Here is a 288,358-nt window from a genome sequence, read left to right on the forward strand (position 1 = left end):
GAGAGCAGGACATGACATGACATTTTTAATTTCCACATCCAGAGGAACAAATTAAGAACCAGAAGCCAAGTCCATATTACTCACTGTTGCCACTGGATCCTGAGAAAAAATGCTTGTGATTGGCCCTGCAAACCAGGGTCCTGGTTTTGCCTGCAGGAAGTACTTTGGTTTCCTCCATGCATTTTAAAATCTGGACACATGTTAAGTCACTGGAGGATTAGCACCTGATATAATAGGCTGGGATGTACCCATCCCAGAGATGGCACATTTCCTGTACCTGATGAGTAGCTGCTGCCAAAAATAGTATTTATAAAAAGCCCAGCCCTGGCTCATTAGTAGTCTAATGAATAGCGAGTGTTGGAATATGGGTAGCATGTAGCAATACATCAGAAAAAAAATGTAATAATATGTAGCAAAGGGCTCTGTAAGCACAGCCTTAATGATACATACTATATTCACTTATTTTAATAATAACCAAGGGAAAGGATCCAGGTGGGCCCCTTAGAATACTAAGCCTTAATTCAGTCCTACGTCACTAAGAAGATTACTGTGGTTTGAAACTAAGTTCCAATTTTGACAAACAGCTTTTCTCACTCCGAATTGATAATCTGTGCATCCTAGTTCCTTCTGGTCCCACCTACTCTTACATTCTAGTATGTGCTGCTGAGTTTTAGATGATCAGTACCCAGGGTTTTATAGTACAGTGTGGGCACGACGCAACCAGAACAGCGTTGGCCATAAATAACTGGCATAGAAAAAGCAAGGTGAACCAACTTAATTATCAACCCTGCCTATGAACTCAGAAGACTCTGAGAAACAACACCCTATATCTCTTCTCTCTATAACATTTACACGAAACACTTAGTTGTGCATACATGCACAAAATTCTATAAAAATAAAATTTAAAAAACTTTATTTGAAAATTTCATATAGGCATTCAAAGTACTTTGGTTCGCTGAAACTTTCACATCTCTTATGGCTGGGGAGCAGCTGTATCTTCCTTACTTTGAAACTGTCTGCCTTGACTGGAGAGAAACGGAGCCAAAGTTTACTTGGTTTTGATGTCAGGCAAATTAAGTTTCTTGTTTTTAAATTCAGCATGTAAACTGATCCCATTTTGGGAGGTATTTTTTAAGTGTAAATGGTCTGCTATATATTTGGAAAAACTGAACAGTTAAGATTTAAGTATTTCAGTGTGTTTAAATTTTACCTAAAAAAAATTATAACGATCAGTAGGGGAGGTGGTGAATACATGCATCAATGAAACAAGAATGGAAGAATGCTGGTAATTGTTGAAGGTGGGTAGTGGAGGTTTATTATTCTGTTTACTTTGTATACATTAAAATTTTTCCATGATAAAGTCTGCTATATCAAGTAGGGATTTTCCCCTAAATTTTTCTTAGTAGATCTAATTTTTTTAACCTTTCTTCACTTTGGTTATTCTAAATTATTTTCATCCTTCTTAAAATGCATATTCTAAACCTATAACCTTCAGGTTCCAATCAATCCAGAGGATTGGCTAAAATGTATTCTATACATCCTGATGATGATCCTTACATCACACTAAGTACATGTGCTTTGAACCTTTCATTTATATGATTGTTAAAGATAATAAATGTGCCTATTTTGGAAAAAGTTAATCATCTTTGGTATTGAAGCAAGGTTATTCTAAAAATACTTTCAAAACATACACAACATTTTTCATTGCCATAAAACTTTATCAGGAAGAACTCTGAATTACTTTGAAGATTCCAGTGGCATAAAAATCAGAGTCACACTTAAGAGGCTCATTAGAAAGAGTCACATAAATATTCCCATTGTCCACTGTCACTGTGTGAATCCTTTGCTTTATTCCTTTGGAGCACCACTTGGGTTTTGCTGATGGATCTTTAGGGTTTATAGACTGATACAGTCCTTCTCCTGTGGCCAAAGTAATTTTGTATTTATGCCAGGGGCAAACTATACATGGTCGTCCATCAAATTCCTGGGGAAAGAAATAATTGATTTTATAATATGACATTTCCAATGTTGACAATAAACCTCAGGCTCAGAACAGAATCTATTGCAGAAGAACCAGGTTAAAAAACAGGCTTCTCTTTTTCCCTGCCATTTACAAATTATTCAGCATAAGGCAGAATCTAATCTTAGCAGTCATCAAGTTCCTTTTGCAGCTGATAAGAAACCCAGTTTGTTAGAGCTCTATCAGAAGATAACTAGCTCAGGCAACTACACCATGTGACTGCAGTGTGTTGTTATCTGTTAGATATTAATGTCACTTTCTTGACAGAAATAGGGAAAGGGCTTCAAGTGCTTCCAAACGAATTTTCACTCGCTGGTGGAAGAATGGTAAGCTTCAGATATAATTTCAAGAGAGGTTACTAAAGGCATAAGTGCATATGTTAACTGAAGAGCAATTTATGATCCAAAGTAGTTAATTCCCAACTTTTAACTGTCTTAAAGCAGTGCTTCTAAAATTCTAAAAAGCATGGGAATCACCTGGATCTTGATTAAAGGCAGCTCTTGTTTAAGTTCCATAGTCCAAGAGCAGGGCACAATATTCTGCATTTTTAAGACAGTCCCAGGTGTCACCAGTGTTGATGGTCTATGGACCACACTTTGAGTAGCAAGGTCTTTCAGCTCTCATTATGGTCTGAAACTGAGGGAAATTCTTCCACGCTATCATCCAGATGCTTACATTTTATCTCTACACCAGAAGTGCAGAAATGCTGTTTTGTACCACCCTCCCCTGACAGAACCGTCAGCAAACAACAGTTTCATAATTCATAAATTCATTCATAATTTAAACTCACATGTTTTAACATGAGGACAGGTGTGGAACTAGGTAGATATGAAGTGTAGAGAGAGTGGAACACTAAATTTAAGCATGTACTTTGTACCAGTCAGAGAGATAGAGATAGTGAGGGGAGAGGGAGAAGGGGAGAGAGAGAAGTTTCATGAAGTAGAAAACAGGAAATTAGGCAGCTGGTTTGAGAATGCAAGGAAGTAAGACATTGCCCCCATTCCTCAGTTAAGGCTTCACAGTGTTACTTCTTTCTTAAAATATATATTTTTATACCTTTATTAAATCATAAAAGTAATATATACACATTGGAAAAATTCAAACTATGTAGAAGTGTATAAAGTAAAAAGTGAATGTTATTTTTTATTTTTAAAAAATGGGATCTCATTAGACCTATTATTCTACAACTTGCCTTTTTCACTCAAAAATATATTGTTGACAACCCATGCCTCATTAATTTAATGGTTGTATACTATTCCATAGCATGGCTATTCATAATTTAAACTGTTTCCTATTGTTAAAACATTTAGATTTCCTTCAACTTTTCGCTACACTGAACCTCTCCTATATATATGTGTGTATGTGTGTGTGTGTGTGTATACTTTAGTATATATACATATACTAAAGTATATGATATATATTTTAATATATATATAGTATATATATATATATATATATATATACTTTAGTATATATGTAGGTAAGTGTATATATACTTAAACATTTGTGCAATAATATGCAGGGTAGATCTCTCGGAGTATATTTGCTAGGTCAGAAGACAGGCATATTTTTCATATTTACCTGTAAAATGGTTTTCTTTACATTGTAGTGTTGTGAATTCCTAGAATATTGGTAATTGTACTCAAAGCATTAAAATATAGTTCAAGGGCTTCCCTGGTGGTGCAGTGGTTGAGAGTCCGCCTGCCGATGCAGGGGACACGGGTTCGTGCCCCGGTCCAGGAGGATCCCACATCCACGGAGCGGCTGGGCCCGTGAGCCATGGCCGCTGAGCCTGCGCGTCCGGAGCCTGTGCTCCGCAACGGGAGAGGCCACAACAGTGAGAGGCCCACGTACCGCAAAAAAAAAAAAAAAAAAAACCACAAAAAAACAAACAAACAAACAAAAAAATATATATATAGTTCAAACCCAAATATAAATTATTTTTGAATAGAGACTGTAAATATAGTAAGAATATAAATAGGAAACATCTGAGTTTGTTGAGAATAGATTTAATTTTACATACCTCTATTTCTCCTAAATGTAAAGGTCCTCCTGAGTCTGCAAAGGAATTGAATATTACATCTAGTCACTAAAAAACAAAATGAACTTTTGAAGTTTCGTGGATAGTAAACAAATACAAGGTTTACAAATGAAAAATAAAATCTTACGGTAACAGCGAATATCCATAGCATGATATTCTCCTCTGTGGTAGAAAATGACCACTTCTCTGTCATGGACAACAGCTGTCATTCTTTCAGATTTTTTAATATCTTCTTCTCTGCCAACACAGACAGAAGAATATTTCTTCATTTCAGGATCTTGCTCAGAGCCATCAGGATCCATGCTAGTTGAACAACAACAAACCACAAACAAAAAGAGAAAGAAAAAAAATTACAGGTGGTCTTCACTAGTTCCACTACACTTGACTCACAGAGATAAACATATCATAAGAGAAGACTTATTTCTCTGAGACTGATGGAGGTACTTTTTTGTAGCTATATAAAATAAAAAATAAATACTGGATTATAGTTAGTCATGATTGTCAGCTAGAGCTCTTAAAACTTGCCAAAATTAGGGAGGACTGCCTACTTTGAGGCTGGACTAGTACTTGATTCACTTCATTGCATTAGATATTTCAGAACAGATATTTAAGATACAGACACTAAAGTATCACTATCCTTTTATTCCCTCTCAAATTCAGTGGTAAACAACATCTGCGTATTATCCATGTTGTTTTCAGCTTCTGCTGAAGGTAGGGTTTTTCAGTAATCTGAATAGTCTTGGACCCCTTGGTTGACGTGGCTCACTTGGTTTTGCCTGGAGTGGGCAGCCAGCTCTTATAGATCCACCAAGTAACTGTGTTCTAGTGGAAGGGGGTAAGTGTGAATGGATGTCTTCCATTTTCCTAACTCACACAGAAAATGTCATTACTTTCTTCTGTCTTATTTGGGCATTCAAAAAGATGACTTTCTCGTCAATTAATTTATAGAAGTAGTAGGTATTCTAAATATAATTTTTTCTTAGCACAGATATTCAGCCTATTTCTTTGAAAGCAACCCTTTCAAAGAGACTTCTGTGTACTTTAAGAACATAGCCATAGTCTGTTAATTCCATAAGAAAGAAACATCAAGATATATCATTGTCAGGCATTTAAGGCCCCATGTAGAGGATTTTCCCAAGGGCCTCCCATATGAGGGTATTTAAGTTTTTTTCCTGTGATAGTTTCTGAATAAAACTATATATCCTGTTTTGCCAAGAATTTCTATATTTGTTCTTTCTCCACTTCTAATTCGAAATCTGTCCTATTATTCCTATCCTCTTTTCATTAGGGTTGCTATCCCAAAGTTTCTAGAAACATTCCTGCTTTTTCTCCCTATCTCAGGAGACAGATTGTGGTGGTCCATAACTTTCAAAAAGTGTAAAGAACCATGTATCTTAGGATTGACAAAGAGCTTTCTCCCCTAGGCAAGAGTATATTTTGAATCTTTGCATGTAATGCAATAAAAATCACAAGACAAAAATTGAGGCCACTCAAAGGGTTGTGCTTTTTCCTTTATCTCCTAATAAATGGAGCAAGGGTTAACAATGCAAACTTCAGTGTACAAATTTGACATCTCTGTTATTTCCTAAACCCGATTTGTGTAATGCTTTCCTTTATACATTGAATTCAAAGCTCCTTCCTCTCCCCAGTAAGAAAATTGAGTGAGGCACAAGAGGCTGGGCTCATGAACTAGAGTGAAGGAGCAACAGAAAAGAAATAAAGGATAGCTCCCAGGTTTTAGGTTTGTGCAACTACATGGTTTGTGACTGTGACTGGGAAGACTGAGAAAGGAATGATATTTTGCAGGAATGGAAGAATCAGGAACTAGTTACATTTTGCACATAGTGAGTTTGAGGTACTTAAAAGACGTCCAGGGAGATATCAAGTCGAAAGTCAGATATATGAGACTAGCATTGAGAATCACTAAAGATATCAATTTGGGAGTTTTCAAATTACAGAATTCAACAGAATCACTTGGAGTGGGAGTATCAATAGGGAATAAGGTCTAATACAATTCTTGAAGTACATCCAACATTTAGATTTGGTTAGCCATGGCTGACCAGAGGCTGGATTACAACATCTCTAAATGGTTATCTGGTTTTACTTGATTTTGGCAGGTACCCAAAGTACACAAATTACTCAGGTGGTAACATTTACTCCACACTGTTGGATGTGCAGCCTTTATCACATTTTGTGACAGAACAGAGGGGCAACAATGATAAGAAAAATGGGAACAGACAGATGAACTGAAAAGAGGAGAGGGGGAAATTGGCTAAAGAACAAGAAAAATATGGACTATGAAACACATATAACTGACAAAGGACTAAGATTCAGAATATATGAAGAACTCCTATAAACAAGTAAGAAAATGCCAAATAGGCATTACAAAAATAGGCAAAAGACGTGAAAAAATATTTCACAGATGAGGAAATTTGAATGGCTAGTAATCACATGTAAAGATGCTCAACCTCATTAGTAGGAAAATGCAAAAGAAATGTAAAGCAAAGTCAAAGTAGGATACTATTCTCTATCCAACAGACTGGCAAAAAAATATAACAAGTATTGGTGAGCATATGGAGCAACTGATATAGTGATGACATAAATTAGAGTTGCGACAGTCTGGCGTTACCTAGTAAAGCTGAACATATTCATGACCCAGTGATCCCACTGCAGGTGTATTCCAGAGAAGTGTGCACAGGTACACCAGGAAACATGCACAAGAATGGTTATAACAGCAAAAGACAGGAAACAACTCAAAATCCATCAACAGTAGAATGGATAATTTTTATACTCATTCAATGCAATGCTGTTTAGCAGTGAAAAATGTATGGCTATGTCAAGTTGGATTAATTTCAAAAATGTAACTTTAAATGAAAAAAATGTTAAGAATTCAGAGTATGCTTCCATTTTCATCAAATGGTAAAAGGGGTAAAACTAAATATATTATTCATGGATAAATGTATATAGGGAAAACTTACAAAGAAAAGCAAGGGGATAATAAACACAAATTTTCTTAAATGTCAATATATTACATTTAGTCTTATATTTAAAATTACTTTTTTTCAATATTTGTATCCTACTTTATATTTATGTAGCAAATGATCCGAAATCCAAGAAAAGGAATAAAATGGTACTTTCTATCCTCAGAGAATGTGCCTGTACATAGGTCATGAATGGACTATTTGAAAGTTTTGTACAGCTTATTTCAAGACTTGCCACTACAGGAGGAAATAAATGAATAGTTCTCTTACTTCTTTTTTTCCAGCCTGGAAAAGAAATACTAGTATCAAGCCAGTAACAAAACACATGAGATGTGGAGTAGCATCAGAAGTTAATTAAGTTCTACCCAACTCCCAAATATGTGAGAATCAAACATTATCCTTCCTCGTTTAAGTCTCTTAGAACATAAAGTCTTTGCAGGGTGTTCCCCCAACCGAGGAAAACTGTAGGCAACTTTGCAGGGGCTGATAAGAAATGAGCAGAGAAAGCTGGGGCTAAACGATAAAGATTTCAGAGAAATATGATTAGTTTTGCATTTTGCTTAGGAAAGTATTATCTCATCCTTCAAATAATTGTTCCCTCTAAGCATCATCGGTGGCTCTATTTATTTATGATATCTGGTGACTACTTATAATTAACACCCATATTCTTCTTAAATATTGTGAATATCACAGTCCATTCATACAACAATACAACTCAGTGTGTTCACCTTAATTACTGTTACTTTGGTGCACTATTCATATGCTCCCACACATTTCCTGTTTTGAGTCAACTTTAAGATAGTAGAATCTTTTTTTATTATTTTTATTTTTTATAAATTTATTTATTTATGGCTGTGTTGGGTCTTTGTTGCTGCGCATGGGCTTTCCCTAGTTGCGGCGAGCAGGGGCTACTCTTTGTTGCGGTGCGTGGGCTTCTCATTGCTGTGGCTTCTCGTGTGGAGCACAGGCTCTAGGCACACGGGCTTCACTAGCTGTGATGCGCGGGCTCAGTAGTTGTGGCTCGCAGGCTCTAGAGCACAGGCTCAGTAGTTGTGGCACATGGGCTTAGTTGCTCCGCAGCATGTGGGATGTTCCTGGACCAGGGCTTGAACCCATGTCCCCTACATTGGCAGGCGGATTCTTAACCACTGCACCACCAGGGAAGTCCCTAAGATAGTAGAATCTTAAGAGAATAAAAGGAAAGTGAAAAATTAAACGGTTTACCCAGCACGGGAGCCAGATTAAGAAAACTGCCTTCTCAAATGAGCCATTTTATTCCACAGTTCTCTTCAAGAAATATTTTTTGGTCTGTGCCTAAAATTAGGTTTCTAAAGGTGCTAACACCACATAAAATTACAAATTAGCTAAATGGATCCTCTGTCTCTATTAGATACCTTTCCAGCATAGGGAATCTATTCAGGCTGAATTTTTAAAAAGCATAACTTAAGTTTCTAGAAGACAGTGGGACAAAAGAAACATGAAATTAAAGGAATTTGATATTCTTCTTGAGCACAAAAGCACAAAGTTGCTTTTACTGAGTCTGGGGACTTGGCCTACACGTTATCAGAATGCGTAGCTCCAGGGTGACACCCTTGCTTTTAGGTTCAGAGAAGAGAAATGCCTTAGTTTTATATTGCTTTGGATGGCAGAATAATAACAGATAAAACTAGCTATCCTTCAGTGAGTGCCAAGTGCTTGGACTCTTTGCATAGATGAATTCATTAATTCTCAGAAAAATGCCTATCTTCCAGATGAGGAAACTAAGGGTAAAGGACCTTCTTTAACAAAAGCTTGCCCAAACTCACAAAATAGCAGTGAAGATTCAAACCAAGATATTATGAATCTAAACTTTGTGCACACTGATATATAAATCTTAACTTTTTATCTAAGTAGCATCCACGGATTTATAAAAATAGGTGGCCTGCGGGTAAACTATCTTGAAGGTACAAAACCTTTTAGTAAAGATATGTGTGTGTATACACCATATATATATCCGAAGATGATGGTCCTGAATTTTTTTTAATTTAGGAACGCCAATGTGCAAGAGTCGTGTCAACAAATGTTTAAAACAGAATACTTCCCTAATAATTTAGTCAAGTTGCGCAGCCGCCCTGGACCTACTGTCGTCTGTGATATTAGAGATCTTTGAGCACCAGGTGCGCTCACCTGGGTTCAAATCCCGGCTCTGCGTGACTTGGGAGAAGTCGCCTAATTTCGCAGCGCTGCAGGTGAGCAGCTATAAGAAACCCCTGCACATAGGGCGGTGGTGAGGGATAAATGCCTCTCCATAGTCGAGTGTCTAGAGTAGGGCCGGAGCGTGGGAAACTCTGCGATCACGGTATCGGCCATTTCTAAGGGCTGCAAGCTCTGACAGCTTATGAGCGAGGACTTCAAGCTGTGTTTAACGTTTGAGTAAAGACGGCCTGCAGTTCTCAGACCGACCAGCGCTGAAAAACCGCAGAGACAGCCCGAGCGTGGCTGTCCAGATGTGGCTGATCGTTCCGCCTGCAGACTTCAGGAGACGGATAACTAGGACGGCTGGGGCTGCAGAAACCATGGAGCAATTTTTACGAGTGAGAGCGCACAAATGCCAGGAAAGCTTGTTTAAAAAGGCCCACGGAGCCGGGCGTGGTGGCGCGCGCCTGTAGTCCCAGCTACTCGGGAGGCTGAGGCAGGAGGATCGCTTGAGCCCAGGAGTTCTGGGCTGTAGTGCGCTATGCCGATCGGGTGTCCGCACTAAGTTCGGCATCAATATGGTGACCTCCCGGGAGCGGGGGACCACCAGGTTGTCTAAGGAGGGGTGAACCGGCCCAGGTCGGAAACGGAGCAGGTCAAAACTCCCGTGCTGATCAGTAGTGGGATCGCGCCTGTGAATAGCCACTGCACTCCAGCCTGGGCAACATAGCGAGACCCCGTCTCTTACAAAAAAAAAAAAAAAAAAAAAAAAAAAAAAGGCCCACGGAGGCGGCAGGTCCAGGGTGCGGATCAGACTTGACGGTGAACAAGCGCGGCGACCCCGCAGTGCACGGGCGGAAGCCTGCGCTGGGGATAAACGGTTAAGGAACGCGGCATCGAGGCCGGCAGAGCTGCAGTGTTCAGAAGGACCGGGAGCAAAGGCCACAATACACCCGACCTCGCCTGCTCCAACTCGCCGCCGCCGCCGGAAGCCCGAGCCCGGGCCCGCCATCCGGCCGGAAGCAGCCAGCCTCGTGAGCCCCGCCCGGCGTCCGGCCGCCCAACCCCGCGGCCAGAACAGAACTTACCTGCCTCAAGTCACCTGCTCCGCCTCCGCGAGACCCGGCTGCAGCGCCCCCGCGTGAGGCTACTGAGCCAGCCAGGGCTCCGGCCACCGCGTGGAGCTCCGCGGGGCAGGGCGGGACGAAGCTGCCCACGTGATTCGAGCGCGGGTGACCCCGCCCCCGGGACGGCATCTGGGGTTTAGCTGGCCGACGACCCCACCTGACAGCGGCCGCCAACCACCCGCGCTCCGCCGGACCTCCGAACTGACAGTCTTAATCGTGTTTGACAAACGTAGGTGCCATCAGTTTATTTTTAAATGTTGAGCTCACCACGTTTATCCAGACTTTAAACTCACTCAGGGGTCTTATAGGAATTTAGCTTATAAAAATATTTACCAAAGTTCGTCACGATGCATATAATCTATGTATAAAGATGTTTATTGCAAGGAAAGAGTGACAGTAGCTCAACTGGGCATCAACAGGGAAGTGGTTAAATAAAATACAGTGTAGACATGTGAATTACTTTGTAGTCACATACTCAAGAGCACATTGGAATGTGCTTTCTTTGGTGTAAATAAAAATTATTTCTCGAGATACAAATATGTAGATATATACATAAGCTTTAAAAAAATTAAAGAGTGGTTACTTGGGGGAGATGGGTTTCACTTTCAGTTTTTGAACTTTGCAACTTTGTTTTTTCTCTTTATACTTCTCTGAGAAAAAAAAACAACAAAACAAAACCCACACACCTCATACTTGTGTTCAAAGTTGGAAGCTAGATGAGTCTCGTAGGTTTTTTAAGTTTCCTTGGCTATCTACTAATGCAGTGGTTCTTAACTTTGGTCACACTTTAGTCACTTGGGACTCCTGATGCCCAAACCAATGAAATCTCCACGGGTCATGGGAGGAGGGGGAATCGACATATTTTTTCTAACCTCCCAACTGATTCCAGTGTGACCTTAAGGTTGAAACCCACAATCTGTTTTTAATATGCTGACATACTGATCTCAGGTCCTTGAGAGGCCTAACAGGCCAGGGGCAGCTGAAGCCCCAGAGCCTTATTCATTTACCCCAGTGTGCCATACAAATGCCATTTTTTTCTATGAGCCAAAACATGTAAAAGATTGAGAAGCTCAGAATAATGGATTTGTCTCCAGTGCTATTTCTATTTCTTTCAGTATAGTTTCAGGGTGACAGTCATATTTTATGGGATAATTTCCTTTTTTGACCATTTGTTTCAATGAGCCAAGTACAAATTAACCATCTAGTCTTGTTGAATCGCTTTACCAAAGTGATAATAAAATATGTTTGGATTTATTATAATGTACATTATCTCTTAGCTGTCCCAAATTATTTTGTTGGCACATGGAGCGTGTTAGCAATCCTCGGCTTGTGTCATTGAAGGACTAAATAATTTTGCCATTTTTAATGAAAAGTACTTCTTTTTTTCTTTGGCATAATTCGGGCATTAAAATAAGACACATCTTAGATCCACTGACCTTTAAATATGATTTTGAATCAATTGGAGACCTCAGTAGATAAGCACTCTTAGGTACACAAGAAGAATGAGAGAAAAATGCAAAACTTTCTTTTATCTCTACCTAAAGTATTAACGTGGTTGGTCACATGAAAATATGAAATGCTTAGAAAGCTGTCGTGGGAGGCAGAATAAACGACCCCTCTCCACTTCTGAGATTCACACGCACAATTGGGTGTGTGCCTAGCCTAGGCACAGGCATGTGAGTTAACAGCAGGAATCCATAAAGTCCATTTGAAAGTCATTACAGTTCAGAATAAAATTCATGATTCCTACTGTCATTTTCCTTTTCTTTCCTTTCCTCCCTCCCTCCTTTCCTTCCTTCCTTCCTTTCTCCCTCTCCCCTTCCTTCCCCCCAACCCCTTTCTTTCTTTTCTTGGCAGTAGGACAGTTCCAGCCAGTGTGAGCAACACTTCCAAAGTTCTACCTGAGGACATTTGGGGGCAGTTGCTACTTCTCTCCTTGGAACCAATTTTTGTGTCAGTTCCTTCCATTTGTTCTTTCAGGCTTCCCTTTCCTACTAGTGACACCTAGTGGTAGCCCTGGCAGGAGTTTTGTTCCCAGTCACCCAAAACAGCTTTCCCTCCATGATCTTGCCCCTCAATATCTTTGTCTATAAATAGTTTCAGATGGCCCTTCCCACCTGTGTGAGCCCCCTGCTCTGCTCTTAGCAGCAAGCTGTTTCTAGGCGAGCTTTTCTGAGACCAAACGTTTCCTTCAGAGAGGTTCAAAAACTGCCTTCAGTCCTCAGCCAAAGTCCATCTTGTGAGCTAGTGAAAACCTTTGTATGTTGCTAGTTTCACTACAGGGAGTCTCGAAGAGTATCAGTTAATCTGGATTTCCTACTCCTTCAAACCAGAAAAGGGTGATAACATTGCCTGTATTCGGCCATTGGGATTATGATCACGAGAAAGTGATGGTGGCTTTATATACCACCTATCTGCTTACAACTCGAAAAGGAAAGCCTGAACAACAGTCATGTGTGTGGATGCCTACGTAATATTCCCACCTGGATATTATGACAGAAACTGGTGTTCATCAAACATCCCGTCTACTAGCCCACATTTCCCAGCCCCACCTATAGTCAGTTGAGGCTGTCACTCCCAGACTGAAGCATAGAAGGACAGATATGAGACCTCATCAATTGTGTCTTTTTCTGTCACAGTTGACTTTCTAGATGGTGGAGCCTCTATCAGCACCCCCAACTCACCAACCTCTGTCAAGCCATAAAAGACATGTAACTAATGTGAGAAATAAACTTTTGTGGTGTTAAGCCACTGAAATTTTAAGGTTGTTTACAATTACAACAGTGTAGTTTAACCTGATGTCTCATACACAGGTGTCTCCAATTTTATATGTTCAAAATTGAAATACTAAATTTCTCCCATAAACCTGTTCTTCCTTTGCCTTCTCCATCTCCATAAGTGACAACACTGTCTATTCACATGCTTAAGGTAGAAACCTAAATGCCATACTTGAGATCTCCCTTTTCTTCATTCTTCCTATGCAGAACAGTTAACACATCTGACCTGAGACTACTGTCCTTAAAAAGCTCTGCTGGCAAGGTTGGCCCTTAGCTGGCATCTGGGAACTCGGTTGGTAAACGTTTACTATACTGATATAAAAATTTCCCTGAGCAATAAGGGTGACTCACTGTGCCTAAACTGTGCAAACAGTATGGTTTATGCTAACCACAGCCTGCTTTCCTTCTGGGAGATTGGAACTTTGATATATGCTGGGCAGAGGTGCCTATGTGACCAGCCCCCAATAAGAACCTTAGGTGCTGAGTCTCTAATGGGCTTCCCTGGGCAGAAACATTGCATACATGTTTCTGCATTTTCATTGCTGGAGGAAGGGGGAGTTAGCTCCCCTCATGAGAGGGAGCATGTATAAGGAAGCCTGCACATGGATCCTTCCATATTCCACCTGTGTTCGTTTTCCTTTGATCCAGCTGTGTGTCCTTACAACATCATTGTAACTGTAATCTTAGCGTGAGAAGAACTATATCATGAGTCCCATGAGTCCTTTTAGTGAATCCCTGAACACAAGCTGGTTTTAGGGCTACCCCTAAAACCATGTGTATCTAATCCAGCACTGAGTTCTGTCAGTTCTATTTCCTAAAATGTATTTCAAATGACTCTGCTTCTTATCTGCTGTCATCACTCTGGAAGGTGATTTTGTGTTGGATTTTGAGAGGACCCAATAAATAACACGTTTCTTTCCTGCCTGAGTTTGGAATCAACTGAGATACAGAAAGTGATCAAAGTGTAAGCTGTATTTATAATAAAAATCTAGATTGGAGTGGGTTAAATGTGCAGGCAAATGGACTTGCTAACAGTCTCCTGAATTAAACTACCGCCTTCTGCCTTAGAGCTGTCCTCTTGAGAAGACAGGTGAGATTGTACTCCGCAGGCACACAGATCTGTAGAAAGGAGAAGGAAGGGGCTGAGCTGAGCGTACCAAAAAGGGAGTGAAGGTTGGAGATTTTAAGAAAAAATTAGAAGGCTTCTTGCTCACTCCTGATTTCTGTCTTCCAGGTGGAACTCCAAGTCCTGGGCATGAAGCAAATGAAACACAAGCTGGCCATAAGTGGGGTGTGGAGAAAGGAGTGTAGTCAGTGAACACCAGGGTAGTCTGCCCTGAGCCTGAAGCAAAACACCGGCCATTAGTACCGAGCCAGGCTTAGCAAATATGCACAGAGCTACGTGGGCCCAGCAAAGGCACAGCTCAGAGCGCCTTAGGTGATGTGGGCCTTAGGGTGCGGACTGCTGCTCCTTGACCTTGAACCATGTTCAGAACATATTTATTCTACCACACTGGGACTCAGCAGAGGTAGGGAGGCCACAAAGACCTCAGAAATCAGGCATAACTAAGGCAAGGACTATATTATAGGAAAAATGTCTTTTGCTACATTGGCCTTTCAGACAATACTGGGTAGAATAATATTTGCTGCAGTTAGAGGCAGTGAGGTTAATGAAACTTATGCTTCAGGTCCCCTCGCATTTGTGGGCCCTTTCCAAGGTCCTAAGGGACCCTAGTAATGTGTTCACATGGTTGTCCTTTATATTCTTTTAATGTAATTTGGAAACATACAAAATTACAGAAAAGTAATACAGGGAACTCTATCCCCCAAACAGCCATTTGAGAATATGTTGTCCATCTGATGCCCCATCAGCCCCTAATGCTTTAGTGTGTGTTTCCTCCAACCAAAAAAAAAAGGATATTCTTCTATAGAACCACAATACAACCCTCAAAATCAGGAAGTTAACACTGACATATTCCCACTATCTAATCCTCACACCTAGTTCAGAATCAAGTTGGCTTTAGTTGTCATATCTCTTTAGCTTCCTTGGCTGGGGCAGTTCCTCAGTCTCTCCTTAACATTCATGACACTGACATTTATTTTGTGGAATATCTCTCAGTTGAGGTTCGTCTGACATTTCCTCATGATTAGATTCAGGTCATGCATTTTTGGCAGGAACATCACAGAGACGACTCTGCGCCCCTGTAGGGTTGCCACTCCACTCCCTTCTCGCTCAGCACAAGCTAGACTCACTCCACCACCATGTTGACATCTACCCCACTCGTGCTTTCACCCCACTCTGAGCCACTGTGCGTCACCCCACTCCCCCAGCCAGCCAGCATGGGTCTCTACTCTGTCCCACCTGCTGGCTTTAGGACTGAGTTGTTCAGGAAGAAGAGGGAAAAGAATAGTGGTCATATATTTCTGTAAAATGTACAGAAGTGAGATGATTTAACTTAAATGGATTAAGGCCTTCGTCTCTTTTCCTTCTGTCACGCAGGCATTTTAGGAATTTTGCTAAGAGGTAGTTGAGTTGGAAATACATGGGTTTAGTGGGATCATTTATATGATTTGCATCCAATTCTGTGCATAGTTATGTTTTTGCTGGCTGTCCTAGTGTAGAAATGGCTTCCAAAAATACTCCCACTGTCCACTGTAATGACTCTCATTTGCTGACATGGAGGTGAGGGCTAGGGTTCTATTAACATGTGAATATGTGCTGTGCTGTCTGGCTCAGAAAGTATGGGAGTGCTGGAGGAAAAACAGAGTTTTAAATGGTAGAGCCAGAAACTGCTCTATGGAAATTTCTGTTATCAGATTTTTTGTAAAATTGTAAGCATAAAATTCTGTTCTCATAGACATAGTACACATCGGATATGCTCAATAATACAGCATTTAAACTATAAATCCACCATATACCTTTCTTGATGGGAATCATGTGAAACAGAATTTATCAGGATTCCTATGAGTACACAAACCTGTACTAGGACTACAAGCTGTTTTATGCTTCTTGTCAATTAAAAATGTTTAATGCAAATCAAAACCACAATGAGATATCACCTCATACCTGTCAGAATGGTTATCATCAAAAAGTATACAAATAGCAAGTGTTGGCGAGGATGTGGAGAAAAGGGAACCCTCCTGCACTGTTGATGGGAATGTAAATTGGTGCAACCAGTATGGAGAGCAGTATGGAGGTTCCTCAGAAAGCTAAAAATAGAATTACCATATGATCTAGCAATTCTACTCCTGGGTATATGTCTGAAGGAAACAAAAACACTAATTTGAAAAGATACATGCATCCCAATGTTCATAGCAGTGTTATTTACAATAGTCAAAATATGGAAACAACCTAAGTGTCTATCGACAGATGAATGGATAAAGAAGATGTGATACATATATGCAATGGAATATTACTCAGCCATAAAAAAGAATGAAAGTCTGCCATTTGCAACAACATGGATGGACCTAGAGGGTATTATGCTTAGTGAAATAAAACAGAGGAAGACGAATACTGTTACCACTTATATGTGGAATCTAAAAAAATAAAATGAATGAATATAACAAGACAGAAACAGACACAAATGTAGAGAAAAAAACTAGTGGTTACTAGTGGGGAGATGGAAGGGGAGAGAGCCAAGTTAGGGGTAGGGAATTAAAAAGCACAAACTACTATGTATGCAATAAATAAGCTACAAGAATATATTGTACAGCACAGGGAATACAGCCAATATTTTGTAATAACTTTAAATGGAATGCAATGTATAAAAATTTTGAATCACTATGTTGTACACCTGAAACTTATTGTAAATCAACTATACTTCAACTAAAAAATGTTTTTAAAGATTATGCTGTAAGAAAGATTGAGTTATCTTTTTTTTTAAATAGAAAATATTATCATGAAACGTGAAGCAGGACTTCCCTGGTGGCACAGTGGTTAAGAATCCACCTGCCAATGCAGGGGACACGGGTTCGAGCCCTGGTCCGGGAAGATCCCACATGCCACGGAGCAACTATACCCATGCACCACAACTACTGAGCCTGCACTCTAGAGCCTGTGAGCCACAACTACTGAGCCCACGTGCCACAACTACTGAAGGCCACATGCCTAGAGCCTGCACTCTGCAACAAGAGAAGCCACTGCAATGAGAAGCCCATGCACCACAACAAAGAGTAGCTCCCACTCGCCGCAACTAGAGAAGGCCTGTGCACAGCAACGAAGCCCAACGCAGCCAAAAATAAAATAAATTAAAATAAATAAATTTAAAAAATATATATATAGTTATAAAAGAATCTATTCAAGTATATTGAGGACAAGAGGGAATTTTTGAATCTGGACTGGATATTAGTTGATATTAGGGAATTATTGTTAATTTTTTGATAATGCTTTTGTGGTTATGCAAGAATGCCTTAGGAGATGCATGCTCAAGTATTCAGAGGTGAGGTGTAATGATATCATGATGTCTGCCACTAATTTTCAAGTTATTCAAAATCAACAACCAAAAATATGGATGAAAGCAAAGATGGCAAAATGTTAACAACTGTTGAATCTCAGTGGTGAATATGTGGGTATTCTTTTGTATTATTCTTCAAGTTTTCTGTATATTTTATAATAAAAAGTAAAAAAAAAAAAAAAAGAGGGAAACCTATTTGACCTAGTGTCCAAACATTTAACTGTGAAACTCTTTTTTCCTTTAGAATATATTAATATGGAAGCACCTGCTGCTTCATAAAGTATACTTGGACATGCTGGCCTAGGGCAGGCTCTCAGTGGCTACATTTTAGAAATATACTGTAATGATAAATGCTCAGTGAAGAGTAAAAATCTTAAAGAAAAATTCAAAATATACTTAAAAAATTTCATCCAGCTGGCTGAGGAAATGTTCGCTATATCATTTACAATGGGACCATTCTAATGCTCTTAACAGTGGTGTGACTTTATTGGCCAGAGGAATGAAGGTCACAGCTTACATTGTGATTCTTGAATGTCCAGTTTGCGTTACCCAAGTCCTTTCTCTTAGTATAACCTCATGGATGATGATACAGGCTGAATTTTCAATCATCTATATCCTTCTGTGCTTAAAGAATTAGATGAAGTGATAGATCATTTAGAGCACTTTAAGGAAGAGAAACAAATTTGCAAGCATAATTGACGATTCTTACTAGGGATGAAGTTATGAGACTTCATAGTTTCTTTTGTGTGTGCGTGTGGTGTGTGTGTGATCTTCCCGGAACAGGGCTCGAACCCGTGTCCCCTGCATTGGCAGGTGGATTCTTAACCACTGAGCCACCAGGGAAGCCCCTATTTTTTATTTATTTATTTTTGGCTGCGTTGGGTCTTTGTTGCTGCGTGTGGGCTTTCTCTAGCCGCGGCGAGCGGGGGCTACTGTTCGTTGCGGTGAGCGAGCTTCTCATTGCGGTGGCTTCTCTTGCAGAGCACAGGCTCTAGGCATGCGGGCTTCAGTAGTTGTGGCATGTGGGCTCAGTAGTTGTGGCTCGCGGGCTTAGTTGCTCCGCGGCATGTGGAATCTTCTTGGACCAGGGATTGAACCCATGTCCCCTGCGCTGGCAGGTGGATTCTTAACCACTGTGCCATGAGGGAAATCCCCTCATAGTTTATTGTGATGGCTAATTTTATGTCAACTTGACTGGGCCATGGGCAGCCCAGATGTCTGGTTAAACATTATTCCTGCCTGTGCCTGTGTGGGTGTTTCTGGATGAGATTAGCATTTGGATTGGTAGACTGAGTAAAGCAGATTGTCTTCCCTAATGTGGGTGGACATCATGCAATCCACTGAGGGCCTGAATAGAACAAAACAGTGGAGGAAGGGAGAATTCGGAGAATTCACTCTGTCTGCCTGAGTGCTCATCTGGGACATCCATCTTATACTCTTTTTTTTGCGGTACATGGGCCTCTCACTGTTGTGGCCTCTACCGTTGTGGAGCACGGGCTCCGGATGCGCAGGCTCAGCGGCCATGGCTCACGGGCCCAGCCGCTCCGCGGCATGTGGGATCTTCCCAGACCGGGGCACAAACCCACATCCCCTGCATCGGCAGGCAGACTCTCAACCACTGCGCTACCAGGGAAGCCTCGTCTTCTACTCTTGATCTTGAACTACACCACCAACTCTCCTGGGTCTCCAACCTGCAGACAGAAGATTGTAGGACTTCTCAGCTTCTGTAATCACTTGGGCCAGCCAGTTACTTATAGTGAATCAATCTCCCTCTCTCTTTCTCTCTCTGTCTCTCTGTCTCTGTCTCTATATATATATGTACTGTTTCTCTGGAGAACCTGGAAGAATGCATTCCTTATATCCATTTGGCTGCCTTTAGAGAAAACAGCAATTCAAAGTGATTAAACAAAAAGGAAATTTATTATTTCACATAACAAGATCTGAGGTTGGATGGCTCAAACTTTGGTTAATTCAGGTGCTCAGCTACATAATCAAAGACTTGGCTTTTTTACCTTTCCGCTGTTCTAGGATTAAGGTGTTGGCCTTCTCTTAGGGTTATCTTCCCTCTCTGGTTGCAAGATGGCTGTTAGAGCTTTAGGTCAAATCCATAAACTATAATATCCAGAGAAAGAGGAGGAATTGCCTCTACTGGTATCTACTATTTAAGGTTACAAAACCTTTTCCAGTAGCCTCCAGAAGGTCTTACCTCTAGTTTCATTGCCCCAGACCAGTCAACTAGCAGGAGGAGTGGTATTACCATGGTTGTCTTCGATATATATCCCAGAGCTGGGGATAGGGTTATCTTCCTTGGTGGATGGTGTGGCAGTTTTAAAATATGACTGCAAATTCTTTGACACCTCTTCCCTTAGAGGGTAGAGTTTATGTTCTCTGCCTTTGAATCTGGACAGGTTTGGAACTGCTTCCACCAGTAGAAACAGAGGATATGCTACTGTGAGACTTTTGAGGCAAGGCCATGTGGCTTGTTCACTAGAACACTTGCTCTTGGAAACTTGAGCTGCCTTAGGAGAAGTTTGACTACTCTCTGGCTGTCATGCAGTGAGAAAGCCAAAGCCACATGGAGGGCGATATGTAGGCACTCTGGTTGACGTTCCTGTTGAGTCCAGCTTTGAATATCCCAGCCAAGACATCAGACATATGAGTAAAGAAGACGCTCCCAGGTGATTTCTAGCCCTCTGAACACAATCAGGATTCTTCTAGCAAGGCAAGAGAATAAGAAATATTCATGTGGACAACCAGAGAGCCTGCCACACTTTGGATGTCTGCTTCTGTATTGATGTCTGTGGACTTGAGGTTTCTCTAACACACTCAACTTTTAGATTAAAATTTTTTTTAAAAAGTATTTCCTGAGGTTAAGGACTTCCTTTGGGGACAATAAAAGATGCATCTCACAGGTATGGTTTGGCTCAGACATCTTGGACCTCTGAGGAGTTTCATATTCTAGACTTGGCTCCAGCTAAGTTCACACCAAGCTCCCCTGGAAACACAGAGGGCCTCTGGAACTGATGAGCAAGACCATCTCCTAGTCTAATTTAGTACAACCTCAAAATATTAGTTGAGGTAAAGACTAATCTACTGTAATAAACAGACTCCCAAAGTTCATGGCTTAAAGAAGACAGAAATTTATTTCTCTCACATAATCTTCTAAACAGTTTAGGCTGTCTGTGCTCCCACAAGATCCTGAAGGAACCTCTAGGACGTTGTCCTCATCTGCATGGCTGAACCTGATCATTGTGTCTTCCAGCCAATAGGAAGGGGAAAGAGAGCTCGGAGGAGCCCAAGCCCTATGTCTTAAGGCCCAAGTCTGGAAGCCACACATATCATGTTTGCTCACATTCCATTGCTGAGAACAGGTCACAGAGCTGTAACTAGCTGCAAGAGAGACTGGGAAATATAGTCTGTGGCAGGGCAGCCACGTAAGAAGGGGAGAATGGATTTTGGTGAACAGTCTCCTCCATTCCTAGCAAGTGAGTTCTTTATTTGGATCGTTTGGAGGCTGAAATGATGAAACTCTCTGACATAATTAGGTACTGTTTTTCTAAAATGCATTTCACCCTTCTGGTAGCCATTTTTATCCAACATCCCCCCTCTCCCACCCCTGTCCCCAACTTGTGTATGTCTAGGCTGTGTCTCTAACAGACACCTAAGTCTGTAACGCAAGACCTTTATCTGAGGCTCAGCGAAACTTCTTGGCTATTACCTGTTCAGATGATGAAAAAAAAACCAAAACAAACAAACAGAAAACCCCACAGCTCTGTCACTTACTAGCTGTTTGATCCTGGGCAAGTTATCCGTAGACCCAATTTCCTTATCTATAAACTGAAGGTGGTTATGATATATTCCTTTTAGTCGTTATGAGGATTAAATGAATTAAAGCTTGTAAAGTGCCAAACTTCATAGAAATTATTTAATAAATTTTGTCTGTTATTATTGTTGTGGTTCCCATTATTTATCTTATGGGTATTCGGTAAGGCAGACAATAGTACCTTGCTTAATAAAACGATACCCAGAACTGCCAGAGTTTGGCCATAGAAGGAGATTTCACCTTGTGGAAATGGGATTAGAGTTGGGGCTCTAATTCTATCCACTGAGCTTGGGGTTCTCTCATTTCAAGTTAGCATGAGGCCTCATCATATTACATGGTAAGCAGTTAAATCTCCCAATTTGACATGTGGTTGGAGACTAGAACCCAGATTTCTGATATCTGTGTCTTTTGACTCCCGTTTTTAATGCATCCAACACTACTTCACTACTCCGCCCATGATTTAGTTAACTGTTGCTGCAAAACAAACCACCCTAACACTCAATGGCTATGGTTTGTTATTCCTCACAAGTCTGTGGGTTAGCATGGTGGTTCTTCCTTTGGCTTCCCCTGGGCTCACTCATGTGGGTGCATTTAGCTGGAGGGTCATCTGGGAACTGCGCCCAGATAGAATGGCTGAGTAGCTGGGCCTCTGCTTGCCTTTTTCATGGCATGGTCATCTTAGGGCAGCTTTTCTGAGAGGGCAATCCCCATGCATAAATGCTTATCACGACCCTGCTTGTGAGGGACTTCCCTGGTGGCACAGTGGTTAAGAATCCACCTGCCAATGCAGGGGAAATGGGTTCGATCCCTGGTCCAGGAAGATCCCACATGCCGCGGAGCAACTAAGCCCGGGTGCCACAACTACTGAGCCTGTGCTCGAGAGCCCACGAACCACAAACTACTGATACTGAAGCTGGAGCGCTCTAGGACCTGTGCTCCGCAACAAGAGAAGCCACTGCAATGAGAAGCCGCGCACCGCAACGGAGAGTAGCCCCTGCTCACCACAACTAGAGAAAGCCCGCGTGCAGCAACGAAGACCCAACTCAGCCAAAAAAAAACCCCCAAAACAAAAAACCCTGCTGTGAAAGATCTGCTGATGTCCATTGCCAAAGTAAGTCACATGGCCAAACCCAGACTCTGTGGGAAAAGATTACACAAGGGATGGATATCAAGAAGAGTGATTCACTGGGGGCCATTATATAATAGTCTATCCCAGCACATTTTAGGGTTGTTACTTCCAGATCTGGCCTTAGAAAATACAGTAATGGTTGGCCTAAGTTCACACCCCAAAACCTAAACTTTAAATGTAATATATGTCTATGATAAGTGACATAGTACTTTGCACATGATAGATCTTTAATAAATATTGAAATGAATGAATTAATAAGTCAATATATTACCAATGGTAAGAATTTGCAAATAATGTCAAATAACAGTAATAATGACAGGTTGAGATTTCTCAACAAAGTCTTTACCACAAAAATTATAGTTCTTCATAGAGTATAAATTTTTAAAAAAAGAAGAGTTACATCTTTGATTTTCTTCCATCTGCCCCATTCCATAAGCCCCTCAGTACCTATTGGCTGATGGACTAAATAAAATTACACTTGGAATGTTCCTATTTTTTTTGATAACATGAAGTAAGCTAAAATGAGACACTTTTTCTTGCCAAACTTCTTCAATTAGAGGCTGTTTGCTGCTATAAATAACAGAAAATCCAGTTTAACTGCCTTAAGCAGTAAGAAAATATATCAGCTTATTTAACAGGACATCCAGTAGGTCGGCCTCAGTGGTGTTTACCGTTACAGCTCAGTGAGGTCATTAAGGATCTTAGTTCTTTTCATCTCTCCAGTGTGCTGTATCCAGTGTTGGCTTCATCTTGTGGCTGGTGCCCCTCATGGTGAGAGGTGGGCTGCCAGCAGCCAGCAGCACTACATGCTCCCTCATTTACCTTCGGAGGGAGAGAGATGGAGAGAGCATGCTGGCTCCCATGGCTCTCTCAGAAGAGTTAAGGACTTCCTTCCTAGATGCCCCAATAACCCTACCCCCAATCTCATTGGTTTTAACTGGATCACATGACCATTTCTGAGTGGGACATGGTGGTAGGGGGGTGGAATTACTTTGATATGCTTAGACTAATTAAGGCCCAGTCTTAGAGTGGGAGAGGGGTCAGCTTCGCTCTAAGCATTTGACTGTTCATAAGAGACATAGATAAGCTAATGAAACCGTGTACAAGCCCCTGTCCCCTGTGTCCTTGTCTTTTGGAGTAAAATGCTGACTCAAGAGTTAATGATTGTCGCCTGCCCATGCAGGGGACACGGGTTCGAGCCCTGGTCCACGGAGATCCCACATGCTGCGGTACAGCTAAGCCCTTGTGCCACAACTACTGAGCCTATACTCTAGAGCCCAGGAACCACAACTACTGAGCCCAAGTGCCACAACTACTGAAGCCTATGTGCCTAGAGCCCATGCTCTGCAACAAGAGAAGCCACCGCAATGAGAAGCCCACGCACTGCAACGAAGAGTAGCCCCTACTCGCCACAACTAGAGAAAGCCCTCACGCAGCAACGAAGACCCAACACAACCAAAATAAATAATTTTTTTTTTAATTAAAAAAAAGAGTTAATGATTGGGAAATGTGAAGATGTAGGAACAAAGGATAGCTGGTTGGGGAGCTAGTAACAATTTAGACTATAATTCTGTCACATTGCAGAATCACCAAACTCCCAATTCCCTGAAAGATATAAAGGCCTGACACACATTCCTAAGTTGTTTTTACAGGCAAGGTAGCCCCTCCAGATGAAAACCGCTGACCACAAGAACATGGACCCTAGACTGGTTGAAACCAGAAGGTTGATGATGCTTAAAATTTCACCTTTATGCCAACCAATCCAAGAACTGTCCATGAGCTAATCATGCCCTGCTCCTTGAACACTATAAAACACCTCACTAACCTCTGCTGGGTGGGCATGGTCCTTGAGGCAATAGCCTGCTGTGTTCCCTCTTTGCCTGGCAAAGAAATAAAGCTACTCCTCCTCTTTCCTCCAAACTCTGTCTCCATATTTCTATTTGACATCGGTGCACAGAGAGCCAAGATTTTGGCAGCAATAAGAACCTGAGAACTGCTAGAAAAGAGAAAGTGGATTCAAGGAAGGTAGTTGACAATTACTGTGAGCATTCTCCCTTCTGTAAGGCCTAACTTCCTTATTACTGTGTAGCACCATTGAGTGCATTAATCTTTCATAGATTCTCCAATATCCCTTCCTTCATTTCATGTGATATTACTCAGCTGGATTTTATTCCTCATAGCCCAGTGTTAGAGAATAACAATAGCTATCATATATTGAATACTAGGGTGAATCTGAAGAGACAAGCTGACAGGACCCGCCTCCCCAGCAATCAAGTATTTTACATACATGAATCCTATGAAGCAAGGTAATAGAAACCTCATTTTATTGATGAGAAAACCAAGACTCAAAAAGATTCAGCAGGGCTTCCCTGGTGGTGCAGTGGTTGAGAGTCCGCCTGCCGATGCAGGGGACACGGGCTCGTGCCCCGGTCCGGGAAGATCCCACATGCCGCGGAGCAGCTAGGCCTGAGCCTGCGCGTCCGGAGCCTGTGCTCCGCAACGGTAGAGGCCACAACAGTGAGAGGCCCGCATACCACAAAAAACAAAAAACAAAACAAACAAAAAAGATTCAGCAAACAGCTTAAAGTCACACAGCCACTAAGTTGTAGAGATGAAACAAGTCCAAGTCTAAATGCTCTTTTCATTATATTACACTGCCTCTCAACTCAGCAAAACATGTTTAATTTAATTAGACTATTCATTTGTATTAGTATTTTGTTAATGTTTTCCCTTTGATCGAGGGAATTTTAGGAATGGGAGAGAAACTGCTCAAATTTTCTACTTCCTTTTGTGTTTCCTAGGAAGTGGCTTAGAAAAAAATATTTTAAATCTATCTCTTCCACAAATGAGCTAGACTATTCTATTTTTAGTAAATGATTTATAGCTAGTTGTGGTTTTAGTTACACTCCTGGCTGTTTTCTACATATCTTCTCCTTCAAATTATGTAATAGCTCATGTTTACTTATTTTAGCTGTATGTTCCTGTGTGGCTAGTTCTTTTTAAAAAATGCAGAATCATTTGAATTTAGTCTTTTAAGTTGTGGTGACATTTGCATTGTTGTCTATGTAAATAGTGCTCTCTGGAGTCCTGAAGTCCAGACCTGTTTGCAGCAGCTTAGTTAAAATCTAACTCCAAGGGGAATGTACAGCGGGTGAGGGGATGTTATTTGTTTTCTCCCAAACTCCAAATATGTGGTCTTGATGGTCCTCTAGTCATTTCCTGTTTGGGTGATACCTAGAAAAGAGATCAAGTTCAGGGTCACCTGCTCATTTCCCTTTGCTGTGCAGTTTGAGTGGTATGTCCTACTCTAGGAAGAGTCTAAATTTAGAATAACCTTTGGGGGCTTCCTTGATTGGGACAGAGCTGAAACTATGAGTTGTCTATAGCAATGTAGATTCCTAGGATCAGTGGTCATGATTCTGAGGTGGTGCTTTAAGTTTCTTAACCTAGAAATGCCACCAGGGATGGGAACGAAGTCACCTAGATCTACCTTCAAATTTCAGATATAGTTAAAGTTAGAGAAAGTTTCTTAGTTATAGAAGAGAAGCATTTTAGTATGAAGTGGATTTAACCAAATCTTCCACAAAATCTAGGGAAATGTAGTTTAATTGTATTTTAAATTAACTACTTGAATTGGAATTCTGTATTTTTGACCCAGATGGAAATTTCTCTTAATTTCTAGATGGTAATCAGCTGTAAATCTTTAATAGATTTAAAAAATCAATCTCTTTAACAATTTTGCAATTGTGTAAAAGTTTAGTCTGGCCTCCCAACAAGCATTTCCCCTTCTTTCTTTCCTAAAAGAAAGAATGAGAGTCTCATTTTTCACCCCTTCTCTATGCAACTCATATCTTCAGTTCCAGGTCCAAGTCAGTCATGGTGGCCCTGTTTCCCTTGCAGTGATATGTCTAGATATGGACTGGCCAATGAACCATGTGGGAAAATCTATCCAGGACATCCAAGAAATGTTTCTTCATTCTTATAAAGAGTGAAAAGAAGAGAGAATCTTCTTCTGCACATAGTCATGTTTGAATGTGATGCCTGGAACTGCAGCAGCCATTTTGTGACCTCAAGGGAAACTGACTTTAATGTCAAGCCCACCAGCTCAGGATGGCAGAATAGAAAGACGAAAAGGATTTAGGCCCTTGGTTATGAAGTTATGAAGCTACTCAATTAACCAATCCTGGAGCAGCCCTACCACTGGACTTCTTGTTATGTGAGATAATAAATTTAAGCCAGCTGTATCTGTTTTTCTGTTAGTGTGTTCTCAACTGCAGAAAACAGAAAATCTGACTCACTTGGCTTAAATTACCTTGTTGAGAGCATTCTAAGTGATAAAACATTACAGGTCATATTTTGAGGTCTCTGAGCTTCTTCCTTGATCCCTGCCTCTAGGTATTCCCCCCTTCCAATTAGTTGATCCTTCACACCATCATTGGAATGACTTTGCAGAATTCAAATCTGATCATATTGCACTCTGGTTAAATCTTTCAAAGGCTATTTTTGGCTTTCTTGGTGTGGCAAACAGACTTTTCTTCACTGGGTCTGGGCTGGATCTCTGTGGCCACATATCCCATCAGGTCAGACCCCACAGGCACCCTAATGCTAGATATTTCAACTATTGCCATTCCTTAACCATGCTACGTTCTCTCTCACTTATGCTTTACAAGTGCTTGTCCCAACTGCATAGAATACCTTCCCCTATCTGATGGGTCACCCCCACCATCCCCCAGCCTCCCAAGGTTGTTAGATGTTCTTCTTCAGTGTCCTGACACCCAGACTGGAATCCCTATTAAAGCACATCTGACTGTTTTTGTGCTGTATTTGTCAGATTGTCTCCTACATATGATTATAAGGTCTTTGAGGGAAAATGTGTCTTACTCATTTTAGCACCTCTAATGCCTAGCACATTGCTTGGCACAAAATAAGCGAGTAATAAATGTTTATTAATGAATAAAAATAATGCTACAGCCCAGATTTAGGTTCATGAAGACAATTGTGTTCTTTTCTCTTTAGGTGGCTTATTCTTGGTATATTGCATGCCATACCTTCCTAAGCAGGGTAGGGAGGATGAAAGAGAGGAAGGAAAACCTCTAACTATATAACATCTTTGGACAAGATTTTGGAGGAAGGTAAGCCAAGTTTAATGAAGATTTCTTTTTGTAAATCTTTTTTCTATTCTATCTATGCCTGATTCATATGATGAATTAATCAACAAATGTGTGTTGTGTGCCTACTGTGTATCAAACTTTAAGAGTTTGGGATTCATCAATGAACAAAACAAGGAAGTCCTCAGAGAGCATTGGCTTCACAAGTGAACTTTACCAGTCATTTCTCCTTTCTGGATCTTAGTCCTGCGTTTGTGCATGAACAGGAAACACTGTAATGGAAAGCCTGAAGATTCTCAGATGAAACATTGGTAAACAGATGGATATTTGTTCATAAGAGCTGCCACTTCTCTCTAGAGCCAAGGACAGTTAGGAGGAGGAGGTCACTGACTAAATCTGCTCCTTGACCTGGTTCTCAGCACTCCACACCAATAGGCATTGCCTTTGTTTGTAAAAAAGAGAGTTTTATATATCCATGCAGCATTGGGAGGTTGCAGCTTTCTTCCTAGCTGCGAATATCCCTAAGGCTCCACCTGGGACAGTGAGCCTCACCCCTATGCACCACTCAGGTGCTTCCCTTCTCTAGTCTGCTGGCGATTCTGCTCAGAGGCTCAACCTGTGCAAAGCATCACAGCTGTAGAGGCTGCTCTGGGCACAGGAACAATTTCCTACAGAAACGGGGCATATTTGAAAGGTTGGAAGGCAAGCTTTTATGTCTCCCTCCTACAATCCCGGCTTCTCCTGAAGTGGAAGCTAGACCAGAAATAAAGGCCACACTGATTTTCTTCTGAGAAAACACATTACCATGTTAAAAAAAAAGTCCTAACTGCTCTGTGGGAAATATTTTTATTTTACAAATACTCTGTGGCTCTGAAGTGACAGCAAGATTACATTTCTGACAGTATCACTGGTACAATTTCCAGGCTCCTCAGGGCAATGTGAGGATATTCCTCCCGGAAACAGAGGCACATTCTCTGGTCCCCAAGCTACAGTTAAACACGACCCCAAACAAGGAAAAATAGATGATAACACAGCAAGTAATGAAAGCTTGACAATTTAACCAAAGCAAATGGTCTTATCCAGAACGCTATGGGAGTGAAAAAGAACTACAAAAATAACTCTGTAACTTTGCTTTTACAAACAAATGGCTCACTCTCTGTCTCCAGATGGGGAAATGTGAGAACTGAAAAGGAAAAGAGAACCTGGAAGTGTAGAAAAATGTAAACATTAGAAAGAAATGTAATAGGGGAGTGGAGGATGGGGACAGCTTCAGTGTAACGCTCTTGGAGACGGTCCTGACCGTTGTGATCTAGATAGAGCTCGGCCGGCCTCGTGTTCCGTGGAGGCGGTGCCGCAGCGACAGATGACCTGACTCTGGCCAACGAACACCTAGAAGACGCTTTCGCAGGAGCAGGGCAGCGACCGAGGACGCGGCGGGGGTGGGCGCAAGTAACCCTCCTCCGGCTGATCCCGCCGAGCGTGGTGATAATGTGGGTGGGGCCAGCGGTGGCGGTGGAGCGCCTGGTGGCCCCGGGCGCCGTCGTCGTCCTCCGCGACTCCCTCCCGCGGGCAGCACACTGCACCCAGGCGCTTCCGCCAGCACCGCCGGAGCTGACAGTCGCCCGCCTGGAAGAACAGGTAGACGAAGGGATTGAGAGCGCTGTTGGCCACCCCCAGGAGGCGCAGGGCCACCGCTAGGTCCTCGGCCTCCCAGTCTCCCATCAGCCCAGACGACCACGTGGCCGCCAGCCGGGCAGCGAAGTAGGGCAGCTCGCACCCCACGAACAGCAGCGCCAGCACCAGGCTCATCTTCAGGCTCTGGACCTTGGCGCGGGGCAGCGCGTTGGGCGCGGGGGCTTGGCCGGGACTGGGCGCCGCGGCCGATGGGGCCTGGGGCGGGCGCTGCCGCCAGGCGCAGAGCAGGCGGCTGCCAGCGATGCCCATGACCGCGACCGGCGCCACGAAGCCCGTGATGGCCTCATAGAGCGCGTAGACCATCAGGTGCCAGCGCGGTAGCGGCGCGAAGATGTCGCGGCAGCGACGCTCCCCGGGCCAGGCGCGAGCGGCCGGGGGCGCGGCGGGCGGCTGCGAGGGGGCGCCCCCGCGCACCACGAAGGCCGGGGGCAGCGCCAGCAGCAGCGCCAGCAGCCAGCCCAGGGCGGCGAGGGCGCGCGCGGGCAGCGGCGGGCCCTGTGGACGGCGCACGGCGCGCTGGCGTTCGAGTGCAATGAGCGCCACGAGGTGGGCCGACGCGCTGTGGCCGGATGCCCGTAGCAGATGCACGAAGCGGCACGCCAGGTCGCCCGCGGCCCGGCGCGGCTCGCCCAGCAGCTCCCAGGCCAGCTGCGACAGCGCGGTGCCCCCGCACGCATACAGGTCGGCCAGGGCCAGCTGCACCAGCAGGAAGTCCATCTTGCGACGCTTGGGACCTGCCCAGGGCCCGCCGCCCCCGCACAGGCGGCACAGCACCGTAGCGTTACCGGCCACCGTCACCACCAGGATGACCCCCAGGAAGACCAGGCGGACGCGACGGCTGGGCGGCCCGGACGGCGGCGGCGGCCCCGGGACTGGGGCTCCCTGTCCGGAAGTCAGGTTGAGACCCCAGCCCAGCGAGATGGGTACGGAGAGGTTGGGCGCCGGCGCCGGAGTTGAGGGGCTGAAGGGATCCTCCATCCCTAGCCTGGAGGAAGAGGAGGTACCGAACAGGGCAGGCAGGGCGCGGGAAACCAAGGTGGAGGCGAGGCTCCGCTGGGCGCGATGCCGGGTCTTAACGAGTTCCCAAAGTTAGTTGAAAACGCACACGCACGGAGAGGGAGATGGATGCAGGTAGCTTTGCGCTTAGTTGTTTTTATAGGTTGTCCTCGTCATTTGTCACTCAAATGGGGGAGGGGGGTGTACGCTCGAGGAACACACATGATTCCTCTTCTCCACCTTCCTCTCCGCGTCTCCCCTCCCAATCCGGGTAGATCCCCTTCCAGTCTCTGCCGCAGCCCCGGTGCAGCCCTCGCGGGAGCCGCGAACCACTGGGCTCTAGAAACCTCTCCCGTTGGGTGTTTACATATAGCACAGCCAGACAGAAGGTCGCTTTGCCTGGCCAACGTTAACCCGGGACCAGCACACTGGAGAGGAAAGTCCTGACTGAGACTATACCCTTAAAATGGTTTCAGATTGACAGTAAGAAAAAAAAAAAAAAAAAAAAGGCACTAGTTTTGATTAAAATACAGAAGAGAAAGATTTGAAATGCCATGGTTCTGCACTAGCTTGAGAAAAACAGGAAACCAAGAAACCTATAGTGTTTTGAGCAAAGAGGAGCCCAACAGATAAATCTTCCTCTGGCCAACAAGAGTATTTTACTCGGAGAGAACTAAAGTCAAAGGTGTTGTGGTTTGCAGATTGTTTCAAATACTCCTCATTACTAGAAACAGCAGATCACAGCTGCTCTCTGTGATGTAAAATTCATTTCATTAGTCTGAAGAGGGCATTAATAGGCTTTATGCAAATGGATAGTACATTTATTGCTTTTCTCCTAATATTTTCACTCAGTGACAGATGTATCATCAAGGCTTTTCATTCTCTTGATTCTGTTTTTTAGCAGATGGGAGGTTGCTAGGAGGGACTACGCCTCCAATAAGCCTGGAGAAAAGGTGACTAAGAAGATGATAAGGCGGCCAAGTTTTAAAAAAGAAATCCAACTCACAGGAAATGGTTTAGATTAAATGCAATCTCTTTTACTTTAGCCCTACCTCCTCAGAAACAAATTTTAGTTTTCCTGTTGGAAGCATCAGTTTGGTTTTTTATGCACCCTCCACATTAATTATGGTGAAAGTACAGCCTATGCTTCCTGATCTGGGTGTCTGCTGGGGTTCACATTCCCAGGCTGAGGAAATATTTGACACTTTAAGATGTCCGGGATAGGAGGGTTTGGTGGGTGCAGCGGACAGTCCTGCCAGGTGGAGTGGGAATCTCATTTCTCAAGCTGTTGCCCTTTGTGGCCAGAGAACTTTGTCATTTTTATTATATCCCCAGTGCCTATCACTGGACCTGACCCATGGTAGGTATCAGTAAATATGTTTTGAGTTGATGAATTAATGGATATATGATGCATTTCAGATAATTTTGAGCAAATGTTTCTACCTTGATTATAAATCCATCAACCTAAGAAAAAAATGCCTGTTATACCTGAGCCACCCCAGTATCATCCAGAAGAGCTCAAGGAAGCTGTGGGGAGATGTAGGAATAGCCATTCTTGGTGGAACATTTAAGAGGTACAGTGATAGCCTTGGGAAATCAAACTCCTGGTTTAATTTTTTTTTAATTTATCTTATTTATTATTTTTGGCTGCATTGGGTCTTTGTTGCTGCACGCGGGCTTTTTCTAGTTGTGGCGAGCGGGGGCTCCTCTTCGTCGCGGGCTTCTCGCTGCAGTGGCTTCTCTTGTTGCGGAGCACCAGCTCTAGGTGCGTGGGCTTCAGTAGTTGTGGCATGTGGGCTCAGTAGTTGTGGCTCGCGGGCTCCAGAGCGCAGGCTCAGCTAGTTGTGGTGCAGGGGCTTAGTTGCTCCGCAGCATGTGGGATCTTCCCAGACCAGGGCTTGAACCCGTGTCCCCTGTATTGGCAGGCGGACTCTTAACCACTGCACCACCTGGGAAGTCCCTATGTGCGTTTTTCTTTGTATTCTGCTTGGGCTTCTCTAAACATTTAGGTTGGTGATTTGTTGTCTTTCATTAATTTTGGAAAATTCTCAGCAATTGTCTTTTCAGATATTTCTTCTGACATTTTGCCTCTATTCTTCTATTATTTCAATTGCATATATATTATACCTTTTCATATTGTCCCACAGTTCTTGGATGCTCTGCTCTTTTTTTCTCTACCTTTCACTTTTTCTTTTTTTCCCTAGCCCATCTCTCCTCAGAGGAAGTTGTTACCCTTTGAAATTCAGTATTTTATCTTGAAAAATTTCGCTTGGCCTATATTCAAGTTCACTAATTCTTTTTCTCTCAAGTTCACTAATTTTTTGTGTGTATCTAGTCGGCTGATAAGCCATTTGAAGGACTTCTTCATCCACGATAGCATGTTGTTTCTGGTGAATCAGTTTTATTCCTTTTAAAAAAAATAGTTTCCATCTCTCTGCTGAAATTCCCACTCTGTTCGTGCATGTTAACCACATTTCCCCCTAGATCCTTCAATAGATTAATCATAGTGTTTTCAAGTCACTTTCTCATGGTTTCAGCTTCTGGGCCATCTCTCAGTCTGGTTCTGTTTACTGCCTTCTTTCTTCAAAATGGGTCTTTTCTTGCTTCTTTGCCATGTAAGTTTGACCAAATGCCAGACATTATATGTAAGTGAAAAACAGTGACTGATGTAAATAGTATTGACTCCTGAAAATGGGCATGCTTCTTCATCTGTCAGGCTAGTAGGGTGGAGGGGTTGACTAAATGTAGGCAGTAGTTGAGCTAGGCTTGGGTTCTGATGTTGGTATAGTTATCATTATTCTCCTGCAGACTTCAGACTCTCGCAGTACTGCTGCTGTCTTGCTTTTAGTGAGAGGCTTGGAACACTGGAGGGTTTTTCTCAGTCTTCCTGCTCCCCCCCTAGCTTTCGGCACACACCTGGCCATGGGGAGTGCCGTGGGAGGTTTCTTTCTCCATGCTTCTTATCTTTCTCCCAGAAGTAGTGTGCTGTTGTTCATGGTGGGGGGCAGGCTGATTTTTTTTTTTTTTTAAAAGAAACTCACTTAACTCCAGCTTCAGTCTTATGTAGGCCCTCGGGGCTTAGCCTTGAGGGTGGGACTTTATCCACATTTGTCAGTTTCCCCTATGGCAGCTGAACTCGGCCTTGTAACTTGCAGAAGAGCAAGTTTCTTGTCTGTACCGCTGTTGCAAGAGACCTCTGCTTTCTCTCAGTGCAGGACTGTGAGCATGACTGGGGTTCTGCCTCTCCTCAGCAGCAGAGAGCTTTTGCTATAATCTACCCCTTCCCAGTGATAGCTGACCTTTTGCAGAGGACTGGGGCTAAGAGGGTTTTCTGCTCCTGCCCCAGTGGCCGATGAGTTTTCGCTTTGTAAGAGAGAAGGTTCTGGGTTTTATGCTTCTGCTACAGAGGCAGCCCCTCCCCATCTGTTCGTCTGTCCCACTGTAGAGGCACTGTCAGGTCCCCTGCTCTGCTCCCCATCTTTCTCATGAGTGCTGGTTAAGGTCCATGAGAAAAAGCTCATTACTGGAGGTGGTCTCCCTTGTGTGTGCAGCTCCTAGTTTCTGCTGCTTTTTTCACACACATTTGGCTTTTATGAATTTGTCAAAATATCAGTTGTTTTCTTTCTTTTTTTTTTTTTTTTTTGTGCTACGCAGGCCTCTCACTGTTGTGGCCTCTCCCGTTGCGGCGCACAGGCTCTGGACGCGCAGGCTCAGCAGCCATGGCTCACGGGCCCAGCCGCTCTGCTCTGCGGCATGTGGGATCTTCCCGGACCGGGGCACGAACCCGTGTTCCCTGCATCGGCAGGCGGACTCTCAACCACTGTGCCACCAGGGCGGCAGGCGGACTCTCAACCACTGCGCCACCAGGGAAGCCCTCAGTTGTTTTCTTACCTCCTCTTTTGGCTTCTAGTCTTTCTTCCCATGTACTGCCGAAGGTGGGACAGTTTGGGTGTCTCAGCTGTCCTCAGAAGGGCTTGCCACCCTTTTCAATTCAGTTCACCTGTCCTATGAGAGGCTCAAAAAAAGTTTTAATTTTGTAGATTATCTAGCTTTTTTCTTTTCCTTTTGATTTCTTTTCCTGTGGGAGCAATAATCCCTATCCTATGTGGAAGCAGAGCTCTCAAGACACTAAGATATCAATCCTTTACCATCAATATTACAACATTTATGTTTATTTTGTTTTCTAACTTCTTGAACAGTTTATTTACTTTTTATTCCCCTTAATAATAAAAAGCTTAAGGCTGAGTATAGCTTTGGTTGTGCCATATGTTCTTCTAAGTTTTCTCATTTTCATTATTTAAAAAATAGCCTATACCTTTAATTTTTTGACCCAAGAATTTAAGATTCTGCTTTGTAACTTTAAGAGAAGAAAGGGGGCTAAAAATCTTATCTGAGAGTTTAATATTCATAATTGTAAACATCACACACAGATACCTAGAATATCTGACCAGTGTAGAAGGGATCTAGATCTTTTGTTTTCCACATTGAGCTTCTTTCACCTAGTTTGTGTTGAGATCTCTCTTTTTTGCTCATGGCCCCTCATCACCAAGTTCTGGTTTGATTCAGTGATTTACAATATGCTTTAATAGCCAGTAAGAATTGTCCCACCTCAATATTCATTTTCCATAATTTTATTAGGTATTTCAGACATTCAGTTCTTTTTTGAAAACTTTCAGATCATTTAGTCCAATTAAAAAAAAACAAACCCTTACTGGGACTAAGATCAGGATTGCATGAAATGTATACATTAATTCTGGAGAAGTGGCATTTTAATATTAGAGCCTCCTATCCCAGAACATGCTGTCATTCCATGTTTATATTTTGTTTGTAAACTTAATAGAATTTTATAATTTTTTTTACCTAGATTTGTGCTTCTTGTTAAACTTTAAGCTATTTTTAGAGAATGTCATACTGTGAGTGGAATATTTTTCCTGATTTCTATTTTTAATTAGTGATTATTCTTACAGATAGGTATTGATTTATGTATATGCAGCCATTTAACAAATTTCATCAATTATAATCGTTTTTACTAGGCTCTCCTGGGTTTTATGAAATGGAAAACCACAAACAGAAAGAATACAGAATCCACTTTTTTTTCTTTCTGCAAAGACAAAAATATATAAAGCTTCCAGGTGATGTGGATGCTTCTGGTCCAAGGACCATAGTTTGAATAACAAGGTTCCAGACCCATGGTTCCCACATTTTGCTGTACATTAGAATCACCTGGGGAGTTTTAAAACCTCGCAATGCTTGCAGGTGGGAGCTAGGCATAATAGCTTTTAAACATCCTCAGGTGATTCCAATTTGCAGCAAGTTTTGAACCATTGCTCTAGACTAGCAGTTAGCAGTCTATGGCCCCCAGGTCAAATCCTGTGTTTTTGTAAACAAAGCTTCATTGGAGCATAGCCGCTCTCATTTGTTCACATAGTGTCTGCTGCTGCTTTCTTGCTACTACGGCAGGGTTGAGCAGTTGTGAAAGAGACCATATGGCTCACAAAGCCTAAAATATTTAGTATCTGGCTTTTTCATAGAAAAAGGAAAAACAGAGGGATAGAGTCCCTTTATCAATTCTCCTGTGCAGGATTTTCTAGAATTCACTGTTTCTAGAAGGCTCTGTTTTATGAGAAGGCTATACTCCCTTTCACCCTGTGCCCTGCCATGGACAAATGTGTTGGTTTTCCAATACAATGTGATATCTGAGAAACTCGAATTCCTTGCATATTAATTCAACAAATATTTACTGAGTTTCTACTATGTGTCAAGGCCCTTAGGGTACTTTAGGAAACAAAAAGGACAAAAGGCCATTCCTGTATGGAGCTTCCATCCTAGTGGGTAGGAGGGCTGGGAGACAGTATCAACAAATTAAGTATGTAAAACATACACTAAGTTGGACGGTAATGATTTATATGCAGAAAAATAAAGCAGTGAAGCCCTTGTGATTAGGTAACATTTGAGCAATGACCGGAAGGAGATAACAAAGAGAGCCACGTGGAAATCTGAGGGAAGAACCGCATTCCAGGCCAAGAGTTGATAAGCACAAAGGTCTTGAGGTGGTGTTTGCCTAGTGTGCCTGGAAAAGGATAGGGAGGCCAGTGTGGCTGGAGCAGAGTGAAGCAAGTAGAGTGCGGGAGATGTACAATATGCCCCCGGATCATTTAGAGCCCTGAAGGCCACTGTGATGATTTGGGCTTGTGACCAAGAATGTCACCTGCCATATCAATAAACAAAGGATCAAGCCATCAGTCACTGCAGCCACCCCCGACTGTGCACTCTGAAGGGATTCAGGATCTAGAAAGTAGGATACTGGCCCTAGATAGTTCAGGTGCCTATCAAAGGAATGATTTCATTGAGCCCAGACTCTTGCATCTTCCCATACATAGAAAAGCGCTAAATTCCTTAACTTGAGATGTCTGGTTTTCTTTAATTAACAGTAATCTTTTGATATTCTGACTGCCTGGTTTTTGTTGCAAAAACTATGTATCCTGGATCCTCCCTTACCTCTTCAGAGCAGCCTCTCCCTCAGAGTTATCTGAGAGGCTGCCTGCTGGGCTCAAGTCCTCAGCAAGTTCGCGGAATAAAACACAATTCTCAACTTTTAGGTTGTGCTTTTTTTTTTTTCTTTCATTCGACAGGCTTTCACAGAGTAAGGTGAGAAACCAGTGGAGGGTTTGAGTATCCAGTGATGTGATCTGATCACTCTGGCTGCTGTGTTGAGAAGAGACTGAGGAAAGCCAAGGGCAGACTCAGGGAGACCTTCTAGGAAGCTATTGCAAAATTCCATACAACAGATTATGGTAGTTTGGAACAGGGTGGTAATGGTGGAGGTTGGGAAAGATGAAGCTCAAAGATTGTCCTCAATCCAGTTTATAATTAGTGTCAGTTCCTCTCAGATTCTGGCATTAGATAATTTGTCTCGTTTTCCAAGTTTTTCTTCTTTTTCTGTTTTCATGGTTGTTAGATACCATTTTGAATTAGATATTGTCTTAAAACCTCAATTTTACCTAATTATGATCCTATATTGAATAAGCTTAAAACATTGCAGATGCTTGGTAAATTCTAACAGTGAATGCATCTTAAAGAGTTTGAATAGAATGAGGTGAATTATATTTATCTTCACATGCTTATGTTTTCAAAACCACATTTCTATTATTATTGCTTTATTTTTCCCTATGTTTACCATATACATCACACATTAGCTATTTTTTATTCCTTAGGTTTAATTAGGAGATGAGAGGTAGATTTGTATATTTTAATTTTAACCTCAATAGTTTAAATATTGAGATCTTTCTCTTATGGGTTTTACTTCAGAATATATCTGAAGTGAAAATTATTTCTCAGAAATTCATACATAACTACAAAGATAAGCTCATACCAATTCACTGAAGAACAATAAAGAAAGTAAAGGTGATGAGTTGTCTAATGAAGAAAACTTCCAAGACAGTTTGAAAAAGGAAGTCAGGTTAAAAGGAAATTGGGTAAAATTATTATTTGCAGATAAACTTTTTACCAGAGAAATACAAGATACCAACTGGAAAACTATTAGTACCAAAAAAATTGTATTATTGGTACAAACTAAATATAAAGAAAGAAAATTTGTATATGCAAATAACCAATTAGAAGATATAATGGAAGAAACATCTACTTAAAATAGCACAACACCAACAAATGATAAAACACCTAGGAGTAAACTCACCTCTGGCTGCACATTAGGACCATCCGCTGGAGGGCTTAACAAACAAAACAGCAATGCGAACAAAACTGCCCAGGTGCCATCCCTAGAATTCTAATTCCACTGGTGTGGGATGGGTCCTAGGTGGTATTTTTTTAAAGGTCCCTACTTTCCAAAAATCTCTAAGAAGAAACTATATGAAGAAAACTTAGAATGCTACTGAGCAATATAAAGAAGGCTTGAAGAAAGGGAAAAGTGTACTATATTCTTTAGAATAACCGAATATCACAAAGAATTCAATTTGCCCTAAAGTAGGCTATAAATTTAATATATCATAAAAAGACTAACAAGATTTTTCATTTCTGGAACTACACAAACTTATCCTAAATTTGTATGGGAAAAATAAGTTAGCAAGAATAGCCAAGGACAATTCTGAAAATGAAAACTGTTGCAAAGAAAATAGTATCACCAGATATTGCCTACCCTATTCATAAACAAAATAGAATGGTCCACTGCAAAGTAAAAAATGTTTTGAGGGCTTCCCAGGTGGCGCAGTGGTTGAGAGTCCGCCTGCCGATGCAGGGGACACGGGTTCGTGCCCCGGTCTGGGAGGATCCCACATGCCGTGGGGCGGCTGGGCCTGTGAGCCATGGCCGCTGGGCCTGTGCGTCCGGAGCCTGTGCTCCACAATGGGAGAGGCCACAGCAGTGAGAGGCCCGCGTACAAAAAAAAAAAAAAAAAAAAAAAAAAAAAATGTTTTGAAAGGACCCAAATGTCAATGTGACTTGTATATAATGAAAATGGCGTTTCAGATCAATAGAGGAAAAGATAATTTGTTCAATAAAAGATGTTATATAATAGAGTGGCATTTTCTAACTAATGGGACAAATATTAGCTTACTCAATAAAAGGTCAATTGGGGTGGCCCTCTTAAAAAAACAAACGAAAGTTAGATCTCTAATATGTAATACATTCCCATGGGTCAAAGATCTAAGGGTAAAAAAAAAAACTCTAAAAGAAGATAAGTGGGGAAGGCCATTCTAAATATGACACAAAATCTCCAAGCCACAAAAGCAAAGATTCATAAATTTGCATGAAAATACCAATTTCTACATGTCAACAAACACCAGGGCAAAGTCAAAAGACAAATTATGAAAAGGAAAAAAATATTTGTAGCTTCTCTAACAGACAGAGAGCTAATATCTAAAGTATGCCTGTAATAAAAAAGACAACCAACCAACAGAAAAATAGGCAAAGAATAGAAATAAGAAAGGTCATGTAAAGGAAATTCCAGTGGCTATTAAATATATGAAAATATGATCTACCTTACTCATAGTAAGAAAAAAAACAATAATAAAGTTTTTTATCTACCCAGTTGGCAGCAAATGTGAGGCCATGCATTGCTGGTAAGAGTATAAATTGGTATAACTTCTTTAGGGGTAATTTGGTGGTATCTAGAGTAATTTTGCTAGATATAGTCTTGCCCCAGTAATTTCACTTCTAGGTGTTTTTTTATTTTTCATTTTTAAAATTATTTATTTATTTATTTATTTATTTGGCTGTGCCACACGGCATGTGGGGATCTTAGTTCCTGGACCAGGGATCTGTGCCCGCCACAGTGGAAGCGCAGAGTCTTAACCACTGGGCCACCAGGGAAGTCCTCGGTGTCTTTGTTAAATGGAAATAAAGAGAGCAAGCTGTAGAACATCTTTTATAGTATGCTACCATTTGTGTGTGTGTGTCAGGGGCAGGTGCTGGGGAAGAATATAAAGTTTGTAGAAGCCTATCTCTCTCTCAAAGGATACATAGGTGGTTACAGTAGTTGCCACCAGGAAGGGGTACTGGGTGGCTGGGGGACTGGGAAAGGAGAGAGACTTCATGCTCACTGTTAACTGTTTAGTACCTTTTTGAAGCTTGTACCTTGTGCATGTATTACCTATTTTAAAAAATAATAATTTCTGCCATATCCATGGTCTGTGTACCATTAAAATACTCCAAATACTCCCATCAAATACATCCAAATGATCTATATTCCATCAAATAAAAATAACTCATCAGACACCATCAAATACTCAAAAACAACTATTTTATGGGTCATAAGTAATAAAAATTGTTAAAATATTTTATATTCCATAATATTCAGAGGAACACAACTTTATATTATAGTATTTGATTCTACCCTTTTAATATTTCGGTTAAGTTGTCAGAAGTTTATAAGAATAAGGTCTTGATAGTAATGAGTTTGAAAATATGTAATTCTATAATGATTGATATTTTATTTTAGAAGAGTACATTCTTTAACTGAAAATCAGTAATTATTAAAACTAATGTTTAAAATGCATAATTAATCATGATCTTTTAACATATTTCTATATAGCTCTAGAACATTATTTTCTTATTTTTTTCAAATATTTTATGGATCAGAGTGGATTTTAAGCCACTGATCAATGGCATTTTCATACTTCCATGGTTCTTTCAGCCAGTCCTGATGCCACCTAAGATTTGCTATGACATTTGAATAGTTTTGCCCTATACTTTGTTTCCACTTGATAAACTGCTCTTTATTGTATCGGTGGACAGAAGCAGAAACCTTAGGGTAGTTTATAATGGAACGAAGCTTCTGATCCAAAGAAGCAGTAACTTCTGGAAATTTTGTAGCAATATTTGTTAGTTCATCTGGATCTGAGGAAAGATCTGAAAGAAAAAAAAAAAATTGAATACCTCTCAAAACAGTTATGTAACCGAGCAGGACCCTGTGGGTACCTCTGTCAAGTTTATGATTAACCTCCTTATCTGAATCTTTAGTCCTTTTCTCATTCAAAACTTGTTCTCCTCAAGATGGAGGAGTATCAAAGAAAAGGGGGGAGTTGTAACCGAGCAGGACCCTATGGGGCCTTCCTGGGACGCAAGTTCGTGTGCCTGATGCACAGTGGGGCTATAAACACACTGAAATGTCGCAGTTTGGAGCAGAGAAAGGTTTATCGGGTGGCTCACGCCCTAAAACCCCCTGAGCTCCCGGAAAAGTTTCGGCAAAGCATTTTTAAAAGCCAGGTTGAGGGAGGGGGCTCGCAGGGTACGTGATCATGCACAATTCTCTGATTGGCTGATGAGGGAACAGGGTGGTGTCACAGGGGTTAACTTTATCAGTCCTTAGGCTCCAGGAGGCCTGGGGCTATGTGCTCACGGTCATCAAGTAGTTATAACATCTTCCATTTGGTGGGGGGTTTTCACAACTGTAAAACAACTCAGGAAATGTGCATCAAATACTGTTATTTAAGTACTTCAGAGAGGAGCTAAAGCAGAGGATATGGGGGAAGGCCTGTCCCAGGAAGGCCCCATAGGGTCCTGCTCTGTTACAATTATCTGCTTAAAAACCATCTTTTAGAATGTCATTACTCTGTGACGAATAACATATTAAAATTTATTTTTATTCTCAGTTCTTTTTTTTTCCTCAGTTCCTCTTAGTATAGTAAGCTAAAGGACAGTGTAAGTGGAAAAATAATATACTGAAAGTTAAACACCTCTCTAAATGTATGTCCAAATTATCTTCCTTCTTACCATCATCCTGCTATCCCTTTTTTTTTCTTATCTATTCTTAGATGGCTTAGCCACAATTCTTCCTATCTGTGATGCCTTGCTTACTTTGACATGCAAAAAAATATGTATTTATATATATATATATATATATATATATATATATATATATATATAGTAGTGCTTATATTGTCCCATTTCAACAACCCCAGATGTTCCAGCTGAAGAATTTTTTATATAGTGGAGTCAAGTTCTTGCAACTTCACTTACTCCTAGTTTTTTTTTGTTTTTTTTTAAATATACGTTAGCATACTATGCTTGAATTTTTGAAAATTACATTCATTGATTGTGTCTATTTGAGCAAATAGCCATGGAAATAAAAACTCTCAATCACTATCATCAAGAAAATGATAAATATTTCAGATAACATAAACACCCCTTTTACCTACAATGTAGGAAGACAGAGGATATAACTAGGATGCCAGTCTAATTGGAAAAATCAAAGATCTTATGACAAGTTACTTAAGACAGTAAATGAACAATTCACAGTGAGGGAAAAACCCCTACAGGCCTATTTGAGTGCATTAGCCAGAAGATCCTGAAGACATTTATGGTTTTGCTAGGTGATTTCAGATGGCACCTCTTTGGGAAAGGGAAGTCAGTGAATAAACCCCAGAATACAGGAAAGGCAGGCTCCCCCACTGATTCTTTGACAGGCACATCTCCTTTTTGCAGAACGTAACCAATGAATGAACAAGAGATGCCCATTATTCAACAGAATGAAAACTTAAGGACTTGTTTTGAAGCCAAGAATCTCCTCCTTTTAGAGTTAAGGACAGGGGGTGTCAATCAGTTTGGCCTCTGAAGAATTATTTTGAGTTAATAATTTTGACATTTGTAACTGGGAAAAAAACTTAGGGAGAAAGGAATATTAAAAATAGCTTTAGCACATATTTTATGTGCAAAAGGAGGACAAAGGATAAGTAAAACCATAAATCTAATAATGCTGCTTAAAAACAAATTCAGAGTAGTGAATCTAGCAGGCTTTTGTAGGGTGGAAGGAGCATGGATTTTGGAGTCAAACCTGGGTTGAAATCCCAGTTCTGCCACTTCTGAGCTGTGAGACCATGTGCAGGTATCTGAACACTAGTCTCTGAACTCTAGTCTTCTCTATAAAATAAAGATGATAGTAACATCTTGTAGGGATGGGGTGAACATTAACTAATAAATGTAGAATGTCAGGCTCCATAAGAGAGCAGTTAATTTTCCAGAACAACTGAATCCAAGGTACAATAAGAGGGTGTTGACTACTGATTGGGACCGATAACCATGAGTATTGGAAGACACCTTGATCAGAGAAAACAATGGTGGCAATCTTGAGACCCAGATCAAAAGGCTCAGGGCACTTGCTTTGGAATTCGGATGCTGATTTGCAAAGAAGCTGCTCCTCACAAGGGCCACCTTTTGTAAACTGGCCTAGCATGAGAAACTGCAGACATTTATTTAGATGATTACTGACTCCCTTGAGCAAATGCTGTGTAGGTCAACTCATTACACATAATCTATACTTAAAAAATATATCAACAAATTTACCAAAGAGTTGAGGCAATACTGAAGCACCATCAGAGTAGGCTATATACTTCCATTGGTTAGTTCGAAGCATGTAGGCGGAAGCGTTTACATTGCATCCATGGAATTCACTCAGAATCCAGGGCGGATGTAGGTTTTTGAATTTTCGTTCATTCTTAAACATTTCTGATGACAATGGCAGCAGAGAGTATCCACTCAGGTTCTGAGGCAGAGGAATTCCAGCAATATCTAAATAACACAGTATTTTAAAATAACTCATTCTTTCATTAGTTGAACATTCATAAATGACATCATTAAAGGTCGCAGAGACTAGAGGCTGTATATGGATTTTTGTAAACAGACTGCCTAGATCCAAATGCTTATTACTCCACTAGAATTGTGACCTTGGGCATGTTATTAACCATTCTGAACTTCAGTTTTGTCATCTGTAAAAGGGGAATAATAATAATGCCTGTATTTCATAGGTTTATTTTAGGTTTAAATATGAAAATTTATGTAAAATTCTGAGAACAGTGTCTGACACATAGGAAACCCTCAACAAATATTAGTTAATATCATAAGTACTGTATTTCCAAATGATGGAATGATCACAGGTGTTTTTCAAGTTGGTCCCACAGGACATTAACAAGACCTATACGAGAAAGGAGTCTAGTAGTTACATATGTTTGCAAACAGTGGTTAAAATTAAATAAATTTATTGATGATGTGTATCATAAACCTTCAAGGGTGGTATGTAGTACGCCATCTGTCCCAAAATTACTTGATGACAGAACATCTTTTTACCCCGAAGTACCATCTTGAGGAACTAGTATTTTGCAGAACATACATTGGGAAATCCTGGATTATACTGATTTAGAGAAAAATAATCTATTTTTTCCTTATCAAATATAGACATAGAAAACAATAGCATGAGAAATGTTTAACGTCAAAGAAAGGTTGTATTTTTAAAAATTGCTTTTAAGGTATTTGTTTGGAACTCAAACTGTCTTTTTCCTATAGAAAAATTATCAATCATTGGGAATTCCCTGGTGGTCCAGTGGTTAGGACTCTGTGCTTTCACTGCCATGGGCCCGGTTCAATCCCTGGTCAGGGAACTAAGATCCCGCAAGCTGCGAAAAAAAAATTACCGTTAATTATGGCTGGGTCCTTGCGATAGTTCCGAAAGGAATCTGTAGTTGCCTCCCCTGCAGCTTTTCTGGTTTCAATGTTCCATGTTTTTAGAAACATTAATTTAGAAATAATTAAGTATTTCCAATAAAAAATAGAATGTAATATATCTGCAATGCTTGAAATTAAAATTGAATAAGAAAATTAATTTAACTTGACTGTACATATTTGAGGAAAAACAAATGAATTAAAAGACAATAAGGAAAAAAAAGACAATAAGGAAGTAGACAAAGACCTCTATAAATCTTCTGAAGGTACCTGTTTTACATATAACTTAATTAAAAAATTTGTAACTTCCATTTCCTTGGAAGGAGCATATTACAAGTACTAATCTTCTGCCAACCAATCATCATCAGGGACTTTTTTGAGAAAGAGTGAAAGAACAAGTGAAGGAAGGAAGGAAAGAAAGAGAAGTATTTCAGAGATAACTGGTTAAAAACAGAAGAAGAAGGAGCAAAGATGTTAAAGAGGATGTGCATGAGAGAAAAAGATGGCCCAAGACGAAACTAATTGAGCTACAAGACAGTAGGCTACTTTCTGTAAGGAGAGAAAGTAGCCAGGGAATAGGCTGGGTCGGGCTGGTCTGTGTGTCAGCTGTCACGGGGCACCACTGCGAGGCAGAGGAAGGGACAGAAGAGGGCTTTGAAGATGGCTGGGAAGCAGGGACCAACTGGCAGATACCCATGACTGGGAAGTTCCTGTATTCAGCAGTTTAATCACCTTTAATACTTAGAAATACCTTATTTCAGATCTGTTCTTAGCCTAATTTTCCTAAAGAAGCTTGTTAGACTAAGAAAATTTAAATAATTCTGCTATGTTTATATGAGAAGTCAGTGTTAAACTAGGATGAGTCCATTTAAGTATTAATATTTTTTACTCAAAAAAACCCCACAAAACCCCAGCATCTAACAAACTAGGTGCTGTTCCAGGTGTAGGGCAACAACAGTGTACGAAGCAGATAAGCTCTCTCAGACGCTTGGAGCTTACCTTCTAATGTGGGAAGACAGACAAATATGTCAGATGGTGATGAGTGCAGTGAAGAAAAATAAAGCAGGATCAGGGGAATAGAGAACGAAGGCAGGTATGTGTTTATGTGCTGTGTTATATAGTGTGGTCAGGGAAGGCCTCTCTGATGAGGTGACATAGACAGAGACCTGAGAAAGGGCTGGATGAGCTCAATAGATATCTGCATGGGGAGGAAGGGCATTCTCCCAGGGAATAGCAACTGTAAACACCCTGAGGCAGGAAGCTGCTTCATTCCGTTCCCCAAAGGCAAAGGAGTCCAGCATGGCTGGAGCAGAGTAAGTGAGAGGTAAAATTCTACAAGATGTGTTAGATAGGGGAGGCGATCATGTTGGACTCCCAGGCCCAATTAGAGATTCTCGATTTTACTCTAAGTGATTTTGAGCAGAATCGTGACATGTTTGACAGTAACTACTGTATGGTGAATTGACTAAAAGTGAGTACGGGCAGAAGGAAAGAATTAGGAAGCTATTGCAGGAGTTCAGGCAAGTGATAATGTGACTTGTTTCCTGTCTAGGATCAGTAGAATAATACACCTTTGTAAATTGATGTTGAAGAATAAAATCCTTGTCAAATATCCACAGTACTTAATAAATATGTATTTAATCTTTATTAAATTTTCTGTGCTTTGGGAAACTGTGTATTCATTTTTCATATGTTTATCAATTATTTCCTTAAAAGCACTTCAGCTTAAACTGCTTTTCAGAAAGCTCTTTGATCTTTGTTTAAAACCATTTTTCATATTTTTTTCTTCTGGAAAATCTATCGTTAGAATTCCGTGTTAAGCAAGTTTCATCATTCTTGGCAGTAGAAGCAAATATTAGTAGTAACTGCATGATTCTTAATAAAGTGACTTAAATTTAAAACAGTAATCAAATGGGTAAAATGCAGACCTGGATATTTGTGATGGTCTCCTGAAGAAAGATAAGCTTATATTTCTTCCCAAGTGTATGGGTAGATAAGGGATTAGCCTGGTATGGCAATGATGCAAGCTATGTACATTTTTTAGGGCATACCTAAGAAGAATAAAAAATATTAATGATAATAATATCTAACATTTAATTGTTTACCATGTTCCAGTCATTGTTCTAAGCTATGGAATAGCCACTATTATTTCTATTTTATTGATAAGAAAACTGAAGACCAGAGATGTTAAGTTACTGGCCCAAGGGTATACAGTTGGTAAATACTGAAAGAGGATTTGAATTTAGGCAGTCTTGACTCCAGGATGTCTGGACTCTTCAATACTGCTCCTCAAGTCTTGCCTTACTGTAGTTATTCAACTTCCCAATATTTTTCAGCCAGTAAAAACAAAATAGTCTATATAGAATGACCCTCCCAACCCTCCACTAAGATCCTGTGATAAGGAGGGTTTTGCAATTTAAATCACTAGCAATGAAGCATTCTTTTAAACACAACTGCATTTTTATACAATTACATTTTCACAATTCAAAAAAATTCTGGATTTATCCTTTATGTGAAAAGAAGTTAGGTGTTTTACAAAAAAGGCCAACTATTAATGAAAAAAATTCAACTGAAAATAAGAAGTTTAAAAGAGAAAGTCCAAACAATTTTAATTTAAAAATGAGATTACCTTTATTTCTAACTGAGCTAAAGGATGTTGATACTAGATTATTAGAGAAGAAAATATTTTGGGGAGTAATTTTTTAAAAATTTATTTTATTGAAGTATAGTTGATTAATAGTGTGCTAATTTCTGCTGTACGGCAAAATGATTCATATATATATAATATATATATATAATATATATATACACACACACACATTCTTTTTCATATTCTTTCCCATTATGGTTTATCACAGGTTGGGGAGCATTTTTAAAGAATAATCTATGCAATAATGATATCAACTTTAATAGTATAAAGAATTCCTATTCATAAAATGGCACTCTTCTGCCAGTACTAGAAAATGATAATGTGATAGGACCTACAGAGATACATAGACTAAGAATACTCTTCCTACTTTATCATAAAATATCATTTTATAGAAAATAATCACTCTTCTAAAATACCTTTAAAAACTATTTGTAAATTCAGACCTTTTTATAAATGCATTATACCATCTTAAATTTCAACAAGCTCTTTATAGTAAGGTAGGTTTATTAAAACAGGAATCCCAGTTGGTTTTTCCTATTTAATATCTTTCTATTTGAGATTTTTGGAATCACCATCTTTTATACATTTCTAAGGTCCATAGAATGGAAGGGAAGAGGAAGTCTGGCTTGAGGCTTTGATCTGAGAAATTTAATCCCATACTCTTGTGTATAAATTGGATCCATACAAAACAATACAGCCATGGCTAAGGTAATAAAGAAAGGACCTTTGGAATTCTAAGAATAGATTATATTTTATATCTATTTTAAGCTCCTAGTTGGTTAGAAGAATCACAAAATAAGTCCTTCATAGATACTTTATCAAAATCTATTTATTAAGCTTAGGAAAAATAGAATACACTGTCCCACAGGTCAAATTTTAGAGTTACTAATCACTACTAAAAGTATTGATAGCTTTAAACCCTTCTAGAAGTAAGTAATTTCATTTTACAAGGTTGAATTAAACATGAGATTAAACATAGACCATCAGAATTATCTTTGCCTTATTGATTGGTAAGGCTGTTCAACAAGGCAACAAGGCAACAGACTCAGTTTATGCTAATCCTGGTGTAATTGTTTTTTTTTTTTTTGAGAGAAATCTGGGAGTTCTTTTGTTTAAGTTTATTTATTTATTTATTTATTTTTGGCCACGTTGGGTCTTTGTTGCTATGCGCGGGCTTTCTCTAGTTGCGGTGAGCGGGAGCTACTCTTTGTTGCAGTAGGCATGCTTCTCATTGTGGTGGCTTCTCTTGCTGCGGAGCACAGGCTCTAGACGCACGGGCTTCAGTAGTTGTGGCACGCGGGCTCAGTAGTTGTGGCTCGCGGGCTTAGTTGCTCCATGGCATGTGGTATCTTCCCGGACCAGGGCTCGAACCTGTGTCCCCTGCATTGGCAGGTGGATTCTTAACCCTTGAGCCACCAGGGAAGTCCCTGGTGTAATTGTTAATAGTATCCTTTTACTCTAAAAAATGTGCTGATCTGGTCAATAAATTAGATAGATACCTTATCTCAATAAACAACAAATCAAACCAAAACAAAAAAATTTTATACGGTTTTAGAGCTTACATTTTCTTTTCAATAATACATGGGAGCCATCTCCATGTATCATTTCACTTTTTAAAACAAAATTGACTAATTTTTACCCAGTTCATTACTACTAGATATTCATACTGTTTCTAATTCTTTCATATAACATCATAATACAATAATATCCATGGAGATAAATCTTTTTGTATATCTACAGGTTAATTTCTAAAATTGGAATTTTCTAGGTCAAAATGTATGCATATTTCTAAGTAATTTGGAATGTAATGCCACATTTGCCTCCAGGAAATCTGTGCCAGTTTATACTCCCAACAGCAGAATATGAGAAGGCCTATTTCCAATATAAGCTTTTCTGCTGTTTAAAAATCTTTGCAAACTCTATGTGTGAAAGAAAAATGGTATCTTCTTATTTTAATATTTTTCAGACTACTGAGTTTGAATCTCTGAAAATATCTTGGCCATTTGTGTGTCTTCTGTTGTGAATTGCTTATTTATATATTTTGGTCAATTTGTTAATAGGGTATGTCTCTTTCTCTTATAGATTTGTGAGAGTTCTATTAATATTAACCCTTTATCACTTGTAAAAGGTTAATTTTAGATAAATAATGTTACAGTGCTGTTTCCTGGCTCCAGCATAAGGTTCTTGTTGAATCCCCCTTGCATCATTCTTTCTACCTTATCTCTGGTTAACATCTGGTTAATAGGATGTTTCAGTGGCTTTTTTTGTCTTTTTTGTGTGTGTGTGTGGTACGTGGGCCTCTCCCTGTTGTGGCCTCTTCCGTTGCGGAGCACGGGCTCCGGACGCGCAGGCTCAGCGGCCATGGCTCACGGGCCCAGCCGCTCCGCGGCATGTGGGATCTTCCCGGACCGGGGCACGAACCCATGTCCCCTGCATCGGCAGGCGGACTCTCAACCACTGCGCCACCAGGGAAGCCCCTGTTTCAGTGTTTTATATAAAGATCCATGCATAGATATTCTCTTCATTCTCCTCCACCAGTCATATAAATGTAACTTTTCCCTTTTCATAATAAAAATGTTCGTTATGAAACACATTAAGCCTTGAAATGTTAATTTCCAGTTTGAAATGTTAATTTCCAGTTTAGAACTGGAGAGACACTAATTTTTGGCTTTACTTACTTTAGTTGGGCAGGTGTAATCAACACATGATCAAAATGCTGTTAATAAAACATGTTCTGCTGGGAAATGTGACTCAGAAGAACTCTATTACCAAACATCAGTCAAAGATAAAAACAAAACAAAAAAAATCTATGTAGAACTATGAGTTTTAAAAAATTGTAATAATTGGGCTTCCCTGGTGGCGCAGTGATTGAGAGTCTGCGTGCTAATGCAGGGGACATGGGTTCGTGCCCCGGTCCGGGAAGATCCCACATGCCACGGAGCGGCTGGGCCCGTGAGCCATGGCTGCTGAGCCTGTGCGTCTGGAGAGACCACAGCAGTAAGAGGCCCGCGTACCGCAAAAAAAAAAATTGTAATAATTGACAAATTATAGGAAAAAAATCTACAATTTCAGAGAACCTACATAATTTCCAGAAGAGTGGGGAAGGAATGCAAAGGGGTTTCTGGGAATGCTTTGTTTGGCTAAAGAAGTGCTAATTGTCAAGTAACATAAACTAGGCAGGGACAGGCAGGTTGTCCCTCTATGTGGATAAATGAAAATTCCCTCACTCCAAACAACTTTATTTAGTATTTTCTTATATAATCTGTTAAGATATATACATTGTGAAATCTTCCAGTTTGCAGATGACTTTTAACTTTTATGATGTATGAAATGGCAAGTAATGATAATGGTGTATCAAGACTGTAGAGAAGAAAATTTGAATTATAGGCAAATATAAAACAATATTCAAAGAGAAATGATTTAAACAGTGCATATTAATCAATTAACATATAAAGTGACAGAATGAGTAGGAATAGACTAGAACTCACTGCAGACAGATACTGGATTATTTAGCTGCTACAGTCAAAAAGACAAACAAAATGCCAAATATCACTATGAAATATATTGAGGGAAAACTGAGATCATCCCAACCTTTAATAATCTTTTGCAGTTCTGATCAGTGTACCTCAAGAAAGCAGAACAAGGATAAAAAGATATGCAAATTTGGAAATGGGGTAGGGGAAGTTCTATAAGGAAGAACTAAGGGAGGAAACTAAAGAATGTCACTGTAAAAGAAGCATATACTGATAAAGCTACAAAGATGATAATAAGAGAGACACTTAAAATATTTAAAAGAAGACACTTAAAATAAGAGAGACACTTAAAACACAATTGCACATACATTTCTTATAAAAACAGAAATGAGGTGAGGGGAGGGATAGTTAGGGAGTTTGGGATCAACACGTGTACACTGCTATATTTAAAATGGATGACCAACAAGGACTTACTATATAGCACAGGGAACTCTGCTCAATATTCTATAATAATCTAAATGGGAAAAGAATTTGAAAAAGAATAGATACATTTATATGTATAACTGAATCACTTTGTTATACACGGGAAACTAACACAACATTGTTAATCAACTATACTCCAGTGTAAAATAAAAAGTTAAAAAAAAAAAGAAAAAAAAAAAACCCAGAAATGAGGAAAAGTAATAGGGATTGCCTGGAAATTGATAGAGCCAGAAAGTGGCAGAGACATGGCTGTGTGATAATTGCTTTGGGACAAAGGGGAACCAGCAAATGATGAGTAAGAAACTGAAGAGATTAAAATATACATCAGGCAAAAGAACAACAAAGAAGTGTGCCCAAATATACAAGAGATGTGAAATAAAAGACAAAAGGAGGGCACTGATTTTTTTTTTGGCCGCGCAGCTTGTGGGATCTTAGTTCCCCAACCAGGTATTGAACCTAGGTCCTCAGCAGTGAGAGCTCGGAGTCCTAACCACTGGACTGCCGGGGAATTCCAGGCACTGATTTAAATTAACTGTAAAGAAATTTAAGACCCTATAATAGTCTTTGGTTAAATGAAGGGAAAGAGTTTGTAGCAGAAAAAAGGAGATAAAAAGAACTTCCTTATTTCTTTAATTTCCAGATACATGTTTGTTTCGTATTTTGATATGAACATATTAAACACATATGTCTTATGCTGTGTTAGCTTTTTCTTTCACCAAAATCTATTTATAAATTGATGGTACTTTTTGCAATTTATGGTGCCTTCAAACAGAGTATTTAGATGTTATTGAATTTAAATGTTACTGAATTTAAAGTACTCTTCTAAATTAGATAGAAACAGTTCTATATAACTTCTGAATTTACGATGGTTTTATTCTTGTATCTTTAACAAAAACTGCTAACTACCCATATCCAGATGTTGCTGTTCTAGACCTATGGTTATGCTAATAGACATTAGAAGCTAGTAAAATAAATAGTACAGAACAATCTAAATGTTCTGGGGAGAAATATGTTTATAGCATCAACATTAAGGGACATTTGTAACATTGTAAAAAAATTAGTAGTTTCAAAGTGGATGGAATAATCCAGAAGGGAAATGCTTACATTTTAGGTAGGTGGTGGTAGAGAATCAAATGATACACAAATCATATCTATAAAGTTATAGACCTGAATATCATATGTGGCTTACTTTATTGTCATATCCTGGTTGTGAATCTTTTGAAGGAAAAATGACTAGAGTAAGTGAAGGCCAAAGGAACCTGAGAAATATTATCCTCATTTTTCAGATATGGATTTGACTCACAGTTAAATGAGCTGGTCAAGGGTCATGAACAAGTCCGCAGGGCCTCTGACTATTTTGCTTATTCATTTTCCAGCATTATTACAAATAAATATTTACATAATTGCATTACTTACCAAGCATAGTAGGGTAAATATCCACAAGAGAAACCACATTTGATACTTGTAGGTTGGTCTTAATTCCCGGTCCCATGATCAAGAGTGGGACATGGGCGCTAGCTTCGTACATACTCATTTTATAAAACTGACGATGTTCCATGGCCAGCTCTCCGTGGTCTGAGGTGTATATGACAATTGTTTTCTGAAGAAGATCTAACTGGTGAAGAGCCAAAATAATTTCACCTGTAATATAAATCAAGGTAAATCTTAATTAGCTTTTAGCTCATGTTTTATTCTATCACAATAAGTTCATAAGAACTCTACCCTCTAAGAGTTTGTCAGGATGCTTCTTAACATCAGAATGTTATCTACTGTTCTTTTTTTTTATATAAATTTATGTATTTATTTAGGCTGCGTTGGGTCTTTGTCGCTGTGCGTGGGCTTTCTCTAGTTGCGGCGAGAGGGGGCTACTCTTTGTTGCGGTGCGCGGGCTTCTTATTGTGGAGGCTTCTCTTCTTGTGGAGCACTGGCTCTAGGCACGCAGGCTCAGTAGCTGTGGCTCGGGGCTCTAGAGCGCAGGCTCAGTAGTTGTGGCGCCCGGACTTAGTTGCCCCACGGCGTGTGGGATCTTCCTGGATCAGGGCTTGAACCGTGTCCCCTGCATTGGCAGACGGATTCTTAACCACCGAGCCACCAGGGAAGCCCTATCTACTGTTCTTAAGTAACTTATGCCAGAGTTCATGTGCTTGCTTCTCAGTGGATGGACTAGAGAGAGGAAGGAGAAAATACAATACCCATAGGATAAGTTTCTTTATTTGGAGATCATGCTGGCTTGCTTTCTATGTTTCTATCAGACAATGGGGGAAAACATTACCCCCAGTGACTCAAATGAGAAAGGAAAGACAAGCCTGGATGTCAGCACTGTGCATGTCTCACGAAAGGACTGCTATCACCGTCCACCCACAATTCCTGCCCAGCGGGAGGTGATAAAAGGGTCAGAACCCCTCCTCCTGCTACCTTTTCTCTCAAATTCCCAGTCACCAGATCAAGATCATGCCCATGAAGTTGGCTGAGTGTTATGGAAACCCTACCTTTGAAAAAGAGCTGGAAGCAATACAGATGGTATATGAATGTGATTTGGCATATTCTTGGGCAGTAAAATTTCTCTGACCACTCCCTCTCTCTAAGTGATGTGAAACTTCCTCCTCATTGCAATTAAGAGAACACAATAAGGCATAGTCCAGAGAGAAGCATCATCTCTACTTTGGCAGTTTCTGAATCTGGCCTACAGGAGTCTGTATTATTAAAAAAAACAAAAACAAAAATCCCCCCACAAAACCCACAGGTGATTCTGAGGTCCAGTCAGATTTGAGACCCACAGCTCATGAGTTATTTACGGAGTTCAGACCATCAGGGCATCAGCGTCTTTCAGCTGGACAACTGTAATTGCTTCCTAATTAGTTTTCGTGCCTCCACTCCTCTTTCCCCTTCATAATATCCCTTGTACCACTCTGGTGGCTATCTTTCTAAAATATCTGATCATGTCACACCCCAGCTTAAAACTTTCCCACAGCTTCCCATTGTCTAATTCTTGAGCAAGTTCAGCACCTTCAGCTACCCCCTAGACCTTTACCTTTCACAATCCTGGATCCAATTCTGGATCAATGTACATGAGGAAACTGATTTCAGCTTTAGTTAAGCCTTGCTCTAAATGGCCTACGGAGAATGGATTTGTTTTACACTTATTACATGTCTGGGAGAAGTCAAAAGGTTCTACATCTCATCTGTTTCATCTCCTAGAACCCAAGATGCCTTATAATTAACTGTGTTTGGCTGAATACTGATTCCTGATTAAATCCAGCAAAACGTTTCATTTCCAACAGATGACAGTTTTCTATGACCTTTTATATATATATATATATATATATATGAACAAATCTAAGTATCTATTAATTTATGAATAATTAAGATATAAAAGACTTTTATTCTACTATTAATAATGCAAATTATCCAATTTTTATATGTGTCAGGTATCTTATAATTCTAAGTCTGAAGTATCTCAGCAACTGTTGCAATAAATTTTCTGAGGATGTTCATACAAGTCACCAACCAGCATAATCACAGTTTGTTGGAAAAATATTTTACTTTTTCCTCATGTGACTGCTTTTTAATTATACCACTTACCAAGCATAGCATCTGTCTCAGCACACATAGCGTAATAAAATGCTCTAATATCCTTAATTTCTTTTTCTGTAAACTTCCCAGTGCAGTTTTTGGTATAAGAAGAGTAATAATCTATAGGGTGCATTTCTGACAGAGGTGACCACTTTGGGATTTTGATGGCATCATAAGACACCTAAAAAGGGGAGAAAAACAAAGTTTTAATATTCCTCCCTTCCAACAAGAATATATGGTAAACTAGACAAAGTTTAATTACTTAGGTTAGTAGAAAAGCATGGTTGTGAATTATATAAAGAAAATAGTAAATCAAACACATAAATTAGGAACAGATTGTTAGTATTCTCAGTAACAACAAAAGGTATATATCAATATCTGTAGATATAGTAAGACAGTTGTGAAATTATTTTAAAGATTATATATGTCAATTAAAAGCATGAGCTGTATTAGACAGTATTCTAATCCATAAGTATCTAATCACGTTAATATAGTTGTGTGATCAATTCACAACTTCAGAATCAGTAACGTAAGAATCTAGACTCCTTTTTCCCAGTAGTTCACTAGTAAAAATGCCAATATCTAGTGAGATAGCCAAATGTTTGTTAAGAACAAATACAACTTTTTAATACATATAAATGCTTACAGTTTGGGTGAAAACCATTAAGACTAGACTTAAGTCATACATATCTTCTAGTCACGTAGCTTTAATAAACTCAAATATCTACTTAAATTATTTGACTCATTTCATTAGGCTAGTACTGACTCCTGACAAGGTTTTTAAGATAGAGCCAGTTGGAACTTTTAATTTAATTTATTTATATTTTAAAATTTTTATTGGAGTATAGTTGATTTACAATGTTGTTAGTTTCTGCTGTACAGCAAAATGAATCAGTTATACATATATACACTCTTTTTTTAGATTTTTTTTCCATATAGGCCATTACTGAGTATTGAGTAGAGTTCCCTATGCTATACTGTAGGTCCTTATTAGTTATCTATTTTATATACAGTAGTGTGTAGATGTCAATCCCCATCTCCCAATTTATCCCTCCCCCACTTACCCCCTGGTAACCATAAGTTTGTTTTTTATATCTGCGACTCTACTTCTGTTTTGTAAATAAGGAACTTTTTAAGAAGACATGAAGTATCTAAAACTTTGACACTGTTTCCTTTAAAATAGGGTGCACTACATAGTGTTTCTGGATAGAGGTTTTAAAGTAACTTAAATTTGATTTAAGGTGACACACTTCAAAACACAGGCAGTCCTCACTATACATGGTTCAGGTATGCACGGATATCAGTTACCACAGCTTAGTTAAATAGCACCAGTTTCCCAACAACAGGGTTCACATTTTAATTACTGTTAACCAAAATTTCAGAAATGGAGAGCTGATTGAAATAAAAATGTGTTTATATGGGGTTTGTTAGGACTGAAGCCCAAGAGACATGGATTCAAGAAGCACTTTGCAGTGTTCCATAGGACTATACAACGGGAGAGGCTTATAAAGGCAAAAAGCTGCAAGGCCACAGTTAGTTACATGAGTTGTTTATCAAGAATTCTAATTGGAGTTGATGAGAAGTAAGGAGGCTTAGGTTGTTTGGGTCTGAAATGTTTGCATAGTTACAAGGGGAGACCTTGAGACCGTAAGGCTGCAGCTGGCAGGTGTTGTTCTGAATACAGCTGGTGGTGTCCCTGGGCCTGGTACAGTTCAAAGAAAGTTCAAGTTTTCAGTGGTGCAGAGACGTGTCTGAAACCAGATCCTCAATGGCTGCTCGACTCCAGTTTGTATGCGTGACTCTGACTGCTCTATTATCATATAAATTTGTCATCATTACCCAGGTATATTAACTGCGAGTTATTGCATAAAGTACAAACTTTCACATTCATATGCTGCTAGTTCTTTAGTCTCTACATCACCATGTAGATTACATATGTGTATCACAGTCAGTGATTAATTGTCATTTCTTTCAAAGTTTGTCTGTGTTTGATCACTGCACATCTTTTATTTAGTACATAAACAGACTGCAAAGGTGTGTAGGTATGCTGCCTCCTTGTCTCCCAGTGATAAATCCATGTGATATAAAAATGGATACTCAAAAGAGGAAATTGATCAACAAAGATGAACATACAGTTAAGAAATAAAAAGTGATAACACTGCAAATAAAATTTGAATCAAAAAAAATTTTAAGGATTTTTTTGATGTGGACCATTTTAAAAGTCTTTATTGAATTTGTTATTATATTGCTTCTGTTTTATGTTTTGGTTTTTTGGCCGCAAGACATGTGGGATCTTAGCTCCCTGACCAGGGATCAAACCTGCACGCCCTGCATTGGAATGCGAAGTCTTGACCACTGGACCACCAGGGAAGTCCCTGAATCAAATGTTAACTGGAGTTATAGAAGAAATAGCTGACCTGGGAATGCTGACACTGCCACCATTTGATACACTCAAGATATACAGCCAGAGGAACTTAGTGAAAACATAGATATAAGTAAGGAAGGTCGTTATGAAGAAAAAGATGAACATGTCCTAGAGGAAGTGACACTAGCAAAACTCTTCACATTATAGGAACTCTCAGGAATATATTATGACATTGAAAGTGCAAAGGGTAAAATGTTGGAAGGTGATCCAAATTTAGAAAGGAATATGACAATTTCTTGAGACATAGAGAAGATGCTTGCTCTGTATCTTAAGTTACACAATGAGAAGGCAAGCACTGTTCAAACTATTCTTGATTCTTTTTTTTTTACAAAAAAAATCAAAACACTTTAATTCTTAATGTTTCTAGTGTTTTCAATTACAGTGCATTAAATAAACATTAGTTTTACTATTTTGTCATTTCCCTATACGTTTATAACCCAAAAGAAGAGTTTTTAATGTTTTGACAAATGTTTTTAGAGTTCTAGAAAAACGGTCATTTTCCCAATTGATTATTAAGATCTCTTTATACAGTTTCAGCTTGCACAGTCATTTTTACGCTCCTGAAGCATGCAAAGTGAGGACTGCCTGGACTCCTAAGAGAGTATCTTTTAGTTTAGTTTTTTTTTTAAATAGACATATTATATGCAAATGTATTCAACTTAGAAGTAGGTTCTGAGTTTTAACACGTTATATTTTTGTAAAATTGTCCCTTTAGTTTCTGTCAACCAGTTATTGGTCAAGTTTGATTTAATGTGACTATGCAATTTTCAAATTTTTCTTTAAAAATGATAATAAAAGAAACAGTGAGCAAACACCAATAATATACAGATAAAACGTTAGCTTTTACCTCTGAGCCCACACAGTATACCTACTTTTTTAAGCCAATAAAGAGATGTGTGAAATGTTGAAGATCCAAAATTTTCTCCTGAAGATGGTGAAGGATATGGGTGTGGCAAATTTAATCCCAAGTACAGAACAAATGGTTGAGTGTAATTAATTGCTTCCTCTCTTAACCAATTTACTGCTCTATCTGTATTCTTCCAGTCCCCTTCCATCACTCTTACTTTAGCCTTTTTAGGGACAAGATTAACCATAGGCCGGCCTTCTTGTCTGAGTAAGAAAGCAACATCTCTTGTCCAGGCTTCCACACGATTGCTGAGGGGGCAAAAAGACAGGTCTACTGTAAGGTATTTTAGAAGTTTTAAAAACTGACTAAGCATAAATAAAAGAGCAATATGGAAAACAATTTTTAGACTCAGTCATGTAAATGTTCAGACTGACTATACTAGATCTTATTAAGGTACTGAGCGTTGCAAATTCAAAAACCAAGAAAAAAAATAACAAGAATCAAATATTCACCTATGTGTTCTTTAAAACTAAGATATTATTTACAAAGGTTACTTTTTTCTCGTAATAAAATATTTAGTAAAATAAATATTTCAAATTCCTAGTATTTCTTTTGAATTTTTTAGCATTTTGTCTTTTTTTTCTGTCAGAATAAGAGAGATAGTATTTCTAACCAAAGCTACAATAATTTCCTCCTATCACTGTCTTTATATTTAGAAAAATCTTACCTCCCATGTGTACCTTACGTGTTTCTGAAGTCTCAGGTTTTACATTGTTTTCAGCTATATCTTTTCTCATTATAAGAACAATTTTGACTATGATTTAAGCTAAGCTAATGGTGATGCAAATTTCTAGATGTATTTTCTTTAGCTGGTAATTTAAAAGCTAAATGATTTGATCAATTAAATTTCTCTAAATATTTTATCTAACTGCTTCAGAAGTATGTAGTAGTAGTACCACTACTTTTTCCTCAATAATGTATGTATTTTTTTAACATCTTTATTGGAGTATAATTGCTTTACAATGTTGTGTTAGTTTCTGATGTATAACAAAGTGAATCAGCTATACATATACATATATCCCCATATTATGTAAGTATTTTTAGTTGGCATAATTGTTTAGGAAGAACTCTTGGACATTTCTAAGAAGCCTGTTTTTGTGTTTTGGTTGAGGCAAACACCTCTGAAGTGCCCTATCAATTAAGAAAAGAGCTTAAAAAATTCTTATACCCACGTGAAAATAAAGACTATTTTTTTTTTTTTTTTTTTTTTTTTTTTTTTCTCCTGTACGGGCCTCTCACGGTTGTGGCCTATCCCATTGCGGAGCACAGGCTCCAGACGCACAGGCTCATCGGCCATGGCTCACGGGCCCAGCCGCTCCGCGGCATGTGGGATCTTCCCGGACCGGGGCACGAACCCTTGTCCCCTGCATCGGCAGGCGGACTCTCAACCACTGCGCCACCAGGGAAGCCCAAGACTATTTTATATTAAAACATAATACTCCATATAAGGGAAGTTTCAAACCACACAAAATGACTAATGGCTTATAGATGAACTAAGTAGAACTTTTATCTGCCTTTTGAAGACAGGTAAATAAATTTAAGCAACCATAATAAAAATATAATTTTTCATAGTTGATATTCAATATATTTTGATAAAAACAATGAAAACTAGAATCTCAGCAGAATTGCATCTAACAGATTTTAATTAATTCTATCTAACAAATAGAAAATCCTAAAATTGTAAGTTTTGTACAATTTATCATGCTACCAAACAATGTAAATTTTGCTTAAGTCACTGCTGAATGAGAGAACTGCATGTGGCTATTATCGGAGCTACTGCAGAGGAGTGAGATGCTAGGGGTTTATCACACCAGCAGTACTTGCGGTAGAGCTCTAGGATTTTGTGATAAGCAGAAAATAGGTTACTGAGATTCACACAGGATGTTTAGGAACCAAACTGCTTTCTTTTCAACAAAGAAGTGTTACGTGGGAAAATATGGCTGAGAAATTATTGCAGGAAGCAAGAAAATTACAAGAAAGCTTGTAATACAACCTAACTAGTTGTCCGGTGTGATACTGTGATTTATAATAAAAAAATATACATTTGGTCTTCTTCCCTGATTCTGGTCCAGAGTTCCTAAAATCCTCAGATTTTCTAAGTGAAAGACACAAAGGTGTCTTTTGTTATGTTAATGAGGTTACTTTTGGGCTGGTTGCCAGAACCAAAGGAGAGATTAGAGGGCTGAAACTTTTAGTCCCACCCCACTGATCTCCGGGGAAGGAGGAGGCTGGAGAGGGAATGGAAATTGAGTTCAATTACCAGTGGTCAATGATTTAATCAATCATGCCTGCGTAATGAAGCCTCTATAAAACCCAGAAAAGGAGCGGACTGGGGAGGGGTGGGAGAGTGGCACCACCTTAGGTGAGGGTATGGAAGCATCATGCCCTTTCCCCATGCATCTCTTCCATTTGGTTGTTCCTGAGTTATAGCCTTTTATAATAAACTGGTAGTCTAGTAAGTGAAATGTTTCACCGAGTTCTGTGAGCCACTCTAGCAAATTAATTGAACCCAAGGAAGAGGTCATGGGACCCTCTGATTTTATAGCTGGTCAGTCAGAATCATAGGTGACAACCTGGACTTGTGATTTGCATCTGAAGTGGGGGAGTGAGGGCAGTCTTGTAGGACTGGGCCCTTAACCTGTGGAGTTCAGCTGAATTGAAGGACATCCACTTGGTGTCCAGAGAGTTGGTAGTGTGTGGAAACCACCCCACACAATGGAATTGGGTGCAGAAACCCTAATTGGTGATCAGAGCCTTTATTAGGCTTTGGATTAACTCAAGTATAGACTATTGTTCTGACTGTGCTAACCAAACTACTCAGTTCACCTTACAATGCAGTCATGAGTGAGTCTAGAACATCTCAAGGAAAGATCTTGCCTTGAAAGATGGCTATATTGAAACCAGATTACCATCTTTTTTTTAATTTTTTTTTTTTGCGGTACGCGGGCCTCTCACTGCTGCGGCCTCTCCCGTTGCAGAGCACAGGCTCCGGACGCGCAGGCTCAGGGGCCATGGCTCACAGGCCCCACTGCTCTGCGGCATACGGGATCTTCCCGGACCGGGGCACGAACCCGTGTCCCCTGCATCGGCAGGCGGACTCTCAACCACTGTGCCACCAGGGAAGCCCTCCACCCCTCTTTAACCAGGTCAAACTGTTGCACCAGGAAACATTATCTTTAGACCATGTGCTTAGACCTACTTTGTATTACTGTTCAGTGTTGTCTTCCCCTACCCGTTACCCACCATTACTTGCTATATAACCTCCTCCACATATAACCTTTCTAATTAGTTGGTCACAGGGGTATTTTGAATAAATTTCTTTCCATTCTATTTCTATGTACTTTGTCTGAAATATTAAGAGTACGGTTTCAATCAGGACAATAAACAAGGGCTTGTGTTAATGGGGAGGAACCAAAACTACCTGTGGTTTAGATACTTTGATTCATTGGCTCCTCTCATTATAAATTTACCCTGTTACTTGCAAATAGACAAAAACATACACTGTATAGTTTCCTATATGCCAGCATTTCTCAAAGTGTGGCTCAGGGATCTCTGGGAGGTACCCGAGAGGCTTTCAGGAGGTCCACAAGGTCAAAACTATTGTCATAAAGATAGTAAGACATCATTTTTTGACTTTTTCACTCTCATGCTCTCATGAGTGTACAGTGGCGGAGACCACTGTAACGAAGCCTCAGGTGGGAGTTTGGATGTGGAGTACACCTATCTCAAAGGAAATTGTTCTCTATAAACTTAGGCTTCAATGTGTCATTTTGTGCATATATACTAAGTGCCCCTCCTAAGTGGTCCAAGGTTTACTTTACCTCTTTGTAGAAATGTAAGAGAGGCTTCTCTTCTCAAAGGGACACAAAAGTAACCACATGTTTCTGATAAAGGCATTCACAATTGGCTATACCTTGTCTTACCTCTCTCTGAGGTCCAGTTCCTTATATCGTTGCTATTTCAAGCAGCATCAGCATCACCTGAGAGCTTGTTAAATATGCAGAATCTAGAGCCCCATCCCAGACCCACTGAATTGGGAAGGGCATTTAATAAGACGCCCAGGTGATCTGCATGCATGTTACATTTTGAGATGCACCACTCCACATAACAGCGTAAGAACTTTTATGCAAAAAAGCCTCAATTTTTAGAGAAGATCATTAAAATAGCTTCCACAGTAGCCCATGAATAGGAGAATTATTCTACCTTGGATCGATTCCAGAAAATGAGGTGATGGCTAAATGCACTATCCAGCAATCAGCAATTTAATTCTTTTTAAAAGCAAAATCTCCTCCTAATATAAATGGCATATAAAACTAACATATTAGCAACTAATTATTGCATAAATTTGTATCTATGCCATTGCTTTGTGGGTTTTCTGTGCCAATGTGCCAAACTCCACTGCTGCGGTATTGGAGACAATCAGCTCACAGGTAGCACCAGGTGAATTTACATAGGGGCAATAACATTTGAAAAAGTATCATACATTAAAATTGATGAGAACATAACAGTTTTCTTTCAAAATGAATTAGGAGCGTCGACTTAAACCTTCAGCTTCCTAAGATTACTAAATAATTCAACTATCTCAGACTTTAAGAGTTATGTGCAAATGGATCCCTTTCACACAAAGAATCATTGTTCTCGATGGGACTTTAACAGCTAATGTGTCTCAGATAAGTCTCTTGCATGGAAAAATTACAGTTCTGAATCATGCCCTTGCAAATTTCACTATCGGCCTGATAAATTCGGTAAGAGAAAATGGAATCCATATTCATTCCCATTAAATGTTCTTTTCTCAAAGCTGAGAAACACACTGTTTTTTAAGGGACTCACAAGGCTGTCATCTATCTTTACATATATGATCACTCACAAAAAGTCTGTTTTAATTGAATGAATAACAATTGTTATTCATTCCGTGTCTTATATTTTATTATATATTTATTGTAAATATATTTATGCAATTATATATTATAAAATAGTAAATAAATTTCAAACAAAAGGTTTGTTTTGCATGAGTGTGTGTGGGGGTACTCAGGGGTTTCATGGACTTCAGGTTATGAACTCCCACTTAGCCATTTCCTAGCCTGCTAGTGAATTCATCACTGTTGGAACATCAATATTTAAAACTTTGAGTTCTAGGTGACAGTGACTGTAGCCCTTAACAGAGTATTTGCTGCAGTTTGGTTTTTTTTTTTTTTTTTGCGGTACGCAGGCCTCTCACTGCTGTGGCCCCTCCCACCGCGGAGCACAGGCTCCAGACGCGCAGGCTCCGCGGCCATGGCACGGCATGTGGGATCTTCCCGGACCGGGGCACGAACCCCTGTCCCCTGGATCGGCAGGCGGACTCCCAACCACTACGCCACCAGGGAAGCCCTGGTTTTAAATAAAGGCAGGCTTTTTGATTTAATTCAAGAAAGAGTTATTGAATGTCTACCATGTACAAGGCATTGTGCTAGGCTGAACTTGAGGTGACTCCCTTAGCTACCAAAATGATACTACCTCCTCATATGCACTCAGGCATAAACTCCTTCTACTGCTATACTTTAAAAAATAAAGGCCCATTTGCTACCTTGCGGAAAAAGCAATTGTGATGAAATAGTTTGGTTATGATTATAACTCTAATGGTTTAGATCACACTGACTTCTTTTACATCACATAAGGGGAAGATTCTTCTTACACTTTTAAAGTAATTTAATATATCAACTTAAGCAACTCTAACATTTAAAATTTTTTGTAAGCTTTTGCTTTTCAGTATTATACAGAAAATACAACCTGGACAAAATGTCATTATATCTGAAAGATAAAGTGGGTGGATTATCCCCCAGTAAATCTTTCATTAGTAATTAACCAAATAGTCACTGCATTGAATATGTTACCATGTCCATAGCCCTTGCCAAAGAGGTGACCCAGATGACCACACTGTGTAGGATTTAACTCTTCTCCTATCCTGTCCACTGGCCAGGGGTGCGCACCCGACCTAAGGACCAGATCCTTGGTCCTTAACCTGGTCAGTGATTATGATGGAGTCTGGGATGAAATATATGTAGGGCCTATCATCCTTGTTTACAGAATTTGAATTTGGAAAGGAAAAACAGGTGACTGGCAATTACCTAGAATGCAGCTATAAGGTAGAGAACATCACTAAAAGGAGATGGAGTTTGAGTCAAAAAGCGTCATGCAGGTCAAAGTTCTAGTTGGAAATGATGTAGCTGAGAAAAGACCCAGAGAGGAGACAAACAACTCATAAATTATGTTAATGACAGAGAACCAGGATAAAGTTCTCCTAACTCCTGCAGCTGAGGTCCTTAAAGTTGTATTAGAATCAGAATTATTGGGCTTCCCTGCTGGGGCAGTGGTTGGGAATCCACCTGCCAATGCAGGGGACACGGGTTTGAACCCTGGTCTGGGAAGATCCACATGCCGCAGAGCATCTAGGCTCGCAAGCCACAACTACTGAGCCTGCGCTCTAGAGCCCGCGAGCCACAACTACTGAAGCCCGTGCACCTAGAGCCCGTGCTCCGCAACAAGAGAAGCCACCACAGTGAGAGGCCCGTGCACCGCAACAAAGAGTAGCCCCCGCTCGCTGCAATTACAGAAAGCCCACGCACAGCAACAAAGACCCAACACAGCCAAAAATAAAATAATTCCTTTTCACTGCATAATTAATCTTTTGGTAAATCTGCAAATTGTTCCTTTACCTACTAATAGATATTAAGTGTTCAGTGTATGTTTCTGAATATATGACTCTACCAAGCCTACGAAGATACATAGTGACTTTTTGGAAATATTTTACCTTAAACCTAATGCAGTGCCTAGTAGGTAGTAAGAGCCTAATAATGATAGACATCATTATTCTCTAGGTCACTTTGATCAAAGAAATTCATTTAAACTGGTTAACTTTCATGGTAATGGAGGTATGAATGATATGTGTGAATTATTTAAAATCTCTTAGGTAACTAAAACTTGGCAAGTTAGCTCAGTGAGTTACTGGACATGGTGCAGCTAAGACAGCCAAGTCGTGGATATGACATGTTTTCCAAACCACTTGCCCTTGGTGGGGGGAGCCGGGAGAGGAGGCGGAATTTCCCTTTGTGCCTTTTTGTTTTTTTTAATCTTTATTGGAGTATAATTGCTTCACAATACTGTGTTAGTTTCTGTTGCACACCAAAGTGAAACAGCCATATGCATACACATGTCCCCATCTCCCCTCCCTCTTGAGTCTCCCTCCCATCCTTCCTATGTCACCCCTCTAGGTCATCTCAAAGCACTGAGTGGATCTTCCTGTGCTATGCTGCTGCTTCCCACCAGCCAACTATTTTACATTCGGTAGTGTATATATGTTAATGCTACTCTCACTTTGCCCCAGCTTCACCCTCCCACCCCACATCCTCAAGTCCATTCTCTATGTCTTACCTCTTTATTCCTGCTCTGCAACTAGGTTCATCAGTACTATTTTTTTTTTTTAGATTCCATATATATGTGTTAGCATACGGTATTTGTTTTTCTCTTGCTGACTTACTTCACTCTGTATGACAGACTCTAGGTCCATCCACCTCACTACAAATAACTCAATTTCGTTTCTTTTTATGGCTGAGTAATATTCCATTGTATATATGTGCCAGATCTTCCTTATCCATTCATCTGTTGATGGACATTTAGGTTGGTTCCATGTCCTGGCTATTGTAAATAGTGCTGCAATGCTTTGTGTGGGTTTTTTGTTTGTTTGTTTTTGTGGTACGCGGGCCTCTCACCGTTGTGGCCTCTCCTGTTGTCAAGCACAGGCTCCGGACGCGCAGGCTTAGCGGCCATGGCTCACGGGCCCAGCCACTCCGTGGCACGTGGGATCCTCCTGGACCAGGGCACGAACCCGTGTCCCCTGCACTGGCAGGCAGACTCTCAACCACTGCGCCACTAGGGAAGCCCAGGAAGAATCTTTAGAGTCATCTAGAGTAAGCTCATTTGATGAAACTGGGATCCTGAGTAGATAAATAACTTGCCCTGGTCTTATAGTTGTTAGTAATTTTTTTAAAAAATTAATTTATTTTTATTTATTTATTATTTTTGGCTGTGTTGGGTCTTCGTTGCTGTGCACGGGCTTTCTCTAGTTGCAGTGAGCGGGGGCTACTCTTCGTTGTGGTGCGCAGGCTTCTTGCGGTGGCTTCTCTTGTTGTGGAGCACAGGCTCTAGAGCGCGCGGGCTTCAGTAGATGCGGCACGTGGGCTCAGCAGTTGTGGCTCACAGGCTTAGTTGCTCCGCGGCATGTGGGATCTTCCCGGAGCAGGGCTTGAACCCATGTCCCCTGCAATGGCAGGTGGATTCTTAACCACTGCGCCACCAGGGAAGCCGGTAAGTGGCATCTTAATGAGTAGTACCACCAGCACTTGTTTAACAGTTGTCTGGAAGAAACAAGTGTGTAGCCCTTAAAGTTCCCAGTCTGGTGTAGTATAGTATATATGGTAAGGGACACACAGCTGGACTAGTGTCCTTAAACTGGTAAAAGAAGAAAGCATCATTTGATGTTGAAAAAAATACAGATGGAGAATTGTAGTAGTAAACTAAAGGGACTTGTAATTCTGGCTGAAAATATAAACAGGTTCAAAAATGGCTAATTTCAGTGGTAAAGGTAGCTCAAAGTTATAAAAACATGTTTTGAGAGTCAGTCTATCAAAAACATTGAATGCATCTATTTGATATTGAGAGACCTTTTTTTTTCTGAGACCCATCTTTAAACTTGCACAGAAGAATCTGAAAGATAACGTGCTGTAATTCATATAACCTTTGCAGACACGCTATTAACAGCAGCCTTGACCTATCTGTCAGTCAAATGACTATGTGGGTACATATAGCACTAATACAAATAGTCTTGATAGCTTATTTAAGCTTCCTAAGCTCAAGTGAGACAGTAAGCAAAGTGAAAATATGCTACAGCAATTATTATACTGAAAACCATCTCAGTATAAAACCATCTCTGATTTCCCAAATATCAACGTTTAAGTGGCTCTTTTCCTTTTAATCTAGTTGATATAGAATATCAATGTTTATCAGATAATAAGTTGTAACTTTTTATTCCATTCATTCATTCATTAAACAAATATTTAATTGTGTACCTACAACGTACAGGCACTACGTTGGAAGTGGGAATAAAGTAGTGAGAAAGAGAAACAGGGTCTGTGCCCTCCAAGAATTATTATCCCACTGAGGAATAAAACTCAGATCATATTTTAACCAGCTCACACAGAGAGTGATAGTGATATGCAATACAAGGCATTCAACCTTAGATTCTTTTTATTATTGGACTGACTGAGAAAACAAAGAAAGAAAACAATTTCAAATAGGGTAATATGAATAGTTGTATCTTACTTTGGATTAACCTTACTTTCCAAAAAAGTAGAAGGATTTTAAAGAGAAACTGGTGAAACTTTGTGAAATGAGCACATATTATTTCATTTAATGCTCACAACAAAGAAATTAAACTTCAGTTAGCTTAGATAATATTCCCAAGATTATACTACAAGTTAGTAGTAAACAGAGAAACTAGGATTCAAAAGTAGGCAATCTGATTCTAGATCTCTACTCTTATTCCCTATGCTTAGTTGCCTAATTTTTGAGGACTGAGTAAAATGAAAGAAAAAAAAGTTACAATAGAATAAAGTTGGGGAGAACTGAAAAAAGCAAGTAGCAAGAAGATTACGGTCTTTAGAACAAATTGGAAAGTGAGTAATAAAGTAGCCATTGTATAACTAAATCAAAATAAATCATGGACTAAACAATTTTATAGACCTTTAATGTTTAAGAAAAACAAAATTACTAGCATATAATTTCAATATTTTAAGAAGATTAAAGAAAGCTAAAGATTTAGCCAAATTAACACAATCTAGGGATTAAGAGATTTACATTCACCTTTGTGGAGAAATAAAAGAAGTCAAAAAGGGTACATGATGTATGTATTAATAGCAGTGGGCTGCCTGTTAGAATCATTTTTATTTTATTTTTTACCTGATGGAGTGATGTCCTGAAATATAGTCCAGTTTTCCAAATTTTTGTGTTCGGTAGCCATGCTTCTCCATGACATCCATCCATGTTGTATAATTTGGATCTAAGCCCTTAAAGTTATTCCAAGATTCTGTTAAGTGAGTGAAGAGGCCACTCCACATTGCTGGGGGGAAAAAATGGGATCAGTGTAAATAAAGCTTAACAATTCGTTTTAATGATTAAGACAATTATACCGAGAGAAAAGAGACTGACTACTAGTTTAGAGCTTGTGCTCTGCAACAAGATATATCTGCATTAAGTGTTTTACCTAACATTTTTGATTGTTACCTCGTTTTATCAAGGGGAAAACTGAAATGAATTATTATTTCCATTTTACAGGTGAGTCTCTAAGGCTTGCAGCAGCGGTCCCCAACCTTTTTGGCACCAAGGACCAGTTTCGTGGAAGACAGGTTTTCTGCAGACTGGGGAGGGGGGGATGGTTTGGGGATGGTTCAAGTGCATTACATTTACTGTGCACTTTATTTCTATTATTATTACACTGTAATATATAATGAAATAATTATACAACTCACCATAACGCAGAATCAGTGGGAGCCCTGAGCTTGTTTTCACTTGCCATTCACTGATAGGGTTTTGATATGAGTCAACAAGCAACTGATTTATTATGGTCTCTGTTTAGTCAAACCTCTCTGCTAATGATAATCTGCATTTTGCAGCCACTCCCCAGCACTAGCATCACCGCCTCAGCTCCACCTCAGATCATCAGGCATTAGATTCTCGTAAGAATTGCACAACCTAGATCCCTCACATGCGCAGTTCACAGTAGGGTTCACACTCCTACGAGAATCTAATGCAGCTGCTGATCTGACAGGAGGTGGAGCGCAGGTGGTAATGCAAGCGATGTGGGGTGGCTGTAAATACAGATGAAGCTTCACTTGCTCATCCACCACTCACCTGCTGTGCAGCCCAGTTCCTAACAGGTCACAGACCAGTACCGGTCTGTGGCCCAGGGGTTGGGGACCCCTGGCTTACAGGTTAAGTTGTTTAAGGTAAATAAATGGAATTAAATATAAAGCTTGTCTGACTTGAGTCATAAAAATAATCACTAAGTATTTGTTGGTTAATTTTCCAAGTTGGTCAAATGAAGTACAGATCTCATTTCCCAAAAATCCTCAAGGCTTTTCCCTATTTCTTGTCTATATACTGGCTTGCCACAAAAAACTTATGTGTTCTATATTTTCTCTCTCATTTTCTACAGCTACCATTGTTTAGTCAATAAATCTTTTTTTTTTCAAATATTAACATACCTAAAGGGAGAAATAGATAGCAATACAATAATACTAGGGGACTTCAACAGCAGAAAGATCTTCCAGACAGAAAACCAATAAGGAAACACTGGACTTAACCTACATGTTAGAACAGATGGAATTAAGATTTTCAGTACATTCCATCCAAAAGCAAAAGAAAGTACATTCTTCTCAAGTGCACATGGAACATTCTCCAGGAAGATCATATGTTAGGACACAAAACAAGTCTTCATAAATTTAAAAAGACTGAAATCATATCAAGCATCTTTTCTGACCACAATGATATGAAACTAGAATCAGTTATAAGAAGAAAACTGGAAAATTGACAAATATATGGAGTTTAAACAACACATTCCTGAACAGCCAATGGGCCAAAGAAGAAATCAAAAGAGAGGTCAAAAAAATATCTTGAGACAAATGAAAATAGAAATACAACATAGCAAAACAAATGGTATGCAGAAAAAGCAGTTCTAAGAGGGAAGTTCACAACTTTAAGTGCCTACATTATAAAAAAGAAATAGCTCAAATAAACAACCTAACTTTGTATCTCAAGGATCTAGGAAAAGAAGAACAAACTAAGCCCAAAGTTAGTAGAAGAAAGGAAATAACAAAGATCAGAGTGGAAATAAATAGAGACTAAAAAGACAATAGAAAAGATCAATAAAACTAAGAGTTGTTGGGCCTTCCCTTGTGGTAAAGAATCCGCCTTACAATGCAGGGGATGCGGTTTTGATCCCTGGTCAGGGAACTAAGATCCCACATGCTGCGGGGCAACTAAGCCCATGAGCCACAACTACTGAGCTCGTGCACCTCAATGAGAGAGCCTGCATGCCGCAAACTATAGAGCCCATGCACCCTGGACCCCGCACGCCACAACCAGAGAGAGAAAATCCTGCACACCACAACTAGAGAGAAGCCCGCGTGCCACGACAAAGAGCTCGTGCCACAACGAAAGTCCCACACGCCTCCAGTGAAGACACCACGTGCCACAACTAAGATGCAGCCAAACAAACAAACAAAAAAACTAAGAGTTGTTTTTTTTCTTAAATAAAATGGACAAATTCTTAGTTAGACTTTCCAAGAAAAAAACAAGGGGACTCAAATAAAATTAGGAATTAAAGAGGAGACATTACAACTGATACCACAGAAAGACAAAGGATCATAAGAGACTAACTACCATGAACAATTATACTAACAAATTGGAAGAATTGGATACGTTCCTAGAAATGTAAAACCTACCAAGATTGAATCACGAAGAAATAGAAAAGCTGAACAGACCAATTATGAGTAGGGAGATTGAATTGGTAATCAAAAACCTCCCAATGAAGAAATGTCCAGGACCAGATGGCGTCACTGGTGCATTCTATCAAACATTTAAAGCAGAATTAAAACTACTCCTTCTGGGGCTTCCCTGGTGGTGCAGTGGTTAAGAATCCGCCTGCCAATGCAGGGGACATGGATTTGATCCCTGATCCAGGAAGATCCCACATGCCGTGGAGCAACTAATCATGTGCTCCACAACTACTAAGCCTGTGCTCTAGAGCCCACAAGCCACAACTACTGAAGCCTGTGTGCTTAGAGCCCGTGCTCCTCAACAAGAGAAGCCACCACAATGAGAAGCCTGCACACCTCAACGAAGAGTAACCCCCGCTGGACGCAACTAGAGAAAGCCCACGTGCAGCAATGAAGACCCAACACAGCCAAAAATAAATTAATTAAATAAACAAATTTAAAAAAAAGAATAAGCCAAAGAGGTACATTTAAAAAAGAAAACAATCCTTCTCAAACTCTTCCAGAAAAGAGAAGATGAGGAAACATTTCCAAACTCATGAGGCCAGCAATACCATGATAGCAAAACAAGACAAGGACACTACAAGAAAAGGAAATTATAGGCCAAGATCTGTGATGAACATAGATGCAAAAATTCTCAACAAAATATTAGCAAACCTAATTTAACAATACTTTGAAAGAATCGTACATCATGATCAATTGGGATTTACTCCAGGAAGGCAAAGATGGTTCAACATCTGCAAATCTATCAATGTGATATACCACATTAGCAAAATGAGGGATTAAAAAAAATATATGATCATCTCAATAGATGCAGAAAAAGCCTTTGACAAATTTTAGCATTCATTCATGTGGGATTAATTGAGAGATTAGGATTGACATATATACACTACCATGTGTAAAAAAGATAGCTAGTGGGAACCTGCTGTATAGCACAGGGAGCTCAGCTCAGTGCTCTGTGATGATGTAGATAGGTGGAATGGGGGAGGAGTGGGAGGAAGGTCCAAGAGGGAGGGGATATATGTATACATATAGCTGACTCACTTCCTTGTACAGCAGAAACTAACACAACATTGTGAAGCAACTATACTCCGATTAAAAAAACCTCTTGAAAAACTGGGTATAGAAGGAATATATAGAAGCCCACAGCTAACATCATATTCAATGGTAAAAAGCTAAAAGTTTTTCCTCTAAGATCAGGAACGAGACAAGGGTGCCCACTCTCAGCACTCTTATTCAACACAGTTCTAGAAATCCTAGCCTGAGCAGTTAAGCAAGAAAGAAATAAAAGGCATCCAAATCAAAAAAGAATAAGTAAAATTGTCCCTATTTGCAGAAACATGATATTATATATAGAAAACCAAAAAGACTTTACCAAAAAACTGTTAGAACTAATCAATACGTTTAGTAAAGTTGCAGGATATAAAATCAATATGCAAAAATCAGTTGCATTTCTATATACTAATGATGAACTACCAGAAAAAATTACCCCAAAAATCCATTTATGATTGTATAAAAAAGAATAAAATACTAATGAATAAATTTAACCAAGGAGATGAAAGATCTGTACACTAAAAACTTTAAGACACTGATGACAGAAACTGAAGAATATACAAGTAAATGAAAAAATAGAAAGCAAAGAGGAGGGACTAGTCAGTAGCAAATGTGTGATTACTTATGTGTACTAACCTAGATTGCTGATTGAGACCAAATGAAATTTTTAGTGAAGAGATGCTGCATCTTAGTGTATTTGCTGTGTCTTATCTGATTTATCACCTTGTCTACCTGTGTGCCTTTATAATTCAGTATAAGCATCCCTTCAGTACTTTAGCCTCCTCTGCTTTGTGCAGATAGAGTGTGGAGTTTTTCTTTATGTTATCTCATTCCACTTGCTCAATAAAGAATAAAAACTTAACTTCATACCTGCTTTCATTAATTGTTATAATTATTTCCTAAAATGTCTGATTCAGATTCTGAAAACCTGGTGATCAGGCAGATAGCAGGTCCTTACTGATTGCGGGTTGACTATGGCATTTATCGTGTGTTCAGCAGTTATGTTGCTGTTGGGGACACAAGTGTTAATAAGGCTCCAGTGTTTGGAGCTTAGCTTTGGTAGTTACCTCATTGTTGGTTTTTTGGGAGGTAGCATTATGGCTGTATATTGGGGACAGATTGCCAGAAGTGTTATGTGGATGCACGTAAGCCTAACCTGACTGGTTCAACTCATGGAAATGTTCTTATTTTCTCTAGAATATGGTGTATACCTTAAACTAATACAGTGTTATATGTCAATTACATCTCGGTAAAACTGGAAAGAAATCCCTTTCCTTTTCCCTTTTCTGTGTACACACATGGCAGGGTTGAATCCTTTTCTCATCTAACAAAATGCTTTCTTTTTGAGGAGTGGAATGGGGCATTACCCGGCTTTGAATCCCAATGATGCTAGTTACTGAGTGACGTTTGATAAGTTATTTAACCTTTCAGTACTTTAGTTTCATCTGCAAAATGGGGATAATAACAATACCTACTTTGTGAAAATGTGGGGAATTATATAAATTAAGACATGTAAGGCAGTTATACTGCCAGGCACATAGTAAGAATGCAATAAATGTTAGTTTTTATTACTATTACTCCTTCTCTTTGTTCAAACTCTCCAAAATATACTTCTTCCAGAAAAAGCATCACCTAACATTTTTGAAACCTTTAGAGTTCATTGAGCACTTTTTAAAATCCATTATCTCATTTGGTGCTGGGAACAACACTGTGAGGGACACAGCACATACAGCGTTCTGTAGATAAAGAAACTGAGGGACTTGGTTGACGTGGTCCATTGAGGATTGGAATCCAGACATCACCTCACCCTGGTCCATTGCTCATTCCTCTTGCTCAATAAAGAATAAAAAAATTAACAAACGTGTTTTTAATATACCTGGTCCTTCACTATTGAAATATTTAAAATAGAGTTTAGGTTTCCTTTAATCATTGGTGATTATATAGTTGATGGTGCTGAAAATGTAGGTGAAAGAACTTGTGACTCAAATCACAGAGAATATGATGTCAGGAACTTATGGACAAAAGAAGATTGTTGGGTGCTATTTATGAGTTCCAAAGCAAACAATCATAAATTAGAGGAGAAAGAAAACAACTCTATCGACAACAGAATTTATAAAAATGTCAATTTTTCCCGATTTTTCAGTTAGTCATGGCTTAATATCACTGTTATTTTGCCATTAAAACTATGCCTATTTGTTAAATTACTATAATAAAAGTGAACAATTAAATTTGGGATAGAAGTGAATTGAAACTGAAGAGAAAAAATATGTAATCTGAAATAATACAGAAAAATCCAGATATATCTGAAAAGTTCTAACGACTTTGTGGTATACTTTGAAGTCTCCTCCCAGCTCCCTATCTCTTACTAAAAAATTTCCTTGGAAATAGAACTCTTCAAGGAAATATGAGCATTTCCTAATTTGCCTGGATAGTCAAAAGATTTTTTGTCACCAATCCTAAGGGAAATGAAACAATAATACTTGAACTAAATACCAATTTAGGTGATAAAATTCCTATTCTTAAAAAAACCCCAATACCCAATACATACCTTATAACACACATCACATATATTAAAATTTTTTTATTAGATGCCAAATATGACTTACTATCCTATTTTGGGGTATAATTTTTTAAATTGTGAAAACATTTTCAGTATGGGACCACTTCCAGTAATATTAAAGCATGCTCATACCTGCGCGCGATGGGCAGCAGATCGGAGAGTTTGTGTAGGCATTCAGAAAGGAAGCGCCCTGTGCTTTCATGAAGTTGATAAAAGGAAGTTTCACTACCTGACTCCCTGGATAAAATGTTAGCCTTCCATCCTGGAATAAAGAAATTTAATTACCATTGATTACATCACAAAAGAAAGTAATTTCCTTTAATTTTAACCATAAAATTCACAAATAGCAAAAGACTTCAATATGATCCTAAGAATCCTCAAAAGATAAAAACGGGTAGAGAAACTTATCATTCTCTGATTCATAATATTGAGAATTCAATGTAGTGTGACATTTGTGTTTTTTTTTTTTTTTTTTTTTTTTTTTTTGTGGTACGCGGGCCTCTCACTGTTGTGGCCTCTCCTGTTGCAGAACACAGGCTCCGGACGCGCAGGCCCAGCGGCCATGGCTCGCGGGCCCAGCCGCTCCACGGCATGTGGGATCTTCCCGAACCGGGGCACGAACCTGTGTCCCCTGCATCGGCAGGCGGACTCTCAACCACTGCGCCACCAGGGAAGCCCTGTACTGTGACATTTGGATCAATTTGAATATAGTAAATAAATTAAAGGAACTTCCTGGAAGGTTTCTTTTTGGGGGATGATGGACTGAGTGAACCAATGTTTATTGAGTATTTAGTATGTGCCAGGCACTGTGAAAGATCTAGAGATACAATGTGAATAAAAACAGAGACCCTGGCCTCATGAAGCTTACAGTCTAGTAGGGGAGGCAAAAAACATACTCGTAAATAAACTAAGAATAATTACAAGTTACTGTGATATGTGCTTTTGAGAAAAACCTAAGATACAGAATAAGAAGGGAGACCTACTTTGATACAGGGAAGGCTTCTCTGGGAAGTGAGACCTAAAGAATGAGAAGAATCAGCCATTCAAATAACTTAAGGGACATGTAAAGTTAGAGATACCTTCAGGACTTAAGTGGAGATAACAACTAAGCAGCTAGAGAAATGAGCCTGAAGATTGGAAGAGATGTTTGGGTTGGAGATACGTATTTTGGAATCGAATTGGGAATTGAAGAACTCTTCTTGGTAAAGAGCAAAAAGAGAAAAAAGGATGTTCCAGTCCTGGAGTTATATCTATTGTATGTTTTCAATGTAATTGTAAATACACAGTTTAAAAGTGAACCAATCCAAAATACGGGATATACATAAATCTTTGAGATGTCTGAGATTGCCAAATGGATATATAAATTAGGCTGTAGGGTACAGACAGGAATCTGGAGCTCAGAGAACTCTATCCTGGTGAAATAAGTCTTTAACATATTCATGGTATTGAAAAGTGTGAGACTGACTCCTTTAAGACTCCTTTAAGGGAGAGAGTGAAAAGAGAGGAAAGAAAGGAACCCTGAGGAGTCCCGAATAAGAGGAGAAGGCAGCAGGGGAAACTGAGAAAGAATGGCCAGTGAGGGAGGAAGATATCAGTAGACTGAGTCTCATGAAAGCTGAGAGAAGACAGTGTGTCAAGAAAGGGTAATAGCTGTGTTGAGAGGGTGTGTAAAAGAAGGCCAGAAAATGCACACTGGAATTAGTAGGATGGAGATAGTTGGTGATGCTGACAAGAGCACTTCCAATGGAGTTATAGGGATGGACACCTAAAGCAGACAGGGAAAAGAGAATGGGAGGTGACATGGCGAAAAAACCTCTTCTAAGTAGTTGTTTTTGCAAAGCGAAACAGAAAAATGGGATGGATGTTAGAGAGAGTTAGCTGGAGGATAAATATGGGATTAAGGTCAGGTTTTTTTAAAGATGGGGAATATTAGAGCATGCTTGTATGTTGAAATAAATACCACTTCTAGCAGGAGTAATCACTGAATGCTAAGCAAACATTAGCTTCCTGAATGATGAGCTAGGGAGACTAAGACAAGTGCATAAGAATTTTGTTAAATTCATAAATTCAAACTCTCAGAAACTTATCCTTGTAAATCCCAAATGCCTAGATGTATTATTCCTACAATCTTTTGGATATGGGGGATAATAACCATTTGTGGCCACTGGCCACTGTAGACAACCCAGCCACTCAGGTTCATCTAGCTGGAGGGATGCAGCACATAGTCACGTGGCAGAAGCACTGCAATGATTCAAACAGTGAGGCTCGGACTCCAAGTCCTGCAGGCTAGGTTCAAATGGGTGTAACGACCACTGCAAACGGCTACAGCAGCATATCTATAACTCATGTTAGCAATTTCTTGGCTCATTTCTATGACTGGTACAAGGACTTCATCTGCATTGAAAGCAGGCTAGAAAGCAGGGATCTTTAAAGTGCAGAGCAGCAGGGATAGCAAATGGCAGAGGGGATAACTGCCTCACTTGGGGAAGCTTCTAACGTGGAATGTGTGAAAGGTGGTCCACGTAAAGATTACTGCCTAAGATAGATAAGGCACTCCACAATATTTAGTGAATTAAATGAAACGAGTCTTTAATTCAGAGCGGTTCAATTTAAAAAAGGCAAATTTAATATGTTCAAAATTCAACAGTGTATTTTTGCAAAGCTTAAAAAACCTGGATTAAGTACATCAGTGGAAAGATTTGTATTTGATTAGGTTCTTAGAAAATATTTATATTATGCTACACATATTCTCAATGTCAAAAGCATACCAATACTCTAAACAAAGATCAAAATTACTATATTATTAGAGAAAATATTAAACCTTTCTAGAAGTTTTGGTTTTTTAACTTCATGTAGTTTTTACACACTAGCAAATACTTTAAAAAATAGACTAAAACTGGTACCACTGCTCATGGTATCAATGGGAGGTGGTCCACATAATAATTAATTCTGAACTGAAATGGATCTTAACATGGTTAGCTGATAAAAACACAGAGAAAGTTAAATCTTCCATAGTGTGGTACTGTGGTTCACAATGGATAGTCAGTCATAGGTCAAACTATAGTTCTATCACATTTAGTTGGGAGAGGAAATCTTACAGAATGACTTTCAGAATAACTTCCATAATTTAATAATAGCCCATTTCAATTTTCTCAAGGTCATTCCTACAGTTCAAAACAAATACAGTACTCTAACAGTGGGCATTTAAAAAAGAAAAAGAGGCCCACTAATTGGCTTTCTGCATAAAAGTGACAAGAATGATACCAACTGCCTTAATTTCTGAATTTTGCTATTATTCTGGACTCTCATGGGTCCAGGCATTTTCCCCCTTGGGATGGGTGAGCTTTTTGTGTAGATATGATTTTGTGATCTGGATTGCTCCTTCTAGAACCATGACTTGGTTCTCAGTTCCTCATCATTCTGGGCCAGGGAAAACCAGCGAAGTTTAGATTTCAAGACATCATTCTAATGAAAGAATGTAACAGTAACTTTAACTGTCTAGATGTATTATCAAGCAAGACTGTTAAGAGCATGCTTTTCAGATCTGTTCACCAGACTGAATGAGATCCTCACTAGACTCTGGTATACAGTCCTGTGCCCACCTCCCACTCCTGAAACCTCACCCAAACTAAAAACAATGCAGGTGCAGGGGTGGAAGGAGGGAGGCAGAGAGGATGCTTGTGCCCTTTAAGACCCAGGCAGAGGTGCTTATTTTCTGTTTTTTAAAAAAGGGTTTAAGATGTAATTCACACATCATAAAACCCATTTAATTTGTACAATTCAATGTTTTCTTAGTATATTCAGAGAGTTGTGCAACCATCACCATGATCAATTTTAGAACATTTCCATCATGTATTCCTTGTATCCCTTAGCCACCATCTGCTAATCCTCCCATTTTCCCAAACCCTGGGTAATTGCTGACCTGTCTTTACTTTCTGTGTCTGTAGATTTGCTTTCTCTGGACAAACGGAATTATGTGGCCCTTTGTGAGTAGCTTCTTTCTCTTAGCATAACAATTTCTAGGTTCATCCACACTGCAGCATGTTATCAGTACTGCATTTGTTTTTTTATTGTTGAATAATATTACTAAATTTTATTTATCCATTTACCAGCTGATGTATATTTGGGTTGTTTTCAATTTTTGTCAGTATTAACATTCATGTACAAGTTTTTGTGTGGACATATGTTTTTATTTCTCTTGGATATATACCTCGAAGTGGATTGCTGGATCATATGGTAACTCATGTTTAGCATTTTAGGAATTGCTAAACTGTTTTCCAAAGTGGCTGCACCATTTACATTCCCACCAGTAGCGTATGAGTGCTGCAGTTCTCCCATATTCTCGTGACCCTAGTTATTGTCTCCTTTTATTTTTCTTAATAAATTTATTTATTTATTTTTGGCTGCGTTGAGTTTTCGTTGCTGCGCGCGGGCTTTCTCTAGTTGCAGTGAGCGGGGGCTACTCTTCGTTGTGGTGCGCGGGCTTCTCATTGTGGTGGCTTCTCTTGTTGTGGAGCATGGGCTGTAGGCACGCAGGCTTCGGTAGTTGTGGCACGTGGGCTCAGTAGTTGTGGCTCGTGGGCTCTAGAGCACAGGCTCAGTAGTTTTGGCACACAGGCTTAGTTGCTCCGTGGCACGTGGGATCTTCCCAGACCAGGGCTCTAGGCATGTGGGATCTTCCCAGACCAGGGCTCGTAACCCGTGTCCCCTGCATTGGCAGGCGGACTCTTAACCACTGCGCCACCAGGTAAGCCCTATTGTCTCTTTTTGATTATAGTCATCTTAGTGGGTGTGAATTGGTATCTCATTGTGGTTTTGATTTGCATTTCCCTAATGACTAACGATGTTGACTATCTTTTCATGTGCTTATTGACCATTTGAATATCTTCTTTGGAGAACTGTCTTTTCAGATCCTTTGCCCAGTTTTTAATTGCCTAATCCAGAGTCACAAAGATTTGCCCCTATGTTTTCTTCTAAGGGTTTTATAATTTTAGCTTTTGTTTCATTCATCAATTCATTTTGAGTTACTTTTTGAAAATGGTGTGAGGCATTTTGCATGTGGATAGTCAGTTTTCCCAGCATTATCTGTTGAAAAGACTATTCTTTCCCCATTAAATGGTCTTTGCACCCTTACTGAAAAACCAACTGACTATAAAACTGAGAGTTTATTTCTCTACTTTCAATTCTATTCTATTGATTTATATGTCTATCTATTGTTATGCCAGTAACACACTATCTTGATTACTGTAGTTTATGGTAAGTTCTCAAAGTAGAAAGTTTAAGTCCTCCAATTTTGTTCTCAGGTATTCTGGGTCCCTTGAATATCCACATGAATTTTAAGATGGGTTTCTTTGTTTCTGCAAAAACGCCATAGGGATTTTTATAGAGATTGCATTGAATCTGTAGATCAATTTGATAATTATTACTATATTAACAATATTAAATCTGATTTCAGTATAAGAATTGAACTTCTTTGGTTAGATTTAATCCTAAGTATTTCATTTTTTGGATGCTATTTTATTTTTACTTTTAAAAAATATTTATTTATTTATTTGGCTGTGCCAGGTCTTAGTTGCAGCATGTGGGATCCTCGTTGCTGCATGCAGGATCTTTAGTTGCAGCATGTGGGATCTAGTTCCCTGACCAGGGATTGAACCCGGGCCCCCTGCATTGGGAGCATGGACTCTTAGCCACTGGACCACCAGGTAAGTCCCTGGATGCTATTTTAAATTGAATTGTTTTCTTAATTTTACTTTCAGTTTGTTCATCAATCAAGTGTATAAAAATACAACTGATTTTTGTATACTGATCTTACATCCTACAGCCTTGCTAGACTAACTTATTAGTTCTAGGATTTTGTAGTAGATTCCCTAGGATTTTCTTTATACAAGATTGTGTTAGGTGCAAATAGAGATACTTTTAATTTTTCCTTTCTAATCTAGATGACTTTTATTTCATTTTCTTGTCTAATTTCCTGTCTAAAACCTCCAGCATAATTGCAATAAACATAGTGAGAACAGATAGGCTTGTCTTGTTCCTGATCTTTGGGAGAAAACATTGTCTTTTATAGTTAAGTATAACATTAGCTGTGGGTTTTTTGCAGATGTTCTTTGTTTTTAAACACATTTTTATTTACTTATTTATTTATGGCTGTGTTGGGTCTTGGTTGCTGCGCACGGGCTTTCTCTAGTTGCGGTGAGCGGGGGCTACTCTTCATTGCAGTGTGCCGGCTTCTCACTGCGGTGGCTTCTCTTGTTGCGGAGCACAGGCTCTAGGTGTGTGGGCTTCAGTAGTTGCAGCACGCAGGCTCAGTAGTTGTGGCTCACGGGCTCTAGAGCGCAGGCTCAGTAGTTGTGGTGCACAGGCTTAGTTGCTCCGTGGCATGTGGGATCTTCCTGGACCAGGGCTCAAACCCGTGTCCCCTGCATTGGCAGGCGGATTCTTAACCACTGCGCCACCAGGGAAGCCCTGTAGATGTTCTTAATCAGAATGAAAAAATTCTCTTCTATTTCTACTTGGTTGAGTGCTTTTATCATGAAGTGTTATTGAACTTTGTCAAATGCTGTTTCTGCATCTATTGATATGATCACATGTTTTTTGCCCTTCATTCAATTAACGTGGTCTACTACACTGACTGATTTTCAGATATTAAACCCACCTTACATTTCAGGGATAAATCACACTTAGTCATGGTGTATAACCCTTTCTATATATTGCTGAATTTGATTTGTTTGTATTTTTTCAGGATCCTTTCTTTTATATTCATAAGGTATGAGTCTGCATACAATATTTGTATACACAAATATATAAAAATCTATGTGCTTATACTATACTAAAAAATAAACCAAATATTTCAGTCATCTTCAGAAGTTTCTAGGATGTTTTGATGCACCACCCAGGTTCCCTTTTAGAGTGAAAGATTGCCTCTGCTGAAGAGAGTTGTCTTGCCCAAAATGGTGCCTCATTCTGGGAGCATTCCACAAGTAATGGCCATCCAACATGAGGGTACAAAGGCCTGGTCTCCTCACCACAAATGGGAACAGTTCTGAAGCATCATACTAGTTTGAGAACTACCCATAAGATCAGCTGAGGCCTCCAGTGAGACAGTGACAAAACTCAACTTCTCTCTGCACAGTCCTGCTTTCTTCCTTTCCCTTTGATCTCATGAGTACTCCCTAATAAACCTCTTTCATGTTACTCTCCAATATTGCCTGTTTCCTAAGTTTAGATAATCATAAAGATTACTTTAATATTCTCAGCAAACCCTATGGGTATATCCAGATTATGTAACTTTAATCATCACGGGTTAATCTATGAGGAAAGGCAATAAAACATAATGATTAAAAGCACTCTTTGGTGCCAGACATGCTTAACACCAATAATCTATGTGACCACAGTAACACCCAGTCATAAAAAACTAATATTATAATTAGTAACCAAACATTTGTCCAAGCATTAGGATTAATATCATGGATAATACTAAAAGTATCAGGTAATGTTGACAGTAGTATTGTTTTTAGTTGATGGCTTGGGAGAGTTACAAAAACTGTTTAAGTTTGGGATTAAACAGCAACAACAACAACACACATACGCACACATACACAATTAATCTGGAATATGGGCGAGTGTCAAATTATGTCAACTAATGAATATAAATCAGACTAACAGGATTATCAGACACCTGAGTAATAAAAATAACGTTGACTGCTGGAAAGCTAACAGGCTTTTATGTTGAAATAGAATGTTATTTTTCCCCACAGTTGAATCAAGCGGGGGTATGGATTGAAAGTTTATTAGTAGTGGTAAGATAATTTAGTGGGTCGAGGTCAGCAATTAAAAAAAATTTGCAAAGATGCTAATTGGAGTGCATCTTACTAAAGTATGTTTGTTTTACACGCATATCTATGTGGTGCACGTATGTGTGTACGGGGCCTCAAGGTAAAATGCATTTCTTACTTTGCATCAGGGTAAAACACGTTTGAAAGTCTCAGATTCTGCTCCCCAAAGCCAGCAGCACAGGAAGGGCTGTGGGCCGGTCGCGGGTGTGTAGCGGGGCGCCCCCTCCCCTGCCTTTCCATACTTACGAAGGAGTCGCTCACGACTAGCACCACGTTAGGCGCATCTGCCCAAGCCTTAACTGCTCCCCGCCTCTGCCCACCTGCCCCAGGAGCTGGTGTTGCCAGCGCCGAGACTGCGACCACCGCCACCCACAGCGGCAGCATCACGCGGAGCTGTTCTGGGAGCCCGGCCTCTGAGCGCTGGACCCTGCCCCTCCCCCTAGGAAGTTCCACCCGAGAAAAGGAGGGCAGGGATGGCAGAGATCGCAGTTCGGTTTCCTTCACCCATGGGACTACAACTCCCATCAGGCTCGGGCTGGGCACATGCGCAAAGGAGGAATTTCCCTTTCTCGACTCACGTTAAGACCTTTTAATCAAATACTGAGCGAACTAAAACCCAGCCATTTCCAGTCACGTGAGCGATGCCTGGGAAATGCGCATGCGCTCTGACTTCAGATTTGGCTTCTGCAGGGGAAGCATCTGTCCCAGGTTGGTTTTGGTCACTGTCGCTTTTGCAGAAGTTGGAGCCGGTAGGCAGTTGAAATGTTACCTAGAGAGAGAAAGGATAAGGGGTCGAGGCTGCTTGTTTTGCGCAGAGCGAGCGTGGCTGAGTGTTAGGTGAGACCGTGAACTGGGAGATGATGAGGTGGCAGCGCGTCTGTCACTTAAGTTGGATTGGGCGGTTCTTTGTGGGGCCTCTGTCTGGACCGCCTAAGGTGCGATATGGATACCGGGTGGCCCCTCGAATACCTTCCTCCCAAGGATGTTTCTAGCCTGCCTCATCCTATTCGCCGCTTTGCCTGTGCAGTAAGGATTTATTGTGCTCTGGTCGGGTGAGGAGCGGGGCCTGGTAAGAAAAGTTTCATCTTCTATGTGGGGATAAGCTTAGGTGGACTTTACCTTCAGAGTGCGAGGGAGAAGCTGGATAGGTTCTCAGAGGGAGAAATGTTGGGCTGTGTGACGTGTTCGATTAACTGACGTAGATTCAGAATACCATTATTTTGCAGTGATTTTGAAAAATCACTGGTCCTCTTGACTGTTGAACTCCTTTGGAGAAATCTGGAAGAAGCAGGTTTCTGTCCCAGAGCCAGATTCCTGATTTCATTATTATAGTTTCAGGTATATAATTTGTGCCTCACATTAGTCGTTTTAGTATTTTGACAGGAAAAGGAGTTGTAGTATTTATTTACATAAAATCAACCTTTAATACTAATATTTGACAGTATTTTTTGCATACAGTAATTATAAAAAGGACAGACCTTATTTATTTAACACTCATATGGTGCTTATTATGTGCTGGGTATTATACTACGCAGTTATTGAGCACCTGTTTTGTGCCAGGTACTTTTACATGGAGTATTTTCTATAATCCTCACTTTCATCATTTTTCAGATAGGAAAGCTGAGACTTGGACAGGTTAAATGACCTGCCTAAGGTTACACAGGGAGCCAGTCTGAGTAGGACTTGAATTTGAGTAGTCTCTGCCGTAACTCATTGCCATGCTGTCTCTAATTAACTGCAAAATGTTATGCCATTCTAGTGATATTAATCTCTGTTAGTGAAGCAGCATTGTTAATCGAGCAGCATGCTAACCATCTATGGGAGCAGACAAATATATAAACAATAGTACCTGACCATAAGGAACTTACACTCTAGGGAAAAAAACAAAATAATAATACAGTATGAAAGGTAATATACAGAGGCTCCCTCATGAACAGGCTATATTTCAAATATTTGTTTTGAGTTAATTTGGAATGTAGAACACATTTTACCATAGAAACAATGGTGACTGACAGTTAGGTTCATAAAAATATATTTAACTTTATCTGTGGCATAGTGTTGACTTTTGTAAACTATTTACTCTCTCTGGCCTTGTTTTCACAGGATGTGTATTCTGAGTTTCCGGTCAGGATGACAGGAACACATCTTTTCCTTTCTCTCTGTCCCCTTGGCAGTGTCAGTGGGAGCAGGTGCTGTACTGGGTTGGAGTGAGATAGATATTTTAGGGTCCCAGACATATAGTGCTGGAAAAATCCAAGAGACTTCTAGTCTTATTCTCATCTCACATTCAAGTTGTCGTACAATATTCCTCCCAAGTGGATTGTGCAGTCTGTGCCTTTTCATCTCCAGTGATGGGAAACACATTTCCTTCGAGGGGCCTGTGCCATGTTTGTACAGGTTTAATTATTAAAAGTTCATATTTTGAGCTGCAGTCGGTCTCCCTCTACTTTTGATTGTTCATTAGTCCATTTACCTTCACTTTTACGTGAATAATCTCTCCCTTTCAACAGCCCTTTTCACCTTCCCCACCATTTTTTTTTCCCCCAGGTCTCCCCCAGTTCCTTCGGGTAATTATCATGTAATTTCAGGTTTGTTTGTTATTTGATCACTCTTTTCTGGACATAAAGCATGTTTGCTAATCAGTAACTTACCCTGTCGGAAAAGGTACTTCTGAGTTGTTTGTGCACACCTTTCTGTGTGTACATGTGTGTATATAGTGTATTGTAGTGAGGGAGGGCTCCATTATGTGTATGTTTAGGTCATCAGTTAAAGATATCTACATTACGGGTTACCTGCTTTAGTGAAATACTTTGCGGTTCAGAAAAGTCTTCAGTTGAAGGTCTTGGTCTAGGTTTTGGCTCTTCATAGTTTTTTAATGTCCAAAATGCCAGCAGCACTATATTCTGCCCTAAGAAAAGGAGACGAAGTGTGCAGTTAGTGACTAACTGGAACAAATTCAGTATTATCTTCACCTGCTGAAGAGACAGAATACATCTGTATAGAACATAAAGCATCTGTTAAGTTGCAGGCTTTAGTCTAGTATTTGTGTAATGACTAATTTGAAGGAGATACTTGTGTTTGATGATAGCTGTCTTTTGAAGAACATAGGCAAGAAGGTTGCTTCTTGAGAGATCAAGGAAGGAAGGATTGGGGATTTTAAATGTGTAGAGAAAGTATATAATAACCACTGTTGGTTAGGAATGGGAAAAAAGTGGTGAAGTTGATTGAGAGGGTGGTAGGAGATACGGACAACAGAACTAATAGCTGTTGTGTTCAGGTGTTCTGTCTATGTACATATCAGGTAAGTGATCTCGTTCTCACTTTACCAATGAGGAAATAGGCTTGGAGGTGAAGTAAGGTGCCCAAGATCTGCGGAGACTTGAATCCAGATCCATCTTTCTTGACTTGGTGGGTGGATGTGGCAGAATGAAGGAGCTGACAAAATCTGGGGAATTTTGTAAGAACAGAGTTGAAACAACTGAGTAAATCAGTAAAATTAGGTTGAGTGAGGAGGGTAATCATTTGTAGCTGGATGGCGGCTTAAAGAAGTTAGTGAAATGGGAAGTCAGGCTTTAACTTTTATTTTACCTCCTCACCCCGTGTTTAACTTTTATTTTACTTTCCTAAACATTATTAGGATCACAGTACTTTCTCTTCTTACCAGTAAGACCCTTTTCTGTGGAACTAACCCTTCTGTTTAAGTGCGTATATCACTAGTACATGTCTTCATCCCTACCACGTTCACCTAAATTTTGTTCATTTCCTAGTTCTAAAGTAGCATTTTTTTTCCATTTTTACTTTATTCAGTTTTTGAAAATACCTCCATTCTCTCCAGGAAGCATTCTAGATTAATTTTGTTTGACAGAATCCGTTCCAGAGATACCATCGAAAGATACTTAGAATTTGTAGTCGTGTAAAGTTTGTGTTAGTATTTCAGATGGCTATTTAGATGGATTTTTAATATTTTTAAAAAGTCTGCTCTATTTTATTAAATTACAAACTAGTCTAGTTGCATCATACGGGCAACTTTTTTTCATGTTTATAATTCCTTATTTGGCTTAGAACAAGATTCACTTTATTGTAGTCAGCTTGCAGATTGTGAGTAAATAGTGCTCTTAACTGTCCTAGAATCAAAGCAAAGTAGCGTAGAAATAGGTGACATTCTCTTCTGGCTCAGTTTTTTATGTTGAAGTCAGTGTATTTTGAGTTTCTGTAATTTTTTCCTGAGTCTTTCTGATTTTTTATGATGTTCCTTTTACACCTTGTGGCTATGGCAACACAGTTTAGACTGATTCAGAAATTTGGAGATTACAATTAGTGTCTCTTAGGGAAAGAAAAAAGATGGAAAATTTTACATAATTATTTCTAATGTTTTAAATTATGAATTATGAAAATTGAACCCAAATCCGATGTTTTAAAAAATTCAATATGTTTTGGGTTCTGTATGTCATCTTTTTAATGTGCCTGTCTTATATTTTACTTAATTTAGATGGATAAACATTTAAGGAACAATCTGAAATTCAATTTAAAGAGAAGATAAAGTGATAACAGCTAAAAGGTAAGTGTCTAGAATGCTAAATAATAGGTAATTGGAGTCTACTTTTACTTAATGATTGTTTTTACTGATTCTTTTCAGAAGGAAGGTGTAATGGTGTAGGTTATGGTCATCACAAAGTACCTTTAGGCTTTTGTAATTAGATTTAAAGGTATCATTTTTTGCTTTTCTGTAATTAACTTCCAGTGTCATTATTGTTACTGTTTTTTAAATTATTCTTCTTATTTGTGCTTTGTGGAGTCTTTGTATCTCCACAACTTAAGGTTGTGGAGGTAGCATAAGGTTCCATAGCTTTAGCTGGAGTGTGTAGGACATATCAGTTCATCTACCTATGTTAGTTTTGAGGTATATCATTGTCTTTTGGCATGGTTTTCACTTTCACTTTTTTTAGATATAGTTATTGCTCTTTATGCTTGATTTGTTGAATAAAAACCCTTTTAGGTTGGTAGTAAAAAAAAAACCTTCATTGAGTGAAAATGTGCTACATGAACACTCTTATTTAAAAAAGTCATTTAGATTGAGGAAAAAAAATGGGAGGAGAGGTATAAGGGAAAAATGTGTGGGGCTGTGGAAAAATATTAAAGACACTTGTAAGAGAGCCAGAGTTTTCTCTGAAGTGTTGGAAGTGCTTGGAATAGAGGGAAGTATCCCAAAGAGAGGAATATGAGGTTACATAGACTCATTTTGGGTATTAGCTTTCCACTTTGTGAAAGGAAATGGATTTGATGGTACCTAGTAGATGGTTAGTGTTCCTTAAAGCTTTGTCTAGAACATGAGTGGGTGAGCCTCTTCCTTCTCCACACCACTTCCCAAAAAAGGGGAAGAAATTTTCAGGGCTAGAAAGCGGCAGATTGTTTTGTCTTTAAAAAAAATAATCTCCTGAAACTAATATTTATGTGTATATATATATATATATATGTATTTTAGGTGCAGAGAGGGGGCCTCAGTGCTAGCTTATTATGCTAAATGCCAAATCAGATGAATAAGGAACAGGAGGAGGAGAATAGAGTATTCCACTGCAGCAAGTGTAGGTGTGGAGACATATAGAGACGTAGACATATGTGGAGACATATAGAGATGTAGAAGGGTATTGAACATTAGAACTGGTTACCAAGAGAAGAATGGAGTTTGTCTCATATGGTCTTTAAAAGTAACCTACTTATGGGCTTCCCTGTGGCGCAGTGGTTGAGAGTTCGCCTGCCGATGCAGGGGACACGGGTTCGTGCCCCAGTCCAGGAAGATCCCACACGTGGCAGAGCGGCTGGGCCCGTGAGCCATGGCCGCTAAGCCTGAGCATCCGGAGCCTGTGCTCCGCAATGGGAGAGGTCACAACAGTGAGAGGCACGCGTACCGCAAAAAAAAAAAAGAAAAAAAAAAAAAGAAGAAGTAACCTACTTAGAAGCATTTGACAGCTCCATGTTTGCTGCTCCATTTAAATCCAAATTTGTCTGTCTCATTTTCAAGGTCTTCTGTAATCTGGTGCTCTACTTTATCTACCCAGCCTAATTTTCCTGTTCTTCAGCAAGTCCCTTCTGTTCCATTCAGCCTGGTTTCCTTATTGTTTCCTCCACATGCCATGCTCATTCCTGTCTCTCCAACTTTGCTCGTGCAATCAGTGTCTCTGGCTGGAGTAATTTTCCTTCTTCCCTCCATTCTCAAATCCTTTCTCCATCTAGTAGCTGTTAATTACTTCACCCCACACTTCTCTTCTCTGAACTCCTATTGCACTTGTACTCGTTATCCTTAATTTAGCATTTGATTCTTTAATGACTCATATGTCTTAGGTCTTTCTCTTGATTGAGATTGTATTCTTTAGAGCAGAGGCCTTCCTTTCTGTTTCTTTTGTGTCATATACAGCATATAGCTTGAGAGCTGCATAGCTGCATGTTGTTTTAGTGCTAGTTGGTTCTACTTTGTCCAGATGTGCTTTCACTTGTATGTTGGGTGATAGAAAAGATGATGATCTTTATCCTGGAAAAGTTGCATTCTTTTTTTTTTTTTGCTTGGTCTTGTCTTAAAACTGCCTTTGTTCTTTTTTTTTTTTATAACTTAAAAAAATTTTTATTTATTTATTTTTGGCTGCATTGGGTCTTTGTTGCTATGTGTGGGCTTTCTCTGGTTGCGGTGAGCGGGGGCTACTCTTCCTTGTGGTGCATGGGCTTCTCATTGCCGTGGCTTCTCGTTGCGGAGCACCAGCTCTAGGCGCACGGGCTTCAGTAGTTGTGGCACGCGGGCTTCAGTAGTTGTGGCTCATGGGCTCTAGAGCGCAGGCTCAGTAGTTGTGGTGCACGGGCTTAGTTGCTCTGCGACATGTGGGATCTGCCTGGACCAGGGCTTGAACCCGTGTACCCTGCATTGGCAGGCGGGTTCTTACACTGCAACCAGGGAAGTCCCTCTTGATTTTTTTTTTTCCCTTGGATGCCTCTTTTTATCCCTTTCAGTTGGTCCAGATTAGTTATCATCATCATTGATGTTCTCTTTTTTTTAGCCTGCAGGTTTATCTACCAAAGATAACTTTGGTGTGAGAAATTTAAAGTGAAATCAGCATAGAAATTTGTTGCCTGCTCCAAACAAGATTTGTAGACTATAAAAAAAATCCTTCTGAAGTTTGCCTCTATAAATTTATGCCAAGATAATTTCAGGTAACAGAGCAATTTCTAAAATAAGAGCATATGAAATATGTTGCTTTAATTATCTAATTATTGTAACTACGGAAAAAGTCACTTTTCTGCCTATTTACAGCCAAATCTCGTTTTGGCTGTAGATAAATTGATATTATGATATCTTAATTTTTATATTATTTGAATCTAAAATTCCTTAAGTCAAAAGGATTGTTTTTTAAAAAAATTCCCTAGCTTCTTTTTTTTTTTTCTTCTTTTCCGGTACATGGGCCTCTCACTGTTGTGGCCTCTCCCATTGCGGAGCACAGCCTCCGGACACGCAGGCTCAGCGGCCATGTCTCACGGGCCCAGCTGCTCTGCGGCATGTAGGATCTTCCCGGACCGGGACATGAGCCCGTGTACCCTGCATCGGCAGGCGGACTCTCAACCACTGCGCCACCAGGGAAGCCCTCCGTAGCTTCTTAAATTTCTTTGATCTTGTACTTCTGCCTCAGCCTCTTTGGAAATAAAGGACTGTCTGTGTACCACGTCAGCAAGCCATCTTCTTGGTTCATTTTGCTGCCTTGAACATCAGTGATCTATAATGACCTAATGTTTGCCTAGCTTTGTTTTGCCTTCTTGAGATTAGAATTCAGTGGAGTGGGCAAAAAAATGTTTCTTTTTTCAACATCAAGTTGTAGTCGGATTTGACTGGTTTATTGGTAAACCAGAATAAGCTGTGAAATCTTAAGATATGTTAGTTTATTTAAAATTACATTAGTGTATCTTATATTTTAAGATTAAGTGAAGAAATACTTTGTCTACCAATTAAAATATCTGTCTATTTATGTTGGAGTTGAAATATCTTTTTATGGCTGAAATTAGTATATAGTCCTCTTTCATATTAAGTGCCTTCATTTAAGTGTGAACATTACATTTATTTCTCTTCAAAGAATACCATATTACAAAGAATACTATATTACTGTAATCCTAAAGTCGTTCTTACTGTGAAGAAAGTTAATATCCTGATTTATATTTTATAGAAACTAACATTAAAACAGAATGCTTTCTTAAACTCTTACATCATAGTTACTGAAATTTGTTTGTGTTTTCACTCTGTGACTTAGACTGATTCTTCTTGCTTCGTGTAGAACTGGATTGAGCTTGGCATGTGTTTTCCACCCTGGCACATAAGATCATCTGTGTTTTAACCTACTACATGGGGAGTGGTTATAATTCAAATAACAATTCAATTCAACAAATGTTTATTAATATATACAATTTGTCAGATACTGGGTACTGAGGATGCAGCAGTTAGATAGCAACAACCCAACAACAACAGATAAAAATCCCTGCCTGCCTGGAACTTAACGTTCTGGTGGGGTTGGGGAACAGATAATAAATAAGATAAAAGAAGTAAAATATATACTGATGTATTAGATGGTGACGGGTGCTTTGAAGAAAAATAAATGCAGTGTTCAGGAGATTAGGGACTATTGAGTGGTTGGGAGTTGGGGGAAGGAAGTGTCGACACTTTAAATAGTGTGGCAAGGGAAGGTTTCATTGAGGAAGTGACATTTGAGTAAAAATCTGAAGAGATGATCTGGTTTTATGTTTTTTAAACATAAGATATATTTATTTTAGGGGAAAGAATGTTCCATGTAGAAGGAATTACATGTTCCTTTTTCAGAGGTTAAGTTTGTTAAATTTGTTGGAACTGTTGCAGTAGGCAGGTCTCATTGTAGATTCATTCAGGCTTTTGATTTTGACAGCATGTCCAGCAAGGAAGTGAAGACTGCTCTAAAAAGTGCTAGAGATGCAATCAGAAACAAAGAATACAAAGAAGCTTTGAAACATTGTAAGGTAACCAGTATTTTTTTCTTCCACAATAAAAATGTTACCCGATTATGAGCATCACTGATTTGTAATATGTGAATCCCTTATTGTCTAAATACAACAAAAGGAGTCAGGCTTTTTGAGTAGGACCATCCCAGTGGCTGTGCCAGGACAAGCTGCTTCTGCCACTTAATTTCGTCTCCCTCTGTGTTGGTAACTTACCAAAGCCAAGTTCTCAAAACCTGAATGTCTCTTAGGTGTTATTTGATGGGTTGTACTGCGGAACACTATTGTATCTTAAAGTTTTTGTTCTTTAATGGTATGTGGACATTTCGATTCTGTTTGGTTTGTGGATGGGAGAATCAAGATTCCAAAGTTCCTTTCTATGCTGATGGGGATGTTCCGGTCCAGAGGGAGAACTTGAAGGTGCAGGAGAGATGCAGAGTAGTGCTAGGAGTGAAGTCCCTGGGAAGGTGGGTGAAGATGGGATCCAGAGTGTGAGAGGAGGGCCTTTGATACTTCTTCAATCTTAACAGAAGGGAAGATAAATGTAGATCCATAGCTGTCGGGTTTGCAGATTTGGGGGTGGGAAGATAAATGTTCCCCTCTGCTGGCTTCTATTTTCTTAGTGAAGTGTAACCTGAGGATGGAGGTGGAGTTGTATAGGAGGTTTGAGACAAAAGAAGGTATGAAATAGTTGTCATTTATAGTGAGGAAAGAAACTTACTAGTAAGGATTAGAAAGCTTACAAGGCCCTAATGAATATCCATTTGAGATTTCATGTTATTAAAGTGAAATCGGTAAACTCAGCTGTGTAGTTTCTTCCTTTGTGTTAAACTTCTCAGGCTTGGAGATGGGCATGATGGAATTCAACTGTGGGTAGTAAGAAAGTTGAGGGGAAAGAGAGGCCAAGGAGTTGAGGGTGTTTGCAAGGGAGTGATAATAGTGATTGGTCATGGAGTCAAAGATGGGAAATGAGAGGTAAGAATTGAGCAGTGGGGTGACAATGCAAAGGGGGTGAGGTAAAAAAAAATTGGACATAACAGAGGTTAAAGAATTGTTACCATTACAGTGATTGAACTGGGAGGATAGGAGAGGTGCATACTGGAAACCCAGGTTTTGGATGACTGAGTAATGCTGAGGCTAAGTAACTGGGAGGCCATGGCATTCATTGGGTCGTCTGCATGAATGTTAGAATGATTAAAGGAATTGAAGTGGAGAGGAAGAATACAGTATTTTCACTGAAGGAAAGGGGAGTTCCTAGGAGGCTGGTAGATGGTAGCAACAAGAAGGATATTTTTTGTAGTATAGCCAGATGGCTTGACCTTGAAAAGTACTGGGGGTTTTTTTGGCTTCCCTGGTGGCGCAGTGGTTGAGAATCCTCCTGCCGATGCAGGGGACACGGGTTCGTGCCCTGGTCCGGGAAGATCCCACATGCCGCGGAGTGGCTGGGCCTGTGAGCCATGGCCGCTGAGCCTGCGCGTCCAGAGCCTGTGCTCCGCAATGGGAGAGGCCACAACAGTGAGAGGCCCGCGTACCGCAAAAAAAAAAAAAAAAAGTACTGGGGATTTTGAAGGACGAAGGAGTAGAGGAAGAATGTAGGTATCAGTGTGAGCAAGGAGAACCCTTTTCTCACCTGCTGGTTGGTGGTATGTGGGATGTTCGAGAAAAGAAATCAGCTGCAGCATGTAAGATCTGTAGGGGAATAGCCGAGTTTCGTTGAGGCAGAACTTAGTACAGTTAAAAGAAAGATTGAAAATAGAGAGGGCCCTTGGCTGTCCAGATTGGGAGTTCCAGAGGTCACAATAAAGCGTTTCGACAGTGGGAGGGAGAGAATTGGGTAAGATTGGGGGAAATAAATACATAACAGTATAGGATGAGAGCCTTAAGGGGTGAAGGATGCCCTTGTGAGGTTAGGTTTCTAGTGGTGACTGAGCCCAGCAGGGATGGAGACCACGACAGGACTAATCCTGATACAGAAGAAGGTGGGCAGTCTGTTTAAATGGGGAGAGAAGAAGGAGGTGTGGGAGGGGAGGGACTGTTTCCTTCAGCACTAGGCTGATCTAACTAATGCACATCTGAATCTGCTTCTTTTATTATATACAGCAGCGCCATAGCACTCTTCTTTCTGATTCAGACATGAATTCCTATAATTTATGCCATAGAGACTCAAATGGAAAGCAAAGATGGGGAACTAGTCAGTGGCAAATGTATGATTACTTATGTGTAGTAACCAGAGTGTTGATTGAGACTAAAGGAAATTTTTAGTGAAGAGATTAGTGTATTTGCTGGGTCTTGCCTGATGTATCACCTTGTCTGCCTGTGTGCCTCTATAACCCAGTATAATCATCCCTTCAGGGAGCCTCTGACTTGTGTGGATGGAGTTTGGAGTCAGATACTCTTTTCTTCACATTATTTCAGCACTCCATGCTTGCTTTCACTACATTGTTATAATTATTTCCTTAAACGCCTGTTTCAGATTCTGAAAACCTGGTCATCAGGCAGATAGCCACTCCTTACCGATTGTGGGTTGACTATGGCATTTATCGTTTGCTCAGCAGTTATGTGCCAGTCATTGCTCTTGGTGTTGGGGACACAAATGTTAATAAGGCCCCAGTATTTGGAGCTCAGCTTTGGTGGTTACCTCATTGTTGCTGGTTTTTTGGGAGGTAGTGTTATGGGATAGAATGGAGCTGGTGCTGCATATTGGTGACAGATTGCTAGGACTGTTATGTGGATGCACAAAAGCCTAATAATCTGACTGCTTCAACTCCTGGAAATGTTCTTATTTTCTCTAGAATATGTAAAACCTTAAGAGCTAATTTCATTTTAGCTACTAGTTTTTTCTTTCACTAGAACATCTTTGCTTTCTGTTTCAAGCTATTTTACTTTAGCAAGTAGTTGTTACTTCTGAAAGCAGCTCTGCATATAATTTTTATTCTAGTTGATAGGTGTTGTTTAAACATTCATTGCCACTGTTTATTTATTTATTTATTTATTTTTGGCTGCTTTGGGTCTTCGTTGCTGCGTGCAGGCTTTCTCTAGTTGCAGCGAGTGGGGGCTCCTTCGTTGCGGTGCTCAGTCTTCTCATTGCGGTGGCTTCTCTTGTTGCAGAGCACGGGCTCCAGGCGCACAAGCTTCAGTAGTTGTGGCACGTGGGCTCAGTAGTTGTGGCTCACAGGCTTAGCTGCTCCACAGCATGTGGGATCTTCCTGGACCAGGGCTCGAAACCATGTCCTCTGCATTGGCAGGCGGATTCTTAACCACTGTGCCACCAGGGAAGTCCCGCCACTATTTATTTTGAACATATTTGGTACAGTCACACTGGAGTCAACCTACTTTCCTAGCATATAATTTCAATGAAAAAAATCTGTTAAATATGGAGAGATGTTATCATAGTGAAGGAAAATATGGGAATTGGATAAGGTGAAATGATATGGGAAATAGTTTTGTGAGGGACTAGCAGCAGTGTGGCATGGAGGCAGGCAGGATGGTTGGGTGGTAAGAATGATCTTATTGTTCTTTTCATACTCAGTATTCTCAAGGGACAGAGGGAGGCATTTGGTAGAGGCATCAGGAGTACTTGGGCAGCTTTTTAAAAATATACCTCATATTTCATACCCCTTACAGTCACTGATCCAGTCCAACTCCCTCTCCCTGAGGAAACTGAAGACCACAGGGGTTAAGTGATATTCTTAAGATTGTCCATTTAGTGGTAGATCCAGATTTCCTGACTCCTAGGTAGACTGTCTTTTGATTATTGTTTGTCCATGAGCTTCCGAAATTTAATTACCTTCTCTTTTAATTTTTTAATCAGACAGTGTTAAAACAAGAGAAAAATAACTATAATGCCTGGGTTTTTATTGGTGTTGCTGCAGCCGAGCTAGAACAACCTGATCAGGCCCAGGGTGCCTATAAGAAAGCTGCTGAGCTAGAGCCAGACCAATTACTAGCTTGGCAGGTACGTAGACATTTTTATTTACTATATTATAGGAAAGAACTTTTTCCCATTTTTCAAAATACAGCTAACAGCTTTACAATTTAGTATTTAAACCTCCATTTACTCAGAATAAGAAAAAAAATTAAATTTATTGATCTCCTAAACCTGAAAATTAGTTGAAAAAAAAAATGGTGCCAAGAATGCTGTTTACCACTATTTAATCTCCAATCCAATGGATTATTTCCAAATGTTAGGACAGAAATTGAAACATGACTATATGAATCTCCAACTTAATTATATGTGCATATTAGAGACTTATGAAGAATATTCTTTATGCTTACCTGAGAGAAAAGAAATGTATATTATGTTTTTAAAATATGTTTTTAAAAATGAAATAATATAAAAAATTTGAAATTCTATGTCTCTGAGTACTAGTTAAATTCCTTCTTCTCATTTAATGGTCTTCGTGGTTTTTACTTGGCTTCTCCAGCTTTTTCATATTTAATAGCTGTTTCATATCTCAGTCACATCTTGGAAACTATGATTAATAGGGGTAGTAGGCTCTGGAGAACATGAACCTGTTTGTCTCAGGTTTACATGAACAGCAACATGAGTAGGGTTATCTAGTAACATCTCCCTAATGCCAGCTTTTATTATGTACTGATTGGTTTAGGATATCTGATCTTTATTTGAAGCAAAAATGACAATTTCCAAAGACTACTTGGATTTTTCTTGTTTGACCATGTGAAAGTAGTGTCACATGGTAACATCTTAGATGTTAAGGTTGCATAATAATGATTAAAAGGTATTTTTTTTATTGTGGAACACTTCAAGTATATTTTCAAAAGTGAAGAGAATGGTAAAATGAACCCCTCTATGCCCACCATCCAGCTTCAGTAAAAACTCACTCATGGCCAGTATTTTTTCACCTACTCCCTCCTACCCCCAATTATTTGGAGGCACATCCCAGACATTTTATTTCATCTGTAGATTATAATAATCTCTATCATAAATAATCTTCATAGATTGTCAGTTTATTTAGCAAAATAAACATGAGCACACTAGATATCTTTGGAAGAATAATCTCTATTGTTTCCTCTTTTAGGGGTTAGCAAGCTTGTATGAGAAATGTAATCACATAAATGCTAAGGATGACTTACCTGGTGTTTACCAAAAGCTCCTGGATCTTTATGAAAGGTAATCAATATGTGAGGAAAGGCTAGTTTCTTTAATGGCTTGAATTAGAATAAAACTGATTCAAAATTATATAGAAGTACTCCAGACATTTACTGGGAATTGTGAATCATTTTTCTTTCAAACTGTTGTTACAGAATCTCTTGATTGTGATTGAAACACTAATCGTAAGGGGATTGACTTATTTGAGAAATTTGATATTATTTTTAGTCAATATAATAGAAGATAATATTTCTTAAACCTTTTCTTTTTTATGAGATACTCATTTTATAAAATTTTACTATAGTGTGATAGAGGATATGTTCTAATTTAAAATAGTGCCTGACATTATTTTGGGGATATTTTAATTTTTGTGTCTTAAGTCCTCAGTTGTTTTCATTAATCAGATTCAAAATCCTTTTCTTCTATTCTAAGTGTTGACAAACAGAAGTGGTGTGATGTCTGTAAGAAACTTGTGGATCTGTATTACCAAGAAAAGAAACACGTAGAGGTTGGTTAATGATTTGCTGGGGTAGTAGATTTCTTTTAATAAAACCATTATTAAAAGAAAGCTTTCCTTTAGCTTAAGGAAAAATTTAGAAAATTAATTGTAGTGTGGTATCAAAACGAATCACAGTGCTTTGAAAACTGTAACTTGGAATTCAAATTTCAGGTGTCATTATTTCCAGACTTTTTTGAAACTGGGCAGGGATAAATAAAATAAGTAAAAATATCATCTGTAGAATTTATTGTCCTGTTTGTGGTGTACGACTCCTGATGCTGTAGGTTATGAAGATTGGGGCATGTAGTCATTATCCCTGTATGTACTCTGGTATCTCAGTCATACTTGTAATATAAGCACTATGTGGACTTGCCCAATCATCTTATTTTTTATGGAATTCATAATAGATGGAGTTCTGTGCTTTTGCTATTTTTGTGTATTAGCAGATAAAAATATTTTTACTTATAGATTTAAAATTTTTTTAATAGCATTTTAGTATTTTAGATAAAGTAACCATTTTAAATCTCTCTGATAGGTGGCCCGAACATGGCACAAATTGATAAAGACACGGCAGGAAGGAGGTGCAGAAAACCAAGAACTTCATCAGCTATGGAAGAAATTGACCCAGTTGCTGGCTGAGAGTACTGAGGATCAGAATAATGAGACCCAACAATTGGTACTAGCCATTTATTCCCCACAGTTTGTGTCATGAAAGTTGATCATTTAGTTGAATTTAGAAAATGGAAACATAACAATATGATATAGAAAAATACTGTATGTCAGACTAGATATTTTATAAATGTTCAGTTTTAAATTCATAGAAGCTCTTCCTGATAAAATCAGAACTACAGGCCTACAGTTTCATACTAAGTCTGGACAGAGTGGAAATAATATTCAGGGTATCAGAATTTTACTTCCTTGTATTCATAAGAATTCACAATAAATCAGTTACTTAATCACCGTAAAAAAAGATACTATGAAATTGGCTTTTGCAAAACTGCTATAATTTCTAAAAAGTTGTACCTTAAAGGTGTGTTTCTTTACATTTATGAACTAAGAGTACTAAATTACTTTCAGATTTAACAGTTCAACTAGAGTATTTTATTTATTTATTTATTTAACTTTTTATTGGAGCATAGTTGATTTACAATGTTGTGTTAATTTCAGGTGTACAGCAAAGTGAGTCAGTTATACATATACATATAGCCACTCTTTTTTAGATTCTTTTCCTGTATAGTTCATTACAGAGTATTGAATAGAGTTCCCTGTGCTATACAGTAGGTCCTTATTAGTTATCTGTTTTATATATAGTAGTGTATATATGTCAATCCCAATCTCCCAATGTATCTCTCCCCTGCCCTTTCCCCCTGGTAACCATAAATTTGTGACATACATCTGTGACTCTATTTCTGTTTTGTAAACAAGTTCATTTGTACCATTTTTTAAAATTCCACATGTAAATGATATCATATGATATTTGTCTTTCTCTGTCTGACTTACTTCACTCAGTTTGACGGTCTCTGGGTCCATCCATGTTGCTGCAAATGGCATTGTTTCATTCTTTTTTTATGGCTGAGTAATGTTCCATTGTATATATATACACTACATCTTCTTGATCCATTCCTCTGCTGATGGACATTTAGGTTGCTTCCATGTCTTGGCTATTGTAAATAGTGCTGCAATGAACATTGGGGTACGTGTATCTTTTCGAGTTGTGGTTTTCTCTAAGTATATGCCCAGGAGTGGGATTGCTGGGTGATATGGTAGTTTTATTTTTAGTTTTTAAGGAACCTCCATACTATTCTCCATAGTAGCTGCACCAATTTACATTCCCACCAACAGTGCAAGAGGGTTCCCTTTTCTCCACACCCTCTCCAGCATTTATTGTTTGTAGATTTTTTGATGATGGCCATTATGATCCGTGTGAGGCAATACCTCATTGTAGTTTTGATTTGCATTTCTCTAATAATTAGTGGTGTTTAGCATCTTTTCATGTGGTTTTTGGCCATCTGTATGTCTTCTTTGGAGAAATTTCTATTTAGGGCTTCTGCCCATTTTTGGATTGGGTTGTTTGTTTTTTGATATCGAGCTGTATGAGCTGTTTGTATATTTTGGAGCTTAATCCCTTGTTGATTGTAGAGTATTTTATTTAGAGTATTTATATTTAGTATTTAGAGTACTTATACCTAGAAATATTTCTTTTTTTTTTTTTTTTTTTGTGGTACGGGGGCCTCTCACTGTCACGGCCTCTCCCATTGTGGAGCACAGGCTTCAGATGTGCAGGCCCAGCGTCCATGGCCCACGGGCCCACCCGCCCCCCGGCATGCGGGATCCTCCCGGACCGGGGCACGAACCCCCGTCCCCTGCACCGGCAGGCGGACTCCCAACCACTGCGCCACCAGGAAAGCCTGAAATATTCTTTTTTAATGTACACATTTTCAAGTAATTGAAAAGACTTTTTAAAAAAGACTTAAAAAAACCTATTGGTTTTGAACCGTAATTGGAAAATATTTTCATCATTCTATTTTTTTATATTTGTAAGTTTAAAAGTAAACTTAATTTCATATTATAGTAAATAGACATTCAATGTACACTTGCTAAATTTAATAGAATTTTTAAATGTGAACAATTACAGACTCCATATAGGATTCGAAGCTCATTTCTTTATATGTTTGTTCATTTGTTCACTCATTAATTTGTTCCTTTAATTAGAAAATATTTATGGAGAACCTATTACTATATGTCAGGCATGTCCTAAGTGGTAGGAATAAAAACATGAGAATAAGATTTGCATTTGTTTGTGTATTGGTTTATCTGTGTAAAGATTCAGTTGTGGAAAAAAATTGAACGTTGACAAAATTAGGTGACTTATTAACTTCTTTTAAACCGTGTCTTCATATTATGACTTATTTCCTTAAAATAGTATCAGTTACCAGGATATCAAACACATGTCAAAATAAGTAAAAATATTTTGAATTATCTACACTATACTCCTCCATGAAAGAGAACTAATTATACTTATCATTTTAAGAATTGATTTCTAATTGTTAAATAGGATAAAAGGATTTTTTTGGGGGGAGGGTTATTTTCACCTTGAATGCTAGTGATACTCTGCCTTATTTAAGTCTGTTCAGAAAAAAATGTATCACATATTTACCACGTGGATTACATTACTATTTTTTTTTAACGTGTTATGCTAGACTGTTTGTTAGGCTTCTTCTTTTTTTTCTTTTTTTGCAAGATCATTAAACTTTATTAGCACAGTAAAATTTTACTTATTTATGCAGACTTTATACCATACCTTAAAATGAAAATTTGAGGTGGTGAACTGTATTAGGAATTTTTATTATAAAGTCATGGAAATTCATTTTGAAAAATGTAGAACTTACGTAACCAAATGAATGGTATTCTTTATTTTTATTATATATTTAAAAAAATATTTATTTTTGGCTGCATTGGGTCTTCGTTGCTGTGTGCCGGCTTTCTCTAGTTGCGGTGAGCGGGGGCTACTCTTTGTTGCGGTGCATGGGCTTCTCATTGCGGTGGCTTCTCTTGTTACAGAGCACGGGCTCTAGGCATGTGGTCTTTAGTAGTTGTGGCTCGCGGGCTCTAGAGTGCAGGCTCAGTAGTTGTGGCTTACGGGGTCTAGAGCGCAGGCTCAGTAGTTGTGGCATACGGACTTAGTTGCTCCGTGGCATGTGGGATCTTCCTGGACCAGGGCTCGAACCCCCTGTGTCCCCTGCATTGGCAGGCGGATTCTTAACCTCTGCGCCACCAGGGAAGTCCCATGAATGGTATTTTTTAAAGTGCTTGCCTTGGATTCTGGTATTGCTGTCCTTGCTGAGGAAATATTTAGGAGGCTTCTTTTGGAATTTTCTTCAAATTCAGTTAATGCTACTATGTAAGAAGAATGATTTCATGATAGTTCAGTCATACCTCTGGTTTTTTACCAAAAGTATAACTTAATAAAAATTTTTTTTTGAGATTGAAGATATGCTATCCTGAAGATGTTCCAAAGACTGTGCTGGTGGTTTCAGAAGAGATGTTTTAAAAGTGATCTGAGCAGTAACAGCTATACTAACATATGAGACTGTACCTCTCAACTAGTTAGTAGGGAGCAGCAAGCACTTACAAGAATGTTTTGTTAAATTAATGTCGCTAATTTATAGCTATCCCTTATTAGTTCAGTGCAGTCTGCTGGCCAGTTGGAGTTAGATGTATTCCAAACTTAATTATACATTTTTTTCCTCATTGAAATTGTAGGGCTAGACAATAAAACACATTTGTAGTTACTAGTTAAGGGTATGGTTTGTATAAGTAAGTCTTTTGTGTTCAACTATTTATTGTATTTGTCATTTAAGTGTGCTACAGTTAATAGCTTTTTGTGTCTTTGTTTCAGCTCTTAACTGCTTTTGAGAATGCACTGGACTTATCAGATAAGATTCCTAGTGAAGATCACCAGGTGCTTTATAGACATTTCATTCAATGTTTATCCAAAGTAAGTTGATTTTTAAAATCTCTAATGTGACTTTCTATTCTAATTAGGAAAGTGCTCACAAGTATATTTTTCTGCTACTCACTTTATTTTACTTTTATATTTTCAAGTTTCCTCATGAGACTGCTAGGTTGAAGAAGGCTTGTGAAGGAATGATAAACATCTATCCTACTGTACAGTATCCATTAGAAGTGCTTTGTTTGCATTTAATTGAAACAGGTAATTTATTCTTTGTTATATTGTGTGTCCCAGAGGTGTGAGAGTGATGTTGCCATGAATCAAAAATTGTTTTAGTGCCCATTGTGTGTAAGGCATTGTTTCAGTATTTCTGGACATGAGAGGAAGTACAATACGTATTCTTTGTGCACATGAAAAGGCTAAGAAATACAGGAAGGTATAGTGACACAGACGAATTATGAGCTACTGAGTTTATTGTTGATCAGTGAAGTATTTTTGAAGGTAAGAATTGAAGAAGGTCTTGAATTTTCCACAGAAATTAGATGAACAGGAGAAGGTGAAAGATACACCACATGGCATGAGCAGAGGAATGGGACTAGGTGTGGTTTGGGGGAATAGTAAAATAGTTCTATTTGCTGTAGTAGAAAGAATAACTAAGATATATTTTGATTAAGTAAGTTAGACTGTATTACACAGGGATATGAATGTCATGCAAAAGATTTTGTAAAAGATTAACATTCTCAGTGTTGATGTTATGTGGTATGTCAAGGTCACAACGACATTTGTTACAAATACTATAGTATGATAAAGTGATGAAGTTTGTGAATGATCTACTTTTTTAATTAAACAGAGCAGATTCAAGTCAGAGAGTGTGTCTTAGTGTATGCTTCATGCTGTTGCTTCTTTGTGTACTTTTGTTGGGGGAAGAGAGAGAAGTGATGGCAGCTAGCCTTCTGGGAGTTGCCAAAACTCATAGCTGTGGATATCTTGTGCTTGTCAGTTTACAGGATGTTGACCATATTGGTTTTCACAATAGCTGCTGTCTGTTTTGCCAGTGTCTGTGCTGAATAGGTGTTTTAAAAAGAATTTGAATATCATTCCTGTCCATTCCTATATTCACCTGATAGGAATATAATTCATAGAAGTCAGTCATTGGAACGGAAATAACAGTACCAGCACCAGTGTGGTAGTGATTGTAAATTATTGCAGAGCTTTCCTAATCCATTTAAGTTTTTTCACTTTGTTGCTAAATGAGTATAGACATGGGAATGCTTTGTATGTTAATGACCATCGCATGTTTCATAATTGAAAAATGGTTGAAAACAACTGCTTGAGATAAATGAGGGAAAATTCCTGTTACAAAAGTCTCATTGCACTTATCTTGGCTCTCCCCACTCTAACTTTCCCTTGTAAGTCCAACTTGTACTTTTTTTCCCCCTGGTGTCTGAATTAAAGTCCAGAACTCTTCAGTTTTGGATTTTTTTATGGTGAGAAGTAAGCAGACCCCCTTTTCCTTACTTTAACTGAGTCAAAGATACACGTGCAAGAGCAGTTTTCACTAACATGAGGAAAGAAAACATTAAAAGTGTTGTAGTGAGTAGATTTATGAAGTATAAAATCTTAAACTAATATGGTGTGCAGGATAGATTGTACAGAAGATAGGCTAGATTGGGTAGAATAAGTGATGCTAGGAATGAATGAACTATAGGAATGAATGAACTGGGAATATGATAGCAGCAATTGAAAGTAACAGGTGAATGCAAAAATGGAAGAGATTTCTTAGAGGTGAAGGGAGGGAGAAATCAATTTTAACTTTCAACTCTCCTGAAAAGTTGCACTAATATGGAATGATGGTTTGTACGAAAGGTAAGTTGTTGAGAGGAGCTGTTAATGGGCATTCAGAGGGAAATGTTCATCAGGATTTGCCCATGAGAGATCAACAAGGTTTTGAAGCCGTTTGCGTGTACGTGAAAGTGAATGGAGTGGATGACTTCAGAGGATGCCTGAAGGGCGGAAAGGTGAAAACTGTACCTTGGGCAGTGTTGGCTGCCTTGAAGGGAAAGGGGGGAAGAGGGGGAAGAGGGGGAAGAGGGGATGGAGGACAGAGAAGCAAAGAGGGTCAGAGAGGAGGGTGGGGGAGCCGATGCAAAGCAACACGGAAGGCAAGGAAAGAGCATTTCAGAAAGGAGGTCTGTCTTGAGAGATTGAGCAAATAATTTTATGATTAGGAGGCCTTTGGTAGGGCTGTCTTCTTTTTTTTGCGGTACGCGGGCATCTCACTGTTGTGGCCTCTCCCGTTGCGGAGCACAGGCTCCGGACGCGCAGGCTCAGCGACCATGGCTCACGGGCCCAGCCACTGTGCAGCATGTGGGGATCTTCCCGGACCAGGGCAGGAACCTGTGTCCCCTGCATCGGCAGGCGGACTCTCAACCACCACGCCACCAGGGAAGCCCAGGGCTGTCTTTTTTAATCAGAGTGATTGAATTGGAACTTAGAATACAGCAATGGGAAAAGAGTAGGAAGAAATGGTTAGCAGGTATAAAAAGAAGCAATCCAGGGACGGACTGACTTCATTTAAGGGAGAAGAGGAGGAAGTGTGAGAGGGGGATAGTAGGCTTTTAGAGGAGAAAGAGAATTGCAGTATCTCTTCTGGCAGGAGAGTTTCAAGAAGAAAGGGCTAGTTAATGTTATGGACGTTGCCTTGAGGTCAAGGAGGAAGAGGCATGCTAAGAGACTTTCAGTACAGGAAGCATGCTTATGATATTTTTTTAATTAATTAATTTATTTTTGGCTGTGTTGGGTCTTCGTTGCTGTGCGTGGGCTTTCTCTAGTTGCATTGAGCGAGGGCTACTCTTTGTTGTGGTGCGCGGGCTTCTCATTGCAGTGGCTTCTCTTGTTGCAGAGCATGGGCTCTAGGTGCGCGGGCTTCAGTAGTTGTGGCTCACAGGCTCTAGAGCACAGTCTCAGTAGTTGTGGTGGACGGGCTTAGTTGCTCCGCGGCGTGTGGGATCTTCCCAGACCAGGGCTCGAACCCGTGTCCCCTGCATTGGCAGGCGGGTTCTTAACCACTGAGTCACCAGGGAAGACTTCTATGATTTTTTTTGTGTGTGGTTTTTTTGTTTGTTTGTTTTCCTCTAATAGGAAGCATAGTTCTAAGTCACCCAGTTTCTTCAACTTTTAGCATGAGACCCAGTGTGTTCCCAAGATAAGTGGACTGATTTTCTTTATTGTGTGGCCTCTGGTACTCATCCCTTCATCCCTTTTTCTGCTATTGCGAAATTCTTGGCTGTTCACCCTTTTCTCTCTGTTCCTGTTCAGCTATTCATGGTTTGTGCCATTCCCTCATTCTTGATGTGCTTACATGCTAATTGGCACAAGAAGATACACTGATGTTTCTTTTTGAGGACTGATCAAATGTTTTCTTAATAGGTACATATAAGCCTATAATGTAGATTTGTTGAGTAAATATGCCCTAGTATATCAAAAAGCCTACAAAATTATAGAAGCAATAGGCTCAACAAATAGTCTGCAGAGTTTTGCCCATAAATTCAGTACTTGACAAAATGTTTTAGTAAAGAGATAGCAAAGGGATTATCAGATTGTATAGAGAGAGTGTTGATTTTTGTGGAAAAAAAACACAAAACATTCTCAAAGAGGGTTTGGGGATGGGTATTTTGCAGAATTACAATGTCCTGGCAAAGGGAGTGGGTAGGTGGATATTTACATGTATGGTACTCCAAGGAAGACTTCTTTCCCTGCCGAAATGTTGGATGTAAGGATTTGTGGAATGGGGCAATTCAGGCTTAGGTACATTCTGAGTTGAAGCATTATTTTGGGGTGGAAGTTTAACAGTTAATGTAGGAGAGTAGGAAGCTGTGCTTAATGATTTCTTTTTTTCCTTCTTTTCATTGCTCCTTTAAGCCAAACTTTCTATGTATTAATAACTTCTGAAAATCTGTGAGGTCTCTTAAAGGCTGATCTATCCTCCCCCAGAGTACTTTAGTGCCTGCAGAATTTGCTGCCTCACAGCAGTTAATCACTGGGTTCTTTTCCACTGGGGACAAATATATTTCATTCTCTTTTGTCCTCCTTTGTATGTTGAGGCTTGAAGACTCATTTGCAAAATGACTCAGTTTATAAAGCTTCACATAACAAGTAGTGAATAGCTTTCACAGTTGTCATCTGATGAAATGTTATTTCATGCTAAATGACCTTTTTGATTTATTTTGTTTTGCTTTATTGCTGAAATGCAGGAGGATAAGAAAGCTTGTTTCTTCAAATCCAAACAGAAAAGAGTTTAAGATTTTCTGTTCCAGAAATACTAGAAAATCCAGGTGGAAATTAAAAAATGAGTACATGTTGTTTTTCTCCCGCCAAGCTAGGTTAATTTAAAAGAAAAATTCTACAGCACTGTTGGATTTCTTTGGGATGTCAGAAATAAATTAGTTATTTTAAAAAACCTCTTGCCTTTTTTTGTGATAAACTTTAGGAAACAGAATTCTTATAGGTATTACTGAGCATCTACTCTGAACCTTTTCAGAACATCTTTTATCAGCTCCAAGTCTACCTTGCCTTATTGACAAATAAAAATAATATTGACAAACTGTTCTAAAGTCACTAAATCTGGAATCTTAGACTCTTTTAAATGTTAAAAAGAGCAGATAAGTTAAATAAACACTTTTCTATTCAAAAACAATGAAGTCTATTTCCTTTCTGGTTTTATCCTCCACATTTATTTAGGTAGTATTTTCAACAAGACTTAGTATGGAGAAGAAGTGGATTGAGAGTTGAAGCTAGAATATTCCTGTCTCTTTACACAGGATCACTAGTGTTGTTATTACTGTTGATGGTTTTTGTGAACACTGTAGAGAAATCCTCTAAGTGCCACTTGGTCTTATGTAGAGAGTATGTTATCCAGGGCTAGACGTGAATATAGTCTCCTTGAATCTCTTTTTGCTTTTATAATTGTGCTCCCAGATGTTAGCAAAGGGGAATATGTTAGGAAAATTTACGTTGTTTAAAAGATTTTTGTGTTAATCCTAGACCTTTTGGAAACTATTTTCATCTGCCTATTCACACTTTGCTCACCTGTGTGCAGTTTTTAGTTACCCTAAATATGGATGATTTTTTAGAAAAGATGCATGATTGGCTTTTCTTCTTTTCATCCCAGGTGTGTTTTCTGTAATAAGGGCAGTTTTTATAGCCAAGATAGACTATCATGAATTGTGTTTCTGTGGAGTAAGAGAGAGTTTTGACTCAGTTGGATAGAAATCAAAGGTAAAATTTTAGTAGCCATTTTATTTTCTTTTTTAGAATGGTGAATGTTTTTAATTTTCCATAGTAATTCTCAGCCTTTACCTATTAATAGACTAAGCCTTTTGGGACATCAATTCATAACGGTATTTTTAAAGGATCATTACAATATTTAATGAATGGCTACATGTACAAGGTACTATACTAGTCCCTACCCTTCAGAAATTACTGTTTAGCTACAGAGGCAACAAAGGCAGGGTATGTATGTTATAAAGCTAGTAATACAGTTGGTATATGGTATTGCTAAATACTGTAGACTGGTGATTCTTAAAGTATGATCTCTGGACCAGTAGCATCAGTATCACCTGACAACTTGTTAGAAATGCAAATTCTCAGGTCTAATATCAGACCTACTGAATCAGAAACTTTGAGAGTAGGGTTCAGCATTTTTTGTTTTAACAAGTCCTCGAGGTTATTTTGATATCTAGTTTAGACAATACCGCTGGATATAAAAGGTGGGGGGAAGGCCCCAGTGGTTTGCTTTTGGAGGATATAGGGTGTATGGAACTAGGCATGTCTATTCTTGGAATTCATATTTATGGAAGCGATAGTGAGAACATATTGATGGAAGGGAAATTCTTGTCTAGAAGCAGGCTTGTGTCTTTTTTACTGGCTTATTAACCAAGATAGTATTTCTTCCAGTTTATTCTCATATTTCACCAAACAGTATTGAAGTTTTAATTCTTTAGCCATTATGAATTCTTAGGATTTTTGGTGCTGACTTGGACTTCTAAATTAATATATAAAATATTACTTAGGGATTATATACATTGTTATATATCTGGTTTTAAAAATTTTGAAATATATAAGCTAAATGGTATCATGCAAAGAATTCACCTTTGACATCTGTTACTGAAACAGTGGTTCCATATGTGGTTTGGGGCTGTTTTATAGAGATATTAAAGCATCAGGTCTCTTTTTCAGATAATTTATTTTTATTTGTTCCCCTTATTTATTGCTTCAAGTTGTAAATTACTGTCTCAATTACTTTTTAAGAATTTCAGTATGTGATTAAACAACTTATTAAAGTGGTCAGTAGTAGTTCCAGTTTATTCTCAAAACAGAAATCATATTTTCCACCTGTTTTTGTGCTTTTCTGGGAACAGGAATTCTGAGAATGATTGAGGTTGGAGAAAATGGAAATACAATATAACAGAACCTACAGTGTCTTCTAAACTAATTTTTTTTACCAAAATAAACTCAAAATGTAGGCATTGGATGATTACTACATAAGCCTAACTGTTAACTTATATAGGAGAAGAAAGTTTTGAATGTAAACTTAAGAAGAATGTGACTACGTCTTTGTTCAGGATCCTGCTGAGTAGGCTGTCTTTTGATCCTGGGCTGCTGGAAGAGTCCACTGCATCTGGCATCTTGGCTGCCGCATCTCTAGCAGCACGTTGTTGTCCAGGGAGAGAGGCTGGCAAAGATACTGTCCTTTGACAGGGATTCCTTCATCTAACAACCAAAGTTCTTATTGCTGAATAGCAAAGGGAGACCCGGTGGCACACAGCGGGCTGAGTCTTAGCCTTGTGGCAAGTAGCAGTAGGTTTCTTGCTTGAAACCCTTGAGTACGACAGCAAGTTCAGTTTACCCATACTGCTGTGTGTAAAGTGGTTTCTACTTCTGGTATTTAAGAAGAAGAAGGAACATCATTTTCTTTATGAGATGTTAATGTTTTCTACATTTGTTGGTCTATTTAAGTTTCAAATTCCTGGAATCGAGATATGGAAGTGTATGTGTAAGACAGCTCTTGGCATTTAAGTGTACAGGTTTGGGCACATATTGTTACATGTATGCTAATAACTTTTTCTTTTAATTCCAGGAAGCCTTACTGATGAGGGAGAACAGTATTGTTGTAGATTAGTGGAAATGGATTCAAAAAGTGGTCTAGGTCTCATTGGTTTAGGCATTAAAGCATTACAAGACAAAAAGTACGAAGATGCTGTTAGGAGCTTAACAGAAGGTGAGTGTTCAGTGTGCAACGTATAACATGAGGTATAGTTGTTAGCAGGCATTTATCTTTGGGCCTTTCTTTAAGGAATATATATATTTAGGATAGCAGCAAAAAAATGTACTTAAATACTCTGGAGTCTGCTTAAGTTTGAATTCCAACTCTGCCACTCACTAATTTCAAGACCTTACGAAAGTTAATTAAACTCTTTGTGTCTCAGTGTTTTCGTTTGTAAAATAAGGATACTATCTCCATGTAAAATAAGGATGCTATCTCCATGCTTAGGAGGCTTTAATTTAGTCTTATCAGGTATGACAATTCTGGATGAACTCTCTTTCATATTGAGGTCTGAATGACAAATACAAGCCTGGCAGCGGGAGGAGCATTTTAGGCCAAGAGTTGAAATAGCCTGAGGTGAGAGAAAAGCTGGTGTTCAGGGAACTCCTGATGGTTCAGCAAGATTTGAAAATAAAGTATGGGAGCAGGAGGGGACAAGAATTGAGGCTGGAAAGGGGCCTTGCAAACCTTGTTAAGAGGTTTGCATGTTATCCAAAGGGCAGCTGGGAACCAGCAGAAAGTCTTAAGTAGGGGAATTTCATAATCCCATTTGTATTTTTAGAAGTATTCTGGCCACAGTATAGAGAATGAATTGGAGTAGATGGCAAGCACTTGCATTGATCTGGGATAGATAATGGAGGTCTGAACTGAAGTGGTGGGCCATGGAATCAATGTGACTTTGTGACTGACTAGATATGGACTACAAGGGAGCGGGGAGGAGTCTGATTTGGGGAGTGGATTGTGGTGCCATTCCTCTCAGTCATAATGGAAACCTTGGATTTTGTGATTACTGTTATCCTTTTAGGGTTAAAGGAAAGCCCTCTCTGCACAGCTGGATGGTATCATCTGGCAGAAGCCCAAGTCAGAATGCATAAACCTAAGGAAGCTGTTCTTTCATGCAATCAAGGTATTCTTGACATCTTCCAGGGTGGCCAACGCTGTTTCTTTTCATCTTAAAGGAGAATGATAATGGTGCTTTATTTTGTATTTTAAGTTACCAACTAATTTAAATTTCATTGAGGAGGTTAAAAAAAAAAAAAACCACACCAAGTCTGTGTGCATGTCTACTACTATATTTTTAAACCAGCAATGAGTATTTATCAAGTTTCCTACATTTGGAATTTTGACAAAGTCAGTTTAAGCTTGTGTGGTGATGCTCTGTCTTTGTAACAGGGAAGCTTCTTGTGTGACCTGTGACCTTCACTCTAACGTAGATTCTTGATTCCTTCAATGTAGGTAATGGACAAGGAGAGGTATCTTAGAGCCTATCTGCATGTGCTCACGTAGGTCAGGTGTGGGGTAAGAAATCAGAGAAATGATGCACTGCTCTTGGCCTGGCTGGTGACCTTGCCTCTGCAGTTGGGAAACAGTTTACCTTGGTTCATCCTAATTCAGCTTCTTTTCCCTTCCATTATCCTTAATGTGCTATTTTTGTGACAGATGCTTTGGCTAAGGGTTAACCTCTATTATGTAGCAGATATAGACAGCCATTGTTGTGTTTCAGGATGTTCAGTTTTATTATACGTTACGTGAAGATGGAGGTTTTAAATTTTGATCTGTTCTGTTTCAAATTCAGATATTTTCATAAAGAGTTCAGGGAAGAATTTATATTTAGCTTTGAATTATTCTTCATGTATATTGTTTTGACAGTTTATCTATATCTACAATTTGTTATATGTTACCCTTAAAAAGAAAAAACAAAGTGAAGTGATATGATTGTCTTCATTCAGATGTCTTTAATTTTGTCAGCTCTGAAGAACATAGATAATCTTGGTGTGTCTGGTGGCAATCTTCATCAGAAGAATCTTTGTCTTCATTTGAAAGCAGAGGCTTTGATTAAACTCTCAGATTATGAATCTTCAGAGGAAGCGATTCGTACTCTTGATCAGGTAGTCTTATTGCATTTTTCCCTTCACCTTATTTAGTTTTCGGTCAACCAGGCATCAACCACTCTTTGCTTACCACAAATATTTACTTACAAAAATTTTGTGTTAGAGGTATGAATTCACCACCTCTGCACTTTTTGGAAACTCCTAAAGTTATTTGTTTGCCTCTTGGTTAAGTACTTACAATGTTCTTCATATGATGCAATTTCATTCTTTAGTTCTTGCTCTTATTCTCCTTTTCTCTTTTTGCCCTCTTGGGTTATCAATACTTGATTATTATTAATTTGGTATTCTAAATTTTTCTCTCCAGAAAATATTTCATAGATTATTGACAAGAATTATTAAGGACACTTGTAGCTTCATGGTAGAGAATGTTGCTTGTTTTATTCAACTTAAAAAACACTCTGAGAAAGATTGATATTTAAGAAGGAAACTGATTTCTTACTGTTTTTGATTCAAGCAGTTTGAAATTTCCTAGCAAAAACTAATAAATTATGAATTATAACAACATGGTGCCTTTAACAATATAAAGATATTTTTCAGATAAAGGCTATTTTTGGTATGAAATTAAAATTATATCACTCAGTATATTGCAGAGCTGAATTTTTATAAAAAATCATTGTTTTTTATGTTTCAAAAGGCTTTGCATTTCATAGTTTTTCTTTAAAATTAGAACAGTTGTCAGGATCCTTCAAGAACAGATATCTTATTTTCTTGTTTTCTCTCAATACTTGCCTTCCACCAATAGTGTGTTTTGGGTGAATGCTTTGGAGAGGTCTTTCCATACTCTTTTTTTTTTTTTTACAAAAAAACAAAAACCAAATGAAAAGTTCCTTGAAGAACTGGTAGAATCCAAGTCTGAGAAAGAAAATGTACAAGATGAGCCCAGGACACCTTATAATGCTAGAAACCAATGAAACCATAAAAGGCTATTAGAATTATGTCAGAAGTGCTCAGGAACTAGCATGAATTGATTTTTACTGGCTAAAGAGGGGATGGTTTGAGCAGTAGTAACTGCAGTGGATTAAAGCACATCATTTAAGTTTAAATCCATGTGTTAATGACGATACCAAAAAAAATCAACAAGTCATCCTCAGTATAGTGAATCTTTGAAGGATGCTAAGGAACCAATTGGAAAAAATCGAAGTATTTATCCTATGTTTCCTTTATGAACTGTTCCTCAGAATGATCAAACAGATAGAGGAGGGGAAATTTCTCTTTGTTGAAGTATGCCATCGAATAAGGAAAGAAGGAATGATAGAATTAGGAAATCACCATTTTGCGGTCCATAATGAATTAATAGATCTAGGCATTGAGGATCAATGGCTGCTTAGCATTACAAGAAAAAAAGACAACTAGACATAACCAGGTGCAAGTACACATGAGGTATTCTTGCCAGAACATCAAACCTGAATCAGATCGAAGGTCTAGACCTACTAATTTATAGAAGATACAGGGGACCAGGGAACATGTCAATACCATGACAATACAATCATCAAGAGCCAGACTCTGAGAAACTGTGAAAGTGGCCCATATTTTTCAACAGTTAAATTTTAAGGGAGAAAAAGAAGGATGGAAGGGAATCCTATGGATTAAAAGAGACTTAAGAGATATATCAGCCAGTTGAAATGTATGTACCTTATTTGGATTTTGATTAAAACAAATTCTTTAAATATTTTATGAGACAACTGATAAATTTGAACACTGGTTAAATATTTGATGATGTTAAGGATGTATTGTTGGTTTTGTTTATAATGGTAGTATGATTATATTATTAAAAATAAACGTATTTTTTAGATACAGATACTAAACTATCAGATGAAAAGCTATAATTTCTGGGGTAATCTAAGCAGGAGTGTGGTGAAATGGGTGGAGGTATAGATGAGAAAAGATTGGCTTTGAGCTAATAATTTTGCAACTAGATGATTAGTACATGTGGGTTCATTATGCTGTTCTCTAATTTTTTTAATGTATTTGAAATTTTCTTTAATAAGATTGCAAAGAATGGAAGTGTTAATAGTGATAGAAATCAGGACCTCTAAGTCTTTATACCATGGTCATTCTTTAGTTAAAGCAAAACATTGCTGCATTGTGTTGTAGGAGATTTATAGCAATTCTTTACAATTATTTCCTAGGTTTCTGATGCAAATAATATCCCAGGACTTTTGGTTCTCAAAGGCTTGGCCTATCTGAACAAAGGCTCATTAGATGAAGCTTCAAAGGTTGGTGTTTTCATTTAAACTGAGGGTTTTTTTTTTTAAGTTAAAAGTTATTTTTATCTGGATATGGAATTGATAGATATATATTTTATAGATTATGGAAGACCTTCTCTCTTCTTACCCTGACCTAGCTGAAGCTCATGCCCTGGAGGCTTTGATTCATTTTACCAAAAAGGACTATCTACAAGCAGAAAAATGGTAAGGATGTATTTAGATTGCTCATAAACCTAGTCCTATCTTAATTTAATATTTCTTGAAAAATTCAAAATGAATGGGTTTGATAAAGATCTAGTTTTGCATAAATTTGATCTTTGTAAGCCTTAGTTTTTTTTTTTATTTTTTGCGGTACGCGGGCCTCTCACTGTTGTGGCCTCTCCCGTTGCGGAGCACAGGCTCTGGATGCGCAGGCTCAGCGGCCATGGCCCACGGGCCCAGCCGCTCTGCGGCATGTGGGATCCTCCCTCACCGGGGCACGAACCCGTGTCCCCTGCATCGGCAGGCAGACTTTCAACCACTGCGCCACCAGGGAAGCCCCAAGCCTTAGTATTTTTAAGAAATGTATTTAGCATGTAGCACAGTAACTATAGAAAATTTCATGATGGGTTTGAAATCTCATTAGCTGATCATAATGTTCAGTAAGCATGTATAATGTTTGGTTTTAAGTTTGGTTTCCTCTTCTAATCATTTTTTTTTCTCATGATCTATATCCTAAAGTAATGACTTGCTTCTAATTTACCATCCTTGAATAAGTCAAACTTTGATTGTTCCAACTAGGTGTCTCCTATTTTTTTTTTTTAATCTATCTATCTATCTATTTATCTGAATATTCCTTTCTTCCCTTTTGTGACTTAGTTTTCAGCTAGCTCTTGAGAAAGATGCTGAAGTTGCTGAATATCATTACCAACTTGGGTTAACATATTGGTCTATGGGTGAAGAAACAAGAAAAGATAAAACAAAGGCTCTTACCCATTTTCTAAAGGTAACATATGCTATTTAGTTCTTAGTTGAAATGGATTCATTATGAAATCAAATCTAATAATCACATAAGTTAGGTACTTAAAATTACCCTTTACTGATTTTTTTTTTTGTGTTTCATCCCTCACACATAAGGTTTTGTGAGAATGTTGTATGGGTTTTGAAGGAGAAAATTAAATCATAAAAATGTAAAAGTTACTAATTTAAGAAACACGTGTTATAGAAAATGAGACATAAGTACCTTTGGAAAACAATACTGTTTTTGGGTAATTTCCACTGTACTTTTATTGGCATGTGAGTCTTATATACTTCTACGTGTTTAACTTCTTATATTTTAGATGTGTAACAGCTAGAAGTTTTACATTCCTATCTTGACTCATAGAAACAGATTGATGAAATAATAACTCTAATTTCACATTTCTTTTAGCAGAGAAATAGTATTTTTATATTTGTTTTCTGTAACTGGTGATGGCCAGTTTTCATGTCTGCTTTAAATCTTACGTTAAAGGATGTTTTGGTATATTTTTGTATATTTAATTTTTAATTAATTATTAATTCTTTAATCTGTGTATTTATCTTTTGTGTTTTTAAAGGGACCCATCCAAACAAACTTTAATATTATGTTATTATCAATTTTTATTTTTCAGGCTGCCAAACTGGATACATACATGGGCAAAGTTTTCTGCTATTTAGGTCATTATTACAGGGATGTAGTAGGAGATAGAAACAGAGCCCGTGGATGTTACAGGAAAGCTTTTGAATTAGATGACACTGATGCTGAATCTGGAGCTGCAGCAGTTGACTTAAGTGTAGAGCTTGAAGAGATGGTATGTCTAATAATTTAAACACTTTTGTCTTTTTTTTTATCCTGAGTATAGAAATATTTTTATATGTGTACTTGAAAGTTATTTTTTAATTTTTATTTGTAGATGCTATAGAAATATTTCTGCCACTGCTTATAGAGTAAATATTTTTTAATTGGCAGATATTAAATTACTTAATGTTGAAAGTGTGGTTCAGTATATACCAGTGTAAGTTTAAAAAATCAAAAGTGGTAAATGAAAATATATCTGTTTACTTTACATAAGTGTTCAGTATTTTTATAATATTTAATATCTCTAACACTAGTCGTTTCTTCTTATTAGGAAACTGCCTTAGCTATCCTAACAACAGTCACTCAAAAGGCAAGTGCTGGAGCGGCAAAATGGGCCTGGCTTAGGCGAGGACTATACTATTTAAAAGCTGGTCAACATTCTCAAGCAGTGGCTGAGTAAGGCACCTTTCTATATTTAACCTCTGATAGACAGCCTAATGGTTCCTTAAATTAAACTCCATTTATATCCAAAATGAACTTATAAGTTGCCTCATACCAGGCTGTATTTCGAGGGAAGAAATAGCAAAATTTATTTATGGTTCATTGGTTCTTACTATCTGCACGGCACTGGAATTACAAAATTGCATTAACTGATGTCCTTGTGTTAAGGAGAGAGCCGTCCAGGGAAGTGAAGTCTTAATAGTATCATGTATATAGCACGTTCTCAATAGAAATTTAAGGAATGATAAAAAGCCAAGGTTAATATCTTTGTTGTTCTCCCACTGACAAGCATTGTTTTGGGGAAGGGGAGACACTGGCAGCTTGAAGGGCATTTGGAGCAGCTCATTTTTAGTAGTTTGGTTTGAACCATGTAAAGAAAATACGTTTGAGTGAAAGTTGTTCTGATTTATGTTAATACCTAGAATACAGGCATTAAAATTTTTTTCATGGGTTTGGAATCTGTTCAGAAATTTAAAGCATGCCTGTTGTTCCTATTTTTCAACTCTCTTGTTTTGGTAGGAGGCTTGGTGGGGGCTTATAGACTGTGATGAGGCATATTGAGATATATACCTATTCTGGTAGGATAGGAAACTGGAGTTCTCCTACATAGTCCAGGGAAATAAATTTTGGTGAGCATTTCTTCAAAAATTTATTTTGTTTTTTTATTCATTCTAAAATTACAATAAAATTTCTTAGTATGAAAAAACCCATGTCATAAAAGGAACAGGTATACTTGCTTTAAATAAATATGGTTTTTCACTTTTATCCATAGGAGGAACCATGGATATGTGTGATTCAGTTAAATTATTTTGTATTTTTCTTTCAGATATGGAAGTAGTTCTATTACTTTTAGTTCTCTTACTCTTTCTTGAAATTTTAGTTTACAGGCAGCATTGAGGGCAGACCCAAAGGACTTCAATTGTTGGGAGTCATTAGGAGAGGCATATTTAAGCAGAGGTGGCTATACAACAGCTTTGAAATCCTTCACAAAAGCCAGTGAGCTGAACCCCGAATCCACATACAGTGTGTTTAAGGTTGCAGCAATACAGCAAATCCTAGGCAAATATAAAGAGGCGGTAGCTCAATACCAGCTGATCATTAAAAAGAAAGAAGATTATGTGCCTGCTTTGAAAGGTAATTTCTCTTTAATAGCTCCTTTGTCTTTTGTGATACTGAAGTATAAAATCCTTGAGTAAATTTCTAAATGTATCGAGTAACTTGAAAAGGACTTCTTTAGTCAACAGCAAGTGTCCGGTATGAACCGTTTATAATATAGCTTGTTATATAGATTTGAATATAGAAAGATGAAATTTTGTTTCATAACAGTTAATAAATAGTAATATGATAGAGATTTAGCTTTTAGATAAATAGTATGATAGCTGTGGGATCTAAAAACGGATCTCTAAAACAAGAATTTCCCTGCTCTTATATTTTGATAATTAATTCACTATATTCTCAGAATATCTTAATACCTTTTAGTTACTTTGTAAATTACAGAATCTCATTTTTAAACTTCTTGAACTTTAGAGGCAACTTGCATTGTTTTGTAATTATCTAAATTAATTTTAGTTCCTTTATAGATACCTGTTCCTTCTTAACAAATTATTTTCGGTGATTTAAAGTAAAACACCACCATCCATATTTAATTAATTTTTTAATGATTACTTCTAACCATTAACAAAAACCTGGAGCTCATTATATTTGCTTCCCTCCTTTTCCTTTTCCTTTTTAAAGAAACAGTGGGGGGTTTAATTCAGAAATAGTGTGTGTTTTAAGTGACATGTAACTTAGGCCTTGAAGCCCTTTTTAAAAAATTTTTTTATAAAACTCCCTGACAGAAGAAGAACTCACATTTATTACATGTTTACTGGCCACTTTAGGAAATTGCTGTTTCATTTAATTTTGATAGTATAGTTTGCTACATAGTTTTGAATATAAAGAGGTCAAATCTTGTTTCACAACAACCTAATAAATAGTAATATGATAGCAAGTAGCATCATATTAGATATTATTAGGTAATATCCCCATTTTCAAAGCTAAGATTTTAAGAGGTAAGTAATTTGCCCAAAATCAAGGAAATTCTTAGGTTCCATAGATAGTTTTTATCTTTTAGTACATGTTTACTCCAGCAGAACCCGGCCATTTGAATTCTTTAATAAATGCATCAAGACCATGCTTAAAGATAACTTTTATAAAATACCATTAAGTTTTGTTTTCTGGAAAGTGGCTGTAATATAGCACCAATGAATTTATTTGATGTTCATTCTCAGTGTTTCTTTTACATAATTTTAACAACTACAAACTTACCTGATTTTAGGTTTGGGTGAATGCCATCTCATGATGGCAAAAGCAGCTCTAGTTGATTATCTTGATGGAAAAGCTGTAGACTACATAGAGAAAGCACTGGAATATTTTACTCGGTTAGTATCATTATTTATAAGTCTATTTTCTTAGTATTATATAATAAAGCCAATTTTAGGAAATCATGCTTTGTTTATCCTGTTAGCTATAGCAATCATTATTCAGAATCTCAAACATAAAAGAGTAACAGACTAGTCAGTTAATTCTGTAACATACATATTGTATTAATTTTGCACTGGGGAACAGATACAATTTCTTGCTTTTAGCAGCTGACATGCTGGAAGCATAGAGAAGGATGGGAAGGAAGAAGCAGTGAGCTAGTGGAGCAGCAGCTTGGGTACCACGTGTTATTGTTCTCTTTCAGGAGACCTAGAGATGCAAGTATCTCTAATTGGAACTGATTGGAAAATGGGGCTTCAGGTGCACAATAGGCTTTACATTCAGTGATCAGGGCCCATTTTAGACTAATTAGTAGGGCTGAAGGTGAAGGGAGATGAGCAATCTGATTGCTCCTGGAGAGAATCTGTGTAGGAAAAGAAGTGATGTCAAATAACAAGAAATAAATCAGAAAGATTTCAGTAAATCTGGTTATTTTATAGAACTAAATTCATTAGTTAGGTAGAAGTGTTATTTGTGATAGATGACTAAAAAGTACTCAAGTTAGACAGAGAATTAAATTTTTTTGCTCTTAAACATCTTTCTTGTGCTTCACTTCCTTTCTTTCCCTACTTGCCCTCTCCTGTGTGTCGTGTTGATTTGCTTGCTCTAGAATTGCTTTGCTTTGAACATGAACCAAATCTGAAATGAAAACTTCATTCTTTTCTCCCACTGATTTTTATTGCTACTTTTCAAGTCTTACGTAATACATATAGCTCTTTGCAAAGAGGAAGGTGTTGTGAAGAGGGGTGTAATTTGTTTGAACTAGTATTTAAGGGTAAATGTGAACATTTGAGTGATGATACTTCAGCTACAAATACTGCCTTTCTGAGTCTGGGGAATTTTGTTCTGGATAACACTCACAACTAATTATGAGGAGGTATACAAAACTTTTAAAGTGATATCCCCACATTTATATTTACTTTACTTCTAGACTTAAAGTTCACACTACCACAGTTCTAGTGTAAGGGTGATAGAAGTTATTTCACTTTACAGATATTTTATTTTTTATTGAACTTAAAAGGAGATAAGAGTTTAGGTTGCTAAAGTTGCCAGTGTTTTCTTTTCTGTTTTCCTCTCTGTTTTCTTCTTTCATGCTGTCGAGTTTAGAAATTACACTAAGATATTTAGGCAAAAGAGCTACAAATAGTGTCCTTCCTCCTGATCCTCACAGTGGGCTTTCAGTGATGACTGCAGTAATTAATCTTGTTTCTCAGGAAGACATTGAAAAATGATTTTTGGCTGGACTCCATGAGTAGAAAAGGCTATGAAAAATGTTCCATCTGCTTGCCCATCTGCCAGCAACATAGCTGTTTGTGATAGCTGATTATCGAGACTTAGCTTAATTGAGAAATTGCTGTGTTTTATTTGTAAGATTTTGAGAAGAGAAAAGTGAAGAGAAATGAATAACTGAGATTTTCTCATTCTAAAAAGAAGTGCCCTTTATCACCATAATTAATATTTTTATTTACTTTTTGAGCTTGTCCACTGAGTCTTTCTTGCTTCAATAAATACGGTTTTTCACATTCTCATATTTAGATTTTTGGTATTCTTGATCTCAGAGAGTAAAAATCCTTTGGACTACCAAATATATTTTATATTTACTAGTCCTTTTTTTTTTTTAATATGTGAGGGAAGATCTGCAAGCAAAACCTAAGTTTATAATAATCAACTATGAGACAGTTACCAACTTTACTGCTTTGCTTTTTGTTTAAATAGACAAACACAAAAAGCATAGTTTAAAAAATTCGGTATTAAAGGTAAATTGGTCCTGGAAAATTTATTGATTTATTTATGTGATTTCTGCTGCTTCTAAGAAAAATGATAAAGAGCACCAAAGAAATGTTTGCAAAGTTTCTGTCACTTAAAACCGTCAATTCCTTCTCCTTCCCCTCTTCCTTTCTTCATAATAAGGAGGTGATAAGATATAAGATGGCTAGAAGGAATTCAGTAAAGCATTTACTGCATTTAGCTAAAGAACTAAATCAAAATTGTGTGTATACTTTTTCTGTTTTAATTGTATGTAGTAGTGAGGGAGATAAACGCCATACATTTTGGAAATAATTTGTAAGAATCACACTGTTTCTTTTTTTTAGGGCTCTGCAGCATCGAGCTGATGTGTCTTGCCTTTGGAAGCTAGTTGGGGATGCTTGTACCAGTCTGTATGCTGTCTCACTATCTAAAGTGAATGTTAGTGTCTTAGGAGTCCTCCTAGGTCAGAAAGAAGGAAAACAAGTATTAAAGAAAAATGAGCTCCTCCATCTGGGCGGAAGGTAATTTACAAAGATTGCCAGTGGATGACATTCAAATCGAATTAGAACATCATAACACAATATAACATTCACTTTTATATTTCTATAGGTGTTATGGTCGTGCATTAAAACTGATGTCTACATCTAACACGTGGTGTGATCTTGGAATTAATTATTATCGCCAAGCACAACATCTAGCAGAAACAGGCAGCAAGTCGAATGATCTGCCGGAGCTATTGGAGAAATCTTTGCATGTATGGTTTTGGGAAATTTTTCATAAACTTTTTGAAAAACTAAGGGCTTTTCTGAAAGATGCTTTTGATAAAGTAAATTCTGTAGTGTTTTCACATAAAACCACACTTACCTTGATATAAATGCTGATATTCTGAGAAAAATTTATCTACTTTTACTTTTCAGTGTCTGAAAAAGGCTGTGAGACTTGACAGTAATAATCACTTATACTGGAATGCTCTTGGTGTAGTTTCATGTTACAGTGGTAAGAAATGAGTAACACTTCAATATTTTTAGAAGATTGCCTGTTTTCAGGCAGTAAAGTTCAGTTTTATCGAAATCTGTATTTTTCAGGTATTAGAAATTATGCCCTTGCTCAGCACTGTTTCATCAAATCAATCCAATCAGAACAAATTGTGAGTGTTACGTGTCTCTGTCTATGCAAAATAACTTCAAAATTTAGTGTTAATGATTTTCTGAGACTGCTGTGTAGACAAGGGATCTAATTTTGTTTATGTGTGTTTTTTAGAATGCTGTTGCATGGACAAACTTGGGAGTGTTGTACCTTGCAAATGAAAAGATTGAGGTACATATATTGTCTGTTTTGTCCTATTAAAAGTAAAGAACATTTTCTATATATGTCCTCTTCGTAATACCTTAACTTGTTGTGGAGAAATACTTTGCACATTGTTATCTATCCAGCATGCTCTCTAATATGCTAGATCATTGATAGCATTCACTTTATTATATTGAATAATGAATGTGTAAGATTTCCGTTTTCATGTCACAAGAAGTTTCTGGTTTTATAATTATGTTGTTTTTTTCATTTGGAGGTTAAAATAATTCCGTTATGAATTATTTGGTTTTTTTTTTTTTTTACCTTTACACATTAAGAGGAGTCCCATGTAGGCTGTGTTGGGGGTGGGATGATGAAGTAAGGACATTTATTAGTACTCTCTAGAAACTTAAATTTAACCTTTGCTTGGTAATTTAGATTTGGCTTTAGCAGATATCAATCCCTTTACATGCCACGGTGTAAATTGTCATACTTGAAGAGTTGTATATAGAGAATTGGAACTACAGTAATGGGGAGCATGTTTATAGGTCATGTTTGGAAGTTTCCACACATCTATATATAATAGCACATCTGTATGTACTGTTTTGTGTTTCAGCCAGTATATTGAATATCATCCTTTTAAAATAGCTTCAGTGGTATTCTCAGGGATACATGAAGTCACTGCAGAGATTGCTTTAGAAGATTGTAAATAGAATGAAGAAAAATATTAATTTGGATCTTAAAATATGTGAAAATATTTTTTAAAAATTTAAACAAAGATAAGTCTTAGTTAATAAGCTACAAATGTGGTTTTATGGTAGTGTGGTGCAGTTGTTGCCCATGAGCTTACTTTCTTATGAGAAAAAGACTGTTTCCTGCCACACATAGGTAGATTATTGGGAAAACAATACAAAGCAGCATATAATAAGTTATTCTTTGTAGCAGAAAAAAAAGCATATGATTTAAAGTGTCCAAGTGGGGTAACTTGAAAGTTTCCTAACTGTTTAGCTCAGATTTATGTTGACCACTCCTTTCGCCCAGTAGCAGGTCTCAGACCTCACTGGTTGGTAGTTTTTATCTTCCCAGTTGAGCTCCAAGAGAGGGGAATAGATTCAGTCTTCTCTAATTATTTCCATCAGACCTGTGGCTTAGCAAATAGGTGGGTAATTGGTTCAAAGTTCTGCAGGCTATGAGGTAGACACCTACAGTGCCCTTTCATTGAGGACCAGAATCCCTAAGCCTGTAGAGAAATCTGTTGAATCCGGGACTCTTTCATGACTATATTTAAGACATAGTTGTAAGCATTGCCAATTGTGCTTAAACAGTGAAGTTTTAGGTTCATTTGTATTTATGTTTTCAAGTCTGGCTTTTCTTATTCTCTTATGCTTTTTAAATATAAGTGCTTTAATATAAAGTTTATAAAATGGCTTGTTATTTTTTGCCTTTTTTTCCTAGCAAGCTCATGAAGCTTTCAAAATGGCTCAATCCCTTGATCCATCTTATTTAATGTGCTGGATTGGACAAGTAAGATATATAACATATAGTTATTAATAATCTGTTTTATAACTAACATGTTAATAGAAAGTGGTATAAATAACGTGTCAATATAAACAACACTGATAATAATGATAGCATTTGAGGGCTTTGTGCCAGGTGCTGTGCTAGGCTCTTTGTGTGTGGAAGTTGAAGCTAAAAGATCCTAAGTATCATGCCCAAGGTTGTACAGCTTGTAATGATTAAGCTTTGATTTGAGGGGCTTTGAACACCATAATTCTGCCATTATTATTCTTAAAAAATAAACCTAGAACTCTGTTAACATACATTTATCAAAAAATGAACATTTACAAAGATCATTTTGATTATGTTTTCTCATTTTCTGTAAAATCTTCATATTTGATTTGGTACTTGTTTATGAGTGCCCCCCTGCCCCTAGCAAAGTTTAGATTTTTGTACTGCCAAATAGGAATCAGGTTACTAGTCTGAGTCTGTCACTTACTAATTGTTTTACCTTAACATATCACTTCTGGATTTCATTTTTCTTACCTGAAAAAGAAGGGGATTGGCCTGAGTGGGCTCCAAGGTCTTGTCTAGTTGAGAAGTTGTAATAAATTAGTAAGTGGTTGATTGTTTCAGTTCAGAGACTAGTGGGAGCATCACCCCTATTAGAAAATCATTAATCAGGGATTAGATATCTTCTTTTATACTTTGACTCTTGGGTCTGATTCTAGTTAATCGGTGAAACATGCAGAGTTAGGAAAGGCAAACTCCTGTTGCCATTAGCTGTGGTAGCATCTGGGAGCAGTGGCATTACTACACTAATCTCTATGTAAGGTTTTGGACCCAGGGGGCCTGAGCATTTGCATTGCTAACTGCTCCCAGCTGAGGACGATGCTGGTGGTCCAGGGCCTTCACTTTGACTAACACTGCTGTAGGTCAGTAGGTTTGAGATGCTCATCAGAGTTACTTAAGTATTTTTTTTCTTATTTATTTATATTTTACATTTTATTTATGTTTGGCTGCATTGGGTCTTCATTGCTGCACGTGGGCTTTCTCTAGTTGCGGCAAGTGGGGGCTACTCTTCGTTGCGGTGCGTGGGCTTCTTATTGCAGTGGCTTCTCTCGTTGCAGAGCGTGGGCTTCAGTAGTTGTGGCATGCGGATTCAGTAGTTGTAGCTCGTGGGCTGTGGAGTGCAGGCTCAGTATTTGTGGCGCACGGGCTTAGTTGCTCCGTGGCTTGTGGGATCTTCCCGGACCAGGGCTCGAACCCTGCAATGTCCCCTGCATTGGCAGGCAGATTCTTAATGGTGGCACAGATTCTTAACCACTGTGCCACCAGGGAAGTCCCTTTTCTTATTTTTAAATTATTTCTGTTCTTAAAAATAATTTATTTCAGGAGGTAATTAGTAGATTTAATTAAAATGGTAACAATAGAGTACGGCTTAATATTAATTTCTTAATTAGTAATGTATGATAACTAAAAAAATACCCCTGCTTTCTTATAAAAGATAGATGAGCTTGAAAGTAATTTTAACTATCACATAATCTATAAAGTCAGTGGCATAGATATAATATTTAAAATCCTGAGGCAGTTTTAAAAAATAAACATGATGAGACTCTACCCAGATCTATGGAAGCTAGATTTCTAGGGGAGAGGATCTCTTTTTTAAAAGCTTTCCAGTTGAATCTGAGGGGACCCTGTGATTAACAACTCTAATCCAGACAAATACCAGTATGAATAGATGGGGGGGAGGGAAGGGAGAAGGTAGCATAGCTTTATCAGTGTTCTGAGGAATTTTACGTGGATTATTTCACTAACTCCCTGGTTGCAAATGGAGTTCTGCAAGCATCTATCAGCTTAAGGGCTAATTTAACAAGTCATTCTGGTCCTCTGATCTATGGGAATACGGTAGCCAAGATTGAAAAAGAAGTTAACTTTGCTTTTAAGCACAGCTAGTAAACCTTTGGTTCCTCCAAAGAGTTTCATTTATTATTATTATTGTTAGTAGGAGTAGTGGTAGTAGTAATAGTAGTAGTAGTAGTAGTCCTTTGAAACACATTAAGAGCCTCCTTTTTCCTTTTATAGGCTCTAATTGCAGAGACAGTTGGAAGTTATGACACCATGGATCTCTTCAGGCACACTACAGAACTCAGTATGCACGTAAGAATTTGAGCATTCTTCAGGATTCATTAATGAATAAAGTACTGTCCTTCTTGAGAAATTGAATACATAGTGGTATCAGATGTTAATGATAGCAGTTGTCCCTACTCTTCATTCTTTCTTAAAAAACAGATTAAACTGTCATTAAAGAGCTGATGAAGAAATGACATTGGGATTCAATAGATGAAGTAGTCATGTAGAATAGAAGCTGAGACTCTAAAAAAAAAACCACCATCAACAGATGAATGGATAAAGAAGATGTGGCACATACATACAATGGAATATTACTCAGCCATAAAAAGAGACAAAATTGAGTTATCTGTAGTGAGGTGGATGGACCTAGAGTCTGTCATACAGAGTGAAGTAAGTCAGAAAGAGAAAAACAAATACCATATGCCAGTACATACATATGGAATCTAAAAAAAAAAAGGTTCTGGAGAACCTAGGGGCAGGACAGGAATAAAGACACGGATGTAGAGAATGGACTTGAGGACATGGGGAGGGGGAATGGTAAGCTGAGAGGAAGTGAGAAAGTGGCATTGACATATAAACACTACCAAATGTAAAATAGATAGCTAGTGGGAAGCAGCCGCATAACACAGGGAGATCACCTCATGCTTTGTGACCACCTGGAGGGGTGGGATAGGGAGGGTGGGAGGGAGACGCGAGAGGGAGGGGATATGGGGATATATGTGTACTTATAGCTGATTTAGTTTGTTATACAGCAGCAACTAACACAACAATGTAAAGCAATTATACTCCAATAAGGATGTTAAAAAAACAAACAGACTGGTACGTCCATACCTACGGAATGCTAAGCAATAAAAAGGAGTTAACTATTAATACAAAAAAAATGAGATAAATACTAGACTTGGTTGACATTTCTCGATTATTTATGAAAGTGTTTTAGAATTCTTTTGATTGGTAATTATTTGTTTGACCTATGGAAATGATGCTGAGAAGAAGCAAACCAACCCATCAGGAGGGGCTCTGTTTTTTCCCCTGTGTTTATCCTGCTTGATTCTTCTACTTAGGTTTGAAGCAAGTGATTTAAATATGTTCTTAGCTGTGTTGTATCATAGTGACCCTTTATTTAAAGGCACTTACCAGTTGACTTAGAAGACTAAGATGTGATATTTACTGTATTGAAGTACATTGTTTCATTTCTTAATTTTTCTTGGAAGATTTATTATCCTGTGTCTACTTGTTAACTTTGGCCTTTTTACAGACGGAGGGAGCAATAGGTTATGCGTATTGGGTCTGTACAACATTGCAAGATAAAAGCAACAGAGACACGGAGCTGTACCAGTACAACATCCTCCAGATGAATGCAATTCCAGCAGCACAAGTGGTTTTGAGTAAATACACAGGTAAGGCACCTGTTATACAATGGCAAGATATATGAATAATTGTTGAGATAATTTAAAGAATTTAAATTAATTAAATTTAAAATTAATTCCAAATTAAATATTAGCTCCTTAAGACATGAATTTGCCCTTTCCCCCCCACGGCCAAGTATTCTGCTTTTTAAACTTTACCAAAGATTTTTGAAGAGTGCTGAAAATTGTTATTACCTATTGATTCAAGGTAGAAGTGATTTCCATGTAGTAGGAAGCATTTTGGAGCCTAATGGTCCTGAGTTGCTGCTGTTCTAGCTCTGCTGTTTACTTTCTCTGCAGTCTTAGGCCAAGTATTTTACTTGCCTTAATTAATCTTGGGAAGTAGAGATAATGATACTGAGGTTGCAGAGATGTGAGAATTCAATGAGGTAATATGCTTTAAGTTCCAAACCCAGTGCCTTTAACGTCCCACTTTAACACCTAATCTTTCTTCAACATACTGGAAAAATATGTTTAGGCTTAGGAAAAGGACAGAATGGTGAAATTTAATTAACCATCTATTATAACAACTTTCTTCCTTAATAAAACTAACATTGGGTTTAGTCTCAGCTCCACCACTTAGTAGACATGATGAAACCTTGGGCTTATTACCAAATTGAATTTTAGTTTTCCTACCTATTATACAAGAGTGAAAGTGTCTATTGATTAGGGTTTAATGAGATGATAGATATAAAATGTTATGCAGAGTACCTGGCATATCCTAGATGCTCAAGAAATGTTAGTTTCACTAGCATCTTATTTATCCCTCGACAAAATTCTAATAAAGAAGCAAGGCGTTTAAGCAGTAATATTGACAGTTGAATAATATGAAGAATCAGATAAACTGAAAAGCAGAAGAGAAAATGCCTCATCACTGTAATATGCAGGATGGTAATACTCTTCCTGCATTGAGCCTGGGGCACTTGAGTAGAAGGCAGTTCATTTATAAACATCAGCACTTCGGGACATTAAAATGTTATGCAGTGTGCCCAAATGAATGACTCTAATGAATACCTAGAACCTCTGAGAAAGTGTATGATCAGAAATTTTATTGATAGGTTTCCTTACAGAATGGGAAACATTTGTGAAGGGTTTACATAAAAAGGTAAATTTTTAGCCGTCTGCAAAATTCAGATACCTAGAACAACAAACAGTCTCTGACAGTTATAAATAGCTAGGTTTTTGAGTCTGTAGTGGAGCCGTATCGTATATTCATTTAACAAATTCAATTATATGTGCTTGGCCAAAAAAATATTAATTTAGAAGCAGAAAAGAGAGAGGGGGGACAAGAGAAAATGTAGATAAATCATTTGTCCTGCTGACCGTTGGCCTCAGGGTAAGAGTGGATGAAGGTTATGGGTCTCCTCTTAATTTGACTCAGTTTGGTGACCTTCTCCTTGTGTGATGACCTAAGAATTTTGCAGGAATCATTTTAACCGTGTGATTTTTACCTTATGCTTTGACAGTTAGAACCTAACCATCACATAAGATGTGATTATACTCTACTCTGTTAAACAGTTTAAGAGATTTGAAGGCTTGCTTCCCAACATAAGTTGATCAGATGTGTTTCTTTCTCCTTTGCATGTTAGTAGATATATGATGTTTTTTGACATTAGAATTCAAAATACTACACTGAAAGTGCCCAAATCATCTTCTGTTTCTAGAGTACAATACTGAATTAAAAAAAATATATAGAAATTGGAACAGAACCACCAAGAGAAATTGTTGCTAAATTTAATCCCAGGAAGGTTTAAGTGACTAGCCAAAGAACTGGATTTCCTTACAATTCAAATGACCCATTTTAACATGAGCTATGATTTCAAATTGTTATACCTTTGGGAATAAAAAAGTGTTTAAACTTTAAAAAATAAGTAGAAGCCATATGTAACTATAGATGTTACTCAGTAATTTAAAAGAGTTCTGAAATGATTACTGGTATTTTATAGTCAGGATAAAATCAGACTACTATTCTTAGCAATGCCCATGACCTCAGGAAATAACCTAGTGTTTAAAATGTTGAAAAAAATTAAAACTCATATTTTACAAACACAACCATTATGCACATGAAAAGAAAAGATATTTTTGGATTTCCAGAAAGAATTCAGAATTATGCTCCAGCTTTCACAATGTTGGGTTACTTAAATGAACATCTACAACTGAAGAAGGAAGCAGCAGATGCATACCAAAGGTAAAGGCTCCCTTTAATTGAAATGTGGTCCTTATTTGTCAGTTGGCCTTTTAAAGATATAGTCTCATTTTCATGAAGAAGGTACTAATAAAATGTTCTGATTCTTTTCCTGATCTTTCATTATTTATTATTATTACATTTTGTATATGAAAAGATACAGTTCTAAATTTTCAGCTATATTTTCGTTTCTGTTGCTCAACCTGAGAGAAAGAGAGGAAGAGAGAGACAGAGAGAGAAAAAAATAAAAACCAAACCAGAAAACCTCTCAGGTTTTAGAAAAATCTGTCCCTTTACAGTTTGTCTTGCTTTATTATTAAAGACATGTGTTTATTCAGAGAAGAAATGAGATTTAAGGCATGAGAAAAAATTACATGTTATTTTGAATCACTTTAATGTCTACTATATCGTATTTATTCATTCAGTAAATATTTGTTAAACTGCTATGTGTCAAGCAGTGTCCTTGGCAGTGGCAATTTAGCAGTGAGTTAAAACAAACACAGGCTCAGTTCTCATGGAGCTCATGTTCTGGTGGAGGGGAGGCGCATTGTAAGCTAATAAACATCTGTGATGGTAACAATTGCTAGGAAAGAAAATCAAAGTAAAGTAAAGGGCTAGACACTAGAGAGGCAAGCAGCAAATTTGAGATAGGTTTAAGAGGTAGGTTTCCTAAGGAGGCAATTAAGGCCTGACCTGAATGAAGTGAGGCCACAAGCCATTTGGTTATCAGGGAAAGAGCATTCCAGGCAGAAGGAACAGCAAGAACAAGTGCTCTGAAGCAGGAGTGGACTTGGTATGTTGAAGAAACAAGGACAGCGTGCTTGAGTGAGATGACCAGCCGGGAGAGTGAGAGGAAATGAAATCAACTTGAAGTTTTATTCTCTACAAATTAATTGATCTGTGGGGCTTCCCTGGTGACGCAGTGGTTAAGAATCTGCCTGCCAGTGCAGGGGACACAGGTTCGAGCCCTGGTCCGGGAAGATCCCACATGCCGTAGAGCAGCTAAGCCCGTCCGCCACAACTACTGAGCCTGCGCTCTAGAGCCCGCGAGCCACAACTACTGATCCCGCATGCCACAGCTACAGAAGCCCATGCACCTAGAGTCTGTGCTCCACAACAAGAGAAGCCACTGTAATGAGAAGCCCGTGCAATGCAACAAAGAGTAGCCCCCGCTTGCCACAACTAGAGAAAGCCTGCGTGCACCAACAAAGACCCAACGCTGCCAAAAATAAATAAAAATTAAAAAAAAAATTAATCGATCTGTGAATAAGAAAATCACTGTTGATCTCATGAGTACTAGACGAAAAGTTAAAAGACCTGATTGCCTAACCTCTGAGGCACATCACTGCCCTAAATCTAAATAAACAGATGTTTAGAAGAAGCCTTGTCAGATGATAAATAATCGAGGTGTCCCAAATGCTTTGCCATCCTTGTATGGATCTCTCTGTAGTTAAAGAAGTAATCACTAGATGGTACTGGAGGCTGTATAATCAAGAAGTTATTTTGCCAGGTGTATGTGGAGAGAGGTTTATGAAAACCCACAATTCTATTTCTTTCAACGTTACAATAAATTTACCAATAAAGAAACTGTAGAAATTTGATAGGATACAACAGTGAGCAGGATTTTTAAACAGAGAAAACTAGGCAGCTTTAGAATGCTTGCTACTTTTTTTGGTATACATTATAATCACAAATATTGTGAGTGTAACGCTGGTTATACCTTTGCTTAAAATGGCAACTCCATAGTCACTTGGATACACACCACTCTTTCTTGACTGATCACCACTGTTGTTTTCTCCTTAAACAAGTATTTGAGACTTGAAATTACAAATTAGGTATAAATCTAACCACAGGTACAGTCTTTAATATGAAACTGTTTCTGTAATACTATCTTTTAGACTTCTCTGGCAAATTTTTGTTTTTCATGTAACATCAGGGGCATTAAAAGCTTTTCTTGGCTATTTCTCCCTGGCTAATCTTTAACAGAAAAAAAAAAGTCATTAAATATCCAACTCCTTTGGTTGTTGAGACATTTCCCTGCTTGCCCCAAGGGGACTGAGCATGAGAAGGTAAAAATATGGGCTGTCAGCATGTTGTTGTATTTATTCTAAGCCTCTTGGGACTCCTGATGACTCATTCCCTCCTCTGAATTCATTATTGCCTAAATATCTTTCTGTATGTAGCAGGAAAACGCACATGAAAGCACTCAATTTCCTGGCTTCCTACGTCAAACTTCTAGTATATAAATAATTTTAAGAGTGTACTATGTACTTCAAATTCTGTACACTTCAAATATGTCAAAACTTTAAAACATCAACCCAGTTGTTCCCCATGTTTAGATTAAAATCTTTGGAATATTTAAAGCTCAAGTATGGTAAGTGATTTCTCTTAAGAGGTCACTTTTTATTATTTTCCTGACAATCTAAAATCTATTAAGTGCTTTTGTGGTACCAGTTTAATAAAATATAAATAAGCTGTTATGGAACTAGTTAAATAATTAGTAGAATTAAATGAAGAAAACAAAAATCTGTAGATTCAGTTAAGGAGGAAGAGTAAAAGAATGCTGTTGCACTTAGGTAATTTAAAATACCTTGTCCTTTTTTTAAAGGGCAATTTTGTTGTTACAGACTGCAGAAGACACAGATGCTTATAATGTTACAATAAGAAATTATGGCAGATTGTTATGGTAAGCATATTTTTTTCCCATTAATTCCATGAACCTAACAGGTTTTTCTGGTGAAAGCTGTGGGGTTAGTGAGGTGATGACCAGTTTCCAGAGTCGCGGGTTGTGTGTGAATGAGTACGATGATGACATTCCCCCAGGATACATCATTCCCACTGTACCAAGCTGTGTTAACAGTTTCCTGTCCCTGTAGTGACCCCTAGCCCCAGTGTCCTTTGTGAAGACCAGGTTTAGAACTGATGTTTGTGAACTAGACAGGAGAGGTAGTTACTGTTTCTAATAGTAGAAGCCTAGTTAATTGGAAGAGGATTAGATTTATTCTGATTTGATGTATATTCTTAAACTGGGGGTGGGATTAAGGGTCCAGAAACCCTTTTGAGATAGTACACAAAAATTTTTGTATGTGTGCATTTTGGGGGTGGGGAGGGAGCAATATCACTTTCTTCAGAGTCTCAAAGACTTCCGACTTCAAAAAAAAGATTGAAAAAAAAATAGGCTGGAAACCAATTGTTTCAGAGGATAGAACTCGGTTGGGACAGTAGGAGTGTTAGTGGGAGGAAGACTTTTGGCTCAAGGAGGCATTCCTCAAATTGAGAGCTGCCCCAAAATTCAATGTTCCAGTTTGAAACACATTATTAGAACTGTAGTTTGATATTTTGGGATTAGTACCTACATCTTTTAAGGAGCTACATAGTAGAAATCGGAGGTAGCCAGTTCGTTTCTTTTATAACCGTGTAACTGAATCGTATCTATAGACAGAAAATTTTCCCTGTTTTGATTGCTTCTCCTTTTAATTCTTTTAAATTGTTGTGTTTAGGAGTTGATAGAGCTCTGCCAGTTCCAAGATTTTGTCGTAAGAAACTGTATGGAGCAAAGTATCTGTTCTCTTTAGTTAGATGTTTCATATAATGTAACTGTTTTATAAGAAAATTTATACCTCCCATTGAAAATACGTCATCTGATTTCTTTTTAATTTGTTTTTATTATGAAATATATTAAACATGCAAAACATAGCAACAGAGTATGGAGCATAATTTAGTGAATAGTCACCATTCAGATATAACAGATCTTAAAATTCTGTTAATAGGTTTCAGGTTTCTTTTTCAAAAAAAAAAGTTACAAATAAAGTTGAAGCCCCTTGTGCCCTTCTCTAGTTCCATTCTTTTCTCTACAAAAGTTATCAAATGTTTGAAGATAGTGTTCATTAAAAAAATACTTTAAAAATACATGTATGGGGGGCTTCCCTGGCGGCACAGTGGTTAAGAATCTGCCTGCCAATGCAGGGGACACGGGTTCGAGCCCTGGTCTGGGAGGATCCCACATGCCGCAGAGCAGCTAAGCCCGTATACTACAACTACTGAGCCTGCGGTCTAGAGCCCGCGTGCCACAACTACTGAAGCCTGTGCGCCTAGAGCTGGTGCTCCACAACAAGGGAAGCCACTGCAGTGAGAGGGATGTGCATCACAACGTAGAGTAACCCCCGCTCACCACAACTAGAGAAAGCCCACGTGCAGCAACGAAGACCCAGTGCAGCCAAAAATAAACAAATTAGATTAATTAATTAAAAAAATACATGTATGTATCCATAAACAATCTAAGGTAGTCCTCTTCCCTTCATTAAATATTTATCAAAATTTGAGTTAACGGATTTTTAAATTCTTTCACCTTCATAAAATTAATTTTAGAAGCAAATATTGCCTGTATTTTTAGCTCCCACCCACACCTCCAAGATTAAAAAGATTTTATGAAAAGATTTCTAATAACACATTATAAATAGAAGCAGTTTCTGATTATAGTGATAGATACCAGAAATCAGAATCTCAAAGGTTCAGTGAGTCTGTTCCAGGTGGTGGCACTTCTCTTCATTTTTAAGTAAACAAAACACGTTTTTTTATTTTGTTGTTATTAAAAAGCATTCTAGGGGCTTCCCTGGTGGTGCAGTGGTTGAGGGTCTGCCTGCTGATGCAGGGGACGCGGGTTTGTCCCCGATCCGGGAGGATCCCACATGCCGCACAGAGGCTGGGCCCGTGAGCCATGGCCGCTGAGCCTGCGCGTTCGGAGCCTGTGCTCTGCAACGGGAGAGGCCACAACAGTGAGAGAGGCCCGCGTACTGCAAAAAAAAAAAAAAAAAAGCGTTCTACTTTAGTATCATGTATAACAATTTTTACTTTTATTCCTATTAAATGCCGAAAAGATAATGTATAGTTTTGTCTGTGGGATTTTAGTGTATCTATATGCCCTCCAAAAAAATGGATGTGCAGATAAACAGTTTACACGGAGGCTGGGTTTGGTTATGACTTGCTAAGCTTGTCAAAGATGCTCATAGGGTAATATTTAACTAACATATTAAGCTTAAAAAATTAGAGTTCTATATCAAAGTCAACTTGAAATTATTTTTATAACAGAGTTTAATTCAAGTTTGTTAAAAAAAAAAGACAGTTTGTAATTCAGCAGAACTGTTCATTTTCACACATAATTTAAAAGTGTGAAGTTAAATCCCCCTAGTGCATCCTGTTTGAAATAAGTGATAACGCCTTCTATTTTAATATAAGGCTTTTCTGCAGCTTTAACACTGATAGATGAAGTAGATTAAGTTGTTAAAAGAGCTTTAGTATAATAATATTTCTGAATTTTGATGATATAAGCCAAAATGATTTTTGATATTAAAAGTAAGTTATGTTTTGCTTCTTAGTTCTATTGGTGAATATGATAAAGCTATCCAGGCTTTTAAGTCAACACCCCTTGAGGAGTTAGAAGACATCATAGGTTTTGGATTGGCTTTATTTATGAAGGGTCTGTATAAAGAGAGCAGCAAAGGTAAGTGCGTTGCTTAAAGTTAAAGGATACTTTCTACTTTTCCAGAGCTGAGAAGAATTTAATCATGATGGGCTTACATACAGAAAGATGTAATATTAAGATGGGGGTAGGGGTTGCAGTGTTTATTAAAAATCTGACTGAAAGTCAGGAACGTTAAGAGGTACTTTTTATCTGTTCCTTCCTTTAGTACATTATTATGATGAATAGTCTTTTTAGCAGTGTTGCGAACTGAATTTTATCTTTATTATTTAGATGAGGAAACAGACCCAAGATCACTTAGGGTACATGTATAGGTAGCATTTGAAAGCAAATATTTACTACTCCACAGTGTTTCAGTATACATTTCTGATAAATGAAGGCCTCAACCATTGTTTGTAATATACATTTTGGTTTCTCCAAAAATGCTTATTGAGTGTATTTCCACATATATGGCCCAGCCTATGTGTGTGCAGCTCATTTTAAGTACTGCTTAATGGAGTTGCTGGTCTGTACCTGGGAATCTGGGTGATACCTCAATGGCTCTAGACCTCCACTTCTTTTGAAGATAGTAATTCAAACCTGCCTATAGATTCTAAAGAAGGAAATTGAGAAATATCATATAATAACCCAAATGATATTCCCAGAATCACCTTGGAACAGCTAAACCAATTTAGATATTCTAAATTTTTATTCCATTCACTTGAGAGCAAGGGAACAATAAGATGTAATTTTAGTTAGACCCTTTTAAAAAATAGGATTAGGTGGGCTTCCCTGGTGGCGCAGTGGTTGAGAGTCCGCCTACCGATGCAGGGGACACGGGTTCTGTGCCCCGGTCAGGGAATATCCCACATGCCGCGGAGCGGCTGGGCCTGTGAGCCGTGGCCGCTGAGCCTGCGCGTCCGCAGCCTGTGCTTCGCAACCGGAGAGGCCACAACAGTGAGAGGCCCGCATACCGCAAAAAAAAAAAAAAAAAAGTATTAGGAAAGGAAATATCCCACCATTTGTCAGTCGGGATTGCTTTTATATTGTTTTGTTTTTGTTTCCAACTCTATGTAACAGCCTACGAGAGAGCCTTGTCTACTGTTGAATCAGAGCAAGACAAAGCTCATATCCTGACAGCTCTGGCAATAGCGGAGTATAAACAAGGAAAAATGGACGTAGCCAAGACATTGTTATTTAAATGGTATGTATAGTTGACATCAACACTCGACATGACCAGATACTTAAATATTGGGTTAAAATTTGGAGGAACATAAAATGAAGTTCTTAATGTTTCAGGAACATTTTTGTGAACAAAAGGGATTGGACCCACCTGGTTCTGAACTGACAGTCACAGGTGGAGCTAGAGATCATGGCTTAATTTTAAATTCTGGATTCATCCAATCCTTCAAAACCATCCTGTACTCTGTGTGTATTATTTATTTTTTAAAAACAGTAATTGATCAGCTGATCTCTTCGGATCATAAAATTTTAATGAAGGCAGTCATTAACTGGCTTGTTTTTGGCCCTGTAAGTTTCCAAAGAGACTTTTTTTCCTCTTTCGTATTCAGGTTAACCTGATAAAGTTCATTTAAAGTTGAGTCTTTAAAAATGTGTATATACACCAATATAAATTGTAACTGTTTCTTTATTTTTGGAATAATTTAATAAAATAACAGTCTCTGATATCTGTGATTACTTATATGGTATTTTTTAAAAAATAATTTATTTTATTTTATTTTTGGCTGCGTTGGGTCTTGGTTGTTGCGCGTGGGCTTTTCTCTAGTTGCAGTGAGCAGGGGCTACTCTTCATTGTGTGCAGCCTTCTTTTTCTTTTTCTTTAATTTTTAAATTTTATTGTATTTATTTTTTTATACAGCAGGTTCTTATTAGTCATCAATTTTATACACATCAGTATATACCTGTCAATGCCAATCGCCCAGTTCATCACACCACCATCCCCACACCCCGGCCGCTTTCCCTGCTTGCTGTCCATACGTTTGTTCTCTACATCTGTGTCTCAGTTTCTGCCCTGCAAATCGGTTCATCTGTACCATTTTTCTAGGTTCCACATATATGCGTTAATATACGATATTTGTTTTTCTCTTTCTGACTTACTTCACTCTGTATGATTGTCTCTACATCCATCCACGTCTAAACAAATGACTCAATTTTGTTCCTTTTTATGGCTGAGTACTATTCCATTGTATATATGTACCACATCTTCTTTATCCATTCATCTGTCTCTGGACATTTAAGTTGCTTCCATGACCTGACTATAAATAGTAAATAGTGCTGCAGTAAATAGTTCTGCAATGAACATTGGGATGCATGTGTCTTTTTGAATTATGGTTTTCTCTGGGTATATGTCCAGTAGTGGGATTGCTGAATCATATGGTAATTCTATTTTTAGTTTTTTAAGGAACCTCCATACTGTTCTCCATAGTGGCTGTATCAATTTACATTCCCACCAACAGTGCAAAAGGGTTTCCTTTTCTCTGCACCCTCTCCAGCATTTGATGTTTGTAGATTTTCTGATGATGCCCATTCTAACTGGTGTGAGGTGATACCTCATTGTAGTTTTGATTTGCATTTCTCTAATAATTAGTGATGTTGAGCAGCTTTTCATGTGCTTCTTCACCACCTGTATGTCTCCTTTGGAGAAATGTCTATTTAGGTCTTCTGCCCATTTTTGGATTGGGTTGTTTGTTTTTTTAATATTGAGCTGCATGAGCTGTTTATATATTTTGGTGATTAATCCTCTGTCCATTGATTCATTTGCAAATATTTTGTCCCATTCTGAGGGTTGTCTTTTCATCTTGTTTATGGTTTCCTTTGCTGTGCAAAAGCTTTTAAGTTTCATTAGGTCCCATTTGTTTATTTTTGTTTTTATTTCCATTACTCTAAGAGGTGGATCAAAAACGATCTTGCTGTGATTTATGTCAAAGAGTGTTCTGCCTATGTTTTCCTCTAAGAGTTTTATAGTGTCCGGTCTTACATTTAGGTCTCTAATCCGTTTTCAGTTTATTTTTGTGTATGGTGTTAGGGAGTGTTCTAATTTCATTCTTTTACATGTAGCTGTCCAGTTTTCCCAGCACCACTTATTGAAGAGACTGTCTTTTCTATATTGTATAGCCTTGGCTCCTTTGTCATAGATTAGTTGACCATAGGTGCATGGGTTTGTCTCTGGGCTTTCTATCTTGTTCCGTTGATCTATATTTCTGTTTTTGTGCCAGTACCATATTGTCTTGGTTACTGTAGCTTTATAGTAAAGTCTGAAGTCACGGAGTCTGATTCCTCCAGCTCCGTTTTTTTCCCTCAAGACTAGCTATTTGGGGTCTTTTGTGTCTCCATACAAATTTTAAGATTTTTTGTTCTAGTTCCGTAAAAAATGCCATTAGTAATTTCATAGAGATAGCATTGAATCTGTAGATTGCTTTGGGTACTATAGTCATTTTCACAGTATTGATTCTTCTAATCCAAGAACATGGTATATCTCTCCATCTGTTGGTATCATCTTTAATTTCTTTCATCAGTGTCTTATAGATTTCTGCATACAGGTCTTTTGTCTCCCTAGGTAGGTTTATTCCTAGGTATTTTATTCTTTTTGCTGCAATGGTAAATGGGAGTATTTCCATAATTTCTCTTTCAGATTTTTCATCATTAGTGTATAGGAATGCAAGAGATTTCTGTATATTAATTTTGTATCCTGCAATTTTACCAGATTCACTGATTAGCTCTAGTAGTTTTCTGGTGGCATCTTTAGGATTCTCTACGTATAGTATCATGTCATCTGCAAACAGTGACAGTTTTACTTCTTCTTTTCCAATTTGTATTCCTTTTATGTCTTTCTTCTCTGATTCCCACGGTTAGGACTTCCATAACTATGTTGAATAATAGTGGTGAGAGTGGACATCCTTGTTCCTGATCTTAGAGGAAATGCTTTCAGTTTTTCACCACTGAGAATGATGTTTACTGTGGGTTTGTTGTATACGGACTTTATTATGTTGAGTTAGGTTCCCTCTCTGCCCACTTTCTGGAGAGTTTTTATCATAAATTCGTGTTGAATTTTGTCAAAAGCTTTTTCTGCATCTATTGAGATGATCATATGGTTTTTATTCAATTTCTTAATATGGTGTATCACATTGGTTGATTTGCGTATATTGAACAGTCCTTGCATCCCTGGGATAAATCCCACTTGATCATGGTGTATGATCCTTTTAATGTGTTGCTGGATTGTGTTTGTTAATTTTTTGTTGAGGATTTTTGCATCTATATTCATCAGGGATATTGGTCTGTAATTTTCTTTTCTTGTAGCATCTTTGTCTGGTTTTAGTATCAGTGTGATGGTGGCCTCATAGAATGAGTTTGGGAGTTTTCCTTCCTCTGCAATATTTTGGAAGAGTTTGAGAAGGATGGGTGTTAGCTCTTCTTTAAATGTTTGATAGAATTCACCTGTGAAGCTATCTGGTCCTGGACTTCTGTTTGTTGGAAGATTTTTAATCACAGTTTCAATTTCATTACTTGTGATTGGTCTGTTCATATTTTCTATTTCTTCTTGGTTCAGTCTTGGAAGGTTATACCTTTCTAAGAATTTGTCCATTTCTTCCAGGTTGTCCATTTTATTGGCATAGAGTTGCTTGTAGTAGTTCCTTAGGATACTTTGTATTTCTGTGGTGTCTGTTGTAACTTCTCCTTTTTCATTTCTAATTCTATTGATTTGAGTCCTCTCCCTCTTTTTCTTGATGAGTCTGGCTAATGGTTTATCAATTTTGTTTAGCTTCTCCAAGAACCAGCTTTTAGTTTTATTGATCTTTGCTATTGTTTTCTTTGTTTCCATTTCATTTATTTCTGCTCTGATCTTTATGATTTCTTTCCTTCTGCTAACTTTGGGTTTTGTTTCTTCTTCTTTCTCTAGTTCCTTTAGGTGTAAGGTTAGATTGTTTATTTGAGATTTTTGTTTCTTGAGGTAGGCTTGTATAGCTATAAACATCCCTCTTAGAACTGCTTTTGCTGCATCCTATAGGTTTTGGATCGTCATGTTTTCATTGTCATTTGTCTCTAGGTATTTTTTGATTTCCTGTTCGATTTCTTCAGTGATCTCTTGGTTATTTAGTAACATATTGTTCAGCCTCCATGTGTTTGTGTTTTTTATGTTTTTTTCCCTGTAATTGATTTCTAATCTCATAGCATTGTGGTCAGAAAAGATGCTTTATATGATTTCAGTTTTCTTAAATTTACTGAGGCTTGATTTGTGACCCAAGATGTGATCTATCCTGGAGAATGTTCTGTGTGCCCTTGAGAAGAAAGTGTAATCTGCTGTTTTTGGATGGAATGTCCTATAAATATCAGTTAAATCTATCTTGTCTATTGTGTCATTTAAAGCTTGTGTTTCCTTATTTATTTTCAATTTGGGTGATCTGTCCATTGGTGTAAATGAAGTGTTAAAGTCCCCCACTATTATTGTGTTACTGTCGATTTCCTCTTTTATAGCTGTTAGCAGTTGCCTTATGTATTGAGATGCTCCTATGTTGCATGCATATATATTTATAATTGTTATATCTTCTTCTTGGATTGATCCCTTGATCATTATGTAGTGTCGTTCCTTGTCTCTTGTAACATTCTTTATTTTAAAGTCTATTTTATCTGATATGAGTATTGCTACTCCGGCTTTCTTTTGATTTCCATTTGCATGGAATATCTTTTTCCATCCCCTAACTTTCAGTCTGAATGTGTTCCTAGGTCTGAAGTGGTTCTCTTGTAGACAGCATATATATGGGTCTTGTTTTTCTATCCATTCAGCAAGCCTGTGTCTTTTCGTTGGAGCATTTAATCCATTTATGTTTAATTTAGTTATCGATGTGTATGTTCCTATGACCATTTTCTTAATAGTTTTATGTTTGTTTTTGTAGGTCCTTTTCTTCTCTTGTGTTTCCCACTTAGAGAAGTTCCTTTAGCATTTGTTGTAGAGCTGGTTTGGTGGTGCTGAATTCTCTTAGCTTTTGCTTCTCTGTAAAACTTTTGATTTCTCCATCGAATCTGAATGAGATCCTTGCTGGGTAGAGTAATCTTGGTTGTGGGGTCTTACCTTTCATCACTTTAAGTGTATCATGCCACTCCGTTCTGGCTTGTAGAGTTTCTGCTGAGAAATCAGCTGTTAACCTTATGGGAGTTACCTTGTATGTTATTTGTCATTTTTCCCTTGCTGCCTTTAATAATTTTTCTTTGTCTTTAATTTTTGCCAATTTGATTACTATGTGTCTTGGCGTGTTTCTCCTTGGGTTTATCGTGTATGGGACTCTCTGCACTTCCTGGACTTGGATGGCTATTTCCTTTCCCATGTTAGGGAAGTTTTCGACTATAATCTCTTCAAATATTTTCTCTGATCCTTTCTCTCTCTCTTCTCCTTCTGGGACCCCTATAATGCGAATGTTGCATTTAATGTTGTCCCAGAGGTCTCTTAGGCTGTCTTCATTTCTTTTCATTCTTTTTTCTTTAGTCTGTTCTGCACCAGTGAATTCCACCATTCTGTCTTCCAGGTCACTTATCCGTTCTTCTGCCTCAGTTATTCTGCTATTGATTCCTTCTAGTGTAGTTTTCATTTCAGTTATTGTATTGTTCATCTCTGTTTGTTCGTTTTTTAATTCTTCTAGTTCTTTGTTAAACATTTCTTGCATCTTCTCGATCTTTGCCTCCATTCGTTTTCTGAGGTCCTAGATCATCTTCACTATCATTATTCTGAATTCTTTTTCTGGAAGGTTGCCTATCTCCACTTCATTTAGTTGTTTTTCTGGGGTTTTATCTTATTTCTTCATCTGGTTCATAGCCCTGTGCCTTTTCATCTTGTCTCTCTTTCTTTGAATGTGGTTTTTGTGCCACAGGCTGCAGGATTGTAGTTCTTGCTTCTGCTGTCTGCCCTCTGGTGGATGAGGCTATCTAAGAGGCTTGTGCAAGTTTCCTGATGGGAGGGACTGGTGGTGGGTAGAGCTGGGCGTTGCTCTGGTGGGCAGAGCTCAGTAAAACCTTAATCCACTTGACTGCTGATGGGTGTGGCTGGGTTCCCTCCCTGTTGGTTGTTTGGCCTGAGGCAACCCAACACTGGAGCCTACCTGGGCTCTTTGGTGGGGCTAAGGACTCATGCCAAGGAGTACTTCCCAGAACTTCTGCTGCCAGTGTCCTTGTCCTCACAGTGAGACAGAGCCATCCCCCACCTCTGCAGTAGACCTTCCTACACTAGCAGGTAGTTCTGGTTCAGTCTCCCCTGGGGTCACTGCTCCTTCCCCTGGGTCCCGATGTGCACACTACTTTGTGTGTGCCCTCCAAGAGTGGAGTCTCTCTTTCCCCCAGTCCTGTCGAAGTCCTGCAATCAAATCCCACTAGGCTTCAAAGTCTGATTTTCTAGGAATTCTTCCTCCCGTTGCCAGACCCCCAGGTTGGGAAGCCTGACATGGGGCTCAGATCCTTCACTCCAGTGGGTGGACTTCTGTGGTGTAAGTGTTCTCCAGTCTGTGAGTCACCCACGCAGAGGTTTTGGGATTTGATTTTACTGTGATTATGCCCCTCCTGCCGTCTCATTGTGGCTTCTCCTTTGTCTTTGGATGTGGGGTATCTTTTTTGGTGAGTTCCAGTGTCTTCCTGTTGATTGTCCAGCAGCTAGTTGTGATTCTGGTGTTCTCACAAGCGGAAGTGGGAGCACGTCCTTCTACTCCACCATCTTTGTTCCAATCTCTGCAGGCTTCTTATCGCAGTGGCTTCTTTTGTTGTGCAGCATGGGCTCTAGGCTCATGGGCTTCATAGTTGTGGCACACAGGCTCAGTAGTTGTGGCTCACGGGCTCTAGAGCACAGGCTCAGTTGCTGTGTCTCATGGGCTTAGTTGCTCTACAGCATGTGGGATCTTCCCAGATCAAGGCTCAAACCCATGACCCCTGCATTGGCAGGTGGATTCCTAACCACTGCGCCACCAGGGAGGCCATGTATGGTATTTTTTGACTTTTCGAAATATTTTGTGTGGGGGGAACATTGACCTTATTAATTCCTTAAGAAGCAGGAGATGATTAATGGATGCTATTGGACAGTGGTTATCAGTGAGTGCTCTGTTGGCATTTTCAGTGGTACAGATCTTCATAGTACAGAATTGTTTCCCCCACTGCAGGAAGATCTTATCCTTGTCCCCCGTCTGTTAGATGCTAACAGCACTCCTCAATCATTGTGGAAACGAAAGAAGTGCCTCCACATCTCCAAATTTATGCTCCCGTGCCAAAGGTTAGGGGGATGGAGATGACTAGATGGTACTAGTTGAGAATGACTTCTATACGATAAGCTTTGGTTTTGTTTATTCGTGGTGATACTTTTGTTCCATCCTGATTAAAGTAATTTTCTTGTATAATAAATAAGCAGTTCTTTCTCCTCCTCTTAGCTATTTTGAGAAAACCAATCAGAATTTTAAAAATCTTGTCACTTTACATGGATATACTCATGTAACGTGAATATATGTTCAGAATATCCAAATTTGCAAATAGCTTGAGAAAAAGAATCATAGATGCTAATATGTTGCTGCAGTAATCAAGAGCAAAAGTAACACCAAATTAGTTGTGATTAGATTAGTCTCGGCTTACTGTTTAAAACAGTAAATGAAACTGTTCTGAACATTAGTAGAAGTGGGGAAAAATAGTAGAATATTTTCTTGTTCTTTTCTCCTCTTATGAGGGAAAACCTTTACCTCCTTTTTTTGCGTTGTTGGGTCCAGGGCTAGGTATTTTATCTGATCTATGTTTTTTTCTTTGTTTTTGGTTCTCTGCATGTCCTCTTTCAAACTTAACACTGCAAACTGCTCCCTTTCCTGCCCCTTGGCATTCTTTTCTTTGACTTCCTTTCTATGAATAATTCAGTTACCTGTTCTTTATTCATCTTGTTTGGCATTTTTATGTTGGGAACAAAGCAGTGTCCTTGGTGCTTAGGCGGAGTGTGAATAAGTTCAGTACATAAGGGGAAAAAATCTGGTTACCAGCATCATAGAGTTTTTGATATATATAACTACATGTAAAATTCTAGCACGTGGTACAGGACAACACGCAGGTACCGTGCATTCAGCATGTGTTAGCTTAATGGGATGTAGTCATTTCAGTAATAATTTAGATTTTGATTTTTGTTTTTTTTTTTTGGCTGCATTGGGTCTTCGTTGCTGTGCGCAGGCTTTTTCTAGTTGCGGTGAGCAGGGGCTACTCTTTGTTGCGGTGCGCAGGCTTCTCATTTGTGGTGGCTTCTCTTACTGCAGAGCACAGGCTGTAGGTGTGTGGGCTTCAGTAGTTGTGGCATGCTGGCTCAGTAGTTGTGGCTCATGGGCTCTAGAGTGCAGGCTCAGTAGTTGTGGTGCACGGGCTTAGTTGCTCTGCAGCATGTGGGATCTTCCTGGACCAGGGCTCGAACCCGTGTCCTCTGCATTGGCAGGCGGATTCTTAACCACCGTTCCACCAGGGAAGTCCCTAGATTTTGTATATTAATACATATTAGAGTATATAGGTTTGTCCTCTTTTGAACCAAGGCACAAATTAGAATTTCTTCTTTTGTTGTTAGTATTGGAATTTATATTTTACTATTTGCTTTTTTTTTTTTAGTTACGACTTACGGTGTGGTTTATTTTTATTGATGGAAATGACTATAACTAATTGATATTCTTCCATATTTGGATGCCTCCATCTATTAACCCTTATCATAAAAAGAGTTACTGTGGATGCTTTAAGTTTACTCCAGAGCTGCCCATGAAAATTCATGACTTTGTAGTTGTTTGTCAAAATCAAATTCTAAACAGCTTGTTGTCCCCTCCCCCAAAATAATAGAAAGTGGTAGGTATGTGATATTTTATAATGTTACAGCTATTTATATTATATTTTAATGAACTTTGTTTAACAAAATTTTCAAAGTTCCTATGTTTTGTTACAGTACAACATTCATAATTATTATTAGAAGTACTGTTAAGTTTATAAAGAGCTCAGGTTTTCTTCATTTTAATTAATAAGGATTCCTATACATTATTGACTTTTACCTCCATAAGGCTAAATCAGATTTCACAGCTGAAGAAGGAAAAGAAAAAAGCTGGATGTTTACATACAAAATTTAAATTCTCCTTCAATTATAAATGTGCTCACTTGGAATATGGTGGATATAGACAGTTTTTGTAATTATTATATATTGCTCTTGTTTCAAATACCACAGAACAATAAGACAAAAGCTTTTTGCGAATGATAAAAATCAGATCTTAGGTTAAGGATTTTTCTTTATTATTCATACCTTTTAGGATTTTATTGGAACTAAATATTTTAGCGAAATTATTCTAATTATTTACCTAGAACTGTGACCCAAAGAGACTGTGCTGTATATTTGTTTCTAAACGTAGATAAAATGACCAGAAAGGAAATTCGGCTATTGATGCACTGCGAAGGCCATTGGTACTTTTAACTGCTTCAGAAATTCAGGGAAACGGGACTTCCCTGGTGGTCCAGTGGTAAAGATCCGTCCCGCAATGCAGGTGACATGGGTTTGATCCCTGGTTGGGGAACTAAGATCCCACATGCCATGGGGCAACTAAGCCACGCGCCACAGCTACTGAGCCTGCGTGCTGCAAACTACAGAGCCCGCGCGCCACAACTAAAGACCTGACACAGCCAAAAAAAAAAAAAAAGAAATTCAGGGAAATTACTGTTCCTAGAAACCATGGAACTTAGTTGTATAGTTATCTTAAAGCCAGACTGTAGTTTGGTGAATCTATAAGTAAATTGTTTTTTCTACCAACTGTTAAGTATGTTTTAATAGTTACAGACTATTGTACTCATGGCTAATAGGCAATTTAAAATATATTTACAGCTCTATCTTAAAAGAACCAACCAAGGAAAGCCTTCAAGCCCTGTGTGCTCTAGGATTGGCAATGCAGGATGCAACACTGTCCAAAGCTGCACTTAATGAGTTACTGAAGCACTGCAAACAGAAAGACAATGATTATCAGAGGTGCCTTCTTACTTCAGCGATCTATGCCCTGCAAGGTCGCACTGTGGCAGTGCAGAGACAAGCATCTAAAGCTGTTCACAGGTAAATTCTGTACTTGTGAACTTGGGGTCTAGTTATACTTGATGAAGTTGTCTTTGATGTTTGGACCTTATTAAGACTATATAATGAGGTAAGCATATATATTTGGAAACCAAGTTGTGGTTTTATGAAACTGTACATAGGATCAGGTAACTGACTCCACGTTATTTCACCTCTATAATAATTTAAATAAAAAATTCAGTTGGTAAAGAGAGAACAGAAAATCTTTCAGATTAAGCCCCAAATCTCGTTTTTTTTTTTTTTTAAGAACATGAAAAGTTTATTCACAAATGAAGGAATAAAAATGGTTAATATACAAGAAAATATCTGAAACTTCATTAATAATACAATAAATACAAACTTTAAGATAAAATTTTTGACAAATTGACAAAGATTTTTAAGCTTTTTAAAAAAATTAGAAATACTGAGTAAAGGCAGTTTATACATGGAGGACTCATACGGGACCTGTAACTGGCCACAAAACATTTTCCCCAAATTCTCCTGAACCAAATCTTGTTTTAATATGAAAGCCCTTAAAAATTCTCAAGTTTGTGATATTGTCAGTTTGTTATCTGATACCGTCCAGTTTGATGGTTTTAAGAATTTTTTGGCCACTCAAACATTCATTAATATTCAAAATTTGGAAAATAGAAACCTGTTATCACTAGCAACAGCAGTTATTTATTAGATTTATTTTTAGCAGTAAAGTGTTACATCTGTAGTTTATTTTCCTTCCACAGTTCTCATCTCTGTGTTTTCTTTGAACACAATGTATTAAAATTTCCTTAACCTTTCCTAATTGGATCTCATGGCTCTGTAATCATCACATTGCTGATTTTTCTTTCTTATTTTAATAAAAACTGTAGGTGTATATAGGAGATATAAAGTATGTTTCTAAAAATTCAGTCACTTTTAACCACATGTAGAGAATTAATTTGAACTTGTTTTAGATGTCTAAAAGATTTTTAACTTAGATACTAAATAAAATGTTGATTTTGGGGGGTACTCTTTGTGATTAAAGTAACTACCATCTCTAAGCCCTCTGCTTTTGATGATCATTATAGTAACCCAGCTGATCCTGCTCTTTGGTCTTTGTTGTCCCGAGTAGTTGCTCAGTATACTCAACGAAATGCAAAGGTGAGTAATGTTCTAAATTCTAGCAAAAGACAAAATAACTTACGATGTGGTATATAATATAATTTTAAAGTATCAATATTAACATTATCATTCTGGAAAATAATTAACTAATAGAGCAAGGGAGTTCTGTTATTTAGTGAAGTTTTTCATTAGTCATTCAACAAGTAGTACACGGAGTTTCTTCCATGTACTGTTGTACTGCTCTGGGTGTTATGGAAGATACAAAGAAGGAGGTGGACTTTTTTGAACATGTATAGATTGTTATGTTATTCTTATAATTCACTTTCTTTTTCAGGTAAAATGTCTAATTGAATTTTTTTAAATTAAGGATTTCAGATCGACTTTATGAAAACTATCGTGCTACGTATATTTTCCTTACTTTTAGTACTGAGTTGAATATTGAGGTGGTGGTGGTGAGGTCCATGATGCTCTGAACTGTAGTTACTTATTTTACTGGGAACTGTGGACATTTTAAAAATGCTAAATTTTCATGGAGTAAAACTGTGTTAGTTTATCTTAAAATAAGTTTTGTGGTCTCTTTTTTTTCTTTCAGTCTTCGTTTCACAATCTTGTATATTGTTAGAAAATTGTATATTTGTTTGTTACTACTGTAAAGTCACGTAACTTTTGGACCTTTAATGATATTTTAAAAGAGGAGAGTTGAACTGATCATAGTAGAAAAGATTTTCTTTTATAAAAATATTAAACTGCTTTTTTAAAGTTGGTACTTAAGGAGTTTAAAAGTTACAAATGTGATAAAGGTGAACCTTTCAAATGACTTAATGTAAAGATTTTATCAGTCTGAATTTTTACTTTTTTGTGAAAGTTTATGCATTTATATAAGTAATAATTTGTTTACTATTATAGGGAGGTGCGGTAGCAGGAAATGTGGCTCATATTCTGGACTCAAATCATGGAAAGGTTAGTTTGCCCCAATTCAAAGGAAATGTTAAATAATATTATTATTATTTAACATTGGAAATGTTAAATAATATTATTTACTGTTAAATAATATTATTGATGAATAATTTTTCTTCTTAGGCTTAGGGGTCACATAATATCCAATATAGTACTACTTTTAGTCACTTTGAAAGTCAGGGAGCTATAAAAAGAATTGATTAACACCCTTCCTTTCTCTTTGTAGAAGGCACTACTATACACTGCAGTAAATCAGTTGGCTGTGGGAAGCAGTTCAGCAGATGGTGAGAAAAATACTGCACTAAAAGCCATTCAGAAGGCAGCTCTCCTTTCTCCAGGTGAATATAATGTGATCCATTTCATTATTTAGGATTCTGTCCATCTTGCATTTGTGTTAAAGAAGCAAAGTTTGTATTTTTATGAAATAAGAAGGGAATTTTAAAATATCTTAAGATCTTGCATATTATTTGATTACTGCATTCAGCTACTGATATTTAAGAGATAATCAGTTATTGAAGCAGACTCAAAGGAATATCTGTATAAAGATACTTCATTAACCATTATCGAAACTCTGCATTATATATTTTCAAAAAGTGGTTTTATTTCTGTTTTCCATCAGTCTGGTTTAATGAGGTTTATTTATAGCTACTAAATTATTTAATAAACATGTTTAGTTATTTTTATGTGTAGTTAACTTCTTGAAGAGTGGAGATATGTCTTCTATGGTAACTGTTAGAACTGCCAAGGTGCTGGCCTCACATGAACTAATTTCTTAGTTCTAACCAGAGTCGTATGTATGCCATTGGTCACAAAAGGCACAGAGGAACTGCATATAACCTGCATCAGCATGCTTCCGTTACCACTGCTGGAGAAATGCTGTGGAGGATTGGAATGTCTAACAAAGTAGGGTTATGGGATATATTTTTACATAATATTATTTTTAACATGAAATATAGCTTTAAACAGTATATTCCCCCAGAGCACTTCAAACATTTGCTGGATCAGAATGCTATTGCTTTTGGCCAGGGACTGTGGGGAAACATACAAAGAACAGGTTCAGTACTATCTTCACAATAAATGATAAGGATCCTAACTAAACTTCAGAGATTATTTTATAAAACAAGTAAACAGACCAATGTCCTGTTGTTTATTCTTTCTTTCATTTTTGAACTAGAACAAAAAGAAATCCTAAACATTTGGTTTTATCTATGTTCTATGTTAGGTAAGTTTCTGATTTTTAAAGGTGTTCCCAAACAAGTATTAGATATAGAATTACTCTCAAGAATTCTTACTGTGGATCTAGAATGATAGATGTTAGCCTCTGATTGTGTACATGGCATACACTTTAGAAAGGTGAGATTGCCCAGCTAAGATCTTCTCTAATCATTTTTTCTGATTTTCCCATATTATCTGGAGAAATTCATAAACAAGGAAGCAGAGTCATATAGGAAGCTTAAAACAAGGACTGACTACTGATGAAGCTGAGTGCTTATTTGAGACTTGTTTGGAGTCCAGTGAAAGTGAATGTAATTGTAGTTATGTGTAGTAGCTGTACATCTAACCTTTGTAGATCTTTAGTTAGACAAAGTACAATTTTGATAGATGGTACTCCAAGGAGTCTTTTCAGAAATTTAAATATAATCCCAGGAATTTAGAATTGAATGGAAAGAAATCCAATGTCTGTTAGATTAGTACTTCTGTGATATTAAAAGGTATTTTTAGCAAACCATATTAACTTTTTTAGGTTTCTAGTATATATATAGTATAAATTATATATATGTGTATATACATATATGTATAAATTATATATATATACACATATATATGTATAATATTTATATTATCACTTTGTTTCATAGGGAATTTGAGTTGCTGGTTATCTGTAGAAGAGTTCATGAAGACAGCAATTCTTTTGAATTGTGACAAGAGAAATTGCTGCCAGCTAATGTCCATCCCCCTCCCAAAATCTAAACTATAGAATACCCTAAAATCCTTAAATGAGTTGTTCACTTAATCTTACAAACACAAAAATTGAGTCCACTTCAACTGGAATTATAGGATTTTAGACCTGAGGGCACCTGAGCCATCATCTGATTTAGATGCCTTATTTTGTAGAAGTATGTGTTCCAAAGGAAGAGCGGCTGCACAGTTAATTAGTGGCATTGTTAGACCTAAAATCCAGATCTAAGATTCAGTCATCTGCCTTTCATTATATAGTATTCAGATCTCACCATAAATTGTAGGAAATGGTCCTTATTTTCTTATTCTGGATTTGATTATGTCTTATGATATTTAAAATAAGGTAGGCATTATGTGGGCAGAAATTATTTTATAATATCAAGGTATGTATTTAATTTTTTATAAACACTTTTGGTCTACATAAGATTTCTAATGATTCTTGTACAATTAGCAGTAATACTGTCTATAAATGAAATACATGTATTTCAGCCATTTGATAGGAGATATATATTGAATGGGGCAGTTAGGTAAGAAAAAAATTAAAAACTAGAGCTAAGAAGTATGTTTAAATGACTGTATTGTTAACTGGAACCCTTGTAGGATTTAAAAATTATCCATTTGTTTTTTTAAGGGTAATAGGACTGAAAATATTAACCATGTAAATATTAACCTGCAAAATACGATTTGTGAAACAAAAGACCAAGCAAATTAAAAAGCCTAAGTTCCAAATCCCAATCCAGCTTTCTCTTTTCACAATTAACTTTCTTGAAAAGAGGAGTCTATACTCATAATCTCTTTTATTACCTTCTCAACCCACTGCTATTGGGCTTTCCCTCTTCCCCTGAAGCTATATCAAGGTGTGAAGGAAGGAAGGAAAGATCAAATGGATGAAGGGATACATCAGTGTAATCATAATTGCTTCCTTGGAATGATAAAGTGACTTTTATGCTTGGCTGTTAGAACATAGGTAAAATGGAGTTGTCTTGAGCTTTTCCTTTGTCTCAGACTTTTCTTAAGAGCTGAGAAATTGTGTTATCTTCCTTTTCCTATGACTGAGCCTTTAATATAGGGACAGTGATGAACACAAGTGTCTCTGTGAGACTTGCCCTTGGTATTCAGTGAAAGTAAATATAACTGACCTTTCCACAACAGCGTAGTACTCTAGGCAACTCATGTAACCAGGCATGGAAGAAGAGTTAAATAGGATATTTTTTATCCTCTGATGTGTTTGGAAAAAATGGCAAATCTGTTTTTTTTTTTTTTTTTTTTTTTTTTGTGGTACGCGGGCCTCTCACTGTTGTGGCCTCTCCCATTGCGGAGCACAAGCTCCGGACCCACAGGCTCCGGACGCACAGGCTCAGCGGCCATGGCTCACGGGCCCAGCCACTCCACGGCATGTGGGATCTTCCCAGACCGGGGACGAACCCGTGTCCCCTGCATCGGCAGGCGGACTGTCAACCACTGCGCCACCAGGGAAGCCCCAAAATGGCAAATCTTAAAGGATGAATATAGTAATGTGCCTTATGAACTAGTTTTTCTTTAAGAAAATGGAATTTTTCTGGAAATACTATTTTATTTCATTTGTTGGTATTTGTAAACTCTTACTTTCATTTTTGGTAGTTTTTCAGCAACATGTTGGTATTGACAGCCTCCTAACTGTATTTCCTGTGTTTAGGTGATCCTGCTGTCTGGGCTGGGCTAATGGCAGCTTGTCATGCTGACGATAAACTGGCCCTAGTGAAGAACACTCAGCCAAAGAGGATGGATTTACACTTGGCACTGTTATCTGCTGTTTCTGCTTCAAGTAAGTTTAAAAAAGCATTTCATACATGATATATTCAAGATAAAGAATTCAGAAGGATATTGCCAAAAGGTAGTAGGCAGAATTAGCCCTACATGAAAGGCTATTATATTCTCATCTAACAAAGCTTAAAAACAAGGCTTAAGGAGTTTACCTGCATACAGAACAAAGCTCAAGAACATTACAGGAATACAGAAATATCCAGCATTCAGCAAGGTAAAATTCACAATGTCTGGTATCCAGTTAAAACTTAATAGGCATGCAAATAAGCAGGAAAATACCACCCATAATGAGAAGAATCAATCAATAGAAACAGATCCACAAGTGACACACAATAGAAATCTCTTTAACATGTAATTTACTGTTTAACGCACATATGACAATAGCACAGAGGCCAGGAGGGGAAAATGGAAGTATTTTGTTGTAAAGTTTTTATACTGTAAGTGAAGTGGTATAATATTACAGTCATCTGTAAGGATTTGTGGGGGATTTGTTTCATGACCCTCCTCAGATACCAAAATCTACCGACGCACGACTCCCTTACATAAAATGATGTAGTAATAGTTGACTCTGCATATCCATGGGTTCCACATCCATAGATAATGGTGTAGTAATAGTTGACTCTGCATATCCATGGGTTCCACATCCATAGATACAGAGGGTCAACTGTACTTAAAGGTAGACTGTGACACGTTAAAGATGAATACTCTAAACCTTAAAGTAGACAGTAAAGAAAAAATGGAATTATATAATACAAAAAGGAGGAAAAGGGAACATAGAATAAAGAGAAAACAACACAATAGAGTTAAACCCAACCATATCAATAATCAAGTTAAGTATAATGGTCTAAATACCCCAGTTAAAAGGCACAGATTGACAGACGATAAAAAAGCAAGAGCTAACTACATACTGCTTAAAAGAAACATAAACAAAATATAAATCTATATTTAAAGACCAAAATAACCTCACAGTACTATATATAAGATAGAAGAACAGCAAGGACCTACTTTATAGCACAGGGAACTACATTCAGTATCTTGTAATAACTTATAATGGAAAAGAATCTAAAAAAGAATCTATATGTATATATTTATGTATATGTATAACTGAATCACTTTGCTGTACACCTGAAACATTGTAAATCAGCTATACATCAATTTTAAAAAGATGCAAATAAAAAGACAAAAATGACCTAAAAAGTAAAAGAATGGAAAAAGATATACCATGCCAATACTAATCAAAAGAAAGCTGGAGTGGCCACATTAATTTCCTACAAATTAAGATTTCAGAGCAAAGAATGTTTCCAGTGATAAGGAGGGTCATTTCACATTGGAATCAATTCATCAAGAGGACAATTTAGGCACCCAGTAGCAAAGCTTCAAAACACATAAAATCTGTGTTGTATTTCCCAATAAAATAGGTAGAAAAAATGAAAAATTATGGAAAAATACATGAAACAAACTTACAGAACTGAAAGGAGAGATAGATAAATTCATAATTATAGAGATTCAACACTCTTGATAATTGATAGAACAACTGGACAGAAAATTAGTAAAGATATAATTGAAAACTTGAAAAACACTATCAACTAACTTGACCTAGTTAGAACTTATAGAACAGTTCTCCTAACAACAACAGAATGCATATTTTTGTCAAGTGTACACAGACTATTTACCCATATATATCATATTATGAGCCATAAAACAGGTCTAAGTAAATTTAAAAGGATTCAAATCATACAAAGTATGTTACCTTAATACAATGGAATTAATTTAAAAATCAATAACCAAAAAATCTGGAAAATTGTCAAATATTTGAAAACTTAATAACATACTTCTGAATAATCCAGGTCAAAGAATATGGCAGAAGGGAAATTAGAAAATATTTTGAACTTCATGAAAATGAAAAAACAACATATAAAATTCTATAATACTCCTAAAACACTGCTTATATGAAAATATTAGCATTACATATCCACATTAGAAAATAAGAAGGGCCTCAAATCGATGATCTCAGCTGTGCCTTGAGAAATTAGAAAAAGGAAGGGGAAATTAAATCCAAAGTAAGCAGAAGAAAAGAAAATAGAGTAGAGATCAATGAAATAGAAAACAGAAAATCAACAAAAGCAAAATCTAGTTCTTTGAGAAGATCAATGAAATTGATAAACCTAGCCAGGCATGAGGAAAAAAACAGAGAGTACCATTGTCAGGATTGAAAGAAGGCACAACACTATAGCTATTAAAAGGCTCATAAGAGAATCTTAAGAAGAACTTTATGCTGTTAAATTTGGCGATGTAGATACAATGGATAAATTCCTTAAAAGATACAGAGCTCACTTAAGAAGAAATAAACTGAATAGCTTTATATCTATTAAAGACACAGAATTTATAGTTAAAAATCGTCTTAGAAAGAAAACTACAGGACCAGATGGATTCTACCAAACATTTAAGTAAGAAATAATACCAATTCTATACAAACTCTTCCAGAAAATTGAAAAGGTGGTAACATTTCCTGACTTCTTCTATGAGATCAGCATTATGCAGATACCAAAACCAGACAAAGACATTACAAGAAAACTACAGAACTACAGATGTAGAAATTTATAACAAAACTTTAGCAATTCAAATCCAGTAACACATAAAAAAGAGAGTAATACTTAATGATCAAGTGAGGTTTATTCTAGGAATGCAAGGTTGCTTTAATATTTGAAAATGAATGTAATTTACCATGTTAGCTGCTATGAAAGATGCCAGAGTTTATATTTTATGATTCCATTTATATGAAATTTTAGGTAATGCAAACTGATCTATTGTGAGTGAAAATGATTAGTGATTGGGGACAGAGGAAAGGAGGAGAGATGGGTTGGAGACAGAAGTGATTACAAAGTAGTAGGAGGAAACTTTTCATGATGATGGGTATGTGTATTATCTTGATAGTAGTGATGATTCACAGATATATTCTTATGTCAAAAGTCATCAGATTTACAGCTTGAATATGTGGATATGTGCAGTTTATCATAAGTCAATTATATTGCAACAAATCTTTACTTTTTTTCAATGAAGTATTTTCAGTTTTACTGAAGATAGTGATGTTTTTTAATGTAAGTCACAAGTATATAAAGTCTTAAGTTATTCAGCTGTAAATGTTCCTGCTATGAAACTTTGCAGAAACCTGTCTCATGTTGAGATAGTCTATGGTATTCCAGTGGTATGTGTAAAAGTTGTATATGCATGGTAATTTAATTTTAATACTTCTTAACAACTGATTACTTCTCTGAGAACACATTATAAATTGCAGAAAAAAGTAACATTGACTTTTTTTTTAAATAAAGACAAAGAATTCTTTGAAAATTACAACCAATCTCTTGAAAAGTGGTCTCTCTCCCAAGCTGTCACTGGTCTAATAGACACAAGAAGAATAGCTGAAGCTGAAGCCCTCTGCACAAAGGTATTGTTATGGAATTGAGTTTCATGGATTCTTATCCTACTTGGAAAATAACTTCAAAAATAGAATGCACATTATTTAAAGAGCATTTGGTGGTGGTGGTGGTGATGATGATGATAATAATACCCAATATTAACTGAGTACTTACTGTAAGCTAGTTAATACATTTAGTACTTTGTATTTGACCTTCACAACAATCCTATGACATAGGTATTTATTATTATCCCCATTTTTACAAGTGAGAAAACTAAGGCTTAAAGAGGGTAAGTAATTTGCACAGAAGTTCACAGGTAGAAATTGATGGAGTTCCTGTTTGAGCTCACATTTTTCTGACTCTTAAGACTCAAGGTTTTAATCATTTTTTTTTTTTTTTGGCACCATTATGGAAGCAGTATTTTCCTTTGATTTCTAGTTACTCTCTTCAGAATGCTATGTTTTCCAGTATCCCTACATTTTTCCAAAGTTCTGAACAATGTAGAATGACTGTGGGGATTGTTAAGTGGGTGACGGGAACTATTGAGCAGTCAGTTTTTACCTACCTGGATTGTGGGCTGTGTGAATAAATTCTTACACCTTGCCTAACCCATAGTAGGGTCTCAGTAAATATTTATTGAATGAACAAATCAGTTTCGTAAACCAACTCAAAAATAATTTAATGAATAAGGGGAGTTTTAAACATCATTTTTTCCTGAAAACATCTGTTTTCATAAATGCTTACCAGGGAGAAGGTGGTGTCTTTCTAGAAATGTTTTTTGAAAGATCAATATAAATTTTACAGAGAGAGAAGAATGGATCTTTGAAGATCCCTTTGGTCCTTGAATTCTCTGAAAATCAGAATAATACATTTTCTCTTTTATTTAAGAAATTCCATCTAGGTTCAGGACAGTTTAGTATAATACAGTGAATGTTTAGTAAGCATAAATTGACAGTTGCTTCGTGCTCCCTCTGACAGAATAAAGGATACTTTTATGAACCTTTCCTTGTCATTTTAATGTCCCAGTCTCTTACTTAGAAGAAAGCAGTCACATTTCAGAAATAAGGACATTTAGGACTATGACCTAATAATAGAAAATAAAGAATTATGTCATTGAGAGACAAGCAATAAAGAAAGAAATGTTTAAAACAATAGTGGAAGGACTTGTTTAGAGAATCTCTTTAACTTCTTCTTGTATGTATATATGTATATACATATATAATATATACACGCACATATACACATATACAACATACACATATTGTGTGTGTGTGTGTGTGTATATATATATATATATATACACACACACACACACAATACATTTATATGTGTGTGTATGTGTTTTAAGGTATAAATAAATGGCCTGGGTAAATGGGTCATTTCTCTTACTCCCAGTGTGTAAGAAGTCTGTGCCTGGAGAAAGGACAATGAGTATCTTTGTTAAGAGGTTGAGAAAGGAAAAAATTTATAACTCTTTCCCTCTTAAAAAAAGTTAAGTTTGGGCTTCCCTGGTGGCACAGTGGTTGAGAGTCTGCCTGCCAATGCAGGGGACACGAGTTCGAGCCCTGGTCTGGGAAAATCCCACATGCCGCGGAGCAGCTAGGCCCGTGAGCCACGACTACTGAGCCTGTGCGTCTGGAGCTTGTGCTCCGCAACAAGAGAGGCTGCGACAGTGAGAGGCCCGTGCATCACAATGAAGAGTGGCCCCTACTTGCCACAACTAGAGAAAGCCCTCGCACAGAAACAAAGACCCAACACAGCCCAAATAAATAAATTAATTAATTAAAAAAAAAAAAAGTTTCTTCCAATAAGGATTAGTTTTAGCTTTCACTGTTAATTTTCTTAGTTCAGCTGTTTATATGTAGTACCTAAATTTTTCAAGATATCACTTAAGAATAAACCAAGTCAAAGGGACATACTAAATCTAAGATTAACAACTTATAAACTACAGTAATAGCATTACTGATTTTAGAGCTTATTTAAGTGTAGAGTTTGGTATTCCCAAGATGTTCAGTGTTCTGTTGACTTTTGCTGTTGTTTACTTTTTAATAAGAAAAGGTTAAAGTCAGGGGTTTTTTTTCAATATGGAGAATAACTTATTGGCCTTTTACATTTAACACTTAAGAACCTGTTTGATGTATTTCTGTTTGGGGTTTGATTTTTAGAATTTAAAAAGTAACCCTGATCAGCCAGCTGTTATCTTACTTTTGAGACAAGTTCAATGTAAACCACTCTTAGAGTCACAAAAACCTCTCCCAGATGCTGTACTTGAAGAGCTGCAAAAAACAGTCATGTCCAACTCAACCTCTGTTCCAGCTTGGCAGGTAAATAAATTCTCTCTTTTCTTATGTGAGTCCTGAATTAAAATGCTTTGTGATATTAAATGAGGTCAGGGGTATGCTACATTTTTGTTTTGCCTTTAGATTCACCGTATATCTCTCATTTTCAGGATTTAAAGGGTATTGTGGTTAGAGAAACTAAAGAAGTTGAATATTCATTTAGGATCTGCTGCTGCACGGCTTCAAAGCTTTTAACATTGTTGATTGTAAATTTTCTCCATTTAAAATAGTGTTGAAAATACTGTCTTTTACATGGGATTGGTGTAAGAGAGCTAAGTGTTACAAACATTTTATGATAAAGTTACCATAATGGTGTTTAACTCTGTCTTTAGAGGGGATGTGTGTAGTTTTTCCTTAGCTACTTTACAGGTAACCTATATCCAAGATTTTAATGGGTTTTTAGCCTTTAGAAATAGTTCTTTTCAGGACTGATGCCTCAATCAATAGACTGTCTGCCCTTTTAGCTGGCTCTGCTTACCACAAGGACAAATACATAATGATCACTGTGTACGTTATTCTAATTGATAGTAAAATACAAAAAGCATATAATTACTTTACTCAATTTGTTATAGTTCTTTCTGTACCACAAGATAGTATCAAGGGACTTTTTGATATAGGTTTTACAGAAGCTTATTTTACTACAGTTCTTCATTGTGATCTTTTGTTATGTCAACAGTTTTGATGTCCTGCTTAAAAAGATTATCTAATGGTGTAAAATAGTTGGATTATGCAAGTTAAGCCACTTTGTTTACTCTAATCCTTGAAGAAATATGGTGCTTTTTTCCCTCTCAGAGTAAATTTGCCATATGAGAGTTAAGATAGTTTAATTCTAAGGTCAACTGGATATTGATGATCTCATGTTCTTTATCAAGGGGAAAAACACCTTGTCAAACTAAAAGGGAAAATTAAAGGATAAATTATACAGTAGGTAAAGTCTTAGAGATAGTATATGTGTTTTCTTTTATACTGTGATATAATTCACAAAGAAAAGAGTGTAAAAATCTTATACTCATTATATGTATGTACCTTTTAAACCACAACCTATATCAAGATATAGAACATTTTCTGCAGCCTAGCTGCCTTCCCCATGCTCTCCCTTTGTGATCGCCCCCTACGTCCAAAAGAAAAGGGGAACACTATTCTGTCTTCTATCACTTCTATCTAATTTTGCCTGTTTTTGAACTTGATATAAATGGAGTATCACTTTGTATCTGGTTTCACTCAACATCATGTCAGTGAAATTCATTTAGTTGTTTCATTTAGTTGAAATTCATGAAGCCATAGTTTTTTTTCATTTATTTTTATGAATATACTGTAAAATATCCCTTTTACTGTTTGGATTACAGTTGACCCTTGAACATAATGGGTTTGAACTGCACGACTGCACAGGTCAACTAATAAGTGGATATTTTTCAATAGTCCATGGTTGGTTCAATCCTCGGAACCATGGATACGGAGGCTGACTATAATTACATCCTTGTTGTTCATGGGTCAACTGTGTTTCCAGGTTTTGGCTATTATGATTAATGGTGCTGTGTCCATTCTGGGATATGCCTTTTGTTGGGTGATAGAGTATGTGTATATTGACTTTAGTAGATTCTGTCAAATGGTTTTTTTAAATGGATGTCCAGTTTACGTTCCCACCAGCAAATTATGAACATTCCAATTGCTGATATTGCCAGATGGTGGTTATTGTTTTCCCTTTCCAAAGGATATGTAGGTAATAGTATCTTGTGGTGGTTTTAACTTGAATTTACCTGATGACAAATGCTGTTGAGCCACTTTTCATATACTTATTGGACCTTTGGATTTCCTCTTTTTAAATTGCCTTTTCTTTACTGTAGTTTTTCATATGCTGTTTTCTTACTGAATTGTTGGAATCATATTTTCTGGATACAGACACATTTGTGGATATCTGTATTGCAAATATTTTCTCACATCTGCACCTTGGCTTAACATTTTCTTAATATTATTTTTTGATGAATAGTTCTTAATCTTAATGAAGTCTAATTTATCATTTTTTAATGGCTAATGCGTTATTGAGGTGTTCTACTCAAGAACTCTTACTCCAAGTTCATGAAGATATTTTTCTGTTTTTCTTTAGAAACTGTTGTTTTACCTTTCACATGTAGGTCTATGATCCATACTGGATTAATTTTTGTGAGTGTTGCAGGGTCAAGGTTCATCTTTTTCCATATGGATGTGTAATTGTCCCAGTACCATCCTTTGAAAAGACCATTATGTCCCCACTAAATTGTAGTGATGCTTTTGTCATAAATCAGGTGACTAGGTCTTTTAAGGCTCCCTGTTCTTTTCCTTCTTTTTCATTGATCTATTTGTTTATTCTTGCTTATAGTTTTATAAGTAGTTTTGATATGTGGAGGTAATATTAAGACCTCCAACTTTCTTGTTTTCCTTCAAGTGTGTCTCAATCACTTTAGGTGTTTTGCATTTACATGTAAATTGTCAATTACCCTTACTCTCCCCGCCAAACAAAAGTCCTACAGAGATCTTGATTGGAATTACATGAATCTATAGTTTAATTTTGGGAGAATTGACAAAGTATTACTATTGAGTTTCTCTATCCATAAATGTGTTATATTCCTCCTTGTTTAAGCTCTGAATTTCTCTTAGCAGTGTTTTAAAATTTTTGCAATAGAGGTCTTTTACATTTTTGTGTTAAATTTATTTCCGGGTAGTTGATTTTTTTTGTTGTTCCATTGCAAGTGGTATTTTTTTCTGTATGTTGGTGTCAAACATTTAGAAATACCGTTGATTTTTATATACTGACCTTCCAGAAACCTTGCTAAATTCACTTATTCTTTTGAAATGGTTTTGGGTTTTCTGTATACACAATTACGTCCTTTGCAAATAATGAAGTTTTACTTTTTCTTTCTAATATTTTTATGTTAAATTCTTTTCTTGCCTTATTGCACTATTTATAGAGCCTCAATTACAGTGTTAAGCAGAGTGGTGATAAGGGAACATTCTTGTCTTATTCTCTACCTCAGATAGAAAACATTTGTAATTTCATAATTATAATTTTTGCTTTAGGTTTTTGTAGGTATTTATCAGTTTCTAAAATGGCTGTCCAAATTATGTTTCAGATTAAGGAAATTCTTTTCTGAGTTTGTCAAGAGAGATTTGTTTTTTATCATGAATGAGTGGATTTGGGATGGGGGCCATCTATGAGAATGCTTCTTTGTCTTTATTCTGTTAATGAGGTAGATTGCATTGATTTTCAAATGTTAAATCTGTAATGTATAAAAATTATATTGCATTTTGATTTTGTTCCTGACTTGCCATCTTGGGAGACTTTTTAAGGCTTCAGACTGGATGTGGCTGTTGCCAATAGAATGGGCAAGATGGCTACCCCTTTTTTGACCTGTGATTTTTGATTTGGAGGCACAAAATTTATCAATAATTAAATTAAAAATTTAGTTTCATCAAAGTTTATTGAATTTGTTGGAAGTAGACTGTGTACGAAACTAAAATCTTTTGGGTTCTTTTCTCTTGCTGTTCCTCAGTGGCTGGCACACATATATCAGTCCCAAGGAATGATGGGTGCTGCAGAGATGTGTTATAGAAAGAGTCTACAAGTAGCATCCCAACAGGGCAGCTGGAGTGGGAAACTCTCAAGCCTGTTGAGACTAGCACTGCTTGCATTAGAAGTCTGCATGGTAAGATCATGTTATAATTATGATGTGAAAAATTGATTCTTTTATTTTTCTTTAAGATAAAAGCTTTTTACATAGTGATATTCCATTGAGTTCCTATAGTTTCATCACCTTCTAGTGTGGTCTTCTCATAGACTTTGTATTTGGGCTTTTTGATGGACATAAGAGTAACATAACATAAACCTATAGACTCTAGCAGGACACTGTCAGTGTTTAGGGGGAGAAAACAAAGATTGCAATTTTTAAAGTTGAATTATGGCAGAATATACATTTTTGTTTCTTGGTGATTTAAGTTAGAATGAACCCAGCTACTCATCAGTGACAAAGATACCAATAATTAACATTTTAGTCATTTCTTAGTTCAATTTGACATTCTGTAAGAGGGATTTCTTGTAATTTTTGACTTGATATGTTTTCTGATACCAAGGTAGGTATATTAATCTAGAAGTCTTATATACTAGTGTGGAAAACTTTTCAAGATAAATATTTAAGTGGATGCATGGAGGAGCAAACTCCAGAACAGTGTGTATGATATGCTATTCAAGTGTATATGTGTGTGGTATATATTTTTAAGAATATATATCTCTACATCGTGTGTGTGTGTGTGTGTACATGTGTGCATGCTAATAGGCACATGGAAAGATACAAGAAGATACAAAGGAAATTTAATGGCAGTTATTTTGGAGGATAGTACTTAGGGGTCTTTAAGGGATAGTGGAGGAGAATTTTTCATTTTATATCCTTTGATAGTGTTTGAATTTTTTATCATATGCATGTTATTTCTGTAATTAAAAGATAAAATGTCATTTTTTGTTTTGGAAGAAATTTCCTAGACAGGCCTGAATTAACTCATGCTTTTGCCATAGTAGTCCATTGCCAACGTTATTTACTTGCTTTAACTAGACATTTTGCCAAAGAAATATAAGAATTAGGAAATTTATTCAGCTTTGGTGCTATTACTGTGGAGCACGTTTCAGAGTTCCTTAGGTTGGGGCCATGTTTTGTTCATCTTTGCATCTTTGCTTTACCACTCTGCCTTATATATAGGAGCTCCTCCACCAATGGTTTTTGAATGACTAGACTAATAGTAATGGTAGTCAAATTTGAGATGATTTGGCTGGAAAGAAATGGTGGTTAATGGTAATTCTAGATCACCAAACATTTTGTTTTGTTTGTCTCATATTTATATTTAACAAAAGTCTTTGTGACATTGGCAGTCGGTGGGCTATGGAAGCCACATGTAGCACCTATAAATGCTCTTGAATATGTGAGCTGGAGAAGTCGATACCCTTTTAGTCTAACTTATTATCTGTTAGTTAAATATTATTAGTGATGTGGTTTTTTGTTTGTTTTTTCTTCATGCTGGGAAATTAAATCTGCCCTGAAATAAAATAAAAATAGCAATAATAATAGCAAACATGCAGAACACTTAGCCTGTGCTAGGTTCTGTTACAGTGCTTTATACATATTAACTTCATTAATATTCATAAGAACCTTATTTTACAGATGGGAAAATTAGCTTACAATTTAGTAATACCCAGGTATACCTGCCCCCATTGCCCCACCACTACTACCATCACAAAAGTGTTTTCTATAAGAGCCTTGGTTCTGGTTCTACCAGTTACAGCCTGTGAAAACTTCAGCCAATTAAGCTGTCTAGAGCTCCCCCAACCTTTTTTGGTAATAGTGGAGGTAGTAATACCTACTTAGCCTAGGTATTAGGAATATCAAATGAAGTTAACATTACAAATGCCTTTGTAAACTTTAAAGCACCATCCACATCTAATTTGCTTGTTATAAGATTTGATACCCAGCAATTATTATAAGGTGATGTCATATTTCTCTGGTAAAGAGCTGGCAGTGTGCAGAGGATAGGTATATTAAAATTAGACTGTTTTAAGAGAAGCTATTGTATGTGTAATAATATATGAAAAGGCTATTAAACTGAAAGTTTCCCCTGAGATATTAAATATCAGATTCCAAAGAGAAATATCAGACCAAGATACAGATTTCTGAAGTGTGTAGAAGAGTAACCTATAAGGAAGCTATAAAAGGATTAGAAGAGCAGAGTTGGAGGATTGTGAAGAAATCTCTCTGGAGAAAGCTGTTGCCTCCCCTGTCGTCCCCCTGGCACGTTTCCACACACAGATGCCCACCAGACGAGGAAGGGAGTCTCGCTGCCAGAGAGAGCGAGGCTTTGATGTGTGACCTCTGAGGTCCTGGAGGCACACGTCTAGAAGCACATGGACAGGTATCTGACACATGCCTCGGAAGATTTGGCTCTCCACCTGCTGGGAAGAGTTGCTCATGTTTTGGAAAGTGACTGCATGCTTCTGGGACAGAGGGGTCAGCAGTGGGTGAATCCCAAAAGTGTGTAGGAGTGTATGTTTGGGTACAAGATGCCCTCCATCTTGTGAAGGAGGGTTACTGCAGCGTGGGGTCAGCAGTGCTCCTAGAGCTTGTTAGGGCCAGGAATGAGTGATGCCAGCTGAGATAGTGGACTGCCATGGGAATTATCTTAGATCCTGACATGTAGAGCCACCTAGAGGAATGATGGGATCTAGCAGAAAGGAAGCTAAAGGTTTCCAGATTGCCATAGCATGTGAGGAGAGTAAGTGGAATAGTTCATTCACCCAGATTAGTGGAACTGCAGCTGAGCAGGACTGCTTCGTGGGTGTGCATCCTATCCTGTGCACCTGCATAGGCCTCCACACTGGGTTTAACGCTCTGCAACCGCCATCTTGAAATTCTTAATCATTTTGTAACAAAGGGCCCTGCATGTTTTTGTTTTTTGGCATTGAGCCCCACAGATTTCATAGCTGGTCCTGCAATAAGAGACTATGCGTAAAGTTGAGACTATGCGTAAAGTTGAGAGTCTCTGATAAAGCTAGGGAAAGTCTGGATGAGAAAAAGATCTTTAAAGATCTGTCAGGCCTAAAGAGCATCATCGTATGATGGCATCAGTCAAACTTCTGATATTTCAGTTGGTTCCTGAAACTACAGTTAGTAAGGAAAGGTGGGGGTGTCGGGCGGAGGAGCAGGCCACATGCTGCTCCCTGTAAGCATACCCTAGCTGGGAGCTGAGGAGATGGGAGTGGGATGTAAATATTACCTTTGAATGAAGATTGCCGTATTGAAAAGAGAACATTCTCATTAAGACCGTGTTTGTGAATGGATGTCAGAGTCATGGGACCTACTGTCATTTACATCCTTATTATATGAGGAAAAGTCTCCCTCATATAATAAATTTTAAAAACATAATGGGAGACAAAAATATACTTATTTTTCTAATCACATTGTTTAGTATGCCAGTTACATATAGAAACTATTATATCATAATATGGGCTAACCTTACGGAATACTTTATATGAATTCTTGGAATTTAAAGAGTGCATTATAAAAGCAACCAGTTAGAGTTTTGTGTTATTAGTTTTTAAAAACATATTAGGAGTAATTTTATTAGTATGGGCTTTGCCTTACATTCTTTTCCAGATGTACCCAAGGTGCCATTGCTCCCGTCTTTATGGAGAATGCCTCATTATCTGTGATCTCTGTTTTCATATTCATTATCCCTATGGCTTCCTCTTCCTTGGTTACACAAATTACTCTTGCCTGTGCTGAACTCAGAGTTTATTGCTCTAACATTTAAAAAAATAATTTAGTGTTTGAAAGTGACTGTGTATTCACTCATTATATTGACTTTATTAAAATGTGTATTCTAGATACCTGTAATTATGAATTCTTGGTTACAATTTGAGGTTTTCAATGGAAGATTTTAAATACATTTTTTTCCTTATGTAATTCAGTAGAGTGTTCACCATTTTGTTTGCAGTTACTGTTTCTTTGGAACTACTTATCTATGTTATTTCTGAGTCAGTACATACTATAACAAACTAAAGTTTGCAACCTAAGTAATGTATAGCTATCTTAACATTTTCCCCATGAAGTGAAATTCTTAAAATGTTTTTCAGAATTGATGACTTTGATTTATCTCTGATCTGCTTTGCACCTTTCTTCCTATATTGGGATTTTATTAACGTATTTCATTTCAGTCTTTCTTCTCTCCTTAGATAATTTTTGAAATGTGGAACTTATACACTACCAGTTAAAGAATCACATTAAATTGAGTTTTGTATATTTGGTAGACCAGAGGCTTAGTAATTGATAGATTTCATTCACCCATGTAATAGAATAGTGCATTTTCTTTTAGCAAATATTTTAGTGTTTTTAAAGTGATATCTCCTTTTTGAAACCTTCCTTAATCCCTGTCAGCCTTGTTTTGTAGTTCCATAAGGGCAGGAATCAGATTTTCATCATTTTGTAGAATTTTTATCCCTGTAGCATTTACATGGCAACTTAGACAAGTAGGCAGTCAACAAATAAGAGCTGATAACATTTTTTAAAGTAAACATGTCAGAACTTCCCTGGTGGCACAGTGGTTAAGAATTCACCTGCCAATGCAGGGGACATGGGTTCGATCCCTGGTCCGGAAAGATCCCACATGCTGCAGAGCAACTGAGCCTGTGAGCCACAACTACTGAGTCTGTGTGCCACAACTACTGAAGCCCGTGCGCCTTGAGCCTGTGCTCCGCAACAGGAGAAGCCACCGCAATGAGAAGCCCATGCACCGCAACAAAGAGTAGCCCCTGCTCACTGCAACTAGAGAAAACCCGCATGCAGCAACGAAGACCCAGTGTGGCCAAAAATAAATAAATAAATTTATTTTAAAAATAAATGCGTCAAATGTTTAATGATTTAATATTCGTATTTTATTTTTATAGGCTAATATTTCCAGTGATCACTGGCCATCCTTGGTTCAAGAAGCTACAACTGAGGCCTTGAAACTTTGCTTTTGTCCGCTTGCTGTCCTTTTACAAGCTTTGTTACAATTCAAACGCAAAATGGGAGCAAGGTATGAAGAATCTTTGTTCATTTTTTTCTTCAAAGTGTTTCTTCACTTTTAATCCTTCTACAAAACAAAGGTTTAGAATTAGTTTAACAAACTTTGATGTTATTCATATATATGTTTCTACTTTGGAAAGGCTGGTTCTAGTAACCCAGTAAGGAAGAAAATAAAGTCTTACTTAAAAAAAGTGATTTGGTACCCAGATATAGAATATGAGAGATTTGCATGACAGCATTTTGAGTGAAGAAGGCCTTGGAATTTTTGCTCTTCACTGTTTTAGGATGAGCCAACAATGTAAATGTGGATTCTAGAAACAAACAAAACCCAAAAGGCTCAAGTTGAAGGCTAGATTGACATAAATTCCTGCAAGGCAATAAGCTATGAAAAAAAGTAATAAATATTAAAAAGGCAGAGATATTATAAATAATGTGGTTTTTATATCTAGAAAATCTAGAAGCTTCACAGATTTAAATATAAAAATTTTAAGTTATAAAATTTAAATTTTAACAGTCTTTTTATTGGAAGCAGAGATGAGGTCAGAAATAAATTTGAAGAAAATTACTTAAAAGTCATATGGATGAAAAAACAGGCAAGAATATTTTTAAATTCTGAGAATATTTAGCTCTAATGGATATCACACATAATACAAAGCATAAGTGAAACAATGGTTTAGGAGCATATATTACTGAAACAGAATAAGAATTGTAGACATAGAGCTTAACACATATAAATGTGTGGCAAAGGTCACATCAATACCACAAAATAGGAGTGAAGGAAGAGATAAGACCTATGACTAATTAGCAATTTCAGCATCATTTACTGATATTTATTTATTTTTGCCACTTCTTATATGACTAATTTCACCAAGAAATGTTTTAGGCTATAATGTGAACTTCCTAATGAAGTCTTTCTGCCGAAGCTCAGTATACATGACTTAGAGAGCCTTAACCCCCAATTGCCTGTAATCTCTGTTAGCACCTCCCATAATTTTTATCACCACCCAAAATCAGCTCAAATAAACATACCGTCTAAGAAAAAGCAGTGTGCTTTACTATGTGATTCCTATGTAAAAGCATCTTCAGGGCATGTTCTTCTTTAGCTCCTACTTCAAACCAGTTGCTACCTACAAAATCTTCCTATTCAGCAGTTCTGAAGTTACCACAATTTGTGTTGTTTCTACCCATACAGAAGTGTTTGGAGCCATAGATGTTAGTAAATTTGGAAAGAAAAAATTAGAACACAACTGTAAATCAGCCTGTTATTACATAGGTTCATGTATTGTACACGTTCTTAAAAATATATACTAAAAGCCTGATATTATACACTTAGCCTCTAGTGTAGATGTTAAATATTTCTTCTTGTTCCACTCTGTATTATCTTTGCATTATTTATTTTCTGTCTACCTTCAAGAGGGATTAGAAGTAGAGTAGTCAGAAGTGCTCATGAAATAGGGGTCGTTTCCCCATTCTATTTGGAAAGAGCCTTAATTTACTTATTTGTAAAATGAGAATAATAGCAGCAACCTACCTTATAAGGTTGTGAATGTTAAATGTGACCATATGAGTAAAACACTTGGCATACTACGTAGCACACAATAAATACTTAGTAAATGTTAACCATTATTACTACCTTTTTCGTTACATGGATGAAAAAATTCATGAAGTAATCAGCACGTTGTCTGCAAAAGAATGAGAAAGATAATGTGTGTTTGAGACTAGTATATGAAATATCTTATATTAATTTATATGCTTTGGACTGAAAGTAAATATCTTTTTCCCAGAGAGACACGGCGACTTTTAGAGAGAGTGGTGTATCAGCCTGGGTATCCCAAATCTATTGTTTCAACAGCACGTTGGTACCTTCTGAGACACTTACATGCCAAAAATGACTACGAGCTCATTGATGTAAGGCATTGATTTTATTAAAGTTATTCATCTTGGACCTTGGTTGGGTGAGGGCTAAGGGTTGCTATCCTGTGCATTGTAGGATGTCTAATAGCATCCCTAACCATTCTAACCAATAGATGCCAGTACCATTGTCCTCCTTCCTCCACCCCGCTTATAACAACTGAAAATGTCTTCTAGACATTGCCAAATAATATCTGAGGTGTAACCACCCCTGCTTGAGAACCACTGATTTAACCTGTAGGAAATATATTCTCCTGATGTGCTATGTAGCATAAGAAAAGATAGATGAAGGCTGTGGGTTCTGGTTGTAGTATTTCTTATGACCATTGCAGTGGAGGCAAATAGATAGATAAGATAGGTTTAGATGTAGCAGAAATTAATGGAATGTTCATATTATCTTTGGAAAGATTATTTTACTTCTTATTGTCTTTTCTGTAAAATTCATATGACAATTTCTACTCCACTTCTTGTGGGATGGGTCTGGTTTCTAAATATATAAACATGTACAGTTGACTCTTGAAGAATGCAGGTTTAAATAAATGGTGTGGGTCCCCTTACACTTGGATTTTTTTCGAGAGTAAATACTACAGTACTACACGATCCTTGATTAGTTGAATCCATGGATACCAAGGAACTGCCTATTTGGGTGGCTGACTATAAGTTATATGTGGATTTTTGAGCATATAGAGGGTCTTCATCCCTAATCCACATGTTGTTCAAGGGTTAAATGTATGTGTGTGTGTGTGTATTCTTTTTAAAAAGGTAGAGTCTGTATGACATGTACTGGGTTAAAATTCTTATAACTTCAGCCAAGAGTTTTAAAAACACAATGAAAATTAAGGAGAAGCCTTTTTTAAACACCCCCAGACTTGGGAGATGGAGATAAGTGTCTCCCTCCAGAGCAAGGAATAGGCATGTTTACTGCCAATTATAAAAGATTCAAGTCTCCTAGGCGCCTAGGCTTAAATCTAAGGTTCCCCTTTTGTCAACCCACTGTGTATGTGGGAAACTATATGCATCCATCCATGTCACCCCTTTGAGACTTAGGAGGGGAACAGATGCAAATATGTTGATACTCATGTCGTTTGCTACACCATGAATGATAAAGACATTTGTCTCTGACCCAGGTGTCCCATCATGAAAGCTAACTTGTTAGCTTGCAGATAGAGCAACATCTCGGATCCTTCACAGTGTTTGAAAATGAACAACCAAAAAATGTTTTAGTAATCAAATGATAAACTAAAATGAAAGCTTCTAGTTTGTGGACTTGATGAAACTTATGGAAAGGTTCTTAATAGAGCTTAGAACCCAAGCCTTGATCCTAAGCTGTGGTTTTAAAGGAGAGCAATGTCATTTGAACAATTCTATGCATAAAATGGTCTTTTGGGGTGAGGGTTTAAAGGTGACAGTATTGTAAACCAAAGCCTCCAAACAAAACCTTTAACTTTATGCAGTGCTGGCGGTGGTAACAATCAAAATGTTGACATCTGTACTGTTGAGCATTTGAGTGAATTGTGCTTATCTCTGATGTTAGCTTTGTTAGAACAGTTTATTTCAGCAAAAATGACAGAAAGTTTGCACATAGTCACTTTTTCTTGTGTAGTTTGATATTGCCTGCTGCCCTTTGGCTTACTTGGCTTCTATGACTCTAAATGTAGGTATTGTTAATAAAGAAAATACTAACATTTCCTGTATATAATTTCCCACAGGTGCTGGTAAACAATGCCAAAACTCATGGAGATACAAGAGCACTGGAACTGAATCAGAAATTGTCCTCACAATAACAATGCTTTATTTTATAGTAAGCAAGCAAAGAAAAAGCTATTAGAGAGAATGAAACAAAGAATCAAGACTTTTCCCCAAAGCAACATTTAAAAAACTATAGTTATAATCATCCATTCCTTTTTTAAATCTAAAGATGTTTAAGTTCTTAAGCTAGGGGTATAATTTTCCATAAACTCTTAATATAACTTTAATTTGAAAAATATCTTTGATTTTGAGAAGTCTATAATGAAAGGAAAAACCATGGTTCCCTTAGTTGTTCATTAGTTATTTGTAAATCATTATTTTCTCTATCTTGCATGGTTCACCATAAGACTGTTTTTTGGTAATCCCTTACAATAAAGCCTTAATAGCCATTTGCTAAATAATATGCAAAAGGAGATTAGCACAATGCAGAATTGTATTTGTTAAACAACAAATTCAAAGATTTAATTCCTTCTGTGAATTCTAGAGTTCAGCAGACCAACTCATCTAAAATCCAGATAATCTTATAATCTGTTTTACTAGTGGTTCATCTTGGATTCTGTTGAAGAAGCATAATATAAATGTTTGGTGAATCTTAGACTGCTAATGGATATGTTTATGTAATTCAAAACACTCAGGTGTAAGGTTGCATGTAAAACATTAATGAAAAATTTTGGAAAATAATGCTGACAATATTTAACTGATCATGCAGTTCCTTCAATCATGATGAAAAGATGAACTTCCTTAAATAAAAAAAAAAAGAAATGGCTGTTTTGTTTTCTTTATAGTATCGATATCAGGTATAATTTCAGAATTTCAGACATGAAAGCACATTTTCCTATTTTATTTTAATTTACAAAATGCCCTTTATGGAGTGTTCTAATTTCATTCTTTTACACGTAGCTGTCCAGTTTTCCCAGCACCACTTATTGAAGAGGCTGTCTTTTCTCCATTGTATATTCTCGCCTTCTTTATCAAAGATAAGGTGACCATATGTGCATGGGTTTATCTCTGGGCTTTCTATCCTGTTCCATTGATCTATATTTCTGTTTTTGTGGCAGTACCATACTGTCTTGATTACTGTAGCTTTGTAGTATAGTCTGAAGTCAGGGAGCCTGATTCCTCCAGCTCCGTTTTTCTTTCTCAAGATTGCTTTGGCTATTCGGGGTCTTTTGTGTTTCCATACAAATTGTGAAATTTTTTGTTCTAGTTCTGTGAAAAATATCAGTGGTAGTTTGATAGGGATTGCATTGCATCTGTAGATTGCTTTGGGTAGTAGAGTCATTTTCACAATGTTGATTCTTCCAATCCAAGAACATGGTATATCTCTCCATCTATTTGTATCACCTTTAATTTCTTTTCATCAGTGTCTTATAGTTTTCTGCATACAGGTCTTTTGTCCCCCTAGGTAGGTTTCTTCCTAGGCATTTTATTCTTTTTGTTGCAGGCCCAAGTTCCTCAACACGAGTTAACACAGCTCTTTGTGATCAGATACCCCACTCCCCTAAAGTCTCCAGTGTTCTCTTTCCTGCTGACCCACCTCCAGCCATACACGCTTTAGGTTCTGACCGTGTTGAACTTCTTCAGCTCCTGGCATGGGCCCCATTCTTTTGGTCTCCAGGCCTTTGCTCAGGCTGCACCATCTGCCTGAGCCCCGACCTTTACCAATCAAGCCCCTTCCCCTCAGCTAACGTCTCTTTATACTTTAGAGGTCTCGATTTAGATACCCCTTCTTCTGGAAGACCCCTGTGCCCGATTGCCCATGTTTATGCTGAATGCCTCTCCCACGTGCTCCCATCACACCCTTTACTTGCCCAAGTATTTGCAAGTTTGATTGTTGGTCTTTTCCACTAGACTATAAGTTCCCTAAGGGCAGGGTCCATGATTATTTTGTTCTGTATTGTATCCCCAGTGCCTAGCACATGAATGAATGAAAATATAAAAAGTAGTATCTCAAAAAAGTTCAGAGGCCCCATTTATAAGGTAAAAACATGTATATTGTAGATCAAGTTTTTCCTTCTTGGTGTTTTTGGATGCTACTTGCTGATATTATTGGTGACACCATAGAAGTGAGATGATGTTTCATGAGTTTCTGCAGGAAAGGGGAGAGCTGATCGTGTCCAGAGCACTCTGGGAATGCTATTTCTTTGACCTTGAGCCTTATTGCGGTCCTGGCTCACAGGTGGTGAGCACATCCACCTCACAATGGGGCCAAGAAGGAAGTTACCTGGGTAACATAAGGTGAGGGATTTGTCCTTCATCTTCAATAGGGAAGCAAAATACTTTGAACATGCTCAGACATTCTCCTGTATTTGTGGGGGGAGAAGTCTCACATTTCCCAGAGGATTAAGTATTGGTGTTTGATAAAGCGCAATGTATATTGAGCTTCTCAAGGGGAATTGTTCATTTTTATCATCTTTTTGGATCTGTGGCAAAATAAATGTAAAAAGAGGGAAACCCAGTGCTCAGCTGGTCGTCCAAGCAGAGGTGAATTTACTGTGAAATGATGGCTCTTGAGTTCCAGGGTCCCTCACTTACATGAGCTTTACGTGTTGTAAAATTTGTATTTTAACTTCAGTAAGTCCATTGATTAAGACTACTCTTTCCACTCCCTCTTCTGCTGATGTCAGTTGACCCTGGAGTGGCGGTGGACATCTTTGGATCCAACTAAAGGGAAGTTCAGTTGGGGATACATTTGGGTTAGAGGGTTATATAGATTAATATGTTGTTCACAGTCACTTCTGTTTGGAGTTAAGTTGCTGCTGTCCTGAGGTAGCAATGGCTTCCAGGAATATTCCTACATACTACTGTGCCCACTCATCAGGACAGGATATCAGCAACAAATTAAAACTGTATAGGCTTTAGGCGCTACAAAATGTGTCTCCACGTTCTCACTAGGCATAGTTCTCAGGCCATCTAGAGTCTGCAAACCTCTGAACACCCCAACTTGGGATCCCAAGCAAGAGAATTCTAGCAGAGGATCCTTTGAGCCCCTACTCGCTTGCATTACATTCAGTTCTACATGGTTTTACCCTGTCAACACCAATACAAAGTAACCATTCTAGGAAAGCTTTTGCCTTGATCTTGCGCTATTATTTGAATTACGAGTTAGAGCATTTTTGCTTACAAGGAAAAAAAAATGCGTCAACATCTTTTTTTTTTCCTATCTATGGTATATCATCACAGCTTTTGTTGCTAAATGGGTAGAATAAATGTGGGTCTGAGTGAGATGACTTGGCTCTTGATCTGTGTGAATTTCTAATTTAACCCTTCCTGCAACCACTTATTTGGTTTATTATAAAGAGTTACTCTTTGAGCCCCGTAGTATATTTGTTGTTGTGGTTGTTTTTTAAAACATATTTTTACTGGAAACATATTATATTGTAATAATATAAAAGCATTAATAATTGCTTAATGTAGAAAGCAAAATTTTTCATAATTCAGTCACTGCTAGTCTGTTGTAAAGTCTTACTTTTTTCTTTGCATACTGTAGTATGTGTATTTTAACTTATTTTAAAATATTTTTGACACAGGTGGGATCACATCCATTTAGCTTTGCAACTTGCTTTATTCTCTTAAGAGCATATCTTGGATATCTTTCTGTGTTCTTTTTAAGTGTTGGATAGCACTTTTTGTTGGTGATATCATTAATTTAGTCAATCAGTTCCTTTTAATTCAGTAGTTTTCAGTTTTTTTACTATAAGAAATGGTGTTATAATGAGCATCCTTGTTCATATATCTTTCCACATTTTGGAATTCTTTTCCCCCCTGCAATATATATTTCTAGCAGTAGAATTCCAGGGTCAAAGGTTATATACATTTAAAAATGTTAATAGATGTTTCCAAATTGCCCTTTAAATTATTGTACCAATTTGTAGACTCTCCAATAATATGAGAGTACACATTTCTCTACAAAGTGCAAGACATGAATAGTTTGTTTTTATTTTTCATGATTTTACTGCCCAATACCAGGCTCTCAATTTAACATTTATATCTACAAAAGTTAGATATATTTTAATTTTATGGGAAACTAATTAGTGTTTTTGAAGTGCTTCTGAATTTAGCACCAAGATGAAATTATATTGGATGTTTTTTTTTTTTTTTTTATGCTGTACGCGGGCCTCTCACTGTTGTGGCCTCTCCCGTTGCGGAGCACAGGCTCCGGGCGTGCAGGCTCAGCGGCCATGGCTCACGGGCCCAGCCGCTCCGCGGCATGTGGGATCCTCCCGGACCGGGGCACGAACCCGCGTCCCCTGCATCGGCAGGCGGACTCTCAACCACTGCGCCACCAGGGAAGCCCTATTGGATGTTTTTCATGGAAACTGTTGTATTCTTTTATTTTACATCGTTAACTCTTACTTGCTCATAATTCTGATACATATTGAATACAATGAATCAATATTTTAAATATGCATAAGTTAGACTTGCTATAAATATTGGAATTGTTAGAAAACTAAAACCTCTGGATGAGAAGTTGCAGTCTGACAGTTCATTTGACTGTTATCTGCCCTACAGACATTCCCTCACAGTTTAAGAACTATTTTGCACTAGTTGCTAATGCTTATAAATGGTTTCATATAAAATCAGATTTCTGGTTTCTTTTGAAAACTAAAATTTTTGGCAATAATGAATTTTATGCATGTAAATAATGGACTGGAACTGCATAGTTGCTATTATTTTTAGGTAAGTGGTTTCCAATTTTCCACAGTTTCTGCCATTCTTTAATATATTACACCAGGTCTACTTCACTCGTTTATGTACAGCATTCAGATTTGTGGGCAAATAAAAATATAAAACGCATGTATGGAAAGAAATTCCTTAATTTTTTCACTAATAAATTAATGACATAATAAAGCTTCTTTGCTTTATTGGGTTTCCTGGTGCATTCATCTCCTTAAAAAGGTGGTAAGAAATAGAAGCAATAAACATCCCAGAGATTTTCGCTTTCTTCTTCCCAACTTTTGCCAACAAACCACTCCACTGGCTGGTGAAAAGGAAGATGACTGGGCAGTTTATACTTCCTGGAGTTGCACTATCTTACGCTGCAATTTCTTTAGGTCCTTCTGTACTTTATATTTCTCTAAATCCATCTTTGTTTTCTGTATTCGTTGGAGGGAGTTGAGAGAGTCATGAATCGATTTAAATCCTAGAAGAGGATATGAAAATAGGTATACTGAAACTAAACAACGCATTGGAACTTTTAAACGTTTTAACAAAAGTTGCTAATCAATCCTGCCATAATTGATCATTGTTTAATTCAAAGCATATTAAATTCCATTAAGACCAGTCTAAAAATGTACAATAATTTATTTCTTGTATGTCATGAAGATGCATTAGCAACAGTGTTTCAACTTATATCTGGCTTCATTGTGAAAATTCAATTCCTGTCCTTCCCCTCCATCCCAATATATTACATAATGAAATAATTGTATATTTCAAGAGAGAAATTTAAAATATCTTCTTTCTATACACTTTGACAAGAAATTTGGATGATCTTTTTTTATTCTTCTTACCAGATTGAAGATAAAGGCCACAGATGAGATTTTAAACCTTCTCTGAAAGCAACCTGTTTGAAGGACCTAAGGAATGTGGTCCCTTGCTGGCTGCTCCCCTGCCCCTGGCCCCAGCACTTTGTATCTCTCTTATGCAAGTCTAGCCACTCATGACCACAGCCTACCAGACCTCAAGCTTCGTAGGGTACAGCCCATATCTTATTCACTGGAGGCTTTCACAGAGTCATTTCTCAACACATTTTTATTAAAGGCATAAAAGAGCAAACCGTTAGTTGGGAGTCCTCATTTGCTAAACTCACACTTAGTAAAACGCAGAAACAGGTAGATTGCCAATTGATCTTCAGTTCATCCTGGAGTTATACTAGAATGAGTAAATTCAACTTCTGGTAGCTAAGTAACAAGAAGGGCCCTGAAAGAATGGTCAATTGGGGCAGGATTCCTGGCCAGATAATTCATTCTTTTGATTCAGTGGTGGAAGTTGGTGGGGAAGGGTGGCGAGGGTCTGATTTCTAGGCAGGAAATGTTCCTTATATGCTTGGAACATCTGGCAGATTGAGACCATATCTTTCTAAGACACCTCCAAGGCATCTCCAAACAGGACCATTTCCATGAATTTTTCTGAGATCTAGAGGACAGAGAATGAGTTGGGGCTGCCTCTCGTAAAGGAACCTTCTGATTCGTGGTAATTCTCTCAGAATTGTGGCTCGGAACAGATGGTTGCTTCACAGCACCTGTCCCCCCACCCTCTCCAATCCCCCGTCCTTCCCTTTGACAAATTAGATGAGCCTTTCAAATTAATCCTCTTTGATGTTAGCTCAGCTTGACACTGCTGCCATTAGCCTATTTAAGAAGAAAAGCAGTCATTATACTGGACTTTCTTCATCTCTCTTTCTTACTTCTAAAGGTCAGTTCTCCAGTTTGACAACTATCCAGGCTCGTTACCTGCAGTTCAATGTGGGACATTTGATTTAGGCTCCTAATTTCATGATATACCCACAAATCAGGTCTTGATGATCTCCAAGGACTTTCCAAGTCTAACAGTTTTATGATTGTATGATCTTGGTTAAAAAAAAAAAAAAAGAAATTCACAGCAATGGCAAGCCTGTGACACTGCCAAGTGTGAATGAGAAAGGGAATCTACATATTCACCCACCTTCTGGTGGTATGCTGACATTCTATGGGATATTTAGGAAAGCTGGATTAAATACAAAGGATGTCACTTCGCTAATGACAAGTTTGCTCCCTGGCCATTAGCTCAAAGTAGAAAACCCTGAGGGACTGGATAGGAAAGGACTGACGTTCTTTACTTAATCAAAGGTATCTGCTCACCTGATTGATATTCATTCTGCATTTTCTCTAATTCACCCCAGATGTGCTTTTCCAGTTGGTTCATCTTTTTGGACAGTTTATTTTCTATGTGCTTTACTTCGTTTAGATCTGCTTCCTGTTTCTGCCTGTTAATGAAATTCTCTAATTTGCTTGAAAGCTTCAGTAATTTTTCTTCCGTTTTTTTTTCAGACATATCCTACAAAAGATATCATGTGATAAAGCTTCAGAACACCTTTGTGGATTTGACTTTCAGCTTAGAGAATGCTTTTTAATAAGTTTGGGTTTCTGTGCTAAACATGAGAATTCAAACCAAGTTCCCTTGTATCTAAAGCTATTCACAAGTGGAAGTTTGGCCTTTGTTTGGCCTTGTTCATTTGTAGTTTCTGGAATTCTACATGCTATGGGAGAAAAGAAAGGGCTGTGGTCTTTATGAAATGCCTGAGGATTTGGAATTTTAGCGTTTAAAGAAGTGTAGCCAAGGAAGGCGTTTTAGATACTGCTTGACCAGAGCTCCTTGGACGTGCTTGTGTGTTAGACGTCCTTATTCCCTCAAGCTGCCTATCTCTTCGTGGACAGGCTTCAGGTAGAAGTGCTTCTCTTAACCCTGCTGTCTATCAGAATCACCTGGCCCATAACTCCCCTACCAGCACCTCCCCACCTCCACAATTCTGATTTAATTGGTCTGCGATGGAGCCTGGGAATTGATGGCATTTAAAAGCTCCCCGGGTGATTCTGATGGGCAGCAGCTTGGGGGCTGTAGAGGCGGCCTGACGCTAATTAGCTGCTTTGCTCCTCCTGGCAAATGTAAATGCGGGCAATTTACCAGCAGGGCCTGAGACTGACTTGGCCCCTTTGATCCTCTTTGGTCCCACCTGCCTGAAGAAAGGGTGGATTCCGGTCTCTCTCTTCCTTGTGATGGGCGGCTTCTGCCTGCAGATGACCCTGTGGTCACCTAGGTCTGCCTAGAACTGGTGGAGGAGTCTGCCCAAATCCGGAGCGGGACCAACAGGCCCACTTGGCTGCAGATCTGACCACACATACTTCAACAGCCTGTCAGTGAGAAAGCTGTCACGTTTACCTCCCTCTCTTGGACTCCTGGCTTCTATCAGTTTGAACAACCTCAGGTGGGGTAACCGGAGCGTCGTTTACTGGCTGCCTAAAGCCCCTCTACTGAAGTTCCAGAAACATCTGAATCATCTGCAAGACTGGCAGCCACTGGTGAGACTCATGGCCCTGTGCTGCCCTGCCGTCAGGGCTCAGCAGCGTGCTGGCTGGCGTGGGAGAAGGGAGCCTGCGACAGGTCTCCTGTATGTCCCGGTCACCTCACCCCAAAGCGTGGGGGTGTCTCTACAAGGTCTGACCTGGAAAAGGAGTTTTGATAAACCTTTGATCTACCAGTGGATCTCCGGAGAGGTAAAACGACGTGTTTAAGGCCATTTTCAGGCTTTATTGTATCTAAGCATCACCCAGGGGGCTTGTCCGGGAGCACAGATTCCCAGGGAAGGCCCTGGAGGGTCTGATGCTTCAGCTCTGGGTTGGGACCAGGAATCTGTACTTTTAAAAACTCTCTTTGGGTTATTCTGGTACAGGCAGAGCCCGTTCTGAGAAGTGTGAGTTCACAGAGCGGGGTAGTAGCAAACAGGACCAGAAGACAGGCCTCTGGATTCCTATTCCAGTGCTAAGAAATCAGCGACTGGCGCAGGGAGGGTCACTGTGAATTTTTAAGTGTGGCTTTCGAAACTGCCTCGTGGCTCGTGTCTAGACAGTGGCCGTGCGGCTGGTAACTTCATGAGCAACCCAACCCCTTACCAGTTTCTCCTGCAGGAGCTTCAGACACTGATTTACATGGCCGAGGTGGGCTTGTTCACATCGGATGGACTGGTTTTCTGTCCATTTTTGATGGTTCTCCATTTCCTTATATAGGCTCGTTGAAAGGGCCTTAAATCTAGGGGGAAAAGTGGTTTGTTCTATTTTAATAAGTAAATTTAAACCTAAAGCCAAAATTTATTGAAAAGTCTGCAGTTTTTTCGGATGAGGGTCCATGTGCCCAGCAAGCACTTACGGGGTGATGGGGGGATGAGGGAGCACATGCTGTGTCCCTGCCCCAAGCTTGCGTTCAGCCCACCTGCTGACGACACCCATCTGCACAGCCCCAAATGCAAGTCCACACAGTGGCAGGAGCACACGCACGCAGAAAGGCCTGTGTCATCCACGCAGGCTTCCTCTCGGGGCCCAGGGCGCAGTGAGTGTGTGCGGAAAAATTACTTCGACAAGTCACTTAGCATGGTGTTACTCTATGGTAGAGGTTAGCACGCTTTTTCCGTAAGGGTTAGATAGTAAATGGTTGAGGCTTTTCAGGCCATGTAGTCTCTTTTGCAACCCCTCCGCTGCCAGTGCAGCGGGAAAGCAGCCACAGATGACACAAATTAGCCTGGCTTGTTTATAAAGAAACAATGAGCATGGCTGTGGTCTGATCAAACTTTATGTACACTGAAATTTAAATTTCATATAATATTCACATGTCATGAGGTATAATTTTCTTTTCTTTAAAAAATGATTAGAAAATGTAAACGCCATTCTTAGCTACGGGAAGACTGGCTAAGGGCGGTAGTTTGCCGAATCTTTGCTCTACAAGGGCCACTATGAGGTTGGGGAGGAGCTAGGCCAGAGAGGACTTGCGTTGTCTAGTAAAGGAGAGAACAGTCAGAGGGAGAAGCGGGGAGGGGAGAAAGAAGAGAGCCCTAAAAGGAATCTAGGGAAGCAGAGGGTCCAAGGGAGACACTTCTTGGCCGTCATCTCTGCTTTAGGCAAAATCTTCAGTAAAGTCCCCATGGTCACCAGTGGATCTCTGTGAGTGGATTCTTTTGGGGGTGTTGGGGGGACTTAAAGAGTTGCTGAGTTACTCATATGAGGCAAAATCAGAAATAACAAGAGGTGTGCAGGAAGGAATCGCTGGCACCAAGTTGATGCACCCTAGGAGTGTTAAATAACAGAGAACGAAGGAGTCTCAACAACAGAGGTAGATGGTATTACAGAGGTTAAAATGATTGGAATCATGTATCAGCAATTTGAAAATTCACTGTGGAGAGGTTGAGAGTGTGAGAGGGGAATCCTCATCTGAAATGACAGAAATACGGGATTGAGAAGAGGTGGGAGGGGGACTGGCAAGTAGTTTGTGTGTATGTTTTCTGCTTGGGACTTGCTCTTGGTAAGAAGTTAATTTCAGACTCCCTTTTAGACTAGGCTAAATATTAGATTGGCAGGAACAATGCATGTTGTTTGTTGTTGAAAATATTCAGGACTCCCTTACAATGTGGGGTGACTTGAAATAATTTACTCTAATGATCAGGAAAAGTTACACGCAGCTAATTTAACTTGTGATATTTATCACTGGAAATTGCCTAAGGCATGCTGGACATATACTGCATGGATACACTTCTTTAGCTCTCCTGAAAAAGTGTTTGGACTAATAGTTGGAAAAGACAAGTTATGTGAGGCCACTTCCATTTTTATTTAGACTCTGGGTCACTCTGCAGTGTCTGCAGACATTTTTGGTTGTCACAAATAGGAGGTGCTACTGACCTGTGGTGGGTAGAGGCCAGGATGCTGCTAAACATCCTACAGTGCACAGGGCAGCTCCACAACTAAGAATTATCCAGCCAAAATGCTAATAGTGCCGAGGTTGAGAAACTCGGATTTGGATGATGAAATCAAGGAATGGAAAGGTAGTTACTTTTCCAATACTTATATTTGTTGCAGTATGGTAGTTAAATTCCGATCTTCATTTTTCACCTAGAAGACGTACCTGATGCAGATGAGTATCTCAACATTGAAGAAGGTGAAGTTGGTTACTCTTCCGGTTCTTAGTCTAATCATGACTTTTAAACACTTGTGCTGCTGGCTAACAACAGGTGTTGGATCTCAGACAAGTAAGCCCCCAGCTGATAGGTGGACAACCTCTTTTTAGCCAACTGTTACCTCTATCTGGAACATTTTTCTTTGGAATATACAATGGCTCCTGCCCTAATTTCATTCAGATTTATAGTCGAGCACCACCTTATCACAGAAGCTTTTCTTGTTTTTGACAACATTAAAAAAAAAAAAAAAACTTTGTCCAACCTGACACTCCCTATTCCTTTACCCTTCTTTATTTTTCTCCAAAATGCTCATCGTCATGTGATATATATCATATATATATATCTTCTCCACTAGCACATGAAAGCAAGGATTTTGCTTTGTTCATGGCTGTGACGAATGCCTGGAATATAGAAAGTGCTCAGTTAAGTAGAGGTTGAATAAATGATTTATTATTTTTCATTGAATACCTTTTATTAGGGCCGTTCACAAATAACAAATCATAGACTTATCAAGCTATTTAGAGACATAATCTTTGATTTTCATCTTCCCTGGTCTCTGGTGGAAGAATTAATTAATAGTGATGGTTAAGGGGGACAGTAAATCTCCAGATCACTAAGAGGTGGCTTTACAATCAAGAATCCGTCCTTCAGTGCTCACCTTCACTGTGTAAATAAATGAGAGCATTTACTCTCATCACTGACAAAATATTAAAATCCCTCTGAAAATCAAGGAACCATTAAATGTACCCAGGTAATGTCTCTAGAAGGACATGGCAGTAATTGAAACTCTGAAATTAAAATAAACCATAAAGACTGAATTACTTCTTATGATCCTTATTACAAGGTTTTGCCTGCAACTGGAGACTCACTTTGCTGATAACAATCAGAAGTCAGATTCTGTCTGCTGGTAGTTTATTAAAATATGAAAGCATTATTTAAAAAGCATTCTCCTTGAAAGGTATAAAGGATAAAAACAGGTTTATGTAAATCTTTGTCTCTTTATACTTTTTCCTAACATAGTGGACATGACTTACTATGTAAGAATGATTTTTCTGTTAATTATAACATAGTTATTGTGTTAACTGTATGTTAATTTTAACATACAGTTAAAATCTCAATAGGATGAATTTATCTAGTATGACGCTCACATTTTAGTTCCCAAATCTCCTATACAAGTGGTTATGGGAGCACTTCAGTCAGATATAGTTAGATACAGATAGGTAGCTAGGTAGATAGATGGATAGGTAGATAGATTGATAGGTAGCTTTTTCTGTCCTTTTTCCTCAAAACACAAGTGAGACTTTTAAATTATAACCAGAGACCTCACTAGGATAAACGTGAGATAAAGGCTGGTTTTTTAAAAAAATTTTCATACTAATAGAATCAGGTTAAAATGTACACCAAGTTCAATTATAAGGGAGAAAGTTACAGAAAACTAAAAGAAAATTTAACGGGGCTCTATAGACATAACCGGAGCCCAGGGTAGAGAGCTGTGGCGAGAGTGAATGGTGAGGGCAGAGTATGGGGCTTGGAACAAATATTCCAGTGACCTCCCTGGTTCTGGATGACATACATAAATGAGGACATAGCTCCATCCTGGGCTAGTTTTACCAGTTCACTTATGTCTCAAACCCAGTTGTCTTGCATTCAACAATCTGTTGCATGAACTTTTTTAGAAGACGTGAACATTTTGAATTCTTGGAAACTGTTACTATTACCAGGCTCTCAAGAATTCAGATGGTGGTTCTAACCAAATTGGAATATAAAAAGATTTAGTGCTCTTTGATGGGCTGTAAACACAGAAGATGTTTTCATTTTTTGTAATCATATCTGAAAAAGGGCTTTAGACTTGGTACTATTGCTTCTTTAGAGATTGAGTCTAAGAGTCTTAGTTTCATGTCAGAAGCAAGAAATAAATTTCAAGAAACTCTTTTTTTCTACTAAGTTTATACCAATATATCTTAAATTAATTTCTTCTCAATGTTCTGTGATTTCTAATTAGTGAGACTAATTAAAAAGCAATTCCGGGGCTTCCCTGGTGGCGCAGTGGTTCGGAGTCCGCCTGCCGATGCAGGGGACACGGGTTCGTGCCCCGGTCCGGGAGGATCCCACGTGCCGCGGAGCGGCTGGGCCCGTGAGCCACGGCCGCTGAGCCTGCGCGTCCGGAGCCTGTGCTCCGCAACGGGAGAGGCCGCACCGGTGAGAGGCCCTCGTACCGCAAAAAAAAAAAAAAAAAAGCAATTCCGACTCCACTCTGATACAAAGACTTTTGTTAATTGTTCATTCTAAATTGTACTTGAGTTTAAATATCAGTACCTTTATAGCCTCATACCATCATAGTTTTGAGCACATGTGATTTTTCCCTTCCCTAAATTTCTGTAGCACAGTTAGTTTACTATAGTAGGTGGAATTATGAGATGGAGACATCACAAACTGACAAACATAACCTGAGATTTGGAGTCAGAGACTTTCTAGCTGTGTGACTTTGGGTAAATTATTTAATTTCCATGACTATAAGTTTCCTTGTTTTTAAAGATAAGACCCAGACTGCAGAGCTGGGTGTACCTGCACATCTTGAGCACTTGGGGATCGGTAGGCATTTAAAAATGACAATGAATATTATTTCTGCCTACTGATATATCTCATTTAACACCATCTCAACTTTTACTTCACCTGTTATGAGCTTGTCACTTATTTATGTGTTTTCTCCCCCACTGTATATGGCCATGATTATGTCTTTGGATATTCCAAAACACAGCTTACATATTATAGGTGCTCTAAACATACATTCATTCACTGGCTTCTATTTGTGTCTGAATGTGCTGGGTGTGAAGGATACAAAGATAAATGAGACAGGTCCTTGCTCTGGTCCACTTTCTACTGTGGTAGCATTTTCAAAGCTGTGTGGTAAGGTTTGACTCTATACATTTGCTTCATTCACCAAATGCTTTTTCTTATAAATCACTATCAACTGAACAGCGTCAGCAACAAGAGCTATCCAGGGAGTGACTGGTCGGTGCTGACCTGCCCACCCCTTGCTGAAAGACAGCCGTAGTTCATGATGGCTGAGACTCTTGCTCTATAAGCACTCAGTTGTCAGCTTAGGACATTACTTAGCTGAACATCTGACTAAGGCCCTTCTGGAAAGAGAAGGCTCAGTGAAGGGGTCCAGATGCCCAGCCTGTGCGTTTCCTTTGTCAAGTCTAGTGATCAGTGCCGAAGTCCCAAAGATTCACTAGAAAACCCCAAGACAGTATTGTGGCTTTTAAGTTCAATATAAAATATGTTCAGTTGACCATTAAACTTGAATTTGTTAAAGTTTCTAAATGGGAAAATTGCTCAGTTAAACTTACACTTTAATGTTATCAAAAGCGTTTAATCCCTTTGTTCAGAAACAGTTGTTTCTTAAAAAAGTAAAGCAAATTCTATATACCGCATCCACTTTGCTTTGAGAAGTGCTCTGATTGAAAAGAAGAAGAAGAAGAAAAAAAGAGGCCTACCTGCCTTACTTTTCTCTTTGAGCAAAATACTTTGCAATACATAGCTCAGTCAAAGGGTTAATATCCCTAATGTGAAGGAATCCTGCCAATTGATAAGAAAGTGATGAAGATAAATGGTAAGAATGGGCAATTCACAGAAAAGGAAATTCAAAGGGTGAAGGGAATGCAAATGAAAACAAGAGATGCTATTTTTTATCCTTTAATTTTTTGTATCCTTTAATTTTATCCTTTAATTTTTATCCTTTAATTTTATCCTTTAATATCCAAATATTAAGAAGACTATCCATCGTGGATGAGAATGTACAGAAAGGTCTTCTCATGCATTGCTGATGTGAGTAAATTGCTACAACATTTTTAGAAAGAAATTTATCAAAATTAATGAAAACATAAACTCTGACCTAAGAATCTTGCCTATAGAAATAAAAGCACCTATATCTAAGGAAATTTAAAGATATGCACACAATAATTTTTGTTTGTGGTAGCTATAAACTGGAAAGAATCTATGCATCAATAAGATAAATGAGTAAATTAATTATGACATATCTGTAAGTTAAAATATTATGCAGCTGTAAAAAATAACGCTAGAAAAATATTCACTGATCTAGAGAGAGATATCCAAGATGTCCTGGAAAAACACAAATTATTGAGTAATGTGTGTAGGATTTATTTTAAAAACCCATGCTCTCTCTTTGTATATAATGTATGTTATATATGTTATATATGTATATACATAAAATCTCCCTTTTCTGTTACATATTTATATTAATGAGGGGGAAAGTGAGGAAGGATACACCCCTGGTGTTAGCACTGGTTACGTTACGAAGCTTGAATGGTGACCTCTATTTTCAACTTTGCCTTATTTTATTTGTTATGATGAATGCATATTACTTTCTAATTTAAAAGAGTCAATTGTGTAATTGAATTATTAGAGCTTATTAGTGTTTGCCTGGGGAAAAAAATCTCGTTTATAAGTTCACTACTACCTACTGTAATACTAATGAAATTTTAAGACTTCATTATTTCAAGTGAGAGAAAGATTCCAGTTCATACTGTTACAAAAGTGTCCAGATGCAGATTTAACTATTTAGATGATTCATCTGTAAGCCGATTTCCCACTGGACTGCAGGTGGAAAAAGTATGCAGCACCTGCAGTGAAGCAGTCAGCCCTAGATCTCAAACATTTCCTTTTCCCCTCTTTTCTATTTGTTAATATTCTTGATCCCTTTAAGCCAGTCTTCCACTCCAGATTATAAGTCCCTTTCCTCCCCCAATAAAATCCCTTCTTAAATTATACTTCTAGAAACAGTTTACTATTCTATTTCTCCTTTGGACACTTTTCTCTATCTTAATTCTAAGCTAAAGGGATTAGATCAATCATGGCACAGATATTTACTGAGCACCCTCATTGTGCTAGAATTTAAGAACCTGCTTTTTTAGAATATGAAGAAAGTAGGTATTTTCTGTTTACCCAAGACACGTACTTCTCTGAGTTTTAGTGATGACTACTGTTGTTCATCAATTTCTAAGACACACGCTTTTCCTAACTTAACATCTCTGAAATTGGGAGGTGTCATAAAATGATAGCATGCTATGGTTTAATTGTTAGCTTCATGTCTTAGAGGTACAAGAATGTAATGGTATATCTTATAGTCAATGGCACTGGGATTTAATGAAATATGGTAGAGATGGGGGAAAATGGAGAAAGAGTATACTCAGAATATGATTTGACCAAGGCATTAAGCTCAAGTGATGTGGGACAGAGAGGAAAAGAACAAGAATAGAAGGAGCAGTAAGGTGGTATCATCTAAGTGCCTAGAATTTCCCTTTGCCTGAACCATGGTGTCAGGAAATGGTGGTCATTTAAATAAGAAAGGAGGATTTGAGGATAAGGAGGCCAGTAATCTGAATGTTTGTGGCATCTTGTCTCCTTAGTTGCTCTCTCCATTGTATAGGGGAAAACTCGGTGTAATGTGGGATAGAGACCAGTATTAAAATAGGGATACTGTAAAGGACTAAGGAAAGGGTCTTAGAAGAAATCATTAAAAAAAGCTTGTGAATCAAAGTCTTTAAAAAATTATTTGATAGGGACTTCCCTGGTGGCGCAGTGGTTGGGAATCCGCCTGCCAGTGCAGGGCACGTGGGTTCGAGCCCTGGTCCAGGAAGATCCCACATGCCGCGGAGCAACTAGGCCCGTGTGCCACAACTACTGAGCCTGCACGCCTAGAGCCCCTGCTCTGCAACAAAGAGAAGCCACCGTAATGAGAAGCCTGTGCACTGCAATGAAGAGTGGCCCCCACTCGCCGCAACTAGAGAAAGCCCGCGCACAATAATGAAGACCCAAAGCAGCCAACAATAAATAATAAATAAATAAATATTTAAAAAAAAAAAAAAATTATTTGATAATCTTGTGGAATCAGTGTATGTTCAATAGTGCTTTACATTGAGGCATTTTAATGTACAATTGATAAGTTAAAATTATACTCTATCAGAAAGTATCATTTTATTTGAGATATACAAAAAAAGAGAATGACAAATTAATATATATATTTTAAAATTAAGAATATTGTATAAATTAGTGTAAAATATTCTCTGCATCAGTTTGTTGCTTTAATTCTTGGACAGGTTCAAATTCCTGGGATAGGATTTTATTTAATGCCAATGCTTTCATTAAGCAAAACACTTTGGAATGCATTAAACAATTAAAAAGCTTCCATTCACTTACTTGAACTCCAAAAGGTTCATTTCTTGGTGATAATCCCCCTGGACCACCTTTAAATTTGAGATTTGCTCACAACTGGAAGCCTCTATCTTTCCTAAGAGCTGCATTACCTAATGAAAGTACAAAAGGCAGATTTTTTGTGTGTGAACAAAACCACTAGCACTTACGTTAATTATACTTTATTCCTAAAGGAGCCCAGAATAAAAGTCCAGCTTTGAGCCTAAAGCATGTCTGCGTTTGAAAATTATTTTTTTTCAAAGGAACGATTCAACAGTTATAGCACTATCTTCAGGGAAAGAATAGGGGAGTGTTCCATTCTGCTGTCTATAATATTCTTTCTGATAATAGATTACCTGATGATGTGACAAAAACATGCTATTGACATTAGCTTATCAGTTTGTTAATTTGATTATTTCTTTACTTTCTGTCTCCCCAGTTACAATGTAAGCCACTCTAGCCTGTATCACCACTGTATCCTCAGCGCACATTAGATGACCAATGGTAGATGCTCACCAAATGCTATTGAATAAATGCTTAAATGCACAATTGGGCTCTGCAAAGAAAACACCTGAGTGGTCTAAGATCAGGCCTCGGGAATTTCCAGGTAGGATTCTGACAGGAGCGCAAGTAAATCCCAAGTGAAATGACTTATGGCATTTTAAACATAGGAAAAAACAAGCTCATGTTTGGAAGTTAGGGTAAAAGCGCCTTCCACATTGCTGGAAGCATTGAAGAAGTTCTTTAGGTAAAAGGACTGGATTGGGAAACAGATGCATGATTATGCAGCCCATAATCATGTCAAAAGTAATCGCTGTCAAGGGGAATGAAACTACATGATTGCTTTTGACCAAACTCAACTGCTGAAAGAGATGGTCATGTGGGGGTGAGTGGGTACTTAAAATCCAAGTTCTCTTAGAAAAGAAGGAGGTGAATAATGGAAGGATTTCATTGTTGGGTGGGCAACCAACAGCACACGATTGGTTATTTATACGAGATACAGGCTACTTATAGAAAGTACACTCAAAAGCAGAGTTGTTAACAATGAAGCATGGGCAAATTAAGCATGGCCAAAGCAAAGGAAAAGAAACAGGCAGAGCAACATCATTAGATAAAATGTTATTCAAGGCAAAATACGTAAAAAGGAACAAAGATGATCATTTTACAGGTAAAAATCATTCTTTCTAAAATACACAGTGAAAAATAGTTTTGAAACTTTACCTTATATATTGAGCAGTTGTAGAATTACAAGGATAAACTAACAGAGACAATGTATTACAGATTTTAAATGACTTCTCTTGACTTACTGGTCAAATAAGTAAAATATAAATAAGTATATAAAAAGATAGGACAAATATAGTTTATTTATATATTTACATGCCAAACAATCAAACTTGCAAACAGAAAACACTCATTCTTTCCCAGTGCCCACTGAGCATTTACAACTAAGTACACATGTGACTACAAAGAAACTCTCAAATTATTCCAAAAAGCAGGAAAAGCAACTAACTACCTTGCATTTAAACTAGAAATAAATAAGAAAATTATAAAGAAACAATCTAACCAGTTGAGTAAAAAAAAAACTTAAAAAATTCTATTGTTTAATTCCCCAGTGTTTCACATGAAAATGTGCCTCTCAGGTCACCTACAATAAAGAGCATATTATGGCCGAGGGCCTTGACTGCTGTGCTCAAAACCCATCACCATCCCTTTCCCACCAAATCATCAGGCCCTGACACTTTCAGAAGTAAAGCTACCAAATCCTTAATGAATAGATAATTATAATGCTCTTTAAACTGTTACAGAGTATAGAAAAAGAAGAGAAATTTCCAAATTATCTTAATCAAATCAGTGCAACATTGATTCCAAAATCTGAAAAAGATTGCACAAAAAATGCCCCTGGAGACTAACCTCATTTGTAAACATTGATGCCAAATTCTTAAATAAAATATCAGCAAATAGTGTTCAGCAGCCCAATGGAAAACACATCATAATCAAGTGCAACTGATTCTTTTTTTAAAGTAAGGATGGTTTAATAATAGGAAATTTAAGGCTTCCCTGGTGGCGTAGTGGTTGAGAGTCCGCCTGCTGATGCAGGGGACACGGGTTCGTGCGTGCCCCGGTCCGGGAAGATCCCACGTGCCGCAGAGCGGCTGGGCCCGTGAGCCATGGCCACTGAGCCTGCGCGTCCGGAGCCTGTGCTCCGCAACGGGAGAGGCCACAACAGTGAGAGGCCCACGTACCGCAAAATTAAAAAAAAAAAAAAAGGGAAATTTATTAATACAAATAATTATGCTAGTATAGGAGAAAACTCAGATTATTTGCACAAATGCTACAAAGTTATTTAACATAATTCATAATTACTTTTTAAAATTGAGATATGATTGACATTTAACATTGTGTTAGCTTTAGTTGTAGAGCATGATTTGATATAGGTATATACTATAAAATGAGCACCGCAATAACTTAACATCCATCACCTTACAATTTTTTTTCTTGTGATGAGAACTTCGAAGATCCACTCTCTTAGCAACTTTCAAATACACAATACAGTATTAACTATAGTCATTATGCTGTACATTATATCTACAAGACTAATTTATTTTTATAATCTTTCTTGATTTTCAAAACCTTAGTAAAATAGGAACAATTGCGTATTAAACACACTTATTGAGAAAACTTGCTTCCTCCATCACAGGAGAGACACTGGGAACATTTCTGTTAAAGTCAGGAACGAGACCAGGATGCCCGCTATCGCTGCATTACTATTTAATATTGCACCAGAGTTATTATTCAAAACAATTAGAAAAAAGAGAAATTATGTGTATAAAATGGAAAAAGATGAGGTCAAATTATTATTGTTTAAAAATCATATGGTTGTGTGACTGGAAAAACCAAAACCAACTGAAAAATTATTATAATCAAGAGAATTCACTGAAGTATAAAATTAATACAGCCTTTATAACACACAACTAACAACTAGTTATAAGATATAATGAAACCCCCATTACAGTAAACTAAAAAAAAAGATGACGAAATCTCAAAATACATTTCAGGTGTTGCCTAACCTACATGAGGAAAATTTGAAACCACTCCTGAAGGATATAAAAGTGAACCTTGAACAAACAGGAAGTATGCTGTGTTCTTGGATAAAACACTCAGCATTATGACTATATCAGTTCTAAAATTAATTTATAAATTTAACATGATTTCAATAAAAATTAAGGCAGAGTTATTTATTTATTTGCTGGAACTAGACAGGCTGATTTTAAAATCATATGCAGAAACAAACAATTATCACCAGGAAAAGGGAAAAAGGAAAGCAGTGGAAGGGACTAGCTCTACCGGATAGTAAAAATACTACAAGGTCTCAATAATTAAAATAGTAATTAAGACACATCCTATTCTAGGGAAAACTCCAAACTCCAAGAATTTAAATATAAACAATAAAGCCATGAAAGTGCTTGAAGAAAATATGAGCAATTCTTTCAAGCCTTTGTGTGGGGAAGCTCGGTCTAAATGTGACTTAAAATTCCAGAAGCCACATACACAAAAAAAGACTGATAAATTTGGCTACAAATAGAGAACATATGCATATCAAAAGTCAAAAGACAACACACTGGAAAAATGTATTTGCAGCTCATATCATCTCCCTAACATATAAAGAGCTCCTAGAAATTGAAAAGAAAACTAACCCAATAGAGAAATGGATAAAAGCTATGAACAGACAGGTCACTGGAAAAGAAATACAAATAGTTCTTGAATATATGAAAAGATGTAATAAGAAAGGCTAATTAAAATACAGAGATGCTATCTTTTTCTTTTAAAAAAGGGCAAAATTCAAAAGTCAAACACTCATTGATGAGGCAATGGGGATATAGGACATTTTATATATTGTCGGCGGATATGCAATATGGTAAAAGCCCTGCAGAGAGCAAGATCTTTCAAAATAACAAACACAGGTACCTTTGGCCCAGCAATCCCACTTCTGGGTATTTATTCTACAGACATACCTACAGACACACTAAATAACATAAGTGCAAGATTATGCATTGCAGCAATGTTTGAAAAAGCAAATTAGTGAAAAGAATCCAAATGTTCATCTGTGAGAGAGTGGTTAAATGAGCCATTATACACAGAGGAAGAGTACACAGTTGTGAAAAAGAATGAGGAAACTATGTATTGATAGGGTGGATCTCTAGGATATGTTGGTTTAGTTAAAAAACCAAACAGGTGCATAGTAATACACATGTTTTGTGTAAGAAGGAAAAAATATATATATTTGTATTTGCTTGTATCTTTTTAAAGGCATACTGAAAGGATTCACAACAGACTAATAAAAATTGTTACCTGTGAGGGGCATGAATGGTTGTGATAACTGGTGACAGAAGTGGGAGTGAAAATTCTTGGGGTGTATTTTCTCATATAGTTTTGATTTTGAATCATATGTATGTATTATCTTAGAAAAACTAAGGAGAGGGAACTAGAGTCTAATATCACCTTTGAAGTTAGATGCAAAATTAAATACTGAATTATTACGAAGACTGTATAGCTTTCATTATAGAAATTCCAGAATGTTTCAGCATTGGGAAATGCTCTGACATAGCACATTAGAAGGCTGAAGAAATAAATAAGCTAACAAACAGAAAGCCAAACCAAAACACAACCATGCTGAGTTAGGCATTTGTTAATGTCCAAAAGGTGTTTTATAAAATTAAATGTTCAGTTCTAATAAAAACTAAGTAGGATTGATGGATACTTCCTTAATTGTTGGATGCTTACTTAATACTTCCTTAATAAGTCTGATAAAAATATATCAAACCAGTAGCCAACAGCAAACAACAAAGACATTTCCAGTGTAATCAGGAACAAGATAAGCTGCCTTCTTTGACCTCTTTTATGTAATATTATTCCAGAAGTTCTGGTCAAGGCCTTAAGAAAAATGTTATGAAGTTTTACCAGAAAACTAGAGATAAAACTGTTATGATTTGTTGTTGATATGATTATCTTGAAAAACTGAGGGAATCAACCCAAAAACTATTAGGGCTATTGAGATGGGTTTGTAGGAGGATGGACGAGCCTGGTGGGACTGGAGTAAACCGTGTGCCCCTGTGCACCTTCCACTCTTGATAAACTGGCTCCATGAACAAATAAACAGCAAGATTTCATCTCCCCCAATTCCCAAAGGATTTCTACTTTGTTCTGCCCAAATGACTTCAGAGGAGATGTGTTTGCCTCACATAAAGTACGTGAAAAAGTGGGGCATGGAAGAGTTTGCATTGGCTCCTTTCAGTAAACCATTGCCTGGGAAGGTGAAAAGGGGGAGAGACATTTCAGGCAAAAAGAGCACAGAGAACATGGATGCAGTGCAGTGTCTTGGAGTGAGTGGGACCTACCTACAGGTAGCTCAGTGTCACTGGGTCTAAAGGGTGAGCCAGGAAGCATGAGGGTGAGCTGTAGAGAAAAGCAGGGGCCAGTGTAGAGATAGCTTTTAAAATCCAGGCCAAAGGACTTGTGTATTATTTTGTAAGAGACATAACCCATTGCAGGGATGTAACGTGATCAACTGGCATTAATGCTGAACCTTTAATAGTATTATAATAGCTTCCATGGGAAATTCCTTTGCTTATTCTCTCTAGTTACACAGCCTTTGAGAAGAACCCGGAGAGTAAGGAAATAATGGCAACAGTAGAATCAAGTGGCATACGCTTACAAGGGGCGGCCGTTTTGGAACATCGGAGGCACTCATTCAATATTTGTTGATTACCCTGGCAGTACTCATGGTGTATATACATGAGCTGTCGTATTTAAACCTTTTGGAGGAAAAGAGTTCTTTTGAACAATTACCTCTGGACTGAGCTTTTTGATAAGCTATAATGATCTTACTTCCGGCAGTAACACGTAAGAGTTCCAACTATTTTCAGTTACCTTCATATCCAAGTTTTTAGAAACAGTTTCTAGGGCGGACATGAGCTCTTGAATTGTTTTTTCGAGTCGCTGGTGCTCGTGCCTGATGAAGTGAATGTCTCCAGAAAGCTTCACGATGCTGGAATCACATCTAGTGGCAAGATGAAGACTGTGAGATTGATAGGCTTATACAATTTTTAATACTATAGTAGAATCCGTGCATTCATTTGATGGCAAAAGTTCTAAAGTTCTTTGAAAAGTGAGTTGGCAGGTGTAGGAGCATATACAGAAATCTCCGTCATCTTCCTCTTTTTTTCCAGAGGGAGAGAAACCAGGTTGGATAATGATACATTGGCCCAAATCAAAGCACTGAGATGGAGTAGATGAAGACTTTGGGGGAAATTGGGTAAAATTTTAGATTTGTGGCCTGATACGTTAATTCAGTCATAGGAGTTCCAACAGAGTTTGATGTTTTGGGCATACTCCCTGCTGCCTATGGTTAGGCAAAATTGAAAGTTTTTCCTCTTCTACATTGTGTTCTGAGTCCTCTTTCCTCCCTTTATCCTCTATCCTTGGCTCCCAGACTGTCAGTTCTCCTTTGGCTAAAAGAAGTGTCCCAACACACCAAAGTCTTCCATCCCATCGTCAAAAGACAACGTCCTTTCTCTTAGCCCCAGTGAAAACTCCTGCTCCTTGAGTGGTGTCAATCAAGTGTTGCCTTAGGTTAGGACAAAAATAATCCACACTAACGTGGGTATTGAGCTTTGGCCCATTAGGTGGCATTTGGCATTTCCAGGAAGGAACCCTGGTGAAATGGGGTTGGAGTTCAGATTAACAATCTTCCCAGCACGTCAGGGAACCCCACCCACTATCCCAACTCATGGCCTCCCTTGGGAGAGAACAGGTTACATACTGTATTAACCAGTTTCAATACACTCATATTTGCATGAAGGATAGGGCGGAGAGCGCTGTCGTGTTGTCTTTTGTATATGAGTCACCAGAGATCACTTTGAAGTTTGTCATTCTATAAAATAACTTTTGACTATCATCGAGTAATATTTATTAGGAACTATATTTTCATATTGTCATGCTAAGTGCTATCAATATTGTTTTATGACTGTCAACATTTTTTAGGCTCTAGAAGTGAATTTCTTTTTCTTAAGATTTTTGGGGCCAAAGTTGAGCCAAAGGTGAGCTAAGGATGGTAATTTTCCTGAGAAACCTCTTGAAAGGGATACCAGATAAATGGTGAGGGGTGGGGACACTGCTGGGAGGAAAAATTAGGAAGTATTCTGATAAAAAAAGGGAGCACCAGGGTCATGGGCGAAAGCCATTTCACACGTTTGTATATATAAACTGTTATTGTCAGAACAACCTCTACTGTTGGTTAGAATATTCTTACGTGAGTTGACATTAAGACACCCAAAGGCTACACGGGAGTAGTTGCTGCTGCCCCCTCTCCCTGCCGCCTCTCACCCAGCACCACCTGCTCCCACGCTCAGGGACTGCTGGTCTGTGCGGCGTAGGCTAGTGGTTGAGGATTTAGTCAGATAGATGCGTCTTTGAGTCTGGCCTCTACTACTTCCTAGGTTTGTGATCTGGGACAATTTTCTTAACATCTGTAAGTTTCAGTTTTCCTTATCTGGGAAAAGGGGGTAACGATGCTGAGGTCACTGCATGTAGCTGCACAATTTGTCCCCTGCACAACTCCAGGGCGTGCCAGACATATGGTGAGGGAGACAATGTGAACAATGTCTCCCGGAGTGCTGTGTGCTCAGCTTTCCAAACCATAAGCGGCTGTCTTGAAGGGTGGACCTGCCTAGGGTTATTGAAGGATGAAGGAGGTAATGAATGCAAAATGTTTAGCCAGTGGCTGGCACAGAGGAAGCACCCACACAGGATCAGCAGCTACTATTTATTTCCTCAAATAAATGAACAGTTGAGAGTTGCCACCTTGTCATTTTCACCCCACCTCACCAGCTTAACCCCACATGTTGAAGTCGAGGATTAGTGGTTTTTCAAAGCTGCACTCCATATTTCAAAAGGAAGTTTCTCTCTCTCTCCTTTGAAGTGATTTTATTGTTTCTTTTAAAATAACACATGCTCGTTATAAAAAAATTACACATAATACAAAAAGAAAAGAACAAAGAAGAGAGTTAATGTCATCCCAAATTCCACTTTTCAGAAATAGTCATTGCTAATATTTGGTTATTATTTCATTCACCATTATACTAAATACACATATTATATAGATATGATGTGTGGTTATATGTATATATATTACACATGGAGAGAGGAAGAAAGAAATATAATAAATTAATTTTAGAATATTAGGATTATAGGTACCAGCTTTAGTTAAAAACCTTACACTGAATTTTTTTTTTTTTTTTTTTTTTTTTTTTCGGTACACGGGCCTCTCTCACTGTTGTGGCCTCTCCCGTTGCGGAGCACAGGCTCTGGACGCGCAGGCTCAGCGGCCATGGCTCACGGGCCCAGCCGCTCCGCGGCATGTGGGATCTTCCCGGACCGGGGCACGAACCCGCATCCCTTGCATCGGCAGGCGGACTCTCAACCACTGCGCCACCAGGGAAGCCCCCTTACATTGAATTTTAATTTAACCTAAGGAAAGGAAACTGTAGTGAAAAATGAAGAAATTGCTGAACTTCAAATATATATATATATCTCCTCACTACAAGAGATATTTCTAAAGAATGAAGTTATAAAAAGCTAACATAGATTGGAATCATTATACTTTTTACAACTGCCATTTCAACTTTAGACATTATCTATTGGCCATATGCCAAAAAGTGAGCAACTAAATGTTTATATCCTTGCTCTTTCAACAGTTTTTGTTAATACTTTTCTATTTTAAAAATAAGTTTTTATGCCATTTACAGTGCGTTCTGCAACTAAATTTCCCACTCTTATTGAATCTTCATCCTATATTTAGATTCTATGTTCAATGACAGTCCTTTAAAACTATGATTTCTTATCTGAAATCCTTATTTTGATTTTTTTTTTTTTTTGGCTGCGTTGGTTCTTTGTTGCTGCGTGTGGGCTTTCTCTAGTTGCAGTGAGCGGGGGCTACTCTTTGTTGAGGTGCTCAGGCTTCTCATTGCAGTGGCTTCTCTTATTGAGGAGTGTGGGCTCTAGGTGCATGGGCTTCAGTAGTTGTGGCACGCGAGCTCAGTAGTTGTGGCATGCAGGCTCAGTAGTTGTAGCGCATGGGCTTAGTTGCTCCACAGCATGTGGGATCTTCCCAGACTAGGGCTCGAACCTCTGTCCCGTACATTGGCAGGCGGATTCTTAACCACTGCACCACCAGAGAAGTCCCCCCTTATTTTGATTTAATTCCTTGGTTGGCCAGATTTTGTCATCCAGATTTCAAAAGAAGGATCCAGGAAGCATTGGAATCTTTACATTCATGAATACTTGAGAATGTCTGTTCTCTTATACTTGAAAAGTAATTTGGTTAAGAAGACATTATTGGGTCACTTTTTCTTTTGTTCAGAACATGATAGACATTGCTCCATTCTTATCTGGCACGGTTTGAGGTGAAGTCTGAGATGACTATGTTTTTTCATTCTTTTATGTAATCTGTTTTGCCTACCTAGATGTCTAATGATTCTTTTTTGTTTTTCTTTTTTCTTCTATTGATTCTTTATCCTTGATATTCAGTAACTTCAACCAGGTATCTTGGTTTAATTGTTCTTATGTACATTTTTCTGGGGTTGCAGTTTTCCTTTTGATCTACAGATTCAAATCTCTTGTTTCAAGAAAGCTTTCTCTCTTATAACCATAAATATTTTTTTCTTCTGAAGAATTTGTTCTTTTTCTTCTTTAGGAGCTCCTCTTATGTCTCTGTTGAATGAGGTCTGTGTTGTCTTCCCTATACATCATTTCTCTAACCATTTTTATATAGAAAAGCATTTTTGTTTTGTACAGTTTGCTCATGCCTTTTTTAAAAAAATAACTTATTTTCACTTGTATGTATCCTCTTTTGGGGACTTCTAAAGTAGATTGAACCCCTGTAATATTTTAATGTTTTCTTTCACTTATCCCTGAGCAATTCCAGTTTATCTATCTCCTTTTGTTATTTGATAATCTCTTTTCAGTGGGGGGGAAACCTTTTATCTCTTATTTTTATCAAAGTAAAACATGTTTATAGTTTAAAAGTCAATAATAACAAGAAGGCTAATAACACACTGTAGTGGTTCTTGCCTCTGCCTCTCCCTACTTCTCTCAGTTCCTCTCCCAGGAGGCAAGAGGCCACCTTCACCCACACTCTCAGAAGTGCCTGGCCCAGCCCTCCTAAGCCTGTGAGAGTTCTGTGGTGTAAAACCAGGTCATTCTCAGCTTATCCCACAGCTTTAAAACTGGTCTCATTACATCTGCCCAGTCAGTTTCCGCATGTATATCTGTCTTCTAGTGTCCAGTGTTTCTAGACTGATATCCCCTGTCTTTGTGGGTTTATGTTTTAAAGGGAAAACTCTTTTTCACTGTAGGCTTAGTGGGGCTTTTGGAAGGAGCAAAATGACATGTGACAGTTCAATCAGCAATCTTCTTTTATCTCTTTTGTTTACTCTTAATTTCTTTGAAACCAGGAGAACTTTGATTTGAACTCTTCCTCTGTTTTTCTGGGAAATTCCTGTCATGAGATATATTCATCAGTCTTACACTTTTATCTACCTACGTACCTATCTATCGATCGATCGATCGATTGACGGTGGTGGTGGTTTTCACGCACAGGCCAGATTCTTCCTAAGTCCCACTTTCACATCTTCCTGAGATTCCGGCCACTGGCCTATGAGTGAGAGTATATATATATATATATATATATATATATATATATACTTTTAAAAAATAATTTTTATTGGAGTAGAGTTGATTTCCACTGTTGTGTTAGTTTCAGGTGTACAGCAAAGTGAGTCAGTTATACATATACATATCTCCACTCTGTTTTAGATTCTTTTTCCATATAGGTCATTACAGAGTATTGATTAGAGTTCCCTGTGCTATACCGTAGGTCCTTATTATCTATTTTATATACAGTAGTGTGTATATGTCAGTCCCAATCTCCCAGTTTATCCCTCCCTGCTCCCCTTACTTCCAGGTAACCACGAGTTTGTTTTCTACATCTGTAACTCTATTTCTGTTTTGTAGATAAATTCATTTGTAACCGTTTTTTAGATTCCACATATAAGCAATATCATATGATATTTGTTTTTCTCTGTCTGACTTACTTCACTCAGCATGACAATCCCTAGGTCCATCCACGTTGCTGCAAATGGCCTTGTTTCATTCCTTTTTTAGGGCCGAATAATATTCCATTGTATATATGTGAGTTAGTGTGTGTTTGGTGGAGAGTAGATCACTTCCTCTACTCAGCCTTATCGTTATCAAGTCTGTTGTTTCTTTAGGCCCAGGGAAGAGGGCACATCTCCCCATTTTCTCCTCAAAAACCAGATTGCTGTATCTCACAGCAAATCATCATGATAGATTCTTTCATGTGACGTTATCACCTCCTCTCCTTCCTCAGCCTGTTGCACCCCAGCTGGTTTCTCTCAGGCATGAAGTGGCAAGAAGGGAGGCCCCAGATGATAAATAACACGATTGCACCTTCAGCTCTACCCACTCTGCTCTTCTGTGTTGCTGACCTGAATCTCTCAAGGGATGTTTCCTATCTCTCCTGTGACTCACCCCATCCCCTAGGTAACATTGCTATATTCAAAATATTTGGTCTATGCCTTTCTGAATTATGCCTCTTGATTTGGAGGAAATCATTATGTTTAAGGTCTAAGCAGAACACTATCAGTCCAAACATCTCAGTATTTGCTAAATGTGCTCTGTTTGTGGTTCGTGGTTATGGCAACTTCCATGTTCTAGTAAAGATGAAGTTTTTTGTTTTCTTCCTTTTATTTTTACTGGCATTGAGATGTCTCAAGTGGAGTAAAAATGTCTTTAATGAGAAGTCCCCACTCTTTTCAAAAGTTGACAGTATCCAAATAATATCGTTATTGTTTCTCCAAAGGACATGACTTATGCTTTTAATCCCACATCAACACATTTTTTTTTCATCTGCAGATCTGCCTTGGGGTCCCAAATAGTCAAGTGTGGATAGAGGGTTGGCCTCCTCTGGCTGCTTCTACAGATTGTAAGCCGTCTGTGTGGCTGCCTTTTACATACCTGCCTTTTTCTTTCTTTGCACATGAGACTAATCTATCAAATACAGTACAGAGTGTCAAAAGCAGGCCAGACAACTTTGAGAACCTCATCTCATTGGAAGTATTTGCTTTTAAACTGCCACTGTATTGGAGTGGAAAATAAGATATAAAATTCAAAGCACATTGTTGTTATCAAATATTGAGTTTGATTTATGAAGCAGTAAAAGGTTTGCTAGGAATTATGTTAAACTAATCAACTTAGGACTTCCCTGGTGGCGCAGTGGTTGAGAGTCCGCCTGCCGATGCAGGGGACACGGGTTCATGCCCGGCCCGGGAAGATCCCACATGCCGCGGAGCGGCTGGGCCCGTGAGCCATGGCCGCTGAGCCTGCGCGTCCGGAGCCTGTGCTCCGCAACGGGAGAGGCCACAACAGTGAGAGGCCTGCGTACCGCAAAAAAAAAAAAAAAAAAAAATCAACTTAGTTTCACTTATGCCAAAACGCTAACTGGAATTAAGGTCAATGTATGTGGGAGAAAAGTAATTAATCTGCCTCAGCTGGTCCATGGGTCGCTTGCCTGCAAAAATACGGAAAAGAAAAAATGGAAGTGTGAATTTAAATCTCATGACTTTTAGCCAGAATCTGTCTCAAATCACTAGATTTAAGAAAGTTTCATAAAAGGGAGACATTTCAAGGAAAAATAAGACGTTGTCCTAAAATCACTGCTTCATATTAAAGGGGAAGGTAAGTAAGCAATCAGAGAGCAAGTTGGAGGAATAGGGGGCTCTAGATTTTTCCCTCCTCCCTCAGATGCACCAAATAACCAGCAAACTGTGGATCAAGTCCCTCTGAGTAAAATTCAGAAACTGGTTTAGAGACTTCTACACATCAGGCAACTAATACCCACATCAAACTGGGTGGAAAAAGTTGAGACACACACATGCCATAAGCCCCATCCCTGGTGTAGCACCTTACTGTTGGGAGGAAACCCCCAAATCCGATTCTCCATGGGGAGCAAAGGGTGTGGACCATACATCTAGCTGCCACCCAAGAGAATGGCTCCCAAATCACCTAGCCCTGAGACCCGATGGGGCTCATCTGTGAGTCCCTTGGGACCACAGAAAACAAAGAGGGGGTTTTAAATGGTCACATGATTTTAAAAAATGGGCAAAAACTTGAACAGATATTTGTCCAAAGATGACGTACAAATGGCCAACAGGTACATGAAAAAGAGCTCTATATTATTAATCATCAGGGAAATGCAAATCAAAACCATATCACCTCATACCTGTTAAGATGAGAATTATCACAAAAATAAAAGATAACAGGTATTGGTGCAGATGTGGAGAAAAGGGAATCCTTCTACACTGTTAACAGGAATGTAAATTGGTATAGCCATTATACAAAACAGAATGGAGATTCTTTTAAAAATTAAAAATAGAACTGTTATATCATCCAGAAATCCCCCCTCTGGATACATATCCAAAGGAAATGAAATGAATACCTGGAAGAAATATGTACTTTCGTGTTCATTGTAGCAACATTCATAATAACCAGGATATGGAAACAACCTAAGTGTCTTTGGATGAATAGATAACGAAATTGTGATACATACACACACTCTCTGAAATTTTCAGCCTCAGAAAAGGAGACGTTGCCATTTGCAACAACATGGATGAACCTGGAGGACATTATGCTCAGTGAAAAAAGCCAGACACAGGAGGAAAAAACTGCATCATTTCATTTATATGTGGAACCTAAAAAAGTCAAATACATAGAAGCAGAGAGGAGAACAGTGGTTATTAGGGGTGAGGTGGTGGGGGAAATGGGGAGACGTCGATCAAGGGCACAAAGTGGCCATTCTGTAGGCTGCATAAGTCTAGAGACCTAATGCACCGTGTGATGACTACAGTGAATAATGCTGTATTGAAGAATGGAAATAGGCTAAGAGAGTAGATTTCAGGTGCTCTCATCACACACACATAAAGGTAACTCTGTGAGGAGAAGATATGCTAATTAGCTTGACTATAGTAATCATTTTAGTATGTATATGTATATCAAATCATCGTGTACACCTTAAATACATACAACAGTTTGTAAAAGGGAAACAAAAAAAAGAAACTGGAGCAGAACAAAAATAGTTGCACATCTTTTCCTTGATATTATTCCATTCATCTCTTGGCTTCATCTAAATCTGTTTGTGACTTTGTCTTGTACGTAAGAGAGGATTTACAAGAATGAAATAGTAGGGTCTTAAGTGGTTTGCAGAAAAAAAAAAAATAGTTGAAGTGTCATCAGCACCAAATTGAACCAAATTCCATTCAAGAGATTTTTGGTGTTTTATCTTCTTTGTAAAATCATGGCACATCTAAGTAGGGTGATGGGTTTGCTGGGGTTTGTTTTATCTTGCTTCATAGCTTACCCAAATATTATAAAAATTCTTTTCCATGTATCAAATATTATAGAATAAAATATACAATTTTATATATTTTAAAATATGTATACATATAATATATAATTATATATGTATATATATGTATGTATGTTTATGTTTGTGTATACACACATACACACACACATATGTACTAATGCTGTAGATTCTGTTTTCTGAATGTCTGTTACGTGCTCTGGACTTGCACGGCCAGTGCTTTAGTTTAGGCCCCTGACATTTCTCACCTTGATTGCTACAATAGCTTCCTTTCACCTTCACGCCTTCTTTCTGTACCCCACCAATTTGGCTACTACTAGACGGTCACTAAATGTCATCCCCTTACTTAAAATCTTCCCATGGCTATTTATAACTTTCTACATAAAGTTTAAACTTTTTACCTTGGCCAAAGATCCTCATCACCCAGCTCTGGACCATTTCTCTAGCTTCATCTCCCAATCTCCCATCTCTCCCTAAGTGCAAATCCAAAATAACATAACTAAAATACTCTTCTCACAGGTAGCCCCTGAACATTTCACAGTAATTTACCCCTCAGTTCTTTTGCACATATCTTGCCTCCTATGTGAAGTGCCTTTCCTTTCCTTCCCTGTCTAGTTAACTGCTACAAACCTTTCAAAATTCATGTCAAGTGTCACCTCCTCCAGGAAGCCATCTTTATGCCCCCATCTGATTTGGATATTCCCATAGCACCCCAGGCTTTCATTATAGTGCTCACCTCATTGATTTGTGTTTTCCCAGGTAGACTTTGAATTTACAGGAAAGGGACCATGTTGCTGAAACCCCGAATACTAGCACACTGCCTGGCATATAGAAGTGTTTAATACTTTTTTTGTCGTTGTTGTTGAATTGAATGGACAGATACCCTAGAAGAGGTTTGTCTTAGGTGTTAATCACCTAATTATTATTGGTCATTAATAATAATTATTGGTCATTAACACTTGAGAGCAGATTAATGAGATGAAGGTGGGGGTATTTCAGGAGAGAGGAGAGAGGTGCTGGCAGAAGATGTAAAGGTGGAAAGGTGTCCACGCTCAGCCACTCACAAGTCATCTTTCATGTGTCAACCAGAGCGGTCCTGCCATTGTCAATGCCTACAAATTTTTGCTGAACTGTACACCATGAATTCTTCCAACTTACAAGTCTCATACAGAGGATATCATTCAAAATTTTGTTCACTTGACCATTAAATCCCTTTTGCTAGGCTTCTATATGTAATTATTGTATATTTTAAATGTTTTAATCACTAGATTTGATACATCTGGGGATTTTGTGTGTGGTTTCGAGGGTATGTCTTTGTATAGATGTTGGCATTTGGACAGCTGAGGGCTGTAAAGACAAGACTTGTCATTTGCAGATGAAACCAAACGGGGCATTCTGTGTGAGAGGTCCTTTACAGAACCCCTGGATCTCACAGGGAGCATGAGGCTTTCAAATTTCATGATACACTTTCTCAGTTACTATCTCCTCATTTAAAGGCAGTATCTTGTTTTCTACAATATGGGACTTGTTTAGGGATGAGAACTCAGTGGCCAGCAACTGACCACTTAGCATTAGTTAACATGCTTCTTCTCACCTGGCTACTCTTCCTCGAAGATCTCCAACTCCTTGAAGGTGTTTGGTGTTTAGGTCCTGTACTGCGAAATTAGTTCCTGTGGCTGCCACGTCTCGAGCTTTTATTTGTTCCTCCAACATCTGCAATATTTGAGTTAAAATTCCCATTAATTTCCCATCAGACATGATAAGAAAATATCATTTAAAGTTGAGGTTACAAAATTGGGTGCATTTCCTAGTTAGGCTGATAGTGTAAGGAGTGAGAGGGTCCTGTATCAGAGAGAAGCCATCTTTGCTTTATTTGAGGGAGACAGTGATGGCGTTGAGTCCTGCCGATTGTTGCCAGGTGGGCATGATGGTTCAACGATGTCTCAACAGAAGCCAGAAATCCAGATTTTATGTTAAGTTTCTCATTTTAAATTATTGACATCTTATTTAAATTCTTTTACAGACACCATATGGGCCAAACAAAACATATTTATTGTGTTATTATGGCCATGGCCATCATCGACATAAAAGCTTTTCACAAAAACCTCTTTCAGAATTGGTGGTACAGTTTAGAAGAAGGAACCTTTCATATGGCATCAAGCAAGGCCCTTTACAGATTGAATCAGAACCACAATGAAGCTAATACAATTAACACAAGCAAATCTGAATCAAACTGTTTCACATACATGGAGTGAAAAACATTTATTGTTTTAGATTTTTTAGAGAACATGAGAAATGTATGGCTTGAGTGTGTTCAGATTTTGCCGAGTATCCTTTGTCATGCCTTCATTATGTCTTGGTGTTCTGCAATGAAGCTGACTGTCCTATACCACCAGGTCGGTGGTCCCCCAAACAGTGGGTTTTAATTTTTGGCACTCATACATAAAAATTAAAAAATTTTGCTTGTCCATAGAAAAAAATTTATATCTTGCTTGACATTCAAACAAATTCCAAAGTAAAGACATAAAAAATAATTTATGTTTACTCAGAAAACCGTTTAGAGGATAGGAAAACACAAACAACTTTTTGATTTGCAGAAATATTAAAGGTTAATTGCTATATTTTACCAAGGCCTGAACCATGTTAAATTTGTGATTATGAATTTTTGGAGGAAAAGAAGGAATTTTATAGGAACTGAATTATAGAAATTTCAAAGACTATATACAGAATCTTGCCCATTTGTAAACTGGCAGATTGAGACAATCCAAGAACAAATATAACTTTAACTGGAGACATAAAAGTGTCAAGAACACTAGCTAGAGGTGTTTTTGTTTTAGCTTGTTTGTTGGCTTTTGCATGCCTATAGGTGTTTTAGTTCGTTTGGGCCACTGTGACAAAATACCACAGACTGAGCAGCTTATAAACAACAGAGATTGATTTCTCACTATTCTGGAGGCTGGAAGTGCAAGATCGGTGTGCCCGCATGGTTGGGTTCCGGGGAGAGCCCTCTTCTGGGCTGCAGACTGCTCACTTCTTGCTGCATCTTCACAGAGTGGAAGGAGCCAGGGAGCTCTGTGAGATCTCTTTTATGAAGGCACTAATCCCATTTATGAGGACTCCACTCTCATGACCCAAATACCTCCCTAAGCCCTCTTGATACCATCACATTGGGCAGTAGGATTTCACATATGAATTTTGAATGGGGACACAATGTTCAGACCATAACAGTAGGTGTTTTTTTGCTTTGTTTTGTAAGGAATAGTGATAAAAAGGAACTTGCCCTATTAAATAGTAAAGCATTTTGTAAAAACGAGGATAAGTAATTGAGTGTAGCTAAATAGCTGAGCGTAGCTAAATAGCTGTGTGTAGCTGAATCAATCATTGTAAGTTAATGAAGATCTTTGTAAATGTAAGAAAGAAATATGTTATATATGAGACTCAAAATCCCTGGGGAAGGAATTTCACAAATGCTGTTGAGATTTTTGGTTACTTATTCAGAAAACAGTCAGTTTAGATCCTTACCTTATATGAATATAGATTTTAGAAAAAATAGATTTAGAATATTAAAAAAGTTAAGCCATAAAACTAACATAATAGAGGAGATTATTTCATCTTTGAAATTTCTAAAGGAAATTTCTATTCTTGAAAGTAATGAGGGAAGTCACAAACCAAAATATTGGAACATTTAACTTTATCTAAAACTTGTAAAAAACAATATAAATATAATTAAGATATAAACAACCAACTGGAAAAACATTTATAACAAATGTTACTGCCAAGGGTTTCAATGGTGTGTTGCAATCATTTATACACCTGTCCTTGAGAGCCGATTGTGCATGTACATCTCTTCCCATCTTTGTGTTTAGTAACATCAGTTGGTTTTCTAAATCAATCATAGTGAGAATATTTACACCATGGAAATAGGCAAACACTATAAACCAGGTATTTTATCCCTCAGAAAAAAAACTGATTGCTGATTGTTAAACATTTACCAAAGCATCACTGCTTATTATTCTTTTTTTAAAATAAATTTATTTATTTATTTTTGGCTACATTGGGTCTTTGTTGCTGTGCACAGGCTTTCTCTGGTTGTAGTGAGCAGGGGGCTACATTTGTTGAGGTGCGCCGGCTTCTTGTTGCGGTGGCTTCTCTTGTTGCAGAGCACAGGCTCTAGAGCGCAGGCTCAGTAGTTGTGGCACATGGGCTTAGTTGCTCTGCGGCATGTGGGATCTTCCCGGACCAGGGCTTGATCCCATGTCCCCTGCATTGGCAGGCGGATTCTTAACAACTGTGCCACCAGAGAAGTCCCACTGCTTATTTTTCTTAATAAAAAAACTCATAAATAAAAACTAAAAAGCACTAAAATCCAAAAAAACAAATTGGCAAAAGACATTAGATAGATTATTGACAGAGAAAATGTAAATTGTTATAGTCACTTTTAAAAAGTGAAAAAAAGGGAAAGATCTCATTTCTGTCTCATCAAATTAGCAATAATTAAAACGATAAATCTCAATGCTGGGATAGGTGCAGTGAAAAAAGCACTCTCATATAAGGCTAATGGAAGTGTAAATAGACCAGTGTGGCAATATGTGTAAAGAGCTTTTATAGTGTTCTTACCCTGGTAATTCCATTTCCAAGAACGTATGCAATAGGAATAATCCAAATGTGGACACATTTATGCACAACAATATTTCAATATTAGAATAATTAAGCAAACCATGATGTACACACCATGCAAATAGCTTTTAATGACATACGAAAGGGTTTATGATATAATTTTATATTAAAAATTGTGCTTACAAATGTAGTCTCAGCTTCCTAAAGGGAATGCCTGGAAAGACCAGAGGGAGATGCATCTAGGTATTTGTAGAGAATGCCGTTTGGTGGTGAAATTGTGAGAACTTTTTCCTAGGTTTTAAAATTGTTTCCTAAACTTCCAAATAATTACAGTGAACAAGTATTGCTTTTATAAGTTGGAGGAAAAAAAATGCAATTAAACAATGTTGTACATGAAATGCTCTTTTCCTGAATTAAAAATAAATTAATTTTCAAACTTTAATTAGCTGCCAGCTTAAAAAATAAATATTTTGATTTAAAAAGGAACAAGCAACTTAACACAACATTGTAAAGCAACTATACTCCAATAAAAATTAATTTAAAAAATAAAAAGGAACAAGAAACTTAACTGCTACAATTATTGTTGATTAAACAAAAAATTTTTTTTTCATTTCTTTTAAAAACCCAAGTCAAGCTTCTGCTCACACTTGGATCTAACTTGCTGGCTAATTTACAAATGGGCTCATCTGATTAAAACGTTTAGGTTTTTAAAAAATACTTGGATAGCATCCATTTCTCTATAAATGCTTATTACTTTATAGTCTTAGTTATTTACTAATGGTAGTTTAATACTTTCTTCTTCATAATGTTTTAACTTCATATCTATAGTCTTTAAATACTTCCTAATTCCGTTTTCTGCACAATCAGAACAGTCCTTGTCATTTTCCCTATATATGCCAAACCCTTAACAGGATTGCAAATATTTTGAGATTTCTTTGGTATTTGGAAAATGCTTTGGCTTTGTCTTTTTTCAGAGCTAATCTAAGGTAATTATTATAGGAAAAGAAGCTCTTAGCAAGATTTCAGATATCTGGAAACTTTTTTCCCCTTAAAGCTAATAGTATTTTATTGGGGTATAATTATTATGTATTAAAATATATAAATCAAAATATATCTCTGGATGGATTTTGACAAATATAATGAACTATGTAACAAACACTGAAATCAAAATATAGAACATTCTAGAAGCATTTTGATATTTCTGAGAATGCTGTTCTCTTTTCAATTACCAAGAAGTTTTGATTCCTAAATTAGGATCTTATTTTAGTCCTGGTGCTGTACTTGATTTTCTCATCATCTCAGAGGCACTGAGCCATGTGTCTCTTGTCACTTTCATGAAAGTTCATTATGCCTGGAAACACTTTTGACCACTTTGAGAAGTAACATTGACTCTTTAGGTCCTGCTGTCAATTCAATATGTGCTAAATACCAAAAAAGTGCCTTTTAAAAGCTCACCAAGATTTTTTAACTTTCCACAGTCCCTCAAGTGCAGTATGGCATTATGGGGTCTACAGATAGAAAATAAATTAACAAATATCCTTAGCCTTAAATGTATAGTCATGAGTAAGTCATTGCTGGGTCAATCTCATGGTTTTTGTTTTTTTTGTCTAATCCACTATTCTATCTGATAGGAGAAAAGGACATTATTGTGTGAGGGCACTGTTGTCAATTCTCATAATTCCACACGTTTTGGGCCAGATTTTTAAACTGTATTCTCTGGAACTTTTGCCTGAAAGTTGCTACCCCAGAGTCATAATGCTCATTAGTACTTTAAAAACTCTGAAAGACCTGTAATAAGAATCTACTTGTCTTGGTTTAACCCAAGCATTTCATTTTTTGATCAGAAACTCTATTTTTCCTTTAGCATCTTAAACATCATTCATTCATTCATTTATCTGTTCAAGAAATATTTACAGATTGCTGACTGCCTCTCATACACTGTCATCAGTTTGATGTGGGATTTAGCAGTGAACAAAATGAAGTCCCTGTCCTCACAGAGATTATATTTTATAAGAGAAACACACTAAACAAATAAAGACCATGGTCATTTGCGATAAGTGCTATAGATAAAAATAATGTAGGGTTTAAGGGAGGTTGTGACTGTTGGGGTGAGGAGAGGGTATTTTATGGCATGTCAAGGAACTACCCTCTGATATGATGATTTTTGAGCAGGGACTGAAGGAAATGAAGAATACTTTATAGAAACATCTAGGGGAAGATGATCCACCCAGAATACACAGCAAGTGCAAAGGCCCTGAAGCCTGAGCATGTTTGCGGTGTTCTAAGAAGAGCTGGGAGCCCAGTGTGGCCAGAGTGAAGGAGAAAGGGGTAGGAGATAGGGTCAGAGTGTGATGGGCCTATGAACTAGCATTCCCACTGCCTAATGAAGACCTCTGTTTGAAATGATTATATTAATAGAATCTTGGAGATTAAGATGAAAATAAGCACCTTAGCACAATGGCTGACATTTAATGTTAGACAGTTGTCTTTTCTGTCACAGAGACATTCAACAAACATTTTCTGAATGTAGAATTTCCTTCTACTTTTTGGCAGAAATGAGAAGTTGAAATATTGACTATTTCCCTCTGAGGCAACTAAACTAAAATCATTTAAACTTAAGTAATAGCGACTCATTTCTCTAGTTGAAAAATGACACTGGTGCTTGATAAACTTTGTCAAGCAATGATGCCAACATATGGGAAATAAAGAACTACCTCAATGTTCTGGCTGAGTTTTTTGACGATGCTGGTGATGGTCTGGATGTGGTTTTCCAGAAGCTTCCTGGCAAGTGACTCCTCCTTTTGAAAGCCATGCGTCCCCTGAAGACAGGCAGAGATATCCTCCTTGATGTGGAAAGCTTGTTCAAGGAGGAAAGCTATGGTGCGACCCTGGTTGTTCAGTCTGTCTTCTAGCTGACTTCTCTGGGTGTTTGGAATGGCAGGAAGAAAAGAATGACCCCTGGTCCAGAAAAGGAAACAACACCGCGGATATTACAAGGATGAACTGGACGAGCCAGAACCAGATCTTGCATCCGCACTCCTACTCCTGTATATATAAAATCCATATATATAAAATCCTATATTTTCTCCCCTGTGAGAAGTCTGTCTGTTAGGACTTTAAACCCTGTGTAGTTAGAATCTCGGTTTATGTCTCATCTGAGAACTGGATCTGACTTATGCCCTGATCTTGTATCATGTATTTTTCCTGTTTTCCAAGCAGGAATTGTTCTACATTTTACCTGCTATTCTAACAAGCCAAGTTGGAGCCACATAAATTTCATGCCTGATGATTCTATACCGAGGAGTAAGCTGCTTTCTAATTGCTGGAAGAAATAATAGCTCAAAGGCAAAGATTAACAAAAGAGTCAGAAGGTCAACAAAAAGTAAAAAAAATAAATTAGAAAAGGAAAATACAAAGACGAGGGCTATTTAGTATTAGGGCAAAGAAACATGTAAAATCCCAATAGCTCCTACTGGCATTCGCAAATTACCCCTTCCCTTCACAGATGAACTTCTTGGAGAACAAGTTACTTTTGTTGTGTCTTTTTCTTTATTTAATTTACTTTGCTTATTTTTGAGACCTAATCTCGAAGTCATACCCCATAACTTTTGCTTTAGTCCATTCCCTAGAAGCAAGTCACTAAGTTGTGCCCATATTCAAAGCAAGGGGAGTTAGTCTGCACTTCTTGAAAAATGGAGTGTCAGAGGATTTGTGGTCATTTAAAAACCACCACACTGTCACAGTCATCTGACTGGCTTCTCAGGAATATCAAAATGCTTCTAGAATGTTTTATATGTTGATTTGGGTGGTTGTTACTAATTGGTTATATTTGTCAAAGTCCATCCAGATACATACTTAGTATATTTTAGGACATATTAATTATACCCCAATAAAATACTCTTAGTATTAAGAGGAAAAAAGTTTCTGGATCTCTAGAAATCTTGCTAAGAGCTTCTTTTCCTATAATAATTGATTATCCTAGATTGGCTCTGAAAAAAGACAAAGCCAAAACATTTTCCAAATACTATAAGATCTCACTACATCCACATGTCCCAGGGGTGGGAAAGCAGCTGCTCTTCTAGTGTTGCTGCTTCCCGAGGAGCAAAAGGAGAAGACCTGACAGGAGAGGTTGTTCTGTAGGATGGGGAGTGGCTGACTACGGTTTTACTGTGTCTGGGGCTTATCCACACCCCACCTCTCAAGCTCATCGGAGCTGATGACACTTCATTGGCGACCAGGCTCTGACTGAAATCTTCAGGGAAAGATGAACTCACAGGCCAAAATATCAGGACATTTGAGGAGCACAGTCTTTTTAAAAGCAAATTAGCCAACAAATAAACAATCTATTGGATTATCAATTCCTACAAAAGAGAATTACTGCAATATATGCAATGAGAAATTTTTTAAAAAGCTAATAAAGGTATTAAAAGGGAAGATATGGGAAGATATTAGCAAAATGAAAACAACTAGAAAACCTAAACAAGTAGAAATATTAGGCATGAAAAATATAATAGTTGAAATAAAGAGACATAAAAGATGGGATAGCTATGACACAAGAAATAGCTGAAGAATGAATTAGTAACTTAGGAGAGAAGATTGAGAAAATTTACCAGACAGAAGGAGGAGCAGTCACACAACCTGGAGATGCCAAGAGTCAGAATTCAAAACTCACATCTGTCTGACTCCAAAATCAAATGTTAACCTTTACTCCCATATATTCCTGTCATTCTACGAGATAATAAGCAGAAGCAGAAGACACACTTTGATTAACGCTACTGATGTGGCCTAATAGAGTGACAGCAGAAATGACAACAAACAGAAGTGTCCTCAGGCTTCAAAGCTTCTCTTTCCATAGTTCTTTCTTCTCGGTCCTGGCCACCGTTATCCCCTCCACTTTCGCCTCCTAACAAAGAGTGCATCTTCCACACAACAGCTAGAGTGATCTTTCTAAAAGTGTGAAGATAGAACTTGCCTACTGAAAACCCTCTGATGGCTCATCCATTCTCCCGAAATAAAATCCTGGCTCTCCTTTCCAGCCTCATCTCCTCCCACCCTTCCCTACACAGACCAATGTCTTTCTGCTCCTCAAACACGCCAAGCGGTTCCTAGCTCAGAGCCTCGGGATCTGCTATTCCTCCGGCTTAGAGGGCAGTCTCTTCATGGCTGCCTGCTTCCCATTCTTTAAGTATCAACTTCAATATCCCCTCCTCAGGCAAACCTTCCACTCAGTCACTTTCTATCATAATACCCCATTTCACCTTCTCCATAACATTTGTCATTACCTAAAATCATCATATTTACTTGTTTGTGTTTATTTTCTGCCCTTCATCACTAGAATGAAAGTTCCCTGCAGGCAGGCACTTTATCTAACTTGTTCTCCACGGTTTCCCCAACACTGAGAAGAGTGCCTGACACATAGCAGGTGGTCAATAAATATTTGTTGACTGACTGATTGCTGTAGCTGGACTGTTTCCTTAAGTCTCAGTTGTTAGAAAATTGGAGGAAAAAATGGTTCCACAAAGCTCCAAGTTGTTAGAGCCTGAAAGTTTTCAGTTTCCTTTCTCGAGCGGTATAAAATAGCTTCAGCCTGGGTGAGATTCATCTTTCCTATCACCTGCACATCTGAGGAACAGAGATGGCTTAGCTAAGTGTTTCAGTAGTAAGATTCCATCCACCACTCATTTGGCTCAAAAATGTTCTTCTGGAAAACTACCAAATGGAGCCTCATATATATAAAATCCATTTTTCTAAAACCCCAGCATGCTGACGGTGCTACCCTGGATGGGATGTATGAGTCACAGGCAGAAGGGAAGAGGATGTCAGGCCCTGCTGATGGTGACACATAGCCTAGCAGTGGATTGCAGATTTACTCATTGTTTTCCTTGAGCTGGTGCTTCTTTCTGGTCTCCAGACAATCTGCAGCCTGGATTTGCCGGTGAAAGAGATCTTCATTCGTTCTGTACAGACCCTTGTAAATCATGCTGAATTCCTCTCAAAGTTTAGAATTTCTTCTCTCTTAGGTGTTCTCATTGTGGCAGACACAGTTGGTTAACTTCTTAATAGCCATCCCTGCTTCTGCCTGACTCGGTACGTCCTCCTGTCCCCCATGTCCTTCAGGGTGGGGTGGGGTGCAAGCTAACCATGGTGGTCCCATTCTTCTGGGCTGAGATGCAGTTGGTTTAGGTAGGAGCACGCGAAGCAATACTGGCCAATGAGATGCAAAGGGAAACCTACTGTGGGGCTTCTGGGTAAGGTTGCTTTGCCTTTAAGAAGACATACCCAAGGAGAACCTTCTCTCTTTTTTGCTGGATGTAGTCATGTCTGTGTGTGATGCCTGGAACTGCTGAAGCTACCTGTGATCATGAGGGGAAAGAGGATGGCTGGGAAGAAGGATAGAAAACACCTGGGTGTTTGATGATGTTGTTAAGCCTCCAAATTAACCAAATTCTAGATTTTTAATGTGAACTAATGAACGACCTTACATTTAAGCCGTTTTGGTTGGGGTTTTCATGGGTAGCTGAAAGCACTGTATCTGTATCTAGTAACTTACCAATAAAAATGTCAGTTGAAATAGAAATGGATCAGTAAATATTTACTAAATGTCTACTCTAGTCCATGTACAATGTATAAAGGTCCTGTCCCTCCGGTAACTTAGTCTGATTCAGTGTTTCTTGTGAAGAAACTTGCATTAGTATCATGGGGATGGAGAAGGGAGGGAAGTCGCTAAAATGCAGATTCCGTGGCACCACTATAGACTTACTAAATCATAATTTTGGGGGTGAGGGGAAGAACAAGAATATGTATTTTAAATAAGCACTTAGATGAATCTAATATATTCTTAGGACTGAACATCACTGATTTATTTAAGACTGGTCATATGAGTCATGACCAGTCTTGAAGGCATAAAGGTAAAGAACATATAATGAGGTGCTGAGGTGTGAAATGTGGACTCTGAGATTTCAAATCATGCAGACATTCAGAGGCAGCTTGGCAAGTTGGAAGGCAAGGTAGACCAAGGGTAGAATACAGGTTCCACCACTTACCAACCAAATATTTCTGTTCATTCATTTTAGACAGAGGTAATGGGGCCACTTTGCCATATGGCTGTTAAGTTCTGAGATCACATGTAGAAGCAGGTGGTAGGGAGCAGTGAGACCTGCACTGCCGTCCAGGCTCACACGGGGCCTATGTGCACTCAGTCTTCGGGTGTGTTGTTGGCTGGTATCAGGATTGTATCCAGAAAGGGCATTGTATCCAGAAATGTCTGAGGAAACAGACCTAAGCCAGTAGATGGGCCAGTGGAACAGGGCTGCCACCTCTGCTCAGATGCCAGCCTGTGGTCCTGCCTTCAGAGTTGGCCTCAATGTTGTTGCTCTTTGGCGCATGGAAGGAAGCCTTGCAGGGCAGCACCTAGCGCTATGTGAATGTATTTGCCTGCAACCATGGGACATTAAATGGCACATAAATGATGGACTGTAGTTACTTATTTTCTTTTAGCTCTTAACATTTATTTTTAAAAGTTATATTTAAGTGGAGAATGTTCCTTTTTGAAATGTCTTTTCATGTCTGAGATTTACTATTGGAGTATTATTATTGTTGTTTATTAATGATGCTTAATGAAGCACCAAATCATGCTCTGTTTAGTTCTATTTGCATGATTCCTACAGGATGAAGATAGAGCTTATATATATGTTTCCTATTTTTTGCTGTAAGGAAAGGGAATATTATTTTCCAACGGACTTTTCTAAATCAGTGACTGGAATAACATTCAACACACGAACATTCTCAGTCTTCTAAGAGAGATTCCTAGTAATACTGTTGTTCAAAACATCAGATCATCCACAAGTTTAAAAACTGAGGCTTTTCATGAGTAGCGAGATGTGGCTACCATGAATTTTAAAAATTCACTGCTTTATTAGTATATCATAGCAGTGGGACTTATATATCTAAATTTAACTGTGAAAGAAAGATATAACGAATATTCCAGACTCGTGCAGATGGAGTTACTAACCACAGGAGGAAGTATTCCTAGGGGGCCTTTTCAGAGGGATATTTGGATTTTATATAAATCATTGATTATGTAGCTGACAACTGAATCTGAACAGATTTCCCACAAACTCTGAGTTCTATTTCTCTGCAACTCAATGTGACTTACACCAGCTGTGCTGTTGCTGGCAGATGCATTGGTACATAGTAACTCTCACTTCTCTGCCCGTTCTGTTCTTGCGACTAGAGCACTAAATTTACTTAGATCTTAATAACCATTTCAGCAACCTGTAATATTCAAGAGACAAAAATTTGAAAATTTAAGCCCCTTTCTAGAACACAAAAGGGCATAACTGAAGAGAGTTTTCATTTCCGTGAGATTTATTCTATGACTAGTTACATTCTCAGTGCATAGAGTCCTGCAAAAAAAAAAAAAAAAAATTGAAAAGTGGCATTTCAGAGAATATTTTGCTGCCTCACAAAAATAATCTGTGAGTGTGTGTGTAGAGTGATGGAACTGAAAATGTCTTTTCTATGGTTTCTCCATTGCTTGTTCCTAAGCATTACCCTGGCAGATGGTTTTGGTGGCTCTAGAAGCCTCCATTGCTGAGTTTTACACAGGACTGAATGCTGTAGGTGGGGGAGGGAGGCATCTCCTGTTTTAAATAACACATAACAGGAAGAAGCAGCCCAGCGGGACTGGGTCAGCATGGGGTCTTCGTGGAGGAGCTAGGAAAGGGAAGGACTCCAAATAATGACCTGGCCGAGAAGAGACTGGCTGTGGATCTTTTCCAGAGGCAAGTTATGTAATATGTGAGGCAAACTCCCCGCGTTCAGTAACATTTTCAATAAAATTACAGAATTAGTAATGTACCTATTGTGATTGGCTTTCTGGTAGAGGCATTTGGGTTGGCAGGTGTTCCTGAGTCCCTGTGTGAATGGGGGCTCGGTGGACACCCGGGTGACACAGGGGCAAGATGTAAATGGCAGCAGCAAGTTGTTTTGAGGGTGTTTGGAGTTCTTACAGCGTTTTCTAGGGCTCTTGAGATGCTTACCTATATTACCTTGCTAATGTTGGGCTCTGAGAGTTATTTATGTGAGTCTCCAGGGGAAAGAACACTCTACTTGGAGTTGGAAGACTGGGGGCTCGAGCTCTGCCTCTGCCACTTAGTACCCTTAACGCGTATTAAGCTGTCCAGAAGCGAACTCCTTATTTGTCCTGTGGAGATGACTCCTGCCCTACTTATTTGGCTGAAGTTTTTCAATTTACATAATGTATCTGAAGTGCTTTGTAATGTCTACAAGGGTCATATACGTGCGTTCTTGTTCTAATCATTAGTAATGATTAGATGGTGCCATGGGCTGAATCGTGTCCCCACAAAAAGATATGTTGAAGTCCTAACTCCCACCCCCACCCCATACCACAGAATGTGACCTTAGAGGTCATTGCGGATGTGATTAGTCATACCTACTGAGGTCTTATGGGGTTGGTGGGCTCCTAATCCAGTATGACTGATATCCTTGTAAGAAGATGGCTGTGTGATGGCAGAGACACAAGGAGGAGACCACGTGAAGGTGGAGGCAGAGACTGGAGCGAGGCAGTTACAAATCAAGGAACATCAGGGCTGCTGGCTGTCACCAGAAGCTAAGAGAGACCAATGGGACATGTTCTCCCCAGAGCCCTCAGAAGGAATCAACCTGCAGACACCTTGATTTCAGACTTCTAACCTCCAGGATTGTGAGATAATACTGTTTGAAGCCACCCAGTTTGAGGTACTGTATTATGGCAGCCCTAGGAAACTAATACAAATGGTAAATTATTTGAGGGGAGCTTCTAGCCCAAGAGAAATGTAAGGAATCTATTATTATTACTGTTTTCTCTCTCCATAATGCTTAGTCAACATAGCACTTTCATAAACATGATTTCATTTCATCCCCACAACTTGTCCTTGGCATAAGTAAAATTTTTCTCAATTTAGGTGGAAACTAAAGCTTAAAGATGATCAGTAATCCAGCTGGGAAACATTTCAACCTGCCCCCTTGACTCTTTTTCCCTACACCACAGCACATTTGTTTAGACCAGTTAGTAGTTCTGCCTGTTATATTTGAATTTTTCTCAGAGAGATAAGATATATTGATTCCCCTGCATATATTTATAAAAATATAAATATATATTCAAGGTATTTATAGGTATAAAGTTATATACATGTAACTGGCATATATATTTACACATGTATATTTCTCTGCATATATAAATATGTATTCAAGATGCATATGTTTATATATAATGTTATATATAACTTGTATATATAAATATATTCCTCTGCATTTATATATATATTTATATATATATATAAAACTTGCTTCCAACATCATGTAATTTGTCACCCCAGTTACCTTTGCTTGGCTCACATCTCTCCGTGGAGCCCTAAGGGTCCTCTTTGTGGCCCAGAGGTTGGAGAGGCTCCCTCTCTGCTCTAGTGAACTGAGACTAGCCTCGACCTCACCTCAGCACAGTTCTCACACTTGAGCAGAAACTCTCAGATGTGGCAAGAATTCAGTCCCTCCTGGGGTGGGAGGAACTAAGCTTCATGTGGGCAGCTCCTGCCTGGACTGATATGGGAGTGCTGTGGGTAATGCCCAGTTCCTGTAGCTGTGTCTACCCCCAGCACAGTGAGATGATGCCAGAGAGAGAGTAAAAGACTGCATTGTGGCTGATGGTAGTGCCTCCCAGGCTGCCTACATCCCACACAGGGACACCCATGGAGGAAGATCACATGTGGCTGCCTTCACATCTTCCATGCTGCGAGGGATGGGCTGGAGGTGACGATGTCCCAGGCTCTATGTGTGTGTGTGTTGAGAAGATAGCTGGCAGGGGGTGTGGATAGCGAGTGGTTAAGAAAATAGGCTTTGGAAATTTCTGTGTTAGATTTCTGTGTTAGAATCTTGGTCTGTCATTGCACTGTGTGACCTTGGGCAAGTATTTGACTTCTCTGTGAACCCCAGTGACTTCATCTTTAAAATAGTGACACTCTCCACCTCTTAGGGTTATTGTGAGGATTAAATGAGATGATTAACACGGAGTAAGAGCTGGAAACGTTAACGCTGAATGCGGTCAGTGGGGCTAGAGAACTGTGCAGGGTGGGAGGGGGTCTGTCAGGTAATAAGTAACTTGCTAACATCCCAGAGTGCCCCATGTATCTTTTTTTTTATAAGTTATGCAGACTATTTTGAGCTTTCTCACCTGAGGCTAGTTGCCCTTGAAGATGTATATGATACTGCAAAATAAAACCCAAGAGATCTCCAACCTAACACGACCTATCCCATAAAGAGCTCAACCAACAGTGTTTTGTCTTCCTTTCCTGTGTACTCTAATGTGAAATATCTGTCTTCATGTAGCAACAAAAGCAATGCATCAAAGTATAATAAAATGGCTGCCATGGTACTAAGAAAAAAACCTTGAAAATGAATAATTCCCAGACCCTGAATGCCCTATTCTACTTACAAGTAGAGATCATTACTAATTTATTATTTTGCCCGTTTGACTCACTGATAGTTTTATACATCCAAATTTTGCATACTATTCTTTGGCTGTCAACCAGACCCGCATCTTCCCAAAATGTACTCCTGAGAGAACTCCTGAGATGTATGTTGGCTGTAGCCCAGCCTGGACAACTCTTCAGTACAAAACAATTTCATTTTCTTGGCCCAGATAGCATTACAGTTCGGGTTTGTACTTCCCTCCCTTTTATTCCAGCTCTCTTTGCCCCTGTGTTGTTTTTGCCTCACCACAGGAGTGTTCCTGCCTTAGAAACTTAGCTTTCCCCTGTATGTCCCCATGGCCCACTTTCTCATCTCCTGGTTTTTGCTCAAATGCTAACTTCTCAATGAACTCTACCCTGGCCAGACCACCTAACAATGTGTATCTCTTCCTCTTACTAGAACAAAAGCTCCATGAGGACAGGGTCTTTGTTTTGTTCACTGAAAACCCTCCAAGTGCCTAGCATAGTGCCTGGCATGTAGTAGATTGTCAATTAATAGTTGTTAAGTGAATAAATGGTTATAACCAGTTTTTGAAGACCAGAGAGTCTAAGGGAGGGAAGAGACCTTAGAAATTATTTGATTTGGTGGTGAGAAACTTATTTTTTTCAGGAGAGTCAACTGAAGGAGAATTAAAAAGTAATTTATGGGCAGTATTTGTTTTCTACACCATATGAAATCCTGTGGGGGAATAACATATGTTCTTAAATCTTAACCACTCACTTTATTACATAAAAGAGTGTTTATGAGTTTAAACTGTGGGCAGAGTTGAGAAATAGAAAGTAGTGGTGGCTCTGATCTGCAGCCTGGAAATGAATTCTGGGTCTTACCTTGAACAGAGACAGCCCTTGGGACTCAGGCACCTAAAACCCCACCCCATTTTATAAAGGAGGCAGAGATTGCCTGGAGAAGCAAAGACATTTTAGTTTTCTCAAGGTCACATGGCTGATTACAGGCAGATTCAAGAGTGGACCTAGGTGCCTAGCCTCCATGCCATGCTCCTTCTACCAGCAGAAGAAAAAGAAGAAAAAGAAAAAGCCTCTGGCGCTTTTCTGCTTAATTAAGCTTAAGTGAGCATTGACTACGCCGTCATGAACTCAGCAGATATCTGTTCATTGTGAATCTATAAACACATGTGGAAATCAGAATTATTTACTGCCTTTAATATAATGTCACCATAATTGTCCTAGAAATGATTGCAAGCATTCTGCCTGCCCCTGCTGCATGGATTATTAATATGACCCAACATTTAGCAAGTGTGGGTGATGCTCCAGCTGCCTGAGGCTGAGAAGGGCCCTGTACATGCTCAGTCTGCCTTTCTTTTTGATGTGCTCATCTCTAGCCAAACCTTGTTCATAGACTAGGCATCATCTCTTTTGTTGCTGAATTTTTACTCTTTTCAGTTGTTTTTATTATTTGTTTTTAGTATTGCCTATAAATATGCCCACATAGATTTATAAGGCAGAACCTCTGAGAGTATGTAACATATATTCAGGCTGTTTAATGAATCGATAATGACTTTTACTTGTGTGAGTACTCTGCTTGCATATCAATACATTTGTTGCCATTCAATACATACTATGACTGCGAGGAAGAAGTTATTTTTAAAATTATTGTTTTTTATGTTTATTTTGTTGGATTCGATATGTCAATTCAAAATATCTGCACTGATGATTGAAATGCCCAAATGCCATTTTGCTTTTCCAGTTAATCAGCTACCCAGGAGTCTGCTGCTCTAAGCAGAGCCCTAAAGATTCAATTGCTCCACCATTATTCTCCATTAAATCTGTCAACTACAGTTCCTTAGGAATTGATATTCAATGCATCATGATAGGCTACTGTAGGGGTATCAGAAAGCATTAAGGCCAGAGAGTCCCTGCCTTTAGGGAGTTTGCAGCCTGCTCTGGGAGATTAGAGGAGTGAGACCAAAGGAAAACCAGCCATCTTAGGCAGTACATAGAAAGTTCTTAGATATATGACTTGGACAAAAAGAGAAGGGATGTGGGAGGGATCACGGTGGAAATGAATGTTGGGGTCATCATGCTTTTGCTCTGAATTATAGACTATTTCTTTCCCTTTGTCTTAATTTTAGTTTCTCTGGAATCCAAGAAATGGCAAAAATTTCCTTGGATTTCGTTTTAAGTTTGTTGCCATCTTCCAGGAATTTTCTCTCATTTCCTATGATGTAAGTCACCATCCTGAGCTAAAGAAATCCACTTGGGTTCATACTGGAATTTGACAGATCAGAAGAACCATTTCTATTTTGTTTGTCATGTGGAGAGTCAGGTGGGAATAGGTCTTTGTGTTCTCCTTGGATGGCAAGGTTAGCCAATACATCTTTATAATAATTATTTTTGTGCATACCACATTCATTGTACTTAACTAAGAAAAAACGCCATCCATCCAAATGTCTCATTTCTAAACATTAAAAAAACCTTTCGGGCTTCCCTGGTGGCACAGTGGTTGAGAGTCCACCTGTCGATGCAGGGGACACGGGTTCGTGCCCCGGTCCGGGAAGATCCCACATGCCGCAGAGCGGCTGGGCCCGTGAGCCATGGCCGCTGAGCCTGCGCGTCCGGAGCCTGTGCTCCGCAACGGGAGAGGCCACAGCAGTGAGAGGCCCACGTACCGCAAAAACAAAAACAAAAACAAAAAAAACCCCTTTCCCCTTGTTTGGTTCCATTCTCTAAATTACAGCCTCATTGTCACATAAGCAAATACAAATCATGGGTAGCATGAAAAGAGGGACTGAAATACTGTGGTTGAACTTTTTGGAATGCCTTAAATTCAGCTGGCTAAGGAACAGGGAAATTCTTAATCGTGAACATACTGTAATATTAGTGATTTTTAAAACTTTGTCATCTTCATTGTTAAAAGTAATTTAAAAAATGAAAATCCATTTTCTTTTCATGTTGAATCATTTTCTTTCTTTGGTCAATTTTTTTCACTGTGGTCATGATGTATATTTTAGAATCAGAATTATTTTAAAGATACAGTGAGTGGGTCTTAGAGAGTTTCTAGTTCATCTGGCAAATGAGCCTCTTCATCTGGCAAATGAGAGAACAAGCCCAGAGACATATGGGACTGCGTGAAGTCATGCAGAAAATTACTGGAAAGCCTGAGACTAAATCCCAAGTGCCCTGAGAACATTAATGCGCACATCAGACCTAATCCCCCTCTGACATACTCAAATAGAAACTCAAACTAATATGCCTTGCCCTGTATCCTTCCTTTACAAATTGGAATTCTAGGATCTTTTGGACAATGTGCATGTTATCAATTGTATGCTATATTTCCAAGTCCCCGGAGCTCTCCCCCTTTTGTAGACCTTCCCTGGATGAGCTCCAGGTGTGACACTGTAAATAGCAGAAACAAAAACGTTCTGATGATTAGTTTAATATATTTCAAAATTTCCTGAGTTTTTATCATGAAATGTTAACATATTTATTTGGTTTATTTTGAAAGTCACAGTTAACTATATCCAATCTTGTCATATGTCATTCATTGCCTATGTTGTGTTATTCATAAATCTATAGGAACCTATGGAGGTTACTTAAAGAGGAAACAGTAAAATTGGCTTGTTCTGTTAATCAGAGAGGAATAAGAGAGAGGTTCGTCTTCTTGAGATGTTTTAATGCAGTCCTTCTGAAAGCAGAGAACTAGTTTAGATGAACTCAAGGATCTCATTCAGGCACTTTAATTTCTAACGTAATCATCAAGTATAGTAAATAGTTAAAACTGTTGTAATTCACAGACTTACTTGTCAACATATTCAACTAGATCTGTAGAATTCTTGGTTGACATTTTGGCTGGAGATAATCTTACCTAAAACAAAGGTCATGGGTTTAAAATGTATCATTAGCTACTTTACAGGGAAATCTTATCCATCTTATAATGTTTTAACTGAAAACAAAATATGTGCTATAGATCATAGATCACCAGCCCAGTTAATCTTGCACATACCCCCATTTGTACTGCTCAAGGCTAAAATCAAAATCAAGTTCTGGGAAGATTCTAGAGTGTTGCATTTCATAGATTTGGTATCATAGTTAAGAAAAATTTTCAGGAAAAGTCAAAGCCATAGATTATTCTTGGATAATTTTTTAATGAAATAGCAAATGATTATTGGCGGAGTTACTAAAGATGTCCTCATAGAGTGAATTATTCCTGACATGGTGAATTCTGAGGGGAATCAGCTAATTTTTGAAAACAAAGCCAAAACCTAGAAAAGTAGTCTATTCAAATAATTTTGTTTTCTAAGAAATCTGGATGTCAGATTCTTATAGTCAATGAGAAATAAAAGTACAGAGCACTGTTACATACATAACTTCTAGTGTTAAACATAGTTGGCCGTACAAACACAACTAATTCAATAAAATGGTACTAGAAAGTTCTACTTGCATGAAAATTCATAATTTTGTAGCATTTCTAGGAGGAAAGAGGTTACCAAATGTACTCACTATTTTGCTTATGCTGAAAATGTTTTAACCTCTAATGTTCTCTTATTTAAGTTTAAAAAACAAGACAGATTTACCTTCATTCTAATAGCCTCTCACTGAATTGGATTCAATAGGGAGAGTATGAGTTGTATTCCACCTCAGTTAAAAACGTAAGCAAAATATGTTTCTAGGATATTTTTTCTTGGTTTACATTATTATATACTAGAATGATGAGCAGAATATGTTAAGACCCACTACAGAAATCATTCCTTTTGCAAATGCCTTAGGAACAACCATATTTTGCTTCTTAGTTTAGGGCCAAAGAAGCTTAATTGGAACCCCTCTCCTCCAATAAAAGTTAAAGAAAAAAAGTAAGGTAAGTTTCTTATCAAAGAAGCTAATATAGGACACCTGACAATAATCAGGCTCTCCTGACCAGCCCACTCCGTGGTGGGAATCAGAAAAAGCTTGAGGTTGCTCAGATGGAGCCAGTGAGTTGCTGTGACTGTGCTTTAGATCCTCTCTCCCCAGTGCTGAGTGGGGTTTGCAATGGGTCTGATGCTCCGAAGCCAGGTCTTCCCTTAGAGAGTGGATTTACTAATACACTGGGCAGCCAGGTGTCCACGTTATGGAAACCATCCTAACTCCCTAGAGAATGGGATTGGTCCTCTGCCCTGGTTCCTGTTTTCACTCTGGATTCCAGCTGGAACAGTACTGTGCCCTGGGCTCCTCACCTGCTTAACGGCAGCTCTTTCCTTCTCATCTCTCCACTGCTACAGTCTGGCCTGTGGGAGATTGTGGGCTGGTCCCTGGCCTTGTATGTTTGGAACCTAGTAGTCCTTTGTGAGTACTTGTGGAATGAAAGGGTGTGATGAATACTGTGTCCAAGGGCACTACGTTACTGGCTTATTGTCTTCCTTTCTCCTTCCGAGGTGAAGCAATTGGATATGCCTGTTTTATTTATTTATTTATCTGTTTTATTTGTATTTCGTTCATTTTTAAGTCTTATTTGGAAGACTATAAATAGCATCCTCTTAAAAGCACACCTACAACTCACATACGTGTAAAGTAACAAATGCGAAACCTGACAATGCAAGGAAATTTGGAAAAATATAGAAAAAGTAAAAGGTACAGAAAAAAATTCTCTTTTAATTCTAAAGCAAAAGCTGTTAACATTGTGGCATATTTATTTACTCTTTGTGCAATTTTTTGATGTATCTAAGACTAAATTTTCATATTTTTGCTGACTCAATATGTCAGCTCTTCCATCCCTATTCCTACGGACTAAGTAAGCATAATTATATCAAATTTGTTTCACAAACAACTTTATGATTATTATGGAACATTTTACATGTATTAGTTTTCATCTGTTTCATAATAATGCTTTATGGCTTAACGGACTATAAAATACTTTCACATATGACGTGATTTCATTCTTGAAACAGCCCTTTAAGGTGGGAATCATTACCTTTAACTTATGGATAACAATAGTTACCTTAAGTAACTGAAATCTTTATTACAGAAAGAACTTAAGATAATTATTTTTATAGGTGAGGAATCTGAGGATCAGAGACGGAACTTACTTAAGATCATATAGATTATGATAATAATCAGACTATGTCCTTCCTACCTGCTAAGTCCTTTATCTTAGTGGCTCATTCAAACTCCACATCTTTATCTGATAGGCCAAATTAGCCCATTTCACCGCAGAGGAAACAAGAGAGTTTAAGTAATTGTCCAAGTCACACAGCCAATATGTGGTACAGCCAATAGATACCAAAAATCAGTCCTTGACATTGTGCTAGCTTTCCAGTCCTCTTCCCATCACAAGAGGCTGCATCTGCTGGTCAGGTGTTTGAGAATTACAATGCAAAGTCTAAAAACCCTGCTTGTTTGAATGTTCTTTTTCATTAATGGGGAAGATATGACAAGTCCATACCAATAAAAATTCTAGTTAGCTATTCTCTGTTTTATGTTAGAGATAATGTCTCCATTTGGAGTTTATCATCTTTCCTTTTAAATCTTCACAAAAATAATTGTCAAATTTTTGTTAACTTTTATCTCCACATATTAAAAGTCAGTGCAATGAACGTATCGACACATTTTTCTTTGCAGCTTGTGCTGGCATCAGTCACTTTAGCAAAGCAGGACAAACAGGAGATGTGGGAGAATGAAAAGAAAAGCAACTCTTCCAGGACTCCTTAGATCTCTCTAAGCAACATTAAGCTTTAAAGAAGCTGAGCAAAATATTCTATTTTGAATATGAATATCTAAAAGTACTTGCTTTCTTTTCTTGGTCACTGGCTGAGCCAACAAGGGGGCCATCAGGTTCATCTGGCTCTTCCGCGGCAGTGGCAGTCGTGGCAGTCGGGGAGGAACTTTTGTATACATCCGTATCTAGGCAACCAGAACGCTGAGTCAGATTAGGAACTATGGCAAGTGAATTTTTGCAGTGGTGGCAATTTTCTACTTTTTTAAATTGAGGGCAGTTTCTATACATACGGTGAAATTTAAAGGGAGGCTTCCAATTTCTTTTAAACTTCTTCCCTTCTCCCCACCCCAGTTCTCTCCCAGGTCCCCATCACACCTACAGAAAGAGCTTATCACCTCAGGTACTGACATGAGACAGTCAGGAAACTGTTAAGATGCACTCATTTAGATCAAGCTGTTCTAAAATAATAGGAAATGATTCCTCACCCTATTGTGCTGAAGCCATCTGAGGATCTTCTTTGGGATTTGCTACCTTGTTTGTATGTAAGAAGAAATACAAGTAAGATAGCAAAGTACGAGAAATTTAGAGTCCTTGAGTAATCCATGAGATAAACACCTGAACTCCTGATGCCTGATTTCCTGACTTTATTTTTATTTATTTATTTATTTATGTTGCGGTACGCGGGCCTCTCACTGTTGTGGCCTCTCCCGTTGTGGAGCACAGGCTCCGGACGCGCAGGCTCAGCGGCCATGGCTCACGGGCCCAGCCGCTCCGCGGTATGTGGGATCTTCCCGGACCGGGGCACGAACCCGGGTCCCCCTGCATCGGCAGGTGGACTCTCAACACTGCACCACCAGGGAAGCCCCTGATTTTATTTTTTGTTGATTGGATATTTTTTTGAAAGGGCACAGATATTTTTAATTTTCTCTCTCAGAAAGCCAAAGTACTAAGGAATCTTGATCGCATCCAGACTAAAGTCTTCATGTTTCTGGGGCACCTTCCTGGGGTGGCCCAGCAACATTGTAGCTGCAGGAAGGATCTGTGATGTCAGCGGGGTTGGTTTTCACTCTTTAAGTCGTTGAGTCCCTGGATTTAGGAGCTTCAAGCGTTTTCCTTAATGCTCAGTGTTGTAAAACTCACTGGGTCCTTCAACACCTCTTTGTCTCAATGGATGGGAAGTGGTTATTTTTAAACTGATATTTCACACCCTTCCCCTGATCTCACCTACACCGTTTGGTAAGAGACCACTTTCCATCAAATTAGACAAAGAAAATGAGATGCTGCCATACTCTGGAATCTTCCTCCAAGTATACTAGTTAAGGCAGCTAACTTTTCTAGGCCACCAGGGAAAGCATCACAAAGAATGCAGCCATGACAGGTGGGTGGGTGAACTTGGGCTCTGTAGACAAAATTTTGTTCAGTGATTTGGCTTGTTTAAAAAAGATGTGGATTGTTTTAACTCTGAAATATTTTCGTGAGGTTTAATATTAGAATTTGCGTTCTTTGCTAATACCACTTGACCCTCACATACAGAAATGATGTCATTGGCTGAGTTACTTTTCAAATGATGGTGCTGAGTTTGCCTTGCTCCGAGGACATGCAGGAGATACAGGATGCTGCATGACAAATTTTGATCCCACAGATAAAAGAACGCATGATTTTTGGCTTCGAAGGTGTGTCTTCAAGTGTTAAGCTAAGTCCTTAAAACTTAGAGATATACTATTTAATGGTCTGCAAGCAGTCTAAAACGCTCATGACACCACTCTAATTGTCATTTTATAGAGTGCCAAGTGAGACGGACACACCAGTGACTGAGTGCAGGTGGATATGGGTGCTAAGGGAGTTGGTTAGAACCCTGACTTCTCAGCCTACTGGCTATTTACTTTGGGCAAAATTACCTCCCTTCTTCAAGCCTCAGTTTTCTCATCTGTTAGGGGGAGCTAATAATATCGATCTCATAAGGTGGTTGAGAGGATTCAATGTGACGATACACTTAAAGTACTCAGCTGAGTGCCAGGCTAGGTATCCACTAAAAGGTAGCTATTATCAGTGATTATATCACAAGGTGGCAATTATCCAAGAAATGGATAGAGTCTGTGAGAAAGGAAAACTGGATTTGACCTTTTGCTAAACAACTTCTTATGATTCTTTCTTTCCTTAACTTGAGCTTCTAATCCATAGGATTTGGCTAGAAAAATGGGCCCCAGTGAAATGAGAGTCTAACTTGTTTGTTCTCTAAATGGCTGCTTGGCTTTTTACCAAAAATTTTTTAATGTATTTATTTATTTTATCTTTAGCTGCGTTGGGTCCTCGTTGCTGCGCGTGGGCTTTCTCTAGTTGCGGCGAGCGGGGGCTATGCTTCGTTGCGGTGCAAGGGCTTCTCATTGCGGTGGCTTCTCTTGTCCTGGAGCACGGGCTCTAGGCACACGGGCTTCAGTAGTTGCAGCACATGGGCTCAGTAGTTGTGGCACATGGACTTAGTTGCTTCGCAGCATGTGGGATCTTCCCGGGCCAGGGCTCAAACCCGTGTTCCCTGCATTGGCAGGTGGATCCTTAACCACTGCGCCACCAGGGACAGTGCTGCTTGGCTTTTAATAGGACAATGCACGTAAAATATACGTACCATTGAATTCCCACCTGCCGAATGTGTGTGAAAATCCTTCCTGGAAGTCAGTGGTCTTCAAAGAGCCCTCCTAATCCAGGACTACCAAGAGTATAGCCTAAAGCAAAGAAGCCAATAATGTTCAATTTCCACCTTAAAAACTTAAAATGACATTATATTCTGATATTACTTTAAATATAGGCATAAAGGAGTAATCTTGAGATGGTGGTCACTGAAGTGGGTTTGTTAGTGCTGAGGGTCAGCGGAGACGGTATTGCTGTGTGCTGTTGTACACTACACAACCCTAGGGGGCACCATGCACACAATAACAGTGCAGATTTTCATGTTTGTTAGGCCTAACAAAATTTTCAATTTGTTGCCTGAAAAATTTTCAAGTGTAGGTCAAGAAAATATTCTAATAAGGTAAGTATACTCGGCCAGTTTTCTCACAAGTGGAAGTAAAGGAAGGGTTTTGAGAAAGGGGTGCCTATTTCTAACTCACACAAGAGTGTCAATGGGTCAGTGGCAGCCCTGACTCTGGGTGTCTGCTGAATGCTGTGTCCTCAGCTAAACTAGCCTCACCAGCGCTGGGCCACAGTAGCCAGTACTCATTGGTAATGTCCTCCTCGACTTCCTTTTCTTTTCATGTCACCTCTCACCTGTTGTCCTAAGTGCCCTCAGGCCATCTTTCCTGGAAAGACCTCATTTGGACCTGAGGACCCCTTAGGGCCCTTCACCTTTCCTTGGGCTATTCTAATTTTACCCAGTCTAGTCTTCTAGTAATCTCTGAAGTGTTTAGCACTTGACATTTTAGAAGATATTCTTCATGTTCCATCTCATGGTTCTTATGAGGAAGCCAGTGCAGGTGTGAATATCCTGATTTCACAGGCAAAAATACAAGGAGGTTCAGATAGGTTAAGTGACTTACATTAAGTGAATGATGAAACTGATTGACCAGACCCCAAGTCTTCTGATCACTCCTTGGGCACCATCCATCCTGGGATGCATTATACTAAATTATGCTAAGGTGTGAGTGTTTACTTCTAGTCTAAAGGGGAGCTCAATGCTAAGTAGATTCTTAATGCTCCCTGGCAATTATATGTCATTTCCTTAGTCCATCACTCTCCCATTCTCCTAGATTACTCTCATACTTTTTCCTCTGAATTCAAACTGCCATAAGCTCCTGTCTCATCCTCACTGTCAGCTGATGACCTTTTTTTTCTATTTCACCATGAATATAGAAGTAAATAGGAGGGAATTTTGGTAAGCCCACCCAATGTGTTTATAGACCTGTGTGCATTTGGGTCCATAAATTCTGACTCCACTCGTTCAATGGATGAACAATCTGTGCCCTCATTCATGTCCATCCCCCAATTATCCTGAGTCCCGCTTTCTCTCACCTATTCAAGGACCCTTCTTCCCTCTACTAGATAATTCCCATTGGCATTAAACATACTTTTTTTTTTTGGTCTTCCACCCACCTAAAAACACATAGCCTTCATTTGATTCTATATACTCTTCTAGCTACCATTCACTTTTTCCCTTTTCTGCACAGGAAAAGATCCAGAAACGTTGTTTTGCTCTTTCCAATTTCTTTCTTTGCTGTGGTCTGAATTGTGTCCTCCCTGCCCCCCGCCAATTTCATATGTTGAAGCCCTAACCCCCAAGTGTGACTGTATTTGGAGATAGTTTCTTTAGGATGTAACTAAGGTTAAATGAAGTCATGGGTTGGGGTCCTAATCTGATAGGATTGGTGGCCTTATAAGAAGAGAAAGTGATAATCTTTTTCTTTCCCTTTCTCTCTCTCTCTCTCTCTCTCTCTCTGCACACACACACAGTGATGAAAGTGTGAGGACACAGTGAGAATGCAGCTTTCTGCAAGCCAGCAAGAGGTTTCTCACCAGGAACCAAATCTCTTAGCACCTTGATCTTGGACTTCCTAGCCTCCAGAACTGTGAGAAAGAAACTTCTGCTGTTTAAGCCACACAGCCTATGGTATTCTGTTACAGCAGCATGAACAAAGACACTACTCTTGAATCACTAAAATCAGGCTTTCTGTCCCTTGCACCTTCCATTAAAATTGCTCTTGTCAAGGTCCCTGGTGACCTCTCTGTGGCTAAATCCAGGGCTCAATTCTCAGTCCTCATCTGGCCCCATCAGCAGCATTCGACAGAGTTGAGAGCTATCTTCTACTTGAAGCTCATTCTTTACTTGGCTCTCAGGGCTATGAGTCTCCCATGGCTCTGCTCTTCCTTTTCAGGGGTTTCTCATTCATCTCTCTGACTCTGAGCCAGGTGATCAACCATCTCAGTTTGCTTAGAGCTTTCCCGAAGGTCCCGTGTCCTGGAAACCCTCAGCCCTGGGCAAAGCAGAACAGTCGGTCACTCTACCTCTGAGGGATGAAGTGTCCCAGAGCTCAGTCCTTGTACCTCTAGACTCACTACCTTCATGATCTCACCCAATCTCATGGCTATCAGCTGATGATTCCCCCAAATCCCTGTTTCCCCAAACGTGACCCCTCCACATCCAAGCTTCCCTATTGCAGTAAATGGCAGTAGGCTTTTTCCAGTTGTTCAGACCCCCAAACTTGGAATTCTCCTTCACTCCTCTCTTTCTCTCTTACCCTACCTGTTCATCCCACCTTCAAAATATATCCAGAATGGGTCACTTCTCCCCCACCTCCTCTGTTGCCACATTGGTCTAAACTATCACTGTTTCTTCTTGTATTATTGCAGTGGCTTCCTAAAACCAATATCCTTTCTGCCAAACTTCCCCCACCTCCCCAACCAGTTATTCTCAACAAAATAGCCAGTGACGATGTCGAATTTAAGACTCACCATGGAACTTATCTGCTCAAAATCCTTCAATAGGTTTCCATCTTATAAAGGACAAAACCTTTCTAATAGCTACAAAAGCTATCTGAGGTCTATGTGATGGGGTCCTTCCATAGTCATCTGACCTCATCTCCTATATCTCTTTCCCTTGCTTACTCTCCTCCAGCCACAAAGACCACCTTGGTACCCCTTGAACAAGCTCTTGCCTCAGGGCCTTTGATCTTGCTGTTGCTTCTGCTTAAATGCACTTTCCCTGGAGAGACCCTCTGCTCACTCCCTTGCTTTTTTTCTGGTCTTAATTCAAATATTACTTTCTCGAAGAGGCCTTCCCTATCTAAAACTTATAATTTCCTCTTATGTACACACACTCCCTTTTACTCTTTCCCGCTGTACTCCCCGCTTAGCATTTATCTATCTAATATGCATTTACTTTTCTTACTAATTGTTTCCCCTGCTAGAATCTAAGTTCCATGGGGCAGAAATTTTTATCTCCTTTGTTCATTGCTCTGCCCTGGTGTCTAGACTAGTGTCTGGCACATGATAAGTGCACAGTAAGTATATGTTAAATAAATGAATAAAAGAACTCCGTAAAGATGTGTAGACAGAATTCTACAGGGGAGCTCAGAAATACGGGTGACAGTGGATGAATGTGATGTGAATTGGGAGTAGATGGCATTATACCTGGGCTTTGCAAAATGCAGACTGGCAGTCCCTAAAGTCTGAGTGGCAACCGCAGGAGTTTGACCTTCTCTTGCCCCCCTAACAGGCCTAGAGACACCTCCAGGAGCTCTTACTGCCTAGGACTCTCCTGACACTTGGAGAGAGGAAAGGCCTCTCTCTCTATCACTGAACATTCCTTGTCCTATTCTCTACCTGTGTTTCAGCCAGTTATCTATCAGAAAGGATCTAATAAATTCAGCATGGCCTTCACACCCAACAAGGAACGATACCTTAGTCCAGGCATTTTAAACATTAGTGTGTATAAAACTTGCCTGGAGAGCCTCTTAAACTGTAGACTCCTGGGACCCACCTGCACAAGTTTCAAACAGTAGGTTTTGATCCAGAGATCCAAGGACCACACACTGAACAACTCAAAGAACGGAATTTCTAGAGGTGACGTCCCTGCAAACCTACAGGGAGCATACTTTTCATTGGGGGGGCCTCCTTCGTGTTCATAAAATTGCTACTATATTCCTGTAAGCAATCAGCTGTCTGTCTACCCTCCTGTCCGTCTGCCTATGCATCCATCAGCATCTTAGATTCTGTGTCTATGTGGATTTTCCTACACTGTAGTGGTACTGGAGGAGTTTTCCCTTTCAAAACAACTTCCTCGGGTCGTATTTACCATCTGCACCTCCCCCCAAGGCTGAACCACATCCTACCGGGGAAGTCTGTCCTCAGGTGCCAATAGGCAACTTGCTGTCATCCCTACCTTGTGTTTATACCTTGCTACTCTTCCCATCTGTCAGCGAGGCTCTCTTTTTCCATTCCTGGTTCCCTGTTACCACTTCTGTCTCCCCCACCTCGGAACAGACAGCTTCTCCCCAGATACCTAATCATAGCCAAGCTGCTATAGTGAAATCCCACCTCCCTCTGCTATGTTTCCTGCCTCCGGACTCCTACCGCCCTTTACCGGGCTTCGGCTAATATCAGCCAAATTAATTGACTCACCACATTATGAAGTGCAACACATTAAAATATAGTAACTTTGGACTTCCCTGGTGGCGTAGTGGTTAAGAATCCACCTGCCAACGCAGGGGACACGGGTTTGAGCCTTGGTCCGGGAAGATCCCACACACCTCAGGCAACAAAGCCCGGGCACCACAACTACTGAGCCTGCTCTCTAGAGCCCACCAGCCAAAACTACTGATCCCACGTGCCTAGAGCCTGTGCTCCACAACAAGAGGAGCCATAGCAATGAAAAGCCGGTGCACTGCAACTAAGAGTAGCCCCTGCTCTCTGCAGCTAGAGAAAGCCCGCACCGAGCAACGAAGACCCAATGCAGCCAAAAATAAAATAAATAAACAAAATAAATAAATAAATAAATAATAGTTAAAATATAGTAACTTTGATCATTTACAATGAAATAAAATGCCAAGGGAACATGGGGACATGAATTTATCTTTGTATACAGTCTGCCACACGTACTCACATGTGCAGAGTCCAGGACAAACAAAACACAGCAACTGAAAAACAGAACTGCCACGGCTGATAATGACAAAGGTAGAGAAACTAATAATTCAAAGACAATAACAATTCAAGTGGCTAGTTATGTTGCCATCCGATACAGAAACCATGAGCTTTTGTGGAGGCAATAAAAGCTTGTGCTCATTGTTAAATTAGTTTACAGAATCGCTATGTGATTGGGAACGGGAATATTTATTCTAGCTGCTCTAGTCCCATGGTTTATTTCCCTCATTTCTCTGCAAAAATCTCTTCTGCTACAAGGAAGTTTCTTGCTCTGCAAGGTGAGTGAGGCTTGTGCCTTCAGCAGCCTGCTCGGAAAGACCTCAGTTCCACATCCCTGAGGGTGTCAGCTCGCCAGGCACAGGTGCTGGTGGGCAGCCATCCCACTTGCTGATCTGATGATCTCCAAGAGCCTGTTTTTGCTGTGTAATAAGACCAGTGTCCCCAGCCATCCAGCCTCACACAAGCACCAGCACTTCAAGGTGAACGGAAATATCTTTTTGAAAAGCATGTAAGTAGATTCTAATCCCCAAATCAATGAATGTATTTTTGGTCCTCGACATCCACATGTTAAGCCAAATGGCTCTAGGACAGAATTTAATATTGCATCTGTTTGTCTCATCAGTAGAAAGGGTAATGAAATCCATAAGAGGGAAGTTTTTCCTTGCTCTGGGAATACCTTTATGTCCCACCATTAAAATATATGAGATTCTGTTCTGTACAAAACTTACCTCTGGGGCTCATTCCTTCAGTATGTACTACAGACTCACATCCTCTTATGGTCAGGATGCCTAACCTTGCAAGAGTTTGGGCATCTTCCCTTTGCCCTTCTTCTAGCTTGGCTAGCTTTTAAAATGAAAGTGAAAATAATTTTGTCCAGCACATTCTTTTCCCTAGAAAATTTGTAATCGGCTTTTCATGGTTATAGAAATAACTAGACCAAACTATAACCTAAGAGGATGGGAAAACATTTACTGAGTGCCTATTATGTGCAGGGCACAGTGTAGGTGTATTTATTTATAGTTCAGTTAATTCTCACAACAACTAAATGAGTATAGTATCCCATTTTACAGGTACAAGTTGAGGAACTTTCTCAAAGTCATATAGCAGTGTGGCTGACTAAAGTCTATGCTCTTTCCACATTGCCAAGCTGCTTATCTTTGACGTCTCTATATATCTTCATCCTTTTCTGCCCCCTTCTTCTTTATGGCATCTCTTCTGCCTCTTTCTGTTGAATTCATTCAATCATCAATCACTCATTTATTCTCTCAGTCAGTTACATAAGCATTCAAACGTTTATTGGGTAATTTCTAAGTCCTTTCCTAGACATACAGCAGTGAGTGAAACAGAAAAAAGTTTTCTCTGATGTTATTCTAAAAGGCAATGTACAATAAGTACACAGTCATTTAAGATGAATAATGGTGAGTGTAATTATAGAGGAAAGCAGAGGTGCTGGGCAGCCCAGCAGAATTCTTGTATACTCATCCCCTCTGAAATTATTATTGAAATAATCATTACACACTTTGATATGTCTTTAGCCTTTCTTCTATGAACATATGCATATATATGTATGTGTCATATATATATAGTATGTGTCATATATATGTCATGTGTGTGTGCATATGTGTACTAAACATCATGTTATACATATAATTTTATATCATGACTTTTCCATTTAGTCTTAATGATATGCTATATTTTGACATTTTACCTGTTTTTTTTGAAAATAGGATTTCAATAATTGGCTAATCAGAATTCTACTTCACTGCTTTTTTATTTTTGGATCTTTAGATTGTGGCCAACTTGTTTTGGTAATAGTAATAATACTGTGATAATATTTTACAAAAAATCATTTCATATACCTCTGATTGTTCTCTAAGGAAATGATGGATCAAAGGATAGGAATATTTATGAGAATCTTGATACACATTGCCAAACTGTCCCCCCCAAAATTATATTTTTGCAAGGCAAATTGAAAATATGTAACAAGAGACATAAATTTTCTATACCCAAATGTAGAATTTGTACATCTTAAAATATATTCCAGGGAACTATCCCAAAATACAGGAAAAGACATATAAACATATTCACCATACTGTTAAAATAACTAAAAATTGGCGTTTGTCTTAATTGTCCAAGATGAGGGAAATACTAAGAGTAATATTCTGTAGGACTTAATTATGACAACCATTAAAAAATAGTTTTATTAATGATTACTTATGATATGTTAAATGTATATATTACAATGTTAAGTGGAAAGCTGAGATACAAAATGTTAGACACAGTTTGATTTCAACTACGTTAAGAGAAATTCCGAAAGGAATTTTATCAAAGCTTTAATGGGTTTGCGGAGGTAAGATTATGGATAATTTGTTTTCCTTCTTTCTAGTTTACTATATTTTTATTAATATGAATTGCTTCTATATTTTAAAACCGACTAAGGCAACTCTTCCTTTGTTGTGCAATTATGTTTTTCCCCCCAGATTTCCTTACCAATGTCAATATGGGGACAAAATTTCAGCTATATTTTCATTTTCTAATGGCGTGCATCAGTTTTTACATTTTGTTAAGAAGTCACTAGAAATCACAAGTTTCCTGGCTGCAGGCTGCTTTGAAGTGAGCAGGCTGAAAATGCCTGCTAATTCCAGATGCTTTCACAGAGTCCACCCAACAGAGAAGGGGATGGGGTGTAAGATGAGGAATTCTGGTTGCGTTCACGACTTGCTCAGTTCCCGCATCTCTTAGAAAGCAGCAGCAGCAGGGGAGGTTCCTGTCTCATCTGCTATTGATCCCTAGAGAAGCAGGCAGGGAAGCACTTTCAGAGCAGAAGATTCAGCTTCAGGCTGAGAAAGCACTTTTCAGTCCAGATCTCAGACTCGATTTCCATCTGTCAGTAACTGTTTTAGACTTTAGTTTGTGTCTATGTTTTAAGATGGAAGAGAACATTATTTGATCTGACATAGAATAAGAAATGTCTTGAAGAGGATTCGCTAGGAGACATTTAACATTCTTCTAAGAATTGAGGTGTCTCTGTGGTTATTTCTTATATTTTAAATTCAATATCCATATATATCCATATACACTTTTACAACAAATGCATAAACCTGACACATTTTTCAAGTGAAGTCTTTTTTCTTTCTATTTTTACTTCCTCCTTCCCTCAATCCTCTCACCCATGTTAACTACCTACCATGTAGCCTTTGTAGGAGATTTTTGTATCTTCAGAATATGTCAGGTAGATTAAAACATCTCTTTCCTACTCAGATTTTTTGGGGAATGTTAAACATCAAACGTTAGCCAGGTTTGAGAGCTCTGTGGCTCTCATTAGTAGCTAGTCTGTGCTAAAACTATACTTAGAGAAGTGTTGTCTGATTTTATGTTAAGAATCAAAGATTTGAATGTTGTTTTTGGCAAGTGAACAGATTCTTTTTTATGCTACCTCAACTTTAAAATGTTCAAATAAATGTCCTATGACTTAAGAAATAAAAAAAATACTTCCAGTGAGCATTTACAGGGAAGGGCACCAGGGAAATTTCTGGAATGGTAGAAATCTTCTATGTCTTGACTGTGTTGATTACCTAGGTGTATAGCATCCATCCAACTGTACTGAATTATATGCTTAAAATGGGTGCATTTTTTATTAAGTTATACTTGACATACATTATTATATTAGTTTCAAGTATGCAATATAGTGATTCGATATTTTTATACATCATGAAATAGTCACCAGTGTAAGTCCAGTTACCATCTGCCACCATACAAAGTTGTCACAATATTATTGACTATATTCTAAAATGGATGCACTTTATAGTAGGTAAACTATACACAAATAATGTTTATAAGACAGAAGCACTTCTGTTTATCTAAACTCTGAGTTTTTAGAATTTGCCAAGAAGACCTTGTTGCTTACCACTACAGTCCTCACCCCTGTCCCACCTGTGATGATATGTGGATTTCAGATGATTTATTCTATGGGGCTATTTATGGACTGGGAAGTGATGAAGAGGCAAAAGTGGCTCTGCAGGTGACAGGTGTCACTCAAGGAAATGGCACCAGAGTTGTTTGCAGAAGCTGAGATAGGCTTAGTTCTTTCATGAGCATCTCCCAGGTGGTGGTGAAAGATGTAGAAGGAGGCATCTTGACTTGATGTCATGGAGACAGAGTCCAATTCTCTGTGCATATTTCTCTCTCTCTGTTCCCTTTCTCATTACTGTATCAGAGGTCAGGCAGAATGATAGGTACCAGTTAATAAAACAAACATCATTATTTCTGAACCAGGCAACTCTCCAACTGCTTGTTATAGTCTCTCTAAAGGCAATTTGGGGCTAAACTTTATTGTGGCTTAATTCTATTAATTATGGTGTGACTAAATTATTTTTTAAAGAAACGGCTTCATAACGCATCTAACTCTAAATTGCTCTTGGTTAGAAACAGTGAAATTTAGACTGTGAAATGGCCAATGTAGATAATTTCCTTTCCTTATTCCCCAACATTTGGCCTTTTTTTGTAAACGCTTTTTAAAAAGCTCAAGTCTCAATAATAATGTTAATGCTATAAATAAAATTGAAGAAGGATTTTGAAGATACTTATGAGTAAAGACTTCAACTACTTTGAAGAAAGTCAGGAATGGATTTATCTGTGCAGGTCTAGTATGTATTATTTATTTTAAATTTTCTTCAACAAAATCTTTGGGAATTTCAATGGATAATTCTTTGTTTTCCTAGTATGTTTTAGTAATAAATAAACTCTATGTTTAAGTAATAAAACTATCCAATAATGCAATTTTTCAGTTTATCCAAATTGAGAGAGAACAAGCTATTTACCTGATAACACTGAAAATGTATGATCATGTCACTGACCAAGCGGTGAAGACTGTAGAAAGTCATCCAAACATCCAATTGGAGTTTACTTTCTACCATCTCCCCAGGCAGTATGTCACAGTGGATGGGCTGGGCATGCTGCCACACCTGGTGGAAGGGGTGGGGATGGCGTTGCCTCTCTCTAGGCCTCAGTTCCTGCAGGCGTCCTTCCCCTGCCAGACTGGGTGTGGTGAGTATATCTCAAGATGGAGCCAACCACTTATTAAAGGAAAATGCCTCCATTATCCACTGGGGAGCGTGTCCACTAGTGCCCTGGCTTCAGGGAGGAGGGGAAGAGCTGCTCTGTAGGAAGCCAGTGAGGACATTTGCTCCTGGAGGGAAGAGAATCGCTGGGATGTGTGTGCGAGAGTGAGGAGACAGCTTCACTTAAAGAGTGTGGACCATTTAGGGCTTGAGGCGACCCCTCCTTGGACTGCAAATCTTCAGCTGTTTCTAGAAGCATTAAATGCTTAGGAAGAATAGTATATATATTTTTTCTTTTTATTATTTTTTTAACGTCTTTATTGGAATAAGAATAGTATTTGTGTTTGTTTGTTTTTAGAAACCAGTGAACAGGCCGAGTTTTGTGACTGGTTTACACTTGTGGAACAGAGATCTGAGCACAGATGTAGGAGCTGGACACAAGGGAGTATCAGGAAGTAAGCCCTGAGGATTTCACACAACCCAGTTTGAGACAAAAACCAAACCCCTGTCGGGGGTAATGGTTCCAGTCTTAGGATGAAGCAAAACCATGAAAGGCAGAGCAGATGATGAAAACAATATGAGATCCTGGGTGACTTCCTTGAACACTAAGTCAAACATCTTTTGCAAACGTCCCTATTAGACTTTCAAGTTTTATGAAATAATACAATTCCTTTCTGAATAAATCAGTTGGAAGAGGATAGTATATTACTTGCAATAGAAACAACCTAACTGATATAAGTAATATAAAAGAGTATTATTACCCTATATGTAAATCATACTCTTTAGAGTTTAGATGTACAAATAAGTAAATGATATTTTAATTTTAAAAAGCTTTGAACAAGCAAATCAAAGATGTAAAACAGCTCACTGACTTAGCAGTATGTGAAATGGATATTAAATCACTTGATGTGGAATAGTTTTTAATGTTTTAAATATCTTTTATGGAAGGTTAGTTGAACACTAAAAAGCATAAAAAATTTACAACATCTTGGCAACATGTTTAGGTCTCAACTCCAAGTTTATGTTTATATTTTCATAGTTTTTTTATATACAGATAAAGGATGATAAATCTAGTCTGGGATAAACTTAAATTAACTCTCTCTACAAAAGCAATTTTTTTTTTTTTTTTTTTTGCGGTACGCAGGCCTCTCACTGTTGTGGTCATGGCATGTGGGATCTTCCCGGACCGGGGCACGAACCTGCGTCCCCTGCATCGGCAGGCAGACTCTCAACCACTGCACCACGAGGGAAGCCCTACAAAAGCAAATTTATTTCATATTATTCATAGTTGCTCACAGACCTGTGGTGTTTAAAAGATGTGGAACAATTTCCACAAAGTGTGAACTTAATCATTTTTTTCCTGTACCCTTTGTAATAATTCAGGTTTTTAAAGCTTCAGGAATGAAAATGTTCCAAGTAACAAAAGAGTTCTTAAGGTGAGAACATAGATCAAATCTTATCATGTCAAGTAGAGCAATTTAATTATAGACCATTTAAACAATGCTTGAAATATTAATATAGATGGCTGAAGGTACAGATTCCAGTCCTCATGAAAAAGGTTCAGAATATCACTTCTTTTCATGTAAACCCATCTTTCTTGTCCCTTTGATATTTTCACCTCCAAACAGGAGGAGCAGTCCTGGGAACATGAACCCAGATCCATTTTCCCTGTAGCAACTTTCTTTAACCTTGAAGACTCTTTCTTCATTGACTGAAGAACCGTGACTTGTCCTATCGGAATCGTGCTCTTGCAGTGCGTCTCTGTTACTGTTCCTAGTCCGGGAGGCTTGCTGTAAGGGACAAAGAAATGGTGCTTTGTGACCACCTAGAGGGGTGGGATAGGGAGGGTGGGAGGGAGGGAGACGCAAGACGGAAGAGATATGGGAGCATATGGATATGTATAACTGATTCACTTTGTTATAAAGCAGAAACTAACACACCATTGTAAAGCAATTATACTCTAATAAAGATGTAAAAAAAAAAAAGAAATGGAGAGGGAGAAGTTGACATATATGCTCATGCAGTTTTCTCTATTACGTATGCACTCTTTGAAAGAACATGGATATGTATTTCTCTGTGTAAATGGGGAAGGGTGGATTCAGCAAGTTGTGAGTCAGCCAGACAATTCTGGAAGGACTGTACCAGACCAGGAAGGTTTATTATGGTCACGACTAACAACCAGGTAGAAAAAGCACTGGCGTTCCTGCCAGGAGATGGATGTGCCTGCCGTCCTCGCGGGGCATCTGACTCTGCCGGCTCTGTTCAGACTCAAGGGAGATAAAGTATCTAGGTGACTCTCCTAACTAGAATGAGCTGCCAATAAGGCATGATAAAGGAAATAATAAACTAAAGTGGGGCATTCTGTGACCAAGACTTGAAGGACATAGGGATAGAAAGAGGAGGCTTCGGGGGGAGTTGGAGGTGTTGAAGGGGAGGAGAGAGGGAGACAGGAGCAAGCATCTGCACTGGGTCATTATCTTGGCCTGGCTGCAGCTGGTTGCTAGCTCCCCAAAGGCGAGGGCGTTCAAGTGAGAATCTCATGAAAGGCGGTTCTGCAACCCTGACCCCGTGCTCCTACTAGGAAAGACTGCTGTCCAGGTGGTTTCTTTGAGAACGCAGTGACCAATGTCAGTCTGCCCAGAACTTTCCTGCCTTTTGCACTGAAAGTCCCACACTGGTTGGTCGCCCTGGGGTCCTGGGAAATTCGATGCAGGCTGGTGGGTAGGACCTTGCAGGCAGTGGTGCTCTCTTGGACAGTGTTACTATCCAGGGCAGATCAAAGGAGGAGCAATGGAAGCAAATCTGAAAAGCATGGTTCACATAGGAAATTTACTTTTCTCTCATTTTAATTTGGGTTCTAGGATCCCTTGATTCAGAGAAAGAAGCACAAACCTGTTACTACTGAGGGTCTAGATAACGCTCAGGTATCAGGAGGCCAACAAACCTGGTTCAGGGGACAGAAATGAAGAGATTAGAAATATGAGGTACAGGGGCTGGCAGTAGAGGCGTGGCTATGGAGTACGTTTCTTTTACCTTCCACCTCTACCATGGCAAGAAGCTGGCTGTTCATTTAACTTTACTGTAGTTCCTATTGGAAGAAGCCCTCACTATATGAAAATAACCATGGGAGAGGCAACTAAATTACATAGAAAAAAAATTCCACTGATTTCAATTCAAAATATGTGTACACATAGCAAAAACCCCTGGAGGAAATGTATAAGGAGGTTAAAATAGTGCCATGGAACGTGTTAGCTACCTGTCCTTTTGCAGGAATTAGAAAATAAAACAATTATATTATGTTCTATTGAAAAGGCTTTCCAACATGTGGGCTGAGTACCTGTTGATGTTAATCCATGAAGGACACAGAGCTGAAGAGGTAAAAGAATCTGGAGAGTTGTCAGTAAGAAGCTGTGCAGGTCCGTGGTGACCTAAATGGGAAGGAAATCCAAAAAAGAGGGGATATATGTATACGTATAGCTGATTCACTTTGCTGTATAGCAGAAACTAACACAACACTGTAAAGCAACTATACTCCAATAAAAATTAATAATAAAAAAAGTAGCTGTGCAGGTAACAATGGGGCAGGACATAGAGAAAGAGATGATTTACCTTTGAAGCTACCTCAGTGGCTTCAAATTCTTCACTGAGACATTTCATCATTTTTCCTTGAAAGGAGAGTTCACGGTCAAGTAAGTTTGGGAAACTGTTTCCCTTTGCTCCCTCTTCAGCAGGTACTTTAGCAGGTCGGACTGCTTAACTTTGTTTAGGTATAGAACCAGGTAATCTTATTTTATTTTATTTTCAATTGAGAAACAATTATTATCATCCTAGGGAAATAGTGAACCACAGAACATTCTTCAGAAAAACTGCTTCAGAGAATTTGTTCCTGAGAATACTCCCAGTGACATTCTTTTCAAGGTCAATGGCATCTTCAGTTGGAATATGTGGCCTTTCCGAAAAGAAGCATTGTCTTAATTAATTGGAGCTCAGCATGACTGTATCTTTGTGAATCTTCTCTTTGAAACGACATCTAAGATCCAAAATGTAAAACGAGACCAATCTTTTAGAAATGCTGTAAACAAGAAAAGAGTTAAAAAGGCAAATATGAAAATTAAAGTGGCCATTTGAAGATCAGAATGATATCTCAATTAAAATCATTCAAAACAGGTGTTGAGATTCTTGCTAAAATTTGGATGGAATTAAATGTAAAAATGAATGAGTAAGGGCCCATTGGGAAAAGATTGCTGTTTACTTGAGAAAATGGCTGAACTAGAAAAAATACAAACATAGTTCCTACCCAAACACTACCCTTTCAACTGCAAACCTGTTGAATGTGCAAAACATAGGAAAATTACTTTATAAATATTTTATAACTAGAGGACATTTTAGCTGAGCAGCCTAAACATAGGCTTTTAGGTTAGAAGCAATATACTTTCGTTTTAATATGATATAAATAGGTCATCCACCTTTATCGGAGAACATTGTTTTGCACTGAGTCAAAAAAAAGGGAGGCTTTATTCAGATGTGAGGAAACAACAGGCATTCATTAAGAATGTTTAGAAAAAGGGTGTGGGGGAGGGATAAATTAGGAGTATGGAATTAACAGATACACACGATTATATATAAAATAGATAAGCAACAAGGATTTACTGTGGAGCACAGGGAACTATATTCAGTATCTTGTAATAACCTGTAATGGAAAATAATCTGAAAAAAATATAACTGAATCACTTTGCTGTATACCTGAAACTAAAACAATATTGTAAATCAACTATACTTCAATTTAAAAAAAAGGGGGCTTCCCCGGTGGTGCAGTGGTTGAGAGTCCGCCTGCCGGTGCGGGGGACGCGGGTTCGTGCCCCGGTCCGGGAGTATGCCACGTGCCGCGGAGCGGCTGGGCCCGTGAGCCATGGCCTCTGGGCCTGCGCATCCGGAGCCTGTGCTCTGCAGCGGGAGAGGCCACAGCAGTGAGAGGCCCATGTACCACCAAAAAAAAAAAAGAAAAGAAAAGAAAAGAAAAGGAAAAGGGTGTATTATCTTTCAAGAAGTCTCTGAAGATTTGTCTTGATTGAATTGTCCTTTCCAAAATAAATGAAGCACTAAAGAGCTTTGTTATCACTTGACTGAAGTCTTCTAGAAAAGTAGTTTCTATGAGTTATGTGACACAGGGAGGTGAGTAGATGTCTTGGCCTTGGATGAAGCTATGTACTCTTTCTGGAGTTGCCACATCCATACACAGGACCATGCCCAGGAAGATTTGTGAGCAGTCAGTTTTCCTTGGGGAGTTCCACATGCCCAAGAATATTCCTCCTCCCCATCTCAGTATCTCCATAAGCATCCAGTGTTTCAGGTCTCCAGCTGCCAAGAGTCCCTTCTTTGGTACTCCACGCTGGCCCGCTTATGCAATGCATCTTTCCTGCATTTTACTGAAACTTCAAATCTTTTCCTCCTTCCTATTTACAAGAGCAAAACACTGGAAACAACTTATATGTGAAACAGTAAAAAAAATTAAGAAATGGATTCTGATGAAATACAAATCAATCACTAAAATGATGGTTTTGTTCACCAGAGAAATGTTAAGTGAAAAAAAACCAAGATATAAATTCTATGTATTATATAATCCATATATATAAATTCTATATATGCATTCTTTCTCTATACATGTATGTATACATATTCTATGTAAGTACTCTCTATACACACATATTTACACATACATGCAGCACTAAAATGTTAATAGCACTTATGGTATAATTAGAGTTGATTTTTGTCTTCTTTCATTCCAAATTCCTCACAATAGCTGTGTATTACTTTTCCATTAAGAAAAAAATTGTTTAGAAAATATAGAACTATTTTCACTATGATCCATTCCAGTCTTTGAATCCCTGGTTTTTGCTACAGGAGCTGGACTTATTCGTGCAATTATGTTAATATATGTGGCACAGACCTTGAATTTTGTGTCAAGAGGTCTGAAGACTAGACTTGTCCTCTGCTGATCGGCTCTGTGACCATCCTCTGGCCTCTCTGGGCCTCAGTCTTCTCAACAATAAAGAAGAGGCTCGGACTTCCCTGGTGGTGCAGTGGTCGAGAGTCCGCCTGCCGATGCAGGGGACACGGGTTCGTGCCCCGGTCCGGGAAGATCCCACATGCGGCGGAGCGGCTGGGCCCGTGAGCCATAGCCGCTGAGCCTGTGCGTCCGGAGCCTGTGCTCCGCAGCGGGAGAGGCCACAACAGTGAGAGGCCCGCGTACCGCAAAAAAGAAAAAAAAAAAAAAAAAAAAAGAGGCTCGGTCCCGGCATCGCGGCGAGGCGGAGTCCAGAGGGCGGAGTCCAGAGGGAGGAGTAGGCGTGCGAGCCCCGCCCCTGGCGCCTCGCGGTTGACTGTGGTGGCGTCTTTACCATGCGCACCGTAGGTGGTGGTATCTTTCAAGCCCTCAGAGGTTTTCGCAGTTCTCGGGCAGGAGGAAACCACAAACTAGGAGGGAGTTTGACAGATCTTAAAGCCAGGGCTCCGCAGTTGGGAGGTAGCTTTGCAGTCTGGGGAGTTCAGTTTTCCATGACTGACCGCAGTGTGGTTCAAGTCAGAGGGAAAGAAGATCCCTGGAATTCCATCACAAGTGGTGCCTGAAAAGGAGCCATTCTGGCATCAAGAAACGGACCAGTGGTTATGGTTGGGTCAGCCGTGATGGCTGGCGTTTTCCGAGCTCTAATTGAAGGAGCTGGTATCTTGTTGGCAGGACTTGCCTTCGCACAATTCCCCAACAGTCCTCCGTTTGCTGAAGACTTCTCCCAGTTGCCTTCAACCCAGTTACCATACTCACCTTTCAGAGACTATGGACAAAATCAATAGGACTTCTTTCCCAGGATTTCTTTAATGGAGTGAGCTGTAGTTCAAGGAAGGATTTCAGAAAATCAAGTTACAGTCTGTTTTTAAAGCCATAGGTGGGACAACTATGGGCAAATAGGCTATGAAGAGACATTTGGTACCTTTTTCTATTTAAAGGAAGATGGTGGGAGGGGGGTTCTTAAAAGATAATACATTTATTTATTCATACTTGGCTTGCATTTGTGATCCAAATAGATGTCTAAAATCTTTAAAAGGAAATACAGTAAGTCCTTAGAAGATGAAGGACCAAACGCCGCCGTACAACCATCATTTCCTTGGGGACTTCTCCGCCTGGTTTTGTTGTTAGTCAAACAATAAAAAACACCTGGAGATTGCTCTTTATTTAAAAAGAAAAGAGAAGAGGCTTGGATGAGACAGATGACCCTTGAGGCACCTCTCTGGTGAGTCTGTGGCTCTGACTACCCCAAGTAAGGTATGGTCACTTTAAGGGGCTTGTGCATCCATCCCAAGAAGTACATTTAAATGATACACATTTTTTGTGACATAACTGGCAGTCCTGTATGAGAATATTTGTGGGTTTGTGGGCTTTTCCAGGCCTGACTTTTGTCTCTAGGACAATGGTTCTTAAACTTGAGCCGGCATCAGAATCACCTGGAACGGTGTTAGAATAGAGACAGCTGGGCCCCAGCCCAGGATTCCTCATTCAGCGGGTCAGGGTGGGGCTGGAGAAATTAACGTTTGGAACACGTTCCAGGTGATGCTGGTGACCTGGGAGAACCCACCTGAAGAAAATAACGTGGTTGGGGGAAGGCATTTCTCATGTCTGTAAGTATCTTGGATTTCTGTTTTTTCCCCTTTCCAAAATTCTTAGAGAAGTGTTCTGAAGGTTATGCAAGGATATCTTCAAGACAATTTTATTTTAAAACTTCCTACAAAAACAATGAAAACATTATTCCTCTGGATGCTCTAAGTAGGAGCAAATGAAGAGATTAATGAGAGGCTTGGGTCTGAGGGTGGTCTGAGGAAGAGAGAGTGTGTTGTTAGGTTGACTAGAGTCTCCTGCACCTAGTAGGCACACAGTTTCTTTGATGAATTCGACAAGAAAGTGAGATGGTTTTCTCTGTGGAGCATGTTTAACCTAAATACCAAGATGGGCTCAGGATGTCACAGTTACTTGATTGGTACCTGGATAAGCCCTCATAGACATTTCCCCTGTCTTGTTACTCAACTTACAGAATCAATAGCATCTATGGGCATGAACATCAGAGTCGGCAAACTCAGGCAAGGACGCTGACAAGGCAGCCTCCTCTGCCTGTGGAACTAGTTCCCATTCCAGGAATAAATCATGTATTGTCACTTCCCATATCTTTTGCACACACACCACCCCGTCTACCTATAGTGCCTCAGACTAAGCTACTTGTTTGCTGTTGTTGTTGTCCTACTAGCTCTCTGTGAGTGACTTGACCATGGAACTTGTCACATCTTACTGTCATTGTTCAATGATGTGGTGCTTCTTCCGTGGAACTGGAAGTATCCTGAGTATGCAGCTGGTCTTGGATTCATCTCTGTATCTCCAGAACTTAGTAGAGCATTGGACAAATGTTTTCTGTTGAAAATAGGGCCATGAATATTCACAGGCAAAATTTTATCTTTAATATGAGTAAAATGATCAATAAAACAAGACCATAACTCAAAAGTAGGCAAACGGAGTGTGAAAGATCAAATCTCTTTGTACTTTCTCCATGTTCAAACTAACAAACCAACAAACTTCCCCTAGTTTCCAAACACTCTCGGCTCTCAGCCTCTCCTGGTCTCTGTCTGCTCCAGGATCTGCCAGGGCTCTTCTGGAAATTTCAGAAATCCACCTTGGATTTCTCATCTGACTTCTCCCCTGCACTCTCTGAAGGAGATTACTGCTTGTTTTTTCTCCTTAAAGACAAATCAGACTCCCTGATATTTCCACAAATAAATAAAATGGAGGCTAAAGTACTTCGTGCTTAGAAAGAAGCTTGGAGGTATTTGATGCTACATTAGATTTTATTCTTGCTTTTAAAAGAAAGAATTTGATATTTCTCTCTATTTTTCTATCTAGCTATTCAGTATTTAAACCAGCTATATTTATACTTGTTTGTATGTATAGAAAAGTGTTTGAAATGATGTTTACCTGCTGGTAATTATGGATAATTTATATAGTGGGATTCAAGTGGCTTTTAAAACACTGTTCTTTATCCTGGTCAGTACTGATTCTTAAAAAAAAATAAGCATTCATGATTTTTACAATTGCTATTCCAAAATAATTGCTTCTATAAATATTTAGACGATCCCATGCCTCATATAATGTCAAACCACGGATTCATCTGTTCTGTTTCTTAAAAGACACAAATGTCAAGATGCATAGACTCAAGTTACCAAAGCCCAGAGCAGAAAGGTGAGTTGTTTTTGTGTATAAATAATTCTGCAGAACTGACCTTTTGTGACTTTTCAACCTGCAGTACATGGAGCATTCTTTGGGGGAAGGAATCTGACACTATTCCAGGTAGATCAAGGAGGGAGTTATTTCAGGCAGCCAAGGTGGTTCTGTCTTTAGAGTGAGTCAAGGCAATGCTGTTTGGCAAGTTTACCCCAAAAAGCCATGTAACCTCAGAGATGAGAAATAGAGCACAAGGTGATCATGACCTGACTGTTCTCCTGGTGAGACATGATGAAGCGTTGTTCTAAATGTGCTTCGTAAAGAATCTTCTAATTTTTTGTCTGGATGACTTTATGGGGTTTTGGTGTTGCTACAGGCTAGCTATATGTCCTTGCTGGGACAGGAAATTAAAACGGAATTTTTGGCTGAATTCTCTGGTGATAGATTGCAGATAACAATGTGAGCTGTGAGACAGAGCATCCTATAGGAATTTCCAAGTTAATATCCCAAAATCAGTTACATGATTCTAACACATCTCATCCACCTCAAGGATAAAAAAGGGTCCAGTTGTTGGGGATCAAGGAGAATTTGTGAGAAGGATTTCCTTGGAGATCAAAGCTTCAAGGGGACAAGGTTTATACGTGTGTGTGAGGGCACTTCTCTTGCAGAAAGCGGGGAGTTCCCTGGTGGCCTAGTGGTGAGGATTCTGGGCTTTCATTGTCATGGCCCAGGTTCAATCCCTGGTCAGGGAACTGAGATCCCACAAGCTGTGTGGCACAGCCAAAACAAACAAACAGACAAACAAGTAAAGAGAAAGGGGCTTCAGGGCTTCCACAGGATCACGTGGAGAACTTGATATGTGACACAGTCCAACCACTACCTAGGAAATGTTCAGGGTGAGAGATGGGCTGACTGCTGGCTGTGGTCTGATTGAGCCTATGGGGTGGGATAAAAGCACTGGTCAGGATGGGAGGGAATAAAGACGGCCTGGAGGCAGAGCTCTGTGGGCTCCCATTGGGTTAGTGGCAGAACATCCTCCCTCAGGAAGTGGAATCCCACAAGGACAATAGCCACTCCAGTACTAGGATCCAATGCAAGCAATGTCCTGCTCCAAACCAGGGATGACAGGCCAAAGGCAGGATATGACAGCAGGTCGATCAAGTCATGAGTTTTTAAGGTATGTTAAGGTATAGTTAGCATAAGTCAGAATTATGGCCCCAGTTACTTCAAGTGTCCATGTGTGACCTCTTACATAATGACTGAAACATGAATTGGTCCCACTCCTGCTGAAGAAAGCACTGCCCTCAAGTGGAAATTAAAACAACCTCAACAGTGAACCAAGCAACCAAAAAACAAAAACTGCTTGCTGGCAGTTCACATAGTCATTTTGAATTGAATTTTCTATAAATTACAACAAAGAGAATAGGTACGTGTATGTGTATAACTGAATCACCTTTCTGTACACCCGAAACTGACACAACATTGTTAATCAACTATACCCCAATATAAGATAAAAATTAAAATATAAAATTTTTCTTATAAAAAAATTACAACAAAGAGAATTCTGAATAATAGACAAGTGGTGAGGCCCATATGAGTCAAGGAAATCCTCTGGGTCTCAATCAAATGTTGAACAATTAGAAGTAGGGGGAAGGCAGATGATTAGCCTGACCTGGGACACCCGCATGTCATAGTTCAGCCTTGTGCCTGGGACTCTTGACTCATATGGTTTGGTCCTAAGGTCACCGTTCCACTCTGTGGAGTCATCCCTCATCCCTAAAACCTATCCCACATCCTGCTTGCCTCACAGAGAAAACACAGGATTAGGGCATTTTAAGTACAGACTTGTAAGATTGGAAAATTATAAGCCCTATTTTATTTAAATCAATGTTGGTTAGAAGGTATAACTGAATTTGATGGATTTCCACTTCCCACTAGAAATTGTTTATAAAGAACCAGGAAAGAATGAGAGTCTGTTGACACATCAGGTTTGAAAAGACAAGACTCAAATCAGCCTTTACATCTTGAATAAAGTGAAAGTGACAAATATTTTCAGAACAGTTACTATAAAATTTAAGTTAAATATAAACTTATTCTATATCTTGTCATCATAAAAATGAATATTTCTGTCTGTTTATTATGAAGGACCTTCAGTTTTCCTAGTATATTGAGATACTGACTTGAGTAGTTTCAAGGATTGTTATAAGTTCCAGAATAGACTATGATATACACAGAAATCCAATTTATTAGAACGTTTGTTGCAGAAAACTGTGTTCTTTTCTAAAGTTGAAGCTGTTTTTCTTGGGAGGTTCATTTACCTTGGGAGGTTAAGTGTTAGATAACGGACGGTATCGTTGATCTAGTACAAATTAACTCAATTAGAAAAAAAGAACTGTAGATTGTCTTAAAATTAGCAACATAATTAAAGGCATACTTCTTCCTTGAGATATTTGTTTACAACTAAAATAGTCTAACACATTTACTTTGAAACACTATGAGAATCTCAATTTCCTTTCCATAGCTTATAGTAACCTTTACCCCTATTGATTCAACCAAGTCTACCCCAAGTGTAGGGGCAGAAACAGATCTGACCCTGAGACCCAGAGGATTTCCTTAACTCATATGGGCCTCACCACTTGTCTATTACTCAGGATTCTCTATGTTGTAATTTTTTTTTGATAAGAATTTTTTTTTATATTTTAATTTTTATTTTATATTGGGGTATAGTTGCTTAACAATGTTATATTAGTTTCAAGTGTACAGAAAAGTGATTCAGTTATGCATATACATGTATCTATTCTTTTTGTTGTAGCTTATAGATAATTCAAGTCAAAATGACTCAAGCAAAAAAAATTATTCGCTCCCACAACTGTAAATTCTAGGTAATATGTGAGGCAAGATCCAGCAGTCACAGGATGCCATTAGGATTGGCTCGCTCAATCCTGGTTCTGCTTCCTCTATGTTGGCAGCTTCTCCCCTCATATGGTCAGATGACTTCCAGCACGTCTGGGTTTTCATTTGATCAGTTTAGCAGTCGCAGTGGAAACAGAGCTTATCTGAAGAATATTGGTTCTGATTGGCCCAGTTTGGTCCACCCCAAACCAATCACTATTTTAGAGGGATGCAGGCTCCAAATGGCAAGGCCTGGGGTACGTCCACTCTCCCTGCCAACAAGAGGGGAGTCAGATAGACCTAGAGTGTGTGTGTGCAAGGTTGGGGGCAGCGGGGATGTTTCAAGTAAGGAAAAAAATCTCCCTCATCTATGTCCAGCCCTCTTTCATTCTTTTCCTCCCGGGTGGACTTTTTCAGGGTGCCCACTTCACACTCTATGCCTGGCCCTCTACGTTCTCCGTCTCTTCCTCATGCCTAAGCCCGCTAGCCTCATAATCATAGCCCCACTTTAGAAGCTACACAGGGCACTTTAACTTTGAAAATTACTGGTGTCCAGGCCCCATCCCTTGAGATTCTAGTTCAGTTGGTCTAAGGTAGAGTCCTTTCGGTTGTGTCTTGTAAAAGCTTTGTAGGTGATTTCAGTGTGCAGGCAGGGTTGAGAACTGCTGTTGCCAGTTAAACTTGATGCTGGGAAGCACCTGCCCATCCTCCATACAGAGCAAGATGAAGTTTGAGTCCTTATCCTCCCTGGGTATTGCATTTAGCCATATCCAGCCCTGCCGCTAAAGGAATGAAGCAATAATGATGACATGTCAGTCAGTTACTAAGACAGAGAAAGCAGTTGGAGAAGCATCAGGGCCTTTTCATTACTCCTGCAATAATACGAAACGGATCCCTCAGTTTGCCCTCGCATATGGTTTACCCAGTTTATAATTAATCTGACTGAGATGAGCTACCAAAGGGATGTTGTTTATTGATTTTTAGAATAAGATATGCTTTAAAGTGCAGGGGTGTGTGTGTATGTTTCCTTCATCAAAAAAAAAAAAAAAGATTCTCTTAAAGAGAGAAATTTTCTGTCTGTACCACTGGGTTTTTCTACAGATCCTTTTTGCATTTTCTCTGCCACAGGATTGAATTGTCATTGCTTGGCTCTCAAGAAACAAGTTGTATATTTTCTGCTGCATGAATCATTATAAACAACAGCTTTGGGAAGGCATTCTAGGGCCAGTAATTATACTGATGAAACAGAAAGACTGTATTCCAAGTGAGGTTAATTTTAGCAGAAGTCAGATAAAAATGTTGTTGACTAACAGCAAATATGCTGGCAATAGAGCCCAAATCACTGGTGCCAGTGACTTGTTGTTTGGGCTGAAAAGTACCCAGGGTTACCACAGAAAGCCATATTGCACCTCTGGGCAGGCTTCAGTTGCTTAAAAGTTTGAAGTAGACATATTGAGCTGATTACATAATAACTCTGAGAAATCACAAGTAAAAAGTAATCCTAAATTAGAAATGTGACTGAGAATATAGAATGCTAACAATTTAAAGTCTCTGTGTGTGTGTTGTGTGTGTGTGTGCGTGCACACGTGTGTGCGAGAGTGAGTGTCGGGGTGGAGAGAGGCTCGTAACCTATGTAGTTGATAACTGACACAAACATGTTTATTTCTCCACAGAGTAAGCTCTTCGGTGAAGGAAATTTCCAAATGGAGAAAAAAATATATTGCATCTTATTATGAAAGCAGTTTAGATGTCTTTAAAAAAATCCATGTTTAAATTTTGTTCAGAATTCTGTTTTCTACAAAGAATACAATTCTTTTAGGAAATCAGCTAGGCTCCTTGTAGCCAGCATCTCAACTCAGTTTACAATTCTTTTAGGAAATCAGCTAGGCTCCTTGTAGCCAGCATCTCAACTCAGTTTGCAGAAATGAGTGTTACCAGATGATTCAACAAATGAGTCCTTCTAGAAAAAAAATTAAGGCAGAAAACACAAAGGTAATTGGTAAAGAAGTCTGCAACTAAAGAGAACTTTGGCATAAGGAGGAAAAATGCAGTTATATTCTCATTGGAAACATACCACATGTAGCTTTTCTCTTCCTTTTTTCTCATATGGAGAAAAGAAGCAGAAACTCTGACCACAAAAATCTTGAGTACAAAAGAATGTTTTCCCTACGGTTAGTTTGAATCAGTTAGGCCAGGGTAGTATACTGACTTGGCATCTGGTCTAGAGATTAGAGATCAGTCGACAGAAAAACAATTTATTAGTAAGAAAAAAATTTCAAATTAATCAAAAAAAGAAGGAATGAACCATGGTACTGAGCTATTTGTGGGTGGAAACACTATTTCAGAATCTACTGGATAAGGAACCTTTAAGGATATCACTAGGGGTCTGGCCCTCCCCATCCTCTCCCACACACTCATTCATTCCTTGCTTCTGATTTTTCCAGACTGACTTAAATCTGCTTCAGTCTCTTTCCATGTGTCAGGCAAAATGGCCATGTGTTAGATAAACAAAACTGGTAGAAAGAGATTAAATTTCTCCACATCCACATATCAACCTTAGACAATTCTTTACTTGTCTCTTATTGGGCTATAAGCTCATTCTTGAAAAAGCTTTGTGGCCAGGGCTATTGATACTTGGACTGGCCCAGTGTAGTAGGCTGAACCACTGGGCTCTGTGAATATGTTGCCATAAAACGCAAAAGGGACTATGCAGATGTGATTAAGCTAAGGATTTTGAGATGGGGAGAGTATCCCGGGTTATTTTGATAGGCCCAATGTAGTCACAAGATTCCTTATAAGGAGGAAGGCAGAAGGATCAGAGTCAGAGAGAAGGCGATGTAACAATGGAAATCAAGGTCAGAGAGAAGGGAGAGTCTGGAAGAGACTAGGCTTCTGGCTTTGAAGATGGAGGATGTGGTCATGGGCCGGTGAGTTCAAGGCAGACTCTAGAAGCTAGAACAAGCAAGGAAATGAATTCTCCCTGCAACCTCCAGAAGGGTCGCAGTCTTGTGACACCTTGATTTGAATATTTCTGACCTCCAGCACTGTATGAGAATAATTTGTATTGTTTGGGCCACTAAATTTGTGGTAATTTGTTGCAGCAGCAATGGGAAACTCATGCACCCAGTCTGTGCCCAAACTACTAGGGGAACCAGGGCACAGTGATTGGTAGCCCAACTAGGAACCCATGAAGGATGGGGGAGAGGTGATTTTTCCAGAGGGACACTGGAAAACAAAAACAACATATGTATCATATTAATCAAGAAAATTTGATGCTGAGCAATCCGAAAGTTGGGGAGAAAACTTTAGAAGTGCAATTGGAAGAAAGGAACCAGGACCCTTACAAATGAAATTAATGGAATCCATTTGTAAAGCCCCTTCAAAGCTTGTTTTCTCTGGACTTTGCCCATCTTTTGCTGGTGTCTTCCCCTGGGAGGGAGGATCTTTTGGAATGGTTTGCATTATTTTGGTGGACATATTAGGATGAATCAGTGATACTTATCCTTGCAAGGAAGAATCAGTCACACTTGTCCTTGTAAGGCATATCTCTATGAACTAATATATTTAAATTAATAGCTGTTCCTAAAGTGTTCATTTCTTATGTTTGGCTATATGGCTTGGAGAAATGAATCATGACAGGCAGATATGTTTATTCAATGTAGTTTGAAGATGCTAGCTGGCTTAAAGCTAGGGCTCAAGATGAAGAATTAATTTATATTTTGAATAAAGCCAAAAAATGGAGTATCTCTCCCACTTATCTATGTTCCCTACCATCATTTTTTTAAAATTCAGTTTCTTCTAACTACAGTTATTTGTGAAAGCTATCAATGATTTTTGCCACATTTAAACACTACCTTTTCTCTTGTTAATGCTTATTTATTTATTTTTATTCAGGTATAGTTGATTTTCAACATTAGTTTCAGGTATACAACATAGTGATTCAAAATTTTCATAGATTATACTCCATTTAAAGTTATTATAAAATATTGGCTATATTCCCTGTGCTGTACATTATATCCTTGTAGCTTATTTATTTTATCCATAGTAGTTTCTTCCTTTTAATCCCATACCCCTGTCTTGCCCCTCCCCACTGGTAACCACTAGTTTATTCTCTATATCTGTGAGCCTGTTGCTGTTTTCCTATATTCATTTGTTTGTTTTATTTTTCAGATTCTGTATATTAGTGATTAACATACAATATTTGTCTTCCTCTGACTTATTTCACTAAGATTAATACCCTCCAGGTCAATCCATGTTGTTGCAAACAGCAAAATTTCCTTCTTTTTTATGGCTGACTAGTATTCCACTGAATATATATATATATATATATATATATATATATATATATCACTTCTTCTTTGTCTATTCATCTGTTGATGGACACTTAGGTTGCTTCTATATCTTGGCTATTGTAAATAGTGCTGCTATTAACATTGAGTTGCAAGTATCTTTTCAAATTAGTATTTTCATTTTCTTCAAATATATACCCAGGAGTGGAATTGCTGGACCATATAGTATTGGGTTGGCCAAAGGTTTGTTCAGGTTTTTCTGTAACGTCTTATGGAAAAACCTGAACAAACTTTTTGGCCAACCCTATAGTCTATTTTTAATTTTTTTTTTTTTGGCGGTACATGGGCCTCTCACTGTTGTGGCCTCTCCCGTTGTGGAGCACAGGCTCCGGACGCACAGGCTCAGTGGCCATGGCTCACGGGCCCAGCCGCTCTGTGGCATGTGGGATCTTCCCGGACCGGGGCACGAACGTGTGTCCCTTGCATCGGCAGGCGGACTCTCAACCACTGTGCCACCAGGAAAGCCCTATTTTTAGTTTTTTGAGGAAGCTCCATACTGTTTTCCACAGTGGCTGTACCAATTTACATTCCCACCAACAATGTACAAGGGTTCCGTTTTCTCCACATCCTTGATAACATTTGCTATTTGTGGTCTTTTTGATGATAGCTATTTTTTTTTTTTTTTAAACATCTTTATTGGGGTATAATTGTTTTACAATGGTGTGTTAGTTTCTGCTTTATAACAAAGTGAATCAGCTATACATATACATATGTTCCCATATGTCTTCCCTCTTGTGTCTCCCTCCCTCCCACTCTCCCCATCCCACCCTTCCAGTCTGTCACAAAGCACCGAGCTAATATCCCTGTGCCTTGCGGCTGCTTCCCCCCAGCTGATGATAGCTATTTTGACAGGTGTTAGGTGATATCTCACTATGGTTTTGATTTGCATTTCTCTTATGATTAGCATCTTTTCATGTTCCTGTTGGACATCTGTATGTTTTCTTTGGAAAAATGTCTATTCAGGTGTACTGCCTATTATTTAATTGGTTATTTGCTTTTTTGATATTGAGTTGTATGAGCTGTTTATATATTTTGGATATTAATCCCTTATTGTTCATATCATTTGCAAATATTTTCTTCCTATTTGGAAGGTTTTCTTTTCATTTTGTTGATGGTTTCCTTTGCTGTGCAAAACTTTTAAGTTTAAGTAGGTTCAATTTGTTTATTTTTGCTTTTGCTTCCTTTGCCTTAGGAGACAGGTTAAAAAAAATATTGCTACATCAAAAAGTGTTCTGCTTATATTTTCTTCTAGGAGTTTTATGGTTTCTGGTCTTACATTTAGGTCTTTAATCCACTTTGAGTTTGTTTTTGTATATGATGTGAGAAAATGTTCTAATTTCATTCTTTTACATGTAACTGTCAGTTTTCCCAGCATCACTTATTGAAGAGACTGTGCTTTCTCCATTGTATATTCTTGCCTACTTTGTCATAGATTAATTGATCATAAGTGCATAGGTTTATTTCTGGGCTCTCTATTCTAGTCCATTGATCTATGTGTCTGTTTTTTTTTTTTTTGCCAGTACCATACAGTTTTGATTACTGTAGCTTTATACTATAGCCTGAAGTCTGAGAGCATGATACTTCCAGCTCTGTTTTGCTTTCTCAAGATTGTCTTGGCTTTTTGGGGTCTTTTGTGTTTCTATACAAAATTTAAAATGATTTGTTCTAATTCTGTGAAAAATGCCTTTGGTATTTTGTAAAGGATTGCAAAAATTGAATCTGTAGATTGCCTTGGGTAGTATGGTTATTTTGACAATAGTAATTCTTCCAGTCCATGAACATGGTATATCTTTCCATCTGTTTGTGTTGTCTTCAATTTCTTTCATCAGTGTCTTACAGTTTTATGAGTAGAGGTCTTTTACCTCCTTAGTTGGATTTATTCCTAGGTTTGTTTTTTTGATGTGATTGTAAATGGGACTGTTTCTTTAATTTCTCTTTCTGATAGTTTGTTTTATTAATATTTTTCTTTAAATAACTCATTTTTAACTTTCCACAAAGAAAAGGAAATTTTAAAAATTAATACATAACTGTTAAAATTAAAAAGTTCATTTGTCACCTAAAATCATTTCATATACCACTAGTTTTTCAGATTTAAAACTTTTGAATACTCTTTTTATTCACAGAGAGAATAGTGTTAGTTAACTTTCACCCTAACTATGCTAGTAATCTAAAAGCATAGACATCAGCCTTTGGCTTCTAATAAAGGCAGAGTAACATTCCCATGAGTAATGGGACTAACATTCCCATTAAGAACAATGAAATCTTTGGGAGAAAATAATCTTTTTGAAGGCATCATAGAGCTACCAAGTCTGCAAAGAATTGTAGGACTAAGATTCAGGACAGGTAAACCCAGAAAGATGAGCTCAGAATTTGGGGCTGCTTTTCCCACAGTGATACTTGCCAAATCCAGAAATGTTGGTTGAGAACCTGTAAAGCTGAGCAGATGTTTCAAAAGGCTCATGTGGCCAGGGGTAAACTGGAAGGAAGGAGGTCTCTGATAAACTTCTAGGTGTTGGGTTGGTATCTCATAGATCCATCCACTACCCAAGTAAGGGTGTATAGAAATTAGGCCAGTGCTCTCAGGTACTGAAGCCCAGCTTCAAAAAATTTTAATCCCTTGTTTTATTAAGCAAATCCAGAATTGCAGTGTTCATGGTCCCTACCAGAAATAAAGGTAAATTCTCTTTGGAGAAAGATAACGTCATCATGGGGCTCACGTTACATCTATTATTTTCAATTGACAGTATCTGGCACTCAGTAAGAAAAGGCATATGAGGAAACTAGACAATATAACTAAAAACTATAAACAGAAACAGATCCACAGGGGAGCTACATAATAGAATTCAAAACTATATGCATAATTTGATTAAGGAAATAAAAGAGAGGATCTAGAACTTTTGCAAAGAACTGGAAATAAAATGAAAAGAAATGAGAAATATAATGTCTAAAACTAATGGCTCGAAGTTTGCACTTAACAGAAGATCAGATACCACTGAATGGAGAATTGATATCAGAAGAAGGTATCTAGAATGAAGCACAAAGGAACAAAACATTGGAAATACTGAAAAAAATGAAAGACACAAAGGAGATATAGAAAAAAGTAATATGTATATTGTTAAAGTTACAGAAGCAGGAGAAACAGGACAGAAGAAATATTTGAAGAGATAATGGCTAAAGATTTTTCCAAAGCTGATGAAAGACATCAAGCATTTGTTTGAGAAGCATTACAAACAAACATCAAACAAGGTAAATACAAAGAAAACCACACCTAGAGACATCATGGTAAAACTGCTGAAAAGAAATGATCAAGATAAAAAAAATTTTTTTTAAGTAGCCAGAGTAAAAATGTAAAAATTCGAAAACAACGGACTTCAAAAAACAGTGAATAGTATTTTCCAAATCACTGGAAGAAAATAATTTCCAACCTAGAGAAAACGAATATAAGATAAAGACTTTTTCAGACAAATAGAAACTGACAGAATTCATCACCAGAAGATCTGCACTAAAGGAAATAGTAGAATTATTCAGGTAGAAGAAGATCTGAGATGAAAGCTCAGAGATGCAGGAAGAAATAATGGGCACTGAAAGGGGTAAATCTCAATGAATACTGACAGTATGAAAAAATAATACTATATAAACATATAAATAAAATGCATATACTTTTAAATTATGTAAGATGATTTAAGTTGAGAGAAGGGATGAGTGAAATCAGATTGTTGTAAGGTCCTTGCATTATCTGGAAGGCGATGAAAATACTTTTTTATTTTAGGCTTTGCTAGTCAAAGACAATTGTTATGACCTCTAGTAACCACTGAAAGGACATTAAAATACTGTTAAAACTATGAAATTAATAAAGGTGGGAGTTAAAATTTTAAAAAATCTGTCCAAAATAAGAATGGAAATACAAAAAAAGGAATATAAAATAGTTCTACAACCAACCCAACAGCAATGAATACTTTTAGTTCTCAGATTGTGATATCTAAGTACCATTTTGCTTTGAAGGAACAAGAGCATCATGCAGAAATATCTGGTTCAAGGAAACACTCAAGACTAGCCTTGTTACAGCAAACAACAAGAAAGCTACCAAAGGCTACTGAGGTGTCAAATGAACTCAAGAGCCAACCTGAACTGATCTTCACCGGTTTAAGTTGGAAAAATTGCTAATAAATAAGAATAAAATCAAATATATTAAAATCCATCAGTTCAAAACAGTATTTTTTTAAAGTCTCCAATAAACTAAGAGATTGCCTTTCCAGGACACAAGGGCACCAACTCATTCTAAATAATGATAAATACAGAGAAAGTATCAAGCATTTATTGTATTTTTCCTACAAGAACCATACCTCAGTGTAACCAAGTGGTTGATAAAGAGAAATTACTCCTTATAAAGATATATTAACTAATCAAGAAGGAATGATAAATAGAATTAGCAAACCATATTTTAAACCCTTAATGAATTAATGGACCTATGAACCAACTATCAATGGTTCCTAGCATTACATGAAAAAAGGCAACCGAATATCGTGTTCCTTCTAATGGAAGCACACAGCAACTCTGATGAAGTTGTCTTGCAAAAACAAACAAACAGGGCTTTCCTGGTGGCGCAGTGGTTGAGAGTCCGCCTGCCGATGCAGGGGACACGGGTTCGTGTCCCGGTCCAGGAAGATCCCACATGCCGCAGAACAGCTGGGCCCGTGAGCCATGGCCGCTGAGCCTGCGCGCCTGGAGCCTGTGCTCTGCAACGGGAGAGGCCACAACAGTGAGAGGCCTGCGCGTACAGCAAAAGCAAGCAAACAAACAAACCCCCCCAAAAAACCCAACCTGAATGAGATTAGGCTTCTAGATATTACTATCAATTTGTAGGAAAAAAAAGAGACAAGAACATGTTAAAAAGACACCTTGAGGATACAAATGGCTGAAGTCAGACTGGGAAACTCCATAAGATAAACAACCTGGTTTCTTCAGCAATAAAATTTCAAGGAAAAAGTAATGAGATATAGTTGGGAGCTGTAAATTATTACAGATGCAAAAGTCATATTAACTAATTGTAATTATGTTCTTTGGATCCAAATACCGACAAAAGAAACTTAAAAAAATAATATTTATATGCCAATTGTGGAAATATGAACACAGAATGAATATTTGATGATATTAAGGAATTACTGTTAATTTTTAAGGCCTTATGAAGGAATTTCAGCTATATTTTAAAAGGAAAGTGTATTTTGGAGCTATGTAGTAAATTATTTACAAACAAAATGGTCTGATGTTTAGGGTTTATCTCAAAATAATCTGAAAGTAGGGAAGTAGGAAGAAGTTTAGAAGAAACAAAAAATTACATGATACTTTTTGAAGCTGTTGATGATGTGAACCTGGGAGATCATGGCACAGTCTGTCTATTTTATATGTGTAAGGAGGAATCTGATTCCATATTTTGATGTTTGACCATTGACAGCCTTTAAGCCTCGCCCTTCCCTCTTCCCATTGTACTCCAGTTCGAGACAAGCTGGTGAGAAAGACTGGCACTCCCTCCTTTGGCACTCACGGAAGATTCAAACCACACAAGCCCTTTCCCAAGCATACAAGCCATCACCACGTCCCCAACTCCCAACCACAATAAGAACCTAGGCCAGTCTACCTTTTTTTCCGCTCTCAAGCCACTTCAAACCTGTTGGAGGCCTGTCCTCTTTGCCCCAGAGAACCCAAATCTGTAGCCACTTGGTCAGAAGGGCAGGGGCTGGCCTGGGAACTCCACTTGCCTCTGGCGTCTGAGGTGCAGGTAGTCTTGTTGGGGACGATACCCTTGCATCTGTGCTGACTCGGTGTGGTTAGTGTCAGCATTGTGTTGTAGTGCACAGCACACCAGCTGGTGTCAGGATAGCTCCTCATTCACTTCTCCCATAGAGACATCACGACACCCATCTTCTTTTCTAAATATACTTCACAGAGTGACTAGGAGGTTTCCTGTATACAAAAAAAAAAAAAAAAAAAAAGAAGGAAAAAGAAAGTTTAGGTAGATCAGAAATCATAAATGTAATTAAATGAGTCTAGAAAGCAAGTCCTATCTGGGGAAAGAAGAGGAAATATGGAGAGAACAGCACTGCAGTGACTCAGCTCCAGCCTAGATTATTCTCCTAGGTTCCTGCTTTCTCTCTGACACAGCTAAAGTTGTTCTTTATGCACTGACGATTTCAATGTTAAAAGTAACTTCAGGCAGAAAACAGAGTATAAAGTAATCCATCCAGGTAGCATGTTTTATTGAGTGTCTACATAAGCCAGGCACAGTTCTAGTCACTGAGCATCCACCTGTGGCCAAGGCTAGACCTTGCCTCTGCCCTTATGGGGCTTACAGTTTAAAAAGGCGCTTGCTGTTGGGTGGGGTGGGACAGATCCAAAAATGTTAGCTACCTAATTAATTAACATCTACAATTGTGATATGCGCTACAAAGAAAATAAGCAAGGAACTGAAAGGGAATAACGAGGAATGATGACCTCGATGGTGATGATGAGGAGTGGAAGAAGCAGGGCCAGGCTTTGTGGATTTGCTCAGCACTGCATGCTTAGAAGGGCCCCAAGCTTGGTGGAAAGCACTGCTGTCTCCATCTTCAAATTCTCAGTAAGTTTTTTTTTTTTTTTTTTTTTTTTGTGGTATGTGGGCCTCTCACTGTTGTGGCCTCTCCCTGTTGTGGCCTCTCCCGTTGCGGAGCACAGGCTCCGGACGCGCAGGCTCAGCGGCCATGGCTCACGGGCCCAGCCGCTCCGTGGCACGTGGGATCTTCCCGGACTGGGGCACGAACCCGTGTCCCCTGCATCGGCAGGCGGACTCTCAACCACTGCGCCACTCAGTAAGTTTTGAACAAGAACCCCTGCCTGCATTTTAATTTTTCCCTGGGCCCTGCAAAGTATGGAACTGGTTCTGGGAAAAAGCATTCCAGTTAGAAAGAACAGCCTGTGCTCAGACTTGAGGCGGGGAAGAGCAGGTTGTATGAGAAGGAAGGACAGGAAGGCTGAGGGGAAGGAGGAAGGAGCAGAGTAGCACGAGGTGAGGTTAGAGGCAGGCAGAAGCTCTGGCAGCTGTGGGAGTGGACTCTCTGCCGTTGCCATAAACTCAAGTGTTTCCAGTGGCTCCGGGACACTCCCTTGAGAAGTTCTCCTGGAGACGCCTTTCCAGAGAACCCATCACTAAACTGGGGCTCAAGTCCTGGATGCAGGCCAACAGTAGATAGCGGTTGGAAGGCAGCCAGTGACTTGAGGCTTCCTGTTGATGTTCTCATCTCCAGGCAGAGGCAGCTAGGTCCGGAGGCAGAGCCCACTGTGGCCAGTGCCGGGATCCAGCCTTTGGAGGCCTATCATCAGGGGCCCAGGAAGCTGTGAGCGCCAAGTAGAAGGATCTTCAAAATGCTTAGGAATTCTTTTTCTCCATGTTCTTGCTTTAAAGTAACGTTTCAAGTCCTGGGTTCGTTCTTTGTAAGAAATCTGACATTTTAATTGAGTCTGTTTTGATTTGAAGAAACTTTTTTTTATAAAACTGGTTGGCTGTTACTGTTACCTTTTGAATAGCAAATAGCGCCATCAAGTGATGAGTATCTGAAATCATTTGTAAGTTTCAAGTGTTTTTCACTGTATCCAGGACAGGACATTCTAGACCTTTTTATCATGTGAAAAGCAGCTACTGTACTTTTTATTTCTTTCAAACTGTGAGATGGCCAGATATCCAGGAGACAGGGTTTTAACAGAGCTATCTTAGAATTGGTGGGGGAAGGGAAGTTGCTATCAACTGCTTTTTCTTCCCCTTGGGAATCCAGGAGACCCTTGGAGAGAAGGCCCAGGGCAGTAAGAAGGTCGTGCAGGAATCATCCTACAAGGTATTCCTCTAACATGTCTAAATCTGAGACCCCTCAGCATTGGGAACCCCAGTCCCATGGTTCTCCTGAGGTCCCTCGCCTTAAGTAAAGGGGACAGGGTAGCAACTGAGCTGGTACAAGGTGGCCTTGGTAGGCTTATATACCCTCAACCCCTGCCATATCTCTATGGAAATGGGGAATTGCTTGGGGGGTGTTCCTCTACTCACCTGAAAAATGAAGTTTATTATTAAGACTAATGAAAATGATCCCTGCTATTGTTGAACAGCTACTGTGTGCCACACACTTTAAACACATTCTTGTACTTAATTCTCACAACAAGTCAAATAAGTAGCTATTACAATTTTCTACAGTTGCTAAAAGCAAAGCTTGGAGAGGTTAGGTAAGTTACATAGGGACTGAGGTCTTAATGGCAGGCAGTGGCAGCCTAGAATTTGTACTCAAGTCTTCCTCATGTCAAAGTCCATCCTCTCTTTGGTTACCCCATTCCTTGCCAAGGAAGCCTCTTTTCCCAATTGTCACAGAGCTGGAGCAGAGCTGGGGCAGCACTCAGCATTTTGTCCTCTTTAGATCTGCTGAGTCCTAGTTGGCTCAGCGCTTACAGGAAGCAGATGGAAGAGACACTAGGATCCGGCTGAGCTGAAAAGAGACAATCAAGCCCTGCTCCTTCCGTCCTTTTCACATGACATTTTGTTAGGCAGTTTGAAATGTTATTAAAACCTGGCCCCTAAAAGGCAAAGATTAGTCCAGCCTAGTTCAATGGATGTATGCGTTTAAAACCTAGATTGGTTGCATTATGTTTAAAAATGCTGACCAGTTCTGCACAATAGGTTTTGTTTTCAATACCAGATGGCTACCAATACCCAGCCAGATTCTCTCAGAGTATACAGGATTTCTTGGCAGTAAACTGGACGTTTTGGGAAGTGTGTTAACTCTTTCTGACCACTGGAGTGGTAGCTGATGCTTTCAACACATTCACTCTCAAAAGGCTTCTCCAGTGTTGAAGACAGACTCATTCAGAAAATTCAAAACTACTTAACTGTATAAGAAAGAAAAGTCATTACTAAAGTTAAGGAAGAAGTTATGTTCCAGGAAATTAAAATGGTGCATTAGACACAAGAAATAATGTCTCTAAATTGGGTTTAACGGTGATCAATAAGGTGAGTGAAAATAGTGATCCAGCTAGACTGGCCTCCTTTCTATGCCCTGGCCTTGGTGAACCCTTACCAGACTCTAGACTTGTACATATGTGTTCCCTCTGCCTGGAGGGTTGTTCCCCTACACCTCCACGGTGTGGTTGTCTTTTACTCTTCCCCTTGGCCTCACTGCACTTGCTATGTCCTCAGAGAGGACTTCCGTGAGTGTTCTGGTCACTGGCTACTCCTTTACCTGGTTTGTTTCTCACAACACGACATTCTGTTGTTGCCCATGTGTTTATTTCCTGCCTCCTTCTCTGGAACAGGACGTCCGTGAGGGCAGGATCTAGCGTTTGGTTCAGTGCTGTGTCCTCGTCTCCTAGACCATAATGACTGGCACATTCAGGGGATCAATAAATATTTGTTAAAAGAATGAATGGTTGACTATGTCTCGATAGTTGATGGTACTTTAAAATCATGATGTCTCTTTAGAAAAAACTCAATTTTATCTTTACATTTGATCTTCATCTTAATAATTGTGAATGCTTTATTTCTAAAACAGAAGTTGACCCACACATTATGGTACATTAGAGATAGCAAGCAGATGTGTGGGACTATAGATTTTTTTCTCTTTTTGAGGGACAAAAATGAAAGTACAGTGTAACATGGTGATTCAGGGCAGAAATAGCCTCGAAGCAATAAAGACAGGAATCAGCCTTCACATTTACCTGAGAGAGAAAAATGAGGACAGAAAGAACAGAAACAAATCTATTACTATATTGAGAATTCATATTGAAGGGCTTTTGACTGAATTAATGATAGCAGAGATGAAAAGTAGTCTGAAAAACACTGGGGAATGGAGAATAATATTGTGGTTTTTACGTGAACTAGGTTTGAAAATTCTTCAGAGTCTGGTTATTTCTGCAAGATATATGCTGGGTTGCATTTTGTGAGACTAGGCTAGATTATTGGAAATAGAAAAATAAGTTCAACATTCTAGATGAAGAGAAAAAGAAAAAGGCAAATCCAGGAAAGGACAGGAGGCCTTTCTGAGCCCAGCTCTGCTGATTCTGTGACCAGGGCCACCCAGGGCCCGCCCTCCGTGGTTGTTGGATCATCACCCAAAAGCAAGGGGCAGAAGACAGGCGACGTCCCTGTGTCCGGTGCAAATTCCTGTGAAATATGCCTAGAAGTATTCAAATCCAAAAATGTACGTGTGCTGAAATGTGGGCACAGATTTCACAAAGTGTGCTTCAAGCAATGGCTTAGGGAGAAGAGCGCTTGCCCAGCCTGGCCTGGCTCGTCATCTCCCGTCAGAGGAGTAGCCTGCCCTTCTGGAAGAGGCCCACCCACTATTCTAGGTAGTTACAATTCACTAAAGAGTATATACTGTTTGTTGAGTTGGAAGAATAACAATATACTACCTTTGATACAAAAAGCAACATGTGAAGATTCTTTGCACCGTGTTTCACAGTGCTAATAAATGGAAATCGTTAATACAGTTGACAGTAAGTAATTTCCCAACCCTGACTAGCTACTTAGTAATCGCCCACTGGTGGCTGATAAAGTTATGTGTGACCACATCCTTACATTGCTGGGGCTGCTGCAGAGGTGCTCTCTGAGATGGAAGGAAAATATGGCGAGTGCCTCAAAGCAGGACTTAAATTATAAGTAGGCTTGATCTTTTAAAGTGCCCCACTTTAAAGATTTTTGAGATCAGTATTCCTAAACAAATGCCTCCATTTTTCCTTAAAGATTCAGCGTTTTAAAAAATGGCCTTAAGCAAACCACATTCGAATAGGTTGTAGTTGGTGTTAAAATATTGGCTGATTCAGACCAAAAGATTCATTCAGATCTCCTTCCTCTTCATGTGATTTTGATTTTTCATTTCATTATTTTATTTATCCCCAGTAGATTTATAAGTGCTTGTTTTTCATATTTTAAAGACATAATGATTTTTGAAAATCACACAAAAAACTTATTAACATCAGCCAAGACTTTTTTTAACCCCTAAAACTGAGGCTCCATATCCATTATCCCAGCCCCACATTGGGAACTTACTCTGAATACTTTTCTCCTCTCATTAGTGATGTCGTCCCTCTTTATGAGTTAGACAACAAGTGTTTGGGTGTCTCTGTCTAGCACACAGTGGGCACTTTCCTTATCCTACCACCAAAAAGAGACACTTGTGTAATTAGACAGTCCTGAGGAGTCCCTGTTACAATTGTTCGGTGTTTGACATTTGTGTAAAGTAATGCATGCTCTCTTGTACTGTGGCCTGAGAACAAAACTGTAACTGCATTAGAAACTGTTAAAAAATTAGTTCTCTTTAGTGACTTCATAGGCAGTAGTAGTAAATACAGAAACATGAATTCTGGACACATTCCATTTCTCTCAAACAGGAAGGGTCAAAAAATGTTTTTCCGTGTGTTCTTTGTTACCCCCTAGAAGCTCACAGTCCCAAGTTCATGAGCTGATTTGGTCGCTTCCCTCTGCTTTGGTTCCCTGTGAGTTTTGATGTCTTAGTGACTTAGTGCATAGAAGCTTCCTCCATATTTTGAAGGAGGTCCCTAAAACATTGTCTGCATGTTCAGAATAACTGAGGACTTGTGGATATGAAGATACACAGGGCCCAGTTTGTAGCAGCAGGTACAAAGGGAAAGAAGAGCAGCTGTAGAGAAAGAGAACGTATTTTGTACATAACTTCAAACAAATACTTGTGAACATGCCTTACACGTGTCCCGTAAGTGTCGAAATAAAAAGCATTCTAAAATAAAAAAAGAAAAAGAAAAATAAGTTCAGCATCCTGGTATAATTAGAATAAGAGAAACCAAAATGATGGCACAGGTCTTTCAAAAGATTTGGAGAGATACAGAATTCTGTAGGACTTGGATTGAAAGCCTGAAACTTTGTACTAATCTAGGTAAAGTAAAAGCATATTGAATTATACTAAGAATCACCAAGTTAAAAAAGGAGGAGGGCAATACATTTCAGAAGAAAAAATTATGTGACCTTGATAATACTAAGTGCTGGATGTCTTTATTTTGAATCTTTTGTCACAGATGGATTGACACCAATAGCATATAAAAATATTATGATAGATGGGGAAACTGAGTTTTTAATTATCCCAAATTTATCTCATTTAAAAAAAGTTAATTAATTAATTTTTGGCTGCATTGGGTCTTCGTCGCTGCACAGGGTTTTTTCTCTAGTTGCGACGAGTGGGGTCTACTCTTTGTTGCTCTGCACAGGCTTCTCATTGCGGTGGCTTCTCTTGTTGCGGAGCATGGGCTCTAGGCACTCGGGTTTCAGTAGTTGTGGCATGAGGGCTCACTAGTTGTGGCTTGCGGGCTCCAGAGTGCAAGTTCAGTAGTTGTGGTGCACAGACTAAGTTGCTCTGAGGTATCTTCCTGGACCAGGGCTTGAACCCATGACTCCTACATTGGCAGGCGGATTCTTAACCACTGTGCCACCAGGGAAGTCCCTCTCATTTGTTCTTATATTCTTATTAAAAAACAGTTTACATTTTAAACTAATAAGCTTGTCTTAGCTCAAGAATTTGGCATCTGGATCTATCTTGGTATGGATAAGAACACATTTTATTTGAAATATGTTGCCTGCTTGATTATTTTCCCTTGATCTTCAAAGTGCTTCATTGAAAACCAATTCCTCTCCCATGTTTTGTTTTAAATCCCACTGAAAATCTGGGCAGAGTTCTTGCTTAAGGTCTTCTGCAGCATTTTGGCACCCAAGTGTGAGGAATACCATAGGCTATGAAGATATTCTCTAAGCTTCTTCATGGCAGATTGCCTCAGTCACAAATAAGATTTCAGAGCTGGAGAGGCATCGGAAGTTGATGTAGGCATCTGTTGTTTTGACCACATGAAGCTCATCCTCCTATCTTCAGGTAACAGAACACGCACATTTTCCTTGAGAAACCAGCCCTTGATGTGACTCATGCTGGCCACACCCACACGTCCTGTCTTCCTGGCTGCAGTGTTTGGTTCGGGTGGGCACATGACACAAGCTGATCCAATCAGGACTGATCCTGAGACTTTTCAAGCAGCCACAGGCTTTTATTCTTACTGGACCTGGAGCTATGCTCATGATAGCCTGGAGAAATGAAGCCCACATGAGAACTGAGCCTGCTGGAAATGAAGCAACACAGAGATGGAGACAGGCTGCTTCCTGACAACTTATTTGAGCACGTGAATTCAGCCTGCTAGTTGAGTTCTCATTGAATGGAGAGTCATCTGTCCTAGAGCTTCAGGGTTGGTTCATGGACCAATGCCTATCAATAATGAAGTTTTCACTCATTCATGGTGAAATGAGAAAAATCAGGTTTAAGGCAATGAGTTTTTCAGAGAGCTACCTTTCCAATCTGAAGGACTGATCCTGTTTCTAAGGTTGTATGCTTCCTACAATTTTGATGTTAAAATGGCCTTTCTTTGTGATAGTAGATGATTTTTTAAAATACCCTTACCTGCTATATAAGCTGCTGTAATTCCTGAATATCAATGGATTAACCCAATACATTTCATGTCTTCCTTAAGTAAAATCTGAATACAGGAAGAATTACTCATTCTGGAACGTCCTGAACGTTCCAGTTCACTCAGGGATCCAGGCTGCTTCCTTCTGTGGCTCTGCTCTCATCTAGATCCCAAAGTGTTCTCCATCCAGCTGGAAAGGTAGAAAGAGAGGGAAGACTTCAGGAGGGAGGTTTTTATTGGCCATGCCTGGAACTGCAGCGCCTCACTTCTATTTCCATTTCATTGGCCAGAACTCACTATGTGGCCAAACTTAACAGCAAATGTTGCTGAGAAATATAGGTTAGCTATGTGCTCAGGAGGAAGAAGAAGCAGGATTAGTGACAAATTAGCCAATCCCTGCCCCGTTTGGCAAAATTAAGTTTCAAGTCTTGTCACGTCTCCCTTTGTTCTTTGAAAATTTAGTACTGCATAAAGTCCAGAAAACTTGGTAGCCACTGATCTAGTTCAATCTCTTCATGTTATAAATAAGAAAACAAGTTATAGAAGGTTAAATGACTTGCCAAGATAACACAGCTAAAGAATAACACATCTGTACTTAAATGAACCGAAGCCAGGATGGACAGTTCCCATTGAGCCAGTGCTACCCAAACTTCAGTCATTTAAGTCATTCCTTTGTTATTGCATGAATTGTGCCTCCCCCTTCAAAAGATGTGTTGAAGTCTCCCAATACCTCAGAATGTGACCTTATTTGGAAATAAGGTCTTTACAAGGGTGATCCAGTTAAAATGAGGTTATTAAGGTTGGCTCTAATCCAATATGACTGGTGTCCTATGCTAACATATATATATGGAATCTAAGGAAAAAAAAAAAAAGGTCATGAAGAACCCAGGGGTAAGATGGGAATAAAGACACAGACCTACTAGAGAATGGACTTGAGGATATGGGGAGGGGGAAGGGTAAGCTGTGACAAAGTGAGAGAGAGACGTGGACATATATACACTACAAAATGTAAAATAGATAGCTAGTGGGAAGCAGCTGCATAGCACAGGGAGATAAGCTCGGTGCTTTGTGACCATCTAGAGGGGTGGGATAGGGAGGGTGGGAGGAGGGAGACGCAAGAGGGAAGAGATATGGGGACATATGTATATGTATAACTGATTCACTTTGTTATAAAGCAGATACTAACACACCATTGTAAAGCAATTATACTCCAATAAAGATGTTAAAAAAAAAAGGATATTTATACCCAGAGACAGACATGAATGGGGGAAGATGATGTAAAGACACAGGGAGAATGCCATCTACAAGCCAAGGCATGCCTGAGGCTATCAGAAGCTAGGAGAGAGTCATAGAACAGATCTCCTTCACAATCCTCAGAAGGAATCAACCTTGCTGTCAACTTGATTTTTGAAATTCTAGCTTCCAGAACTGAGAGGCAATAAATTTCTGTTGTTAAGCCACTCAGTTTGTGGTACTTTGTTATGGCTGCTCTAGACAACTAATATAACCTTCATGATTTTTGCCACGTGAACTTCTTGCAATTATAAATTAATACTTATAGTTTTTTCCCAAGATGACTCACTTTTAAAATTGAAATAAATGTAGTACCCTTAGTCCCTTGCCATATAGCTGGGGCCTGTCTGCGTCTTCATGGGCCCATGTCTTCAGCGTGGGTGACAGCCCGCACCTGGCCTCCTTCCCTCACAGAGCGAGGTAGTGGGAAGGGAGTTGCCTCAGTAATGGGGGGAAATTAAGTACAATGGCTGACTGCAGAAGGCAGGCATGGTGCAGGGGATGCCTTACCCCTGCTTGTTTCAGGTAAGTCTGGCATCTCCTTACCTGTGTGGTTTTTAACTGTTAAAATATAAAATTAGTTTCCTTGTATCAACTAAAATCATGTAGTGCCTCTGCTGTTACATGGTCCACACTTTGGAAATATTGCTTCAAGCCAACAGCTCCTGGCCAAATGTGGTTTAGATTTTCTATTCTCTATACCTTTGCTCACACTGTCGCTTCCACCTGCAGTGTCCTCACCTCTTCACTACATTATCCAAATCCTTGAGTGCTCAACAGTGCCTCTTCCTTCAGGAAACCTTCCCAGACCTGGAGGACCAGAGTAGCGTCCTCCTCTTCTGGGCAACAGCACCTAGTGTTCTCCCCCTTCATTGACTCTTATGGTGGAACTGTACTGCTTCACCTTCAGCACCCTGCTCTTGGGTTATTATTTACTTCTTCATTGCCCCATGTCATACACATCTCTGTATCTTTATGCCCATTTTTATGATTAAACATTTATTGAACTGCAAGGGCATGAGAGATGTGGTAAATGGAAAGCAAGAGAAAAAGAGCAGTGACATCTCAATTTTTTTTTTTTTGTAAACGAACCAGCACTCGTAAAGATGGAAAGGTACTTAGGAGACAGGTCATCTGAGAACTGAAGTAGAAAATACCAGATGGGTTCAAACCTATTCCAGTATCTTAAGACTCCAAACGGATTCTAAAAATGGTCCGGAACATGGAGAGGTGAAGGACGGTAAGTCGTATGTAAAGGGAGATGGCTTTACTTATAAAGAAAAATTGGAATAATAATTGGAAATATAATAAAATCAAATTACTCTGTCCGTCCTCCCAACCTCTTGGATTATTGGATTTGTAGCTTTGTTGGCCTCATCTCTTTGCTGGAACATTTCCTTGCTTGTTGGCACTTCAATCAGGGAATTTCTTTTTGCAGCTTAAAAATGGCAATAAAGGTCAGGTGTGAGAGGAGGCGGAATTCATGCAATGATGTGAGTTGGGCTCTGCAGGAAGAGAGTTCACCTTGTTCCCTTTTGGGAGGTACAGAGGTTTCTCAAGCCCGTTTTCTCATTTCTAGTGTCCTTGAGTTCACTTAGGGTTTGAAATGGGTTTTTTTTTTTTTTTTAAAGAATCAAAATCTGCTGAGAGATACAGTATTATATTTCATTGTCTGTAACTGATGCCACAGGGAAATACATATATAATTTTTAACTGGCAGATTTACTGTTTATTTAAACTAGGGATTTGAAATTATTGAGGAAATTAGTAAAGGGTTAAAATTTATACATTTAGTTTTAAAGTGATTTAGGTGGGGGGGTTGGATAAGGAGTGAAGAATGAAAGCTAAGAGTTTTTCAACACTTAGTTTATGCCAGATATTGTGATTCATCCATCCATCCATGTATCCATCTATCCATCCATTCTTTATCAAATAGGCAATACGTTTGATGGTTTAAAATGTGAAAAATACAGAAGGGTACACAGGGAGTTTCCCTCCCACCTCTGTCCTCCAGACTCCCAATTTCCCTGCTCAGAGGTCACCAAAGTGATATGATCCATGTGTGTCCTTACAGAAATATTTTCTGCATATTAAAACTAATATTTTTCTTTAAAAAAACACACAAATGGTGGTATGTTACATACTTTCTGTATGCTGGTTTTTCACTGAACAAGTTGTTGTGGAGATCATTCCATATAAGTACTCAAAAACTTCCTCATTTTTCTTATAGCTCTGTAATTTTCTTTTGTATGGATGTGAATTTTTGAGCCAGTGCCTGATTTTTGTGTGATTTGGTTATTTCTAAACCTCTGTACTATCCTGTAATGAACAACCATGCATGTGATGTCATTTCCTAATTTTGTGAAGCTGTGTGATACATTTCTTGAAGTGGAATTGCTTGTTCAAAGACTGTGTCCACTTTATGAGATAGATGTTGCCACGTGTCTCTCCTCAGATGCTGTACCAGTTTCTATTCCCACCAGCAGAGTAGTAGGATTTACTATCATAGTTTATTTATTTATTTAATTTTATTTTTGGCTGCATCGGGTCTTAGTTGCAGCATGTGGGATCTTTTGTTGCAGTGTGCGGGCTTCTCTCTAGTTGTGGTGTGCGGGTTTTTCTCTCTCTAGTTGTGCCGCGCAGGCTCCAGGGCCCATGGGCTCTGTAGTTGTGGCGCATGGGTTCCAGAGCCGGTGGGCTCTGTAGTTTGCGGCACGTGGGCTCTAGTTGACGTGTTCGAGCTCAGTAGTTGTGGCGCGAGGGCTTAGTTGCCCCACAGCATGTGGGATCTTAATTCCCTGACCAGGGATGGAACCCACATCCCCTGCCTTATAAGGCGGATTCTTTACCACTGGACCACCAGGGAAGTCCCTACTATCATATTTTTTTAATTAATTAATTAATTTATTTATTTATCAGTTGTATCTTCATAAACTTTATTAGCATTTTAAATAAGACTCTGTGTGAGAGTGCTTATTTATATTGAAAAGAACTTGAGAAACAATGGATATAATTTATCTGGAAACAATATTACCTCTTCATAGATGTTCATGTGGAATAATCTGCTATTAGTTATATGTCATTATGACCACATAACTTTAGTTTGAATTTGGAAGAGTTAAGTGATGGTGGTGGGATTTACATTTAAATTTGAATAATTTACCTCCTAAAGATGTTTTCACTCTTATTTTCAACCCCTTAGGAATTTGGAGTTTTCTAAAGAAACCTGCGATAGGGTTCCTGGAACAATTACTTACCTCCCAGCTTGTCTCTAGATGCAAATATGTCTACGCTGAAAATAGCGTTGGGTGAGAGCTCTGACACAGGTCATGTCTGATTTGTCCCTGCCCTCACTCCAACCGCAGGAGCAGCTCATCTCTCAAATTAAGATGGTTACAAGAGTGATGTTCCTGTATATTCCTCTCCCCATGTTCTGGGCCTTGTTTGATCAGCCTTGTTTGATCAGCAGGTAATATGAAACTATGTTTCTGTACATCTTCATTAACAAAACATTCTTTGGGCGTTATTGCATAGCAAGCTTAGTATTTAGCTCCTGAAAATGTTCTCTTCCAGTTTCTTTTTTATATTTCATTTATTTGGTAACTGTTAGATCACCTTGGGTTTTTTTCTTTTCTTTTCTTTTTTTCTAATTATCTAGATGGTTCTAGCCACATTTCTGTGACAAAACAATGAAGAAAATTAGGTGGGGTCAAGTAAAGGAGCCTTGGGAAAGAGAAGTATCCAGGACTCCTGCCAGTGAAAGTGAGAATACAGGTTTTTTCTGCTGATACAGCATGTAAAAGATGTATTGTCTTTTATGGGATCCACAGAATATTTAGACTGAGAGGGACTTGATATCTTCCACACTGAAATGGGATTCTTGGGCTAGAAGCACCATCCAGAAATGTGAAATGTCTGCTAAAGTCTTTTTTTTTTTTTTTGCGGTACGCGGGCCTCTCACTGTTGTGGCCTCTCCCGCTGCGGAGCACAGGTTCCGGACACGCAGGCTCAGCGGCCATGGCTTACGGGCCCAGCCGCTCCGCGACATGTGGGATCCTCCCGGACCGGGGCACGAACCCGTGTCCCCTGCATTGGCAGGCGGACTCTCAACCACTGCGCCACCAGAGAAGCCCCAAAGTCATTTTTATCAGAGCAGGAACTAGAACACATCATTGACTTGTCGCCCTGCTCTTTCTCCCACAGCTGGAAGATGCGTGCCTAGGAATTTTTCTAAACAGGGTTAGAAAACCCAATGCATAATGCTCAATAGCCAAAGCAATAAGCTATCCTTTCTTTTAGAAACTGGGGTTTAAGAAGAAATTTACACACATATATGGTTTTATTGTGCAGGCAGGATTATTAAAAGGGTAAACCATCTCTTGGAAAAAACTGAGTATAGACATTAATCTCCTTATCTGTAAGTATGGAATTTAGACAAACATCTTAAGAACAAGTTTTGCATGTTGGGCAGGAACTGGTTATTAGAATCAGCCTTGCACTAGAAATGCACTGAACACCTTTTATCTGTGTGACTTAGTGTAATCCCTTAACCCTTCTGAAAGGGTAATAACCCAGGACAAGGCTGTGAGGATCAAAAGAGAGAATGTATAGTAAGTAATCAGTGACTGGCTTATATTAAGAACTCAGCCGGTGGCATATTTCCTGACTTTCAATGATGATCTCCTAGTAGAGATGATAGATTATGTTGAAAAATTCACATATCCAGTTCTCCATGGAATATATAACATATACTTGTACAGTCCTGCATCATCTTTTACTACAAAATAGGTTGAAAATAACTAGGCTGCCCAGGTTTAAATCCATCACTCTTTTGATGGAATTACATTTTAGAACAATCTAGGCTGTCAACAATAGGCTCTTTTTCTTTCTTTTTTTCTATAGTCATCATAATTTTTATTTTAGAATAAAATAACAGAAATATTTTTGGAAAATGATATAAATTAGTTTCATCAAAAAGGAAGTTAGGTTATTTTTCCTGTTTTCATAGAAGTAGAATGTAAGAGACTAAGAAACCATATTGTCTTAAAAAGAGGAAGGAAGAAAAAAATGCTCTTCATCAATTACTGTGAAGCAAGGACTTACATTTGTCCTGTAATTTTTCCAACAGCTTTATGAATAGGCATTATCTCTAATGTACATGTAAGGTAAAACGCTCACAGAGGTTAAGTAATGGTTCCAAGGCAATGGTTCCAAGTGAGGAACTGGTATTCCACTGAAGAGAAATTTGTGAAAGAAAGGAAAATATTAGTGACCTCACAATTTCGTGCAGGTCTGGCTGTTCTATATGACTTTTGTTTTTCACACACACACACTATATTTTATTTTTTCAAGAGATAAATAAACTGACTCCAAGGATTGTAAATGGATGGCAACAACAAAAGCAACAATGATTGCAATTACGAAACACGAAACACACTCATACTATGGCATAATATTGACATTCAGTCCAGTAATCCTCTGCTGTAACGGCTCCTTTACTTTGCAGTGAAAATTGATTTGTATATTTTTTGCCTCTGAGTCCCTGTGGGATTTTATTTTTTTTATTCAAACAGAAAGTCACAAAAATTATAATCATCCTAATCAGTTCACTCAGTCCCATGTAATTAATTTTTTTTAACCTTGATCTTTTGTTAACACTTTTATGAATTCATCAGTTTTCCATTAGAGTTCTGAAAATGCTTATTCATTCAGTTCAACAGTATAGTCAGTTACTAGAAACCTGTACTTGTCAGAGTCTTTTCCATGAATTCCTTGAAGATGAAACCCTTTTATAGGAACATATTTGCAAAAGCATCAGAGTACACCCAAAACTGTCCGTAAATGACAAAAGACTTAAAAATGACCACGGTTAAAGATTTGATGAAAGTTCATAATAATGCAATTGACAAGGAAATTTAGTAATTTCTGAGATATACATTATAAAGTAATAACTAGAATTATGACTTATAACATTATACCAGAACATATAAGATTTTTAGAAATTTTATGTAATGTCTGAAAATTTATATTAACATATTTCTATACAAATAACCCAGAGAAAGTTTAGTATTAGTTGTTTTGTTTGTTTGTTTGTTCATACTGAAGGTTCTTATTAGTCATCAATTTTATACACATCAGTGTATACATGTTAATCCAATTCAGCACACCACAATCCCCACCCCACCATGGCTTTCCCCTCTTGGTGTCCATACATTTGTTCTGTACATCTGTGTCTCAACTTCTGCCCTGCCAACTGGTTCATCTGTACCATTTTTCTAGGTTCCACATATATGCGTTAATATACAATATTTGTTTTTCTCTTTCTGACTTACTTCACTCTGTATGACAGTCTCTAACTCCATCCACGTCTCTAAAAATGACCCAATTTCATTCCTTTTTATGGCTGAGTAATATTCCATTGTATATATATATACCACATCTTCTTTATCCATTCATCTGTCAATGGGCATGTAGGTTTCTTCCATGACCTGGCTATTGTAAATAGTGCTGCAATGAACATTGGGGTGCATGTGTCTTTTTGAATTATGGTTTTCTCTGGGTATATGCCCAGTAGTGGGATTGCTGGATCATATGGTATTTCTATTTTTAGTTTTTTAATGAACCACCATACTGTTCTCCATAGTGGCTGTATCAATTTATATTCCTACCAACAGTGCAAGAGGGTTCCATTTTCTCCACACCCTTTCCAGCATTTGATGTTTATAGATTTTCTGGTGATACCCATTCTAACTGGTGTGAGGTGATACCTTATTGTAGTTTTGATTTGCATTTCTCTAATAATTAGTGATGTTGAGCAGCTTTTCATGTGCTTCTTCGCCATCTGTATGTCTCCTTTGAAGAAATGTCTATTTAGGTCTTCTGCCCATTTTTGGATTGGATTGTTTGTTTAATATTGAGCTGCATGAGCTGCTTATATATTTTGGGGATTAATCCTTTGTCCGTTGATTCCTTTGCATATATTTTCTCCCATTCTGAGGGTTATCTTTTTTTTTTTTTTTTTTTTGAGGGTTATCTTTTCATCTTGTTTGTGGTTTCCTTTGCTGTGCAAAAGCTTTGAAGTTTCATTAGGTCTCATTTGTTTATTTTTGTTTCTTTTCCCATTACTCTAGGAGGTGGATCAGAAAAGATCTTGCTGTGATTTATGTCAAACAGTGTTCTTCCTATGTTTTCCTCTAAGAGTTTTATAGGGTCCGGTCTTACATTTAGGTCTGTAATCCGTTTTGAGTTTATTTTTGTTAGGGAGTGTTCTAATTTCATTCTTTTACATGTAGCTGTCCAGTTTTCCCAGCACCACTTATTGAAGAGACTGTCTTTTCTCCATTGTATATCTTTGCCGCATTTGTCATAGATTAGTTGACAATAGGTCCGTTGGTTTATCTCTTGGCTTTCTATCTTGTTCCATTGATCTCTGTTTCTGTTTCTGTGCCAGTACCATATTGTCTTGATTACTGTAGCTTTGTAGTATAGTCTGAAGTCAGGGAGTCTGATTCCTCCAGCTCCGTTTTTCTCCCTAAAGATTGCTTAGGCTATTCGGGGTCTTTTGTGTCTCCATACAAATTTTAAGATGATTTGTTCTAGTTCTGTAAGAAATGCCATTGGTAATTTGATAGGGATTGCATTGAATCTGTAGAATGCTTTGGGTAGTATAGTCATTTTCACAATATTGATTCTTCCAATCCAAGAACATGGTATGTCTCTCCATCTGTTGGTATCATCTTTAATTTCTTTCATCAGTGTCTTATAGTTTTCTGCATACAGGTCTTTTGTCTCCCTAGGTAGGTTTCTTCCTAGGTATTTTATTCTTTTTGTTGCAGTGGTAAATGGGAGTGTTTCCTTAATTTCTATTTCAGATTTTTCACCATTAGTGTATAGGAATGCAAGGGATTTCTGTACATTAATTTTGTATCCTGCAACGTTAGCAAATTCATTGATTAGCTCTAGTAGTTTTCTGGTGGCATTCTTAGGATTCTCTATGTATAGTATCATGTCATCTGCAAACAGTGACAGTTTTACTTCTTCTTTTCCAGTTTGTATTCATTTTATTTCTTTTTCTTCTCTGATTGCCATGGCTAGGACTTCCAAAACTATGTTGAATAATAGTGGTGAGAGTGGACATCCTTGTCTCATTCCTGATCCTAAAGGAAATGCTTTCAGTTTTTCACCATTGAGAATGATGTTTGCTGTGGGTTTGTCGTATATGGCCTTTATTATGTTGAGGTAGGTTCCCTCTGTGTCCACTTTCTGGAGAGTTTTTATCATAAGTGAGTGTTGAATTTTGTCAAAAGCTTTTTCTGCATCTATTGAGATGATCACATGGTTTTTCTTCTTCAGTTTGTTAATATGGTGTATCACATTGATTGATTTGCGTACATTGAAGAATCCTTTCATCCCTAGGATAAATCCCACTTGGTCGTGCTGTATGATCCTTTTAATGTGTTGTTGGATTCTGTTTGCTAATATTTTGTTGAGGATTTTTGTATCTATCTTCATCAGTGATATTGGTCTGTAATTTTCTTTTTTTGTAGTATCTCTGCCTGGTTTTGGTATCAGGGTGATGATGGCCTCATATAATGAATTTGGGAGTGTTCCTTCCTCTGCAGTTTTCTGGAGGAGTTTGAGAAGGATAGGTGTTAGCTCTTCTCTAAATGTTTGATAGAATTCACCTGTGAAGCCATCTGGTCCTGGACTTTTGTTTGTTGGAAGAATTTTAATCACAGTTTCAATTTCATTACTTGTGATTGGTCTGTTCATATTTTCTGTTTCTTCCTGGTTCAGTCTTGGAGGGTTATACCTTTCTAAGAATTTGTCCATTTCTTCCAGGTTGTCCATTTTATTGGCATAGAGTTTCTTGTAGTAGTCTCTTAGGATGCTTTGTATTTCTGCAGTGTCTGTTGTAACTTCTCCTTTTTCGTTTCTAATTTTATTGATTTGAGTCCTCTCCCTCTTTTTCTTGATGAGTCTGGCTAATGGTTTATCAATTTTGTTTATCTTCTCAAAGAACCAGCTTTTAGTCTTATTGATCTTTGCTATTGTTTTCTTTGTTTCTATTTCATTTATTTCTGCTCTGATCTTTATGATTTCTTTCCTTCTGCTAACTTTGGGTTTTGTTTCTTCTTCTTTCTCTAGTTCCTTTAGGTGTAAGGTTAGATTGTTTACTTGAGATTTTTCTTGTTTCTTGACATAGGCTTGTATAGCTATAAACTTCCCTCTTAGAACTGCTTTTGCTGCATCCCATAGGTTTTGGATCGTTGTGTTTTCATTGTCATTTGTCTCTAGGTATTTTTTGATTTCCTCTTTGATTTCTTCAGTGATCTCTTGGTTATTCAGTAACGTATTGTTTAGCCTCTATGTGTTTGTGTTTTTTTCCGTTTTTTTCCCTGTAATTGATTTCTAATCTCATAGCGTTGCAGTCAGAAAAGATGCTTTATATGATTTCAATTTTCTTAAATTTACTGAGGCTTGATTTGTGACCCAAGATGTGATCTATCCTGGAGAATGTTCCGTGCACACTTGAGAAGGAAATGTAATCTGCTGGTTTTGGATGGAATGTCCTATAAATATCAATTAAATCTATCTTGTCTATTGTGTCATTTAAAGCTTCTGTTTCCTTATTTATTTTCATTTTGGATGATCTGTCCATTGGTGTAAGTGAGGTGTTAAAGTCCCCCACTATTACTGTATTACTGTCGATTTCCTCTTTGATAGCTGTTTACAGTTGCCTTATGTATTGAGGTGCTGCTATGTTGGCTGCATATATTTTTATAATTGTTATATCTTCTTCTTGGATTGATCATTCCTTCCTTGTCTCCTGTAACATTCTTTATTTTAAAGTCTATCTTGTCTGATATGAGTATTGCTACTCCAGCTTTCTTTTGATTTCCATTTGCATGGAATATCTTTTTGCATCCCCTCACTTTCAGTCTTTATGTGTCCCTGGGTCTGAATTGGGTCTCTTGTAGACAACATATATATGGATCTTGTTTCTGTATCCATTCAGCAGCCTGTGTCTTTTGGTTGGAGCATTTAATCCATTCACGTTTAAGGTAATTATCGATATGTATGTTCCTATGACCATTTTCTTAATTGTTTTGGGTTTGTTTTTGTAGGTCCGTTTCTTCTCTTGTGTTTCCCACTTAGAGAAGTTCCTTTAGCATTTGTTGTAGAGCTGGTTTGGTGGTGCTGAATTATCTTAGCTTTTGCTTGTCTGTAAAGCTTTTGATTTCTCCATCAAATCTGAAAGAGATCCTTGCCCAGTAGAGTAATCTTGGTCGTAGGTTCTTCCCTATCATCACTTTAAGTATATCATGCCACTCCTTTCTGGCTTGTAGAGTTCCTGCTGAGAAATCAGCCGTTAACCTTATCGGAGTCCCCTTGTATGTCATTTGTTGTTTTTCCCTTGCTGTTTTCAATAATTTTTCTTTGTCTTTAATTTTGCCAATTTGATTACTCTGTGTCTCGGCGTGTTTCTCCTTGGGTTTATCCTGTATGGGACTCTCTGCACTTCCTGGACCTGGATAACTATTTCCTTTCCCATGTTAGGGAAGTTTTCGACTATAATCTCTTCAAATATTTTCTCTGGTCCTTCCTCTCTCTCTTCTCCTTCTGGGACCCCTATAATGCAAATGTTGTTGCATTTAATGTTGTCCCAGGGGTCTCTTAGGCTGTCTTCATTTCTTTTCATTCTTTTTTCTTTAGTCTGTTCTGCAGCAGTGAATTCCACCATTCTGTCTTCCAGGTCACTTATCCGTTCTTCTGCCTCAGTTATTCTGCTATTGATTCTTTCTAGTGTAGCTTTCATTTCAGTTATTGTATTGTTCATCTCTGTTTGTTTATTCTTTAATTCCTCTAGGTCATTGTTAAACATTTCTTGCATCTTCTCGATCTTTGCCTCCATTCTTTTTCTGAGGTCCTGGATCATCTTCACTATCATTATTCTGAATTCTTTTTCTGGAAGGTTGCCTATCTCCACTTCATTTAGTTGTTTTTCTGGGGTTTTATCTTGTTCCTTCATCTGGTATATAGCCCTCTGCCATTTCATCTTGTCTATCTTTCTTTGAATGTGACTTTTATTGCACAGGCTGCAGGATTGTAGTTCTTCTTGCTTCTTCTGTCTGCCTTCTGGTGGATGAGGCTATCTAAGGGGCTTGATGGGAGGGACTGGTGGTGGGTAGAGCTGACTGTTGCTCTGGTGGGCAGAGCTCAGTAAAACTTTAATCCCCTTGACTGTTGATGGATGGGGCTGGGTTCCCTCCCTGTTGGTTGTTTGGCCTGAGGCAGCCCTACACTGGAGCCTACCTGGGCTCTTTGGTGGGGCTAATAATAGACTCTCGGAGGGCTCATGCCAAGCAGTACCTCCCAAAACTTCTGCTGCCAGTGTCCTTGTCCCCATTGTAAAACAAAGCCACCTCCCGCCTCTGCAGGAGACCCTCCAACACTAGCTGGTAGGTCTGGTTCAGTCTCCCCTGGGGTCACTGCTCCTTCCCCTGGGTCCCGATGCACACACTACTTTGTGTGTGCCCTCCAAGCGTGGAGTCTCTGTTTCTCCCAGTCCTGTCGAAGTCCTGCAATCAATTCCCACTAGGCTTCAAAATCTGATTCTCTAACAATTCATCCTCCCGTTGCCGGACCCCCAGGTTGGGAAGCCTGATGTGGGGCTCAGAACCTTCACTCCAGTGGGTGGACTTCTGTGGTATAAGTGTTCGCCTGTCTGTTAGTCACCCACCCACCAGTTATGGGATTTGATTTTACTGTGATTGCACCCCTCCTACCATCTCATTGTGGCTTCTCCTTCATCTTTGGATGTGGGGTATCTTTTTTGGTGAGTGCCAGTGTCTTCCTGTCGATGATTGTCCAGCAGGTAGTTGTGATTCTGGTGTTCTCGCAAGAGGGAGTGAGAGCATGTCCTTCTACTCCACCATCTTGATCCCTCCAAAAACCCTACTATCATATTTTAATTAATCTTTCCAACAGTCCTATGAGGCTAGTATTATTATCCCATTTTATAGGTGAAGAAACAGAGGTTCAAAAGAATGAGGTTACTTGACAGAGATGACACAGACAATAACAAACAGAGCCAAAGTTTGAGCCCAGGCTTGTCTGGCTACAAATCTACATTTTTTTGTGCCACACTATGCTCTTGCATCTTATTATTTGTATTGAATTATAAGCACAAACTCCTTTAGAAATGTTTATTAAATTCACATACTTGTAATAAGAAGACTCATCATAGTATTTTTTTTAATTGGAGTATAATTGCTTTACAATGTTGTGTTAGTTTCTGCTGAACAGTGAAGTGAATCAGCTGTATGTATACCTATATCCCCTCCCTCTTGGACCTCCCTCCCACCCCCACCCCTCCTTCCACCCATCAAGGTCATCACAGAGCACAGAGCTGAGCTTCCTGTGCTTTATAGCAGGTTCCCACTAGCTATCTATTTTACGCATGGTAGTGTGTGTATGTCAATCCTAATCTCCCAGTTCATCCCACCCTCCCCTTCCCCCACTGTGTCCACATGTCCGTTCTCTGTGTCTACATCTCTGTTCCTCCCCTGCAAATAGGTTCGTCTGTACCAGTTTTCTAGATTCCACATATATATTAAAAAAAAAACCCACAGAATATTTGGTTACTTGTATAAGATCACACAACAAGCTAGTGCTAGAAATGGGTCTAGAAACACTTTTCAACTATTCAGCCCTGTGTTAGACATGAGGTGTGCCAGGGGCTGACCCTGCCTTGAGCTCCAGCAGCAGGAAACAAGCAAGCAAGAACCAAGTGCAGCCATTGCTCTTCTCATTAGGTGGCAATGATCCTTGAACCTCTGAATTCAGGATAGACAATCACTTGTGAGTTAATAATGCTCTTTAATTAACAATTTTTTAAAAATTTAAGTGCATACAGTTTGATTTTTTTCTGTAAAAAGGGGTGACAGACTTCTAAGCATGGAGGAGTGAGAGACTGTGGTTACAGTGCAAGATACAAGAAATAGCTAAGTGACCACAGAAGGCTACAACTTCCTTAAAGCAGAAATTAGTTGTTTCTTTTTAAAATAAATATTTGATACACCAAAAGAACGTAAGTAGAGTATATGTATGTTATAAACATAATAATAAAACAAACACATGAGGATCTACCATCCATACCTTTGGGATTACCTGCATACTCCTTGCGTATCCCATCTCTGCCTCTCCCAGAGGTGACACTTTCCTAAATTTTGTGGGTTTTAAAAATCAATTTAATCACATGTATATATGTTCCTAAACAATATGTGATTTAGCTTTTGAGGGAGATTCATAATTCCTGGAACATTGCATGAGCTTAACAAACATTTGTTGAAAGAATGAATACATGAATGACTGAATGGCAAGCCAGAAAGCTCAATCCATTCTCTTTCACCTACCATTGAAATTAACAAAGATGTAGTCCATGACTAATACCTCTTTTCTAAACAATGCTCTGTGGTATTTTTTTATGTATATTGCTGTCAATCATAATAAAAGAGCTTCCTATTATTAATCAACATTAAGAGTATAAGGGTGGGACTCTTCAGACTAATGCAAAACCAGCTCTTTTTTATACTTTGTATGCATGAAGATGGATTTTGATTAGGGTTGTGATCTCTTAAGGGATCTCAGAACTTATTAAAAATAAAAAGACTATGTACCTAACAAAATTTTTCTCTTTTGAAAATGTAAATTAAGTTAATCAAATACTGAAAACACATTACATTTCTCAAATAAAAGGGCTAGATGTACTGTAAACACACCAAATATATCAAACACAGTATACTTCAAAAAGAAGTAAAAGTGCAGAAACTGCCAAAATCTGTAATGAGGGTCAGGTCATTGGCAAGTGTGGTTAACTGTATCCCATCGTCATGGTGCACCCTTAAGCTGACAAGCTAATCAGAGAATGCACTTTCACTCAGTTGTATCAAGAACTGAAATGACTGTGTTTATTTCACGGTCTTGGCTTAAAATGCAAACTCATCAACCAGCAGCATTATAATTAAGTCCTCAAGAAGTAAGAAAGTACTTTTAAAATATGGTGTTAGCACAGCTTGTTCTAGCATGTTAGAAATGAAGCAAGATGAGTTAGATGTTCACAGCTGAAAACATCCTAAGAAGGTACTCCAGGCAATTCAGGATCTTAAAGCTGTTAAACATTTAGTAGACATTCTTCCTGTGCTATTTAAATGGATGTAGGAAAAAACATTATTTGCAGTATGGTTCTCAGGTGAAATCTCATGATAAAAATCAAAGAGGAAGGTAAATACAAAATAACAATAGCAATATTTAACATTTCTTGAGCATTTACTATGTATCTGGCATTATTCTAAATGGTATATGTATTATCTCATTTAATCCTCAAGTAGATAGTATCGTTAGTCTCATTTTACAGATAAATAAACAGGAATAGAAAAATTAATTAACATTCCATAAGTCCCACCAGTGATAAATGATAGGATTTGAACAGTGTAGTCAGTATTAGTTTTCGCCGGCTGCCGTAACAAATTGCCACAAATTTAGCAGGTTAAACAATACAAATTCATTATATTCCTATAGGTCACGAGTCTGACAAAGGTCTCACTGGACTAGAATCAAGGTGTCAGCAGGGCTGCATTCCTTTTTGGAGGCTCCAGGGGAGAATTCGTTTCCTTGCCTTTTCCAGCTCCTAGATGCTGCCTGCATTCCTTGGCTCCTGGCCCCTTTCCTCCAACTTCAAAGCCAGCAAAGGCAAGTTGAGCCCTTCTCACATTGCATCACTCTCACCTCCTCCCTTTCTTTCCTCGTGTGCTTTTAAGGGCCCTTGTGATATCATTGCCTACCTGTATAATCCAGGTTAATACCCCTATTTTAAGGTCAGCTGATTAGCAATCTTAATTCTATCTGCAGCTTTAATTTCCCTTTGCCACGTAAGATAACACCTTCACTGTTTCCAGTATTAAGACGTGGAGTTTTGTTTCTGGGTTGAGGGACTTGACTGCATACCACACAGTCTTATTCCAAAGAACATGCTCTTAACAATTTCACCCTACTAGTGGAATGCACAAATGCTAGCATTTATTATTTTGGGAAACCTGATTTGTAGATTTTGGGTTATGTATTGCACAAAGTGAATATGCCTTAAGAGAAAAATCATAGTAATTAACTTGGTGTTACGTCAATGTTATTTTATTTAGAAATGTTGATTTGTTGTAGGCATGCAAGCCTTAACTGTTTTCTGAGTGTAGTCCATTAAGTAGAGGGATGGGGCTCTCACTACTGAGTAGAAAGCCTGGGGAAGCCAAGTTCTGCTGTGAGAGAGTGGCCTGTCTGTCTACTGAACAAGAGCAATCATGCACAACCAAGTTATAGAGGATTCAACTCTGTACCTCCTTGCTGGGTTAATTGGACTGAATCCCCTCTCTACGGCTTCCTGGGACTTTGACTCAACATGTACAGTACATTTATCCCTACAGAGTTGTTCTCTCCCTGATGCTTCTCCAACTTCTTGGCATGTACCCAACTTCACTGATTGGTATTGGCAACTGGATCCTGTTTAAATAATGGACCTCCCTCCCCAATACTCCCTGCCCCACTCCCACATGCCTCTGGTCCACCCTTATCATGTCCTTTAGCCGGTTTAACCCACTACCTGGCTGAGCATTAAATGTGGACATGACATGTGTAGGCTATTCTCAAAAGGTGTGAAGTAAAAAAGGAAAGAAACAGGGAAATAACTTGAAGAGTTATTTTAAGAAAAGGGATTGGGTTCAACCTGGGGGTGTCTGTAGACTAAAGAAAGGAGCCCGTAACTGAGCACACAGAAAGATTAAATTTTGAAAGAGGCAGAAAGGGATTAGATCACTAAGGGTAAATCTGAGAAATTCTAAAAAAAAGGTCACTGTAGCTATGCATATGGTAGGGGAGTTTAGGGTTGAAGCCAATGGAAGATATGTGGGAGGAGCCAGAACACCTCTGAAGTCGGGGCAAATCTCAGCTGCAGAGAGAGCTAGGTAAAGGAGTGGGAGAAGTTACTAGTGGCACGTAGAAAGTATTATTGTTTCAGTTACTTATTGGTTGGTGACAAACCACCCACAACAGTGGCTTAAAAGAACAGCTGCGTATTATCTGTGATTCTGTAATCTGGGCTAGGCTCAGCTGGGCAGTTCTCCATGTGGAGATGGTTTCTGCGTTCTTTTGTCTGGTGCCTCAGCTGGGATGCCTGGAACAGCTCAGCCTCGTTCACAGCGTGCTGGTCTCAGGATAGTCAGACTTCGTCCACGGTAGCTGGCTACTGAGAGGGAGCAAGCAGGAGCTGCTTAAAGGGCAGGCCTGGGATCGGCACAGTGTCGCTTCCATCTTACTGTGTTGGTCAGAGCAAGTGACGAGGCCAGCCCAGATTTAAGGTGCACGGAAAATAGATCCTACCTGTTGATGTGGAGAACAGCCGGTGCATACAGGGAGGGGAGGAATTGATAACAGTCATGGTTGAAGTCTCTCCACCACAATTTCTGAGAGTTTGGAGACTCATCTGAAGTCAGAAACTATTAGTTTCCTACTGCCACTGGAACAAATTACTGCAAACTTGGTGGGCTTAAAACAAAGCTTATTTATTTACTTACTTACTCCCTTATACTTTATTCAACTCTGGTCGCAAAATACCGGGAAGCAACAAGGGCAATGCCTCTAACCTCCTGGTTGCACGTCTTTCCCGTCTCCGTCTGTAAATGCCTCTGCGCGACACTAGGCTTGTGCTGTCCCATGGCGTCTCTCACACTCTAACAGCTGCAGAGGATAACATATGGCCATGTAAGAAGTTGAAACAGATGCCTCATTCACAATTCAGTGTTCTCCTTCAATTAGTTTTCCAGCTCACTTGTGCAAATATTGGAACTAAAGTTGTTCCTACTGTTGGTTTTTAAAAACTCTGTCATGAACCAGTGGATCGTAGACAAATTTTGTCTGCACAACTGTTAGAGCTGTGTAAAGTAAAATTTTAAAAGAAAGGCCTTTCTTAAACTGTAACAGTGACTAAGGTCCCTTCTGTTGCCCCAGCTTCCTAAGTCCCAGGCTGTCTTGTCCCCTGGATGGCTGCCCCTGGATCCCCACATCCAGGGCAGTGATGAAGGAAGGGCAGGCCAGGCCAAGCATGAGGAATAAACAGTCTTTACTGGGCTCAGACCAGTAGTCCATGGTTCTTGATCACCTCTGTGTATTCGTTGATTTTCTTTACGTGTTCTTTTCATCCTGTTTCCATAGCCTCATGAGCTGTTTGCTCTTTCAGTAGTGGACCTTGGCCTTTTCCTTTCTCTTCTCCTTCAGGGTGGCCGTCACTGCCTGGTACTTCCAGCCAATCACATGGCACGCCAGGTAGGCAAATATTCGTATAGACTTCAGATGCATAACCTAGAGGGCAGCAGGAATCATCATCCACTTTTCCTTGTCATAGGGCAGCAGGATCCCATCAAACACCTTGTGGTGGTCCAGGGACCCTAGTCTCGCTTGGTCTTGTGGGTCTTGAGTATACCTCGAATGGTCTGCCCTTGTTTCTGTAGAAATTGCCGGAAATGCTGATGCCCTCACAGCATACAGACACCACCTTCTGGCCCAGCAGTACTTCCTTGGTCATGATGCCCCTAGTTGGCCAGTAGATGGCATCAGCCATCGAGCTCCATCTGCCCCTCTGCCACCTTCGGCAGCCACCTGGGAAAGCCACATACTTATTATCTTACAGTTCTGGGCATCAGAAGTCTGAAATGAGTCTTATAGGACTAGAATTAAGGTGTCTGCAGGGCTCTGCTGCTTCTGGAAGATCGAGGGGAGAATTTGTATCCTTGCCTTTTCCAGCTTCTAGAGGACACCTGCAGCGTTTGGTTCATGGTCCTTTCCTCCATCTTCAAAGCACATCGCTCCCTCTCTGCTTCTATTGTCCCACCTTTTCTGTTGATTGACCCTTGGGCCTACTTGGATAATCCAGGATAATCTCCTAATTTCAAGACCCTTAACTTAATCACACCTGCAAAGTTCCTTTTGCCATATAAGGTCACATGTTCCTAGATTCTGGGGGTTGGCATGTGACATCCTTGTGGGGGGCGTTATCCTGCCTACAGAAGCTTGACATATGTAATACTGCCGGCAGATGAAGTTGTGAGATTTCTCCAGTAGTACTCAGCTTTGTAGCAATAATGGTAGAGAAAGTAAACTGTTGAACTGATCCAAGTTTAGAGATCGATAGGGTAGGATTAAGGTATAAGGACATTGAGGTAAGAGAATTAGGGAAGCTGGTACAGGTGATTGAGTTGACTGATCAAGGGGCCTGCTAGGGAGGGAAGGAAACCCAGGGGGAGTTTGATAGATTGGGAGAAGAGTGAGCTTCTTCCTTCAACTTCTTAACTCTGTTTCCTCTTTGATATGGCTTTTGCACATCATTGGCCTCCCCTTGAGGGGGTTTCTGAATGGCTGCAGTGAAAGGCCTTTATCTGATTCCCATTACCGAATCTTTCCCCTGTGTTAGTAACACCCAACATTACTGTATTCACGTAGTGGCAACCAGTGTTGGAATTCATGGGTAATTTCTGTGGGGGATCACGTAGGATGAGAGATTACATACTCTACTCAGGGTGGATTTCACCGTGTCCCAAGAAGACCAATGGACATCAGACAGGGGAGAACATAAGTTCTTTTGCGGGACATGAGGTTAACTCTCCTTACAGATTTTTCCTGAATAAATAAAACTAAGGGTTTTTATTCCTCTTAGGAGGAAATCCAGTGAAACGACAACACTTTGACAGAGATTTTGTGATTGTAAAAAATGGCAGTTTGCTTGATCAAGGTCTTGATCGAGGTGGCCTTAAAGTTCCCTTTAGCTTTAAGCAGGTTTCCGCTTGATTTGGTGCCCCTGACCTACCTTTTCCTAGAGCATTTACTTCAGAAAACTTGTCATTATGAGTCCTTTCTCGGCCCTTTGAGAAATAAATCTTTTAAAAAGCCTCTTGCCTGTTTTACAACCCAGGAATGTCTTTCTCAAGGACCTGGGAGCCTTCACTTTGAAATGTAATCATTGAAGGAGATAGAGCCCCTCTCTCGTGGTCTCAGTGAGACGGTAGGAGCCCACCCTCAGACTCCTTGATCCAAGTTGTAAAACTATCTCTTGTCATGAAGATCAGAGGAAGTTTACTTTTCCTTTGGGTAAGGCCAATTAGCAAACACAGGTGGCCTATGATCCCCCCATCCCAACTCTCCAGCCCTTTGTTTCTATGGAGCCAGGCATCTAGACACGGTCTGTGCTCTCTCTCCTGTTGCTGGCAGTAGTATCAGAAAAAAATAAACTCTCTGTAAGATTTTTTCTTTAACAACCTTCCAACAGTGTCAATTCAACAACCACAAGGGCAGAAGGTATGAAGAGAATGAGGGATTGGATTTTTTTTTAATTTACATGTTATTACTATTACTTTATTTTGTTATTTTATTGGAGTATGGTTGCTTTACAATGTGGTGTGAGTGGCCGGATTGAGTTGTAAGTAACAAGCAGGTAACAAAGGGCTATGATTTCTAATTCAAGTCACAAGACGACTGCACTCTGATTTACTTCACCTATTACAAGGGCGGGTGGAATATTACATAACTTAATGAGTATGGGCTTTGCTAGGGAAGGAGTAGCTAAGGAATACATATATATATGTATATTTTTTTTGGTCGGATTTTTGGGAAGAGTAGATTTGTATAGAAGAGTGATATCTTAGATATATCACAACCTTAGTTGCAAATGACAGAAACCTGACTCCAAATGGCTTACCCATAAAAGGTAATTTATTGGTCCATATAACTGAAAAGCCGGGGGATAATGATGTATCTGGGGCTCAGACGATATGTTCTACGAACATTTACCAAGTGCCTCCTACGTGTGAAATATAGTTACGGGCACATGCGATACAAATTGTTATCAATAAAGCAGGTAACATTCTGTGCCGTCATGGAGCTTAGAGTCTCGTGTTCATGTCATTGGGACTTTGTCCCTCTCCCTGTCATCAGGGCCTCTTCATTCTCCATTTGCTGGGTGGGTTCTGTGTTGCCTTCTGCTGGTTCATGAGAGGAAGAGAAGCTGGCCTGTGCAGGATGGGGAAAGGGACGACCAGGAGCCCTAGCTTCTTAAGCAGACTTTCAGGCTGCCTTTCTGTTGCTGGTTCCCTTCGTCTACTCTAGAGGTGCCTCGTGCTGTTAATTCCTGAGTCTTTGGGAGAATCTGTGATGTAAATCCAGTTCCTTTTTGGCTTTCCCAGGTACCTATTTAGAATTCAGCTTCCTCAAGTCTGTGAAGTCTGTTATCAATGATCCACGTGCTTTCCAGCTTCCAAAAGTTTCTGGCTATTGCTGCTTCCCCTTTTGCCCTTCGTTCTTGTAGTTTTATGCCTTAAAACATTCCCTTTACTGTCATTTTAGTGGGGTTTCAGGAGGGAATGAAATACATGCATTTGTTAAATTTGTGATAGTAATCAAAATGACCAATTGGTTTTCATAAAGTAAAATTTATTGTGTATTTTACTATGATGAGATCAATAGAGGCTTATTGTAGGTAATGCAGAACTGTATGAAGAAAAGGAAATCCTTTTAAATTCCAGAAATACCATAGTTATATGACCACTCAGTGGCTGAACATTTAGGTTATTTCCAATTTTCTGATATTGCAAGTAGCATGTGTTGAAAATCTTTACAGCTAAATCTTGATGAACATCTACAAATATTCCTTTGGAATCAATTTCTATAAAAGAACTTCAGAGGCAAAGAGACTGCATAATTTTACTGTTTTCAAGAAAGACTCTACCATGCATTAACATCTAATGGTAGAAGTTTCAAACCAATAGCGGATGGGGAGCAACAGCAAATAACACACAAGATCAATGTGTTTTTATTTTTGAACTTAACTTTTTGTAAATTTTTTTATGCAGTGGTATATTTAAAAATTATTCTGAATAAGAAGACATTTCAAATGATTATTATTAACTGAAAGAAAGGAAGCTATATTTTTTAGTAGAAGCAGTTAGAATAAAATAGAAACATAGATGAATATTTCAACTTTTGTGTTTTAATTCTTCATTAATTACTAGCCACAAGGTAAACTTTACCCCACTTTTCCTCTAGTAAGTTACCTTTGTTTATTGGAGGAGCAGAACTTCTCAGCCAGGAGTGAGGACAGGATGAGTGGAATCTGTGCCCTTAGTGGAATGTGAATGTCTTAATAGATTGTCCTTTTGGTTAGTCAGGGGCTGTGTTGCTGCCTTCCTCATCAGCACCGTTATCATTACCATCACCGCTATTTTCAACATGACCCCTTACAATTTACTTTCACAATCAATATCTCATTTTATTTTATTTTATTTATATCTTTATTAGAGTATAATTGCTTTACAATGTTGTGTTAGTTTCTGCTGTATAACAAAGTGAATCAGCTATACGTATACATATATCCCCCTATCCTCTCCCTCTTGCATCTCCCTCCCACCTTCCCTACCACCCCCCCCAAGGTCTTCACAAAGCACTGAGCTGATCTCCCTGTGCTATACAGAAGCTTCCCACTAGCTATCTATTTTACATTTGGTAGTGTATATATGTCAGTGCTACTCTCTCACTTCGTCCCAGCTTCCCCTTACCCCTCTGTGTCCTCAAGTCCGTTCTCTACATCTGCGTCTTTTTCCCTGCCCTGCCACTAGGTTCATCAGTAGAGTTTTTTTAGATTCCATATACATGCGTTAGCATACGGTATTTGTTTTTCTCTTTCTGACTTACTTCACTCTGTATGACAGACTCTAGGTCCATCCACCTCATTACAAATAGTTTCGTTCCTTTCTATCACCATCTCATTTTAATCTTCAGAGCAATTTCGTGAAGTAGTAGGACAGATTCTTTTATCCTTCGTTTTACAAATGGGGATCATGAAGGACTAGGTCTAAGGGACTTGTTTCCCCAGCTGGAAAGAAGCAGAGGAAGGATTTTTTTTTTAAATTTTTATTTTATTTATTTTTTTATATAGCAGGTTCTTATTAGTTATCCATTTATACATATTAGTGTATATATGTCAATCCCAATCTCCCAATTAATCCCACCACCAACACAAACACCCGCCCCCGCTACTTTCTCCCCTTGGTGTCCATACATTTGTTCTCTACATCTGTATCTCTATGTCTCTATTTCTGCCCTGCAAACTGGTTCATCTGTACCATTTTTCTAGATTCCACATATATTGCGTTAATATATGATATTTTTTTTCTCTTTCTGACTTACTTCACTCTGTATGACAGTCTCTAACTCCATCCACGTCTCTAAAAATGACCCAATTTCGTTCCTTTTTATGGCTGAGTAATATTCCATTGCATGTATGTACCACATCTTCTTTATCCGTTTGTCTGTCAATGGGCATTTAGGTTGCTTCCATGACCTGCCTATTGTAAATAGTGCTGCAATGAACATT

The 288,358-nt window shown here is 38.5% G+C and overlaps 5 protein-coding genes and 2 pseudogenes across 18 annotated transcripts; 2 read left to right on the forward strand and 5 right to left on the reverse strand.

The window, feature by feature from the left end:
* Positions 1-896: 896 nt before the first annotated feature.
* Positions 897-10,426, reverse strand: RFESD (Rieske Fe-S domain containing). The gene is made up of 4 exons (XM_032626288.1): positions 10,306-10,426; positions 4,189-4,364; positions 4,044-4,078; positions 897-1,984 (listed from the first exon to the last, which is right to left on the reverse strand). The coding sequence occupies exons 2-4, from the start codon at positions 4,361-4,363 to the stop codon at positions 1,721-1,723; spliced, it is 474 nt and encodes a 157-aa protein (XP_032482179.1). The 5' UTR covers position 4,364; positions 10,306-10,426; the 3' UTR covers positions 897-1,720.
* Positions 10,427-28,462: 18,036 nt separating this feature from the next.
* GPR150 (G protein-coupled receptor 150) lies at positions 28,463-30,445 on the reverse strand. Its single transcript, XM_032625830.1, has one exon. It carries the CDS (start codon positions 30,306-30,308, stop codon positions 29,025-29,027), a length of 1,284 nt encoding a protein of 427 aa, XP_032481721.1. The 5' UTR covers positions 30,309-30,445; the 3' UTR covers positions 28,463-29,024.
* A 9,416-nt stretch (positions 30,446-39,861) lies between these two features.
* Positions 39,862-82,318, reverse strand: ARSK (arylsulfatase family member K). 2 transcript variants are annotated; one of them, XM_032625828.1, is made up of 8 exons: positions 82,069-82,318; positions 74,117-74,246; positions 67,778-67,937; positions 57,750-58,032; positions 54,462-54,633; positions 52,296-52,520; positions 43,122-43,346; positions 39,862-40,688 (listed from the first exon to the last, which is right to left on the reverse strand). In XM_032625828.1, exons 1-8 carry the CDS (start codon positions 82,204-82,206, stop codon positions 40,408-40,410), a joined length of 1,614 nt encoding a protein of 537 aa, XP_032481719.1. In that variant the 5' UTR covers positions 82,207-82,318; the 3' UTR covers positions 39,862-40,407. The 2 variants fall into 2 exon arrangements, with proteins under 2 accessions (XP_032481719.1, XP_032481720.1); XM_032625829.1 differs by having other exon boundaries at positions 39,863-40,688; positions 82,143-82,234.
* Positions 79,654-168,484, forward strand: TTC37 (tetratricopeptide repeat domain 37). 13 transcript variants are annotated; one of them, XM_032625822.1, is made up of 43 exons: positions 79,673-79,689; positions 86,312-86,380; positions 88,866-89,019; positions 90,750-90,840; positions 94,631-94,774; positions 95,859-95,950; positions 96,362-96,437; positions 96,964-97,104; positions 100,828-100,926; positions 101,034-101,142; positions 108,020-108,160; positions 109,011-109,112; positions 109,955-110,094; positions 112,227-112,313; positions 112,405-112,508; positions 113,163-113,289; positions 113,933-114,112; positions 114,431-114,555; positions 115,481-115,734; positions 116,918-117,020; positions 119,214-119,390; positions 119,479-119,623; positions 119,787-119,865; positions 119,955-120,016; positions 120,130-120,186; positions 121,612-121,680; positions 123,739-123,813; positions 125,042-125,183; positions 127,287-127,380; positions 129,986-130,063; positions 132,753-132,877; positions 133,916-134,039; positions 143,697-143,918; positions 144,980-145,052; positions 145,920-145,973; positions 146,197-146,308; positions 149,605-149,733; positions 153,062-153,177; positions 155,314-155,472; positions 159,015-159,167; positions 163,946-164,076; positions 165,851-165,974; positions 167,687-168,473. In XM_032625822.1, the coding sequence occupies exons 4-43, from the start codon at positions 90,751-90,753 to the stop codon at positions 167,759-167,761; spliced, it is 4,689 nt and encodes a 1,562-aa protein (XP_032481713.1). In that variant the 5' UTR covers positions 79,673-79,689; positions 86,312-86,380; positions 88,866-89,019; position 90,750; the 3' UTR covers positions 167,762-168,473. The 13 variants fall into 13 exon arrangements, with proteins under 13 accessions (XP_032481714.1, XP_032481713.1, XP_032481705.1 ...); XM_032625816.1 differs by lacking the exon at positions 79,673-79,689 and adding an exon at positions 82,490-82,530; XM_032625817.1 differs by lacking the exon at positions 79,673-79,689 and adding an exon at positions 82,524-82,891.
* A 4,091-nt stretch (positions 168,485-172,575) lies between these two features.
* Positions 172,576-222,895, reverse strand: FAM81B (family with sequence similarity 81 member B). Its single transcript, XM_032626532.1, is given in 10 exon segments — positions 172,576-172,869; positions 174,566-174,761; positions 176,375-176,510; positions 184,645-184,751; positions 190,567-190,696; positions 200,730-200,848; positions 206,467-206,710; positions 219,039-219,103; positions 222,002-222,114; positions 222,793-222,895. Coding segments are annotated over 10 exon segments (1,347 nt in total). The 3' UTR covers positions 172,576-172,735.
* Positions 222,896-234,390: 11,495 nt separating this feature from the next.
* Positions 234,391-241,464, forward strand: LOC116751068 (annotated as a pseudogene).
* Positions 241,465-283,069: 41,605 nt separating this feature from the next.
* On the reverse strand, positions 283,070-285,867 carry LOC116751069 (annotated as a pseudogene).
* Between the last annotated feature and the right edge of the window lie 2,491 nt (positions 285,868-288,358).

The sequence above is a fragment of the Phocoena sinus genome, chromosome 3, assembly GCF_008692025.1.
Source record: "Phocoena sinus isolate mPhoSin1 chromosome 3, mPhoSin1.pri, whole genome shotgun sequence".
Classification (NCBI taxonomy): Eukaryota; Metazoa; Chordata; class Mammalia; order Artiodactyla; family Phocoenidae; genus Phocoena; species Phocoena sinus.

Excerpts from the sequence above, each read along its gene's own strand:
- RFESD (XM_032626288.1), bottom strand. The coding sequence starts at position 4,363 with ATGGATCCTGATGGCTCTGAGCAAGATCCTGAAATGAAGAAATATTCT. Across the intron at positions 4,079-4,188 it reads TATGGATATTCGCTGTTACC|ACTCAGGAGGACCTTTACAT; the intron begins GTAAGATTTTAT and ends ATTCCTTTGCAG. Across the intron at positions 1,985-4,043 it reads TACATTTAGGAGAAATAGAG|GAATTTGATGGACGACCATG; the intron begins GTATGTAAAATT and ends TTCTTTCCCCAG.
- GPR150 (XM_032625830.1), bottom strand. The coding sequence starts at position 30,308 with ATGGAGGATCCCTTCAGCCCCTCAACTCCGGCGCCGGCGCCCAACCTC.
- ARSK (XM_032625828.1), bottom strand. The coding sequence starts at position 82,206 with ATGCTGCCGCTGTGGGTGGCGGTGGTCGCAGTCTCGGCGCTGGCAACA. Across the intron at positions 43,347-52,295 it reads TATTTACCCTACTATGCTTG|ATATTGCTGGAATTCCTCTG; the intron begins GTAAGTAATGCA and ends TGTGTTATTTAG. Across the intron at positions 40,689-43,121 it reads AGTATTGCCTCAACTCTTTG|ATCTTTCCTCAGATCCAGAT; the intron begins GTAAATTTGTTG and ends TTTTTCTTTCAG.
- TTC37 (XM_032625814.1), top strand. The coding sequence starts at position 90,751 with ATGTCCAGCAAGGAAGTGAAGACTGCTCTAAAAAGTGCTAGAGATGCA. Across the intron at positions 134,040-143,696 it reads AAGACATTGTTATTTAAATG|CTCTATCTTAAAAGAACCAA; the intron begins GTATGTATAGTT and ends ATATATTTACAG. Across the intron at positions 149,734-153,061 it reads ATCTGCTGTTTCTGCTTCAA|ACAAAGAATTCTTTGAAAAT; the intron begins GTAAGTTTAAAA and ends TTTTAAATAAAG.